General features: G+C 42.6%; 3 protein-coding genes across 5 annotated transcripts; 1 reads left to right on the top strand and 2 right to left on the bottom strand.

Moving 5' to 3' along the window:
- Positions 1 to 65,466: 65,466 nt before the first annotated feature.
- Positions 65,467 to 65,940, bottom strand: LOC308426308 (large ribosomal subunit protein eL24-like; the record flags this gene model as incomplete). Its single annotated transcript, XM_080924040.1, has 1 exon — positions 65,467 to 65,940. One exon carries the CDS (start codon positions 65,938 to 65,940, stop codon positions 65,467 to 65,469), a length of 474 nt encoding a protein of 157 aa, XP_080780166.1.
- Positions 65,941 to 93,049: 27,109 nt separating this feature from the next.
- On the top strand, positions 93,050 to 221,944 carry CDYL (chromodomain Y like). Of its 2 annotated transcripts, XM_080924650.1 has the most exons (7): positions 93,246 to 93,395; positions 164,265 to 164,931; positions 205,747 to 206,006; positions 207,150 to 207,322; positions 211,661 to 211,871; positions 219,373 to 219,516; positions 220,477 to 221,944. In XM_080924650.1, the coding sequence occupies exons 1-7, from the start codon at positions 93,372 to 93,374 to the stop codon at positions 220,633 to 220,635; spliced, it is 1,638 nt and encodes a 545-aa protein (XP_080780776.1). In that variant the 5' UTR covers positions 93,246 to 93,371; the 3' UTR covers positions 220,636 to 221,944. The 2 variants fall into 2 exon arrangements, with proteins under 2 accessions (XP_080780777.1, XP_080780776.1); XM_080924651.1 differs by lacking the exon at positions 164,265 to 164,931 and having other exon boundaries at positions 93,050 to 93,395.
- A 32,387-nt stretch (positions 221,945 to 254,331) lies between these two features.
- On the bottom strand, positions 254,332 to 279,461 carry RPP40 (ribonuclease P/MRP subunit p40; the record flags this gene model as incomplete). 2 transcript variants are annotated; one of them, XM_080910079.1, is made up of 8 exons in its annotated part: positions 279,324 to 279,461; positions 260,661 to 260,805; positions 259,973 to 260,041; positions 258,491 to 258,586; positions 257,759 to 257,884; positions 256,051 to 256,249; positions 255,809 to 255,943; positions 254,332 to 254,530 (listed from the first exon to the last, which is right to left on the bottom strand). In XM_080910079.1, exons 1-8 carry the CDS (start codon positions 279,333 to 279,335, stop codon positions 254,332 to 254,334), a joined length of 981 nt encoding a protein of 326 aa, XP_080766205.1. In that variant the 5' UTR covers positions 279,336 to 279,461. The 2 variants fall into 2 exon arrangements, with proteins under 2 accessions (XP_080766205.1, XP_080766204.1); XM_080910078.1 differs by lacking the exon at positions 279,324 to 279,461 and adding an exon at positions 262,663 to 262,796.
- Between the last annotated feature and the right edge of the window lie 8,897 nt (positions 279,462 to 288,358).

Below are 288,358 nucleotides of genomic sequence, written 5' to 3'. Positions count from 1 at the left end.
CCCAATTTCTGTATCCATTACTATGTTGAAGAACATCTGGGTTTTTTTTCTAGCTTCTGGATATTATAAATAAGGCTGCTGTGATCATGGGAGAACATGTGTCCTTGTTAGATAATGGAGCTTCCTTTGTTTATAGGCCCAGGAGTGTTATAGCTGGATCCTCAGATAGTACTATATCCAACTTTCTGAGGAATCACCAGACTGATTTCCAGAGTGGTTGTACCAGCTTACAACCCCACCAACAGTGAAGGAGTGTTTCTCTTTCTCCACATCCTCACCAGCATCTTCTGTCACCTGAGTTATTGATCTTAGCCATTCTGACTGATATGAGGTGGAATCTCAGGGTTGCTTTGATTTGCATTTCCCTGATAACTAGAATGTTGAGAATTTCTTTAGGTACTTCTCAGCCATTTGATATTCCTCAGTTGAGAAGTCTCTGTGTAGCTCTGTACCCCATTTTTTAATAAGATTATTTGATTCTTTGGAGTCTAACTTCTTGAATTCTTTGTATGTATTGGATACTAGCCCACTATCAGATGTAGGAATGGTAAAGATTTTTTCCCAATCTGTTGGTTGCCGTTTTGTCTTTTTTGACAGTGTCCTTTACTGTATAGAAGCTTTGCAGTTTTGGGAGGTCCCATTTGTTAATTGTTGATCTTAAAGCATAATCCATTGGTGTTCTGTTCAGGAAATTTTTTTCTGTGCCTATGTGTTCCAAGCTCTTCCCCACTTTCTGTTCTATTAGTTTCAGTGTACCTGGTTTGATGTGAAGGTCTTTAATCTGCTTGCACTTGAGCTTTGTACAGGGAGATAAGAAAGAATCGATTTTATGCATCACAATGTTCATAGCGGCTCTATTTATAATAGCCAGAAGCTGGAAGGAACCCAGATGTCCTTCAGAAGACGAATGGATACAAAAATTGTGGTGCATGTGCACAATGGAATACTACTCAGCCACCAGAAACAATGACTTAACCAAATTCTTAAGAAAATGGCTGCATCTAGAGAAGATCATCCTGAGTGAGATAACCCAGTCACAAAAGAACAGACATAATATGCAGTCACTGATAGTGGGATGCTAACCCCAGAGGCTTGCACTCCCCCAGAAACAACTCACAGACTGTATGAAGTCCAAGAAATAAAGAAAACAAAAAATATACATATATTCACAAAACAAGAAGACTTTGACTATTTCCATGTTGCGTTTTGTTTTGCATGTACTTTACGCTTATTGCAACTACTACGTTTTCAATGCATACTGTCAAGCCCTTGAAAAAAATCAAGTACTGACTAAAAAACATATTCACATGGTTTTATGTAAAATTTATTTTAATGTCTGAAAAAACAGTACTGACAAAAATGTATAATTTTAAGCAAAAAAATGTTTAAAATCTTTACATTTATCTTTGTTTTGCAAAATAAAGTCGTTTAAAAAAATAAAAAAAAAAAAGAATAAGCTTAAAAAAAAAAAAAAAGAAAGAAAGAATCGATTTGCATTCTTCTGCATGCTGGCTGCCAGTTGAACCAGGACCATTTGTTGAAGAGGCTGTCCTTTTTACATTGAATGTTTTTAGCTCCTTTGTCAAAGATCAAGTGACCATAGTTGTGTGGGTTTATTTCTATGTCTTCAATTATATTCCATTGATCTACCTGACTATCTCTATACCAATACCATGAAGTTTTTATCACAATTGATCTATAATACAGCTTGAGATCAGGGATAGTGATTCCCCCAAAAGTTTTTTATTGTTGAAAATAGTTTTTGCTATCCTGTTTTTTTTTATTATTCCAAATGAATTTGCAAATTACTCTTTCTAACTCTATGAAGAATTGAGTTGGAATTTTGATGGGGATTGCATTGAACCTGTAGATTGCTTTAGGCAATATCACCATTTTTACTATGTTGATCCTTCCAATCAATGAACATGGAAGATTTTTCCACCTTCTGAGGTCTTCTTAAATTTTCTTCTTCAAAGATTTGAAGTTCTTGTCATACAGATCCTTCACTTGCTTGATTAGGGTCATACCACATGATCATCTCATTAGTTCCTGAGAAAGCATTTAACAAAATTCAACACCCCTGCATGTTAAAAGTCTTGAAAAAAATCAGGAATTCAAGGCCCATACTTAAATATAGAAAAAAGCAGTATACCAGTAGCCAACATCAAACTAAATGGTGAGAAACTTGAAGCAATTCCACTAAAATCAGGGAGTAAACAAGGCTATCTACTCTCTTTCTACTTATTCAATATAGTACTAGCAGTACTATCCAGAGCAATCAGACAGCAAAAAAGGTCAAAGGGATACAAATTGAAAAGGAAGAAGTCAAAATATCACAATTTGCAGATGATATGATAGTATACTTAAGTGACCCCCAAAATTTCACCTTAGAACTTCTACAGCTGATAAAACAACTTCAGCAAAGTGGCTGAATATAAAATTAACTTGAACAAATCATTAGCCTTCCTTTACTTAAAGGATAGGCAGGCTGAGAAAGAAATTAGAGAATCAACACCTTTCACAATAGTCACAAAGAATATAAAATATCTTGGTGTGATCATAATAGTAACTTAACAGCATATTAGAAACTCTAGAACAAAAAGAAGAAATCATATTGAAAATGTGAAAGTGGTAAAAAAAATAATCAAACTCAGGGCTGAAATCAATAAATAAAATAAAACAGAAACAAAATGAAGTCAAAACCAACAAAATTCATACCACACACACACACACACAAAAGAAAGAGAGAGGGGCAGGGAGGGAAAGGAAGAGTTGGACCTTTGAGAAAATCAATAAGATTTGAAATCCTTTATCCAAATTAACTAAGAGGTGGAGAAAGAATATACAAATTTTAAAAAATAGAGATGAAAAGTGCTGTATAACCAGATACCAGGGAGATCCACAGAATCACAAGGACATACTTTACTAATCTGTATTTCACCACCTTGAAGAACTCTTAAAGAAGTGGATAATTTCCTGATAAATACCACTTACCATGGCTAAATCAAGACCAACTACGCAATTTGAACAGGCATATAACCCCTAGTGACTGAAATAAAAGCAGTTAATAAAATCTCTCTACCAAAAAAGCCTAGGGACAGATGGTTTTAATGCAGAATTTTACCAGACTTTTAAGAAAATTTAATTCCAATACTCTTCAAATTATTACACAGAACAGAAACAGAAGGAACATTGCCAAATTTATTTTTTAAGACCACAGTTACCCTGATACACAAACTACATAAAGACCTAACAAAGAAAGAGAATACAAAACTTAACACACAAAAATTAGTAGCCCTCCTGTATAAAATTGACAAATGGACTGAGGTGGGGAAATCATAGAAACAACACCTTTTATAATAGCATCAAATAATATAAAATATCTTGGGATACCTCTAACTAAAAGAGTAACAGATTCTCATGATAAAACTTTAAGACACCAAAGAAAACATCAGAAGATTGAGAGATCTCCCATGCTCAAGGGTCAGTAGGACTAATTTAGTAAAAATGGCCGTCCTACCAAAAGCAATCTACAGATTCAATGCAAATTCTATCAGAATTCCAAAGCAATTCTTTACAGAGCTTCAAAGAGCAATTTTCAGCTTCATATGGAAATGCAAAAAAACTCAGTGTAGCTAAAACATCCTGAATTTAAAAACTGCTGAAGAGAGCACTATCCCTGATCTCAAATTGTACTACAGAGCTATAGTAATAAAAGCTACATGATATTGGCATCAAAACAGAGAAATTGATCAATGGAATCTAAGAGAAGACACAGATATAAATTTACACACTTATGAATACCTCATTTTCTTTATAAAGAAGCCAGAAACAGTAGAAAACATTAGACAGCATCTTCAACAAATGGTGATGGTCAAACTGAATGTCTGAATGTAGAAGAATCCAAATAGACATGTTCTTATCACCTGGAAGAAAACTCAGCTCCAAGTAGATCCAAGACATCAACATAAAACCAGGTAGACTGGACATGAAAGAGGGAATGTAGGGAACAGCCTTGAACACATTGGCACAGGAAAACCTTCTGATCAGACCATTGTTAGCACAGTCACTGAGATTAACAGTTAATAGGGCCATATAAAACAGAAAAGCTTCTGCATTGCAAAGCATACAGTCATTTGGACAAAGAAAAAGCCTAAAGCATGGGAAAAGATTTTTACAACCTACTGATCCAAAAGAGAGTTAATATCTAAAATATATATAAAGAACTTCAGAAAACAAAAATACCCATTTAAAAGTGGGGTATAGATCTAAACAAAATTCCCAAAAGAGGAAACTCAATGGCTGAAAACACTAAAAAACAAAAAATTCAAAATCCTTAGTCATCAAGGAAATGCAAGCAAAACTAATTTAGAGATTTCATCTTACACTCACCAGAATGGCTAAGATCAATAAAACAAGTGACAACTCATGCTGGCTAGGATGTGGAACAAGGGGGACACTCTTCCACAGCTGGTGGGAATGAAAACTTGTACAACCAGTGTGGCAATCAATATGGCTGTTCCTCAGAAAACCGGAAATCAATCTACCTTAAGACACAGGTAATACTCTTGGGCATGTGTCCAAAGGACACTTCATTCTACCACAGAGACCCTTGCTCAGCAATGTTCATTGCTGCTCTATTCATAATAGCCAGAATTGGAAAACAATTTAGATGATCCTCAATAGAAGAATGTTATATAAAAGGTGGTACATTTATACAATGAACTATTACTCTGATGCTTAGAAAAATGAAATTTGCAGGTAAGTGCATGAACTAACAAAAATCCTGAGTAAAGTAACCCAGTCCAAGAAAAACAAATATGATATATATTTGCTTATACATAAATATTCACTGTTTAGTCAATGAAAACCAAAATGGTTAAGTATAGATTAAGGGAGTGGGTTGCAAATAGATAACCCTAGGAAACAGGAGTGGAATCCACAGTTATAGATGGAGGGAGTGGCTGGACTAGGAGGATCAAATTGGGAGGGAAAGGGAAAAAAAGAACAAGAGAGGGGATTCGGGAGAGACAGCTCAACATAAGAGCCATCTGAGGGGCAGGATTGAAACCTAGTATAGTAGATACTTCCTAATATGTATACATATATGAAGGCGGTATAAATAAAATTACCAAATAATGGTAGACAGAGCCCCAAATGGCCATCTCTTACCACAAAATGAAGGTTCCAGCATCAAGAATAGATTACATCTAATTGAGTTATTTGCCAAAGGGATATCACAGGAACCACCCCCAAACAATCCAGGTTTTTGCCAGCTATAAGTTGATCTCCAGAAACTGACAGCAAGTTCTCATTGCTAAAGATGACACCTACACAACTCACTGAATGTGGCGAAGTCTAGCTAGAGCTTACATAAAGCCTTCACCCCCACATGCTAAAATCTTCTGTACAGGAAGGTACTCTGCATGCTAGCCAAGAAGAAATATAAATATCAGCCACTAACCCTTTGATCTACAATGGTGTCTACATACCAGATATCCCGAGACAATGGTGGCACAAAGCTTTCAGGAGTAACTAACCAAGATTTGGGTTGACTTGAAGCTCACTTCATGAGATGGAACCTATAACTGATGCTGCTTGGGTTACCAAAAATCTGAGACTAGATAGCCCAGAGACCTAGAATAAGACCAAATACTACTGTTTTAAGAAAACAAAAAGTAGCAATGATATTCAGCTGTACTCATAGGTCAGTGTCTTGCTCAGCCATCCTCAGAAAAGCTTCCTCCTGCAGCAGTTAGGAACAAACACAGAGACCACAGCCAAACATTAGGCAGAGAGTGAGAGACCTTGAAACATTCAACCCTAAATAGGATGTCTCCATAAATCCCACCTCTCCTGGCTTGGAGAATCCCATGGAAGAGGGGGCAGAAAGAGTGTAAAAACAAGAAAAAAATGGAGGACACCAAGAAACCAGACCCTCTAAGTCAACATGATGGACACACATGAGCTCACCGTGATGGAAGCAGCGGCACAGCAGAATATGGGTCTACACCAGTTGGGGTCCTAGGAATGAAAGAAGTAGAACCATGCCAAACCCTAACACAGAAGCTATTTCCAGTAGATAATCATTTGAAAATGAAAATTTAGCTTTTTCCATAGGAGTCTGAGGAACATAAATAGCTCCTAAGAGTAGGATGAATGTTCAGCAGTTGACAGCCAAGAGATCAACATCTTTGGAGATTCCTTATCAGGAATTTTTCTCTTCTTCTCCTCCTCCTTTTTTTCGTCCCTCTTTTTGTCCTACAGGTCCTGTGCACATATATTATAGCCACCAGCTCGGCGTTTTTATGAGATTTCTGAGTGTGTGAATGAAATGACCTTCTGGTTGTTTGTTTTGTCCTATACTTGTATGTTAGTTTTTGGTTTATCTTATTATATTTCACTATTTTCCCATAGAAGCTTGTTTATTTTCTAATGAGAGACAAAAGTGGCAAGAATTCCCTGAATTTCTTCCATGAAGAAAATATTTACTATATTTTGTTGATTCAAGATACATCTCTGTATCTGTACTGCACACTTCTAAAATGGAGATGCACCTTCCAAATCGACAGCATTGCAAAATCAGCAACAGCAGCAAGGAGATAACCACGGCACAAATGCTGTACCAAATATACCGAATGACTACACAGATTCTTTGTAAGAGCAGAAAAGCTCTTGCAATAATGGATCTTAGGCAGCAAAACAAGAAAAATACTCTAGGACCAAAAGTCATAAATTTGGGTTAAAGTCTCTTGGTGTGAGACAAATGGTTCAGAAAGTTCAGTGCTTGTCAATAGAGCAATTGTACTTTTAAACATAGAATTTTATACCCAACCCAAATACCAATTAAGTAACAGAACAGAATGAAGGCCTTTTCAGACCCACATGAGGACCTATTCAATTTACAGAACCTATGCCGTGCGAGTGTTCACATATTCATTGGAGATGCTAAAGCAAAGACCAGAAAATCCCCTTGGCTTACTGACCAGCCAGCTTAGCTTCCTCTACAAGCCCCAGCCAATGAGGGACTTTCAAAAAACAAGGTTGATGGCTTTCAAATAACAACATGCAAGGTTGACCTTTGATCTCTACATGTATGCACATATACACATCACTGTACATACACACATATGTACCTACATGAACACATACCCACATATACATAGTGCACCCCTCCAAAAGAAATAAGTCTCACTGAGTCCCAGAAGCAAAATACGTATATATGGAAGCACATCACTGTGCTGTCTCAGAATACAAGATCGAGAGAAGAACTACAAACTTCGAAAGAGAAAGGGACAAAATAACCACAGGTTTCACGTAACAGGCCAGAATGTGATGAACTGAAACCTCTAAGTTTTTTGAGGTACTTTTTTTAAAACCTAGAATTTTATACTCAACCTAATTACTAGTTATGTCAGATAACAAAATGAAGACCTTTTGGACTCATAAAGAGAGAGGAAAGCTGGTGGGTGAAGCAAGAAACTAAGGCTGATGTTTATTAATACAAAAGAGGTAGCTACTGATAATTTACATCAGAGCCAAAAGAGAATGCTTTAAAAAATAAAGCAAAATGGGACATATGTATCTTGGAGAAGCTCATTGGTAGAGTGTTTGCTTAACATATGCAAGGCCCTAGGGACAGTACTGGAGACTGAACCAATGTATTGACAAATACTGAAAACTGGAAAAGATGGTACCGAATTTGTGACCATTACAATGCAAGCTAAGCAAATTAAATAAGAAGCCATATAAACAGGTATAAGAAAGGAAAACTAACCACATTGACTAAACCACTCAGAATGCACTCTGAATAAGGAGGCAAGAAAAATTAAAATGTATCTGTGTTGGGGGAATGCAGAAGTTGACTGTGTTCCCAAGGTCAAGTGTGTAAAAGGAAACAAATCGTTGATGGAAGGATACAGTTGAGTTTCTCACATTGTATACATGTGCTTATGCTTAAACTATAGTTGTGACTCAAAATCTAGAGAGCAGGGGACTCCTGTGTGGCTGGTGGCAGGGTATGAGACCCCACGGTAAGCAATTCTTTTGTGACCGCAGAAGACTAAATATCTCGTCATCAGCCATGTGAAATCATGTTAATATTCTACTTTATGTACATATAACTTTAGTAAAACTTAAAGTCAACATTTTAGAAAAGAGAAAAAGAGTCAGCATGAGCCTAGGGAGTAGATGTGAGTTTGACTGGCAGATGTGACACACTCATACTAGCAGTGGAGCTGTAGCAAGTCACTCTCTATCTTTGTCAGCCATGATGACCCCTCAAGGGTCCACCTTTGGGGTGACCGGAACATCTTAGTCTCTTTCAAGTCTCTTCATACTTCTTCCCAGCTAAATCTGATCCCTTACCTCCACAGTTTGAGGTTGATGGGTTGATGTCACTCCTATGTGACCTTGAAATATGTTTGTTTTTACTGTGTTTATACTATCAAGGGAAATGTGCACACTCGTGATTTTATTTCTCGCTTTTCAAGATGAATGTATCAATAAAATATCGTAGTTTCAACATTTATATTCACTTCTGTATACTTCCCCAGCTCCTACTCTAATCCATCCAGAAATCCCACCAGCAACCTGAACAAAACTTCAGCCCCCACACTAACAAAACAGAATTCAAAGTCCCCTTTGATTGAAGATAATTAGACATAACAGAAATAAAAGTGATTCAGAAAATTGCTCATTTCTCATTGGGGGTGATTAATGTTATGATTATAATAGGGAGAGGTGTACAAAGCGAATGTGAGCACCAATGCAAAGTGTTTAGAGACAGCTGTAAATATTGAAGGGAGCTGTCAGTAGATCCTGTTAAATCCACTCACAGGAACTTCTTACTCAGATGTGATGCCAGGGCTTGTTGCATGCCCTACACCCATGTTCTTCTGTCACCTGTCTCCTGAGATGGTGAAGGCGCCAGCGACCTTTACCTGCCAATATGATACCTACAGTGCTCCCTGGTCATCTGGACCTTTCAAGAACAGCTCAGTAAATGTCTATTCTTTCTAGAACATGCTCTCTACAGCCTTGGTAACAACATGCAGTCCTGTTGACCACAGCTTGATGTCCACCAGCTACAACCAATTGCCTACTCGTCTCTCGATCTCACAGCTTCTTGTTGTTCTTGCCATTCTCTGGGCTTTCTCCATTCATCTGCTAGCTGATGCTTAAGAATGTAAACCAGACAGTGACAACCCTCTCAAGTGCTCCCATGGCTGCACTTATGCTAAAGCCAAACTTCTCACCCAGGGCCTACCTAGGGGCACATGATCGATCTAACACTCTATAATTGCTATCCAGCTGTTTTTATCTCACTAGCTACACTGTCTTTCAGATGTCATATCCCATGTACCATTCTGACTGCTGCCTTCCTGGCCTCTGCCTCTAATGACCCTTTCCCTGTCATTCACCCACACACTACTCTGCCCCTTCTCTTCATGACACTACACACTGAAGGGTTTACTTGCTTGTTGATTTACATAATTGCAACTTCTTCCATACACAGGTCCAGGAGACTAGAAATCTTGCTCAGTGTTAGCTGAGGTGAAAACTAATGAATATTCAGTTTAATAAATCAGAGAATACATAATTGGGAAGGTATAACCAAGGAGAGAAAAAAATAAACAAAAGACCTCAGAGCAGTAGTTCTCAACCTTCCCAGTGGTGCAACTGTTTAAAACAGTTGTTCATGTTGTGGTGACCCCTAACATAACATTTCATTGCTATTCCATAACTGTAATTTTGCTACTGTTACAAATTATAATGTAGATATCTAATATGTATATCTAATATGCGACCCCCAAAAGGTTCATGACTCAGAGATTGAGAAACACTGTTCTAGAAGAAACAGAAAATACAGGCAATCGCAGAAACAAATATTTTCTGATCAGTTTCTCAGACAAATATTAGAATTCATTTCTGTGGTTTGGATGGTACTTGTTCCCAAATCCTGTGTTTGGATATTAGTCACAGAGTGGTGGGTGAAACACATAGAACCCAATGAATGGTGGTTGAATTATTGAGGGCAAAAATTTTAGAAAAGATTAATGCTGGACTCACTGAATGAGTTTTTTAGGGTGTGTGTGTGTGTGTGTGTGTGTGTGTGTGTGTGTGTGTGTGTGTGATGGGCAGACAAACAGAGACAAACAGACATTAGCTATGTATGATGATGCTAGCATCTGTAATCTCAGCACTTAAAAGCTGAGGGTGGGTGATTACAGGTTCCAGACCTGTCTAAGCTATGCAATGAGAGTCTATCTCACATAACAAAAAAAGAAGAGACTGGTCTCTCTCTGTCCCTACATGTCATTTCTCCTTTTTAGACATGCTTTTACCATTAATGCCACCTGCCCCTGAGCCGTCACCAGAGGCTATGTCAGTGGAGCTGTCTATACTCCAAAACTGTGAGCTCAGTAAGATTCCTTTCTCTATTATAATATGTGAATCCTCTACATGGTGATTTGAATGAAAATAATATTCATAAGCCCATAACAAGTGGCATTATTAGGAGGTATTTTTCCTAGTTAGAGTAGATGTGACCTTGTTGGAATAGATGTGGGCTTGTTGGAGTAGGTGTGGGCTTGTTGGAGTAGATGTGGGCTTGTTGGAGTAGGTGTGGGCTTGTTGGAGTAGGTGTGGGCTTATTGGAGTAGGTGTGAGCTTGTTGGAGTAGGTGTGAGCTTGTTGGAGTAGGTGTGAGCTTGTTGGAGTAGGTGTGGGCTTGTTGGAGTAGGTGTGAGCTTGTTGGAGTAGGTGTGAGCTTGTTGGAGTAGGTGTGGGCTTGTTGGAGTAGGTGTGGCTTTATTGGAGGAAGTATGTCACTCACTCAAGGGTGGGGTTTGACGTTCCAGAAGCTTAAGCCAGGCCCAATAGTGAACCATTTGTTCTGTTGTCTGCTGATATGTATGTAGCACTCCTGGATACCTCTCCAGCACCATGTCTAACTGTGTGCCATCTTGCTTCCTACCACGATGATAATGAATTAAACCTCTGAAACTGTAAGCCAGCTTTAATGATGTGTTTTCCTTTATATGAATCACTGGTTATAGTTTCTCTTCACAGCAATAAAAACCCTAACACATTTTAAAAGAAAAATAAGACCACAAGAATTCTACCACAAAATTTTTAAAAAGGGAAAAGAAAAACAGATAAAAGTCTTGAAAATGTGTCTAAAAATCTGACTGACAAAAGAGCTAAAAGCAAAACATCCACTTCTCAGTTACAAGCTTAAAAGCAAACATTTAGGGAGAAAATTTTTAAAGAGATAGGAAAATCAGTTAGATCATTTATAAAGCACACTATCCAAATAGTACCTGTTTAAGAAAGACAAAGAATTATTTAAAAGGTATACAGAACAATATATATATATATATATATATATATATATATATATATGTGTGTGTGTGTGTGTCTCTGTCTATCTGTCTGTCTGTCTCTCTCTGTCTCCCTCCTTCCCTCCCTCCCTCTTTCCATTACCAACCTAGATTTTTTTCAAAGGGAGGGTTAAAATTCCTATGCATACATCAGCACAAAAGCTTAGAATGTCAAAGTTAAAGACTGCAGAAAAAGTCAACTGCCTACCATCTTTGTTACTTTTCTATTGCAGTGACAATGCATCATGACCAAAGAAACTTACCAAAAAAAGTGTTTAATCAGGCTTATAGTTTCAGAGACTTTGAGTACATGATGGTAGATCAAAGACATGGTAGTAGAAACAGATGAGAGCTCACATCTTGATTCATACATAAAAAACAGAGAGATCACACTGGGAGGGGTGTGATTCTTTTGAAACCTCCAAGACCTTTCTTCACTCTATACATCATACACCAGCTCCAACAAGGTCACACCTCTTAATCCTTCCCAAACAGTTCTACCAACTGAGGTCAAGTGTTCAAATGTAAGATCCTACATTTTCATTCAAACCACTTCATTCCACTCCCTGCACCCTATATACTTGTGGTCATATCATAATGCAAAACTGCATTTAATCCATCTTAAAAAGTCCCTGTAGTCTTTCACTCTCAATACTATTTAAAAGTCAAGAGTTCAAACTGTCTTCTGAGATTCAAAGTACTCTCGTAATTTTAACTCCTGTAAAGTCAAAAATCAAATTACATACTTCCAGTATGTGATGGCAGAAAATATACATCAACATTCCAAAAGGGAGAAAGAGTCATAGTGAGGAAATACTGAACAAAAGATTAACACCAACCAGTGCAAACGCTAAATCCTGTAGCTTCGTCTGATGGCAAAGGGCTTAGTTGGAATCTGGTCTTCCAGTTTTGCTGCCTGCAGTGTGTTTGAGTGTGTGTGTGTGTGTGTGTGTGTGTGTTACACTCCCTGTGTGCATTTCATTTCTCTTGGCAGATATCCTACAGCTCTCACCTCTAACATCCCATGGTCTCTAATCCATTCCAGCATCACTTTCTCAGTTTTACAAAATAACCTCCCAGGCCTCATGTGTGAACTCGCGCATGCACACTGGATTCAGCAGCAATCCTTAACTGAAGAAGAAGATTCCACGCCCCTTTATTCGGGTATTTTTTTTAACTCTAAAGCCAGAAGACTACTTGTACTACATGCTAAGTCTGACTACCAACTTGAGGTGGGGACTGGCAAACAAGACTCCCATTTTCAGCAGTTTTCCTTTCTGGTTACATTTAGCTTTGTTTCCAAATGCAGATCTGGCCTTATCTGGATCTTGTTATCTCTTTCAGCACAACCCTTAGCTCTAATATTAAATTTCCTAGTACACTTTTTCTCTTCAAGCTGTATATTTTGTACATCTTCGTGCCCTGATTCTCATTTTTCATTGTAGACCTGCATGTGACTATAAACTCTGACTACTAACAACCAAAGGACAAAGTCAAGACTGGGCTATCTTGAAATCTCCTCCACCAAAAAGAAAAAAAAAACTTACTTTTAAATTTAGCCTCAGGAAAATTCTTTAAGTCTGGAGAATGGCCTCAAACCCAGTTGTTGCTAATATTGTTCTCCTCTGAAACCTCTTATTTGGGTCTCCACAGTCCACATTGCTCCCACCACTACTATCTTCCAAGCCCCTACTAGGGTGAACTATAAAACCTCCCTTACAGTGTTTAACCACTTTTTTAGTACAAATTCCCAAAGTCTTTCACATTCCTCCATAAAGTATCATGCTCAGGTCAGTTACAGCAATAGCCCAATCCCTGGTACCAATTTCTGTCTTAATTACTTTTTTCTATTGCTGTGACAAGCCACCATGACCAAGGAAACTATTAAAAGGAAGTGTATAGTTTCAGAGGGTAAGAGTACACAAAGGCATGGTATCAAGAACAGTTGAGAGCTCACATCTTGATCAGAAAGTAGGAGGTGAAGACAAAAAGAACACACAGGGAGAGCATGAGTTTCTTGAAATGTCAAAGCTTTCCTGGCCAGTGACACAGCTCCTCCAATAAGGCCGCGACTCCTAATTCTTCTCAAACAGTTCTGCACACTGAAAATCAAGTATTCAAGTATTCAACCATCTAAGCCTATGAAGACAATATTCATTCAAACCACCATACCTACAAAGAAACAAGAATTATTTTAGTAATGGTTTGTTGACTTGGCTTATTTGGCTTGGTTTGGTTTGGTTTGGTTTGGTTTGGTTGGGTTTGGTTTGGTTTGGTTTGGTTTGGTTGGTTTGGTTTGGTTTGGTTTGGTTGGTTTGGTTTGGTTTGGTTTGGTTTGGTTGGTTTGGTTTGGTTTGGTTTGGTTGGGTTGGGTTGGGTTGGGTTGGGTTGGGTTTGGTTTGGTTTGGTTTGGTTTGGTTTGGTTTGGTTGCTGTGGATGTTGATGTTGTTATTGTAGTTGTTGTTGCTGATGATGACTTGTTTGTTGGTTGGTTGATTGGTTGGTTGGTTGGTTGGTTGGTTGGTTGGTTGGTTTCAGTTCTTGGGAATGTATCTAGGATATTTCTACCACTGAGCTACATATCTATACTGGCTGGTTTTGTGTCAACTTGACACAAGCTATAGTTATCACAGAGAAAGGAGCTTCAGTTGAGGAAATGCCTTCATGAGATCCAGCTGTAAGACATTTTCTCAACTAGTAATCAAGGGAGTGGGCCCAGCCCATTGTGACTGGTGCCATCCCTGGGCTGGTAGACCTGGGTTCTATAATAAAGCAGGCTGAGCAAGTCAGGGGAAGCAAACCAGTAAGTAACATCCCTCCATCGCCTCTGCATCAGCTCCTGCTTCCTGACCTGCTTGGGTTCCAGTCCTGACTTCCTTTGGTGATGAACAACAATGTGGAAGTGTGAGCTGAATAAACCCTTTGCCCCCCCCAACTTGCTTTTTTGTCATGATGTTTTTGCAGGAATAAAGACCCTGACTAAGACAATATCTAACCCCAACATTAAATTTTTCTACTTTATTCTGGGAATTGAACTCAAGACCTGGTAAATGCTAAACAAGTTCTGTCCCACTGAATTTTATCCCCAGCCTATCAATGAGGAACTTAGTACTAACAGTCAAAGCCATAAGACAATATTGGTCTAAGTTTCTAGGAAAATTTATACTTAGCATCAAATTAGATGTTTTCCAAAGTTATCAAGGACAGTAATAAATTCTAGACAGTAATGTCTAGATTGGATCTGATCTTATTACATACTGATCTCTCCAAACATTGCTCAAGTACCTATCTTAACTAAGCAAGAAAGGAGTAGGTGGTGGTAAAAATTCATTGTCATCTTGACTCTATCTGGAGTCAAATATCTAGAAAACACACAGGGCATATCTGTGAGGGTATTAACTAAGGGTGGAAGACCCACCCTGAACATAGGCAGAACTCACCTGGTCTGAAATCCTGGACTAAATAGAAAGGAAAAACAGAAAAGCCAGGTGAGCTCTACTCATCATCTCTCTGCATCCTGACTACAGACACCATGGGACCAGCACCTCACAGTTCTGCCATGATGACTTCTCCATTCTAAGAGACCACATCTTCTTAAACCACAAAGGAAAAGTTAACTTCCTTCTTTAAATTACTTTTGTCAGATATTTTATCAGACAAAATGTTACAGAGGGGAACTGGAAAGATGGCTCAGGGGGTCAGAGCATTTACAAGCACAAGAACCTAAGATTCCCTAACTCCCCAACACCCACAGAAAAAAGCCAACTGTAGCTACACAAGCCTGCAACCCTGTACTGGAGAGGAGAAGAAATGGATATAGAAGGATTTATGGGATTTATCTGCCATCTAGATTAGCATGATGGTGGAGAATGGCAGGCTCCAGGTTCAGTGAAAAACCCTGTATCCAGGAATAAAGCAGAGAGTGAAAAGGCGGGACATGAGCATCCTCCTTGGCCTCCACACATGAGCGAATACACCACACACATGCAGGTACACCAGGTAAACATTCACTGCACATGCACACAAAAGTTACAAACCCAGAGCCTTTATCCATGAGACAATAAAAAGATCCCCACATGAGGTGGTAACAGTGCAGCAGGCTAAAGAAACAGTCTAAATCAGATCCTCAAAAACTTGGAAAAATTCTACCAGTTCTAAAAATAAATACATTCATAAAAGAAAATGGATCCCGACAAGAAATATAATTTGATAATTTAATATAAAATGAATGTATACCACAATGGCAAAAACAGTTATATCTGGACCCTCCACAGCCAAGGGTCCAACATCCCTGGATTCAACCAGTCATAAATAAAACAGGAAAGACCTGCATCTGTATAGAACATGTGTGGACAATTTTTTATTGTCATTGTTTCTTAGACACAAAGTAGTGAACAACTTTATGTGACATTCATCTCATGTTAGACATTAAGCCTAGTCTAGACATTTTATTTTGAGTTTCTGGAACCCATCTTCTTAGATACTCAAGGATGATTTAGTTACAATATACCACCCTTCTTTCCTATTCATAGAAATAGCTCTCCCTGCTGATATTTGAGACATGTTTCTCTATCAACTTCCCAGGTCTAGTAACTTAGGGTCTCATTCTTTCTCTATGTGTGCAGCTATAGCATATAATTGTCCACTGAACATATGTTTATGTAATTCTAATATTCTTCTTGTTATACTTGCTTTTTATGTTCAAAATCCACCCACAGACAAAGCGTAAAGAGACTGTATGGTTATAGAAGAGGACACGTGTTAGAAAACCAGACATTGGGGGCTTAGAGGGTAGCTTCATCATTCAAACATTCCGATATAGAAGCCAGGGGCTAGGAGATGAATGGAGCCAGGACAGGGCAGGCAAATCTGGAAGAACTGACATTCTTACTGCACACGATGAGAAGCCAGGGAAACTCTGGTTCTAAGTCAAAATATAAAAGCCCAACCACACCCATTTGCTTGGGTACAATGGTATACACCATTCATTCCAGCATTCTGGAGGCAGAGTAAGGTAGATCTTTGTGAGTTCAAGGCCTACATAGTGAGTTCCAGGCTAGTCAGGGCTACATAATGAGTTCATAAGGAGATCATTGAGAGAGAACTAGAGAGAGGGAGGGGGAGAGAGACAGACAGAAACAGAGACAGAGAGAGACAGAGGGAGAGAGAGGGGGAGAGACAGACAGAGAGAGACAGAGAGGGAGAGAGTGAGGGAGAGAGAGAGAGAGAGAGAGAGAGAGAGAGAGAGAGAGAGAATTGTTTAAAGGTGCTGTAGTTAGATGGGAACTATAATTAGAACAAGACAAACAAAAGGAAAGGAGATTCTCTGTTGTCATGACAAGAAGACAATACCTCCTTCCTTGAAAGTTACAAATCAAGGAAAACATTAGTTAGAACTATGGCAGGAACTACCAGAGGACTCAAAATACAAGTTTTGAACAGACAGTATATGTCTACAGAGAAAACCAAGCTGAGGTAGCTGGAGAAGAGAAACATCTCTCACCTCATTCGAGATGTCTTTTGTATGATTACTGTGAGAAGGTATTCATCATTATAAATTAAAATTTACTTGCAAAAATTTGCATGCAATTTAAAATTGAGATAATTAAGCTCCAAATAACTAAGTGCCTTCTTGGCTGAGGTTATCATTGATGGGATAATCCCATGGGATCTTTTCAGAGCTCAAAATCTGTGATTCAGTGACTTGGAGTTTGACTTTAAAAGTACATTGTCAGTATTTTTGGCTTCAACCTTATAAACACAGATAGTCTTCACATCTCTGTTCTCTCTACCTAATTCACAGCACCAAGGGGAGAATCTGCTTGGAACCCCCAGGACAGTATCTTTCCTAAAGCCAGTTTGTTTGTTTTTCTTAAGATCAGTTTTGTTGAAGGATTTATGCTAATAGCCTAGACAGAACAGACTGCTAACTGCTCAGACTAGTGCAACAAGTCTCCAAAGCAAGGGGAGTGTGTTCCATTACATCCATCTGACCTGGAAGGATGCTGGGTCTCAGGCCTGGAACTTATCCTCAAAAGCTTGAAGCAACTAAATGATACAGATCAGAGACTGGGCTCTCTCTGCTGAACAGAATCACCTCAGACTGCTTAGCTACTGTCAAAAAAAAATAGGAAAAAGTAAGAAAGGCTAACAAGCAGGAATGTGGGGAAAGGGGAACCTTTGAATACCGTTAGCTGGTGCAGTCATTATGGAAGTTTGGAAAGAGCCCCAAAAATATTAAAAATAGAATTACCATATGATCCAGCAATCTGACTTCTGAATATATTTCCAAAGGAAATGAAAGCAAGATCTCGAAGAAATATTTGCATTTCTATCTGCATTATTCTGCTATGCATATCACAGTAGCCATGGGACAGAATCAGCCTGAGCGTCCATCAACAGAAGAAAATGAATAAAGAAAATGTGCATATATACAGTGGAATGTTGTCTGTGTTTCAAAGAGAAGGAAGGTTTTCCTTTTGAGACTACACTGAAGAAACTGAGGGCCTTGTGCTAGGTAGAAAAAGACAGTCATAGACAGACAACCACTGCATTGGCTTCCTCACATGAGAAGACTAAACTAGGTAAATTCACAGAAACAGAAAGTAGACTTCTGCTTGCCAGGGATGGAATGCTGGCAGTGGGTGTAGAGTTTATGTTACACAGGATGCTCGAACTCTGATGGTCTCCTATGCAGTATGGCAGTAACACTGCTTTGTGTGCTTGCCGTGTGAGAAATGAGTAGATTTTATGTGTCCTCACAAAACAGTAAAAATGTAAAAGAGAATATTACCCAGACTCATGTCACATACAATTTCTAAGCCTGTGTTAAAAAAAAATAAGCAAGCACAGCTGTTGAAAGGAAAGTTGAAGGTTAGTCTCATTCATGGACATAGATGCAAAAATCCTGAAAAAATTCTTGGCAAACTGAATCTGGCAACTTAGCAAAGTAGAACACCACCATGACCAAGCTGAGTCTCTTCCAATAATGAAAGCTCAGATCAGTAGAAGAATACATAGTAACTAACTAGTGACATATTCTATGTCATCAGTGGAAGAGAAATCATATTGTTATCTGAGTATGATATAGTAGAGCAGTTAATAAAATCCAAACTGGCATTCATGAAGCAAAAATCACAGACTGATAAGAGCAAGGAATATATGCAACACTTCAAGGAGAACCTCCCAACTCACAAGGGCAAGATCAAAACGAATATAGCACAGCTCTTCACCTCCAAGTACAAACCCCCAGTGCAGCTGTGCATACCTGTAATCCTAGCTCTCAAATGGCTAAGTCAAGAGGGTCGCTTGAGACTGGGAATTTGAGGTCAGCATAGGCAACACGGTATCTCTCTCAAAAAAGCAAGTTCTTTACAATTAGCAACAGAATAAGTTACACAAAGGTTGTGTAACCTTCAGGAATAAAATTAAAAGACATGCCACAACCATAAAAATATTAAATAAAACCTAAATAAAGCTGAGGATATCTCAGTGGTATAGTGCTTGCTTGCCTAGTGTGCATAAAGCCCTAGGTTCAGTCCCTCTTATCACCAAGAAAAACCTACATACACATAGCGTCATTCTGCTGTACAGAAAAGGTTAAGGATATCAAATTCTACACAAATTCGATATAATTCTAATAAAAATCTTAATAAGGCATTTTTTCAAGACTTAAAGTAATCCTAGAATGTATATAAAGTCGATGCAAATGGGGCTTAGGCAAAGAGAAGTATTTTGGCAGATGTGCTAGGAGCAATTAGGGTTGTATGTTTTAAAACACAATGGAACACAAAGGGATTGTGAAAATAGACATGCTCAAATGGACCTGGGACTGTAGAATGGGAGATATTCATCAAGAAAATGAACTTGGATTTCTGTCTTACACATTCATAAACACAAAGAATGGCTGGTGTAGTCCCATCCCCTGTGGCAACAGATACAGAAGTATCAGTGAGTCCAGTAGTTCAAGGCCAGGCTGAGCAACATAACAAAACTCCATGTAATATATGAATACATTTAGCTCTGGTGGGTCAAGAACTAATAATAAAGCCAGGGCTTTAAAAATATCCTAATGATGTGCATGTAAGTAGGACAAGATTTGTTTTTAAAACCAAGCAAGAAAAATATAAACTACAAAATCATTAAAACTAAGCAATATTCAGGCTTTTACATGGTTAGGAAAACACAAAAGGATAAGCCTGAACGTGTGAGGATATGTGTAACATACCTAACAAAGACTCCTTATCGGAAAAGCTGGAGAATCCGGAGAGAAAGAAAGAAAACAGGAAAAGTGCTAAGAGGCTCCTGCAGAGGAAGTACTGAGAGCTAAAGTATATAAGACACATAGCAACTCATTATTACCCCTGGGACACAAGTTCATATCATATTAAAATAGCTTTCAAGAGCAAAAACCCAACAAAGCCACGCACTGGCAAGGACAGTGAGCCACAGACATTCTCATATGTGGCTGCCAGGAGTGCAGATTGGCCCACGCACCGGAGAAAGAAATTGGCATTGCTACATATGGCAAACATTGGGAAGTGGTTTGCTCAACTTTCATTCCAACCTCCTTCTAGTAGGCCTCCCTAGATTTCAAAGGCAGAAAACTCAGAACGTACTTCCAAGACACCAGTAGCACTCCATTGTAATTAAGGCTTCACCCATCTAATGTCCTCAGTGAGGCATGAGCTGAGTTAAGTGAAAAGCCAAGCAGGGCACAGGGTATTCATTGCGTGAGCAAGGATTATAATGGTGGCTTCCCAGTTTAAGAAGGTGGTTTCAGAACTCAGGCTTGGTTCCGGAGTCAGCTGGTCTAACCATGGCTTCCTGATTTAGCTAGAGTGGTTCCCTAATTGTACCTAAAGGCCTGTGGCTTTGGATCCAGAACTAAACTGGCAGCATTCTGGTTCAAAGCACAGCTTCCTCTCAAAAGAGAAAGTGGTGGCTTCCATGGTGGCCCTGTCCTTTGGTGTGGCCTTGGAAATTATTCCTACAAGCTCTGTCTGGAGTCTATTTCTTCCACCCTACTAACCATTCTTTAAATGATGAACAGCCTATTTAAAAATCCATTTTGCCTTAATAAACATATCCTTTGTAGCTTCGGCTTTAATCAGTACTCCTAGCAAAGTTGAGCTTGCACAGCCTCTAAGGCCCAGCGATCACAATCCTAGGTATAGATTCTAAAGAAACTCCTCATATATAAGCCAAATACTACATTCAAGGATATTCACTGAAGCATTGTTCTTAATTAAATTTAAGAAACTTGGGCTAGTGAGATGGCTCAGAAGTTACGGGCATTTGCTGCCAAACCTAACAGCCAGAGTTCAATCCCAGTGATTCACATGATCAGAGAAGCAAACTCAGTCCTACATGTGCTCTGGCCACATGTGCTGTGTGCCATATGAGCACATGCCCTGTGTCACATGAGCACATGCACATACACACCCACATCAAATAAATAAACCTAACTTTTAGGAGTTTTTCAAACTAGAAACCGTCCAGTGTCACTGAGAAGAGAATGGATAAATAACTCCAGTGTCACTGAGAAGAGAATGGATAAATAACTCATGTTACAATCAAGAGAGCACTGCACAAATGTGAAAATGAGTGGCTCTATCTTCATCTCTCCTTAACTAGATTACAAAATGAATATTAAATGAAAAACTCATGACAGAACATGTACAATATCTGCCTAGCATAGCAAGACCCATATTTGCCCTCCAGCATCATGGAAGAGAGGATAGAATGGGGAAAGGGCCAGAAAGACCAGGACATCATTAGGACACAGAGTCTTCTAGACATGATAGGGACACTGCACCCATGAAAATGCAAGAATATGATTGTCTAAAACAAGAACTTCATAATGATAATACCAGTAAATACGCCAATGTAAATAAGGAATTTCATAAGGTGTCAGCCCTTATGAAGAAACGATAGACAATAATTGTTGAGAGAGAAATAATCAATTTTCTCTGGGGACCAGCTTCCTGATAGGTCACTCAATCCTAAACTGTCAGCCCTAAATATATGCACATAAGAGAAACACTGCATAGACTCAGTAAATCATACACATATATACATATGTACATACACACACACAAATATATATGCATATGTATACATATAAATATATATTTATCATGTTATATATACATATAGATATATGTAGATATATATAGTATAATTATATATTATATATATATATCATAAATTTGAGAAAGAGCAGAGAGATAATAAAAAAAATTAGAGTGTAGAACAAAAATGTTATAATTCTTAAATATAAAATTCTCAAAAATGAATAAAATATTCTTAAAGCAACATTATTAAATGTGTGTGAGAATGATTTTATTCACAGACTTACATCATTTAATGGGGATATCCATTGAACAAAAATGTCATTAAGTAAATTCATTTGCATACTAAAGTAATGTATTATTTGAAGATACATAGCTATATGATAAGGCTGCAAACAAATCATAGGAATGATTAAGAATGGTCATTCATACCTATAATCTCAGTTCCCAGGAGGCAAAAAATTATTATGAGCTCAAGGCCACCCAGTGTAATATGAAAGAACCAGAACCTGGGCAAGAGTGAGATCCTATGTGAAGTTCCAGAAAACAAACAGTGAAATGGCCCAGAAGGCAAATGCTTTTGTCACCAAAATTCACAACCTGAATTCAATCCCCAGGACCCATATGGAAGGAGAGATCCAGCTCCTGATAGCTGTCTTCTGACATTCACACACTTGCTGTGGCACATGCACATATATGAAATATATGTATGTTATTAATTTATATATATTAATAATGTGAGTTTTTAATAAAAAGAACTGGGTATAGTGGCATGTGCCTTTAATACCAGCACACACGCAGAGAAAGGTGGAGGGAGGGAAGAAAGAGGAAGGGAGGAAGAAGGGACAAAAGAAGGGAGGGAGAGAGGAAAAGAGGGAGGGAGGGAGGGAAAGAAGGAGGAAGGGAGAGGAAGGAAGACTTCCAGGGTACCAGCAATGTGTCAGTTCAAAGTAGGTGCTTAGGATGCTACTCGCTGTTACAGACTTTTCTAGTTACTGTACATAATTAGATTCATTATCTAAGTGTTAAAGAAAATAAAAAATAAAAAGGCAAAAAAAAAGGCAAGTGTTAGCACACCCAACAATGTAAATCCAATCCTAGAGGCACACCAGCACAAAATGACAGCAGTGTAATGTTATTGCTGGGTATTATTTAAAATGACAAAAATCTTAGAAATAATAGCAACAGCTGTAAGTTGGGAACAAAGACACAGTCAGCATATTGATGCAAGATTCCACTGTGAAATGTACAGAAGAATTCTAGCTATGGCTATGACAACTCCAATGTATGTTCTGTAAATATAAATACATATTTATCATTTATATTATATATTATATATCATATATTACTATCTATTATCATATATCTTATATTGTACATCATATATATGATACATTCATATATCATACTGGACTTGGGGGGATTATACCTCAGTAGTAGAGTATGTGTTAAACATGCATGAAAACCTGAGTTTAATCCCTAACATGGCAGGAGAAAGCAGGGGGAAGAGAGGGACAAAGTTATGGTAAACAACAATGAGAAAAGCCTTTTGTATTCAAAGAAAATATGGAATGTTATTGGCATTGTACAATACAGTATCTGTATACATATATCCATGGCATTTACTGGAAGCATTAAAGGAATACATAAGGACAGCGAGATGGCTCAACAAGTAAAGAGTTTACTGTGCAAGTGTGAGGAGCAAAGTTAGAGCCCCACCACACGCACGAATACTCTGTGGGCGTGGCAGCCTGCCTGCAATCCAGGAACCCTACAGGCAGACAAAGAGGATTCCTGAAGCTAGATGTTGTCCAGCTCTTGGCTCAGTTCAGAGACCCTGCACCAACGAATAAGGTAGGAAATGGTTGGAAAAGACTCCCAATATGGCCTCAAGCCTTCACATACACAGGCACACACATGCATCCGTAAACATGTACATATACGCACCACAGACATGAAATAAGAAAAGGAGAATAAACGAACTAATAAAAGGGGCCAGAGAGATGGCTCACATGAGAGAACTCACTGTTCTCCCAGAGAACCCAAGTTCAGCTCCCAGTACCTGAGGTATCTGTAACTCTAGTTCCAGCTCCAGGTGATCTGAAGCCCTCCACAGGTAATCACATAGATGTGGTATCCACAGGCATATGCACATACAGATAAATAACAGTAAATCTATAATAAAAAAGAAGTGAAAATAATCATTTATGGAAGAAAGACAAAAGATAAAAATAGAGATGTATTTCTCTGATTACATAGTTTTAACTCATGAGTTGTGCCATTATTTTTATATATTCAAATCATAACCTAATCCCAAAGTAAAATAGGACAAGCCCTAGAATTGAAAATGACCTAAAACAAACTAGTAATTTTGGAAACAGCTCCACAGAAGAAAAAAAAATGGTCTTCAGATTTTGTGGGCAACGCTTTGGCAGTCTTTGGGGGCACCCTCCTGAAGAGAAAGCTTAGATTTCATTCAACCATTCTATTGCTAAAGAAAATACTGGGAGGTTGTTTTGAAACTATGAGTATCATAGGATGATATAACTAAATACAGCACAGCTGTTAGAAACTCAAATAACCATATAAAAGGAGATGTAGGAGCAGAATCGAAGAGGTTGAGCTTTTAAAAAAATCAATATTAAGTTGGAAGATTGGAAAAACTAATGTAATATTCTACTGGTAAATTTGGAACCACCAGGAAAAGCATGTAATTTTTTGCGGGGCAAGGCGGAGAGACAAGGCAGCGGTCTTCTTTGGCTGAAGGATGCTAAACTCCTCCCCTTAGCTCACAGCTGGTGCTACAGTCTCATGCTGATGCCTGACTTAGATTTCAATGGTTAAAAAATTCTCAGTGTGATGGTATGTATTTGTAATTTCAGTGCTGTGGAGGCAGAGACAAAGGGATGTGCCTTTCTTGTAGCAGGATATGAAATGACATTATTACCTATTGATGCCATCCTCACACAAGGTGACATTCTACCTAAGCATGTCTCAGATACAAGAAACACTAAAAAGCAAGCCAGCCAAAAAAAAAAAATCCAGATAAACACAGAATGAGATGCATTCAACAGTTCACTCAAGAAGAGACACGTGAGAAGTGACCATCTAGTTGAAGAGGATGCTCTTGATCAGATCTGGTTTCATGCGTGAGAACCAATGTGTTTGTGAAAGACAGAGGAGACTTGCACTAGGTGATCACAGCTGATGCTATGAGTGTGTCACTTGTTAGAGCACGTAAGATGAAACTATGACTTGTGATTCTGTTTTGAAGACAAGATCTTTCTGTATAGCCCAGGCTAGCTCCAGACTGACAATTATGCTACCTAAACTTCCCAAGGGTTGAGATATGTATCAACTATGCCTAGCTCTACAAAAGTTTCTAAAAAAAAAAAATTATATGTAACTTTGATTTTTTTTCAAATCAGAAATCTCTGTGTATGTATATTTTTGGCCTTCAAGATTCTCAGATTTAATTCTGTAGATTCAAGTGGTGAGGAATCAAAAGAAGAAAAATTGTTTTTAAGAAACCGATACCGAACATTCACACACCGTCACTTATTATTCTTGGAATAATACAGTCTGACAGTGATTCATATGGCTTTCGTAGCGTGTTTGATATCACCGTTTCTCCAGAGAATATTTAAAATACACAGGGGGCTGTGTCTGGATTGTGTGTGAATACTATACAATATTACTCAAGGAACCTGAGCGGCAATAGATTATTGTGATCTTAAGAAGGCCCTACAGCAAAGCTCTCAGATTCTGAGACACAATTGAACACATATATTTACATGAGAAGTAAACATGGCCAAACATTAAAAGTATTAAATTTATTTGGGTTCTCTGTACTCTCCTTTCTACTTCTCTGTATTAAGTATTTCATAATACAATGGCAATTTAAAATGAAGTATAGAATGCAAAAAAGAAAGGGTGGAGCTGGAAAGATGCCTCAGTAGATAAGATCACTTGCTACACAGCATAGGGACCTGAGGCTGAGTTGCTAGCACCCATGTAAACAGATGAGCATGACCATCTTTGCCTGCAACCCCACCCTGTGGAGGATGGAGACAGGAGGATTACTGGGAACTCATTGCTGCTAGACTGGCTCCAAGTTGAGTGAGAGACCCTGGCCCAAAGAGATAAAGCAGAAGGTGATAAAACTGGACACCTAATATCTTCTACTGAACTGCACAACTGTACACACACACACATATGCAAGCACAAATATACCACACATATATGAGCATACACACACACCATAAAAGAACAAACTAAATAATGCAATCAAGTTGTTTAATCCCAAAAATATTTGTTCATATATAAATACCCACAATGTATAATGAGCCAGAACGATGGCTCAGTGGATCAGCCGCTGGCTCTACAAACTTAAGGACCTACGTTCAGATCCCAGTACCCACAGAGAGCCAGACGTGTAATCCCAGAATTTCGTTAGGAAGATGGGGGCAGATACAGGGGAATCCCTGGAAGCTGTTGGGTGGCCTAGCCTAGTGTGTTCAATGCCATCAAAACCACGAAAACACTGTGACAAGATGGAGGGAAAGGACTAACTATAGACGGTAATCCCTAACTTCCACATGAGTGAACACACACACACACACACACACACACACACACACAGAACACATACAAACACAAGTACAAACACAAAGAAAAGGAAAAAAAACAGAATATATTCTAGAAAAAAATGAGTTCTCAGAACATACATGTTGTGAGTAAAAGGAGAGGTAAAGACGGGTTCCCAGTATTAAAGAGTGTCACAGACTGCTACGACTGGGTTGATGTCACAGCATCACTGTCCTGTTGCAGGACCATCTCCCTCGGAATTCTATTGTCTATGGCCACACTAGATTGCTTGCAAGTGCTCACCAGTATCCGGTCTCCTGGGAGATGGCCCTATCACCAGCAAGCATAGGTCAAAAGAGATGTCAGCTTTGAGGACACCTGTTTACAGATTCAGAACTAAATCCACCTCAGTGGATTTTTGCAATGGAGGCTCCAAACATGTAAGGGTTTCAAAAGGCTGGAGAATGAAATCTTCAAGGTAAATATCCACCAAAATGATGATGATGATGATGATGGTGATGATGATGATGGTGATGATGATAGTGATAGTGATGGTGATGATGAAAGCTTATCTTTGAGGGACAACATTCAAAATCAAGATAATCAATCTTTCTGGGTTTAGTCCATCTTTGTTGAATAGTTGAATTCCTTAAAAATGATTTTTTTCTTTATAAATAAGAATAAGAAAACTGATCGAGGGTTCTGAGGGGTCCTGGAAAGCAAAGGTGAGAGATCAGATCATCCTCGGCATGCTGGTCTCTGGGAACCAGTTCTCCACCCATCCAAGCACACACACTCCTCTGAAATTGCAAAGTAATCCTAAATTTCAGAGTAGCTGGCTTCTTATTCGGGATCTACAGTTTAGAACATTCGCCCAGTAGTCACTCCATCTTTCCCGAGGAGCTTCCCTCCCTTGAGGTGGGCTTTTCTTGGCTTGTAGGTACTTGGATCTCTTGCCTTCTTCACCTTCTTTCTGTGCACATTTCCCAAGCATCACTCTCCTCTCTTCCTAACATAGATCCATCCCTTCCATAGCTTTGACTGACTCCTTTCTATGGACAGCTTCAATGGACATCAGCTTCAGTTTAGCTTGGTTCATGAATTCCACCCCTGAATGGCCAATCTGCAAATAGGCATCTCAGCAGCCCAAGGTGTTTTAAATTTCATCTGCTCAAAATAAAAAGCAAGATGACTCTCTAGAAAAGTCTTCTGTAGCTCCAGGTCTCTGTCTCATCCTTTGTGGCATCCTCAGGGAATGGTATCCATCTTAGGGAACACTATCCATCTGTCAACAAATACCCTTCCTTTTACTAATCCTGAATTCTGAGATGCTATCTGTAAACAGGGGTCCCCATGCCAGATTTGGAAATCACTGCTGTTTGCTTATCTGGTATGTGCAAGGTGTGTGTGTGTGTGTGTGTGTGTGTGTGTGTGTGTATGTATGTGTGTGTGTGTGTGTGTGTGTGTGTGTGTGTACTGTACATGTGGAGGTCAGAGGACAACTCTGTTTTTGTTCTCTCCTTCCATCTTTGCAAGTTCCAGGGATCCAACTAGTGTCATCAGGATTGTGTGCAAGCACTTCACCCTTGAGCAACCTCGGTGGCTGGATCACTACATTTTATGTGACATTTTCCAGATGAAATAAGCCCACAGCTATGCTTGTCCCCCATAAAACTTGGCTATGATTTGTTGTGATGCCCTTGGCTTCTGGAAGGATCTTACAAGAAGCTGTATGACTCAGAACTGCTGTTTTTACTTGCTACTCAAGTGTGGCAGTGTTAACATTACATCACAAAGGGGACCTTTTATGAGGCAGTCTCTGCCTGTAAGAAAAAAGCTGGGCAGAGGCAGCTTCCAGCCATGATGGAGTATACTGTGCTTTGAGATGGTTTATCATTACACTTGTTCCTTGAGGACATCTGTTTCTACCTAAGAGCACTCACCTGAAGTAGATGCTCAAAGGTCCGGAAGGGACAAAGCAGGTAGGAGTGGAAAGTAAAAATGAAGGCAAGTGATACCCATTCAGAGCCTGTACCATGCTTCAATCCAAAGCCCTGCTCCCACACACTCTATTTAAGGAGTGGCTATGCTTTGGAACAAGGGCTTCTACAATACAAAAGTGGGTGGATCTAGGCAATGAGGGTACACTCATATACATGCGTGTGTTAGAGGTTATGGGAATGTCTTTTCCTCTCCCTCTCCCTCTCCTCCCTCTTCTCCCTCTTCCTCTCCCTCTCCTCCTTCTCCCTCTCCTCCCTCCCTCCCTCCCTCCCTCCCTCCCTCCCTCCCTCCCTCCCTCTCTCTCTCTCTCTCTCTCTCTCTCTCTCTCTCTCTCTCTCTCTCTGAGATTACATCTCTAGTTGAGCCTGAAGCTTGCAGAAGTTGACCAGCCAGTCAGCATGGCTCAGGGCCAGGTACTGGAAGTTACAGGTATCATCAGGCTTTTGCATGAGTGCTAGGAATGTAAGGTTGAGTGCTCATGCTTCAACAGCAAACACTTTACCCTCTGAGACATCTTCTCACCCGAAACGAGTTATTGAAGTATGAGAGCTAAACATAACTCAATGAGATAGCACTTGTTTTGCATGCAGGAGATCCTGGGTTTGATGTCCAGCATTTGTGGGTGTAGAAAGAACACAGTGGTAAAATTGGTTGGAGACAGACCATAGAAGGTACTGAACTCCAAACCAAAGCCAGTAGATTTTTCATCTCAGGCCAATGGGGAGCTGCCAAAGGTTTGTGGAAGGAATCGACTGGCTAAAACAATCCTTAAGAGACTAAAATTCTGATTATCATGTTTTGGATAGAGTCTAGAATTAAGAGACAAAATTTTTACACCAATATGGTATTTAATTAGGCTTTCATTAGATTAAAAGGGAGAGGTGGATTCTTGGAATGGGGAAGGGTGGTGAAGGAGGAGAGGGACTAAACAAAGAGTGATGCCAGAAAGAAGGAGATGCGTAATGAAACCAATCGTTTTGCATGCTGATTAAATCACAGCATGCCAGGTATGCTGGCTCACACATTCAGCTTAGCTCCAGGAAGTGAGAGGAAGAGGCAGTTGACACTCTGTGAGTTCAAATCTAACCTGATTTCTATAGTGAGTTTCAGACTAGTCAACGATTCATAGCTAGATCCAAAAGGAAAAAAAAAAAAAAAAAGATGGGGCAGGGGCACAGGAGCTGGAGAGAGACAGTTCAGCAGTTAACATTTGCTGCTCTGAAAAGGACTTATGTCTGTTTCCCAGCACTCACATGGTAGTTCACAACCATCTGTAACTCCAGTTCCAACCTGCACAGGTACCAGGTACACACATGGTACATACACATGCAGGCAAAACACAGATACACTGAAGATTTTGAAAAGAAAAAAAAAAAAGATTAAGATAGTTAATCTTTGAAGTAACCCAAAAGTTACTTCAAAGGTAGGGAAATGAATTTAGTGATTAATGAAACTTAGGGAACAAAAAGGAAGGGAAAAGTCCCAAATATGATACCCAGATTTTAGAATGAGTGACAAGCAGAGTGGCTGTGCCCTAAGAAAGTATGAGCTAGATGGTGGAGGTGGGGAGAGGAGACACCCCAGATGGTGGGGGTGGGGAGAGGAGACACCCCAGATGGTGGGGGGAGATGAGACATGCCAGTTGAAGACTAAATGAGCTAAAATGGAGCTAAAGAAGCATCAGGACACAATAGTTGCCACAAATAAGTAGATGGTGACATGAAACTACATGCACAGTCTGATCAATCATCCAATCATTGGCAAATGTATCTAATCAGCTACTTGGTATCTCCAGGAAGATGTCTCAAAGGCACTTTAGATGCCAGATATCCAAATTTTAACTCATCACCTTCCCTTCCAAGCTGGTCCCTTTCTGGCTTCCCTAATGCAGTAGATGTCACCCTCATTTAAGACCCTAAGAGCCAACTTGAATAATATCCATTGAGACTGTCATTTCTTTTTGTAAAAGTGATATTTTCATTGAGAAATTTCATACTGTGTTTTGATCATATACACCCCCTGCTATATCATTCCTCCCCCGACTCCTCCGAGATCCACCAGCATCTCCTCACCGTCTCTTTTTTCTCCTTTTGTTATTACATGTAAACATATAAATGCAGCCTGCTGAATCCATCCAGTGTTGCTAGTGTGCATGTCTTTTTGGATGAACTATTTGGTACTGGGTAATCAGTTAGGGAGTTATCCTCAGAGAGAGATTGTCCCTCTCTCAGCAGTCATGGCTACCTGTCACCAAAACCTAGTCTGTTTTCCAAATCCCTCTGCCTTTGATTCATGCCATCTTTGGTCCTTCAAAGTCAAGCTAGCATCATGTCATCTGAACTGTCCCCTGACTGCTCTAACTACACTTTAGTATTGTTCATATGAAGCAACCTCATGATCTTCCACAAGGCAACGCTTATCTTTATCCCTGATCTAAAAAGGTTTAAGAAATATTATATTGTTATGAAGATAAAGATGGAGTAACTCTGGTTATACAGCCTTAGTCCTTTCTGCGTAGCTCTCATTCTCTACCTGTTAGGCTCTGAGGTTTTACAAACCCTGGCCTTTTTCATCTGCCAGAATAATCTCCATGTACCCTGATACTGGAAACCTCTGAGATTGGCACCCCTACTAAACTTCTAACTTCCCTCCCACTCTGACATCACGAATCCCTTCCTTGTGGAGTCTCTTTCACTTCCTTGCTGAGCACTAAGTCTCTCCATCATGGCTGCCATTTTATACAATGCCTTATTTGATATTTTACATAATTCCCCCATCACCATTAGAAAAGAGGAAATGAGAGTCTGAGACTCAAATAATTTACCTCCTTAGTAAGGAGGTGATGAAACCGTGAATTTGGTGTCAAAGATTGATAAATGTTTTATTGTAACATCATATAACCCCTGACCATCCAAATCCATCACTGGGCATTGAGGGCCTTCAACAAATGAGATTCAGGCAGGCCACATGGCTCAGCAGAAAAGTGCTTGCCTCCAAGCATGATGGTCCTGGGGCACTACTGAAAGCACAAAACAGATTTTCTACCCATGCTTTTTAGAAGAACCATGGAAACTCTTTCTTCTTTACATTTACAATAAAAAGTTGATTCTTTATGGTTTCAAGCACAAGATTTTGTCTCTAAATTGAAAATATATTATGTGTGTATATGTGTGTGTATGTGTGTATGTGTGTGCATGTGTGTATATGTGTGTATGTATGTATATGTGTGTATATGTATGTGTATATGTGTGTATATGTGTGTATGTATGTGTGTATATGTGTGTATGTGTGTGTGCATATGTGTGTATGTGTGTGTGTGCATGTGTGTGTATGTGTGTATGTGTGTGTTAACCAAAGTATCAGTTCCCACTTTTGGAGACTAACTGATTAGGCCTTGACTGAGTGGTTTCTGATAATGCCTGTATTTTTTATTTTTGCTTTGCAAATTGTCCTCTTTTCACTCAGTCTCACATGATGACATGGGGGGTGGGGAGAGAGAGAGAGAGAGAGAGAGAGAGAGAGAGAGAGAGAGAAGGAGGGAGGAAGGGAAAGTTCTTGGTCTTTTCCAGTTATAAGGACACCAGCCCTGTTAGTCTTGAGCCCCAACTTTATTACCTCATTTACATCTGATCACCTCCAGAACTTAGGTGTCTGAGACAAGTATATCTCTATGAGTTTGAGGCCAGCCTTATCTACAGCAAGCTTTAGACCAGCTAGGGCAACAAAATAAGATAGATAGATAGATAGATAGATAGATAGATAGATAGATAGATAGATAGATAGATAGATAGGTTTAAATTTCATTATATGAAAAATACTTAATTTGAAGGCTAAGCTGAGCTTTAAAATGCTTTGCAGTGGCAGTGACCCTAATCAATTCAAGGCATGATCTCGCCTGCATGTATATTTGTGCAGCATGTGCGTGTAGTACCCTCAGAAGCCGGAAGAGGGTGCCCTAGAACTGAAGCAACAAATGGCTGTGTGCCAGGTAGATGCTGTGAACTTAACCTGAATCCTCTACCAGAGCAACCAGTTCTTAACCACTGAGCCATCTCCTTAGCCCCGATTCTTAGCATTTCTCATTCATTAGTAAATTAAAGTTATGCTTTGCCTTTCAATACTACTTTAGGTATGTTATACAAATTCTAATATGTAGTATTTTTAGTTTTAAGTATGCTTGAGACTTGACACTATTTAATAATGTTCTATCCAGCTTCTAAATAACAAGAATGTTTAGGCATCTTTTCAAACATTTTAACTACATATAAGTGAAAGCCACTGTCATATGGGATTTCCTCCTTGGACTTTACTGAAGCTTCCTTATGGCCCACTGTAAATATTGGGCAAGCATTTCACTTTGTTTATTTCACTCATTCATATATTATGTTCAGCTAATATTGATGCTATTTTATTTCTAAAAGATCTATAAATCTTAAAGAGGCTTACTCAGCTACTTGCAATCATAAGAGTTAATTTACATATTTTCTTGTTTATTTGACATAGTATAAGATTGTATTGTTTAGTTCATGAATGTCTATAATGACTATTTTATTTTAGTTTTCTTTTTACAAATTTCTTATTTCGTTTGTTTTAAGACAAAGTCTTTCTATGTAGTCCTGGCTGTTCTGGAACTTTCTACTCTTGAACTCCCAGAGCTCTGCCTGCCTCTGCCTGCCTCTGCCTGCCTCTGCCTGCCTCTGCCTGCCTCTGCCTGCCTCTGCCTGCCTCTGCCTGCCTCTGCCTGCCTCTGCCTGCCTCTGCCTGCCTCTGCCTGCCTCTGCCTGCCTCTGCCGAGCTGCTGCTAAAGCATGTACTATTATAAAAGCTATTCTTCAAACATTTTAAGCTATAAAATACATTTTCTTTTTATTTCATGCCCTCATCACTCTCTGGGGCCCCAAGTCTCTCAAGGGTTAAGTACTTCTCTGACTGAGTCCAGAACAGGCAGTCCTCTGCTGTGTATGTGTTGGGGGCCTCATATCAGCTGGTGTGTGCTGCCTGGTATAGTTCAGTGTCTGAGAAATCCCAGGGGTACAAGTTAGTTGAGACTGACTGTCTTCCTATAAGATCACCCTCTTCCTCAGCTCCTTCAGCTTTTTTCCTAATTCAACCACAGGAGTCACCAGCTTCTGGCCATTTGTTGGTTGCAAATATCTACATCTGACTCTTTCAGCTGCTTGTTGGGTCTTTCGGAGGGCAGTCATGAGAGGCCCCTGTCTGTAAGCACACCACAGCATCAGTAATAGTGTCAGGCCTTGGGGCTTCTTCCTGAGCTAGAGCTCAATTTGGGCCTGTCACCAGACCTCCTTTTCCTCAGGCTCCACTCTACTTTTGTTCCTGTAGTTCTTTCAGACAGGAACAATTCTGAGTCAGTCTGTTTGACTGTGGGATGGCAACCCCATCCCTCACTTGATGCCCTGTGCTTCTACTAGAGGTGGACTCTGAAAGTTCCCTCTCCCTCAGGCAGGGCATTTTATTTAAGGTCTCTCCCTTTGAATCCTGAGAGTCTCTACCTCCCAGGTCTCTGGCACACAGTAGAGGGTCCCTGCCTTCTACTTCCAGAGGTTGTCTGTTTCCATCTTATTCTGCTGGCCCTCGGGGTTTCTGACCTGTTCCACAATACCTGATCATATTTCCTCTCCTCCTTCCTTTTCCCTCTCCCACCCATTTCCTCCCTCCCTCTGCCCACCCCCGCCCTGATTGTTTTTTTTTTTCCTCACAAGTGAAGCATCCTCATTTGGGCCCTTTGGCTTGTTAACCTTCTTGCATTCTAGGCATTATTGTATTCTGGGTATTCTGTAAAGTTACAGAACTCATAAATAGTTACAGAAGGAGACTGAGAGATAAAAGGAATGAAGAAAGGAACAGAGGGAGGAGCTAGAATGGGGTTATTGCCACCTCTTCCCCAAAACCACTCCTAGGACTTACTTCCTCCAACAGTACCTGCCCTCCATACTTCCACTACTTCCTAATAGCATACTCAGGCCAGAGTTTCATAATCTAAGCATCCCTTGAAACACATGTGCTTTGTTAATCTCCTCAGCATCTCTGAACCAGGTCAAACTGACTTTCAAAATTAACCATTAACAATCCATGAACTGAAACTTCCACTGTGGCCGAGGGTGTAGCTCAGTTGGGAAAGTCCTTGCCTGGCATACACAAAGTCCTCAGTTCAACCTCCAGCACCGTATAGACCAGGCATGGTGGTACCTGCCTGTGATTTCTGCACTTTGGATGGTAGAAGCAAGAGGATCAAGTTCAAAGCCAACCTGGCTCAAATACTAATTTGGAGGCCAACATGGAATACATGAGACTATGCCTTAAAAATAAATAAATAAAAATTACCAGGGGCTGAAGAAATGACTAAGCAGTTAAAAATATGTGCTGCTCTTCCAGTGAAACTGAATTGTGCACCCAGCAAACATGGTAAGTTGCTCACAAATGGCCTGTAACTTTAGCTCCAAAGAATATGAAGTCCTCTTCTTGCATCCTCTGGCACTAGCATGTACAGACAGGCACACACAGACACACACACACACACACACACACACACACACACAGAGAGAGAGAGAGAGAGAGAGAGAGAGAGAGAGAGAGAGAGATAAAAATATGGTTAAAAAGCTTTTTAGTTACACAATTTAAATATATGCTACAAAAGAAAATGATAGTAAATAAAACTTGTTATAAAATGAGGAAAACAAAAGGTCATTTTCATTGACAAGAGAACCCCAGTTATCTTGACCTTCCCCTCTGGTACCTTAGCCTCCACCTTTGGCCCCACCCTGTCCTGTAGCAGATGAGGAAATGACATAAAGAGGAAGCCTGTAACTAGAGGTCACAAACCTAGTGGCTGTCAGAAGGTAGAAGAAACTCAGTTCCCAGGGCCAGAAAGCATGAAGGTGAAAAGAGAGGTCAAACTCCCTGATCTCGTCTCAGACTCTCCTTCAAGGGAAACAAAAGATCTTGTCTCTCATATTGTGCTCTATAAACTGTGTCCTTCCTGCATGGACCCTAACCTGAAGATCATGGTGAGGGAGCCTGATAAGTGTAGAACCAGGGCATGCAGGGAAATTCAGATGTAGACAGTGTTTTCTGAAATTTTCCCACAAAGATCATCCTTTTCGTGTACTTATTGGACTTATTTTTGGACTTGAAATTCAATTATATGTCTAAAACTGAACTTGCCTATAGTTTGGACAGAAGACATACCCATGTTAAACTGGCCAAGGAGGGTGGTGGAGGCCCAGGAAAGCTGGAAAGTATAAACAAACACCAAAGACGTCAGATTAAGTAGAAACAAACCCTGGGGCTATCTGAGCAGAACAAACTCTAGGGTCGGCCTAAAGGCAAGAAGACACTTCTGGAGAGCTTGGTCTCTTCTTGTGGTGGATCAGTTCTGAGCAATGGCCATGAGAATCCTGGCACAGAATTGTTTGGATTAGAATCTTAAACCCCTGCAACAATGGTTCAGATGTCCCATTTCCTTTGGCGGCATTAGAGCATTCTCTGTACTCACATAATGCAAAGTATAGTGCTAGCAGATGCTCCAGACAAGGTAAAGGAAGTGAGGAGACAGAAAAAGATGAGTCACACAGGTGACTGCTGTTTTTTGCTGAGGCAGGTGGTAGCCCAGGGCAGCCATATGCAGCAGATCCAGTCTTCTCTTCAGGCACAGCTGGAGGACACCTGTGACAAGGACAGTCAAGGAATGCAGGTCATCATCCCCTCTGTCCCCATACACTGGAACCCTCCTCATTTACACATCCTGTCACCTGGAACCACTTACTCTTCATGTCCCCAAAAGAACAAGTATTAGAGTTACAGCCAAAGAATTTGGGTTTAAAATGGTTACAATTCATAGGAAATGAGATAAGAGTAAGAAAAAAAAAAAAATCATTGCAGCTCCTTGACTACAGCAAGCCAAGTCATGAGAACTGGGTGGTAAGGGCATGCCTAGTTCTGCCATGCACTCAATGTGTGGCCCAGGGCTCAGTGCCTGTGATTCATTCACATCCATCAAATATGGTCAGGGGTGGTCCAATCAGAATGGCCCCTTGAACGTGACAAGTTCCATTTATAATCAGGAAGTAAGGATAACGTCACTGAGCCCGCAGGGAGTCCCTCCAGAAATCCGCTGTTTCTGCAAACACCTAAGTCCGTACAGGCATGACTCTCAGCCATGCTTCAAGGAGAACCCGGAAGAAGATTCTTAGCCTTAGGAAGACCTAAGACCTAAAGCCAGAGGAAAGATTGCAATCCCAAGATGAAGAGTTGCATTGGTAATTTCCAAACACCAAGGGATGATCTCTCTGTTCTCCATCAACCTTACTCAGCTTCTGACAGCGAATTAACATCTATTGTGGAGTGATTAAAAAGCCACCTGGCTTTGAATGTGTCATTTGAACTTCAAGTAATTGAGTAGGTAGTCCACTGTTAATTAAAAATGTAGTGGGAAAAAGGTTGAGTGTAGCTGATGTTTAGTTTTGCTTAAATTATGCTTGGCAAAACACAAATACCTCACCAGTGAAATGCTTGTGTGGCTCTCTCCAGCTAATAATGGTGACTTGCATTTGCTAGTCACAAATGTGTCATTGTGTGTCAGGGGGCTGTGTCCTTTCGTGAATACTTATGACATGTGGCTTTGTGACTAGCACATGGCAGATGCAGACACTGATACTAGATCAAACTGATGATGGGGGCCAGCTGCCATTCATGTGGCACTCACAATAGGCTGATAGACAAACAGGGATGACGTTATGTCTTCAAGGTTACACCCACACTCTACCAGCAAATCTCAGGCAAGGCCTGCAAGAAAAATTCATACATCACCAGAATTAGAAAGACCTCGGTTTCCCCAGTTGCTTGTGTTGACAACAGAGGTCTTGATGGGCCAACTCAGGTTACACAGCGAGGACAGTTATCTGAGTACAGAGGGATATATGAAGCCGGGACTCAGGCCATGTTGTAATAGCTTCAAAGTCCACATCTTTGACCCTATACCTGATTCAGAACATTTAAACCAGGCATAAGTACATTGCTAACACCATTTCTCAATTTCTTTTAACAGGATAGGAGACTAGCAATAACAGAGTACCTGGGGTCAAGTCCTAGCTCTACCACTACTACACAGGGAAAGTTAACCTCTATGAACTATGTGCCTCATCTATAGCGTAAGAAGCCTTAAAGATACTGTTCACAAGGTTGCTGTGAACAGTCAAGAATCCATATTCAGTGCTCAGCATACTGCCTGTCACCAGCTACACTCTCATAGATCCAACATATTAAAACTGTGGTTCAGGGTTAGTACAATGGCTCAGTGGCTTAGCCAAACAACCTGGGTTTGATCCTGGGAGTACTAATTATAGAAGCAGAGAATCAATTCCTGGAGGACTGACATATGTTCATTCCTGTCCACTGCAGCAAAATTTTCCTGTCGGATTATCAGTGAAGGTAGTAGGCAAAGAATAGAGACCCCAGAAGGACACTGGGACATCTGAACAGAGCACAACTTGGCCTAGGAGGGGAAAGAAAGAATATGGCCTAGAAATATGAGTATTTCCAGGGAATCAGGAGCAAGCAGGAGCTGTTTGCAAAGCAGTAGGTGATGTGGCAGAAGAGATAGTGTCACAGTCTGTCTTTTGAGATTTATTTTGGAAAAATAAAACTGAGGCCCTTGTTTGTCCATGACCACAAAAGTTATGCTCAGAAAGAACTGACTTCATATGTGCCTGTGCACATACAAATTAATTAATTAATTTGAACAGGAATTATGGTTTAGGATACCCAATGCCTCTGGAGTCCCTAGATGGTAGGTCTTCTCTCCAGCTGCTGGCTTCCTCCATTTTCAGAACCACTGAGCATTGTCTCAAATTCCAGGAAAAATATAATTGACGTTAAATCAAACTTATATAGAAGACCATTCACGTGAAGCCCACTATGGGCTCACTTTTCACTTCTGTGCCCTGCAAAGCAAGGGAAATGACCTCAGTCTCGTCTTTCCAAAGTAAATCCTAAAGGACATAGATGGCAACACCATCTCTGATGTGGAACCACCCCACTGCTCTGTAAACGGCCCCTGCTCATCCATCCTGGATCCCAGCAATGCGTCACTGCCTGTCTGTCTGAGCACCTCATTCCTTTTGCACTTTCTATCCTTTTGAATAAGATAGTCATTACATGTCTGTCTCCATGCTAGGCTAATAGACCACTTGAGGGCAGGAGCATCTCCTTGTCCATCTGTATCCGCCAGTCTCTCTCTCTGAAGGTAAAGAAAGGAACAGAGTACCAAGGGTAGGTCAGATTGGTGGGTGCTTTCTGGCAGGAGGAGCTGGGATGATTCTTCTCATGTAACATAAATGGCTATGAATGATAGCCTTCTGTTGCTCACTCTTACACGTATTATAATACATGTTGATAAACTGTAAGGAGCAAAGAAGTCGGCTTTTACTGTAGTGAAAAGAAGCAAGTTTGACAACTTTAACCATTGTTTTTTACTCTATCATCTTTAATGTGTGTTTGCTTTGACTTGGTGCTAAATGATATTTACTACTTTAGCAAAGCGCAGAATGCCGGCGAGCTCTCAGATTCATAAGGACCCGGGAAAGTACCTAAATGGTTCCTCATCTACTGTAGTAAATTCCTCCTGTTGCAATTGTCGTTGCAGTGGCGATCAGAGACCCCAAAAGAATTTTATGGCATTCAAGGCAGAGCACACCCAACCTGGAGAAAAAGCAAGAGTACAACCTGGAAATACATACCCTACCCGAAAGACATCTCTGAAGAAAAGCAATGGTAAGACCAACCAGGAGCCAAATTGGTTCTCGGAGAGTAGGTCAGAATTATCGGATCTCCCCATATAAAGATTGTTTAGGTGCATATTCAGACTGTGTGATCCAAGCATGGAAGCGTGCCACAGCCCACCCAGTACCATATTCTATTTACAGAGTCTGCTTCCCTGAAAGTGGGCCTATCCTTTTTCTGACTCCTCCCACGCGGCTTCCCTAAATTAATTTTCTAAGCCGGAACTTCCATTTCCACTCAGTGGTTGCTTTCGTCTCTCCTACTGCTTCCTTTAATAACTTTGATGACCCAAGAAATAGTTGGCTGGGTTCCATTTTCCACTTCCTCCAGGTGAAAGATAGCACATGCCACCCACTATGTTCTTAAGAGCCAGAAAAGGCTACACTAATTCTTTTAGTTAAGCTTCACTAAAGGGACACCTAGATTCCTGACAGAGCAAGATAGGTCGTGAAAGGGGTTTTCTTCAAAGTTGAGAAATGTTCAACAAGTCAGGATGGCGCAGGAGTCAGCAACCTACAGATGCTTCTCAGTTCTTTTGCATTGGTTGTGTATCAGAAACTTGGAAAGTAAGGTTCGCATAGCTAGATAATGAAGAAGTCAAAGACAGAGAGACAGTGAAATACATCCCACTGCCCCTCGAAACGCCTGTGGTAGGTCATTGTTAGTCATCAGGTGTTTACCTTTATAGATTTGAAAGTCATGATCCATTATGAAGACAAAAATGACTTAAAGAGCCACAGGAATAATGACACAGTGAAGAAGGCAAGAGAAAATGGGTGTGGTCTTTGAAATACTTCAGATCAGAGCATTGTCTGTTAGGTTATAGACAATAGAGCCTAACACTGTCAGTCAGGAAGATCTGTCCATCTGCACGGAAGATGTGCATCGTTCATAAGCCATCTTTTATTCAAATGGTCACCAGGACTTGTATTTTCAACACCTTTTGCCACATGTTTCAGAATAACTGTAATGCCATAGAGAAGGAAAACTGCCTGTGCTTCCAAGCAAGCTCACATATGGACTAAATTCTCCCACATGGTGACTTCTATAGTTAAGGACACTGGGGGTATGTCCCTGTGGCTGCCTTAGTTCACTCGTGTTAGCCCCCAGTGCACTGCCAGCTTCTTCATTGCCATCACAAACCAAGCTTGTCACAGTACACATGAGGGCAAGTTACAGAAGTCACAGAGAGCTTCCTGAGGGGACCCAAGCAGCATATTCCATGTTCTCGGGCCTCCTACTACACTAGTTTCTTAGAGGATTTCTAGTTTCTGTGATTTAAAAAATATAACCAAAAGCCATTTGGGGGAGGAAAGAAATAATTTGGCTATATGTCCAAGTCACAGTCAACTATTGAGGTAAGTCAGAATCTCAAGCAGGAGATGGAAGCAAAAGCCATGAAGGATCACTGCCGGCTGGGTCGCTTACAGGCTCAAGCTTAGTTAGCTTTTTACACAGCTCAATACTATTGCCAAGGGAACGGTGCTGCCTTCATCAGTTAGCAATCCAGATAACCTCCAACAGGCCAGTCTGATCTGGGTAGTGCCTCAATTGAGACTCCTGTCTCAGGTGACTCTATGCTATGTCAATATGACAATAAAAGCTAACTAGGACACGGAAGAAAAACATTACAACATTCAAACTTAAAATACAGTCTCAATTTTGCTCTCTAAATATCTGAAAGTATATATAATAGGATGTTTAAAGTTCCGTGTATTTACGTGTATTTATGTGTGTGTGTGTGTGTGTGTGTGTGTGTGTGTGTGTGTGTGTGTGTGTAGTGTGCAGGTGTGTGTGCCTGAGCAATTGCAGAGGTTAGAAGATGGTGTTGTACCTGGAGCTTGTTTTTCAGGTAGACTGGAAGCCAGTAACCTTCCTGACTCTGCTTCTTCCAGAGCTGGGAGGTTACAGATGTCCACAGGACACAGGACTTGTTACAGGGACATTGGGATCAACTTTCCTCCTCATAATTGTGCAGTGATCAAGGACTTTAATCATGAAACAATCTCTCCAGCTTCTCTACTTCAAACTTTAAAACATAACCAGGATGATTGAGTGCTGACTTTTTGCAGTGTTAGGGATTGAATTTAGGTCCTTCTGCTTGTTAGGTGAGCGCCCGGTCAGTGACCACTCTCCTGTTGATACACTCACACTAGGCTGCCCAGGCTGGCCTTGCATTCACTGTATAATCCAGGCAGGATCTGAAATTTCAGTTCTCCTATTTTAGCCTCATGAGTTGCATTACAGGTCTGTACCACCACCCAAGCTTTTGAGGGATTAGTTGTTTGCTAATTTTCTTGTTAATTGCTTGTTTTCTTGTTTGTTTCTTTGGTTGGTTGGTTGGTTGGTTTTTGAGACTGTCTTCCTATATCATATAAACTGGGTTTTTTGGGGCGGGGGTTGGGGGATGCGGTTCAAGAAGAGATTTCTCTGTGTAGACCTGGCTATCCAGGAACTCTATGAACCTGGCTGGCCTTGAACTCAAAGAGCTCTTCCTGCCTGGGCTGGGATTAAAGGCGTGTACCACCACTGCATGTTTTAAAATGTGGCCTCGCTCCGTAGACTAAGCTGGCCAAGTACTTACTACATATCCCAGACTAATTTCCAATACATAGCAATCTTTTATCTCACTGCATGCTGTTCTTCTTCTTCTGTTTTTCCAAAAGTTTGATGGGCAAATAAATGCCTTCTCACTGTGGATTCCCCGCTAAACACAGTAGACATTCAGTGGATACTTGTTAGAATGAAATCAGTTTGTCGGCTGTGTCCTCCATTTGTTTGTTGGTTGTAGAGATGATCTAATAAAGCCTGGACGCTTAGTCTTTTCTACTGTTGCTATTATAAAATTCTCTTAATCAACTGTTTATGGAGAAAAAGGCTTATTTTAGCTTCCAATTCAAGGTACAGTCTATCCCGCTGGGAAATCTAGGCAGCAGAAGCTTAACATATCAAGTTTGCAGTCAAAAGACAGAAATGAGCAGGCAGCTACTCAGTTCTCTCTCTCTTCATTTACAGTCCAGGATCTCAGCCAGGGAATGGTACCACCTACAGTGTGGGTCTTCCCTTCTCAATTAATATCTGGATAATTGTCCAAGGCATTACCCAGAGGCTTAGCCTCCCAGGTTATGCTAACCACCACACCTAGGCTGGCCTTGAATTTCTGATCCTCCTGCCTCTGCCTGCCAGAGTGCTAGATGACAGGTGTATAGTACTCCACCTCACTCACATGTCCTCATAGTATTTTATAGTTGGAAGATAATGCTAGAAATAACCATTTTTATGCATCATATTTTATTGCCTGAAGAATGGAAAGGTAGTGCCAAGAACTTCCCTAAGAAGCTTGAAACTATCAAATCTTAAATTAAAAAATCATGGTATATGGTTGTAAACATTGATCTCAGCACAGAGTCAGAGTCAGGCAGAGGCATTGTCTTTAACCACAGTAAATAGTAGTAATTTGTTTTTAATATGTCCAAATTTTAGGAGGTCGCATGGATTTGAAGATCAGAAGTTGATCAGGAAAAGTGGTATTAAATGGTAGAAAAAGGAGACATATTTTAAATCCTGTCTTCCTGGAGTTCAAAAGCTCTGCTACTGGAAAACACCAGGAAAATAATTTGAATTGGAAAGCATTCAGATGATGGTGGACTCCCATCCTAATTAGGTTTCTCCCTCCCAGGCAGCCTGTTTACTAACACAGTATGATAGGTGTTAGTATTGTCATTTAATGAACATTTATAATGATAAAAATAAAATATGCTATATTCCAACTGTTAACACAGTGTAAATAAGGTCTGCTTCTCAAAATATTAGCTTTCTTGAGACCTTTTCCCTTTTTCTTCTAATTGATCTACTACCAAGGAATAAAAAGTTTCAACAAATGGAGAGACACAAAGCAATATAATATGTTCTTCATAGCATGTAAGTATCATCTCCCGCTCTTTGGATAATACTCTTCAGGAAGGGCAGAGAAAACAAGAAACTATGTGGAAAGATGGCTTTTTTTTTAACACTAGGAACCATATTTCAGCAGCAGTTTGTCATGATGAGGCATTTGCCACTCTCTCCAAAACCTCCTAATAAGCATTTATCCATCTCATTGCTACTGTGTGTGCTCCTCGGGTGACTTCCCCAGAGAAACCAGAGCACAACAATGTGCTCTGTCCACTTCACAGCGATTTACTTTAAGACATTCAGACACAGATTTCATTATACATCAGAAGACTGTGTTATTGCATAATAAGATGACTTTAGCTTAAATGCAAACGTAGAAATCTATTTAAAACATAGATAATGGTTCTAAAATCCAATGAAATTTTTACAGGAGAGTTTATGTTGCAGTAAAAAGCCCTATGTCTGGGAAACCCACCACACACATCCTGTCCACTATTTCATTTGGTCTGAAGGTGCTGAAACTGCAAGCCAAAACAACCCCTGTTATATACTGATTATCTGAGGGACCTTGGGTATTTGCTACAGCAACAGAAAGTTGATTAGTAAAAGGGCAGAGTCCTAAGAACTTTTCACTGGTTCCACATCTTGGTATCTCATAGTGGCAATGAATTTCAATGTCTTTTCTAAGGGACAAACCATATCTAATCTTCCCCATTATATATAACTAGGAGATTATTCGGTCATCCTCTTTGCCTCTATATCTGCATGGTTGACCTTTAGGTGAGTCCTGTATTCATTCCTGTCCTTTAGAGTTCCAACTGCATGTCCTGTCTCCACTGAGGAGCTGTCATTGTTAGACTTATCTGTGGAGTCCTGCCCAGCTGCTGCTCTAAAACCCTTAAAGATGAGCATCTCCATAAGCATTCCAGCATCGCAGCCACCAGCTCAGAAAACTCGATCTTCTCATGGGAAGTGTGATTTGGAACAAGTTTCTCTGAAACTCCATTTCTTCCCTTGTAAAATGAAGATAATAATCGTAACTCGGAGATTTTTACCGGCATTAATATAATTTCCAAATACTACCCCGCAGGAAATAACTATAAATCCCACCTCCTACCTCCTCTACTGCATCTCTCACTAATGGTGTGGTTCTCAGCCTTCCTAACACTCTGACCCTTAAATACAGTTCCTTGTGTTGTACTGAGCCCCAACCATGAAATGATTTTCACTGGGACTTCATAACTGTAATTTTACTACTGTTATAAATCCAACTAATATACAAGATATCTGATATGTGACCCTGTGAAAGAGTCATTCAATCCCCTTCCCAAGGAGCTTGTGGGCCACTGGTTGAGAACCAGTGCCCTAGTATCTAAGTATCTTGTTCCAGAAACTTGTTTGGTAAGTTTAATGTTAGTAACTTAAATATGTTTCTAAAGGGTGCGATGTCACATACTCAGGAGGAAGAAGCCTGAGTGGCCACCAGTCCCTTGTGGATTCCATGAGTCAAACCCCTTGTCTATGCACAGCAGATTTGCAATACACATCCCTTCACAGAATTAAGCCACTTATTGTAGGGAGAATGAATGACCCAGACACTAAGGAAAGCAACCAAGTCACCCTCTTGACAATGCTCTAACCAAATATGACCAACTTCTCCCCAAGTTATATGTCTCCCCCAGAACCCACTTTTCGTCCCCTCCCTTCAGCTCAAATGAAATGAAAATTTTCAATTAATTTTAAATTGTGTTTAACATAAGCTCAGAGTAGACTTGAATTCTTGTTTGAATTTTCACTGACAAACTATTTCCAGCTGCCCTCTGGGGCAGGTCACCACCACAATAAAACACAGTGTTTGCTGCAGATTTCAGCTACCACCTGAGGGTTCAGAGTACCAGGTGAATGCTACTTAGTGGAGTTAGCATGAACCAGTGACAAATGGCATATTGACATTTTTCTGTGTCTGTGGTTTCAGGGTGGGTTGCTTTCAGTTCTTCTGGCTCGGTCTTCTGTGTTACTAGCCTTTTCCACATTTACAGCCTGGTCCTCTCTCCCCAGTTTCTGGCAGCCAGCTTTGTGTGACAGAAGGCATTGTTTGCTTAGATGGGTCATACTTGTGATGCCCAATAAATATAAATTTAATAGTTACTTTGTGCTTTAGAATTTATATATATATATATATATATATTTATATAAATATTTATATATTATATAAATATATAAAGCATTTAAATATTTATATATTATATAAATATATAAAACATTTAAATATTTATATAAAATATATATTATGTTGTCTAAGAGCTTTATTGCTTTGAAGAGACACCATGACCAAGGCAATTCTTATAAAGTAAACAATAGGGTCTGGCTTATAGTTTCAGAGGTTCAGCCCATTATCATCATGGTGAAAAACATGGCAGCATGTAGGCAGACATGGTACTGGAGAGGTAGCTGAAAGTTCTACATCTTGATCCAAAGTCATCCAGGGGGAGACTGATTTCCACAGACAGCCAGGAGAAGGGTTTCTTCCACAATGCGAATGGGAAGCTTGAGCCTAGGACCTCAAGGCCCACCCCCACAGGGACAAACTTCCTCCAATAAGGCCACACCTACTCCAACAAGTCCACACCTTTTAATAACACCACTTACCATAGGCTAAGCATACTCAAACCAAATATATTATAATTAAATAATATATACTAAAAATATATAATTTATATATATAGTATCTATTTCTTTAATATGTGTATTTCATATGCTTTTTTTTTTCAACAGCTTCTCTTGGAGTGTTATCACTTCATACACATGAGCTAACCAAGAATGGTGTGTTACTTCCCTCGTCTCTTGACACACCCAGTAAAGTGAGACTTGTGTGTATGTGATTAGACATAGTCTGAGCCTTTGCCCAGCCAAACAGTCCCCCTAGCTTCTCTGCTTAGCTAGACTTCACCTCAGGCTCAGCCATTTGGTCTACCACCTTTTCCCTGGCCCTGGACTCTCTCAGGGTCTGTCTTTTTTCTCCTTCCTCATACCCAGCCTTTCTTCTCCTTCCTTCCTGGTTCTAGAACACAGGCAATTATTCCTTACTGAGTGCCTTTTCCTGAGAAGATCTGAGTAAACAACTGATTATCTTAGATAGGGCACCAACAACAGACCAAAGAAATGATCGCAGCCAAGTCTACCACGGGGCAAACCAGTGAAGTTTATTGGGGTTGCTCACAAGGGTGTGGCTGATACAAAGGCAAATGCATTGCTGGAAAGACTCCCCACCCCCAGCTTACACGATGAATCCCTGAAGCTGCATCTCTTGAAATTCCTGCATGCTTGCCGGCAGTTCAGCGCACTGGACAGTCTCTTCTCCCCCATCGACTGCTTATATGAAATATGACCTTGGGACTCTCTGAACGTTCTGAGTCCTGTGCATTACCTGAATTTCTCCTTCCAGACAAGAACATTTGAATAGGGAGCAAATGGCTACCCAGCATGTACTCCCAAGTTCTGTGTTCAGACTATTGGCTGAATGGACACGTGGATGGATGGATGGTAAGAGACAGGTACTGGGAAGCAAGGAACAAAACAGTTTCAGTGTCCACCAAAATGAGGTTTCTTCTTTACTCTCGACCAGGTATCATTAAAGAGAAAATTCTTTCCCCTGAAGACTTGTCAAAGAATTCCAGAAAGCCTGTTGCTGCCAGGGAAGCTCTCGGCTTCTGATTGTAAAGAAATCTGGGAACATTCTTTCTTCAGAGATACGGATCGGAATTCCTTCATGTCAGGGCTCAGAGGGAAACAGTCATTTGCAATATAAAAATGAGTTTCTTACAATCTGTAGCAATCTTGAGGTAATCTATAGGCTACATATGCTGTGTACACAGTTCCATGCAGTCTTCTAGTTTAGCACAAATGTATGCATACGCTTGTTGGATTTCCTAGCACCCACTCCCAAGCTGCTGCTTTTCTCCTTCCTCTTAAAAGCAATCCAATCTAAGAAACATTTTTTTTGTATGTGACTCTTGCATGCTTCCTGACTCCCATAACACTAGTCAGGAATGCAGACCCATGAATGACACCACAGAATGAGCAAGACAACAGGCGTGACTTCAATCCCCAGATCACAACTGTCACTTCCGTAGCATCTTGTTTGCTGAACCTGGAATTTCTCAGAACAGGCTTTCCTTGGTGCAGAGGCACGATCTAGGTGAAAGGTCCTAAAGAACAGACTCATAGCTTGCTCCCCTCCCATGCTTCTTCCAGGCTCACAGTCACCATACAGACAGCAAAGTCAACATGTGGCACAGGGAGTGTCACCTGGATCTTAAACTAGCCTCAGTTCAGCTCTGTTCCTGGGTCATCATGGTCTCTGTTGAAAGCAAAGACACACAGCAGAATGTCCAAGATAGAGTTTATTGGAGAGTGGAAAGATCACACATTCACAGGGTGGGAGTGGCCAACGGTCAGAGAACATTGTGCTGACCTACACTTTTAGGTTTGCTCTATTGAGTCTCTTGAATAGTTTTCTCTAGGCGGTGCCTTCATGTCCAGGTGATTGACAGAACCACTTGTATTCTCTCTTTGGGGAGTGGACAATTGTATGCCTTTATCCCTAAACAAACAGCCCACAATTAAACAGCTGATGTCATGATCTTCCAGACAGTTCAGAATGTGAAGTTTCCACCCAGGGCCAGAGACACAGTTCAGATCCTTGGAGCAGTGATCAAAGTCCAGCACTTCTGCTTTCTGATCTTCCCAGCTGCTGGTAAAGGGGTCTATCGTCCACGACTCTCAAGCTTGTTGATATCTAAACCATCTACCTAATGGAAGTACACAGTGCATTTCAAGTTCCAGCTCCCACCAGCTCCCCAAACTGCTGGCACAGCTAAAGCTCAGACAGTCTGGGATCACTCTGCAGATTCTTCACTGTTTCAGAGGAGGAAATGAATGTTTGTCATGCTTAGACGTGGAGTCTTAACAAGTCCTCCCACAAATAGTCCTCTGAACAACAGAGTTCTGTCCTTCCAGAAATCAGAAATCTATCATGGAAAAAAAGAAGAGTAAGCCAACTTACTCTTGGTTTTATTATTCAAGAGCCAACTCATGCCTCCAGCACATCGTAAGGAAATATTCTACCACAGAGATACATCCACAGCCCCAGTTACCTTTGGACTGTTGGGTTTAAAGAGTGTGCATAGTAATGAAGACAACCTGAGACATACTAAAGTCTCATACTTTCTCTATTTTGAAAGTGTCAGTTATTTTATTCTAGCATGCAGGGTTGTGGCTGGGAGCACAGAGAGGCCCTCTCTAGGCCTGTAGGTGAATGCCTTTCTCATGGCCCTCCACAGCAGATCTTGGTGAAAAGAGCCAGTCCATGGTTCCAAACAGTTTATTGTCATGGTGGAAAATGGATGTGTAAAGCCATACCCCACTCCTCAGGATGGGTCTGAGATTAAATATCTTTTGCAGGGAGGTATGTATGAGAAGGGAAACTTATTGGCTATGCTCTCCAGGTCTCTAGGTTCCTCATTAACAAGAAGAACTCTGTCTTGAGCCTACATGACCACAGGTCACGTCTCTTTTATGTGAGAAGCATGGCAGTTGTTCTAAGTCAGTCTGGCAGGAAGGAATCACCTAAGCCTTAAGTGTGTGCCTACCAAGACTCCGGGTCTAGACCTTCTCTACCTTACCAAACTTCCTGGCATGGTTTTATGTCCCATACTAGCAAGCACAATTCAATTTTTTGTATGTATTTATGTGTTTTACCTTCATGTTTATCTGTGAACAGTGTGCCTGCCTGGCTAGAAGGTGTCAGATCCTTTGGAACTGGAGTCACAAACAGTTATAAACCACCATGTAGGTGCTGGGAATCAAAACCAGGTCCTCTAGAACAACAGTCACTTCTCTTAACTGCTGACCAATGTTACTCAGGCAAGGCATACACAATCTGCTACAAATCGGACTTAATGACGTCAGACTTGGGGTGGCACAGGGAAGTTGGCCTGAGATTAAAAACATTGTTGGAGGTAAACTAGAGAATCAGCCAAGGAGGTGTGGACTCCATTGTTCTCTAAGACTCTATGACTAGACAATATGATTTATAAACCTCCAAAGCATTGTCTTCACCAAATGTCTTGTTGCTCAGTGAATCTACCTTAAAGCATTGCTCATAAGTTAAGATGTGCTGGGCCAAAGTACAGAGTCAAGGAAGCACACAGATTGTACATTTCCTATTTGCACTTCCCTGTAATTGGTAGTCAACTTGCTAGCATCGTTTATAATGGTTTGCCTGCCCTAGGATGGAGAACAGTGTCTCCAGAACCAAAACAAATAGGAAAAAAGACAAAGCTGTTGATTTAAGGAGCGTAAGGTCCAGACAGAGAGAGCTATAACCCAATGCACAGTGCTGTGACCTTGCTGAGCCACCCCAGGAAGGAATGAAGAATTAAAAAGAAAATCAATAGTCACTGAAGGCAAGGACAGTTTGCTACCTTAGGTACTGCTAGAGGAAAGAGCTCTGACGTGCACCCTAATCAGAGAGGAAGGCATTGTGATCAGGCCTTCAGTAATCACAACATGCCATGGGCCATATCACCGGAGATGAGACTAGAAATGCAGTATTAGTTGCTGGTGATCTGGCTCATGTTGGTAGAGTGCTTGCTTAGCATGCACAAAGCTAGGGTTCCGTTCCCAGCACCACATCAAACCAAACTCATGCATGTTCATAATCCCAGCACTTCAGAGACAGAAACTAGAGGATCAGAAGTCCAAGATCATCTACCTCTGCACACCAAATTCAAGGCCAGCCTGAGATAGTCCATAAAAGATCTCAGAAGAGAAATCAAATGAAGTAATACACAGCAGGCCTTGCAAGAATAAATGCTGTGTCTTGCTAACTTTGGAGGCATCCTGGAGACAGAAGAGTTTTCTGTCCCTTTTGAGGATAATGACATAGTTTAAAAGAATACCTCCACTGTCCATCAGAAAGGTTCAGATGGTGATGAGCTGCAAGTGAGAACAATGGGAAAATGGCTCCGAGAGCTGATGCCCCTCCCTGTCAGCATTCCTTCTGCAGCTCCTGTCTCTGGAGTACTCAGAAGAGCAGGCCCCTCTGAATCTGAATCCTCTACCACTGTGCACTCTAACACCTCCTCTCACCACCCATCCCAACCAGATTCCTTTGTTTATTTGGTCAGTGTGCCTATTGATTTTTTTCTTCTTTTTTGACAAACATACTAGGAGGTCATCTCCCCTGACCCCCAAAAATTTTAAACAAAGCACCTTGGAGTAGTGAGATTATGTGTGAGGTTAATATTTCCTTCCACTGTGTGTCCACATGTGGGCATGGGACCCAGATTTCTCTGGTTGCCCCATGATGATCAGCGTTAAGTATGATTTTTGGCTGTTAGTGGGAATACTGCCTTGCTGGTGTTGCCTATGTTTGGAATGTTCCACTTCTGGTAATTCATTCAATGTCTATATTTGTCTTTTCAAAGCCACTTAACACTTTCAGCTTATATAAATCTTGTAGTTAACTGAAGCCTCCAGGTCTTTTTCACATGAAGTGTTCACATAAATCATTAGGCTTCTGCCCTATTTTCATCTTTATGAGTAGTCAAGATATAAATCCTCACAGTATTAAAGGATGCAAACAGCCTAAGTGACTAGCATACCTCTGGAAAGAACCGTCAGGATCAAATCTGCATGGCAAGAACTCAAGGAGCTGGGCCAGGGGGTCCCATCTGTCTTCTATCTTTCTACTGCACACCAACAAAATAGTCCTTGGAATACCACCCCCATCAGAAATCAATACATAACAATATTCAAGGTAGTGCTAACCTGCATAGGCAGTGATGAAATGATTGTTTTAATTTTGGAGGGTGTCAATCGACTATAAAGAGTCTTTTCATAGCCTCTTGAAGGTATAAACTACTAGACAGCAATTTTAAATATCCAAATTTTATGCTAATTTCTAGGGGTGATTCAAAGTGGGTAAAGTTCTCAGCATCACGTCAATTTTTAATCAAGAAAGAAAGTTACAAAGGACAACTGGGGGCGGGAGAAACACTGGGAAGAAGTAAGAGAGGAAAAGTCATCTAAAGTAGAGATGGAGAAAAACAATAAAGAAGCAGACCTAGAAGACAGGCAGAAAGAGTAGTGTTGGATGATGTTTGTCAGACAGGAATGGTGGTGGTGGTGGATAAAGACATAGTTCCACGGTGAGTTCCCCTAGCTCTGTAAAGTGATGGAGAGCCTCAGTGCGAAGTTTCAACAAATCCACTCTCTCCCTAGGCCATAGGCCTCCACCACCCAAGGATGGATGTCAGGCTGCACTGTTGTGGTAATTTTGAACTTCTACTGTCCTGTGCAGCTTGGTCTTTCCTCCCTGCTACACATACAGATTCTCCACACACATGACATATCCCACGGACTCAGTTTTCCTCTTTCCTCCTCCTGCAGGGCATAGGCAGTAGCCAGCTGAGTTCAAAGGAAGCTGAGACCTGCACAGTTCAAGAGAAAGAGAAGCCACCTACTGATGACACCTGCCAGGTAAAAGTGTTTTCTTGGCTACATGGGTGAGTCTAATGTCAAGAGTAGAAGATGTCTGCCTGGCACGAGTTGTTTCTGAAAGATGCAACTATAAAAATATATGTAACTCAGGTGAAAAAAAATAGTTGTATTTAAAAATTAAGTCAGAAAGAAGAACAGACAACCAGAGCAATGAACAAATCCACAGTCCAAACTGTTGTGTAAGCATCTCAAAGAGCTTTATGGTGTCTTTAGGCCCTGCATTCAGATCTCCATGGTTTTTGGCCACTTATCTCCTTGTGCTGAACGGATACCTCTTTAGGAACTCAGTTTGAAAATCACCTGCATTCAGGGCATTGAGATTCCATTTCAGTTGTTTAAATATTCACTAGGCTAAGTCAGAGACTAATTTTATATTTGTTCTGAGCCTTCCCCTGCCCCCAAGATTGTTTCTATGTTATTTTGTTTATTAAGAGGATTCTTTGTTAGCTTGTTGTTGTTGTTGTTGTTGTTGTTGTTGTTGTTGTTGTTATCATTATTATTGTGCTTCTTCTTCCCTCTCTGTCCCTCTTGGTCTGTCTTGGGTTCACTTGAGAAGAAGGAGGGTGAATTAGAAGAAACCTTAAGGAATATGGCTTCAGCCCTAACAGCTGGGCCTGCTTCCTAGGAGGGTTTTCCTCTGAGGGTTCTGGATGTTGCCTGTGGCATCCTGCTCCCAGGCTCGGGCCACCCATGTGAGTCCCAGCCTGAGCGGTCTGTATCAGCATCCACACCTTTGTGGAATTTGCGCGAGTAGCATATTTTCATCTGAACATTGCAAATGAGGACAGTGAGAAGTGGAGCTGCTTCCTCTTTACCTGCTAGGGTGGACTCTGGAAAAGCTTTGATATTCTGGCTCTCCAGATGAAAAATAGAGACCAACTTATAGGGTCACTGGGACCCCTTCACTGTGGGGTAGTGGGAACAGACCTTCCTCTCTAGGAACATGTCACTGCTCTAACAGGTCCCTGCATCTTAATGAACAAGACAAAAAAGACCACAGTCTCCCTGTCTGTGGAGGGTTTGGTTTAGGCCATAGGTATTGCTTGGCTGGATATGGTTTATGATTTCCCCCCTCCACTACCCCACATCATCATAACCTTGAAGGTTTTGGGTAGTAATAAAGGTTGGTAATTCGCCTAGCCTACCATACGGCACATGGCAGAGCTTCAGTTACTTTCTCCTTATGACCTTAGCAGTGACAGGGAGCCACGGCCCAGCATTACCAGAGAGCATCAGTCAAGGGGAAGACCCAAAAGCACACTTCCAAGACTCTTACAACATCATTCAGAAAAAAAAAAAAAAAAAAAAAAAAAACAAAAACAACCAAAACCTCACACAAGTTGAGCCATTCTAGATTGAGGGTCATCTGTAAGGGATACAGACATCCCACAGAACCCTCTGGAATCTTCTGTGTTTGAATGGCTTTGGCAATCAGGTGGCATTTATGGACCCTTTTCAGAAAAAACTTCCCAAATTTTACAAAACAAAATGGACATGACTTTTGTTACAATCATACATACAACTGTTACTGAGACACAATTATCAAAATCATTTTAAAACTGTACTTCAATAATCATTTTATTAAGCAGTTTTAATGAGGTTCCACTGACATGTAAAATTCTATATGCCTTTAATATATAATACATATATTACATATTGTATAATGTCTTAGAGTTTGAGGATGAATGTCTAATCATGTCTAAGCACTCCCTCAGAATCTGTCATAAATATATTTATCTTCAAAGGCATCCTCTGACCTTATCTCTCCATCCCTTCACTCATTCCTCTCTGTATTATGAGAACACTTACCACAAGTGCTAACCTCTTAGCGATTTTCTAAGTGTGCAATAAGTGTTGTTAACGTGTTTTGAGGCAGATTCATCTTACATAACTGAACCTTTGTACTCATTGATCAGTGCCGCCTGCTTCTCCCTCCCAACAGCCCCTGTCTTCCCACTCTCTGCTTCCTGTGTTTGCCTATTTAGGTTCAGTCCTGTTTGCTCTTCCTATGTAGCTTACTCCTTTCATGTGAAGCGGCTTCTTCCTTCTCACACAATATAACGAGTTCTAGTAGCAATTCTAAGAATGAATTTACGTGCTATTTTAAGATACACATAACTGTGTGTGATGGGGAAACACCTGTGGTTTCTGTTGGTGACAAAGTTGTTGCAGCTGTTGCTAATGCTACTACAACTTGTTGATACAATTCACAAATGGAAGATAATGGTAAATTCTACCCAGAGGTTATTGGAAACAAGGACGGAATAGCTGGACAGGCTCCTATCCCTTCCCATAGAACCCTGGATTCTACCCACAAGTCCCTGAGGACAGAAGAAGCATTATCCAAGCTGGCTACCTGCTCCAGGGGATCCGCCCACATTTTTCTTGTGTCTGCTTATATTTAGGTCAGCGTGGGTGGAGGGGAGGTGGCTGCAGGGCTGGTTTGGTGGCCTGCTGGTGAGATCTGCAGGGTCACCTAGCAACTTCTTTGGGAAAGAAGTTAAGGTCATCTTTGGAACACGCAACTTAGATTACAGTCATCTACAAAATGACCAATCACTGTGAATTCTGTTGTGTGCCCCATGCCCACAACAATATCCCAGAATGACTATCCAAGAAAATGTCAGCAGTGCGTACCTCCTGGGAGGATAAATGGGCTGTGGGAGCCAAAAGGAAGAGCTTGCAGTGGTCAAGTCTGTACACGTGTGCAAGTGGACCTGCACTTCTACACTCTAAGGAAGGAGTGAAGGTGAATTAGCCTCATGTTCTTCATTCTAGCATGAGCCTAGAGGGACATGAAGCTATGTATGTGTGTATATGTATGTATATATATGTATGTATGTATGTATGTATGTATGTATGTATGTAGTCAGGCTGGCCTGGAACTCCAACTATTCAGTCTATATAGAACCCCAGAGGATGGTACTGAGGTTGAGAGATGAGTTAGGTGATCTTTAACTTACACTTGCACACAGGAAAAGATTCCAGATGAAATCAAGAACAGTGGCCACCCACTCTTGTAATCTGAGGACTAGAGAGGTAGGAGAATTGTGATTTCCAGGTCAGCCTGAAAGGAAGAATACCTCACTGAGAAAAACAAGAGAAGAGACTTTTGTAGAATATTAATACCAAATATTCCAATAAAACATTAAAACCTTTAGACATGTAGGCTACTGTCCTTGGAGTGAGAGATAGTTTCTTTAAGAATGCCTCTAAAGGACAAAGGATTAAATATACATACACATAACGTGGACTGTGCCAGTGTTAAACATTTCCACACAAGGAAAGAGATGTAAGAGCTGACTTTCTCTGCCACATGCTCTCATGACGATACACTGTTCTATCACAAGTTAAAAACAACTGGGCCAGGCAACCATGACCTCAAACCAAAAATGTAGCTTTTCTCCATGTAAGTTGATGTTAAAGTAGCAATGAGCAATTGACAGATAAAACATGGACTATGATCTGGGTATACCAAATATCAAGAAGAAGAAAGCTGAAAAGAAAACAGGAGAAGTGCTACTAATTTTTTAAATATACTTTTTGAAAACTATCCCCATTGAGTAGAGTTGGCTCAGAGGACCCTGGTTTGATTCTGAACATTCATTGGGCAGTTCACAAATATCTGTAGCTTCAAATGATATCAAGCATAAATATGGTACACAAACATATATGCAGGGAAAACACCCATGCACGTAAGAATGAATGAATGAATGAATGAATAAATAAATAAATAAATAAATAAATAAATAAACATTTCAAATATTCTTTCTATAAGGGCAGTAGCATGAACCACTTGTATTTAGTATAGCAATTTTCTAAGTCATCTACCAAGCATAGACAAGAAAAATGCACTTTGGTCCTGGATCCCAACTCCATTAAGCTGGTGACTTTTCCCAAGCCAGCACGCCAGCTAACAGTCAGGTTCTGTTATGGAGCAACCTATAATCAGTATTAGAGGCACACGTCACATCAATGGTCTTCAACTGGGGGCAACTGTCACCCACAAGGAACACTTGGCAACACCTGGAGACAGTTTGAGCAGAGGGTATTTCTACCGGGAGATAGAAGGTGGAGTCCGGAGATCAGCCAAACAGCCTGTAAGGGCTGCCATCTCAGAAAATCGGGTGGTACACAGTGTGTGGACTGAGGTAATGGCTCAGTCATAGAACACACGTTTCCACAAGCAAGAGTCATCTAAAAAGAAGGAAATGTTCCCATCAGTGGCCTGTAGGTATCACTGTGGAACATTTTCTTCATTTATGATTGAGGTAGGAGGGCCCAGCCTACTCTGGACAGTGCCACTCCTTACAGATGTTCCTGGGATGTATAAGAAAGGTTATGCCAGGCTATGCTAGCTCATGCCTTTAATTCCAGTATTTGGAAGCAGAGGCAGGCAGATTTCTGTGAATTCAAGGCCAGGTTGGTCTAGACAGTTCCAGGACAGCCAGGGGTTTACAGAGAAACCATATGCACATACATACATAAAATATACACATATATACATACTGCACATATACACAAATAACAGTATTTGCAATACCTTCCTATGCATAGCTTATAATTCCTAATATTTTGCAAATACCACATAAAGAAATGTTTAATGCAAGATTGCTCAGAGAATAATGACATAGACTCTGCACATGTTTAGTTCAGATGCAGCTTTTCGGGTATCACATTGGTTGAATCGGCAGACATGGGATCTGCAAATACAGAGGGTCAAATAACAGTGGTTTAAACATAGAACAAGGTGTTAACACAGACAAGTGACCTGTCAAACATGCAATGTCACTATAGTAGTATTATCAGAAATACACTCTGTTGGCCAACTTAACCATTACTATACAAATACCTAAGACAATCAACTGCAGTAAACACATATAGTTTGCTAATTTGAGATTAGATTTGTAGTTTGGACTAAATGCCCCAGGCTGGGTGTACTAATGAGCTTCTCTGTCACTTATGGAATGATCCATAGAGTTTATGACAGTGCCCAATAACTCCTCACCAAGAAGTTCAGCAGAGGGGAGCTGGTTGCAGAGGGATCAGAGCCTTGATCACTGGTAATCAGAGCAAAGGCCAGATGCAACCAGGAAGAAGGATGTTAAGGAAAACCCACAACATGAGGTCCACCAACCCATAATCTGACTATAAAACTGCTTTATTGTGAGAAACATAGAGAGCTGGCTCTTCAAATCCAAGAGAAACCCTGGATTCAGTAAACACTCCATACTTACTGTAGCCACAGCATTCGTTTGTTTGGGTTTTTTTTGTTTGTTTGTTTGTTTTGTTTTGTTTTGTTTTTTGAGGCAGGGATTCTTTGTGTAGCCCTGACTGTCCTGGAACTCACTCTGTAGACCTGGCTGACCTTGAACTCAGAAATCTGCCTGTCCCTGCCTCCCAAGAGCCAGGATTAAAGGTGTGCGCCACCACTGCTCAGCAATGGCTAAAATTTTAAACACCATATGCCCAGGAATGTGTTAAGTTCTTCACAGACTCTAACGGACCACCAAAATCCTTATAAGCCATGGACCATTGTCATCACAACTTTACAGATAGAGAAAACAAGCCTTGGAACTGGGGAGATAATGCAGGTAAGTGTTTGCCTTGCAAACAATAGGAGCTGTAGTTCCACCCCAGAAGCCACATAAGAATTCCAGTTGCAGGCTGAGCACAGTGACACACACCTTTAATCCTACCCAGCACTTGGGCTGGGAGAAACAGGCAGATCTCTGAGTTTGAGACCAAGCCTGTCCAGAGTTATAGTCTGTCCAGAGTTACACAGTAAGACAGCATCATTAAAAGAAAAAAAAAGAGTTTTTGAAAAATGGCTTAGTGGTTAAGTGTACTGGCTTCCCTTCCCAAGGACCCAGGTTCAAAACCCAACAGTGGTTAACATCCACTGTGAATCCAGCTCCAGGGGAATTAAAAAAGAACCTAAGGTTTAAAGACAGTTTACCCAAGGTCAGAGCAAGTGGTAGAATCAGGACTGGAACTCAGGTCCCAGAAAGTCAAGCTAACCCCAGCCACTTGGAGTTTTTGGTTTTTTCCTCAGAGGAAGGAAAGTCACTCATGCTAAATATTCAGCACAATCACTAATCATGTGCACAATCAGCCTCATCTCTTCAGGAGGAAAGTCACTGTAGCTGCACATTTGTAATTGGTATTTTCAAGCACGCATTATGGTTTTTAAACATAGGAAGGAGAGGAGAGGGAAAAGTTATTTAGGGAAATGAAAAAAAAAAGATCAAGTTCAATGTATAGCCCTTTTATTCTTCTTGTGAAAAACCATCTTTGTTACCATCCTCCTTTTTTCTTTAGCCACATATCATCTCCTGTTTAGCATTCCTGCCTGTAAACATCATGAAGCCCAGCAGCTACGCATGCACAGAACAGAATGACTGGTACTGGTACCAGCGAGCTCAGGTATCATGTGTGTGCACTCTGCTGCATTCCAGTCTGTAAGGAAACGGAGTTAGAAATGGCTTGTCTTAGTCAGGGTTTCTATTCCTGCACAAGCATCATGACAAAGAAGCAAGTTGGGGAAGAAAGGGTTTATTCAGCTTACACTTCCACAGTACTGTTCATCACCAAAGGAAGTCAGGACTGGAACTCAAGCAGGTCAGGAAGCAGGAGCTGATGCAGAGGCCATAGAGGGATGTCACTTTCTAGCTTGCTTCCCTTGGCTTGCTTAGCCTACTTTCTTATAGATCCCAGGTCTACCAGCCCAGGGATGGCACCACCCACAATGGGCTGGGCCCTCCCACTTTGATCACTAGTTGAGAAAATGCCTTACAACTGGATCTCATGGAGGCATTTCCTCAACTGAGGCTCCTTTCTCTGAGATAACTCCAGCTTGTGTCAAGTTGACACAAAACCAGCCAGTACAAGGCTTCCATAGACAGTGTCCCAGGCCAGACCTAAAGGGATAAGTAGAAGCGAGCCAAGCTCAGTGGGGGTTGAAAGGAAAGCAGGAGAACAGTCCCAGTGGTGAGGTGGGAGATATGTGTAAAAATCTGAAGTGAGAGAAAGCATATGTTCAAAACTCTGAGGTGTATCCAGACCTTGACCACTATTGGTTAGTCTATGACAAGAGTCTACATGAAGGTCAAATAGTGAAGGTCTTTATTATACCTTGAGAATTAAAATAGACTTGATCCTAAGGAGACTGGGATGCTAAATACAAGGGGACACATGGTGCTCCTTCCAGCAGGGGGTAGAATGACTGAAAACTATTTTAAGGCAGGGTACCACTGAGAGCTCTGTCAAGGATGGACACAGCACAGACACAGAGGGATGAGACTCTGATGCTTTCTAGATTGGGAATATGGCTCGGTTGATAGAATATGCCCATGGCATACATGAGGCCCCAGGGTCAGACCTCCGAGGCACTGATGACAAGCACCTGTGTTTGGGAAGTGGAGGCAAAAGGATCACAAGTTCAAGGAAGTTTGAAGTCAGTCTAGGATACACAAGATATTGTCTCAGAGACAAAAATAAAATAGATATAAATACTTGTGATATAATTGAGGCTGGTCTTGATCCCAATCCTTCTGTCTCTTCCTTCTGGGGGTTAGGACTGCAGTTGTGTGCCATGGCCATTTTTTTTACATGGTACTGGGGGCTGAACCAAGAGCTTTGCATTTGCTAAGCAAGCTTTCTGCTAATTGGGCTATAGCCCCAGCTCCATGTCTAAATGTTAATAGTAGGTAATCAATAGAATTTTAATTCATGATAAGTTTACCTTTTTCCTTTTTGTTGAGTTGTTAGGTTGTTTGTTTTTTATTTTGTTTTATTTTTACATAGGACCTCACTCTGTGGTCCTGACAGTAGTATCAGAGAAGAAACAAGCAGGCTTTTGAAGTCAAATGGGAGTACCCCAGGGAAGCTTTCCCATAGGAATTACCATGGCTCCTTCACCTCGTTTCCATGGCACTACGGTGTTTGTCTTGCTCTGTTATGAGTCTGGTGTTTATAGTTCTGTTCTGTCTTCAAAACCACAAGTTCCAAGAAGGGAAATGCTGCATCATATTCATTCTTCAAGACTGTATCCCGGGGCTTAACATAATGCTGTATGCAGCAGGAATTTAAAAAGTGGTTGCTGAGCAGATAAATGAATGGGTCGGCGTAGGTCAGCCACAGCCCGTGTGCATAAGTAGCTGTTTAGCAAACATCAGTTGCATGAATCAACTATTGAATGAATGAATGCATGGCTCAAGATAATACCATTCGTAGAGTATGTCAGATTTTATTGAGTCACACAAGATTGGGTTGGGTTTTTTTGTTTGGTTGGTTGGTTTGTTTGGTTTTGTTATTGTTGTTGTTCAGTGTGTGTGGGTATTTTGCCTGTGTGTGTTTGTCTGTGCACCACCTGTGTTCTGTTCCCACAGAGGTCAGAAATGGTTGTTAGCAAACATGTGGGGGCTGGGAATCCAACCTGGATCCCCAAGAAGAGCAACCAGTGCTCTTCACCACTGAGCTATGGAGAGACTAATGACATCCCTGCTGATCCACCCTCCACCTGAGAAAGATGTGGCAATTTGCAATTGACTTCTGGAGGGAGAAGGTGAACAATGCCAAAACGAAAATGGATAGGGAGGATTGGAGCATATAGGAGCCCAGGAGGTTCAGGGAGGTCACAGAAGTTATGAGGGTGAAGGGGCATGGCAAAAGGGACTCAGACAGGAAGGCATGTGTATTTAGCAAGGAAGATACACATTTTAATAAAAAAAAGTAAAGGGGCAGCTAGTACTTACTGCTCTTACCTAAATATAGCTTCCAGAACCCATATAGGATGGCTCACAACCACCTGTAACTCCAACCCTAGGATGATCCTATCCCTTTAAGCACAGCACTTTTGGGGCAGGAGCAGGCAGATATTCGTGAGTTCCAGCTAGGGCTACATAGTGAGTTCCAAGCCAACCAGGGTTACATGGTGAGACCTTATATCAGAAAGGGGTGGGAGGTGGAGGCAGAAAGGAAGGAAGGTAAGTAGAAAGAATAAAAAGAAAAAAGAAAATATACAAAAAGATTCTTTTATAATTAAGCACTTTAAATGCTTTTGTAATCTCATCCCCTTTGTAAGTTTAGGCTTTCCTAAAATCCTTCTCTTCTCTAAGTTTTTAGAAACAGAAAGAGAGGGAAGCATCTCTACCCACCCTCCCTCCTCTTCTAATATTTAGCACTAGGAATGAAGCCTGGGCTCTCTACATGTTAGACAAGTGCTGTCTCACTGCAATCACCATGTCACTGAACCACCCACCCAGACCAGCAGAAAGCATCTCAGTTTCTACACTAGACATAATACAACAGAGTCATAGCTATCACCAAAGGCCTGTGTGTCACACATGAAGAAACTGAGGGCCAGAGAATGGAAGCCACTTCCCAGAGCCAAAATAAGTCTTTTTACCTGTTCCCATTTCTCTAACAGATTACTACTACTACCAATGAAAAAAAAAAAGATTGGTGGTAGACAGACAGACAGACAGACAGACAGACACACACACACACACACACAGAGAGAGAGAGAGAGAGAGAGAGAGAGAGATAATGGGAGAGATAGACAGACGTACAGACAGACGGCCATTTCTATGTGAAGAAATAAGATTAGCCAGGGGCTAAGTTTTGACAGTTGTGTTAGGATCCAGCTGAGGCCTGGCATGAAGAGGTCTTCAATAGAGTTTTATTGGATGGATGGATGCATGGATGGATGGATGCATGGATGGATGGATGCATGGATGGATGGATGCATGGATGAATGGATGGATGGATGGATGGATGGATGGATGGATGAATGAATGGATGCATGGATGCATAGATGGATGCATGCATGCATGCATGATCAGATGAGATGCATTAGGGCTGCAAGCATTACCCAGTTGTACGTTTTCTGACAATGAGAGTTATCCACATCCAACTTGCATCTGCACATGGGCAATGATCCCAGATTGTTTTAAAGACTACTCAGTAAATATTGATCTAATGAATAAATGGGGCTGGTGGACCATGTTCTCAAATAAGTTGTAAACTCATCAGAAAGGTAAGACACGGACATAAGCAGAAAAGATTAATGATAGAGGAAAACTGTGCTAAATGCTAACAACATAAACTCTGCATGAGCTGTGACTAGGGTGATTATAGTTTATTTCTAGCCTGAGTCCCTTTGATAGGAAAGGGGACACATTAATGATTACACCAAGAACATATGAGTCAATTGAATCTTGTGGTCAATTAAGGTATAAGAGCTGAAATAAAAGGACAAATGTTTACGTGCTCTGGTGGCTTCCAGGTCATTGCACATGCTGTTTCCATAACCTGAACACTTTTACTCTTAATTACTATTTAGTCTCTGTAAAATTAATGAATATGATATCTTAAAATTGGGGTAAAAATATGTATGGATAATAAAGGCAAGTAAAATAATCAGTGGGAGGTTCTGTAGATGTTACAGTTTGTACACATGAGTGTATCTCATGGGAAAAAGTCATGCATATCTTTCCAAATTCTTAACCCCAGATATTTGCTTTTAAGAAAATGTTCTTCTCCGGGTTGGAGAGATGGCCCTGTGGTTAAGAACACTTATTGTTCTAACAAAGACCTAGGATCAGTTTCCAGCACTCACAGGGCATCTTACAGACATTGGTAACTCCTGTTCCAGAGGATCATATACCTGCCTCTGGCTTTTGCAAGCACTAGGCACTCACATGGCATACACACACACACACACACACACACACACACACACACACACACACACACACACAAATGACCAGGTGTTATGCTTGCCTTTAGTCACTATAATAGAGAGGCAGAGGGAGGCAGATCTCTGAGTTCAAATCTAGCCTGGTCTACAAAGCGAGTTCCAGGACAGTCAAGGCTACACAGAAAAACTCTGTCTCAAAAACAAACAAGGAACAAAATCGAGAATTTTTTTAAATGACTAAGATTATTTCAGAATTCTTTTGGTGATAGAAGTATTGCTAGGAACTGTATGCTTCTATTCATGTATTCCATGAATGAGCACTGTCAGACTTACCTGAACTCTGTCAAATAAGCAAATTATTGGTCCCCTTTACCTTAACGTCCTTTTAATGGGAGCGATAATTTGTAGGCACATTGAATTTGAGGAGCATTGTGATATACCTATTAATTCTTCCCCCAAAGTACATTTTACGGTAACATTTAAATATGTTCTCCCGACTTTTGTCTTGATCTCCTTTATAAAATAGATCCAAAGGACAATACCTTTTGCTTCTGAGTGTTAATCCAGGATGTTCACGATAATGAAGATAACTTTTATCTACAGAGAACAATCAAAATGGTGGGAACACCCTGTGTTCTCCAAATGGTCTCTATATTCAGGAATAAAGGTAGAAAATAAACTTAAATTCAGGTGGGACAACTGCTCCATTCTGGCCTAGGTCAGTTTTTAACTTTATCTGAGATAATTCTGTTTTTGAAACTTTAAAGGGGATAGAAATGAAACACTTAGAAATGCAAGCATTGTAAATTATTTAAAAATTTTGGCTCACAGTAAACACTTAACAGCTTTACTGAGCTGTTGAGTTGAGGGGATATTGACATACTCTATAGAGCTCGGCATCATTTCTGTGCCTGTTCAGCTGTCCCTGAGCCTTCCATGAACTTGGTAACACCAGGAGATGCCACCAGTGCCTAGCAGCCTGAGTTGTCGCTATTTTCTCAGCTATTAAATAGCTTCTTTGGTCTCCAACATGAGTCCTGTACATGTGACCCAGTGCAATCCTCCCCCCCCCCCCAGAAAGCAGCAACAATAATGACTTTGGTCAATTAGCACGGGGGATTGGAGCTTCCCAGCAGGCTTTGCCTGTGTTAATACGCACAGCAGATCCTGGGTGGGTGCTCCGGAGTATTCCACGGTTAGCCGTCACTGAAGCTGGGACGAACAAAGGTGGGCTGCAGCTTCCAGCAACACTCAAAGAGATGAGTGTTATGGATGGCAAACAGGGGGCTGTTAGTGGCTCCAAATAAAGGCCGTACCCAGCTACTGAAAGCTGGAAGCCATCCAGTGGCATGAAAGCTTTTAAACTTACATTTCTGACCTTAACACTTTTACTACTACTTCAGGAACGATTTTCCTGCATAACTTGAGCCAAAATCTAGCACCCTCCCTAGGACTCTCTAACATAACCGATTTGCCTGCCTCCTAAGGAGTTTAAATCCCACAAAGGATTGATAGGTACGTGCTTAAATAATCTCAGCTGTCTCATCCTAAAAGGCCAGAGGCAAGGAATGTATTTCAAGGTGAAAGTCATGGAATCTCAGTCCCAGATACAGGGAAGAGCCCACTTCTTCTGACTTGGTCCCTGTGTATAAAACAATCACTCCTTGCCCTGCCTGGTCACAGCCAAATCAGACAAACAGGAAGCCTGTTCGGAACTGGGCAAGGGGACTTAGATCGGTGGGCACTTACCAGCATGCCTACTACCTTAAGTTCTATAAACAGAAATCCAAATGCCCTTTTCACGCCAGCAAACCAAAATAATGCATGAATTTATGATTTTTATTATCCTCTTAAATGGAGAAAAACGCCTCAAACATGCTTCAAACATGATGAGACAGATTTGTCGGGAAGTGCTCACCTACCTACCTATGTGAGAAACTGGAGAACAGCTTCAGGCTTTCTTTGTTGTGACAAGATGCCTCAGAATGCCAACTTGAAGAGTCAAGGTTGGTTTGAGCTTAGGATTTTGGAGGTCTCAGTCCATGTTTAATTCTCATCGCCTTTGGAACTATAATAAGATGGCACATCATGGTAGGATTGCTTAGCTCAGAGAGTGGCTCACCTAGCAGCCAGAAAGGAAATAAAGGGAGAGAGGGGTCAAGGGTCTCTTCATCCCCTCCCAGGGCACCTAATGGTCAGAAAACTTCATACAGCCTCTGTCAACTCCCAGTAGCATCACCAAGACTACGTCTTCAACACACAGGTTTTTGGGGACACTTACCCAAACCGCAAAATAACCTTGAGAACACTTTTCCTAATCCCTCTACTCATCAGTGGTCAAGGCATATACTATTAATTTACAACACCTGCACTCCAGCTCCTACCAAACAATCCAGTCTTGAACTCCTGCTGTCTAATCCCTTAGCAAAACAGTATTTTTTTATTTTTATTTATTTTTTTTTTAAGAAATAGTGTTGATGGGAGGGTTTACAAATTCTCCATTCTGCTGGTTATCCTACAATTTACCTTCAGATCAGACTAGATCAGCAGAGTCATGTGTATTTAAATTGCAGGTGTTTGCTTCACATAGAACTGAATCTGCTGAGTTGTACTTATGAGAAGGGGTTTAATCATACTCCACTGCACTCAAAGGAATGCAGTCTTATTCTAAACATGGAGATTTTCACAGCTAGCCTTGACATACTAGTACACCAGCGTCTTTCCCATGAGGACACTCTGGAGAAATACCCCTGGGGTTGCAGCTTCAGAAGAACCTCGGCTTCTTGACAAAGCTGTTTATCTAAAGGGCAATATTAATCTAACTGAGGTGTTACCCCCTCTATTACTGCCACCAAATACTCAAGGTAATCAACTGAAAGAGGTAAGGCTTATTTGAGCTCCTGGTTTCATAGACAATTGGCTCCTTTGCTTTTGAGTCCTGTTTGAGGCAGTACACCGTGGCAAAGTGCCTAGGACGCTGCTCGCCTCAGCACAGCCAGCAAATGGAAGAAAAATGACCAGCTGCAGACCAACCTCAGGGTTCCACCTCTTAAAGTTTCCACCACTATGCAATAAGCTTGAAAGCCAACGGTAGCATTGCTGCTCTTTGGGGAGGTTGGGAATACTTTTTTTTCCACTGTGGCCACTAGGAAACATAGAGGCACATTTATCTGCATTCTCTTTGTCTTTAAGAGTCTTATCCTTAGCCTTAGTTTATGTCTTAGTTGCTCTTCTCCTTGTTGTGATAAAAATAACATGACAAAAGCAGCTTACAGAAAGAAGGGGTCACTGGGCTCACAGTCTGAGGGTGCAGTCTATCATGACAGAATAAGTATGGCAGCAGGAATGTGAGGCAGTTGGTCACACTGCATCCACAGTAAGGAAGCTGATAGACAAGAATGCTGGAGGGCTTTTGTAGAGTTAAAGACAGATCTTTATTTTAAACTCTGATCTACCAATTTAGCGTTTCCCACCAATTCTGGGAGCAGAGTCCTTCACAGGCTTCACAATCTTTTGTTTAGGTACTGCCTTTGCGGAAGCCTTGGCAGCAGCCATTGCTGTCTTCTTTGCTGCCTGCTTAGCCTTCTTTGCTTCCTTGGCAGCCTTTGTGGCCTGCTCTTGCTGAGCTTTCCTGACTTCTGGTTTCTGATTCCTCTTGGCCATTGTATCAGCAAGAGATGCACCAGTGATGGCTCGCCAGAACCTGACTGCACGACGGGTTCTTTTCTTTTGAATTTCTTCCGACTGTCCTTTCTTGTGTTTTCTTCTGTAGAGGACAGTCCAGTTTATCTGCCGAGGATTCCTTTTGGAAAGGAATGCAGACTCGCATTTTGCATTAAGAAACTGGAAAACCTTCTGGTCGACCCTGGTGTAGCGCCACCCATGTCCCGGGTAGATCTTGTACCCGCTAAAACTGCACAGCTCGACCTTCATGGTGGTAGATGTCGATCTTCCGGGGGAAAGATGGCCAGAATGCTGGAGTTTAAATAGTGTTCTCCTTTTTATTGCTACCATCATCCTAGCTGATGACATTAAGGTGGGTCTTCCCACCTCAGCGTAATCTAGACAAGGGACTTGTCTCCACAGTGATTCTAGTTTCTGTCAAATTGACAATAGTGATCACCACAGTGGCACACACTAGTAATCTCATAGTTTGGTTGGAAGATGAGGAATATATATATATATATATATATATATATATATATATATATATATATACATATATACATATATATGTACATATGAATTACATAGTTATCAATGGCAATGTCAATACTTCATAAATTTCAGTTAAGTTTCTGATACCTTTACCCACAATTCTTTAGCCAGTCAGACCTGTAAGCACAGGAACATGATCCCAGCTACTTGGGAAAAGGAGATAGAAAGGTGGCAAGTTCAAGCTCCACTGAACTACAAAGTGAGTTCAGGGTTAGCCTGGATAACAGTGAGACACAAAGCTTTAAAAGGGCTGGTGATGTAATCTAGTGGTGGAGGCTGGTCCAGCAAGTGAAAGAACCTAGGTTTGATGCCCAGCACCATAACAAGAAAAAGAAAAATCTTCAAGTTGAGTGCTCTGGTGCTAGGCCTTGAATGATACCGAGCTGTGCTTGGAGGGCAAGCTTAAGCCATAAGTTTACATTAATCATACATCTGCACCATAACAGAAACTTCATTTCAGAAGACCTAACTCAATCTTTCTTTCTTTCTTTCTTTCTTTCTTTCTTTCTTTCTTTCTTTCTTTTTTTCTTCCTCTCTCTCTCTCTCTCTCTCTCTCTCTCTCTCTCTCTCTCTCTCTTTCTCTCGGTGGATATGTCTTATATATCCCAATATTGGAAGCATTTCTCCTGATGTCTATGATCTTCATAGACCAGGGTCGAAATAATACATTATTTTTAATTTTATTGAATGTAGAGCCTTTGAAATCAGATTTTATATGTGTGTGTATAATTGTAATATGTATGCAATTATAATATATATATGATATATATATAATTCCAGACACAGTGTGAATTATTACTTTTGGTCTTGAAGCAAATGCATGGTTTAATTATTTAAAAATATAGATTAATTTCTATTTTCTTTTCTAATAAATATTATCTGACTTGAAGTTTCTTGTTTATCCTGTATAAATAGCACACAGAAAATGGGTACAAAATACAATTTAGAAGAAACAAGGAATTTCCTAATTGTCCCAAACTCATAGCTAGACATTACTAATCGACCCTTCACCTTTAGATCCTGGAATCACTACCATGCAGCACAGATACACTTCAGGCAGAAGACTTACATCATTTAGCTTTTTGTAACATGTTGGACAAAGAATTGTTGAAGCTCACTCTTGCTCTCTGAGCATAGTGGACAACTTAGACTAAGAAATAGTATTTGAATATTTAAGCACTACTTTCCAACAGCATGTTACTGTCTGCACATTGTCTTGCTTTTCTTTTGCTATGATAAAGACCATGACCAAAAGCAACTCAGGAAGGAAAGAGTTTATTTCATTGGACAGCTTACAGTCCATTATGAAGAACAGAGTTCACAGCAGGGAACCTGGAGGCAGGAACTTAAGCAGAGGTCTAGGAAGAAAACTGCTTACTGGCTTTCTCCTAATGCTTGCTCAGCCTGCTTTCTTATTCAGCCGAGCACCACCTGGCCAGGGGATGCAATAACTTCAGTAAACTGGGTTCTCCCACACCAATTATTAATCAAGAAAATACTGGACAGTCTGTGCCACAGACCAATATGGGAAACAATCCCCAGCTAAGGTTCTCCCTTCCCAGATAGCTCTAACTTATACCAAACAACAACAAACCAAATAGCACAAAGTGTTGTATAACCTTCAATATCTAGCTTGTTGTAGTCTTTCTGAATCAGGCTTACTTCATTGAATCTCCAGCTCCACCCATTTTCCTACGAAAACTTATGTTTTGTGTGTTTGTGTATACACTTGCGGAGGCAGGGCTCATGTTTGCCATGGAGTGTATGTAGAGGTCATAAAGAGATTTTTTTCTGAAGTCCTTTTTCTCCTTCCTACTTGTTTCTGAAGCAGGGTCTCTCCTGTCTGCCAGTGCACTGCTTACACAGGCTTCTACAGATTCTTCTGTCTCTGCCTCTCACCTCACCACAGGAGAGCTAAGATTAAACCAATAAGCCATCAGATCAGGATTCGAGGAATCAGGTTATCAGTCCTACACAGCAAGGGTTTCACCTCTTGGGCCATGTCACCAGGCCAACTTCGTTTTTCTTTAAGGCTGAATGAAGTGTCTTTGTGTGTTTGTAGCCTGCTTTCCTTATCCACTCATCTACTGGTGAACATCTGAGCCAGTTGCGTTTTTTAGCTACTTTGAGGAGTACCACACTAAACATGGAGTGCAGTGTCTCAGTGATGTGAGGACTTAGGTTCCTGCAGGTATATGCCCAAGAGTGACATGGCTGAGTTATGTGGGAGTTCTAGTCTTCATTATTTGAAGACTCTCCACACTGACTTTCATAATGACTGCATTGATTTAATGCCCGCCAACAGTGCACAGGAGACTCTCTTTCCCCCAGAATTTGATACCATTTGCTTTCTTTCTGCTTTATTTTGTGACAGGGTCTCACTATGAAACATTGGATGGCCTGGAACTAGCTATATAGCTTATCCTTTAAAACTCTCAGAGCTCTGTCTACCTCTGCTCCCCAAGTGCTTAAAGGCATGTGTTTCACGATAGACATCCTCTCCCGAGATGGCACCTTAAATATATTGATCACTTTTAAAAATTAATTTATTATTCTAAGTTATATTCCTATGTGTATCTGTGTGAGGGTATGTGTATCTGAACACAGGTGCCCACAGAAACCAGAGGATACTGGAACCCCTGGAACTGCAGTTATGAGTGGTTTATGAGCTGCCGGATAAGGGTGGTGGGAACTGAACTCTTGGGTCCTCTGAAAGAGCAGTATCCACTCCTTAAATGCTGAGTCATCTACCCATCCCCCACGCTGTCAAGTATTTATTGGCCATTTGTATTTCTTCTTTCAGGACTGTCCAGTTCGTTAGTCCATTTGTTGATTTGTTTAGGGTTTTTAATGCTTAATTTTTGTCACTAGAAAAATTAATACCATATCTGACATGCAATTAGCCAAAAAAGAAAAAAAGAAAGAAAAAGAAAAATCCCATCCTGCAAGCATCTCTTTGTCCTGCTGATCCTTTCTTTTGCAGTTCAGGAGGTCGTCGGGTTTATATAACCTCGTTTGTTAAGTTTTGGGACTATTTTCTGCACTATTGGAAGCTTTTTCAAAAAGCCTTTACCAGTGCTTATGTCTTGAAGGGTTGTAGCTCTGCTTTCCTCTGGGATTTCAAAGTTCGGGTCTTTGGTCCATTGTGTACTGACTTCCATAAGCTACGTGCAGATTGTTTCATTCTTCTACATAAGGTATCAAGTTTTCCTAGCACCTTTTGCTCAAAGGCTGTCTTTTATTTTTTTTTTTTTTTTCTTTTTTCTTTTTTTTTTTTTTTTTCCTTTTTCCAAGTCAGGGTTTCCTTTTGTGTAGTGCTGGCTGTCCTGGAACTTGCTTTGTAGAACAGGCTGGCTTCGAACTTAGAGATCCACTTGCCTCTGCCTCCTGATCTCTGGGATTTAAAGGCAAGAATTAAGTGGCGATAGCCATGGGAATCTACTTCTGTATCCTCTATTCTAGTCCACCAGGCCTCCTGTCTGTCTTTGTGCCAGGACCCTGCTGTGTTGTTTATTATGGATGGCCAGTGTACTTTGAGATCACAGGCAGACATGCTTGTTTATCTTTTGTATTTATCCTGCTTTGGCTTGTCAGAATCTTCTGTGCTTTCATAGGAATTTTGAAATTGGCTATTGCTTTGAGGAATTTAGTTATACCTATGATGAGAATAGTGCTGAATCTGTGGATCATGTTTCAAAATATAGCCATTTTACAACACCAATCCTGACAATCTTTTACCTGGGTGGTCTTCCAATCTTCTGATGTCTTCTTCAATGCATTCAATATTAAAGTGTTCACCTCTGGTTAGGTGTATATGTTTTTCAGATGCAATGAATGAAATTCGTTTTCCTGACTTTTATTCTCAGAAAGCATGTTATCGGTGTGTAGAAAAGTTAGCTGATTTCTGTGTGTTGATTTTGTATCCTGATCCTTTTCCAAGTCTTTTTCAGATCCAAGTTTTCCCATTAAGTCAGTAAGGTCTTTTTAAAAAAATATATTTATTTTTATATGTATGAGTGTTTTGACTGTATGTGTGTATATGTGTAGTTGCCTGTACGTATGTATGTATACCACATGTGTTCACAGTGTCCTGGTAAAACCAAAGAGGGTGTCAGACCCCCTGAAACTGGAGTTACATATAGGTGTGAGATGCCATGCTGGAGACAGAAGCCAGGTTCTCTGCAGAAGCAGTCAATGCTGTTAACCACAGAGTCTTTGCTCCAGCCCCATTAAAGACTTCTTTTTTGTTTTACATTTTTTTATTGGATGTGTTTTATTTACATTTCAGATGTTATCCCCTTTTCTGATTTCCCCTCCATAAACCCCCTATCTTATCCCTCCTCCCCCTGCTTCTATGAGAGTACCCCACCCACTCACTCCCCTGTCACCTTCCTGCCCTGATAGTGGTTGAATCCCTGGAAGCTCTAGTTAGTTGGTATTGTTCTTCCCATGGAGTTGCAAACCCCTTCAGCTTCTTCAATCCTTTCTCTAATTCCTCCATTAGAGACTCGGTTTTCAGTTCAATGGTTGGCTGTGAGCATCTGCCTCTGTATTTGTCATGATCTGGCAGAGCTTCTCAGGAGACAGCTAAATCAGACTCCTGTCAGCATTTACTTCTTGGCATCAGTGATATTGTCTGGGTTTAGTGGCTGTATATGGGCTGGATCTCCAGGTGGAGCAGTCTCTGGATGGCCTTTGCTTCAGTCTCTGCTTCAAACTTTGTCTCTATATTTCCTCCTGCGGATATTTTTCTTCCCCCTTCCAAGAAGAACTGAAGGATCCCCACTTTGGTCTTCCTTCTTCTTGAGCTTCATGTGGTCTGTGAATTGTATCTTGCATATTCTGAGCTTTTGGGCTTGTAGATATTTCTGGGCTAATATCCACTCATCAGTGAGTGCATACTATGTGTGTTCTTTTGTGACTGGATTACCTCACTCAGGATGATAGTTTCAAGTTCCATCCATTTGCCTAGGAATTTCATGAACTCATTGTTTTTAATAGTACTCCATTGTGTAAAAGTACCACATTTTTTGTATCCATTCCTCTGTTGAAGGACATTTGGGTTCTTTCCAGCATCTGGTTATTATAAATAAGGCTGCTATGAACATAGTAGAGAATGTGTCTTTGTTATATGTTAGAGCATCTTTTGGGTATATGCCCAGGAGTAGTATAGGTGGTTCCTCAGGTAGTACTATATCCAATTTTCTGAGGAAACTCCAAACTGATTTCTAGAATGGTTGTTCCAGCTTGCAATCCCACCAACAGTTGAGGACTGTTCCTCTTTATCCACATTCTCCCCAGTATCTGCTGTCAGCTGGGTTTTTCATCTTAGCCATTCTGACTGGTGTGAGGTGAAATCTCAGGGTTGTTTTGATTTGCATTTCCTAGATGACTAGGGATGTTGAACATTGCTTTAGGTGTTTCTCAACCATTTAATATCCCCAAGTTTAGAATTCTTTGTTTATCTCTGTTCCCCATTTTTAATAGGATTATTTGATTCTTTAGAGTCTAACTTCTTGAGTTCTTTGTATATATTGGATACTAGCCCTCTATCAGATGTAGAATTGGCAAAGATTTTCCCCCCAATCTGTTGGTTGCTATTTTATCCTAATGACAGCGTTTTTCCCTACAGAAAAAATCTTTGCTATTTTATGAGGTACCATTTGTCTATTCTTGATCTTAGAGCACAAGCCATTGGTGTTCTGCTCAGGACATTTTCCCCTGTGCCCATATGTTTGAGGCTCTTCCCCACTTTCTCTTCTATTAGTTTGAGTGTATCTTGTTTTATGTGGAGATCCTTAATCCACTTGGACTTGAGCTTTGTACAGGGGGATAAGAATGAATTGATTTGCATTCTTCTACATGCTGATCACCAGTTGAACCAGCACCATTTGTTGACGAGGCTGTCCTTTTTCTATTGTATGTTTTTAGCTCCTTTGTGAAAAATCAAGTGAAAAAAATAGGTGTGTGGGTTCATTTCTGGGTCTTCAGTTTTATTCCATTGATCTACCTTCATGTTTCTGTACCAAAACCATACAGTTTTTATCATTATTGCTCTGTAATACAGCTTGAGGTCAGAAATGATGATTCCCTCAGAAGTTCTTTTATTATTGAGAATAGTTTTCACTATCCTGGATTTTTTGTTTTTCCAAATGAATTTGCAAATTGTTCTTTCTAACTCTACGACCCACTGAAATCTTGTAAGCACAGGGACATAAAAAGGAGCATTATGCCTTCCTGATGCCCTGTTTTGTTCTTTTTGTTTTATTTTCTTATCACTTTGGCTAAGACTTCAAGCAATAAACCTAGGCACCTTTGCCTCATTCTTGATTTTTTGAGGAAATGATTCCAGTTTTTCCTTATTTAGTATGAAATCTGTTGTGTACACCCTGAATTCCTTTGGTCCTGGTTGTTTTCGGACCTTTATTCTGGAGGGAAGCTGGACTTGTCCTGCCTTCACTGCAGTTGTGTGAGCTCTGCCCAGAAATCTGCTTACATGCTATATTGCACTTGTTGATTTTCATGTCAATGCAACTCCACACTCCTGGGATGAAGCTCACTTGTAACCTGTTCATGATGTGCAGTCTTCTTAATATATTCTTGAAGATGACTTTCAAGATTTTTTTTTTTACTTTAAAATTTTTTTTCAAGAATTTTGCATTTATATCTATCATGAAAATTGGCCTGTAAGTTTTTTCTTTTGTTATATGTTTATCCAGTTTGGGTACCAGGACAATACTTACTTGGGCAGCATCTCCTTTACATTTTGTGGAACTGTTTCAGGGATATTTTGTGAGGCTATGTTTTATTACTTTCTGGACCTATTGCTTGTGGCTCTGTTTGTTTATATCTTCTTGACTTTATTCTGGTAAGTAATGTCAGTTACTTTTCTAGTGCTAATAAAGCATCATGACCAAGACAAAAAAATTTTTTCCGGGCTTAGGGTTCCACAGGGATAGAATTCCAGCACTATCACTGCGGGTACTGGGATGGGGGAGGTGTGGCAGGCATGACATATCGGCAGGCATGGCGGCAGGACACCTAAGAACCCACATCTCAATCCACAAGCAGGGAACAGAGAATAAACTGAGGATAGGAATAGGCCTTTGAAACCTCAAAACCTGATGCCAGTGACATACTTTCTCAAACAAGGCCACACACTCTAAGTCTCCCCAAATTAACATCAGTGACTGGGGTACCAAGCATTTAAATACCTGAGAATATGAGGGACATCTCTTTCAAAGCAGTAGTTCATATGTCTCTAAAATTTATCCATTTCTTGTAGATTTTCCATCTTGGGGGTAATAGACATTTTCAAAGTATTTCCTAAACATGTTCTGGATCCCACTGGATTCTGTCACGATCTCACTGTTGCATCTTTAATTTTACTATTCAGATCCTTTCTTCTTCTGATATCTTTGTCCAGGGTTTGTCAGTCTTATTTATACTCTCAAAGTATCACCTTGTTTGAATGAGTCTGTATACTGTTCTTTTAACATCCATACATTAATTTCTACCTTGGTCTTTATCATTTCTTGCCTCCCGATGCCTTTGAGTTTGGCTTGGTTTCTTTTCTCAGGGTGTATTAGTCAGTTATTAATTCTCCATATTGTTTCACTTTTACCTGATAAGATGCAGAAAACTATTTAAATTCTTTTGCATTTCCTAAGACTTTGTGATGTAAAGAGTGATCAAAGGTTCCATGGATTCCTTTTTTGTAGGATAAAATATTCTACAGATATTTACTAGCCCCATTAGATCTGTGATGCAGTTTACCTCTGAAGTGTTCTTGGTGAGTTTTAGTTTAAATGACCTGTCTAAAGATGCAAGTAGGTATTGAAGTCACCACTACTATTGTATCAGAAGCTCTCTGACCTATTGCGCCTATTACTCTTTTGTTTTGTTTTTGACATTGTTATGTTGTTTTGTTTTATGAAACTAGGTGATGGGCATATATTTACAATTATTAAATCTTTCTTGACACATTGTTTCCTTTATTAGTACACAGTGCCCTTCTTTATCCTTTTAGACTAATTTGGTTTGAGGTACCTTGATGTGTTGTCTGAAAGCCCATTTTTTAACCTCATACTTGATTACTTTCTAAGGAAGTCAGTCTTTGATGGTGACAAATCTGTACACCTGAAAAATATTCTATAAATTAAATCATTTACTCATATGTTTGAAAGTCATTCCAAATTATTTGAATTTTAAACAGTTCCTGAGATGTCTTTTCTACAATATTTCAAAATATTTTCTTCTTAGGTGATAATCATCTCTCTGAATTCTCTACTGTTGTGTGTGTTCTCTTTCTTTCCTTCTCTTTCTTTCTGTTTTTGTTTGTTTATTTTTTGGTTTTTGGTTGTTCTGTTTGTTTGTTTTTGCCCCTCCCAAGCACACAAAATAAATTAATGTTAGGAACATTGAGCTGACTCAGCAGGTAAACACACTTGCTACCAAGCCTAAGCTCTTGGTCTTGTTAAATACTTTTCACTCCTCTCCCTGTTCCTAACCTGTAGGTGTAGCTTCAGCACCTGGCCTGGTCACTTCTCTCCTCAGGCTTGTTAGATTGTTTTTTTGCATTAAGAACCCTTGAAGGTCAAAGACTGACTTTGCTGTTCCAAATATTCATTTAAATTCCGACCTCCAGTCTCAGATTACCTACCAGATAATTCTAACTGACACCTCAAATGCATCCTGATAGCTATTAACATAAAATTTTGCACTAGTAAGAAAGGTTTTGTGATGGTTTTGGGTCGTGTGTGTGTGTGTGTGTGTGTGTGTGTGTGTGTGTGTGTGTGTGTGTGACATCAGGTGCTTTTATTGACCACTTGCCTTTGATCCTAGAACATGGGAGAAAAAGGAAAGCAGATCTCTATGAATTCAAAGTCAGGCTGGCCTATGGAAAGTTCTAATTCAGCCAGAACTGTAAACAAACCATACCAAATATAGATCTCCAGTGGGTGAGGTGGTCAGCAGGTGACAGTACTTGTCACCAAGACTACTCACCTGACTTACATTCCCAGACTTCACATGATGGAAGGAGAAAATAGACTCCTGAAAGTTGTCCTTCGACCTCAACATACTCAGTAACATCCATGCACCACCCAACACACACAACATAAATAAATGTTCCGACTCGCTGAGATGACTCAGTAGGTAAAGGCATTTGCTACCCAGTCCAAGCACTTGAGTTCAATCTCCAGAGCCCTCAAGGTAGAACGAGAAGAAAGGACTCTCACAAGCAGTCCTGTGGTAGTCACACAGACACCATACCATGTGCCCATGCATACACAAACACCACATGTTTTTAAACAGTTTCAAAACAATCTCAAGACAGTAACTGTGGCTTATTTGTAATCTCAGCATTTGGGAGCTGAGGCAAGAGGATCATTAGTCAACAGTAGCCTAGGCTAGAGCTAGACACTGTTTTAAGAAAACATAACCCTTGGGCTGGAGAGATGGTTCAGCGGTTAAGAGCACTGACTGCTCTTCCAGAGGTCCTGAGTTCAAATCCCAGCAACCACATGGTAGCTCACAGCCATCTGTAATGGAATCCAATGTTCTCTTCTGGTGTGTCTGACAGCTACAATGTACTCATATACATAAAATAAACAAATCTTTAAAAAAGAAAAGAAAACATAACCCTTATTTGATCCCTTATAGATGGAATAAACACTTTGATTTCACCTATTAGGAAATTGAGAATAAGAGAGTAGGGAAAGCCAAGTGGGGGTGGGGGTGGGGTGCACAACTTTTACCCCAGCAGGGAGGCAGAGGCAGTCATCTCTTTGATTTCCAGGCCAGCTTGGTCTGCACAATAAGTTCCAGGACAGCCAGGGCCTTCCAGAGAAAGACCGTCTCAAACAAACAACCAAAGGTAGTGGAAACTGTTCTGATCCCCCAATGAGGAGATCACAAAAATAAAATTTGAATGTATGCATTATTTGCTTCCCATGACATAGGTAAATGAATGTCTTTTTATTTTCCTCTATAACAAATATTTTCCTTTTGTGTTTCTATATTTTGTCTATGGTCTTTCAATTAAATACAGGAACTTGAATTGAAAAAGACGAAAAGGTAGAACAACAGGAGTGAAAGCAAACAGAAGAGTGATAGGTGGATAGGATCAAGAGGGTGTGTGTGTGTGTGTGTGTGTGTGTGTGTGTGTGTGTGTGTGTGTGTATGTGTGTGTGTGTGAAAATGTTTCATGAGATCATTATGAATAATTAGCACATGCTAATAAGAACTTAACAATTTTCCTCCTCCTTATTTCCCTTCATATCTAATCTACACAAAAATAAAAGCTCTAGTATAATTATTTAAAAAAAAAAAAACAAAGCAAAATGTAAAGGGGTGGCCCGTGTTTTGGGATTCTGAGTCTCCTACCTCTTTGCCGGGGTTGGAATCCCGGGCTGGGAAGCTGTGCTGAGGATAGCTGGTAGCATAGAGTGGCTGTGATTCTTGTGTAGTAAATGCCTTTCCTTAATAAAGCCGGAAGTTTGTTTGGTTGGATGTGGTTGCATGATTGCTTTTAGGACCATATCACTACAGATGCTGCGAGAATGATTTAACATGCAGAAGTTGGACAACTGTTCCAAGATCACTTACTTCCTTGCCAGTGGGTTCTGCTGGTTCTCTATGCCTCACACTTTAAACGAGAACCTGTCCTTACTTCAAATAGGAAGAAGAATCTATTCTCCAAATGACATTTGAAGGAAGGTTGTTGTATACATTTTATTTATTAATAATGTATTAAAATCCCCCTGGAGGATGGCTTTATCATCAAATGAGAGAAGTTGTAATACAAGCTTTTCTGGTCACTGTTATGAATCTGACAGAATCTAGCTTGGCCTGAAAGGACTTTGGCCATGCCTCTGGGGATTATCTTGATTACATTTATAGAAATGGAGAGGCCAGCTCACTGTGGGTGGCACCATTTTTCTGGGCTGGGATCCTGGACTGTGTAGACAGAAGAGGCATACTGAGCAGCAGAGAGACAAGCATTCAGTGCTCTCTCCAGATTATCAGAAGTAATGTAACCAGCTGCTTCAGGTTCCTCCCACTTTGATGCCAGCACCATGGCTGACTGTCCGGAACTGAATGCTGGGATAGCCACTCCCTCAAGTTGCTTTTGTCAAGGTATTTTATCACAGCAACAGGCAAAGACACTCAGACACTAACAATGTATCTTTAAATGTTTCTAAGAATATGCTTTCTCAACTCTTTCACCAGCTTCATTTTCCACTTACATTTAAACAAAGTTTATTTTATTAAAAATAATTTGGGGGGCCTGGGTATGTGTGGCTCAATTGGTAGAGTGCTTGTCTAGCATTCACCGACTCTACATTTGATGCTCAGCACTGTATAAACGTGGGAGAGTGTTAATGCAAGAGGCTCAGAAATTCAAGGTCACCCTCAGGAAGTTGGAGTCCTGTCAGACCTAAAGACCTTGGACCCAGTTTTTTTTTTTTTTAAATGAGGAGGCAAGGAGAAGTTTTAAATATATAAAATCTCCAGAAAATACAGAAATTCAAAAAGGAATCGAAATCTAATATCCCCAGAGAAAATAGCTACAGATATTGTTAAGTTTGTTCTTACTAGGTATATTTTTGCATAGTTGAGATTATACTGATGTGCCTCTGTATTTCCTTATTATTCCTGTGCACCCGAGTATTAAATAAGAAGTTAAATTTAAATATTTTGAAGCTCAGGAAGGACAAACAGGTGTAGCAGGAACAGTTCCACCTGACCTTCCACCTCAGGCTTCACCTCTCATCCTGGATGAAAGTGATTGTTTCCAATTTAAAATGTTTTGTTATACCCTTCTATAGATATTTTCTTTATTATGGTCAAGCTTTGTGACTTATTATGCAAAGCACATGCATTTCCCTATCTTCTAAAAAAAAAAAATCTTAAAACCACTGCTCTAAGGGCTCCCCAGTATTTTATTATATAGGTATACCACTGTTCAGTCATATACACCTGTCAGATCTTTAAACTGTATATATACAGATTATATTATTTTTAGTAATAACACCTATTCTACTGCTTTGACTGAAAGCACATTTATCTTTGTATTTGGGAAAGGTTAGGACATTCTCAATAGCCGTCTTTGAACAGATTACCACCACTTCCTTTTGTGGCTGCGCCCAGAGCCATTGTTCTGCTGGAACTAGACAGTCAACCTAGAGTGGAAACAATCTCTTCTCCCCATGAACTGACCTCAGTTGGATATAGGCGCATCCGCTTATCGCTAAGAAAGAACATCCCTGCTTCGTGTTCCACAAGCATTTATTGTAGGGATGTGGGGCAGAGTGGATGACATCTGCTCTCCCAATTGTAGAGAACTTACCTATGTCCTGGGAGCTGTTGGGCTCAAAGCATTATGGAATAAGACTCACCAGGAACCCACTTTCTGAAGCATTCAAACATGTACAGTGACAAAGAAATTAATGACAACCAAGGTAGAAAACAGGCTCGCCAGAGTAAATAAAGGTGTCTGTTCTTGTCAGAGGGCTATACAGTGTTGACTGGCTGATTGCTGAGTGTGAACGGCATTGGCTCTCTGAAGATTGGTTGAGAGAAAAGTTTGCCTCACTTAACAAGAGTATTCATGGGGCCAGCAGAAAACAGAGAGGTGTAAAAACTTTAGCAAAGTAGTAGAGGGCCTATTTCTGACTCAGAGGAAGGTAGATGTGAAACTGAGCTATTTCAAATGAGAAATCTAGACCAAAGTTATGAGGAAGTTAACAAAAACGGGCAAAAAAGAATGCCAACAAGAACAGAAGTTACTTGGTTCAAAGATCTGTAGAAAAAGCATGTGGAGCATTAGCCCAGTGTAGCTGGAACTCTGTGTGAGTGGAGGAGAGCCTTAACTTTGAGAACGTAGATGAATGAGATGTGAGCTAACCCAATCTCTGACCCCATCCTGCCTCTTAGAACCTCTGCTGGCTTAGCCTCATTTCTGGCTATGAAAAATTGAGATCAGCTGTTAATGTTACATAACCCAGCTCAACCTCTCACAGTCTCACTGTCTCTCCAACCACCCTATCTCTTTCATAGAAATGTTCAAAGTAACTGTGAGAAAATTAGTGTTTGCTCCCAACTGTTTCACGCATGTACTTAAACTGTTTCTACAACCTCATAGCTAATTTGAGATGTGCTCTTCAGGGATGACAGCCCAGATCAAGCACTCCTCTCTTGCACTTGTTAGATCTTTTCACAGTTGCAGCTCAGAAATAATTCAATGCACAAGCCGGAAAGTTCCCTGTCTGTCTCCATTGCAGACCTGATCTGATGCAAATGCACCTCCCTTGTTACATTAAAGGGAACTGCTTATATGGCAGCATCTGAAAACCTCCAGACCACCCACACTGTACGAACAGTAAGCAGTATTTATATTGTATCTGTGGTTAGCCCCATTCTAAAGTCATCTTTAACTCAGATCCTCTCTGCAATACAGGAACAATAATCCCCGTTTTACAGAGTGGTGCAAAAGGTTAGATATGGCTTCTAGAAATGGCAGACAAAATGAACCAGACTAACTTTCCTACTGAGGATAAACAGAAAAGTTTGTGAGGCAACATTTGTAAGAATCTCGTCTTAGTTAGGGTTTTATTACTGTGAACAGACACCATGACCAAGACAACTCCTATAAGGACAACATTTAATTAGGGCTGGCTCACAGGTTCAGAGGTTCAGTCCATTATCATCAGAGCAAGGGCATGGCAGTGTCCAGGCAGGCATGGTGCAGGAGGAGCTGAGAGTTCTACATCTTCATCTGAAGGCTGCTAGAGGAAGACTGACTTCCAGGCAGCTAGAATGAGGGTCTTAAAGCCCACACCAACAGTGACACACCTACTTCAACAAGGCCATACCTTCTAATAATGCCACCCCCTAAGCTGAAGAAATACAAACCATCACACTGGTTCGAAGGAAAACCAATCAAATAATAGGAAGGAGAAAGTGGGGAGGACCCCCAAGAAGGTAAGCCTGGAATTTTGATAGGTTTTTCCTTCAGGAGAAACCCAAAAATCCAGATATCAAATGGACAAGCACAGTTCTGAAAAACATAAAGGACTATGGAATCAGAGATTAGTGACCAATGTTCACACTGGGTGGCAGCTATGGTGTCTAAATGTCTCTCACACAGATTAAAATCAGAAGAAATTTAAGGATAACATGGAAGTAAATATTTCTAGAGACTGTCACTGAGCTTTAAATTATTTCAACCTATAACCTTGGTTTAGATTACCGTTGAATATGTAAGCACCTAGCTAGCTGGCAGAAGCAAATTTAATCCATTATCATCAAGGCAGGAATATAACAGCATCCAGGCAGGCATGGGGCAGGAGGAGCTGAGAGTTCTACCTCTTCATCTGAAGGCTGCTAGCAGAATACGAACTTCCAGGCAGCTAGGATGAGGGAGGGTCTTAAACCCTATGTGTTTCGTGAAATAAAAATAAAAATCTCATACTTCTTCCAGCAAGACTGGCATGGCCTGTTCTTAACCCAACAAACTCTCTGACCCTGGAGCTCTGAAATCTCTCCACCTGTGTGATGGTTTGCATATGTTTGGCCCAGGGAGTGACACTATTAGAAGGTGTAGCCTTGGAGGAAGTGTGTCACTTTGGGAGTGGGCTTGGAGACCTTCCTTCTAGCTGCCTGAAGATGCTTATTCTATTCCTGACTTCCTTTAGATGAATTCTGCCATGCTTTTGCCTTGATGGTAATGGACTGAACCACTAAATCTGTAATCCAGCCCCAATTAAATGTTGTCATTTATAAGAGTTGCCTTGGTCATGGTGTCTGTTCACAGCAATAAAATCCTAACTAAGACAGAAGTTGGTACCAAGAGTGGGGTATTACTGTGATAGGCCTGACCATGCTTTTGTTTGGAAAATGTGGATCTTGGGATTTTGGATTTGGAAAGCTGTGGAAGGCTTTAAATGGGGCTTAATGGGCTATCCTAGTAAGAACATGGAAGATTTTTTTTACTGAGAGTGATTTGAAATGTGCTGACTTGGATCAAGTGGCTTCAGTGGAGAATTTCAGCATGTGGCCAAGAGACCGTTTTTATAGTATTTTGGTGAAGAACATGGCTGCTTTTTGCCCTTGTCCAAAGAGTCTGCCTGAGTTTAAGATGAAGAGGTTTAGATTAATTGCTTTGAAAAAGGAAGTCTCAAAACAGCCTGGTGTAAATTCTGTTGTGTGGTTACTAAAGCTCACCTTTATGAAGACCATTTTAATGAAAAGGATCAAGTTGAAGAAGGAAAGATACAAAATATATCATTTGAGTATTAAAGGGACACCAGGAAGTAAAATGGAGCTAAATCCTGTTTTCAAGAATTTTAAATTGAATTAAGGAAGTAAGGACCTTGGGGCAAGACCCCACCCAGCTAAATTAGCTCTGGGAAATTTATTTCAAACCTTTAATCCCAGGAGTCAAAGAAATTCAAATGTGGTGGTACACACCTTTAATCCCAGGAGACTGGCATACAGATCTCTAAACTCAAGGTCAATTTACAGAGAAAGATCCAGGACAGCCAAGCTTAGGTAGTGAAGGACTTAGAAAAGAGGAATCTAGTTATAATGTAATAGAACAAGGGGGGCATGTTTCAGCTCCTGCAAGCAGCAGAACTTGGCAGCTTTGGTCATATGGCTCTGGCTTTATATTCAAGAGGAGAAGGAGACCACTGGGACAATTGATGCTGGTTAGCTGGAGCTAAGAAATCAGTGATGTTTAAGAGGAGACCAGCATCACTGAGGTGAAATCTTCTAGGAAGTGTTTTCTGAGAGGACAAAAATACTGTGTTCCAGAGATAGCCAAGGTTGTACCTCATGCTGTAGCTGCACTTGGTAATGTGTAAGAATCACCCAGGCAGTAGTGGTTTTGAAGGCATGAAGGTGTCATGAAGAACATCTGAGGCTTGGCACTGTGAGAGGCTATGGAAGGCCATTGGTGAAAGTGCAGCCTCAGTTGTAGTTGACAATCAAGGATTGAAAGGGTCATGCAAAGGATATAAGGTCTGGCACCTTGAAGGGAGCCTATGGGAGGCTATTGGTGAAGCCTAGTTGCAACAGAAAACCCCAGTATATTTGAGATGCCAGTACCATAGAATGATCACCAAGAGCAACATCAAAGGTGTAGTTGATCAACCTGAGCTTGAAGTGCTACAGAGGGCAGAGCTGGAGAAGTGAAGCCAGCCCTTGGAGGAGCCCAGAAGCTCATGTATGGGTCCCAGACATTGAAATGAGAAGCTGTAACACTGAAGCTGCCTCAGAGACCCCAAGATGTTTGAGATGCCAGAGCCATAGGTTACCTGCTGAGAAATGCTGCTAACAGGGAGTGGAACCAGCCCAGGAGGAAGAAGTTTGTTGCAGTCAACAAAGATGAAAAAGGAGTTGAAGATTTGAAGACTGCTTTGACATCAGACATGGAGATGGTAGAATTTGGAGTTTTCCCAGCTGGTTGCCTGACTTAATTTAAAGATTAGAGTTTAGTGATTGGTTGAATCTCAGAAGAGACTTTGAACTTTGGACTTTTAACATTGTTGATACTGCTAAAGACTGGGGACTTTGGAAGTTGGACTAAATGTAATTTTTATTATGTTATGTTTAGGTATGGCCTCCATAGACTCATGTGTTTGCACAAGCCTATGGGGACCAGGGAGTCAAATGTGATAGTTTGCACGTTTGGCTCAGGGAGTGGCACTATTAGAAGGTGTGGCCTTATTGGAGGAAGTGTCTTACTATGGGGGTGGGCTTGGAGACCTTACCCCTAGCTGCCTGAAGATGCTTATTCTGTTCCTGACTTCCTTTAGATGAAGGTGTAGAACTCTCAGCTCCTCCTGCACCATGCCTACCTGAATTCTGTCAAGCTCTTGCCTTGATGGTAATGGACTGAACCACTGAACCTGTAAGCCAGCCCCAATTAAATCTTGTCATTTATAATACTTGCCTTGGTCATGGTGTCTATTCACAGCAATAAAACCCTAAGACAACTTGCCTTTCCAAGTTCCCATGGTGGGTCGCTGCTGCGCCAACCCCACGCTTCCAAATTTCCATGGCTGGCAGAGGTGCCTGCTACAGCACCTTTCTCTGGAACTCAGTTGAGTCTCTGCATGAAGGAAAACATCACATGAACTTAGTTTGGAATCTTCAGGTAACTCAATTGTTGGGCACAGCAACTAGAGTCACAGTTTTATAAGCCATTTTAAATACAACTCCTCTGGTGGCAAATCCTGGTAGATCCACCATCTAAACCAGGGCCCTCTTGTTAGCTACATTTTGTCCTCCAAGCTCTCAAAGCCTAAAAGAAAGTCCCATGCATAGTTGTTATGCCACAAATTTTTAAACATTAAGTTATTGATGGGTCTACAGGCTGATTCTTTATCTTAGATTCAGGCTTTCATTTGTTTAATTGGTGTTTAATTTTTTTATTTGTTTGAAACAGAATCTCACAGGTTGGCCAAGAACTCTCTACATAGACCAACCTGATTTCTAACTCACAGATAACTGTTTATTTATTCCATTCCATTATAAGTCCTTGGATTAAAGATATGAACCTCTACATCAGGTCCTGTTTGTTGAGACGAGGTGTTAGATAGGCTAGTACCAAACTCAATAAGCGGCAAATTGCAGCTCTGTCTCCCCCTCCCATTTGCTGGAGTTGCAAGTGTGAGTCACTGTGCCCTGTGAAAAAATGTGTCTTTTAAGGATACAGATCAGGGGGCTGGAAAAATGGCTCTACAGTTAAAAGCACTTGATTCTTTTTAAGAAGGCCTAGTTCCCATATTAGACAGCTTGTAACTACCTATAACTCCAGTTCTAGAAAATATAGCACAATCTTCTGGTCTTTCTGGGAGCCCATATATGAATGGCATACACTCACAGCATCTTTCAGACTTTCAGAAAACAGAAACAACTTGTCTTGTTTCACATCTAAGTCTTCATATCAGGTCTTCTCCGAACCTTGAAGTGTCTCCACTGCCCTGTGAACTCAAGTTATTCTTTTCACTAACTAGTTTAGATATAACCTAAAACTCTACCAGCAGCTGAGCACACTCGACACCCAGATGTTTCTTCCCAGTGTGTTTCTCTAGTGAAAGGAGTAAGAGCTCCTTATGGAAATGGCTGATTCCAGGAATATATACAAGATGATCTTGGAACATCTTATAGTGCCAGAAGGAATGGAAATGCTCAAAATACACATATCCTGTGGCTGGTGAGAGTGAGTCAAGGAGCCACCAGAAAGCTCCTGTTGTCCAGAGATAAAGCAATATGGATTACAATCCAAGGTATATAACCAACATCCAGGAGGCTGGACTAATGGAAATTAATGATTAATGCATTAAGTAGAGTGAGGCAAAGTCTTATTTACATGAATTCCAGATACTTTTCTAAATATTCCCTTCCCCAAGAAGGACTACATATATTGATTCCCTTCTGTACTGGCTCTTTTTGTGTCAACTTTATACAAGCTGGAGTTATCACAGAGAAGCCTCAGTTGAGGAAAGGCCTCCATGAGATCCAGCTGTAAAGCATTTTCTCAACTAGTGATCAAGGGGGGAGGGCCCAGTCCATTGTGGGTGGTGCCATCCCTGGGATGGTAGACATGGGCTCTATAAGAAAGCAGACTGAGCAAGCCAGTAAGTAACATCCCTCCCTCCATGCCTCTGCATCAGTTTCTGCTTCCTGACCAGCTTGAGTTCCAGTCCTGACTTCCTTTGGTGATGAACAGCAATGTGGAAGTGTAAGCTGAATAAACCCTTTCCTCCCCAACTTGCTTCTTGGTCATGGTGTTTGTGCAGGAGTAGAAACCCTGATGAAGACACCTTCTAAAGGGTAGAGCAGGGAAGAGAAAAAGAAGGGTAAAATGAAGTAAGCAACCTGAGCAGCACTATAGTCAAGGGACGGCATCATTAACAAGTGACATTGGGTGGATGTACCCTGAACAGGAGAAGATGTGATAAGAGTGGTACCTTACCCACGCAGCTACTCTCCCTAAACCTTATTCTAAGGGAGAGTCCACTATCAGACACATTCCACCATAGGGCATTCTGTACATGACCTTGAAGCAAAATAAGCAATACCCTTCAAAACTGCCAAGGTCATTAAATAGAAGAGAAGCCCAAGAAGTGGTCATGGCCAAGATCAGTTAAAGAAGGCAGGAGGTACCCAACCTGGTATACGAAGGGGAGCTAAGCAAAAAGTAAAGGTCTCTGAAGGAAGTTCAGACTTTAGTTAATATGATGGGCCAGAAGGGTTGGCAAAGCATAGTGTGTACCCCTTGTAGGTAGGCATTTTTGAGCTGAATATGTATCAGCGAATTCACAAATAAGTATCAGTTTTGCTCCATTAGTTGTGACAAATACAACAGAGTAGCGGTAGACATTGATTTCAGGGAGCCTGGGTACAGAGGATGGGGGAACTCTGTTAAATTCACAATGTTCAAAATTTCACTAAAGTATGAAAAGGCTTATGAACCAGGTATTATGTCTCATGCCTTTAATTCTAGCACTAGTGAGGCAGAGTCATGGGGGATCTCTGGGAATTTGAGGTCAGCCTGGTCAACTTAATGAGTTCCATAACAGTCAGGGCTCTGTAGAATGATGCTGTCTCAAAAAAACCAAAACAAAAGAAAAAGAAGACCTGAATTGTTTGTAAAAGACATAAACAACTAGATAGGCCCTAAAGACAGAACATATATGGGATGCTTCCTACTTTCCATGAGTTATTTAGAAGTCTTCCAAGTACTGATGTGAATAGAGAATGTCATTCCTCTTAACTAAGGAGTTGGTCATAGACCTTGTGATGTCCTTCTGCAAGTCTAGTAATTCACTTCCTTTTCCTTGATGCTGTGTGTGTGTGTGTGTGTGTGTGTGTGTGTGTGTGTGTGTGTGTGATGTGTGCATGTGTACCTGCTCATGTTTAATTAATTTTCATTATCAAGAGACCTATTCACCAGGGGTCAATAAACCTTCAGTGAATGAATGAATGACTTCATGATTCAGCTCTCAGACCTTCAAGCTGCATAGACCAGGACATGGATTGGCCTTTGCTCAGTAACTGGCATATAGTCAGCAGCAGTCCATATCCCTAAGGTGCTTTGGTGGATGAACATGCTTGCTTGAGATCTCTGTAAATGTTAGCTATAATTTTATTAGATGTTTGTTGAATTAGAGAGCTTAATATTTGTAAGGATTTTAGAACAATTCCCAGCACAGGGGTTATATTATTATTATTATTATTATTATTATTATTATTATTATTATTATTATTCCTATTGACAAAATTAAATTTATCCTTTTGGTTTAATTTGTTAGATTCTCTAGAAGGAAAGTGTTAAAATATGTGATATAAATTATTGGGTTGGGGAAATGGCTCAGTTGGTAAAACATTTGCATGCAAACATGAAGATCTGCGTTTGGATTCTCTAGGACCATGTAAAGAGCCTAGGATGGCAGGGAGCATCGTAGTGCTTGGGAGGGGAGTGAAGGATCTAGAAGGACATGCTATAGGAGGACATACTATAGGAGGACATACTATAGGAGGACATATTATAGGAGGACATGCTATAGGAGGACATGGTATAGAGGATATACTATAGGAGGATATACTGGATGCTCACTGGATAACTAGTCCAGGTTCAGGAAGAGAGCATGCCTTAAATAAACAAACAGCAAACAGATAGAAAACAAGGTGGAGAGTAACTGAAGAAGACATTTGATATCAGCTTGTACTGTATGAATATGCACCACGTAAATACAAATATGCTCTTTAGTTCAATGTTATATGATAGGGTATGGTATAATTCAGGAAAGATCTTAATTTGACCATTTAAAATTATTTATTTATTTTATGTGTATGAATACACTATTGCTTTCTTCAGACACACCAGAACAGGGCATGAATCCCAGATGGTTGTGAGCCACCCTGTGGTTTCTGGGAATTGAACTCAGGACCTCTGGAAGAACAGTCAGTGCTCTTAACCACTGAGCCATCTCTCCAGCCCTAATTTGACCATTTTTAAAAACCAATAAATAATGTGTACTACAGAAAAAGGATCATTCAGGGCTGCTATGTCTATCAATCTGGGTTTGGTTCCCAGGTGCTATGTGATGGAAGAGAACTAATTCCTGCATATTGTCCTCTGACCTCCATACATGCCCCGGAATGTGAGTGGACACATATACTCAATAAGTAAATCCATGAAAAAATAGTTCAAGTTAAAAAGGACAAGTTTGGAATGTGGTGGTACAATGGGCAAAGGCACTGCCACTTAAGCCTGCTGGGCTGAGCTTGATTTCTGGAACCCGTGTAAAGGCAGAAGGAGAGAACTGACTCCACAAAGTGGTTCTCCGACCTCCACATGTGTCCTGTGGCATGCATTATGCCTATACATATACATAGTGAATTCAGAAATGTATTGAGACAAAGTTTCACTATATAGCCATGTCTGCCCTGGAGCTCTCTATGTAGAACAAGGCCTCCAACCAATAGAGATCTGCCTGCCTCTGCTACCTGAGCATTGGGACTGACAACTTATACCACCCCACTGGCAAAATACCTTATTTAAAAGGATCACTCTATTATTTTTTTTTTTTTAAATTGAAAACAATACAATTCATACTTAACTCACCACCTAATTTTGCAAATTTTACTGATCTTTTCAAATAATTTCAAAAAATTGACCTAGATCAATACGGAAAAAATATATTTTATAGCTAGGTGTGGTGGCTCTTACTGTTTGTCCCAATACCCAGGAAGCAGAAACAGGTGCATCTTTAAGAGTCCGAGGCCAGACAAGTCTGGCCAGACTGGTCTACATAGTGAGTTCCTATCTTAAAACCAATACCAAAATAAACACCCTCTCCCTCCCCACCCCACACAATGTTGATTTAAACAATTGCATCTCAAACAGTAGCATGTATTAGAATCACTCTGTGGGCTTTACTTAGCCAAACAGATTGCCATGTAAATGCTTTTATACTATTCTTTTGGTAAAAGGATTTGGGAACTGAACCCATGGAACTAAAGTTTTGGTCCAGAGAGTGTGTACTCTTCTAACAAGTTCAAAGGTGCTTCTGTTGCTGCTGGTGGGAGGTCTGGGCACACGCCTTAGGATGATAGTGATATGAAAAATAAAGCAAGTGTTTCTATTTTCATATGCCCGTCTGGCCCAGCTTTACCTCCAAATTACACTAGATTCCAGGCTCATTTGATTCTTGCCCAGGTCCAGGCTAAGCTTGGCTTCTGGTTGCTTTTGGCCACCTTAGTGTTCTTTGTTTCCTTATGAGTCAAAATGTTCTCTGGCATCTTCTCTCTGAAGTGTGTGTATATTTGAAGCGTAGAGGATTCGAGTATCAGTTAAGTGATAAATGTAATTCATTATCACAATAATTGAAGGGAAAAGTTACTTGCTGCTTTTCCAAGGATCTAAGGTGAGTTGGCTCTGCTTAAAGTCAACCAAAAAGCAATGGAGCTACTTGTAGCTATTTGGCTTTTCTCTTTTTAGAAGGCGAGATACAGTACAGAGTTATTAATTACAAACTTCCTTGCTCCCATTTAATAGAAACAATAAAATATAATGGTTATTTTGATGAATCACCTGAGCTAAATAAAAAGGGGAAAGCAGCCAAAACCACTGTATTAGTTGGGAAAGAAAATAACCCTTGCTGGGGGGGATGTGGCTAGGCTTATCTAGCATGTTTCAATCCCCAATAAACTTCAAAAAAAAAAAAAAAAAAAAAAGAAAGAAAGAAAGAAAGAAAAGAAAAGGACCCTTAATTTCAAATTGCCTAGTTTAGTGGTGGTGGTTCCTCAATTTAAGAGAAAATTGGTTCATCAAATGTAAAGAATTCTCAGAGCTGACCTCTGTGGGGCAAAAACATTAAGTGGTGGTGCTTGGATAGGAAGCAGTAGAATGGTGGTTTGGGAGATGTCAGCTAGGTGCAGGTTAGAGAGGGAAGGAGATGCTATGCTGCCTTGGACATGGGAGACTGACTACTCAGCCAGGGAAGGAATTTGGGGTGGGGGGATGGGGGTAGGGGTTCACCTACTAGAAATTAGGAGATATTAATGGGCTGGAAAGGTGCACTAGTATATGCAATTTAAGCTTTCAGGAAAGCAAGAATGGTTGTCTCCAAGAGCGGAGAACACATCACCTGACTTCCTGTTTCTCTTGCTCTCACTTTCTTCCTAGTTTTGAGCTGCTCCTTTCTCTCCCTGCAGGTGGTGGAGATGGGAATTCCACTTAGTTTCCTGGGATGTTTAACCTATAACAGGAGTGGTATTTAATTTCCTTTTAGCTTCATTATGTTTAAACAAACCAACTCTAGGTCCCTTCTTCATAAAATCCATAATTAAATTCTGAGCTTTTAGAGGCAGTAGCCAAGATGGATGCTTTTGGGGTACAGAATTGCTGTAGGCAATCTTGATCTGCAGCCTTTCACAACCACCCATCCTGAAAATGCCTTTGGCTCCCAGAGGCTTTGGCGCTTGATTTTGGCTTCTTTTGTCTTGTCCCATCCCCCCATCTCCTCCAGCACGCCTTGGGATTCAAATGTAGATGGAATGCAGATTATTGGGAGAACAGGACCCACAGAGGCCGCCTTAGCTGTTGAGGGAGAAGGAAGGGAGGAAAGAGCAGAACTTAAATTTTAAGTTTCCAGCCGTTGTTCTCTAAGAGGTGGAAAATGGTACCTGATATGAAGAGTTATACTGAGTGGTATTGGCTTGTGTGTTTCTGAAGAAAGAGTAAAATGGACGGTTTGAATCTCCTCTACTGGTTCAAGTCAGGTAAGAGCTGAGGCTTATTAATGTGCATTGTAATTGTATGTGTCCCTTGTCTCTCAAGTTGACCACTTCCATAAGCTTTCAAGGTATGTACTGTGCACCCTGCACTTCCTACGGTGTGGTATGAATTTTGGGGCAGTCTTCCTGAAGAGTTAAGGAGTAAGGACTTCCACATCCACACACGTGGTCTTGGTAACTGGTAAAAACTGCACTATTTCATAACGATGGTAAACTATCAAAGCCACAAAGCGATCTTAGGCATATTTACTTTTGTTATAAGCACTGATAAAACGTTTATATTAAAGGGTGAAGGAGGGAAGCAGCATTTGAAAGTAAGAAAAGTCCAACTTAACCTCAATGTGCAAAATAGCATTTCATAATCTAGTGGTTGTTTTAAATGGAGGGAAGCAGGGAGGTCAAGGAAGAAGGGGTAAATGGATAGTTGAAAATGTGGTCAGATTTTCCTTCACTAGGGAGGCCAACTAACTCATTGGAGGAGGAGAGGCAGTTGGTGCTGCGTTTAGGAGAATGGCTTGCTCCTGCTTTGGCAGAGTCTACCAGGGATCACACCTTCAATGTAGAGGGCTAATTGTGGTTAGTCATAATTTAGATTTTCGATATTGTCAAATGTGAACTTTTCTGGGTTACTCTTCTCCCCTACTCTTCCATGGAGAGAAGAGGTGTCTACTCTTCTTCTCCCCTCCCCCCAAGTCTGTTTATTCCACCATGGCGAAGAATTACTTTACTCGGTATACTAGCTCATCGTCTGAATATGGTTGCTATGTCTCTCCATCCTCTCGTCTCTTTGGAGGTAGGATAGGATTGAAGGCTTTTAAGAAATAATGCATGGCGCAGTACCTTGAAAATTGTTAATAAATTCTGTCCAGAAAGAAGCAGTGATTTTGTGAGGGATAGAAATGCTTTGACTTATTTTGGTGTCCACTCTTGGACATGGGTTTGAATGTGAGATGTTATCTGCTCATTGTATATCGAGGATCCCTGGCTTTTCTCCAGTTTCCTAGTATGTTTGCTCATCACTGGTGCACTAGACATGCCAACGCCTTTGGGATGCCTTTGTATAAAGTTCTAATTCTTAGCTTCGAAGAGCTTAACGATTATGTTGACGAATTAGTATAGTAGGACCTGAGGTGATCGTCCAGTGTACCAAACAAAGAATGGCTAATTGAGAAGGAGGCCTATTGGAGGTGGGACGGCATTGGCTGAGCCACCTGTGAGGGGCGGAGCTTGAGTAAGATTCCGTAACTTGTTGTGGCTCTAGCTTAGGTGTCTGATTATGCTTTCGTTGGCTACCGAAATTCCAGCTCATTGAATATCATATGTAGAGGGTGGTGTTTGGGACAGGAAATTCAAAACTGAAGATGGAGAATGGATAAACACTAAAATATACTGAGATAGCGCTGCAACGGAGCACGCGTCGAGTGCTTTTGGGGGGTTCCCTGGAGAGAAGTGGGGAAGACCAGGCTTTCGAGGCGCTGGTGCTAGTAGTTTTAAGGCTCAAGAGGGCTTTGCAGACACGGGAGTCACAACCACTGGCATCTTCGCGAAGACCTGGCATTTGTACTGCCTGACACTCAAGGAACAGACGTGTTGTTTTTCCCTGGGTATGGGAAAAGGCAGGGATACTCGACGTCTGTGGCTGTTAGAATGCTGTTGTACATAAATTAGTTGGGTTTAAAGAATAAAACTAGCATGAGGACCCCGATGTCTGGGAGGTCGGTTTAGGATAGAGCTCTGAGGACTGGGTTGGCACCGGAGAGGAAGCATTGGTGGCAGTGGAGAGTGATGTTGACTTCTATTACGATTTAAGGGGAGAAAGTGTCCGTAGTGCCCCTAGGGGACATTCCATTCATTATGTTGCTAGACGTTTTGGGGAAGCTAGATCCGTAGCCGTAGCCTCTTTATCAACAGAGAAACGTCCAGTTTCCTGGCAGATGAGCTGTTCTTGCAGGGCCCACTCTATCCATCTCACCTTTAATATAAAGGAAAGGCCAGTCCATTGCAGATGACTGAGAGGGAGTGTTGACTATCCAGTCCCCACAAGGAGCGTCCCCTTTGACAGCTTGGTTTCTTTAGAACGCAGACCTCCTAGACTCCACATTCGGAAGACTTCTCTCCGCTCCTCTTAAGGGGGGCGGGGTAGACACTTAGGAGGAACCCGAGGCCTGGCGTAGGGAAGCCGCGGGCAGAGCGAGACGGCCGCGCCCTCGCGCCGCCCTCCCCTGTGCCCAGATCCCACCCCGGTAGGAGGCCCAACTGGTGACACGCGGCGGGGCGCGCGGTCCCGGCTCCGGGTCTTGGCTATGGCCGCGGGGGCGGCGGGCACGTGGCAGGGCGGGAGACTCCACCTGGCCACGCCGCTGGCCCTTAGATGGCTGGCGCCGTCCCCGGCCGATGCCCGCTGCGGGACCACGGAAGCATCTGCTGCGCTGTCCCGGTCACAGGCGCTAACAGAACTGCTGCTGCCGTCGGGTCGCGACTTCAGTCGCGAGCCCATCTTCCGGCCAGGTCCCTTACTCAACTTCGAGTCGGGTTACCTGCCCCAGAGGGCACAGTCACCCTTCTCCGCGACCCTCAAGCGCCGCCCGGTCCCGCCCTCTACTGGGCAACCAGCGCCCACGTCCAGGCAGGGCCAGTGGGCGGTGCCGTGGCCACACGGACCCCGGGGAGCGGGACTTGGGCAACTCGGAGCCCCGCCCACACCCACTGACTCCGCCCACCATCTTATGCGGTCCCGCCCACCCCACCCGACTCCTCCCCTTCCTGCCGGCTTGCTCCCTGCAGCCCGCCGCCCGCGCCCAGGCCCGGAACGGAGTCCGTGCTCCCCTCGGCCGCCCCGCCCCGCCGCCTCCCACCCCTCCCGCGAGGGCGGCCCGAAAACCCGGAGCGCGGGAGCACTGCTCCGCCGGGCCGGGCGGCAGCACTGGGCATGCTCAGTAGCCAGGGCAGGTTTTTCGGTCGCAAGTAGGAAGCTTTTTGCACTACACCGGAGACCGGGAGCCACGGATCCCGCCGCACAGCCCGCACCGCCGCCGCGCCCGCCCCAGCCCGTCCGGCCCCTGGCGGGCGCAATGAGCCCGCGCCTGAGCCTCAGCCGGCCCGCCGGGCACTGAGCGCGGGCGCCCAGGGCGCGTTGCGCAGCTGCTCCTGCGCACAACCCCGCTGCCGCCGGCCCGCACCGGCCGACCGGAGCGAGAAGCTGGTCCGTGCACTGCGCCCGGCGCCGGCCGCGGAGCAGGAAGCGCAGGCCACGCAGGGACCCAACTGGAACAAAGTGTCTGCCGCCGGGTGCCGCGCCCCGACCCCGCCGCGCCCCTGCGCCGCCCACCATGGCCTCCGAGGAGCTGTACGAGGTACTCCCCTCCCCCCGGCGGCGCCCCCGGCCCCCGGGCCTCCGTGCCCGGTTTGCTGGACGGGAAAGCGTGCGCCAGCCCCCGGAGCGAGCGGCAGCCGGAGGGGCCGACGGGCGGGGGCGCCGGAGTTGCCGGGCCGGGGGGAAGTGGCGCTGACACGAGCGACTTGCTCAGACTCAGCCCAAAGTGCTGCTGGCGAGGGGAGCCCGTGCCTGAGCGCGGCAGGGTCCGTGGGCGGCGCGGGGGTGCTTTTCCTGCCCGTTTGGTCGAGCCTGGTGGACAGGGTGTCGTCGCACGGGGGGCCCGTGCGGCTGTCTCCACTTGGGTACTAGCCAGAGGGATGCAAAATATCGCACCGAAAATGCTGAACGTTGACCACATGCTTTAATTAGGTTAGCATTGTGGCCGGAGCCAGGAAATTGAACTTAAACGCCGATGCGCTGTCGTCGCAGCCTTGCGAGTAGGAAAGGGTTCTAAGAGTCGAGACGATGAGTTATGGGTGATAGGTCTGCCAGCTTTAACTTCAAGTTTGAGAGTTATCGGTCGGGATCTTGGACGTATTCTGAATGTCTCCACATAACTCCTTGACATATTTCAAAGTAGACTTCCTGGGAGTGCAGAAGGGTAGAAGCTGTGCCTCTGGAATACGAGGTTCTCTGATTTCACTTATTTATAAATTCATCTTTTTAAGAGACTTAAAACTTTCCGGATTCTACCCAGACTCACCTTTATGATGCCTTTAGCAACTTGGATGTTTAGGGATTGAAATGTGCATCTGTAACTACAGCCTTATGTGAGCCTTTCAAGGGGTGCCGCCTCCCGAGCTTATTACTACTTTCGGCTGAGACTGAAGCTTTGTTGGCAACAATGAGAGGCTTGTAGCAACTTTTTGATTTGTTTTTGTTGCTTTAAAAAAACCAAATGTTTACAAGTGCTTTGAAGGAAGTAACCTTCTGTAGACCAAAGGGAAGGTTGTTGCATGCCCTTTATTTGTACCTATCATTGAAAATTGCCTCCCCCTTTCAACCATTTTACACATTAGCAGTGCCCTACTGTATTCAAGACACTCTCTTAGGTCACTGGGGGATATGAAGAGGAAACTCCCCTCCCAAGAAGCTTTGCTCCCAGGAATGGAGGTGTCTTGATGGGGGCCAGCACAGGAGAGGCTAGGATGCAGGCAAGATGTCTTACTCACCAAGTGGTGGAAAGTACAGAAAGTACTGAGTGACCAAGGTGGGGGACTTACTTGTCACATTAGATCATTCTTTGGTGGCTTACTCTCGTGTGTTCATTGTTGAGCTTTTTGGGGGATTCTAAGTATTCCCGTTTGGCATTTGGGGAGAAGTACACATTATACATAAGTTGTATCCTTCGTAGGGTCAAGGAGATAACACAAGCATTAGTCAAGTTACTTTCTACTTATCCCATAGCTTCCTGTTTTCTACTCACCATTTTCCTGACAGAAGTCACTTATAAATAAACGACGTTTTAGATCGAGTTTGTGTTCATGCAGGGTGTTTTTGAGTGTCTGTGGTATGGAGGGAGGGTTCATAAGGAGAGGCAGAGGCATGTGATAGGCGGTGCTCTCCAGAAGCTGCTCATGGGGGACAGATAACCACATTGCAAATAAATGGTGCACTGGACACTGGCAGTTTTGAGTCTGGGTTTTTCCTTAGTTTGTTTGAGGGAAAAGGTAATATGGAGATATGCGTGAAGTAATGAAGGCCATTGTAGGTGTACTCTGGTTAGTATAGTTTAGGCTTCTAATGTTTTCTTTTGGTGGAAACATCGTGTCTGAGTTACAATTAAAAAGTTGGTGTTGAAGGGGTAGTGGCACAGCACTTGGGAGGCGCAGTTGTGAGTTCGAGGTCAGCCTGGTCTACAGAGCTAGTTCCAGAACAGCCAAGACTACACACGAAGAAACTCTGTCTGAAAAAAGCCAAAAAAAGGACAACAGAAAAGTCAATGTTGAGGTTACAGGAGGCTGAGGCAGGAGGATCAGGAATTTGGGCCATTCTGGGTTGCATAGTGAGCCTGTGTCCTAAACAAATGGCCAGTGAGAGGGGTTAGCAGGTGAAGGGAGGCTCTTCCCACCAAAGCTCCACTTAGCAGAGTTTGGTCAGCATCCTCCCTCATGGTGAAAGGAGAGAGTTAGCTCCTACAGATGTCACATGGACCCTCCGCACAAACACTGAGCCTGTAAAAAAGAGGGGAAAGAAAGGTGATGTTTGGAAGTTTTGCATAATGGCCAAGAGATCTGGAGTCAAATACGTTGTTACTGAAGTCCAACTGTCAGGTTGAGTAAATTAACCTTGGGAGCTACTTCCTTGCCTGTGGAGCTGGGATCTGTGCTTCACTTAGAGATCTATGAGGCTTATATGAGGAAATACATAAAGCACACCCTACGGCAAGCACATAGAAAGAAGTACTCAGTCCTGTTCCATAACCGATGTTATTTTTGTTTAAAACGATCCAGCGTTTCCTCATGGAGACCTTATTTGTGCAGTGGGAGTGACACCCAACTGTAGATGAACTCTGTGATCTGTCTGGCCGGGCAGAACACCATGTGCTTCAGTGGCTAGGTCAAGGGAAAATCGTTTTGTCATGTTTTTTTCTGGTTGTCCCTAAACTGAAATGCTCTGTGTTTGGCCTGAGGCTCTACACATCCAGAGCACTGAAAAGACTGAGGTACCTGCCTGGATGGGAGGTGGGTTTTCATGAGTGGTACTGGTGGTCCTAGTGTGCCACGCTTTCTCACTTATGTTTGTAACACTTGGCCTGGAACCTGTGTATAGTAGGAGATCCTTCGTGTGACTAGGGGACTATTGGTACTACGTCATGTGAATGAAAAACAAGGGAACAGTCTGCGAAAGGGTAGAACATCAGTCTTCCGGAATCCGAAGAGCGTGTTAGTTGAAGGATAGAATAGACTTAATCCCTGTGTCTCCAGCAGCTAGGGCTGAGTGAACTCATATTTGTGTGTAGGTAGCTCGTGTGTAATCACACTTTGTGGTACACGTGTGGAAGTTAGAGAGCAACTCTGGAGTCTCTTCTCTTCTAACAGTTAAAGATTCCTGATGTAGAACTTGGGCTTGCCTTCTGATGAGCCATCTTGCTGGCCCAAAGCCTGTTTTTAATTAAACATAAAGTATATAGGTTTTGTAAAAGACCCAAACATCAGGGCTGGAGAGCTAGCTCAGCAGTTAAAAGCACTAGCTGCTCTTCGAGAGGACCAGAGTTCAATTCCCAGTACCCCTATGACAGCTCACAACTGTCTGTAATATCAGGTCCGGGGATCTGACACCCTCGCCCTCATACAAAGACATATACAAAGACAAAAACACCAATGCACATAACACAGAAATAAATAATTTTTAGAAAGACCAAACATTTTGTGTTAAGGTTTTAAAAAATTGCATTTTAAAAATTGTTATACAGTTGTATGTTTATCATGGACAACCTCATGTGTTGATGTTTTTGTGTGCGCTGTGCAATCCCCTGAATGTGGCAATCGTTGACATAGTGCCTCGCAGTTATTTCTTGTGATGAAAACAGTACATGTTGAACATTTTCAGTAACACAGTTTCCCCTCATTCCACAGTCACCATTGCTGTACAGTAGACTTGATCCTTGTGTTTCACTGTACCAACATCACCCCAGCCCGTTCTCCCTCAGCTAACCTGTACTCTGATCCGAGCTCTTATGGGACTAGGCTAAGTTCCTGGCCGGCCGGTCAGTCTGCCTGTCCTTGGCTTATTTCAGCATAATGACTTCCATTTCTTTTTACTGGTGGAGTGGATGGCATTCTGCTATGTCTCTCTTTATACTTTCTTTGATGAGCTCAAGTTCACTCCATATGTGGGATGTGAACACTGCTGCAGTAAACACAGGGTGTAGACACCTCTTCAGCATCGTGGCTTTATTTCCTTTGAATGGCCTGGAAGATCCTATTCTCCTTTCTTGAGGCCCCTGAGTAGAGTTTGACCACAGTGCTTGTACTGTACGCATCCCCACCACCATTGTGCAGAGCTCCTTTGTCTCTGCCCCTTTATTATTGGTGATCTTTTGTGTTTTTCATAGTCATTCCAACAGAAGGCACTTGGCTGTAACCTTTAAGAATTGATGATTGTGTGTGAGGATGTGTGTGTGGAGGTCAGAGAACAACTTGGTGGCATTGATCCTCTTGGTTCCAGGAACTGCATCCATGTCACTGTGCTGTGTAACAGTGTATTTATTCACCGAGTCCTTTGGCTGGTCTGGATTGGGGTTTTGCTTTGTATTTTCCTCACTGTTGATGTTGAGTATTTTGGATGTATCTGTTTGCCAGTCATGTGTCTTCTAAGAAGTGTTTACTCAGATCTTTAGCCTGTTGTTGCCATGCTGTTGGATACTTTATGTATTTTCGTTATTAACTTAGAAGATGTAAGTTTCCAAGTGTTTCTTTCTTTCATTCTGTAGTCTGTCTGTCTTGTGATTTTTGTGCAATCCTGGCTTTGCTTTCAGTCTCTCAGTCATTGCCTAGAACAGTGACTTCGTGGCTCCCCATTTTATTTCTTTTAGTAGTTTCATCGTTTAAGTCTTTTATCCTTGTGAATTGGTATTTTGTATATGAGAAAAGGGATTGCCTTCACAGACCCCCCTGCATGTGACCACAAGTTTTTTTCTGCACCATTTGTTAAAGAAACTGTCCTTTGGTCTTGGCTCCTTTGTTGGCAGGGTTAAAAAATCATTTGTCTATAAATGCTTGGGTTTGTTTCTAGGCTTCCCATCATGTTTGGTTGGTCTGTGAGTCTGTTTTGTGCCAGACTGTGCACTTCTGTTTGTAATGTTGTAGTCTATTTTGAAGTCCGTGTGAAGCCTTTAGGTTTGTTGTTCTAGTTCAAAATCACTTTGGCTATTTGGGAATACTTTTCTTTTTACGTATGAGTTTTAGAATTTATCCCGATTTTGTAAGGAAGAATGTCATTGGAAATTTGATGAGAATCCCGTTTATTTTCAAATCACTGTTTGCATTATGGCATTTTAACTGAATTATTGATCCTAATCCATGAACATGGTATATCTTTACATTTATTTGTGTCTTTCATCAATGTTTTGCAACCACCTACTTCTGTGTGTGCATCTGGTGCTAGGATCTATGATAGACAGTCTTGTGCATGATAGACTGGTGCCCCAACAATGAACTACAAACTGCTGATGGAGCTAAGGTTTCATGTTGTTTTACTATAGCTCTTGCAAATGTGATGACAGTTGGTTTTTCAGATACTTAGTTAACTGTAGAAATACTGTTGGCTTTTATATGTTGCCTTTGTATACAAAAGATTTTTGGTGGAATCTTTGGGGTTTTCTGTGTGAAATGGTATTGTATGCAAACACAGACAGCTGCATTTCTTTTTAATCTGGATGTCTTTGTTTCTTCTGCTCTGTCTAGCAAATTTGGTATGTTGAATAGAAGTGATCTGAGAGTAAGTGTCTTGCTCCAGATGTTAGAGGAAGAGTATGTGACTTTTACCTGTTGAATACGATGCTATCCATATTCTTGTCATAGATACCCTTTATTGGGTCACTAGTACCTGACTTATGTGGGTCTTTCTCCCAGAGGAATAATACTTTACCGAGTGCTTTTTCGGCATCTGTTGGAATGGTCATGTAGCTTCCGTTTCTCTATTCTGTTCATGTGATGTATTTGTGGTTCAGCCATCCTTGCATCCTAGCATGAGTCACACTGTATGCTGAGATTGTCTTATGTTCCATTGAATTGGGTGTGCTAGTATTTTGTTGAGTATTGTTGCACCTATTGTTGGTCAGGGAATGAGTTGTAGTGTTCTTTACTTGTGCTTTTGTTTTTGTGTTTGGAAGAACTAAGTTGTGGCAGTATTAGCTTTTATGGGAGACATTTCATTGCTTAGTCTCCTTACTCACCACTGGTTTGTTTAGATTTTCTGTTTCTTTATAGCATTCAGTCTTGATTGCGTATGGGCCTTTAAATTTGTTTTCTCTTAGGTTATCCACTTGATTAGTGTATAGTTCATAAGTCTTATTAGCCGTGTATTTCTGTTTTTTTTTTTTTTAACCTTTTTTTTTTTTTGTTTGTTCAGCTAAAGGTTTGTTAATAGGGATTTTAAAAATCTCTCCATTCCCCCCATCCCCAGTTTCTATTTTATTTGTTTCTGCTCTGATCTTCCATATTGTCCTGTTTAGTTTTTAGTCAGCTTGACACAAGCTAGAAGCTAGATTTTTCTGGGTAGAGGAGCCTCAGTTGGGAAAATGCCTCCATCAGATTGTCTGTAGGAAGTCTGCAGGGCTTTCTCTGCAGTGATTGATGTGGGAGCAGTGCTGCTTCTGGGCTGGTGGTCCTAAGTGGTATAAGAAAGCAAATTGAGCAAGCCATGGGGAGCAAGCCAGTAAGCAGCACTCCTCCATGGCCTCTCTGCTTCAGTTCCTGCCTCCAGGTTCCTGCCCTGACTTCCTTTTACGAGTGACTGGATACTATAAGATGAACTAAATTTCCTCTCTAAGTTCTTTTTTTATTATGTAAACTATTTTAAATTTTTTTTAATTTTTGAAATATTTATCTATTCCCTTTCCTTCCTCTAAACTCTTCCATATACCTGTCCTTACTTTATTTCAAATACATGACCTCTGTTTTAAAAAACTGATGTTACATGCATATATATATATATATATATATATATATATATATATATATATATATATATTCCTAAATACAAAAATTCCAGCCTGCTCAGTCTGTATACTGTTACTTTTATTTTTAGGGCTGACATTGTTATTGGATAATCCTTCCCTAGGATTCTGCCTGGTTTTGTGTCAACTTGACACAAGCTAGAGTCAGAGGAAAAAGCCTCAGTTGAGGAAATGCCTTCATGAGATCCAGCTGTAAGACATTTTCTCTGTAAGTGATCAATGGAGGAGGGCCCAGCCCATTGTGGGTGGTCCTGCATTCTATAAAACAGCAGATTGAGCAAGCCATGGGAAATGAGTCAGTAAGTAGCACCCCCCCATAGCCTCTGCATCAGCTCCTGCCGCCAGGTTCCGTTCCTGTTTGAGTGCCTGTCCTGACTTCTTCCAGTGATAGATTATGATCTAGAAGTGTCAGCTAAATAAACCCTGTCCTCCCCACCTTGCATGTTGGTCATAGTGCTTTTTGTTGAGGCAGTAGAGACATGCAGGAAAGGCTATTTCTCTCCACTTTCCTTAGTTGCTTTGTTTTCTGTGTCGGGCAGGTAGGTGCATCATGAGCTTCCCTGACTTTCTTAGCATGTGCGTTGTCCCTGTTCAGCTCATGTGTAGGAAATCATGTTGATGAGACTTTATGACATTTCTAGAAGACACAGTCCTAGCGTAAATTCCTTGATTCTCGGTCTCTCACAGTACCCTCCACTCCCAACCCATCCCCACCCCATTGCCGAGCCTTAGGTTTAGGACTGGGCTCCATACCTCTGTATTTTGACTGGTTATTGTTTTCTGTATTGTCTCCGGCTGTTGCAAAAAGAAGATTCCTTGATGAAGGGTGAGCACCTCACTTATTTTGTGTATAAGGTCAAATATTTAGAATGTAGTTAGGGATTATGTTGATTGTTTCTGTTCATAGAGAGCAGAGCTAGTATTGTTAGTTGCTTCCCTCCTGTGGAAGTTTGCACGACTCTTGTATTATGAAGGATAGTCCTCAAGGAGAAAGCTGTTAGGTCAGTTTCTGCCCAAGTTCTGGGCCCTCCAAGTTGCTTTTGTTAATGGTCTTTATCAGAGCAATAGAAAGCAAACTAGACACGTATCTTCTTAATATTAATTTTATATGTTTTGCTTTACAGTTACCATTGTGTTTACAATAAGCATACCGTAGTTATATGAGATTATTCTTAGCTATTAACAACATACATCTTAGTATAGTATTTTATTAATTTTTAAAAGATATGTTTATTTATTATATATAAGTACACTGTAGCTGTCCTCAGACACACCAGAAGAAGACATCAGATCACATTACAGATGTTTGTGAGCCACCATGTGGTTGCTGGGAATTTAACTCAGGACCTCTGAAAGAGCAGTCAGTGCTCTTAACCACTGAGCCATCTCTCCAGCCCTATTTTATTAATTTTTAAAGAATTTCATACAATGTCTTGTACACATTCACTTCCCCCATTCCTCCCCCGACTCCCAACTTTTTTACCCATTCCTCTACTGTTTTATTTCAATCCCCCCCCCAAAATGAATATATATACACTTTCATGGTATAAGGCCACCCACTGGAGCATACATAGTTGGCCCATCAGGAGCAACACCCTTAAAGAAAACTAGACTATCCCTTGTGCTGAAATCATCAGCTGTTCATAACTCTTCAACTGTGCATGGGGCCTGGTGAACCTCTGGGTACTCTAAGCCAGAAGATTGATTGGCATGTTCTTGTGCAGGTCTTGAGTTGAGTGCATCTGTCTTGTTATGACCAGAGGACATGGGTTCACTCTGGTTCTAAACCTTTTCATCATTTCTTTTTACTCTCTATTTGGCCATGTTCTGGCCCCTGAGCCCTGGGGATGGGGGTTGGGGTGGTAGCAGTGATTTAGAAGAAAGCCAGTTCATTGGTTCTTTTTCTCTTTCTTATAAAGCGGGTTGGGTTTTTTTTTTTTTTTTTGCAGCATTTATAAGATAGGATTCCACCATCTACTTTTTCATCATTCTTGAGGAGCTCGTCTGTATCTATTGGGACCAAGCTTTGTCATAGGAAACCAGTCTCCTGATTGCCTTAGAGATCCTTTTTTAACTTTGGTGTTCTGTAGTTTTGCTACATTGTATGTTGTATAACACTTTTATTGCAAATATCTTGGTATATCTTACACTGCTTTTGGGAGTTTGTGTCTTATCTATTATTGTCTTACTCTGTTTCCAAATATTGTTTCTTCTTACCCATACCCATTCCTCTCCTTCCTTTGTTGAAAGTCTTGCTCTCTTTAGACTGGCAACCTTTTGCCTTTAACCCTACGCAGTGCTGGTGTGCACCGACACACTCCGTCTACTGTCCTGCGATTCTATTTCTGTTGAGTCTTAGTGTCTCATGATTGATTAGCCTCTCATTTCCATCTCCTTGATTGTGTTTAATTTTTAAACTTCCCTGGTTGTTGTTGTTTGTTTTCTTTTTGTGTGATAACCTTGTATCTCCTTAACCCCAGATTCTAGTTCATTTGACCCGAGTTTACTTTGGTAATCCAAGTTCAGTGGGTCACATACCTGAATGTGGAGTGTGCTGAAAAAAATTGGGAATGGTACAGGGCTTTTGAATGCAAGAATAAAAAACAATTGCATATAAACATAGGGTGTTGCTAGGTGCATACCTGTGTTGCTGTGGGTGACCTCGCTGGAGCTACAGTCTGTTCTGAATATATAACAGTTGCACATTGCAGTGAATGCTCTTACCACACAATGCTAGCTAGCTCTTGCTGCCTGACACACTGTGGCTCAGATATGAGACCTGTATGTCATGGATTATTGCAGTGACATCCAGTGTTTGTATTATGCATACAGATTTTCTGATCTTTAAGAAGCATAATGGCTTAATTATGGAAAAGAAAGACTTAATAGTTTTCTCATTCTTTGGCATATAAATATCAAATTAGTATGTCCTTGGAGTGTATATGTTAGAATATTTGATTTTAAAATTTTAAATTGTTAACTTGAGTTTCATAAAAATATTAAATTTTGCTAGGGATTAGGACAGAGCTTCCAACACTTTCTGAAATAGCTCGACATTCTTCTCTCAGCTTGTACAATGTTTGTAGGTGAAGTTAAACAATCAGTGATCACTTAACTCTGACAGACATTGAGGATGCTTTGTCCTGCAGCATCAAATATTCAACCAAAGTGTCATTCTTTATGTAGTAAAACAGTGCAAAAATTTGCTCTTATCTTTTATAAATGGTAAAATTATATGTTGATCAAGTAACTGTTTTAAATTAGGATTTACTGATTTTCCTATCCATTTTCCGTATCTGTGTACCCAGAGTTAAGAGTTTCTTGGGATGAACGGGTTGTGAGTGGGATAGTTCTAAGAAGCTGTGTGCTTACTTAATTCACCCATTTAATATTTTGACAGTGTTTGCTGCTATTAAATATTCTGAACAAGTGTTGTCTTCCTTCACCTCACCATTTCTTCTGTCTCTGGTGTTGCAGTAAGTTTTACTCCTTGCTGTGACAAATGCCTGGTGGTGGTATCTTACCGAAGGCCTTCTTTTGGCACATAGTCTAGTAAGGGATTCATTTTATCATGGTGTAGTGGCAGCCGGCTCACTCACAAGAGTGAGGCAGCTGTCACCTCGTGTCTACAGACGTAGCGAGGCATGGGCACTGGTGGCCAGTTGGGTTTCTCCCTTTTGTTCACCCAAAAGCCCAGCACAAGGAATAGTGTACCAACCTGCAGGTCCTTTCTCTTCAACTAACCCAATCTAGAAACTCCCGGGCAGATGGGCTCAGAGGGTGTCTTCTTGTTGATTCTAGATCCTGCCAGTTTGGATCAGTATTAGCTGCCATGGGTGTTGATCTATTTTTATGGTTTACTCACTCTCCGAGATTGGAATTGGAGGTGTGCCTGAGGTTTTCCTTGCTTCCTGCAAGCCCAGTAAAGCCTGAAGAATTACATTGTATTAAAGATGTACTTATCTGTATGAGGTTCTCAGAACTCTCAGAACTGTCATCTGCTGTGGTTCCTGCATCAGAAGAAGCTCCCTTTGATTTAGAACTTGTGGGCACCATAATGAGGTGGACAGTTTGAACCAACACTGCATTTACCTGATGGTATTGAAACACGAAGTGTAAACTGGAACTGTAGATATAGTTAGTTTCCCTTGCCTAATTTATGTTGTGCCTGTGTCTTCTCTAACTTTTCTTTAGCGGAGGCTTGCTTACTCTGAGTTTGCCAGCCTGGCTTCTGTCTCCATCCAACCTTCCTAGCTTCATTGACCTTGAAACAAAGAACTTCCTTGAAGCATGGGGTCATTTTGTTTCACACCTTCTGTCCCAGGTGTGTTTTATGAATTTTTTTCCTGACTGGTTGGATACATTTATGTGTTCTTGAATCCTTAAATGTGTCTGGGAACATGAATGTAGTAGACCGTCAATTGTTACGATGTTACTAGTGATCAAAGTTTGAAACCAGTGCATTGGCTTTCTGGTTTGGGAAGTCTTACAGCCTGTATTTTGGAGGTAAACTAGAACATGAAGTTTGCATAAATTATTTGAGGGGAGGAAAGATGTCTTCTAGAAAGACATACTGCATTGCTGTTGTTAAAATGAAATATGGGGCGGGAGATGGCTCAGCAGCTGAGGGAACTTCCTGCTTTTCCATAGGAACTGGGTTCAGTTGCTAGCACTTGGATCCAGTAGCTCACAGATGCCCATAAAACTCCAGGTGATCCAGTGTACTCTTCTGGCTTTTATGAGTCTCTGCATACATGTAGTGTATGTGTATACACACACACAAACACAAACCCAGGCACACATAAAAATGTAAAACTCTTTAAAATGTATTTTATGTTTTCATTTGTGAACATGATGTGTGGGAAGGGATGCTTTTTCCCAACACAGTATCAAGTATGAAGTCAGCCCCAGTTTCTGCAGAGTGCCTTCCTCCGTGTATGATTTCCATCTGTAAATTGTTCCTGCTGAATTCAGTTTTCTAGAAGATGATACTTTCCCACCTTTTTTGAAAAGCCCAGTGTGTTGATTGCAGGTTATGGACATTGTTTAGTTAAAATGTACCTTTCTTTTTGTCAGTAATTTACTGCTAGAACTTTACGGCATCAGGTAGATACACACTGGAGAATTTCCTAACTTACTCTGTAACTAATCTCAAGAGTTCAGCTATTCAGCACCTGAGAGAACTAGGGGACACCCTCCTCTGTTCTTTGTAAAAATAGTGACATATCTCATGTGCATTGTTCAATTCTGGGACTCCACGGGGACTGCTTAAGTTAATATTAGCCATGGCATTCTTGGGCTTCACTGGCTTCCGTAGCATGATCTAAAAGCGCAGGAGCACGGGTCTGCCAATGTATGTGACTTGAAGTAGTGGGACTTTTGGGTGTTGGGATAATAGTTTTATGGGTCATGAGCCCTGGAGAAAGTGTGAGGTGTGTTTATGCAAAGGTTGTGTTGGAATGAACTGCCTACATTTTTCAGAACTTTGGCAGGTAGGTGGTAAAGTTAAAGTCCTGTTTATTCTGTGTTGTACAGTTTTCACTCTTGCCATTTATTCTAACATCAGTGAAACGAGAACATTCTAGGAAACTGAGATGGAGCTTGAATGGCTTTAGCTAGCCTCACCTGTTAACTTTTTATGTTCTACTAGAACTCTGTACTCCCTAGACCTCAGAAGGGTTGCTGTGAGACATTTTGAAATGTCCCAGGAAGATGAGCCATGTTAGTGGCTCTGTGGAACCCATGGTCTCCTGCTGTGTGTGTGTGTGTGTGTGTGTGTAGTTCATTAGCATATGATTGGGGAGGTCTTTAGGTCAGTGTGGAACAGGTCCTTCACAGGAATGAGAACCTGAGTCCTCTTGCCTCCCAGCCCCTTTCATCATTGCTTCCTGCACAGCCTGAAGCTCATCAGCTGTGTGCTGAAAGGAAGTCTTAATTCCATAACGATTCTCTTGGGCATTGCTGCAGGAATGGGAAGCTGAGATGCATCCATACATACCTGGGTTGTCTTAATTTATACATTAGGCATGTGAGAGAGTAAGCAATACTCTCTAGTGAGTTTTATGGCTGTGTGCTCCCTGCTGGCTTCTGCACCCTCTCAGAATGCCTGTACGGTTTCACTTGAAGGAGTATTTTTTATCTCTATTTGACTCATCTTCATTCCTAATCTCTGGGGCCATTAGATAAAATAGGAGTTCCTTAACTGTGAGCCCTGTGGTAACTGTGATAGTTTTACAGCCCAGATGGCTATCAGGTGACTAATGGCGGGTAGTGTATACAGTTGGGATACGTTGTATAGGGGCTGATGCACACCTGCAGGCGTCTTTGGGATTATATCATGCTGTTCACGATGGTGTAGAGTTTTGCTCTCTTTTTTGTTATTTTCTACCACTCACCTATCTATCTAAGTAAGATCTTCAGAATTAGCATGTCACTAGGTTCTACTCATGCATACCTTCTGAGTAGGTTTTGGTTAAATGGATAGATACATATCTGTCAGTTCCTTTCTAAGTAGCTTCAGATTTGTAGTGGTTATGCAGAATGAGATTTAAAATGTCACAGAATACATTTCTCTCCCTCCCTCTCTCTCCCCGCTCCTGCCAGCCTGCCTGTCTGTCTGTCTGTCTGCCTTGCTTTTTTGAAACTAAACAAAGCCCTGTGTAGTCCTGGTTGTCCTGGAACTCACTCTGTATATCAAACAGGCTTCAAACTCAGATCTGTCTGCCTCACTTGTGCTGGGATTAAAGATGTACACACCATCACTACCTGGGTTGCAGTTAGTTTTTTAAATTGTGTGGGTGGGTGATGTGTGCACTTGCTATGGTGTCGGTACAAAGGTCAGAGGACAACTTGGTGGAGTCTGTTCTCTTTCTCCTTCAGTGTTAGAATTGATGTGAATTTCTTCTATGTCACTTCCACTTTGACACTGGTTCCAGGGTTCAAGCCCAGGTTTGCCATGCTTATGTGGCGAGCACTTTTAGCAACTGGACCATTTTGTATGTTCTCATATTGGTAGGAGGGATTCAGACGTTAACCTTCAGAGTTGGGTAGCTGTAGGGACACTCTCCCATTGTGAGAAGGAAGTCCCCAGGAAGGAAGAGCACAATGGTACCAGCATGGTGGTAGGGAACAGTTCTAACATGTTTCAGAATCACTAAAGAGGAAGGTGAAGCCTGGGAGTGTATCTTGAGGCTTCTGTGGCTTATTCTGCTGCAGTGGGGTGTGTGTGTGTGAACTGAGAAGCTCTATTAGTAGTGGGGCAAGACTCTTGCCCACTACTAGAGTAAAGTACTCACATTTAAAGGAATCATTGGGACAAACATGTTTGTCCTGAAGGTGGCCCAAGAAACCCTTGTGTACTCTCTGATAAAGCAGAAGATTGGACCGCCTCTCTGTGTTCCTCAGCTCCTGTTCCTACTCTGGGTGATAGGCGGGAAGTAAGGTAGGATGGAAATACTTGTTCTTTTTCTGGGCACCAGGACTGCTGTCCTCCACTCAGACACAGGAGGTTACATCTGAATTTGGTCCTCATTTCTGTGTTGACAGAAACCTTCCCTGCCTTGCCAGTTATTAGCTCTGCTCTTCAGGGGTCCAGGGTCAAGCTGATTTGCCCTTTTTGGCTGATGGTGGCCTTTTGTAATGTGTGATGAGCCAAAGTCTCTCTTGCCCAGTAGCTGGAGCTGCTGCTCCCACAGTCTCTGGATGTTTCTTCTGCATTATTCTTTGTTCCAGGGATAGCCCAGTGGGAGAGCTTCAGTTAGATCAGTGGTTCTCAACCTGTGGGTTGTGACCCCCCCCACGGGGGTCATATTCAGATACATGTATATCAGATATTTATATTATGTTTCATAACTGTAGCAACCTTAACAGTTGTGACATAGCCATGAAATGATTTTATGGTTGTGGTCACCACAGCCTGAGGAACTATTGTTAGGAAAGTTGAGAGGCACTGATTAGATCTAGAAGCTCTTTGGAAGGGGAGGGGTATACTTAATTATTGCCAAGAAGGTGGACAGGGCAGGAGACAGACAATCCGTGTTCCCACTTGGCTTGGAGCCAGCTTTTTTCCTGCTTCTGGCCAGCATTTCCCTTTGAACATTTCTCCTAAAACCAGAGGACAATTTGGTTATTGAACCCAAAGACCCTTAAGAGTCCTTTTAGAACTCCCTAGCTTTTTTAATCAGAGCATACTGGAGCTAGAGGCAGGATCTAGCTAGCTTGGGCTATATAAACTGATCTGTTTAGGAAGAAAAGAGGTCTGGATGCTTCATGAGTTTTAGAGGACTGGTATACCAAGAATCTGCTGCTGAGGCTCAGCTTGGAGTCCAGTTGTTCCCAAAGGTCTCTGATCATCCCCTGGCACCCTAACATCAGCATGGTACTCTAGAGAGAAGGCAGCAGAGATTGTAGCAGCCTCTTGAGTCTTAAACTTTGTTGAGCGTGGGCTACAAAGGGCTGGGTATTTTGAAAGTTTTTTTTTAATGCATTAGTGGCAAGATGAATGATAAGGTAGAAAATTAATAAACTCTCACACAGCATGTGTCCCATAGCTTTGCAGGAAACACAGTGTCTGTCTCTGGTCAGGGCGAGGGATGGGAGTGAATGGAGAGAAGACTGTGCTGACTTCCCCCTCTCTCTTTTTACTCACATACTGTTTCTTTAGCCCTGTTCCTTTCCATGTTCTACTGTTAAGAACGGCTCTGTACTGTTTTTTTTTATGAACACCATCAGGTGAACAACATAATTCTTCCATCTGTCTAGAGCAGGGTTTTCAACCTTCCTAATGCCGTGGCCCGTTAATGAAGTTCCTCATGTTGTGGTGACCAACTATTTTCATGTTACTTCATAACTAATTTCGCTACCGTTATGAACTGTAATGTAAATATTTCACAAGTTATCTGATACATGACCCCAAAGAGGTCACCACCCACAGGTTGAGAACCACTAATCTAAAACAAGCTACTTCCAAACTAAATCCCACTTTCCTAAAGGTTCATTGTCCTCAATGGAAAACCAGTTTCCTGCTCCCACAGCACATAGTTGCAGGACGCTGAGTTAGGTTTTAGGGGAGGCAGGATCTCACATAGTCCAGGCTGAACAGAACATGTGAGCTAGCCAAGAAAGACCGTGTAATTCTTTTATTTTAACCCTAAACCATACAATATATTTTGGTCATTTTCTTCACCACCAGGCCTGGATGGTACTGGGGACCCACCCCAAGAGTTTGTTGCTTCACCATATTACATCCCCAGACCCATTCAGGTCTTTATTCCCTGTGGACATCCACAGTGTCTGTGAAGTGTAATAAATACATGGGAAGTTGATTTTTCTCCCTAGTGATCTATTTTGGTTATATGATAGCAAGAAGCTTTTACACTTTTGATAAGCATCCTGTTTGTTAAAGGTGATATTGGGAGGTTTACCTGAAGTGTGTTTTTGAAATAATGAAATGTTTAAAGAAACCATGTCTTGTTTTGCAGCCCAGGCTGGCCTTGAACTACTGTTTGCAGTGTTTTAGCTTCTCAAGCTACAGGTTCACAGCTTCTAATGAAATTTTTGGATCTCATTATGTGGTTCTGGTTGGCCTGGAACACACAGAAATCTGCCTGCCTCTGCCATAATGATGAAATCTTTTAATGGGAACAGTAATGATATGTTGGTTGCCAATTTTCAACTTATAACCACAGCTTCATATTTACATCTTTAGTGCTTTTACAGAGTGCTGTATAGAGTCCAGGATGGGGTTCCCTCTGTGGTTGTTTTTGCTGTTGTTATGTCTGAGGTGCTATTGTCCTCTAAGATGCATACTCACACTTTATGACATAAAATAGCTTGTTTTTCTTGGAGAACATCAGAGACTCAAGGATTTCCTAAACGGCATAAGTCGACAGATGATAGTTTTTTTAGTCCTTTAGGAAAAAGAGTGTGTGTGTGTGTGTGTGTGTGTGTGTGTGTGTGTGTGTGTGTGTGTGTGTGTGTACACATATGTACATGGTGCCCATGGAGGCCAGAAGAGGCTATTGATTCCTGGCTCTAGAGTTACAGGTGGTTGTGACCCACTAGACGTGGGTACTATTAGCTCATCGCAGGGCCTCTAGAAAAGTAGGATGTACCTTAACCTCTACTTCATCCCCTAACATTTTGTGTTTCTTTTGAGGGAGAGAGAATAAAAGTGCTTGTACACACACACTCATGCCATTGAGGCCATTGTGCACTTCTGGAGACCAGAATGTGAGACTTGGCCTCTCCTACCACGTGGGTTCGTGGAATCAAACTTAGGCTGCCATGCTGGTCACCAGGGTTCTTTGCCTGCTGGGTCTGAGAATCCTAATTCCTATCTCCATCTTCCTTTTCTTTCAGTGTGACCATGTCTGGGGGTGGGGAGTGTTTAAGTAAAGCACACAACAGACTTGACTAGAGTAAGACATTTTCTAATGCTGTTGTGGAAGCCAAGTAAGGCCTGGCTAATTCCCAGTTATTTTACAGACAGCCAGGAGGTTTCTGTGCATTGCATCATGGAGATCTTTTGTGTGGACACAAAGAAATGACTAATGATGGGGTATAAAATTAATAAACTTTATACAATATGAAGGCAGTCTGTAAGGAAAATCCGCTCTTGAATTAGCTTGGAGAACAGTTTTTGACTGACTTAAATTTAAGATGTCTAGAAAAGAGGCCTAAAGCATCATTGAATGCAAGAAAACAAATCAGAGATTGGATTTGTTCAGGCAAGTTGATCAAAAATTTTGTCTGAGGAGAATCAACAGGAGCTTTCTTTTAAATAAAATTTAAGTGTAAGCCATGGTCTGTGGTGTGCTTGGGTGGGTGAGGCCTGAGGTTGATGGCAGTTTCTCAGTTGCTCTCCACGTGAGTACACTGAGGCATGGTCTCTGAGTTGAACCAGAGCTTTGTAATGTGCCTAGACCATCTTGCCAACTCTGCAGATGACCTCTCTGGCCTCTGAGGGTTGGGATTACATGAGTCACCATATCCACCTTTATGGCCTCTGGTCCTCAACTTTCTGTTTGTGTGATGCTAACCACTGATTCTCTTCTCCAGTGGTTTTTGGTTCTGTGAGAGTGTGCATTGTTGGTGGTGTGGGGTTACTTGTTTATTGTTGCTTTGTTTTGTTTTTAGACTTTAGTTCAGCCCTTTATGAGATTTTAAGGGACTGAAGCAACATGTGTTTGGAGACGTGCAGAGGGCTTGTCCAGGATAAACACTAAAGTGTCATTTACAGAGTGATGGCCCAGCCATTCAGAGTGCTTGTTCTTTAGAGAATCCAAGTGAGTGCACCCATGTGGGGTGACTCCAGCTGCCTTCAGTTCCAGCCTCAGGTGATCTGCTGCTCCCTTCTGGCCTTCACGTGCACATGCATACATGAGAATATGTACACACAAACAAATGGATATTTAATTTTTAAAGGTTTGAGGGTTTTTTTTTTTTTAACATGTGTGCCTTTTTCACCTGGGTGTGCAGGTGGGTGTAGCAGCCAAAAGAAGAAGCCAGAACCATTGGGACTGGTTAGAGGTTTCTGTGAGGCTTAAATGGGTGATTGGAAACTGGTCCCAAGTTCTCTGTTGGAACAGCAAGTGCTTTTAACACTGAAACATCTCTATAGCCCATAACATTTTTTTTTCAAAACAAAACGAGAGGAGGGGTATTGTTGTAGAATGAGTCTATAGGTCATATATTTAGTGTGTACAAGCCCAGGAGCTCAGAGATGTAGAACAGCACACTTGAGTCTGGTGATACTTCCTCTTAGGGACACGGGGAAATCCTCTTTGAATTTGTATAATTAGCCTCACTCACAACAGTTATTAGTTACTTTTGTGCATTTCAAAATCCACTTTTCGCTTACGGAGGGAAGGTCTGGCTTACTGAGGGAGGGTGTTCAAGGCTGTCTGCGGGTTGCTGTACGAGAGGAGAGAGTTCTAAGGAGGTGTTTTGCTGTCCACAGCCTCTTTGAAATGTGATTTGTCTTCAGTCACTATGCCCTGTGTGCTGACACTGACCGGCAATGCAGAATCTCACCTCCTTCACTCGGTTGTGGTTTGTGGTTAAGGCTCTGTGTATGCCTGCTGAGAGCAAGGATTGATGTGAGCCCGTGTGCACTCTCCGGGGACTGAGCACTGTGCAGCCTAGGGGTGGGGCGTTATTCCACACTTCTGTCATAAATGCAGAAAGAAGGGCCAATGTGTAAAATAGGTTATGGCCTAAAAGCAGCCCTGGCTAGCCTGGGACTTGAGCTGTGTAGACCATGCTGGGCTTGAAGTCAAAGATCCATTTTCCCCTTTGCCTCCGAGAGCTGGGATTAATTTCGATGCCATTGTGAATTGTAGGTTTTTACACGAACTCTTTTGTCGTATGTTTTTTGTGTTTTGGGTCCCCCTCCACCCCCTTTTAGGAGAGCCTCACTCTGTAGCCCACCCAGGCTGTTTTGGAACTATGTAGACCTGGCTGGACATGAATTCATAGAGCTCGACCTGCCTCTGCTTCTTGTGTTCTAGGATTAAAGATATGGAGCATATTTTTTTTCCTTAATTTTATTTTTTAAGAAATCCTTTCAAGCAGGGTATGGTAGTACATATCTTTAATACCTTTAATCCTAATACATGGGAGGCAGACACAAGTGGATCTGTGAGTTCAAGGCCATCATGGGCCAGTGTGTCGTGGGATGGGGAGAAGATTACAGGCAGGGTTAGAGTAAATGGAACACATTTAGGATCTTATAGATACCCATGTTGAGAACCTTGATGTTAGTGGCATACCATGGTAAGTCATAGAAGAATTAACTGACAGTAGATTTTATAAGGTTCTGTAGACCAGGAAGCTGGTACAGTAGTACAGACGAGGAGAACGTGGCAAACACTAGTGGGTTGTGAGCAGTTACTGCCTGTCTTGCAGGACGTGGAGCTGAGTGTGGGTTAGCCTTGTGAGGGGGTGAGAGATAGGGAAGGAAGTCATTTCTGGGTTTGTTTGGTTAAGTAGAATGGATTTGCTGCTTACGTACAGGGTGGGGGTGCTGCTTAGAGAGCAGACAGCATTATTCCCAGGGAAGGATGGTCTTTGAGGAGTATGAGGAGCTAGCTTTTGGGTGTAAAGTTTGAGGAACCTATGTCCAGGGGGTAGTGGTGGTCAGTAGTGAACCACACAGGAGAGATTAAGACAGGTGGTGACTTGGAGCCGTGTGTGACTTTCCTTCTGGGCTCTTTCTGTAGTCATTGTGCTGAAGCTCTTAATATAGTTTTGAACAGCCTTATTCCTGGAAACTGGGATTTGTGGCTCTTGTTGATGGGAGAGCAGATGGCTGTTACCAGTGTGTTTGGGCTTTATCTTATGTCTAGCTCACCTTTTAAATTACCATGTCACTTGGAAAATCTACAGGTTCTTCTCTCTATGTGTCTGTGTATATAGATATAGAAATGTATAGATGTGTGTGTTTATGTCTATATAATGTATGTATGTGTGTAGACTGTCTTAAAGCTGAGACATACTTTTTTTTTGTTTATGAACGTTTACCTCTTCTATTGGCAGCATTTAATGTAAGTTGTAGCAAGCATCCCAGCTTTGTTTCTAGTTCTGAAAGGGACTGGTTCTGTCATACTAGAGGAATCTAGATTCTCTTTTAATCTGGAATTGTTTAATGAATTGAATTATAGAGGGTATTTTCTACATTTCTGGAAATGATTCTTCTAGCCCTGAGCATTTTAGTTGTGTAGTGAATGGATCCTGTTTTCTTATGTGAAGCCATCTTTGCATTACAACAGTCTGTTCTAAAAGTTATTCCTGGAGGGTCTTTGTGCTCATGTAAAGCATTTTATTTGGGAAATAGTCTTGATCGGGGCTCAGTTATTATATAGGCATATATTAAAGTTGTTGATGTGGATTATGTGTTGGCTGGTATCTAGAATTTCCTATTAAACAATTATTTGAGCAAGTCTGAAGGAGTTTTTATATTGGGTTAAGTGAGGTAGGAAGGCCGCCATTCAGTGGACAGCGCTATTCAATATGCTGGAATCCCCAGCCTGGTAAAAAGGCAAAAGGCAGCCAAGCACAGATGAGTACCTCTCTGCTTCTTAACTGGATTCAGTAACCAGTTGCCTGAACCCTTTTGCCTGCCTGCATGGCTCCCTCTGTGATAGACTGTATCTCTTCAGACTGCTGCCCACAGTTAACAGTAGCTTTCTTATGCAGCTTTGACCAGGTATTTTGTCATAGCAACAAGAATATACACATTAGATCTATATCCTTTGACTAAGATAATTTGTCTTTCATTTTCTCTTGCCCAATATTTTAATGAACTGAGTCAGGTGAGCTAATATTTTCAAGGTAGATTTGTCCATCAGTGAGAGAGAGAGAGAGAGAGAGAGAGAGAGAGAGAGAGAGAGAGAGAGAATGTATGTGTGTGTTGTACATATGCTTTATTTTTTTAAATATATTTAATCATGCGGCTTTCTTTTTTTTAAAGACTTTTTATTTATTTGTATGAATACACTGTTGCTGTCTTCAGACACGCCAGAGGAGGGCATCAGATCCCATTACAGATGGTTGTGAGCCACCATGTGGTTGCTGAGATTTGAACTCAGGACCTCTGGAAGAGCAGTCAGTGCTCTTAACTGCTGAGCCATCTCTCCAGCCCCTAACATATGCTTTAGATATAATCAAATTTGCCTTTTGGGAACACATTCTATGTGGCTATACCAGCTTCGGGCAGCATTTGCTGGTCATATTTTTTTTTCTTTCTTTGTATTTAAAAAAAGACTTTAAGCAAGGGTGTGCACATATCTATAATCCCAGGGACCTGGGAGATTCAGGCAGGTCTTTTGAGCCTGAAGTCTAAGGGCCTGAGCAGCATCGTGAGATCACAAGACAAAGCAGAAGAGATGGGTAGGAAAGGATGCCTGCTTACCTGCATTTTGTTTAGAATTGCAAGCAACATTCAGCTAACAAACATCAACCTTAAATGAACGTAAGAAATTACCCTCAGTTCTGTAAAACAGACTCTGGACTGATGGCAGTGGTGAAGGCAAGACAGTTTTAGTGTTTGGTTCTACAGGAAAGAAGGTCTAGAGGTTAAAGTGGCTGGTATTTTCCCCCACAAGATTTATCTTTATTTTATGTCCTCAGGCTTCAGAAGAGGGCATTGGATACCTTGGAACTGGAGGTTACGGATAGACCTGAGCCGCCATGTGGGGTCAGGGAGTAGAAACCAGGCCCTCTGCAGAAGCAGCTTAACCCCTGAGCTACCTCAATAGCCCCAGACTGTAGTTCTAAAGTTCCCAATCTCATACACTAGAGAGTTTTATGTTTCACCCTCTTCTAATGTGGACCCCTCTCCAAATTCCCAGTCCTGTTGGATCTGGATGCAGAGCATTATCTTGGGAATTCCTGGGACCTGAGATGCCTATTTGGGGAGGGGGCGGGATAGTGCGGTCACACCGCTGGCCGCTGTCCAGCTCTCAGAATTCCAGGACGAGCATTGTTAGCTGGGGAAGGGGGCCCCATTCTCATTCCATGCCGAGCTCTGCACACTTCCTGCTGGAAATGGACCATAATCTACTTCTTACGAATGCAGCATTTCTGAATTTCGTGGGTTTTGAAATCATTATTGAAATGGTTCTTGTTTTTTTGTTATCATTTTTCTGTTTTATTTGGGTTTTTCTTTGTTTTTTGAGTACTGGGAACCTGACCCAGAGCCCTGTGCACGGAAGGTGAATACCCTACATCAGTGCTTAGTTGTAACTGGATGGTGCTCCCTACTCAACTCTGTATTTTGATACAGACTTGCTTTGGATGGTAAGATTGTATGTCTGACCCTGTGGTTGCCTTCATTTTTCTTTACATTCCGCTCCAGGATGGTCAGGTTTAGGTGACCCCTTTTGGCATCTGAGTAGATGTCATTGTACCTTAGCATGTGTATACAGCACCTCTCTTATTCTCTCCAACATAACAGTTGGGCGTGTAGTTAGTAAGCTTTATCTGTCCTCTTCCCAGAAGGGATGGCCAGGAAATAACTCATTGCTCTCCATCACGATCTCTAACTTCTCCCTGACTAGGTGAAGATAAATCTTTCTGGAGCTTTTGGTGTTCTGGGACAGGGTCTCTGTCCTGGCTGCCTGAGACTAGCTGTGCAGCCGAGGATTACCTTGACCTGATCCTCCTGCCTCTGAGAGTCCTGAGTGTGCACCACCAAGCTAGCGCTACATCTTTGACTTTTTTTTTTAAAGATACCTTTAGTGTTGAATCAGATTAACTTTTCCAATGCTACATTTGAGGTTTATTGTGTTCTCTACCTCTTTTCTCCCTTGTATGCTAATTTTTTGAACTGCATCATTTTCTTTCATGAGACACAACCTAAATAACAGAATTGTTCCTTTCAAAGTATGTAGTTGACTGATTTTGTCATTTTTCCACAAAGTTTTATAACCATCACTTTAATCCCAGGACATTGTCACTCTCTGAGGGAACCCTGTATTCCACCCTTCCCCCAACCTTGGCAGCCACTAGTGAGTGTTTTATCTCTGTGGATTTGTCTGTCCTGGATAGTCTTGTAAGGAAAACCATGCAATGCCTGGACCTTCATCTCCAGCATCTTCCACTTAGTGTAATGTCTTCAGGGTTCAGCCATGTTGTGGAATGCTTCAGTGCCTTTTTACCTTTATTATTTAATGCTTTTTATTATGCCTCTTACACTTTATCATTTCATCAGTTGTGTATATGAGTTGTTTCTATTATTTATTGCAAGTAGTGCTGTTTTTTTGACTATTCAGGGTAGATTTTTGTGAACATGTGAGTTTATACTTAGGGTCCAATTATTTTAGAGAGGATTAGAGGTAGTGGATTATTGCTATTGCATGTCCACTGGCAACTTTACTGTGAAAAATACTAGTGACTGTTTAGCTGGAGATATGTTTATGGGTTTGCAGTAACCATATCTGCCTGGGAACTGTCCCAGATCCCAAACGAGGACATGGAGACATTATATTATTTATTATAAGCTTTGGACACTAGCTGGGCAGATATCAACCATTCCAACTTGGTAATACTGGCCTGCCCTGTATCCTGCCATGTAGCCCATTTCTTGTCCATCTTAGTCTTCTCCTAGTACTTGCTTCATCCATGACCAGCTGGCAACCTCCCTTTGCCTCTGATTCCCACCTGAGACCATCTCAGCTTTAACTCTGCAGCACAGCTATTGGCTGTTCAGATCTTTATTTGACCAATCAGAAGGTGGTAGAGATACAGAACTACTAAGACAAGCTGTGCTTCATAATAATGACCATCCTGAAGTCAGCTCTGCGCTCAGCCGCCACAGAGATCTGCACTTGACAGTTTGTCAGTCGTAATGCCATAGACAACTTCTGGCTTCTCTGAGGTTTGTCAGGTTTGTTTCTTGGATCTGGAATTGTTTCATCTCAGCAGTTCTAAGTAGACCTGGTCCTTTATTGGGAATGTGCATGGTCAGGGCGGGGGGGGGGGGGGTCCTCCCTGTAATGCGTGTCGGTGCCGTGAGGAGCATATAGGCTGCTAATGTCCTTCCCTTGATCCACAGCAGTGTGAGCACTGCCTTCATGGAAGGCAGACTTCTCTCCCGGATTCTGAAGTTGGCTGTGTTAACATTGGTTTTGGTTCTCTTGTAGATGCCTATTAGAACTCATTAGTGAAACCTGAGAATTTCTTTGTGATTAGGTTTTAGATTGTAGATCTGTCTGTTTTAAAATACATAAGGCTATGCAGACTTTATTCTTTGAGTCAACTTTGTTCTGTGTTGTGTTTTTAAAGGAATTTACTCCGTATAGCGTAAAAATTTAGTTAATCGGTTTAGACAGTGTCCTTGTATTTCCTGGGCTGGCCTTGAGCTACCCAGGCTCTCCTCTTTACTTCATTGTGCTTTCTTCAGACTTGGCTTAATTTTAGACATAGATACTGGAGAGGTGTTTTTTTTTTTTTTTTTTTCCTCTTTTTCTTTCTTTCTTTCTTTCTTTCTTTTTTTTTTTTTTTTTTTTTTTAATTCTATAGTAGCCAAAACTGTTCTGTGGAGTTGGTCTATTGGTACTTGTTTTCATGGACTTGGATATGGTCTGTTTTTGTGAACTTTCCATATGTTTGGGAAGATTGTAGACTTTTCCATTCCTCGCTGACCTTCTCCTAGGTATCAGCTGATTTGAGGCTGATGCTGTCCTTTAGATCCCTGATGCCTGCCTCTGCTTTTGTCCATCTCATTACTGTGCAGTGTTAAAATCTCCAACATTACCTTCTCTCTTGGTTTCTATTTCACACATTTTGAAGCTGCCATTAGATGGATATATATTTTTAACGTTCATATATCATCCTAGACTGACTTTTTAAAGTCACTGTAGACTCTTTTCTAGTAAAACCCTTTGGACCTAGTTGGGTGTGGTGGTACATGCTCTTAAATCCCAGCACTTTGGAAGCAGAGGCAGGAAGATCTCTGAGATCAAGGCCAGCCTGTTCTACAAAGTGAGTTTCAGGACAGTCAGGACTTGTTACAGAGAGAAACCCTGTCTTGAGAAAACAACCAACCAGAGAACCTTTGAAGTTGACTTCATTTTCAGCAGCCATTCTAGCCTTGATGTTTCTTTACAGTCTGGGTATTTTTAGTTTGCTTCATATTTGCATTTAAAGTACCTCTTTAGAAAATAGGTTATAGATTCTCTATTTGGTGGCATTTTGGCTTTTAAACAGTTTAATCTGTTTCTTTTGATCAGAATCTGTACCACTAACATTTACTTTTATGTGTAGTTATGTGTATGTCATGGGGAGGTAATGGGAGAGGTCGGGTGAATTTGAGTACCAGGTACTTACTATACAGGCAGAAGCAAGAGAATTAAACAGGTAGTTGTGAGCTGCCTAATGTGGGCCCTGGGAATTGCAGCCACTCTTTGACTGAGGCATCTTTCCAGCTTCTCATTCACATTTAAAACCTCGTTTTACTCTTTGTCCAACCCAACCCTTTTTACTTCTTGCATGCCTGGCAAGTTTTCTGTTCACCTAGACACACATTTATAAATAAAATCATTATTAATATGTTTATATTTAGATCTCTGATATTTTTCTCTATTAGGGAGAGGATTTTCTTTGCTGTTTTGTATTTTTAATCATCCCATCAGTTCCTTTGTTTTCTAGCCATATTTCTTTGCTTTGGGGGGGGATAGAGTAGATTCAAAGATTACAGTTTGTATTGTAGCTTTATTATAATCTACTTAGCATGGGTCTCAAGCCTGGAGGAAACAGTGTTCACTGGAGTATTTTCACTTTCTTCTAACCTCCCGTGGTCATGTGATAGAACCTTTATATATTTTAGACTTCCCTTGGTATAACTGTAGATTTTGCTCTTAACTCTTCGTTTACAGAAACGAAGAGAAAAATTGCTTATCAACGTAGTCACACAAATTCTCTTTATTTCTTCTTGCACAGCCAGGTTGCCATCCAGTGTGATTTCCATTTAGACTGTGAGACCTAGCACTTTCTGTAGCTGGGATCTTTCATTTGGGTGTGCCCTTGCTTTTCCTTCTCTTTGAAGGGATGGTTTTACCAGAATTGTTAGAATTCCTTGCTGGAAGGCTGGCTGTTTATTTTCCTCTTTACTCATCTGACTATGGCACTTATGTCAGTGGTCTCTAGGGAGGGACTGTCCTTTGTTCTTGTTGGTTTCCTGCTCACAGCGCACTCTCTGTTACCTTCAGGTGTCCTTTACCTGACTCAGTGCTTCTGTTAAGCTTCCTGGGGGGGGGCGCCTTTTGTAGTTTTGTATTTGTTTGGGGTTCCCTTAACTGTTGTGGGTGTTACATCTCCCTACCTTTTTTCCTTCCTTGTGCACTCCCAGGTTTCCCCACCAGCATTCCATTTTCTGTTGCCACGTAAGTCTCTGAATCTCTCTGCCTCAGTTTATCTCTTTCTCGTTTTGCTTGTTTATTTTGTTATTTTACACCTTTTTATTTGGTTCAGTTTTCTTGCTTCTTGGTTTGTTTTACCAGATTGTTTGTTGGGTTGTTTCAGATGATGGAAGAAAGCGTACTAGAAAATAAACAGGTGCAGTTTTAATATTTTGTTCATGGCTGAGGAGATGGCTCAGTAAGTAAATCATTTGCTCTGTAAGTGTAAGAACTCTTGCTTGTGTTCCCTGTGGTCAGCCACGAGTGAGGGCAAATGCCTTCTTTACGGCAGCACGTGCTGAGCTCAGGCCAGCCACATAGAGCCACATAGAGAGACCCTGTCTCAGAATCAAGTTGGTGCCTGGCTACTCCCCAGCACTGGTGAAACAGGAGGAGTAGGCAGGATCCCTTAGAAGCTCCCAGGCCTGCCAGCTCAGCCTACTTGGAGAAACTCCCAGCCAACGAGAAACCCTCCAACAAGATGTGGAAGGTACCCGAGGACATACCTGAAGTTCTCTGATCACCCTTAAATTTAATTACTTAAAAAAAAAATACTTTTTAGCTCTAGAATTTTGATTTTCCTAGTCAGTTTTGAGATTGCTTTCTGTCCACTCATTGGCAGTAAGTTTTTTTTAACATGTTTTAAAAATTGTTTGAAATATTTATTACTTATGAATCACTTGGCATAGGATCTTACAGTTTTTGCTTATGTATTGGGTTTACCTTGCTCTTTTTCTTTTCTACTTTTGGAATTTGTACATGTGCCATAGAGACTCGGCCCTTTCAAGTTCTGATGAGGGTTACTAGATTCTTATTGTAGCAGGCAGTGGAGTTACATGGAGGCCAAGGACTCTTTCCCATCCACTGTGAAGCTGCTTAGAAGCTAGTTATTCCCTGCTGTTGTGGTCTTGTGCTTAGCCAGTCCACCCCCATGGACTTCTTGTGCCTGAAGGCTAGAGGTGGGCTGAGGATCTAAGATGGACTCTCCAGCTTTGCCTGCTTTAAGTTCTGCACACCCCACACTGGGAGCTTCTGCGGCCCTAACATGTATGCTTGGGAAAACGGAGTTGTGGATTTGGCTGTGCTGGGCCCAACTTGCATCTTGCTGTGCTGCTCATGGTCTGCCTGGAGCACATGGGGCTAAGCTGGAGCAGTTTGTGCCGGTTCCTTATTCCTCCTGTGACCTTCAGAACACTGGGAGTTCTGGCATACAAAACCAGTTATCCCAGTGGTTCTCAGCCTGTGTGTCACAACCCCCTAGAGTTGTCATATAATCCTTTCACAGGGTCTCCAAAGACCATCAGAAAGCACATGTATTTACACTAGGATTAATTAATGTGGCGAAGCTACAGTTGTGAAGTAGCAACAAAAATAATTTTATGGTTGGGGGTCACTGCAACATGAGCACCTGTTAGGTTGAGAACCACTGTACTATCAAGACTAGTTCTTGCTGCCCACAGGTTTACAGCCACAGCTGTGGGGATGGGGAAAACAGTACTCCAGAAAGTACAAACTTAGCATTCTACCTATTCTGGGCTTATTTTGTGTAGTCTGTAGATTTTTTTTTTTAGTTCAGTTTTCACACATGCAGCCTCTTCAGTACTCTGCTGTTAGAACAAGTGTATTGTTCAGTTTCTCTGTAAATAGCAGGGTAGTTTGTTTCATGAACATGGCTTCCTGCTGAGCTGTCACTGCCTTTGTGGTCATTATTCTGTTCACGTATAAATCGAGATGATTTTGTATTAGTCGGTCCCTTTCTTCTCAAACTCATTTAAAATTCGTCTTCTTGCTTTTCTCCCGGGGAGGGGTCAGAGAGGGTTTCTGAAGCCACAGCTCTAGAGCGCCCTCTCCTGTCTTCAGCAGCCACTGGAAAAGGTACCCTGGTGTTGAGCCCAGGGTCTGTCTGTCATTTTCCCCCTCCCTTTGACTTGGAAGGTTCCTTCCATTCCCTTGCCCTGGCTGCTTGCTGTCCCCAGCGGTGTTGCAGTAGTGGCAAATTCTCCAATAGCCCATAGGCATTAGGCCATTCTACCTGCAACAGTCCCTTGTGCGGTCTCACTACAGGTGGTGTCACCCCAGAGGTCTGCACCTCTGTGCTGATGCTGGCTCCACTTGCCCGCCATGCTGAGGTGCTTCTGTTCCCTCTCTTGCCTGCACAAGTCCCATGCCTGTGCCTTAGCTTTTATTAGCGACCCCTCCCCCCAGCACTCTATACCTTGTGGCTTACATTTAGGTGATGTCTGAGGATTTTTACTTCTGCTGAGGAGAGCTGGGAGATGAAAGCTGCCTTCTTCCTCGCCCATTCTCTGCCTCCCGAAAGTGAAGCAGGTTGGATCCTGCTTTGAAGGTTGGAGTGAAGGCAGGATCTGCCATATAACCAAGACCAAGAAGTAGGTTTGTTTCATGTCCATTCTCCATTGCCCTTTGACCTGGGCTCTTTCCTGCCTGAAGAGACTTTGATCTGACATCCCGTCTCACCAAACAGTCCTGTGTCCCACCCAACTCTACATCACAGGCACCAATGGATTTGGGGAAATAACTGCCCTGAGTTTTAAAAAACTTAAATTTATATTTCTGGAACCAGTTGAGAATGATGGTTGTTTTGTAGTATTTAAAAAGTTTTCCTCCCTCCCTCCCTCCCTCCCTCCCTCCCTCCTTTCCTTCCTTCTGTTTTTCAAGAGGGAGTATGTAGCCTTGGCTGTCTTGGAATTCACTCTGGACCAGGCTGACCTCAAGCATCTACCTGCCTATGCCTCCCAAGTGCTGGGATTAAAGGCATGCGCCACCACACCTAGCCTTAGAAGGTATTTAATGCAACTGAGGGTGTATTTATTGTTCTAGAAAGGACGTCTTATTTGCTATGCTGGAGAAAATGAACACTTTAGAAAGTTGTTCCTCCCACCCCCCCCACCTCACCCCATTACTTGTCTCAAGACTCTGCCACTCCCTCTGCTGCTCAAGCCTTGGAGTTTGAAGTGCTGTTGTGCTCTGTGCATATCCTTAAACTTGCTACCTGCTTCTCTAGACACCAGTGCAAAGTCAGTTGTTTACTAGAGTTGGGTTTGTAAGTCACTTAAGTGTACATGGTAGGCTGGAGGTAGAAAAAAGGTGTAACACCCATGTTGCTAGACTTCCAAAGTTCTGCCCACACTTCAGACTACAGGGAGATCACAGAAGAAAGGCTGAGGGCTGAACTCTGGTTGACAGCCACCCTCTAGCTCTGAACAGCCCAGGGTGCTGGGACAGAGAGTAGGGATGGAATAACCAAACTCACCTCAAACACCCCAGGGAGGCAGATGTCAATCACCCCCTTTAGGGCTGAAGGGTGTCTACAACTGTCTGACATTCCAGATGACACTTACCCCACTTGTCCCACCCTCTGTGACACTGTTGACTATCCTGTCCTCTCCTGTCCCAAGTGCTATAAACCTTCCCTGGGTTTCTAGACAGACACAGTTTTTCAGATTTGACTCTTATACAAACTGATGATTTGTGTGTGTGTGTGTGTGTGTGTGTGTGTGTGTGTGTGTCCGTCCGTCCACGTGCACCCCTCTACAGGTAATAGATTCCTAAAGATATTTGAGAAAATGTCCTTCAGTGGTAGATAATCTGCCCGAAGAGTAGTTAAACATGTGTAAGCTCATAGCTTAAATGAAAACAAAATTCGCTAATTCTGTAGAACCATTGGCCCATTTAAACACTGCTATCTGTCCCACTCTATATGTCGGTCTATGTGTCCCAGGTTATATTTGTTTCAAATATGGAAAAATATAGAGCCAGTAGTTAACAATGAATTTTGTTACATAAAGGTTTGAGTCAAAATTCAAATTCCTCCTTCAAAAGAGAACTAGACATCATATCTGATTAATATTATACTTTTTTGACTGCTATGGTCTTAAGCACAGTAAAAATGTGCTAACCAGTAATTAGTTTTTTCCCTGCTAAACTAAAGAAGTGCTTTTATATTTAGAACCTTTCAAAACCAAGCATAACTAATATTAATCTTTTTAATATGGTTTTATTACACCATACTTCATCTTGTGTGCATGTGTGCACAGAGGCAGGGGGATCATACGTAAGGCCAGTTTAGGCAGCATGGCAGAAGGATAGGCTGCTGTGTACTGTCTCTAACAGTGGTTCTCAACCTGTGGGTTGTGACCCTTGGTGGGGATTGAATGCCCCTTTCATAGGGGTTACCCAAGACTACCAGGAAACAGATATTTACATTATGATTCATAGCAGTAGCAAAATTATAGTTACAAAGTAGGAACAAAGTAACGTCATGGTTGGGGATTACCACAAGTGAGGAGTTGCATTAAAGGGTCACAGTGTTAGGAAGGTTGAGAAACGCTTCTATGTGAAGACAGCTTGAGGGAAGAAGGCCCTCCCAGAATGCACTGTGCATTGAACATCTGCAGAGCTCTGAGAAAACACAGTTCTGCTGCATCTTGTGTTACGGCATGCCTAGCAAACCTCTGTGGAAGCTCAGTTCTTTCTAAAAGTATAGTAGACCGAAGTTAGAGACAGTCTACAAAGTAAGTGAAAACCAGTTTTCAAAAATACAGGCAGAGGTCATGATTCAAAAGACAGGAATTGCCCCAGATAGCGAAAAGAAACAGAAGGAACGCAGGACAAATCCCAGCACAGAAGGCACATTATAGGGGAAATGGTGAAGTTTGAGTAAAATCTACATAATGTACATAAAGATTCAGGTTTGAGTGATGCCATGACTGTGGGCAACTCAGAAAGTTGGGTGGTGACTCCATATTTGATAATGCTACTATTTTTCCCAATTTTCTGTCAACAGAAAATGACTTACCTGCCAGTTTTTTAAATAATGTAGTTTATAAAATTTTTAAAAACAAAACTAAATATTAAAGAATTTTTAAAATAAAATGATTTAAATGAAAAGCTTGTGCTTTAATGTTATGTATTTGAGTGTTTTTGCCTGCATTGTGTGTATGTGTATGTATGTGTATATCACGTGTGTGCCTGGTGTGCACAAAGGCCAGAAGAGGGCGTTGGAACTAAATTATGGACAGTTGTGAGCTGCCTGGTGTGGGACCGAGAGCTGAATCCAAGAAAAGAAAATAGTGATCTCTCTGGCTCATAAAGTGGGGCGTTTGTTTGTTTGCCTGCTTTTTTTTTTAATGTTGAGATCCATTAAAATATTGTGTGTGTGTGTGTGTGTGTGTGTGTGTGTGTGTGTGTGTGTTTTCCCATTTGAAAACATTTGGGCGCAGCACAGAGAGAGATATGTTGACTTTTCCATAGTTTTCCCCAATCCCGTGCCATTTCTGCATTGATAGTTCCTTGGTCCACAGAGGCCACTGAGAGGATACTGCATGGAAATGTCCCTTTCACTTTCCTTTGCCGTGTTTAGGGGTCATCCAGCATGTTTGTGTGCACAGCCTTGGGCAGGCTGCCCTCCACCTTCCTTCCCTCTTCACTAGTCTCCTGCCACTGCCAGCTCTGGAAACATGGAAATGTACAATAAATGCATACAATACATCTTATCTATTTATAGATTTAATACAATTTAAATGAACAAAACGCATACAAGGGTATACATCAAGATTTCTCTTGCCCACAATGATAGTTAACTTTGCCTGTTAACTTGGCTGTGTCAAGAGATACCTAGACATCTGGGAAAGGATATTTGTGAGTGTGTCTTTGAAACTGTCCCAGAAGGAGATTAGCAGTAGAGTGAGTAGGCCCTGGGCAATATCCTTCTCACAGCTATGGGCAGCATTGTTCTGTCTGAGGGTCCATTTAGGACAGAAGGGCGGAGCAGGGTGAATCCATCCATCCATCCATCCCACCCATCCATCTATCCATCCGTTCATTCATCTATCCATCCACCCACCCACCCATCCATGTGTGAATATAAATGTAAATTATTTTAATTATTTGTGTAACAACCTAGTATTTTATTATTCAGCCCCAGTTTGGGTCACTGCCCCCTCCAGTTTGGCTCCTGTTTGCCTAGTCACCTACTCAACCTCACCCCCACATCTATTTTCAGCCTCTCAGAATTCTCAGGTCTCATCTTGGACTTTCTTCTGAAGCCCTGCTCTAGAGCCAACGGTTTTCCAAAGATCCCTATTTCCTTTTATTAGAGAATGATATTTAGAACAGGGATTGGGGCATGATGGATGCTCCTGAGGTGTTACTACTTCTTAGCCACCCACAGGACAGAACTGTGGAGTGTATGGATGTGTGCGTAGGTGGGTGCATGCGTGCCCACATACAGACCTTTTGATTGGGTTCTTCTCATATATACTCTACAACCCAGCCCAACACAGTTCTAGCTTTCCTTAACTTGGTTGGATGTCTTTGTCAGTGGAGCGCATGGTTAGCCACACTGTGTTTTCTCATTCGCCCAGTTCTTGTTCATGTTTGTCAACCCATATTCTTACGAGGAACAATCTTATTAACTAGATCAAGTTTTAATGAATGATAACCCATGGACCAAATCCAGTCTGCTTCCTGCTGTTGTAGACTTTTTTGGAATAGAGTCTGCCCATCTGTTTGTTTGTCTTTACTACAATGATCAAGTCATTTCAGAGAGCGGATGGTCTGTAAAACTGAAAATATTTGCTCTCTCACAGAGTGAGTTTGCTAACTGTTGAACTCTTCTGAGAATAGATTTTTATATGAAATTCTGTCTTTAGCTTTACTGAGCGATGTGTTCCAGTTTACTCTTCTGCTTCCTTCAGTGTGATTTTACTTGTTTGTACCATTGGGCACACTCCCTGTTCCTTGTATTAATACCGTAGGGCTTCCCAAGGTTGATTAGAATGAAACATTTTGGGTAGGCGGTGGAGCCATATGAAAAGGCATGCCGGATTCAGTGCCCCCTGCTCCTGCCCTTGTCCTGTCATTCTGACAAAGTCTCTTTGTACACCCATTGCTCCCATTCCCTGTGTGTGACCAGTCTTGTGTGTCTTGTGCAGATCAGCAGATATATGTGTATGCATCTGGTTGGTATTGCTGCAGTGAGCATTTTTTGAATTGCTCGTCAGGTCTGTCTTAGAAAGTCCCTCAGTTCTCAGCAGTCATCCTTGTGATCAGAACTCTCTGGTTGTTCAGCTTCCCTCTTAGATACAACATTTAAGAAGTCTGTCATGTTCCACGGTTACAAATGGTGCTGAGGTGAAAAACCGTGTGTGCATGTGCCTTTACTGTTGGGGGCACATCTCCAGGATTTGTTCCTAAGTGGAGGAGAAGACCTCCAGGATTTGTTCCTAAGGCTGGGAGAAGACCAAAGCACGTGTTAATTGTATGTGGTCAAGTTTGTCAGAGGGACGGGCCACTGGCATTTAGCTTGTCATCAGGTGTTGTGGGCCTGTTTCCATAGTCTTCCTAACACACCTCACCTCCGTTTTTCTTCCATGTTCTCACCTTGCCATTTTTTAAGTCTTTTCATGTTGGGTATTTTATACTTACTGTTATTACTTCTTTTGGGTATGAATTGCTTGCTTCACATTTTATATTTTTCTCATTATTATCAGCTCTTTGATATTCTTGAACTTTTAAGAGTTCTTTGTATGGTCAGATACATCTTGATGATTTTTCTTACACATATTTTTTTTCCATGATGACTTTTTTTAAAAAGTGGTTTTTGAGATAGGGTCTCATGTCGCTAGGCTGGCTTTCAGCTCACCGGGTAGCAGCAGATCACCTGGTCTTCTGATCCTCCTGCCTCTGCCTCCTGATTTCTTGTGGGGACTCTGAGTTTGATTGTGATATGTGTTAATTTTGCCTTACTGCCACCTCTCCTTGCCTCCATGAGAGTAAGCTAAGCTATGTTTCTGTAAATGTAGCCTGCTCACACACACTTCCTCCTGTGTGCATAGTATCTTTCATCCTCCGCTGAGCAGGACTCAGTTCTAAGGGCAGTTCCCAAATGATTTCCCAACTAGAAAAAAGTAAGTGCCTCTAATTAACTTCTTAGAAGGTTGTTCGTTATGCATGCACTCTGACCGAATGGCTTGTACCGCTTAATGACGAGTTTCAGATTTAGTCAGTTCCCTTGTCTGTGTGTAGTGATGAACTGTTTGGACCTGAGACTTGGATTTCCTGAATTCATCCCACCTAGTAAGGCCTGTAAATCCCAGTGCTGACTTGAGTGGTACCCTAGTGAGTGTGGTGCTGTAATAATGAAATGGCATCAGCTGAGTGGCTTATAAATAGCGGAAATGAACTGTTTCATAGAACTAGGGGCTAGAATTCTACGTTCTGGGCGCCATCAGGCTTGCTGTCCTGAGCACCTTCTCTGATTCATAGATGGGGCCTTCTTACTGTGTTAAATGTGGAAGGGCTAGACAATTTTCAGGGTCTCCATGATGGTGTCAGGGCATCTTTCACAGGCCCTACCTTCTAATGCTATCATATCCTGGATTAAGTTTAGTTGTGGTGTTTTGATAGGCAGCTTTCTCATCACAGTGAGTGGTCATTTGCGGAGCTAGTGATGACTCTGGGCCAACCCTGGAGACTTACATAGATCGTGTTATCCAAAGGACATTCCTGCAAGCTCATGAGCCCTTAAGGATTTCTTCCAGGAGTAATTAGAAAGTATGAGTAGGATAAATCCAGGCTATGCAAAAATATTTCTGTGTTAACTTGTGTAGTGTATTGCTTTTTTTCCTTGCTATGGTCAGTTTATTGTGATCGAATACATGACAAGCAACGTGATAAAGGGTGGGTTTATTTTGGCTCACACTTCAAAGGGTAGGGGGTAGAGAAAGCATGGGAGAAGGACTCTGGAAGAGAGAGCTGTGTGCTGGTGTTCAACTTACACACACATGCTTCTTATTCCTTTGGATTGTTATTTATGTGTGTGGGTGTCTGTATGTTTGCATGTGCACATGCATGCAGATTCCCACAGAGGCCAGAAGAGAGTGTCATATCTGGAGTTGGAGTTACAGTTGTGAGCCACCTGATTTAGGTGTTGGAAACTAAGCTCAAGTCCTGGAAAGAGCAGCAAGTGCTCTTACTCACTGAGCTGTTTCTGCAGCCCCTGCCTTCTCCTTTTTAGTTAGCCCTAGACCCCAGCCCCATGGACGGTGCCACCCACCACATTCAGGGTGGGCTGGGTGGGCCTTTTCTCTTTAGTTGGACCATTCTGGAAACCCCCGCATAGATAAGGTCTGGGCTCTGTTTCCGTGGTGTTTTTTAAGTTCCATCAAATGATTATCAAGATGAACTGTTAAACATTCTCCATGGCAGCAATAACAGGTAAAACAGGAGCAAAAACTTGGTGGGAACAATTGATTTGAATGAAAACATCATTTGACTTACTGATGGCTGGTTGGGTTTTTGTTGCTGGTTTTTGTTTTTCTTTGTACCTCTGCAGTAGTTGTGACTAGCTACCTTAAACATGGGTTGATTTCCCTTTTCACTCACTGTTCTCTTCTGGTCCCATGGGGTCTTGACTGAGTTACAGTACTGGCCAGCATTCATTGACCCGACCCTTCTGTACTTCTGACTGTTATGAAAATCTTAGATTTTAGTAACTTTATTCTCAAGTTTTCTGAGTTTTAAAAGACCAGTTTTTAATTATATAAGCACTCAGTTACATTATTCTTTAAAAACAAAGCATAAATAAGCCTGCCGCCCCTTGGCTTTTGCCTGTGACCTCACGCTTCTTCCAGACTGTTCTCTACTTGAGTCACTATTGGTCTCTTGTGGAATTTTAAAGCAAACTTCCTGTACAGCATCATTTCCCATTGCAGTTTAATTGCCACTCAATTTTGTATCATCTAATTTATTAAGTTTCATGTTTGTTTCAGTTTTGCAATAAACAGTCCTGTTCAGCACTCATTTCATTGTCACTAAAGCATGCGTGCTGTGTGGGGTGACCCTTGGAGGTGGCAAGATGCTGTGCAGTCTCAGGTTTCCCCCAGACCTGCTGAATCAGGATGTGTGTGTTAGCAAGAGTTGTGTTAGCATACCTGGAAAATAAGTTATTTATACATAGAAAGTGCTCAGTTGGTCAAGTACGAGGACCTGTTCTTCATCCTGGAACCCATATTGAAAGGGTGGGGGAAGCAAAGTAGGACATGGTGCATGCCTGTAATTCTGCTGCTGGTGGTCTCTGGGGTTCAAGCGTCAGACAGCTTAGTTTGCTGAGTTCAAGGCCACTGACAGACCTTGTCTGCAAAAGAGGAAAAGTAGACAGACCCCATCTACTTTTAAAAATAAATAATAAATTATCTTGGTATTGAAGAAACAGTAAGGAGGCAAAAGTATCTTGGTAAAGTCATTTTTTTTGTAAAAGGTGTGCCAGAATCCAGACTAGTCTAGCAGCACACCAGGGCCAACACGGCTTCCTTTATATTGCTGATGTAGGTGATGACATTGTCTCTCTATTGGTGGGAACTCTGATTCACAACCTGATGGGATTGGTTAGTTAGGGAAGAGGAAAGTTCAAGGACTGAGTCCTTGCAGGGAGTGGTAGGTTCTAACAACTAACAGCCAAGGTTCTGGCCACAACGTACTCGAATATGACTATGTATGTGCACATAAACATATAAAGGGTCTAATATCGAAACTTTTCCTATCAGCCAGATGCTTGTCATGTTGCTGTGAGTAGACCTGCCTTATCCGTTTCCTTATTGGTCCCTAACTTTTCTTCAGTAGCATCTCACCTCCCCCCCATCCCTCCCTTTTTCTTTTTCCTCTTAGAGCTCCAGGGTGGCAATATTCTCCCAGGGTGTATCAGATGAAAGTACCAGGAGGTAGTCAGATGGAAGGGTGTGTATTAAAAGGGCCTGCCAATTTGCCTACCCAAGTGTGGGGTCATTTTGAGTGTTAGGTTTGTTTTCTGTGGTTATGGTTGTATGTTCCTTATTGTGTATAACATGGGCTTAATTACTGCAACTTTGAGTTTTCATCAAAAACTTTCCCTCTGCTATTATAAAAGTAATATTGGCTTTTCAGGAAACTTCGAGTTCTCGTATAGAGATGCTGAGTCCACTGTGCTGGGTTATGGCAGGAAATTACATTGAATCTCTGCATCATTTTGAGTGAACAGTCTGTTTGACTCCTGAGCCTCATAGTAAAACACAGAAGGTGTGTGTCTGAACTTGTTTTTAGGCCGTTTGATGTTTTGTGGCTAGGTACATAGGTACATATATTTACACGTGTATATGTGGTGTTGGACTCAAATCTACCTTCTGTTAATGCCTTCTTTCTTGGACTTTTATAGCCATTGCATTTTGTTGTCTGCTAGGCTGGGGATTTCCATGAAGGACTGTTCAGATAGGCTTGGTAGATAACATTGCAGATTTCATTCTAAGTACTGGGAGTGTTCTGGTATTTCACCATGGAGTGTCTTCCACATGTCTGGTGAGGAGGTAGTTACTGCGTTTGAGGGGGATGAGTGGGTTTGACTTTGAAGGAATGCTTTTGCAGCTCCTTGCGTGCTATTAGATGCTCTTGAATAGCTAACGGTCAGCTGGTCGTAGATTTCCTAGAAATGTGTCTCTCGGGTGCCTGGGATGCTTTGTACACGGAGGCACCTTTGAGTCTTGGCACCAGAAAGATTGAGTTTACTGTGCTGTGTGTTCAGGAAGTTGGTGGTTTTTGCACTGTTCTGCTTTTGCTTTATTGGTGGTTATTGCAATATTACTGCATGTCTCTGTGTTTTGGGAAAATTCGTCCAGAGTTTCTTTCCCAGACTCACAGTAAACAAATTTGTTGACATTTTTCAAGTAAAACTGTAAATTCCAGTTACTTTTAACTTATACATTCTAGCACACTATAGAGAATAAAGTGTGCCCTAAAAGGATTGGACTGGCTTTTATGGAACATTTTATAAACAACTTTTTATATTTAGTTGATTTTTATTTTTGTGTGTATAAGTGCTTACCTGTATGTATGTATGTGCACTGAGTGTATACCTGGTACCCTTGAAGGTCAGGAAAAGGCATTGTATTACCTAAAATTGGAGGTATGGATGGATCCGAGTCACCATGTGGATACTAGGAATTGAACCAAACCTCTGTCTTCTGCAAGAACATCAAGTGCTTTAACCACTGAGCTACCTCTCCAGCCCTGGAGAGACTTTCAAGTCAGTGACTTGGCTTGACACTGCTTCTCAGCCTTCCTAATGCTGCTTTTAATGCAGTTCCTCTTGTCATGGTGACCCCATCATAAACTACTTCATTGCTACTTTATAACTCATTTTGCTACTGTTCTGGATCAGCCTCTAAATACCCGTGCTTCATGATGTGATGGTTTAGGCAACCCCTGCTAACCAAAGCTAGGACTAGAGATAGTCATAAGTAGGATCCCAGGTAATGGTGTTTTCTCCTAACGCAGGTAGAGTGACGGTGTGGATCTTTGTAGCATTTCCGTGTGGCTCGAAATGATTATTAAAAAGATCCATATATTCCATTTACTCTTGTAGGGCCAAAAAAGATGTTAACATTTCTTAAAACACAAAGTTTCCCAAAGAGGTGGCTCAGCTGGTGTCTTGTTGTAACCTCAGCATCTTACTGCTGTTGGTGCTCTTACAGTTAGTAGCCAGCTGAACCAGGCTATGCCATGAGATTCCCCCAGTGAATTCTCTTCTTTATGCAGGATCCTAGGACACCTTTTCTGGTGTCTTCAGTAAATAAATGACCGCACACTCACCACACTGGACACTTCCTTGGACAGTGTTCTGCTCTTCGGTCTGCCCCGATGAGATTGTGGTCTAGGAGAAGCTGTAGTGCTGTCTTCTGCAGCTTTTTCATGCCTGAACTTTTGACAGGCAGGAACAGCAGGTGGCACCCTCTAGTGGTATAGTTTTAAATATCAGCCCTTAAGGTCCTGTCTGACTGTCCTCATTACCACTGTCAGGGCTGCAGTTTCCGCATCTCTGCCATCTGTCAAATGACTCCTACTTCCCTCTCTTTGGGGTGTTGGCACTGGCCCCAGCTCCACCTCTTTCCACTGTAGCTGACCATTGCTCAGCTCTACCCCAGCTCTTCAGAGTAGGAAGGGCAGGTGGATGCTCCCCCTTTGACTTGAACAGAAGTAGTTCAGGAGTCAGCACAAAGGCTGGTACTATACTGGAAGCAGTTGTGGCTGGAGTTGAATTTGGAGAAGTTAGAGCAAGCGGCTGCAGTCTTCCTGTGGTTTCCCCAAGGTATCTGTGAGATATTTTGAATAGATGGTACTGCTTGACTGACACTCCTGTGCTCAAGGGAACCAGAACACCATGAATCACAGCTGTCAGTTAGAGTCCAGTTGTCCCGCCCACTGACACGTTTTGCTTATATATACACAGGGAAGTAACAAGGAGTGCTTACTGTAAGATTTTATTAATGTTAGTATGGATTTTTTGAACAGTTAAATGTATGTAACACCAACCACTTCTTCAGTGGGAAATGTGTCTCTGTTTTGGTTCCTCCTAAGATACATGAAAGACACAGACACAGGGAGCTGTGTGAGGAGAGACAAGGTCAGTGTACTGGGTTGAGTGCCTTGGGAAGTGGTTTGACATGAGGTCCGCAGGTGTTTCAGATATCCTGCAACCCTAAAAACATAGTAGGTGGTGAGATACACAACGGGCTGAAGGTCGTAGTAACACGGCTTCTGAAATCTGTAACAATTCCAAGGCTTTGCCTCACATCCAGAGTGAAATCTAGACAGTCAGGACGTTCCTGAATCTCACCTCATTCTTGACACACACAGTCTTGGATGTTAATTGCAGCAGGGTCAGTTTTTTTTTTTTTTTTTTTTTTTGGTATATTCTGACCTTGCACTAAATGATATTGCTCTTAATGATGTAAGGTGGAGTCCCATCTCACCACAGCTCTATTAATCTCTCTCCTCTTCACCCTAGTAGCTGCCAAACTCTCGTGGTGCGAGCAGCAGCCAGAGGTGAAATGTAAACCGGAGAGCAGTGATGGCCATCACTGTATGGGAATTCTTTAAAGTACCCTTGCTTTGCATGTAGTATTAAAATGCATGGTTGAGAAGATATAATGCACATTCTTTTGTGAATGAGAATGAATTTACACCGCCCATTGCAAAATCAGCCATACCATGGTCTGACTTACTTCTGATTGAGCCATAACCCAAATTTCAGATGTTGCAACATCTTGTTTGCCACCTGTATTCATTACTTTTCTATTGCTGTGATGAAATACCGTGACCAAAAGCAATTTGGGAAGGACATTTATTTTTGCTTGTGGTTCCAGATGGAGAATCTATTAGTTACTTTTCTATTGCTGAGATAAAACACTATGACCAAGGCAGCTTATAGAAGAACACATGTGATTGGGCTTATGGCTCTAAAGGATTAGAACTCACTTCTTGATCTATAAGCAAGAAGCCCAGGGCACACTAAGAATGATGGGAGTCTTTTGAAACTTCCAAGTCCATTCCCAGTGACACACCTCCTCCAATAAGACCACACTTCCTGATCCTTCCCATACAGCTTGTTTATATATGTCAAAGCCTGACCCAGTGACATTCTTCTTCCAGCACATTTTCATACCCTCCCCAAACAGTGCTGCCAACTGGGGATTGAAGGTTCTAAGATAAAAGCCTGTGCTAGACAACCTTCATTCAAACTAACCACCACCTGTATTGTTTCCTTATTTAAGGAAACAAGTCAACTTCTTTTTGCCTCTCCTTTTAAAAATAAACTCTAGAATTAGTGGAGTACTGGAATATCACTCACCATGTCTAAAATGTATGAAGAGGCACGGCTCATTTCAGCGAAATAAAAGTAGCATTTATTGATTAATGACTAACTTTATATTGGTTAGCATGTGCATGCCCTAGAGTCTTCTGTCTGAGCATTATCTGCTGTGCACATGTACGATCCGTTTGCTGGAACGGGCATGTTGGTTGTTTTTGTGTTTTGTCTATTACAAGTAAGACTACTATGACCATTAATGTGCAAATAGATGTTTTTAATAATTTCCCATGCCATTGGGTTGGTCATCGTTGGGTCACATGACAAGAATTTGTGCGGAACTACCAAACAGTTTTACTAAGTGGATACCATTTTGCATTCACATTAGCAACACCCATCAGCATTTGTCTTCAGTTTTTTAACTTATGATAACTGTATATTATAGTTTTTATAATACATAATATAGTATAAAGTTATAATATAAATGTATATTTATATATTATACTTGTCATAATCAGTGTAAACTGGTAGCTTTGATTTGCATTTAAGGACAAGCATTTCTATTTATGCCAAAGGATATTCTGATTTTAATGGTTATTGCATTCAGTTTGTGTATTGCTTTCAATAGTATTCATGGCCAGTTGAGAGAATACTGACTTGTGTGTGTTAATGGGATGTCCTATAACTTCACTGAATTCATTAACCCTAATAGCTTTCCTGTGAATTATTTAGAATCTTGTATGTATAAAATCCTACCATTATGTGAATATTGATCAGGATGCAGAAAGCAGGCATTCTCGAAAACTTCGGTTCCCAAAGTTAAAATGTGAGCTATAGACATTTCACAAACCTATTGATGTTGAGTTGCCTTTTGTATGTTTGAATGGGTAGTCTTTTGTTTTTTGGTTTATTATTGCATTGTATCAGTGTCTTTTGGGGTACAGTCCCCATCTGAGGCTGAGATGTGGGAGTTCCTTGAAGAGTAGAAGGCCACATTGAAAGCTGAAGAAGCCAGAGCCAGTGTCCGGGCACTTGGGAAGAACAGAGTTTGTAGTGCCATCTGGTTTCCTCTTCCACTTTCTTCCATCCAGCCCTCAAGCCACATGTCAGAATAGGGCTTTCCCTTTTGGCCATGATGGCCCTCTTTAGGAACACCCTTGCAGACAACACCCAGATGCATTGTCCTGGATATACTAAGAGAGTAGTTTTTCTCTGGGGTGTGGTATGTCCTTGGGATGGACTAGTGGGTGTGGGCATGTGTTACTCCCACATCTTCATGGTAGATGATACAAGAATGGGGCAGGGATGGTGTCTGACCCATTCTTCTCTGTGATCCCAGCTTGTAAGTAGCAGACACTCTTACTGAATGAGTAGAGTGTAGATAAGGTAGGGACATCATTCTTGAACATGTGCAGCCGGGGATGTGGATATGTGTCCAGGGATGTGAGGAAGCGGTTGGTTTAATTTCCCAGTTTGAATCAGCACTTACTCCTCCCTCATTAGGTGTTGAAATTACAAATGACTTGATGGTGGTATGAAAGCAGTACATTGTTGATAGAAACTGTACTTAAAATCTTGAATTTTGTTTTATTTTTTACCCCTGGGTAGGTGATATGAATGTGTGGTCTGACCAGCACTGTCCACTGTGCTGGATCCAGTCTCTCAGTGCAGTTCTTTATAAAGTAGTCATTATGTTAGATGGCTTTGCTAAATGCCACATTCTTATCACATTAATGGCGGATGAAGCTGACAATATTGTGAATAAGTTAGAGGTGTCAGGGTATAACCTCATGGGTGAAGGCATGTTACAGTAGACGTATGCAGTGTTCTCATGGGCACCACAGTAGTACTTCATCCCTATAAACCTACTGCAAGTTAAACGTCACTTAACTACCTGATAAATGTATCAATTGTACAATGCGGAGAAACCACAAACCAAACCATTACAAGCTGGAGCTTCATTTGTCATTAAGATAGCAAGTTACATGCTCTCCCAAAATGCGTTTTGACCGATGTTGGCTTTTATTGTGTTCCTAGACAAAATACGAGCCTATTTGGGAATAATTATACAATAACCAAGGAAACTTCTATCAAATAGTTGCCCACATAGGAAGTCTGGTTATCCTTACTTTGTTCATTGCTCCACTTTGTGCCCAGCAACACCAGGCTGCTCTTTGTGCTGTGGGCCTCCTGAAGTTAGGTTGTACGCTTCCAGTCAGTAGATGTGAAGTTGGTGGCATCTTGAGCTTGTCCACATCTCATACTTCCCTGTTGGGGGAAAAAAAAAACTTTCTTGTTAGGTAGCATGTGCAAAGTAATTTCAGCAAAAGAGAAAATATTCTTTGTTTTAATTGCAGTATAGCCTGTTCCAGCAAAAATATTTTCATGAGAACGCTTTTTTTAAAAACCTCCATTTAGAATACCTTTGTTCAACAGATAATTTAACAAGACAAAATGTTGTCAAATAAATTGCCACTTTCATCCTTTTGAATGTTTGGCTATATTTAGATGTAGTAAAAATTTAACCTTTCTCCAATTAAAAATAGGAGCGCAAAAACATTTCCCCCCACAACTCTCATTGTGTCAGTGTGCTCCGGTTTTCAGAGGCTTTAAAATTCATTTCTGAAGTTTATTACTTGGTTTTATGTTTATTTTAGTTAATTGGCATTTGCCAAAGACTTCAGAAAGTACAAGTGGTGTGTGTGTGTGTGTGTGTGTGTGTGTGTGTGTGTGCGTGCGTGCGCGCGCGCGCATTCTAGGAATTACTGGCTTCTGAAAACCTTTGTTGAATGTTCTGATGGACTTTCCACTGTTTTAAAGAAAGGAACAGCCCAGGTTTCAAACATTTCACCTAAAAGGGTTCAAGTCGTTTTGTGATACTCCAAAGTAATCTTTTGAAGGTCTGCCTATGCATGCAGCAAGAAGAGACTGCATACTGTTAAGATGGAGTACTTTTTGTTGTGTACTCACACACACACACACCCTCTACATTTAACTATCTTATGTACATACGAGAAAAAATCGTGTTTATATGAAAATCACAGAAAACAATAATGTTCTGTTTTGAAACATTGAACGTTTAATACTGTGAGATTTTTGCCTTTCAGGGCAGGATCTAACAGACCTGTCCAGAGGACCAGTGGGTCACTTTGAAATGCTCTGTGTCACTTGTACTGGTCTGCTGTGGTGGCCCAAAGATAGCTACTGACAATATGCAAATGAGTGTATGGATATGCACTGAGGAATGGTAAACATCCCTTTACCAGCACCAAGATATGATTTTTATACTTTTTATGCCTAATAAATTATAATTCTTTGTACTTTTCCCAGCTACTGAAAGCTAATACAAAACAGTCTTACCCTGTGAACTGTGCCAGAGCAAGAGGCAGATGGATTTGGCTCAAAGGTTACTGTTAGTGACCCTTACCCGTGGGTTAGGTAGAATATAGAGTCAATAAAGCACTTGATTTTTCTCTTAGAAAACTGTGAATGATTTGGTGTCGTCTATGACTGTAGGGCCATCATTTCATGCAAGACATTTCTGGAGAAAATTAATTCTGGAGACAGAATTAATCAGAACATGTCATTTAGTAAGTGGAAGTCATTTGGCAAGCGTGCACAAGTTATAAAGATGTAAACTTCACAACTGTACTTAATATCAGTTTTGACTATTCCCTTCTTTAAAAGTGGATATTGAGCCAGGTGGTGGTGGCACGTGTCTTTAATCCCAGCACTCAGATGTTCAAGGCCAGCCTGGTCTATAGAGAGAGTTCCAAGACAGCCAGGACAACCCTGTCTTGAAAAACAAAAGGGGGGGGGTAAAGAAAAGAAACGTGCGTATTACACTAGTTTAGAGTCTGGCTCTCATGGGTCTGAAGTGACACTTATGGACAGATAGGCAAATTATACAGTCATCATTAATTTTCTTGAATGAAAATACAATTCTAGTTCACTTAGCCTGTATTCAATTCTTTAGGTCATTACTATTACAGTGGCCTTTTGCCAAATGAAAGTAATCAAAACAAAGAATGGATTTAGACCAGAACTGAGACACATAAGAGTCCACTCTGTTGATTTTCCAGTGGTCCCTGAACAGAAGAGTGCTGTCTCCCTTTATGGTGAAGCATGCCTGCCACTTGTGCTGGAGGCTCCTGGGCTCAGGGAAAGACCAGAATAGGTGGTTTATTGCTGGTTAGATGCAGGGAGCCTGCTGTAGCTCTGTTCACTGTACATGTGAGACATGCTGTAGACAAGATTGGGACAGAAGATGCAAGAGAAACTAAGTACAGACTGAATCCACACTACCTTATTCTGATGCAAACAAATTATAATATGTAATAAAAGGTATAATAATACACAGGCCAACCCAGCTTGGATCATGTGACAACAAATGTAAGACTGTAAAACCAAGACATAAGGTCAGCTACTTAAATCCGTAAGATCAAGCTTTTCTGAGTCTGAATGGTTCTTCTCTTGTTTCAATTTGGTCAGCAAAATAATGCGGTTCCTGCAACAGTCTCAGAGCCCGATCAAGTGTCCCCTGCAGTTCAAGACGCGGAGACTCAGGTACAATTGTCTCTTCCCTATTTAGTACACAGCATGGACTGCCCATGGGTGTCAGTTAAGGGTTCTCACCTGTGCTCTGAGCCAGACACTTGGCATATGAGAGACGATGTGAGTCTTTGGTTCCTGTCTCAGATTTAGGTTCAGTAAGTACTGGCACATCAGAAACTTTAGCCCATCTATTTTTAAAATAAATTTATTTTTTTCGTGCCTCCTGGTTGTGTGTTTGTGTGTATATACATGTATCCTATGTGTAAGAGGCCAGAAGCAAATAGTAGATCCCGCCGTGCTCCTAGCTAGAGTTACAGGCAGTTATGATCTGCCTGATATAGGTGCTGGAAACTGAACTCAGTTTCCCCTAAAAGAGCAGCTAGCATTCTTAACCCCTGAGCCGTTGCTCCAGCACCACAGCTGTCTTTTGTCTAATTACCCATCATTCTCCTCTGTGCTCTCCATGAGCTACTGTGGCCCCCACTGTTGTAAAGTACATTTGTCTTACTTTTTACCACATCTGTCTGCCAGCTTAGTAGCTGTCACTCTGTACCTTTGTGTTGAAGCTGTGTTTGTTGTGTTTTCACTGTTTCTCTCTGGGCTTCGTGAGCTGTAGCAGGGTTTAGTCTCGGAGCAGGTCTGTGTTTGTTGCCATGTCCCTGAGACTTGTGAATGTTGGTTGCTGGAGCTTGTGCCTGTGCATCTGAGTCTGTCATTTCTTCATGTGGCTCTCAGGACAGCTCAAGTTCTGCCTCAGAACACGCTCTTCTAGTCAGCTGGGGTGGAGAGCTTTAATCTCAAATTCATTTGGGCAGGCCAAAAAAAAAAAGGTCCTCTAAGGTTCAGTTGTGTTTTAAAACCAAGCAACACCTTCTTGGTCTCTAAAGAGAGGGTGCTGTGTCTCAAATCAAGCCTCTAGCTCTTCAGGGTAAATGTTGGCTCTGTGATGCAGGGATGATGGAGGTGTTGGAAGGGAAGGGGGAGTTTGTTCCTCATGAACACGATCTGATCCATCATGAGAACACATGATCAAATATGGTAAAGCTTTCAGGACAGCACATTGGTTTTTTGGTGATTGAAATTGCTTTACATAACAGTTTTCCAGAAATTGGAGTGCACTCTCACGGCAATTAAAAGTGTTTAGGTTACTGACAATAACCTTTCTCCCACCAGTCAGTTTGAAAATACTTGCTCGTTTCAGGGTCACTTGCCTCTTTTCAGAGTGGGAATGTCCTCTTTTGACAAACGCATAAACAAGCAGTCATCTGAGAGCAGCACACAGCTTATTTGGAATGTCATCAGCAAAGTTCTTCATAGGCAAGAGTCACATTGCATTGTGACCAGCTGCCCTGAATGTCTAGTGCAGTGAAAAGCAAGCTGGCTGGCCAGGAAAGGAGCTGTTCCTCGGGACTGTTGGCACCTGACTCCAGTCCGCCTGTGCTTTAGTAAGGCATACGGAGTGTTGAGGGCCTTATGTCTCAGTGACCTGAGAAGCTCTGTTTAGCTGCCTGTGGCCTCTCTGCAGCTAGCTGAGACCCTTGTTGGCAGTTCCTTCAGCCTCGTGTGAAGGTAAGAGTCAGGGTTGAAGGTCATTGTATATCCTGGATAGAAGCTTCTCTTTGGCTTGTTGAAAATAACTTGATCGGTTTTCTTAAGCGATCACCATTGAGTAACAAAGCAAACTTGAAAGAGGTTGTAATATGCCAGGTACCAGTTGTCAACGCCAATACTGTTACTATTGATCAGACGTAGGTTTAATCCCATTTGCCTTAATGATGGCCTTTTAAAGAGTATTCTGGATGTTTGGGGCATCTTTAGTGACGCTCTTGTCTTATTCTACCGTCTTGCCTTTAAGCTGTTGAAGGCAAGGATTATAACGGCATTAAGATTGTGTGAGGCACCATTCTATGGTACAGAGAGTTCGTGATAATGTTGAAGCCTGTTGTAACTATGGATTGAGAAACCAGTTACAAAAGCAGATGATACAGATTTGGCACAGCAAGCCTTGATGGAAGTATGCGTTGCAACTACCCGAAAGTCCAAGAACTATTGAGGTTCAAAGAACTACGAGCAGGCAATTCTGGACTGAACTGTCGGTAGAGGACAACATGTTTGGATGGTGCTCTTTCCTGCAAATTCTTAATGATAGTAAGTTCTATTCTATGTGCTTCTCCAGGAATTAATTGGGGATTGTTATATTGTCTTTCCCCGGTGCTTCTGTGCCTAAACATCGCTGTTTGAAGACTTCCTAGACTAAAGCTGATGAAGCCAGCATTCATCTCCACTCTCCAGGTTACATAGTCAAGTGTTTCCTACTATTCTGTGCTTATTACCTGCTACACCCATGTCCAGTGGACATAAAAGCAGAGCCTGTATGAATGGGCCTTGTCATGTATGGAAACTGCTGTATTACTCTTTTTGTTACCAGTACTCCACAATTAGAGAGGCTACGGTTTGAGAGGGAAGATAGTGGTCGTCAATTTGAGTCCAGTAGCAGAAGGTGCATGGCTTCTCCGTTTACTTTCTCCTTTTCTGTTATTCACCCAAGGACTCTCAGTCGCCAGGCACATTCAAGGTGGGTCTTGTGTCTTCAGTGAAACCTCTGAAAACATGCTCATAGGCACACTTAGAGGTGTCTCCCAGGTGACTCCAGATCCTGTCAGGGAAGTTGACAATGAAAGAAGATACAGTAGAAACAGAAGTAATAAGCAAGGGATCAGAGGGGCAGATCATCTGCTGCTGCTACACTGGTTGTATGAACTGAATGACTGCAGGTTAGTCATTTGACATTAGGATCCACTGTCTCATGAATGCATAGGTAAAAATGTATTGTGTAGGTAAGACGAGAGGGTGTTGGTAAAAAGCCATTACATGTGCAGATAATGCTGATAGTTTACGAAGAGTTGTCTTCACTCGGTGTGAGCTTACTGAAGCTCCACCATAAAGCTCCAAGCCAAGGGGCAGATGTGCAGTTCATTCCTTGACAAATTCAGCAAATATTTATTGAGCATGGAGGTGCTGGTCTCAAGAGTTTAACAGAATTTTAGATAGACGGGATCTTTTTACTCTGATGTGGCTGTGATTTATATCATCACATTTTTTAAATGTATTTTCTTAAGTGCTTCGATTTTGTTGCCCTTGGCAGCTAGCTGGAAAATTTATATTTTATTAAAGCTTGTGATAAGAGACTGTGGTTTTATTTTCCCATTCATTACTCTCAGAACTATTTATTAGAGCAATCCTTTTTTGATTCAGTAACCATCTTATGTTTAAAACTGTGGCGTTCCTTTCCTTTTAAGAATTATACAATAGCCCCAACATTTACAATGGTGATAGGAACACCAAATGTAATAAACTTCAAAATATGTTAGTGTGCAGTAGCAAACAGGGAAAAAAAACAAGCCATTGGGGCCATCGAGTGGTTGTGAAAGCACACACTGGAACTCAGCTAAGTCAACAGGGATGCTGCATGGACAGTGTGAGATAAAATGTTCCCTGAGCGGGTTGGGGGCGGAGCCGAAAGTAATTTGGAGGGCTGGCAGGATGGCTCAATGCTTGCTTTGCAAACCTGATTGATTACTAGAGTTGAATCCCCGGAACCCATCAGCTCCTCAGACTTGTCCTCTGACCTCACACACCACCATAGTGCATCTCCCTGCCACACAATAATAATGAAGGTTTTTCTAAAGTGTTAAAGAATGAAAGTATAGGGTGTACTCTGCATCCTCATAAGCATATAGGGAGCTCATTCTTGAGCTGACAGGGAGGGGGGAGGGCTCAAGAATACTTCTCATTTAAAAACAATTTTTTTTTTTTTTAATTTGGAAGGGCAGGTATTCAGGAGATCACAATAGCTGGTCTGAGCATCAGTCACCAAGACTGGTTTATCCTATGACAGCGAGCACTATCCATTGATTGACCCAGCCTTGAGTTTTGCGGCAACAGCTATGGGTCTGGAATCAGCACCTGCTGGCAAGGTGGGCAGTCATTACTGTTGAGCCTCGCCAGCCTTCAGAGCCAGAGCCATGTTTGAGCTGTTGTGCTCTTTCTGTGGCCTTAGGCTAGTTTGGTTTAGCCTTCTGTCTGAAATGGGTGTTTAAGTGGTTTTGTCCCATCTGGATCAGTTTCTAGGTCTGTCTCTCAGGAACGGGCTCCTCTGGCTGTTTCCTGATTAAGGCACAAGAAGCAAACTGGTAAGCAGCATACCTTCTGGTAGCAGATTCTGTTCCTGCCTTGAATTCCTACCCTGACTACTTTCTGGTAATCTGTAAAATGTACAACAAAACAAACCCTTCTTCCACCAAGTTGCAACAGAAACAAACTAGGAAATCCTCATAGTGACCCTGAGGATGGGAACTTCCGTTTTCCAGTGTAAAACTCAGAGAAGTAGAGAAAGCTGAGCTCTCTCTCTCTCTCTCTCTCTCTCTCTCTCTCTCTCTCTCTCTCTCTCTCTCTCTCTCTGTGTGTGTGTGTGTGTGTGTGTGTGTTCATTATGGGGGGCGGGGGGGAGTGTCAGATTGAGAATACTTAGTTCAGGCAAGCTTCCAAGTGCCGATCATAGTTCACAGCAAGCTCTCTCCCCTGCCCCACCCTCCATCCCCTGTTTAGTACCAAGGATAGCGCAAAATCCTCTCACTAGTGGCTCCACCTTCTTGCTAGCTTGCTGGCCCCTCTTGTGGGGCTCTTCCTCTTACCTTTCTTCCCTATGACAGAAGAACATTTCCTTCTTTGTATTACCTCTGTGTGCAGGATGGAGCCAGTTCCCTGCTGATATATTGTCTTCAAACTCACCCCAGGATTCTCCTCCCATCTGTCCAGCGGTCCATGATAGCTCGGATGTCACCTGTTCCCTTACATGCTCTCTTTCTTCCTTTATTTCTGCCTTGGATCTTGCACTGTTTACATCTTAGTATTTCCAAGCACCCAGGCATCCAGCATCGCTGGGGATTGCTTGTCTGGCTTTCCAGAAAACATATTTCTGAGCCTGGTGAGCCCGCTGAAGGGCACGTTTCACATCTCTCGGAATACAGTCCACTGTGCATGTGAGGCTTGACCTAGCTTTGCCGAGGTCTTTTCATTCTACACAGGTGTGGATTGTTAGCCCTCAGGATGCACTTGGGCAGTCCTGTTCTTGTTGTTTGAACTCATAGTTTAATGTCAGCAAGCATCTTACAGGGCAGCTCAGCTCATCTTCAGGGCATTCTTCCTCAGCCCCGTTTTCTGAGAAGCCAGCTCTCACAATTAACTCTTTATACGAGACACAACTTGACATTTAGTCATAGATTTGTTCCTAGCAGGTCAGAATTAGAATTGGGGATTCTTCTAATACCCAAAGCTTACACATGCTATGAAGGCTCTAATGACTCATTTCGGTGGGTCAAATGACATGATCTTTACCTGGTAGCTATATGTGTTTGTTTGTGTCCTAATGTGCATGCACACATCAGTCAGTTTGGCCATATGTGTGTGTGTGTCCATCCCCTTCTGTGTCACATATTCTGCTATAACAAGTGTTCTCAAGTGAAGAAATACTAAGGCATGGAAGATTTCATGACCCTCCTGTGCTGCCAGGGGCAGGGGCAGGGAGCAGTGTGCCGCATAGGTAAGACAGTGGTAGTTTATGGGAGCGTTGTTCTGCCCATCCTAAGGATGTGCCCAGAGCTCCAACACCCCAAACAAATTTCAGCTTGGCCAGCACTTGTGACCACTTGCCTCAGAAGTGTAAAGAACTGTTCTGTTAGCTGGGCTTGTCTCCTCCCTGGTGGCCCTCAGCTGAGGCTAGTAAGAGCTCTACTGGCTGCCCTTTTACAAGGTGTGCAAGGGAAATGCAGGGGAGCTTATTTACATACTGATGTCCTGGACCTGTCTGTGTCCACACAAAGCTGCTTTAGGATGAAATGAAAAAGCTGTTCCACACAGGACAATATAGCAGGTCAAATGGTTTGTGGGAACTGACACATCTGCTGTAGTCTCAAGTGAAAACTCAATGTTGGACTCAGACTCGAAGTGAAAGGATTGGTCCCCTGTCACACCCTTGTGTGTGTGTTAGCAGTTTTTAACCTGTTTATGCCACAAGCCCTTTGTGGGATCTAATTTTAAAAAGAAGGAAACAGGGGGGTAGGAAGCCAGACTTAAACACTGAAGTTGAGTTTAAATGTCCCAGCCCACTGTACAGAACTATTAGGTAGGAAAGCATCATGAAGCATCCATGAATACCAGCCTTACTGTTCAGAATGTTTCACTCTGGTTCTTTTATGAAAGGCCATCAATTTAAATGACTTAATGGCTCATGTAGGGGTCTATACCTGCAGTTAGACAGGGACCACTCTCTGTGTGCAAAGGAGCCAGGCTTTAGAATCTTGCTTTTATTGTCATGCACAGTTTCTGCTGTCCACACATGGTCCTTGGGTTTGTTTTCTATTTGTTGCCAAGAACAGCAGCTTAGACCTGGCTCTTTGCTCAACTTCAGGCCGTCAGGGAGACCTTTGATTTAATTTCTCGCACATTAAGCTCCTGAGATCTGACCTGCAGTATCCATGTACGGTAGGGGCTCTCTCTTACAGGCTTAGGAAGCATACCACCTTTTAGTCCCAGCGCAGGTATGCAGAGCATGTTGGCCCAGAGCAGTGAGCTCATCGCACAGGAGGATGATATATGATGTGTGAGATGTTGATAAATGTTCAGAAAAAATAAAGGGGAAGGGGCCTGAAGTGCCAGAATAATGCTTGATGCAGTAGGACCTCTCCTGGGGTGTTGGGAAAGGCCTTTGGATAAAGCCTGGAGGAAGGAGGGAGGACTGCACTGTGGAGCAAGCAGGAAGTGTAGCGGCCAGGCCCTGCTGGGCTTTGGGGGTGTAGTGTCACAGTCACAGAAGACGTATGAAGAGCATATGTTCTCAGGACCCCAGAAGTGCTGCTGGACACAGGGTGGTACCCTGAGCCCACCATGTCAGAGTAGTCTTTGTTGACAGAGCATCAGTATACAGCATGCAGGAAATCAAGGTGCTGCCTCTATATGATACTGGAGGTCGAAGTGTTAGGACCTTCAGCTAGCACCTGCTACTGAGGCTCCAAGTACTTGTGAGTGGCTGACCCTGTTTCCCCGGGAATCCTGACAGTCACTCCAACAGGGGAGTTGCTGTGTGAGAGAAACACAGCAGAAAGGGACCTTTTCTAGTTGAAGAAATGTAGGGCTATAAAACAAGTGATAGCAGCCACACACAAAAACCGCACCACCATAACCAATGTCAAGCGCACAGTCATGTGACATGTAGCCGTCAACAGGCAACTCCAGACTGTTCACACGCAAAGTAGCTCAGACTTACCTAACCTTCCATGAAAAGTGTATTTGTAAAGATGCAGTAACTCTCATATGCACATCGGTTTAAAAAAGGCTGGGTTTGCTGCTCTGGGTTAGAATTCAGGGAAAGTTCTACAAAAAAAAAAAAAAAAAAAAAAAGTCTAAGGAGACCCCTACCTTTTCTGTTGCAAACTGAAGGCCTTCAAAATAGGGTAGGCTGCTTAGCATATTTTATTGCCTTGTGATCTGAATCTCCCAAGTGGCATGTGGACTCTCCCTCCCTCCCTCCCTCCCCCTCCCTCTCTCTCTCTCTCTCTCCCTCCCTCTCTCCCCCCTCTCTCCCTCTCTCTCTCTCTCCCTCCCTCCCTCCCCCTCCCTCCTTCCCTCCCTCCTTCCCTCCCTCCCTCTCTCTCTCTCTCTCTCTCCCTCCCTCCCTCCCTCCCTCCCTCCCTCCCTCTCTCTCTGTCTCTCCCCCCTTCCTCCCCCCCCCCCCCCAGTAAGTTCTATAATGGACTGAATTTAGAGTTTGTCTCTGTGCCATCTGCTTCTGAACGTGTTCTACAGGCTTGGGGGTGTGCACTCAGTATTTCCCATGCTTGTGAGGTAGAGGTTTAGGAATTTAAGGCCAGCTGCCTAGCACCTTTGAGGCTTGTGAGGTACTTGCGACCTCATCCTAACACATCCTGACAGGGCAAAGCTTGCCCTGAGGCCTTCCTCCAGCTTTTCCAGGAAATTGCCCCACATTTGATGCTTCACCTTGATCTTAGGAGAGCACCCTCTGCTGAAGGAGCTTGATTCAGAGATGTGGTTCTGCCATCCAGAACTTTCCCACCTCACAAGTCATCTCCTGCCGTTCATTCTTCTGCACTGTACAAGCTCTGGGCCCTTCTCTTCCTTCCTCATAGTTCCCCTGCCCTTCAAAATTGGGCTTATTTCTGAAGATGAGGATTCCGCATAGAAGCCTCATTCACTTAACTTTCTCTTACCTATTATCTCTAAGTATGTTTCTTGACTAAGGATTTTACTCCCCATCCTCCCTCTCCAAGTAAAAATAGCCCTGTATTTAAGAAACACATTGTACCCAGGGGTAACAATTAGGCAGTAATATGAAATACATGGAGGATATGGCACAACTCGTGCGAGGTGCCAGCAGAGCTGAGCCCATTCCTTCCTTAGTCACTCTCATGAAGACGCCTCCTTCTCGTGCACTAGTGGCTGACATAGATGCAGCCACACTGAGTGCCAGGCTCCTCACTGTTTGCCTTAAGCACGTCTAGTCCCCAAGCATTTTAGCAAAGCATGTTCATCCTGTACAGTGATGCCTAGATACACAGATGAGGGACCCAGAGTCTATGGAGCTCTCAGAGCCAGGCAGGTGTGAACCGGCAATACCTAGCCCCCCTGCTCTGCCAACCCTGTCATGCATTTTTCCTGTTACCCTCCTTTGGCTTTGGTTTTTCAGTTCAAGCATATGCTATAGTTTTTCATATCTTTGTATATGCTATAATTGAGGGCTGTCAGAATATGAAAGGGTGGACTTTTAAATTAGACTTTCGAGGTTCAAATTCTGGCCCTTCTCATGGCTACTCCTGACAAAGGCCTTCATCAAGTTCTGACTTCCTTCTCTGTAGAAAGGGAAAGACAGATTAAGGTCTTTCACCTAGGGTTTTTCAGGAATTAAATGAGTTAATACATAAAGAACTCAAACCAGCAATTGCCAAATAAGCTCTTGAAAATGTTAATCAGCTCTGTTAAATGTCAGGCACCCACTGCGCCCTTTGTTCCCTCCACTCGCTACTGATTTGTTTTGTGTTGGAATCAGACTTGTGCACATTTTTCGCGGAATTGTTTTTGTTCGCAGTGCGTTCCCTCGGAAGCTTTCCTGACTAGCTTCTAGTCCACAAAGCTTGCATCAACTGCAACAGGCAAGGATTTTAATTCCAGGGGAGCTCCTGTCTGGGCTGTGAGTGTCTCCTTGATCTTTTTTTCCTAGTTCTGGTTACTACACACAATTCCTACTGGGTACTGGTTTTAGCCTGTCAACCCTGCCTGAGTACGTTGCTTGATGCAGCTGTTTTCCATCAGTTTCTTGAGCTTTGATCTGGTTACCCTTGCTTTACAGGTGTGCAAATGGCAGTTTTCCTCCAGCAGACCTAGGGGATGATCCCTGGAACTTTACGACACATTTTCAAGTCCTGGTGGTTATGTTCTTGCAGCCATTTACATATAAAGGACATTTTTATCACAGGCTTTGACATTAGATAATTATGTTTACATTACAAATTATACTTGGGGGACTCTTTAGGCGGTCTCAGTGCACCTATGTGTAGAGTCCCTTTGCTGCACCCCATATTGTTGTGCTGAAGGTTGTTTGACTTGTGGACACACTTTGTCAGAAGGTCAAAGTTACACTTTCAAGTGTTCTGACTTGGGATTTGAGCATCACATTCCACATGTGTACATTTAAAGTTATCACTGATACTTTCCAGCCGCCCTCCTCACTCCATCCACCCACCAGCCCTGTCTTGGAGTTCCCCTGTTAGTAGCTGTGGTGGTGCGACAACCGGAGCTAACATTTGGGTGGTAACTCCCATTAGGAGCTTAGTATTTGTAAGAACAAGATGGAAATTGATATTTATTGATTAGAGACCATTTGTGCCACTTGTAAAGAAGGCTTAGACATGTGTAGTACAATCAGAATGTCAGTGAAGAGCACGGTGCTACAGACAAAATGTACCTTTTCCAATTGTGTATGTTTATGGTTCATTTGGTGACACCTAGATTATTCCTCTAGGAGAGCCACTTGGGCCAGTAAGAGCCGCCTGTTGTGGGCTGTGGATAGCGCAATCACCGTGTAAATAGGGCCAGGCTGGAGGAGCTCCTGCCCCAGCCTTTGCCAGATTTGAGCTATGCTTATGTCAGATCTCATGAGCATCCTTTCCATGGTAGTAGGGGAAATAGGACTTGAAGAAGATGATGATGATCACCTCTTAGAAGCACATCGTCATTCAGGCATGGTAGCAGAGACCTGTTGCAGTTCGGAAGCTGAGGCCAGAGGATGGAGAGTTCAAGCCAATCTGGGCTTCTGAGAAAATTGCCACCCCACCCTCCCTGAAAGCATCCTGTGATGTCTGAGGATCTGTTTCCGTATTAAAGCAGTCATTGAGTCAACTGGGTGAAGGTGTTGCCTTTGTGAGGTTGCTCTTTAGAGGAGGGAATTAGAGATTGGCTTATTGGTGCCCTCACCCTTTACCCTCGGTACCTTTACTGAAACTGGGCACACACTGATTTGTCTTTGTGCCTCTGTGTATCTGGAACACCTTGCTTACAATGGTTGGTTCTGGCCAGGTTGTAAAGATCCATGGACAGTAAGTACCCTTAACACATGTACATGCATAGCCCTGGTCATGACTTAAAGAGACTCCTAACTCCACTCCTCTCTCTAGTTCAAAAACAAGATAGCTATCAAGAGTATTAGTCCCCCCCCCCCTTTTTTTTTGAGTTGATGTGGATGCCATTGTGAGTACAAGCCTTATAGCTCATGTGGACAAACAAAACTTTAGTTTTTGCAAAGATGCAGACTAAGAGGACCTCAAGCCTGATGCACAGCCTGAAGGTCTGAGCTCTGAGAGGTGTGTGTAAGTTCTGCTGCTTTGTTTTCATCAAGGAGGTAGGAGGAGTTTACTGTCTGGTTTGAGACTTTAAAAATGTGCTTTAATGAACGAGATTCCAGCTGATAACAACGGACTCCACCAACTTTTATTTTTATAAAAGGAACTCATCCTTGCCTGGACATAGAACCGTTAGTATTATATGAAGCGGTATTATTTACAGCTGCTCTGTGAAATAACTCATTATTATAGCACATGATCTAACAAGGAAGCAAATACCTCACACTTCCAACTCTGGGGCAGCGTTTTAAATATAAAACCTGTTGTAGGTAGCAGTGTGAGCTAAGTCTGTGCTGTTTCTAGATGAAATATCAGGATAGCTCTTTAATTTATCTTTAGTTTGTAACCCCAAAGCCATTTCCTTATAATTAGCTAAAGAGAAGGCATTTATTTTTGAGCTTGTGCAGGACAAGATCTCAGCAGCTTTACCTTCTTCTGAAGACCTGTCAGTTCCTTCGTGGCTAAGTCGGGCAAGGCTTATCTGCATGTTGGAAGTCTGCCCTGCTTCATGGTTAACATAGAAAGGTAGTGCATTGTTTTCTTGTTCTTTGGAGCAAAGATGAGGTTATTTCATGGTCAAGAGTCCTCACCACCTAACCAGAAGGCTTCCTTGTCATGTGTAGTTAGCCTCACTAAGGTTGCCAGACTCTAACAAACAGGGTTCCTATGGCAAAATGGCTCTTCCTATGAGGCTGAGTGGTGGGAAGTCTCTCCAAGGAAGCATTGTTTTCCACAAACATCAAAAGCAATTAAAAAAAAATAAGCCACGTTTCTTAGGTTTGTATAGATGTGCAACGTTAATGTTAATGAATTTGGGGGAAATAAAAATCAAGTTTTGTAACACCAGGAAGACCCCTAAGAATAATGTTATTTCCTGTCCTGCTATTTTGACACGTAGATACAATTAAAAGGAAGCATTTTCTTTGTTACTTTTCTGTTTCTGTTTACAAATATCCTCCCAAAAGCAACTGGATGATGAAGGTTTATTTTGTCTTATCTCAGGCTGCTGTCCATCCTGGCAGGGATGCCAAGGCCATGGGGGCTAGAAGCAGCTGTTCACATTGTATTTATAATCAGGGAGCAAAGAGCAGTGAATGCTTGTGCTCAGTTCACTTCATTCCTAGCCCAGGGAATGGTGCCACCCACTGTGGGTAGGTCTTCCCACCTCAGTGAATAAATCAAGATAATAAGCCATGGCCATTCCCAGAGGCCTATTGCCTATATCTCAGTCTGATCAGTTTGGAAGTTGAGATTAACTGTCACTCAGCTGTCACAAGCATATTAGATGATTTAAGGGCAGCCACATAAAAGCATACAACTTGTAAGAAGGGAAAAAGAAATACATAAAACAAGAATAGAATGAAATCATCAAAATAGATACTGGTAACTTAATCACAATAATTCAGTGCTAGAGTATCAAATACATAAAATAGAATTTTTTTTTAAAGTTGAAAAAACAAAGGCACTCCTTTCTCCCTTCCTCTTCTTCCCTTCCCCTGCGCTCTCTTTTCCCTTCCCTTCCTCCTCTTCTCTAGTTGGGGGTCTCACTATTTAGCAGTGGCTGGCCTTGAATGCACAGAGAAACACTTACGTCTTCCTCCTAAGAGCTGAAATTAAAATTATGTGGCACCATGCTTAACAAATGAATTTTTAATTTGTCCTTGTACCAAGCCACAAAGTAGCAAACACCAAGAAAGACTAAAATTCATTCTATGTTCTCTGATTGTTAGTTTCTAGATTAGAAACTGAATGTTTGATTAAACGTTTTGGAAATTTAAACTTGTTATTATCTTGCGAGCCATTGAGGAAACCAGAAGGGAATTGAGAGAACACCTAGAACTGAATTGTTAGCACAGTGTTTGAATTACAGATTACAGAAAGAACATCAGGAAAGCCGAAGAAGTAACAAAAAATAGTAAGAGAAAATAAGAGCATGGATTCCCGTGAGGATACAGATCTAAAACTTAGACCTTTAAAAGGAAGGACAAGAGGACTGAGCTAAGAAGCATTGGGGATGAAAAGATCATGTCTGGTCTGTCTTTATCAAGGTGGACATTGCACTGTGTACAATATAACTGGTTGCCCAGAGTAATTCAAGACGAAGGAGCACATTAGGACATAGACCCCCACATGTGCACCCCAACATTCTAGACCCCAGCGCTCACTGGTGTCTATCTCTTGATTCAGAAGAATGAACCACCCAAATTCCACTTTTACTTTGATTTAGCTTCTGTTTTCAAACCAGTACAAAATCTCTACCTCAAAAGAAAGGACTCCTTAAACCCATGACGTCACCTCATGCTAACAGTTGCATGTTTTGCCATTTGTTTTTCATCTGTGATCTCACAGCTTTTCTTGGTAGTTTAATATGCTGATTTAGATGTGTTTTAAAGCAAAATCTGTTCTTCAGATGGTTCTTAGCTCTCAGTGGAGCTATTGCATCTTGAAATACCCTAAAGTCAAGCAGCTGCCACCATGGGAACCACCCACCAAGCTCTGCAAAGGTGTGGCAGAGATCCAGCTGTTTGCCCTCCCACTTTCTTCCTCCAATCAACTTGCTAGTTGGAAGCTTGGCTCACCATCACACAAAACAAAATCTGTTTGTTGATAGCAGCTGAAGATGGGTTATACAGACCTGGCACATTTAGAGAAGAGAAAGGGAGACTCAATCAAGGTTAGAGAGAGAGAGAGAGAGAATGGCAGAAAGAACCAAGAGAGTAGCATCCCCAAAACTAAGTGGTTTCAAGAAAAGATGCTTAAAAATGCTGGGCCATGTTAGAGCTGTGAGGCTTCAGGTGTGTGGACGAATAAGTTGGTAATTTGAAACTTGACAAAATTACCAAAAACAGCACTCTCAGAGCTCTGTATATATAGTCGGGCACACAATGGTAGCTAAGGAATATGTATGCATAAAAGCTGACTGTATGGGAAGGACAGTGGAAATGGGTAGGAACTGACTTCAGGAACACAGTTGTATAAAGAGAGGTGTCTGCCAGCCAGTACACAGAGCTGACCTTTGAGCTCCTATCACGGTAGGAGTATGACTTGTGATGCTGATGCTGGAGGATGCTTTAAATTTTGTCCTCAGTCATTCTGTCTCCTAAACAGCCTCGTCTACCATCACACTTCTGTGTGCATGCAAGTGTCCACTTCTGGTTGAGTTGTGTTTTGTGGACTGTAGAGCAGCCTTGTTACATTTCACACAGGGGTGAGTTTTATTCCTCTGATAGATGTGCTCTGTTAGCAGAAGACTGGACTTAACAACAAAGTAACAGCTTATAATTGAGAACATTTTTTAATTAAACCCAGTGGGTGAGATAGATGAACAAATGTTTCTTCTGTGGAGAGCCTGTCTTGTGCTTGATATATTCTGTATTTAGGTTAGTTTTGGCCTGCGTTGAGATTTGTATTGTAGTCTTGCTTTTTCTTTTTGCTGTAAAATAAGTGGCTAAAGCAACTAAGAAGAGGAGATTTATTGGGGCTCGTGGTTTAAGAGAACACAGCCATGGTAGGGAGTCCTAGGAGTTGCTCACTCTTGCAGTGGAGGGAGCACAGTCAGCCATGACAGGGGGCCAGAGCTGGGAGCTACTTACTTCTGTGGCCAGGAAAGCTTGCTCACAGCTCTGGGGTTGATGAAGTGGGTGGCCGGTGTAAGCCTCAAAGCCCACCCTTCAGCCTCCAGCTGATTCAAACACATGACCCTGCCCAAGACTTAGACCCAAGTCATTACAGGACGGAGTGTTTTGCTCATGGAACATGTGGTTTAAAAGTGAATATTTTGGCAAGAGCTTAAAATTTTAAGATAAATTCAGATAAACTTTAGTTTTTAAAATTTTCTGTAATGTTATGAAAATAGTACTAGACAGAAAACTCCCAGCCTCAGAATTTCTAGTTATCTATTTTTAGCCCACCACAGTTTCATCTTTGTCTCTATCCATTTAATAAGCTGTACAGCATAGTACCGGTCTTTCAGATGCGCAACAGAAATTTCTTTATGACTTCTTTAAGCTTTCCATTCAGCATGTGCGGTTTGTGTGGCCCAAGAGAAATAGCAAATGCTTTCTTCTGTTCTGAGGCATCTGAAGAGGAGTACAGTTGTGAAGTGAGCACATGGTTGTGTTTACAGTTGTGGCATTGTGTGAAGTTGTTCGGATTCACCCTGTGTATACAGGGCACACATGCAGACTGGATTCAGTTTCTAATCTGTCAAATATACAAGCATTAAACACACTCATTTGTGCCAGGTGCCATTCTGCACGTATTCAGGAGGGGGAGGGAAGGAGGACCTACCTGGGAATGTGGCTTATTGGACATGTTCTTTTCAGCAGCATTTCCCTTAATATTTATAATTATTTTGATTTGGGAAAACTTTTTAGGAAAAAAGTAAATCGATCTGGCAAGATAGCTCAGTGGATAAAATCATACTGCCAGGCCTGACAGCTTTAACAAGTGTCAGAGCTCTCAGTGAGAAAGACCCATGTAATCGTTTTATTCATAGAACTTTCAGTCTCACTGAGGTGGAGAGAATTTCAGTATCCAGAGTGGCCTCGTGCCCGCTTACATCGTCTCATTTGCTGTGCCTCTAGTGCCCGCTCAGCAGGGGAGGAGTGGGTCGTGACATCACTGTGATGTAGTAGTCGCTATGGATGGAAATTTACACATGCTAATAACCCAAGCAACAGCTTTCTCCTTTGTCTTTGTTCTGAAAGTTAGCTTAATGTATAACACTTTGGAAAACACTTAAACTGCAGCCTTACTTCTGCCGACCTGGACCTGCTTTAAGAATAAACTGGGTGGATGTAATAATACAGAGCTCAGTCACTGAAGGTGTAGTGTGCTGTGCTTTAAGAGTGTTGGTTCAAGATGGTCGAATGGGCACATAGACAGGGGAGGCAGCTGCAGGTAGCAAAGCCATGGAGTCCTCTTCTCACCTCTCCACTTGCTCTCCGTCTCTACGGCTGAGTGTGAGCATGTGTGGGTATCTCCAGTTTCTTCCTTGGAATTCCTTAGCTTCATTCCCACAGTAAGAAGACTGCTTTAAAACCTCCCATGCTCACTGTAAGGTTGCAGTGCACTGTAAAATTCACACGGCCTCCAAACACCCTTCTTCACAGCCTGGGAAGCCCTATGCTTGGGTGAAATAAAATGATGTTTGTGTTCACTGGTACTGTGATTTCTTTTATGAGTGGCTAAGAATCTGCCCCATCCTCAGTTTGTAGTGTTGGCCTTACTGATTTGGAAGAGGAAATTATGCAGTATCAATTTCGTCTTATTTGCACAGCATCTGTCTGACTTTGTGGTGGCTGTTTTGTGCGCGTGCGCACCGTGTTCACTGTTGGCATTGGAAATGACTGTGTGCTTTACCACCACTTAGGCCTTGGGAACTATTGTAGTGGACTCCTCATAGGAAGCTCTGTTGTGTAGCTGTGGACTGCCGCACACCCAGCAGCAGTGTTAGATACTGTTGGCCAGAGGCTCTTCACGCTAAGAACCATGGTCTCTTGTTATATAGTCTGTGTGAGGTCCAGGAGAAGAAGCACAGGCCTCAGGTGTATAGGCTCTGGTGTGTGCACTTGTATAACGCCTGCCTGCTTGCCACCAGGACCACTGCCATCCCTGAGATTCCCTTTCATCACCTCTGCCACGCAGAAACTGTCCTATCTACCATATAGCGTTTCACTGCCCAACACAAGATTTGCTTGTTCTTGTCACCTGAATCAGTAGCAGTCCTTTGCTCTAACAAACACCCAAGATAAGTCAATTTACCCCCCAAAAAAATTATTTGGGCTAAGGGTTCAGAGATTTCAGCCCATGGTTGCTTGGCTCTGTTGCCTTTGGTGAGGCAGCCAGCAGCACAGCGAGGTAGGAATGGGCAGTGGAGGGGAAGTGGAGGGAAGAAGAGGGGGAGTGGAGGGCACACCACTGTAGGAATGGGGAGTGGAGGGGAAGTGGAAGAAGCCACTTATCTCACACATCCTGGAAGCAGAGTTCCCAGAGTCCCCTTCAAGTGCTACTCTCAATTAACTTCCTCCTACCGTCTAGAATTTGCATTGTATTCTTGCTGCCGCCCTGCATGTAGGAGACCAAGCCTATAAAACATTAAGCAGCACTGTTGTTACTCCAAGTACGACTTTAGGGCACAATGTTGAGGACCATGAGACCTGGAACCACACATACTTGGATCGTAGAGATGCTGACTAGGGAGGATCATCTATCAGGAGGGGTCTTTACAAATCTCCTTATAAAGACAGAACTAACCTTGTCTCATTTGCGTCAGGGTTCTGCTCCCCACCGCCCATTTCAAATATTGAAACACAATCCTTGTGGTGCCTCTGTTGCAAAAATGTTCGTCATTTTATAATAGGCCCCAGAGTTCACTGGCCCCTTCTACTGTGTGGGATCACATAAACATTGCCATCTGAGGAGATTGGTCCCCGTAGGGCACTCCGGTCTGCTGGTACCCTGACTGTGAACAGTCAAGTTGTGTTGTAAGCAGACACTGGTTGGTGCTGAGTGCTTTGGGTCTGTGTCGTCCCGTTCCCCCACCCACCCACGTGCCCTGTGGCTTGGGGAGATTTTGATGACGTCTTGTTTTGCCATTTTTTTGCTTTCGTGACTATGCTTTTTTGTGACGAGAAACTTTTGTCCCTTCCGTCGTGTTAGGTCTAAAAGCTTCATGGTTTTAGATTTTATTATGTTTTGAATTAACATAATAAGGATTGTGGTTCCATTTTATTTCATTTTTTAGCAAATGGATGTCCAGTGTTCTGGTACCTTTTTGTTTTGTGGTGACAGGTCTCCTATAGCACAGGCTGGCATTGAAGGAACAAAGTCTGTAAGTGAGGACACAGTTGAGCATTTGACTCTTGCCACCTTCTCCCGGGTGCTGTTTACGTGGTGGCTGAAGTTGAATCCCAGGCTTCATGTGCACTTGCAAGCAAACACTCTGCCAACCAAGCTTGCCAAGTCTCCCACGACCATTTACCGAGAATGTGATCAGGTGGGCTATGGATGCCTTTATAATAAGCAGAATCTGTGTATGGCTATACAGACGGGTGTCTTTCTAGATTCCCTTAGGTTTTGCTCACCATGGCTGATGTCCCCATATTCCTTTGGAAGGATAGCTGTTAGGACTCTGCTCACCTATCAGTTTGCCAGTCTGTCCAGGGGTGGGGGCATTAGACTGAATACAGAGTTCTCCACAGTGCCCTGACCTGGGGTACTACTGGTTCAGGGAAGCTACAAACTGTGATGTCCCCAAGCTTCTTCCCTGCAGCTTCCTAGGCAGCAAATGCAGACACAACATGACATTCCTGGTCTTGGGTTGGAGGCCAGAGTCGTCACAGTTTCTTCTGTGATTCTTGATGCGTGCGCACCTAGTCTTAGTCTCTACGGTTGGCTGACTTTAAATCACCCTTCTTCCAGCCTGCAAAATTGTTGAGGTCACACTTTGTTGTCGCAGGAGAGGACCAAGCTGCCCTGGGTCTCAGTGCTGAAAAGACTGGCAGAAGAGAGGAGTGGCTCTTCTCTCCTACCCCGCTACAGAGCTGACTTAGTCACCCCAGAGGAAGGATGGTGCCACCTGGCTAGTCAGGTGGGCAGGAGAAGTGGACTGACAGTTTTTAGACAGGCCCTCCAGAAAAAGGACAAGCTTCCATAATTTGAACTGAACCATTCATCTTAAATATGACCTGTGCAGAAATCAGCCTGGGTCCCAGTGGCACAGTTTCCCAGAGCCAGTGTGCACAGTTGGGGCTCTATTTCTTATGTGAAGGCCAGGCCTTCTCTCTCCCAAAAAAATGTGATAACCTACATCTTAGGGTTGAAGCAGAGCCTCAAGTACCCACAGAGAGAAATTATCAGATCACTTGACCTTCATATCTCTGAGATTGTGGGAATCTCTCCAAAATCAAAATCCGCTGATTATTGGATCAGTTCTGAGGGATCATTGATTTATGTGCATGTTCTTGTGGGCCACAGACAGACAGGCAGGATGCTCATCCAGAACTCTTTCTGAAATTACCTTGGCACTGGAAGATGCTCTGTTAACCTTGACTCACTGGCCAGGGTTTTATGGCTGATAGAACGTTCTGTATTTCCTCACTTGGGCCACAACAGGATCCTTGCAGACACAGCCAGTTACACTTACATTAACGGCCTCAGCCAAGAAAAACGACACATCAGCTCAATGAATGAATCCTGTTTGAATACTATTTGACATCTTTATGCAGCCTGCCAGACATAATTAAGAGACATGTTCTTCCTGTGGATTCACATTTCCATTTGGATTCTTGTGGTCTGAAGAAGTTCATCAGTATTTCTTGTAGAGAAGATCCACTAGCAACAGAATCTGTCTTTATCTGGAAATATTTAGCCCAGTCTTATGTTCACAACACAAAGTACAGACTGTTGTTTTGAGCAGATAGTTCCACAGAGGAATTAGGAAGAGACCTACAGCCTCCTCCTCTATCAACAGACAGCGGTAAAGCGGTGCATTGTTGGAAATGATCGACGTGCGTTCAGGCAGCCCACAGCTGAGGGGCAGCATTCTGACTGGCAGTGGGAAAGGTGGCCATGTGGTATCCTCCAGAGTAGTTTCTGTAGTTCTATGCTAGTTCATCCTCCTCTTTCCCAGATGCTGGCCTTTTCCCTGTCTCTATCGCTGCTTGTTATAGAACTTTATATTTCGAGACTCAATGCAGTAAGTATATCGCCTTTCACGTGGAAATGTATTATTGAGTCGGTAGCACAAAGAAGAATGGTGTGTTACAACTCTGTGTCCATAAATAGAGCAATATAGTGCATGAAGCCCACAACAACCCACAACAATAACAAAGCAGGGCAGGAAAAGTGACATCAACACCAGACTGAATATGATGAATACATAGGCAGAAGATGTGTTCAGTGTCTGAAAGACGTCAGTTTACAAACAGCACCTGAAAATGTGCTTTACCACAGTTTTTCTGTGTCTGTTATTCCTGGGAAGTCAACTTGAATCTTACTAGAGTTTTCTTCTTCGGGACAGGAGTCATCCCATTGCCTTTATTTTCAGCATTGTACTGGGTGTGTCTGTGGGGTTGTCCCACTTGGCACTTGGAACTTTTCCAGTTGCAAATGCTACTTGTAAAGAAACTTGACTGTCTGTGGAGGTGGCCCAGTCAACCGAGCACTTGTGAGACCTTGAGTTTGACTCCGCAGAACTTACAAACATCCGGATTCTTAGAACATGCAGTGCTCCTGCCGTAAGATGGAAACAGAATGGCCCTCAGGCTGGTGGTCAGTGACAGTGCTTCTGCTAAGCTGTTGCATTTATTTGGTGTGAACACTTAGCTCACTGCATGCTGTTATATACTAAACCTACTCACCATTCTGATCCTGTTAAATCTAGGCAGGGGTGGTTTCTGAAACCAGTTTCAACATTTGTTTGTATTTAACCCATAGGGCTCAGTCAGTTTTTCCCCCACTGGTTCATTCTTTCTACTGGCCACTGTGCCTTCTGACTTAGCTCTTGATCTTGTTTTTCAGAGCCACCTTTTGAGGGGAACTTCCCCACACTATATGGCTAGCCAAGTGTTATCTGAAATGCCTCTCCCAGAACAAAATGTCTGATGCACTACTGAGGTGTAACCTCACCTGCCCCTGGTAACCCCGGAGTAGAGAGCCTCCTGTGTATTGTGCTGGCTGGAAGAATCCTTGATCTTTTGCTCCTTCTCATCAGGGAATTCACATCCTGTTTATTCACAGACTTTTTTTTTAAGCCAGCTTTGCTACTTTGGAGTGTGTCTACTGAGCCCCCTGCTCCCTACCCCAGAGGGAAGGAAGCACCTTTGCTTTTTGAGGCATTAGCACATCCAGCACCTGAGACAGCAGCCCTTTGCTTCAGGGTTATGCAGATGTAGGTACTGTATGGCTCCGCAGGGAAGGAGCCTTACAAAATTATGCCTACCCAGCCCCGTATAGATGTCACCCATGTGCCTTTATTCTGCTGATTTCTTCAGTGTCCCTCTTCTGTAATGAGCCATAGCCATTGCTGAGTATTTGGGGCCCTCAGACACATTGTTCCTCAGAAATGTGCCTGGGGCTTGAAGGGATCAGTGAGTTGGTTCCTTTTGGTCCTCTTGATTCTGTGACATGTCCTGTCTGCCACCAGCATAGATTCTGCTCCACTCTCAACCCAGGCTTTGCCCTCTGACTGTGCTGTCTTGAGTCTACCCATCCTTTGCAAAGCAAAAGCCAGTGTGGGCTGCTTCCCTGTTCTAGGAATCCATTCCCCTCTCCTTTCTTCTTGGGGTTTCTTTATAGTGTCTTCAAGTAGTTGTGTTTAATTTTTTCCTCATTTCTGGCCATGGAACACTCTATTTTTGTAATACAGATGCTCAACTTGGGATGGGATTACCTCCTGGTAAACCAGACGGAAGTTGAAAAATGTTTTTAAAAAGCCTTTCACACAGTGCCCCAGGAGCATCACAGCATGGCAGCTCGGCGCCCCATAGAGAGCCAGCTGTTTCCCCTGGTGCAAGGCACCACAGCTGTGTAGTACAGCTGGACCCAGCTGTGTTCCCACTAGCCTCGAAGGTCAGGACACCAAAGTCAGAAGTGCCATTTCTGTGAAGTCTATATTGCTTTTGTGCCCGCATAAAGCCAGAAGTGTGTCAGGCTGTTACATTAAAACTGTCCTTAAAATTTGAGACAACAACTTTTCACTTTTCTTGTTCTCAACAGTCCTGACAACTTTTCCAGTGGCTGGTATGTCTTCTTCATCTCCCGCGTCTTACAGGTTATCAAACTTCTTTTTCTGTAAGTAGGGTTTTATGTTATTTTCTCCACCCGGCATTGTTTGTAGCTCCATTCTGATCTTGAGCAAACATGCTACCCCAGGGACCCTGTGAACAGTGATCTGATGTACCAGATTTCTGCTGTCCGGGCATTGCAGCTAGCAATGGCCTTTTGCATGCCTTCCCTGGTTTTTCTTAAACTGCAGTGGTAGTGGAGTTAGATCCTCTCTGCTTGCATCTGTACTGAGCCTTTCTGCCTGTGTTCCATTCTGTTTTCTGCAGCCCTGGGCACCTTGGTGCACATTGCTGGACCCAGACTATGGTCCAAATGAGATGGCTTGAGTGGGGGTGGGATTTAACTCAGGGGTAGAGTGCTTGCTAGGCCCTGGGTTTGGTCCTCAGTTGGGGGAAGGGGTGACTTGAGTGTTCAACTGCTTCTTGGAGATTAATTTCATAGTTTTGCAAGACATCAGCAGGGGTCTGTAATATTACAGGAGGTTGGGTTTTACTTGTCTTACACTTTAGCTTTTAGATTGAAGTTTTAGAAGAAACTCTTAACTCAGAACTCCAGGAACAATTAAGACTGTAGAGATTGAATTTTAAGTTTAAATTTTCATTCCATGTGTGACTGTGGGTAACATAATTAAAGGTGATTATTTGGATGAGATTTCCATGCCTTCTTCCTTTGTTTTTAAAAAAATCGTAGAGCTTTTCTGTGGGTCTGCATGTTAGCTTTATTTTGTATGAAATTCTTACCATAGACTCTGTCATGGAGATTGCCTTTTCTAAGAAAGGTTTTAAAACGGTTATCTGGGGTGTAGAAGCTCAGAAAGGGTCTGAGGCTTGAAGACAGATGTGTTTTCTCCCTGGCCACTGTGAAAGGACTCAGAAGATAATTTCAGGCTTACTGTTTCAACAATTTGTTTAATGTAAGTGGTGTCTGTTCACAGGCTAAGTTAACACAGATTAGCCCTTTTGATACTTAGTCAAACCACAACAGTTTCCTTTGTCAAAGGAGACAATGCCTTTCAGTTGGGGCAGGAACACACTCATGTGTACAGTTGTGTGAAGTTCGTGCAGTCTTGAGTCTGTAACTCCTCCCCAACACCAGGTTTACTGCCTCTTGTCATGGGTAGTATGTCAGCCCACATGCTGAATCCATCACAAGATTAAGTGGCAGTCTGCTGGGTCTACGATTATTCCCCACAGTCTTGTGTGCCTACCAACTACAGACTATGGTGAACCCAAGTAAAGGTTTTCATATTTTAAATAATGTAATAAATAAAAATGTATTCTATAGCAAGGAATTTTATGTATTTTAGCTATTTTAGGTGTCACTGAGTTTTGTTGATTCTGCTTTCTTGTCTTTGAGAAGAGTTGAGTGGTTGGGAGATCGCATGGCCCTGAAGCTTAAAACATCTGTTCTTTAGCAGTACCCACTGGCTCAGCGTTGCCTTCTTTTGGCATCTCTGATTGAGCAATTGAGAAACCCACACTGTGTCTGGTAACCGCTGAGGCTGTTTCCTATACTGCCTCTCCTTTGGCAAAGGGGCAGGGTCCTGGGGCCCAGAGGAGAAAAGCCTGCATTCAGAGAAAAGGGAGAGAAAAAGAAGCCATCCCGTGTCTTCACATCCTCGCTTCAGCTTTAGGGATGTGGAAATGAGGAAAAGAGGGTTCTGGTTGAGGGGTAGAAACAGATTTAGGGAAGCAAAACAGCATTTAACATAGTTTCCCTTTAAGACATAGTCTCTTTCCCCTGCACATTTAAAACTTTGAAAGTACGGCTGCTATGAAATGGATTGTTGAAAGGCTTCCCAAGAGAAGGAGCACATCAGTACTTTGCAGTGCTCTTCTGTCTGACCAGCTCACACCCACCCGACCGCAGTTCTCGATGCAGGAAGTCTGTTGGTTGTGAAATATGCTCTCCATTGAAACAACTCTTCCTATTCCTAATTCTCATTACACAGAAGCAATAATGAATGTTTACATTGAGGCTGGTCTAGAGTTAAGGGCTTTAATTCTGTCTGTGTCTTAAGTAGATATGTTGGATAATTTGTCTCTTTAAGATGGGGTGTTTCCACCCATTCTTGCCCTTGTAGGTAGTCAACAAGCATTATTTGGAGTATTAGAGAACTTGGTACACAGTTGATCTTCTAACCTGGAACATTGAAAGAAATGTGCTGATGTTCTTGAAAATGGGTGGGCTTAGACCTTTGTGGCTTTAATTAAGAGCTGTTGGCTGATACAAGCCTCTGCCTGCTGGCCATGACAGATCACACCTGACCACTGGAACAGTCTGGTGGTTTTATACTAAGTGTGGGTGTCACCACAGATTATGGGTATTTCTGCAATAATATGCACGCATTATTATCAAATATTTTTCTTCATCTGAATTGTAAGTCTGCCATTTACACTTAGAATGTCAAATAATAGAATGCATTACAGTAGTAGATGTAAATTTGATATACAACATGTCAATCATCGCTAAAAGACCAACACCATCTTCTCTTAAAGGTGTTAGCATTTTAAAACCAAGATTTGAGGGGAGGTAGCCTGCCTGCCCTAGAGCATTCCATTAGGAACGTGCCTCGTTGCTTGCTTCAGAGTCACATTCCTTTGGATGAGCCAGCTGCACACCACACTGGAAGCTCTTGCTGTTCATAGCTTATTGATTGCTACTGGTCTTCTGAGAATGGACAGCACAGGCCTCAGATGGTTGACACTGCCCCAGCTGTGATCGTTAAAGCCAACTCAGGCAGCAGTGCTGAGTGCCAGTTAAAAGGACTCCTTGAATCATGAAGAAACTGGCTACCTCATGCACATCCGTGGATATATTTTTGGTTTTGTAGCTACAAGTGTATTTCCACTTGATACTTAAAATGAAGATGCATTTCTGAAATTATAGTATTTCTTGTGGTTAAAGCATACAACTGATGTTGGGGCCCCCTTTGGGAGGCTGTATCATTCCTGTTTTGCTTTTGTTGGATGTGTGGTTTAAAAATGTTTTTGACTGATATCAGCATCATAAAAATTCATGTTAATGGGATGCCACGACTTTTTGATTTGTGTATACCGTTCATACATTTTCTGTGTAAAATGTAAACATGTAGTTTGAGTTCACTGCAAGGGAGTCGCAAGAGCACCAACCTCTCTACTGCTGTGTTCTTTGCTGATTGGCGCAGTAAAGAAAAGATCAACTGCCTTGCCTGTGGTGGTGGTGATGGTACTACAGGTGGTGACGGTATTGGCGATGCTAATGGCTTTTCCTTGTTAAACTTGTAGCTTTCTCAAGTAATGAGGTTTGTTTCTAACCTTTCTCTCACATGTAGGTGGAAAGTATTGTGGACAAAAGAAAGAACAAGAAAGGGAAGACAGAGTATCTGGTGAGATGGAAAGGCTATGACAGTGAGGATGACACGTGGGAGCCTGAGCAGCACCTGGTGAACTGTGAGGAGTACATCCATGACTTCAACCGGCGCCACAGCGAGAGGCAAAAGGAAGGTAGCCTTGCTCGCTCCAGCAGAGCCTCCCCCAGCAACGCCCGGAAGCAGATCTCCAGATCCACCCACAGCACCCTTTCCAAGACCAACCCCAAAGCACTTGTGGTAGGCAAAGATCATGAGTCCAGAACCAGCCAGCTGTTGGCGGCCAGCCAGAAATTCAGGAAAAACACAGCTCCGTCTCTTGCAAACCGCAAGAACATGGACCTCACCAAGACAGGGATCAAAATTCTTGTGCCTAAGAGCCCCATCAAGGGCAGGACCTCGGTTGATGGCTTTCAGGGGGAGAGCCCTGAGAAGCTGGACCCTGTGGATCAGGGTGCCGAGGACACTGTAGCCCCTGAGGTGACTGCAGAGAAACCCACTGGGGCTTTGCTGGGCCCTGGTGCAGAACGAGCCAGGATGGGGAGCAGGCCCCGAATACATCCACTAGTGCCTCAGGTTTCTGGCCCCGTGACTGCTGCCATGGCCACGGGCTTAGCTGTTAATGGAAAAGGTGAGTGTCTATGTGGGGTGTGACAGGCTTTGCTGGGCAGTGATCCTAGAGGGTCTTCTAGAAAGATCCTCAAGTCCCCCCTGGAGGGGGGTGTTACATAGCTACCTCCCAGACTGTGGGAGGTCTTGACAGTGTCTTTCCTCATCACAGATCAGCACTGGCTCTACCTGCCCCCATAGCTGTGCCACACTCTGCACTGCACTGTATAGGGTCTCTTCCTTAACAGACTGGCTGGTATTTTTATAGCAAGTTTTCTAATACCGTCTACCTCTCTTACACACAGCTTTGTTAAGAGAACCTACCTGCGGTTTCTCACATGGCCGGCATAGATTTAGACACCATGCCTTTTATGTTGCTTACCCATGTGAACCACCAGAAATGCTTCCAGTGAAGGGCATCTCTAGGAGTTTGGTCTGTTTCTTGATGTCCAGCTGGCCACATCTTGGTTGGGAGTAGGAGCTCTTTAGCACACTACTGTCATCATGTCCTTGCTTCCCCACAGCCATGACTTACCCATCTAAAAGACAGACTTCCAGGGGCCCTTCCTTAATCATCACATCTTAATGCTCGCCCCTATTTAAAGAATAGTTCATACTTTTCACATCTAGACCCCACTGGCCCCACTGGTCTTTTATGTCTTGATCCTGTCTTGGTGCAGCTTTCTCAGATTTGACTCTGTATATGGGACTGCCAATGAAACCCAGAGCCCCATGCTGACCATGCGGGTGTTGTAGTATTGAGTCATAGCCCCAGCAGATAGCTCTGTTGTAGCTCTTCATAGCTCTCTTGCTTCATGCCTTTGACACCTCCCATCTGTTTCATTCATATAATGGACAGAACAGTATCCTCTGACCGAGCTAGTGAGTTGTCTCACTTCCTTAAGTAGCAGGAACACTTCTGGGTACCCTTGGGCCCCTGCCCCAACTTTTGCAGGCATCACGCCAACATACCCTGAACTCTTGTTCTCATCTGTCTCTTGAGCTTCACTTGTATCGCAGGCTCTTTAACTCCTGAACCCCTTCTTCTCCTGGCCCTCTTACAGTGGTCTCTGTATACACCCAGCTCAAGCTCCATGGATAGTGTATGGGGTTGCTGGGAAAGCCACTTAGCTCCACGGGTAAAAATTACATTAGCACTGTTAGCAATCTTGCCATGGTATGGAAAACTTGGAAACAAGTTTTCCTCTTGGCCTTGACCCTTGTAGGGTACCTCAGCTGGCTATTAACTGCAATATGATGTCTCATGACATTTCCCAAATGCATACAAGACACAAGTTTCTATGTGTTTCGTTCATGGGAGGGAGCATATGATGCTTAAACCCTGGACTCAGCAGAAATTGAGGCTGCCAGCTGCTACTCTAAACCCAGAAGGCATCTTAGGTAGGTTCCTTCGTCATTGCTACCTTGCTCTTGCTCTGCTGGCTGCACATTGAGGCTCATGTGGGATCGGTATTCATTTATGTGAATGTTGACATTCCATAGTCATGAGGATCATAGACATTCAGAGGTAGAGAGGACTTAACCACCTGCTAGTGGGCTCTGTTTCCCAAGTCCAAAGAAAGAGCCACAGACACAGGAGGAATAAAAACAAATGTCCCCATTCATCTCCCATGTTCTCCCCATGGTGCCTCTACTAATCAGGGACATCTGTGTATTGATGACTTCAGGAGAGGCACTGTGTACAGTTCTGTACATAGATAAGGACTAGCACAGTGGTTGGCAAAGTGACAGCCTGTGAGACTGTCACCACCTGGTTTTATATGGCATACAGGCTAAGAATGAGCTTCACTTTTTCCTCATGACTTAGAAGCCAGGAGGGCTAGTCATGTGAAAATAGAACAGAGTAAAATTGTGTGTCTGTGTAAAGTCTGACTAGAACACAGTTGTCCTCACCTGTGTATGGACTATCAATGTGCTTGTATTTGCTATAAAGACAGCTGAGTTCTACTAGTGTCTGTGTGGCTAAAAGTTTACTGGTCCCTGCAACAAGAAGTCACCATTTTTTAGACTTTTATATTTTACTTTCAAGCAGACTATAAAAGCTTCGGAAGGTCTGTGATCCTTGTTTATCATTCTCAGTAGTTTCTATGTTTTTGTTCATGGGAGGAGTGTAGGATGCTTAAACCTTGGAATCAGCAGAGGTGAGGCCGCCAGCATGCTACTCTAAACCCAGAAGGCAGCTTTGGTAGGTTCCCATGTCAACACTACCTTTCTCTTGCTCCTTTGCGTGCCCCAGTGTGCCTCTTAAGTTTCCCCAATCTGCAAAAGGCCCTGAGCTAAAGCCCCAGATTCTTGTGTAAAGACACTACTGGCTCCAGTTTGGGGATTTTATGGCTTCCTGCTTTAAAAAGGTTGCTGCAAAGGTTATATGAGCCTGAGAGCTTTAGCCTTTAATCCTGCTGCGGAGCTGGGTGGGTTGGTGTGAAGTCTCACCTCAGGACTGTTATATCCCAGCCTCTGTCTTCACAGTTTGTGCTTGCCTTATTAATGATTGTTGATCAGGTAGATCCCTGTACTGGAATACTGCTGAGAACAGTCTACACTGAGGGGGTGAATAGAAGAAGCCACTTGAGAATATTTTTAGGATAATGGGGACTGATTCCTTCCAGCCTGCAGATTAATAAAAATGGGTACCCCCCCAACACTGTGGGGGCATTCCAACACTTGGTGAATCCTTTCTGAACAAGTGAGATAAAAAAGAAGTGGAACAAGACTCAGGTAGACCAGTACTCCCTCCTGAGACAGGTTTTTCTACTACACTAGCATGAAAGCCAGTGGGGACAGGGAAGAGACTGTGGTCAGAGCCCTGCCTGCCATGGACTGCTTCTTGAGAAAAGGCTCCTGTAGAACACATGCTCACAGAAGGTAAGGACTTGAAGAGGAGAGGATTGGACAAGCCTTCTACAAATTTCTCAGTGACGAGACGCAAGACTGAAGCTCTATTCAACTGTTGAACCACATGTATAGTTTTTTGTTTTTTTTTTTTTTTTTTAAGCAGTTGTTTGTTTTTACTCTCTGTATTCATTTTAGAGCTGCATGAAATGTGGGTTTGTTTTTTAAAAACTAATTTAAGCAGATACTGGTAGAAACATTGGGAAATAAACTATCTTTCTGTTCAAAACATTAATCATATTCAAGGGCTGTATTTACCACTGAAAGCAGATTAGAGTATCTGAATCAGAATAAAGGCTTTGGGCCATTTTAGCACACTAATACTTTTATAGAATAACCATATATTTGGCTTTTAGCTATTTTGAGATAAAAACTAAGGCTTAAAAAGTGGATGTATAGCTGCTCTCATAAATGTAGGTAAATTATCTTTATACTCTTCCACCAGGAGGTCAGAGGTCATTTCTTGCTTTAATTACCTAGTGAATTTATTTTCCAAAGGAAGCAATTGCTTTTAAAAGCTGTTATTACAACTTTTTTTCTCTTCACAAATTCAAGGATGTAACTGTTCATCATTTTATAAGTAGGAAACATGAGACAATATTGTCAGCAAACTTTACCAAAAAATAAATAAGTAAATTAAACCATTAAAAAATTAAGTAAACCCTACCATTGTTACCATATGAAGTTGAACCACCATCTCAGGAAAGTGACTGGAAGGTTTTTGCTTGCCTGCCTTTATCTTGCCAAGGATGTGGACTTGTGGCCTGGATCTCTTCTCTCTTACTTTCAAGGAAGGGTGTGTTTTAGGTTAACAGCTGCTCCCTAGTCCCATAGGCTCTGCAGCAGGGAAGACGAAGTAACCTCTGACTACAGAGATAATTCTAGCATCCGGGAGGCTGAGGCAGGAGGATTGCTATGAATTTTAGGCTAGCCTAGGCTACATAGTAAGTATGGGGACACAGAGTACTGCAGAAGAAGGCCAGGAAAACAGACATACTAGGAGGCACACACTTGAAGGTGTATGTGTAAATATTTGATTTGGGGGAGCTGGATTGATGACTCTGTGGCTATGAGCACTTGCTATTCCTCCATAGCACAGGCACAGTGCAGTGTCCAGTGCCCACATCAAGTGACTCACACCTGTCTCTTACTCCAGTTCCAGGAATTCAAACACCCTGTTCTGGCTTCTAGGGGCCAGAAAAATGCTGTACATTGTAACAAGCAGGCAAACACAAGTACATAAAGTAACAAATTGGATTTACAAAGAATAAAAGATTGTAGGGACTCCATCAGTAATTTGCTTTATGCACTTGCATGAAGACCTGAGAATGTATCCTGTCACTCAGGTAAAAGCTAGGTGTGGTGCCACATGCCTGAAATCTCAGTGCTGAAATTAGTTGAGTGCCAGATTTAGTGAAAGCTTGCCTCAAAAAATGGGGTGGAGGGCTGGGAAGAGATGAGCCATTGGTTTAGTGGGTGAAAATGCTTGAATCTCCAGGAAAAAAAAGCCAGGCATTACAGTGTGAGTGGATGTTATCTGATGTAGGCCTGCAAAGCTAGTACAGTCAGGAAAAAAAAAAGAGAGAGAGAGAAACCCTGTGTCAGGCAATGTGGAAGTGCAGACCAGCATCCAAGACTATATCCTCTGGCCTCCACACATGCTTATATCCCCAGTACACTGTGTGTGTGTATGTGTGTGTCCAAGATTGTCCTCTGCCCTCCATCCCCTACACACACACACACACACACACACACACACACACACACACACACACACACGTCTGAACCCAGTGGCCATTTGTTAATGGAAGCCATTTGTTAGAGCCTTCTTTGTAACTTTGTCCTGATGCTTCCTGTCACCTCCTACTCAACACTGAGAAAGGTTATAAAAGTTAAAGCCCAGTGAGCAGCTATTTGAAAAGCTCCCAGCCTTGCCACAATTTATGCCCTCAAGCAGGACTTGTGATCTTCAGTAGCAGATGGGGTCCTTTGCTCATTGTGATGAGTTTAGAATACTTTTGAATTCTAATAATAGCTCTACCCATTATTAAAATTTGATTATCCCTAAGTAAGTCTTCGAAATATGCGAGTGTAATCACTTTGTTTTAAAACATAAATATGCAGCTCTTTGCCAATCTGTGGAGTGTGACTTCATCCTTTGGGAAAAGGATGCTTTGGCATACCTCACTGGCAGAGCATTTGCCTCACTGGGCTTGGTCTGTAACACACATGCATGCTTACACAAAGTGGGTGATTTCATTTGTTACTTAGAGAAGTAAAAGCCTTTGAGTGTGAGTGGAGGGCTGTTTCTTGAAAAGCATTGTATCTCTATTTCATATGGTTTGGATTTCTTTATAATTGGCCAGAAACATACACGTGGACTTTTGAGTGCACGTTCCTACGCTTTGAAGTATCAAACCTCCCTTTTGACATCTCATTCTTCCCCCCTCCTATGTCTGTTAGGCTAACTGAACTAGTTAACGTTTGCCTACACTCTCAGGCAATTTGAGCCTATGAGAGAGTGAGCTGAATGGAAGGTATATAGGCCATGTAACTGTCTTAATGCAAGTGCCACAGAAGTGAGGAAGTAGCTGGCAGATGTAGGAGTTTATGTGCCATTTTAACAAAGGACGGTAAATTGTGGAAAAGCGTACCAGAGAGGAAAAGATGGTGGCAAGGTGTGGGTAGATAGACACGAAGTCAGACTGGTGAGGGAAGGTTTCTTCCAGCAGACATGTTTGCGCTCCATTTCCACATTGGCTTGCCAGACCTCACTGCCGACCACCTTCTCCTGCACTGGGGAACAGGCTCCTTGGGAGTGTTTCTGCTTCCTGTCTTGTGAGTGGTGCTTTCCCAATGAGCCATCCTGCAGTGCGGAGGGCATGTCTGTTCATGCTTCTTGCAGCCCTCTCGTGGGTTGGCTCTTCATTGGGAAAACCCTGTGAGCCAACTTCAATGCCCTTGTTACCAGTCTAGCAACGGGCCAGATGTGAACTTTTGAAAATGTTTTTATGTTATTATATTTGTATGGGGGGGATTTGCCCACATTTATGTATGCTCGCCATGTGTCCTTCAAGGCCAGAGAAGGCAGAGAATCCTCTAGAACTGGAATTTACAGATAGTTGTGAGCTGCCATGTGGGTGCTAGGAGCCAAACCTGGGTTCTCTAACATAACAGCCAATGCTCTTCATCGATAAGTCACAGAACTATTTATTATAAATGTCATCAACATGCGTCTTAAAGGACTTTCCTTGTTACCACTCCAAGTATTTCTTCAGAAGTCTTAAACTATATAAATTGAGTGTCTTAGTAATGGAAGTTGCTAGAGCAGTGTAAGAAATGCCTGCACACCCTTTACCTAGATTGCCAGTTCGTACTTCCCCTGTTTTTTTCTTCTGCCTTTTCCTACGGCCATGGTTAGATATAATTACATACACATGCGCTAAGGCACATTCTTCTGCTGTCTCTGAGTTGGCAATTTGCTGCTATAAGCAGTGGAACCGTAATTAATTGAGGAATTTGATAGGTGTTGCCAGAATGCTCTCTGAAAAGGCTGTCAGGATTGTGACTGCTCATTTACCTGTTCTTACGGAACATTTTAATTACTTCACAGACTCTGCCAGGGAATGCAGAAAACGGTATCTCAGGACTTGAATCTTAAGACGGGAAACTGGGTATTTTTCTGTTCTTTGCTTTATATTTCTCACCTGTTTTCCTATTGGTGGTTAACAATTTGAGATGTGATCTCAGGCACACGTATGCCTTCCTCGGGAGCCTGTGTGCTGAGCCATCATGCTGTGCAGAGGGCATGCTAGCTCATGGTTCTTGCAACCCACTCCCGGGCTAGCTCTTCTGTGACAGGGTATGGGGCAGAAAACCTTCAGATTTGTTTGCATTAATGAGCTCGTTGCCTCCCAGTTTTGAATATACCAAAAGGTCTTAATTTAATTTGAAGTTTCATAAAGTATAGTTTAAAAGAAATTTGAATCTCTTTAGATCAGATGTAAAAAGAAAATGAATGTAACTATAGTTTGTACCTCTTGAGTTTTGCATGGTACAAGGACATAAAGCTGGGCATATTTTCAAGTTAACTCTGTATAGTAATTTTTTTGATGCTTTATTTACTCTTAGACTATGAGAGCTAAACAGCTGTGCTCAAGTCCATTTGAATCTATTGTCTTCCGTCTTTGTCGGCCATCTTCAGCATCTGCTGTCTTGCTACAGTAGTCCTCTGGCATCCTCCAACTAAGCTGACTGTCTTCCCAGTCTCCAGCTTGCTACTCTGTTGTTACTGTGCTGCTTAAATTCCTCCAGTATTGCCCCTCCTGTCTCAGACTATCTCCTTGTTACCAGTGAGACCAAGTCTAAAAAAGGTGACTTGATTGACTTCTGCTCTGTCAGGTGACAGACAAGTTTTCATGAGCATGATCCAAGCTATCAGTAGGTATTATGGTAATCAAGACTTATGTCTTTCCCCCCATTGCCTGTCTCAAATAAATGTAAATACTTACAACAAGCCAATGGAAATCATATCAGATTGGGTACATCTGGACACAAGGTTGCCCTTTCTTCCTTCAAGGCTATTTGCCTCTTTCAGAAAAGCCAGGCTACAGTGGGTTGGTGCCCTGACCTCACAGTAGGCCAGCCAAGAGAAACATCTAACCTCACATAAGTTGTCTGACTAACAGGCGGTTTCTAAAGGAGTCATCCAGGGGCAGTGAATAGTCTTGACACAACTAAGATCACCAAGTACATTTAAATACAGAGTTTCCAGGGGGTGAGATTATTGTGAGGTTAGAAATTAACCGTTCCAGTAACACTTCCTAGTTATGTCTCAGTGTTTAACCTGCTGACTTACACAGCCTGGCTACCCAGTACAGCCATGCCCTGTCCATCCATTTGCTATATTTGAATCCATAGTGACTGTTCTTGTCCTTCCTGTAGAGGGTGTGCTCTGCCTTTACTTCCTACCTTGTATACACCAGCCTTATCCATACATAGGGATCCCTGGAAGGAAGATACTAGAGAGTAAATCCCCTGTGTTGTTTAGCTGTGGGTAGAGTCATCTTTAAGTGTTCCATACCTGGGTTGAGGGACTGGATGAGAACCTGCAGATGGGAAATGATCTTGGAAACCCTGGTATAAGAGAACTGGCTGCTGTTGATGTGCAGGAGAGCAGTAGATCAAGGGTCACACCAAGGGCTGAGCTGTAGGGATTCCAGATGTCACAAGTGATATCAAGGGCAGAGGGTTCCTGCAGTTTGAGTCAGAGGAGGGGCCTTTAATGCCAGTGACGGAAAAAGTGGTTTGGCTCATGCCAGTGTGTGCCTGGTTAATATTGATATCAAAGGCAACAAGCACCTTCCTCATACACTTAGTATGAAAGTCTGTTCGTGAAGCCCCATACACCACTCTCGAGGGTTTGTTTCTGATGTGCTCGGGACTATGTAGAGAGCAGACCAGAGTTAGAGGGGCCACCAGCGCAGTTAAGCCCCAAGATGGCTGCAGTCAGGTTACACTGGATCCCTGCAGGGGAGACTCAGAGGAAGATCCAGAAGGATGCATGAATCTACTCACACAGTGGTAGGACTAGGAAGTTAGCATGACAAACCCCTTGACAGTTTGAGTGAGATTCTCCTCCATCGTTAGTCCAGTTGTTGACACCTAGTCATCATGCATAGCAGATGCTTCTGTGTGTGTGTGTAAGTGGAGGAGTTTATCACTGCTCTTCCATCCTTACTGCCTGTCTTCTGAGAAGATGCGTAGGAAATGATGTGCGGTGCGAGATCTCAGTGCAGGGTGTGTTCATCATCGAAGATTCATCATGTGGTCCTCTAAAGCATGTGTAGGCTGCAGCTTGCTGGGTCCTCTGTACACAACACTAGACTTATTCAGAGTTTAGCCTCCAGAAGAGCTCCAGCTCAGAACCTTGGCTGTGCTCTGGGTGATTCCTCCTTTTTGCCCCTTGATGCTTTCTTTCATTTTCTCCTCTTGAGCTAGCTTCTCATCTGCCTCCTAAAGGAAGCCACAGCCATTGTGTTTGGAACCATTGTGTTTCTAAACCTGCTAAGCTTGTATCTGATGTCTTGGTACTCATTCTCATGAGCGTTATGCTTTCTTTCCTCCAAACTTCTACCTGCTCCTCTCGAGGCTCTCTGGGATGGAGTGCTCCTCCCACAGTGCTCCAGAAATACCACTTCCTATACAAAGCCTGAGTTGTGGTGCCTGACCTCATGACTTTGGACTTGAGCTAGCCTTTGGTTCACTATTACAATATTTTTCAGCATTGTAGGCTCTCAAGTTGCAGCCCTGCAATGTGCTGCACTCATTATAGCAAAATCTGTCATTACTGCACTATTGGTGACTGGCTGCCCCTTTACTGAGGAGGAGGCCAGGCTGTAAGATTCCAGTGCCACAGCCCAGAGTCATAGTCTGTTTCTGATTCTCCCTCCACAGTTCTGACCTCCACCCTAAAAGGAATACTGCGTTCAGTTTTATTTCTAAAATCCAAAAGATGAGCATCCCTGTTAGCAAGCTTCTTCCCTCAGCCCCTTTTCTTCAAACAACCACCATTGCTGGCTTTTTTCTTTCAGTCTGGCTGTTGCCCTGACTGCTCTGCAGATGACCAGCACCTAGATGTAGAATCCGTATCTTAGAGCCTGTATTCCCAGCCACATTGTTGCCTTGCAGCTTTTAACTGTATTACCAAACAGGGTTAGCTTTGTATCACTAAGCTCACAGTTCAGTAGTGTTGTATGAACAATGCCAAGAACTCTTCCTAACACAAAGAGAATGCCCCCCTCCCGTACATAGTAAGGATCTGTTGTCCATCTGCCCCCCACACACACACAAAGATACTACCCTTAGAGGCACCCTTCCCCAAAACATACCACATGTATGGGTGATCATAGAGGCCAGAAGGAGACATTAGATCCCCTGGAAGTGAAGGTAAGATGTTGTAAGCCCTTCCTTATGGCCTCCATTAAAGGGCAGCCTGGTTGCTCTCCTTGCCCTGTATGTTGAGATTCTAATTGATAAGTAGGCCCAGTAGCGTGGGATTGAAATGTTGACTGTATACTGCAGACTCACTGAACCTGGCAAATGACAGGCTGCTGCCACATAAGCCAGCAAATGCTCTTAGTCGACCCCTAAACTAGTGAGACGATTCAACCCACAAAGCAGACCTTGCTGATCTAGAGGGACAGCTTGCTTATCCCACCTGTCTGGCTTGAACATTCACATCAACTCTTTTCTTGACACACGCCTGCACGCTAATGCTTCTGATTTTAGAAAGCATTCTGTCACCAAGGGGCCACACTTCTTCTGAAGTGGCATGGTTAATACTTTGGAGGATTGACCTGTGTGTTTAGAGCCAATGTGTGAGAAACATCGTTGTGTTAGTTTTTAGTAATAAAAGGGGAGCGCTGTAAAGTTTGCCTTTCAGTATTGTACCTGGTGAGCTGTCTGTTCTGAGTGAATTAGAAAATCTACTGGGTAAATGAGATCCTCTGAGATAGAGTCAGGATTTCTGTAGGAACACACTTCCTTAGAACTGCTGCTCATGCAGGTACCTTGTGCTTAGATATCTTTGTTGTGTGGTTTAGATGCAGGTCATGAAAGAAGCATAGTAATTGTGATATGACAGCAAGACCATGGTGCGAGCGTGTGTGTGTGTGTGTGTGTGTGTGTGTGTGTTGCACGCATACATCCATACATCCTTCTCCTTCTTGTTCTTGCCAAGAGGTCCTCACCAGAGCACCAGCCATGTGATGCAGAACTTTTGACAGAAGTGAACTTCTATGCAAAATTATCTATTCTCAGGCATTTCATTATAGTAACAAATTGAGCTATTAGTCTTTTTTTTTTTTTTTTAAGTTTTTATGTCTATGAGGTTGCCTGAGGAAGTAAATAAAGGTTGCTGGATCCCCTGGAGCTGGTGGCACTAAGATGGGTGCTCTAGATGGAACTCACATCCTCTAGAAAAGCAGTAAATGGTGGTCTTCACCACTGAGCCATCTCTGCGACCCCTAGAGTCCATTTTTATAGTCCAATTCCATCATTACTTCCAGTCCATGGAAATTCCTTTGTTGCTATAGTGAATGAAGCCTGGAAAGAAAATGACTTAGTCTTAGTAACATCTAAACATTACATAGTAAGATGGCATGGTTTATGAGGGTGCCTATGGTTTTAATTAGGTATTATATTAATAATGGGGGTGCATTTTGTCTGCTAAGGAGTGCGCCAATCCCACGGACGGACGCTATGACTTTTATTGGATGTAACACGCATTATTGCCTGGAACTCATAATGAACTAGACAGAGATTATTTTTCCTCTTGCTGGTCCCTGAGTGATGTATCCCTTGATAGCACTGTAACTGTAGTGTTTTCTTCTTGGAAGGCATTTCCATCAAAGTGTGGTAGTTACTTCCATAGTTGGTGTTGCCTCCCAGAAGTTGAATGCCATTTTGGTTTGTAGCAAATGCTATGAAAATATAACTGAGCATTCTGTCTGTGATAAGGAAGATTAAGCTGCTTAATGACCTGTGCTTCATAGGCGTGGTGGCTGCTTTGTCTGTCATGTGACCATGCAATGTGAAGGCTCCAGAGCACAGCATTACACATCTGTCTGGTGTCAAGATTTGAGCCACTGCTTTGTGGACTTAAAGGTGGAGTAAAGGAGAAAACAGTTTTCTCCTTTTCTGTGTCTTAAGCTAGACGATTTTTTTAGAGGCTCACTTGGGACAAAAGGCTATTTTCAGAGCTCCTCAGTTGTCTCAGCCTTAGGACAAGTGAAGAAGAGGAACTTAACACAGTCCCTAGTTTTGTGGTGGTTTGGTTTTGTCTCGGGAAGAGATTGTCTATGCCAAACTTCGGTGACCATACATGTGGCCTATTCCTGAGTTTTCATAAGGGAACGGCACCTAATAATCACACTGGATTTTCCTGCTTGTGTATCCTCTGGGCTGCTGTGGTAGCCTAGGGCGACCGTTTCATTGGGGTCACATATCACATATCCCGCATGTCAGATATTTATGTTACAATTGCTAAAAGTACCAAAATTACGGCCATGGAGTAGCAATGTAAATAATTGTATTTACTATGGTGGGGGGTCACCACACCATGAGAAACTGTATTACAGGGTTGCAGCATCAGGAAGGCTGAGAACCCCTGACCTGGGCTGGCAAGGCCATTGGCGTTTTAGTGTTGTCTTTCTTCAAGTGGTGTTTCATCTGGCCACTGTATGGTGTTCGTAGGCTCTGCTGTAGATGTGGATCATGAATCGCTGTCTGGCTTTAGGCTCCCAACTCTGAAGCACTGGAATTCCACACTGTATCCTACAAATCTGGGGACTTGCTTCTTCTGATATTGGCAGGTTTCTATCTTTGTGCCTTTGTGCACGTATCCCCTTTCTCTCCTTCCTTTCTAAATCATGCCTTATGCCCCTGGCCTCAGCCTGGCTGGCCCTTCTGGAACCCACCTCTGGTCTCCCAGCCTCTGTATCCTCTACAATCTAAACTGCTGCACGGCTTCATGGCATCTCTGTTTGTCTAAGCCACAGGACACCTTATATGTCAATTCCACCCTGAGTAGAGTCAGCATCAGTGACAGCTGGTGGCTACTGTGCAGGGACAGGCTAGGGTGCTAATTTTCTTTACTTGCTCTTCTAGTGAGATTAAGTTCTTTGAGCAGACTTCATGGTCTTATTTCTGTGTTCCTGGCCAGAAGCTAATATAAGGGAGGGAGGGAGGAAGGGAGGGAGGGAGGGAGGGAGGGAGGGAGGGAGGGAGGGAGGGTGAGGTGAGAGAAATGGTGGGTGGGTGGGTGGATGGATGGATGGATGGATGGATGGATGGATGGATGGATGGATGGGCTACATGCAGTACCTATGAGTGGGTACTGTTCAGAAAATATTTCCAAAGCCATTTCATTGTGTTTGTGGGGGAGGGGCTGCATGGAGCTCTTCTGGCTATAGGGCTATTGGCAGCTTACTCCCTGGAGAAAAGAAAATATTGTTGGCAGGATAGTACCTATTCCTACTGTTGCAGTCCAGGGATCACTTCACAAACCACACAAGCACTGATCTCAGTTAGACAGGGATAGTTTATTGAGCATAAGTCCAGGACTGGGGGACCGGGGTCATGGTCCAGATTCAGGAACTAACTGTGACCCCAAGTTAAATCCTATAGGGTTTTTAAGCCCCAAATCCACAAGCATCTGTGCCTTGTTACTGCAGCTGTGGCAGCGGCTTGCCTTGTCTGATATTCATGTTTTATCTTGTCTGCCAGAATGGAACTTGCTAACATCCATGTTTTAACTTGCCAAGTAGGATGTCTCAGTTCCCAGGGAGGCCTTAGGGACTTAAACTTTACTTGTCCCTCACTCAAAATGGAAGTCTTATTCCAAATAATTTCTTAATTGGAGTAAGTGCCTTAGGTTAAGGTCCATCCCAGGGTCTTCTTATACCATAAAAGCTTATACATAGATACAGTAAGTGCTGTTGGGTGATTGGTTCAGGTCCAAAGTTATTGTGGGTAACTATATAAAGTTCTACTGACTTCTATCGTGATTGGTTTCCAAGGGCACACAGAACATAGCAAGACATGTAATCAGTCTTGGCATTAGAAAGTTTCCTTGTAGCAGCAGAAACATGAGGAAGTTTCTTTATAATGGCAGGGTAACCATGGCCATGTAACCGTTATCCAGGCCTTAACATTCTCTATAGAGAAGGAGGCCACTCATGTGTCTACCTGTTTTCAGGTAAAGAGGGAGAAAGCAGACACAACCTTGGAAAGGACAGAGAGGCTTAAGTCTTCCTGGGACAGCATCTGAAGCCTTCACCCTACCAGTCGGTCCCTAGAAAATCATTAGAACTATTTACCCAGAAGAGGGGGAGGCTCACAGTTATCATGGAGCAAGTAAGCTTAGATGGCCAGAGCTTAGGACTTTGTAAGGTCACCCTGATAGAGCAACCCTTAAAGAGTAGGAAGGGGCTGGCAGGTAAGAAGCACAAGGACAGGAACCACAGCAGGCTGCAGCTAATAGACACACCTAGCAACACTCTGAGATGACATGTCAGTACTCACAGCCCCATCCTGCCCTCTCCCGGGTTCTGCAGATACCACAGCAAATGGAGGTTCCAAGGTAGAACACCTGCCCAGCATGTGTAACCCCATGTTCTGCCCCCAGCATGCACATCTGACACACACACACACACACACACACACACACACACACACGTATTACATCTATTAGTATATCTATATCACATGTAGATATAATTTCAATGTTAACTGTATGATTCTCTTAAAGTCCTACGTTAGTTTAAAGAGAACTAGTTTATAGAAATGAAACACTTCCGTGGGGGAAACGAGAAACCTTTGAACTGTAAATGTTTGCCCGCTGCTAGACGTGCTTTTGGGCTTAAAGTTGTTGGCCTGAAAGTAACTTGAAAGTTGGACTAACCAGAGTTCTTAAATGTTCGGATTAAATGCTTTCAATGATAATGTCTTCTGTGAAAATTTGTATCTTAACTTTTAAAATCTCATAGTCAAGGTAGACAAGTCCCAGCATTGTTGGTTTTAAAGCAAAACAAAACAACCCACTTAATCAAAGGGCTAACACTACCCTTATTTGGGTGTATCTGTGTGAAGGCACCTTCCTTAGATCCATGGGCATCAGACAAAGGTTTTCTCAGAGCTGGATCTGCATCTTCAGAAATGAGGTCCTGTCCTATGAACAGATTCAAATGCTGATTTGGCGTCTTATTTTTTCGTGGATACAAAGAGTGCTTAAAAAGTGGTGCTGCATATGAAAAGATTGTTGGAAGACACACATGTACAGGACAGATACATTGTGAGAGAATGATGACAAATATATAGACAGGTGGGTGTTGGAGGTTGTGGCCGTCATTGTTCTGAGAGGACAGAAATGTTCTGTTCCCAGCAGACATCAGGGCAGGGTGGGGATTCATTCAGCTAGGGAACTTCCCCATGCAGCCCTGCCCTGTGAACCATGAGGCTTTGTTGTTACTGTAATTGTTTTAAGTCTGTAGAAGGTAAAAAACCGAGTCAGCATTGACATTAGTGATACCAGAGTCTGAATTACATATTTTTCACTTGAACATGTTTTTATCTAAAATGATGGTTTTCTTTTGCTTTTCATCATACTCATTTTAAAGTATCAGATGCAATTAAAAAGCATAGCAGCAGGGGTCCTGGGGTGAGATGGTGGCTGTTTAGACGGATGAAAACAGAATAGTGCAGAGTACACGCACAGCATCATGTCAGTTTGATGTTGTATGTGAGTGAGTCACCTGCTGAACTGACGGTTTATCCCTGGAGAACAGTAGTAATGTAGTCACGCATCACTCACTGGTATGTCCTGAGAAGTACACAGGCAACATTGTGTGAGCAGCCCAGGGCTTATTTACATACACCTTAATGCTGTAAGTTCCCCTGTGGTCTCTTGATGGCCTGGAGAGATTCAATCAAACCGAGGATGGTATTGTTACTAGCATAACAGAGAAACAATTGGAAGTGTATTCGAATCCTGTGCATGGTGCACACCTGTAGCCTGCTCTAGGGAAGCTGCTCGCCCAAACCCCGTCTTTACAGTATATATTCTGGTTTTGGTCTTAAATGTCCTCCAGGGTGGGAGACAGAACTCTTCAGTTAAAAGCACTTGTTGCTCTTAAACAGGACCCAGGTTTGGCTCCGGATAACCCATAAGTTGGCTTATAACTATCTGTACCTTCTGCCCAGTGCACGGTGTGGGTTTGCTACATACATCCCATCACTTTGTTGAGAGCATACTTCTCAGGTGTAATGGCTGTCCCAGGATGGGCCACCAGATGATGACCTTGATCTTTTTTTCCTTTGGGGGCAGGGATGGGCTACAAGTTTACCCCTGGGAAATGGTTTGGCGCTCCTCAGTCCAACTACTAAGTCATCACAATAATCTATTTTGTCACTTTGTCACAGTCTGATCAGGAAATAGTTTGTTGGTTTTTGTTCTGAAAGGGAGACGATTCAGAATTACTTTCTTGGTTTTCTGCCCCCCTGTGACACACTGACTTGAGAAGCCTTTTTGCCTATTTGGTCCAGGCCCAGAGTTCTTTGCCAGCTTCCCTTGCAGTAGTAATCAGATAGGTCCTGACGATTGCTCATCCTCAAGGCTCTCTTCCCCTGACCCACACTACGCTGCTGGTTTATCAGCTGTCCCTATGCCATCTCTGCTGCTTTATGACCCATTTTGAACTCAAATGGGAAAATGTCTCTTAATTTGTTTTTTTTTTTTTGTCTAATATCTCTGTCATGTAAAATAAACAAGTAATAAGTCATTAGCAAAAACCATAAAGCAGGAAGACACATCAAATGAAGTATAACATAACCAAGTTTATTAGGAATGTAATCCAATCTCATGGCAAATTTTAACAGCATGAAAACCACAATTACTTTTGCACTAATTAAATATTAGTGTGGTTTTAGTTGCTGGTCACAGAAATTGCTGCTCTTTTGAGTGTATGTTAAGCCAGTCTTGGATTCATAAGACCGAGTTGTTGGAGGTAGGTATATAATCATTTTAACCTGCTGCTGCATTCAGTTTGTGGACAGTTGTAGAGCTGTGTTCATAATGAATAATGTTTGTAATGGAATCTGGGTTTCTTGCAGTGTCTTTGGTTTTGGAATCAAAACAAGGTTGGCCCCATGAGATGAATATAGAGAGTTTCTTTTCCTTTCTCCTAAGAGTATTTGAATGGCCAGTGTTGTCTTTCATGCTTGGGAATGGGGATTTTTTTGATGACTAAAGTAATCTCATGTCATTCATTATTCAGATTTGTTTGTTCTACACTGTGTTGGTGGTTTGTATCTTCCTAGGAGTGTCCCCTTGTGTCATGTTACCTTATGCTGAAGAGCTGTTCCAGAATTCTCACAATGGTCCTATTATTCTTTGAGGTTGCTGGTGGCATACCTTATTTACTCCCGATTGTAATATTTATAAATATGCTCTTTTTCTCTTGGTTACATCTAAGGAAAAGTTTGTTGAGATTTTGAAAGAACTAACTTTGGTTTTATGTAGTCTTCTTGGAGATTTTACACTAGTAGGTATAAAATGTTTTTAGGTAGACTAATGTGGTTGCACACACCTTTTCCCAGCCCTGGTGAGGGCCAGCCAGCGCTGCAGAGACCCTGTCTTACTTAAAATAACAGTTTAAAATCTTTTTCAAATTTTCTTTTGTTAGCTGATTTCTGATGTCCTTTAATGCGCTCAGAATTCCTTGTGAAGTCTAACTTCATGTGCTCATCCCTGGCCCTGCAGTGCTCTGCGCGCCCTAGTGTAGGAGCGTCCTGTTATGGGAGCTGGGTTGTTCTGCAATGGGCCGCTAAGTCTGTTTGGCCCTCGTTAGACTTTTGTCTCATTCTGTTCCTTCTATCTCATGTGGCCATTTTGAAATCTTCAGTTACTAGTACTGGGTTATCTCCTCTTTCCTGTCCTTATCTGGTTTTGCTCCATTTGGTGCTCTGTTTCTTGTACAAGTCATTTTGTTGTCAAAGCTTTGTGTGTTAACTGTTGGTTACAGAATGTCCTTTCCTATCCTTCCCAACCATATTTGTTTCTTCTTAAGTTCTGGGGACGAAATTCAAAGCATCACATATTGAAAGCTGAGTGTCGGAGCTGAGCTACACTCCCTTGTCCCACCCTTCTCCCACTTGGAACAGCATTCCTCATACTTCCCCCGCGCCTGTGTCTGCTTGGGACACCATCCCTGCCACACTCTCCTGGCTTTCAAGTGATGCAGGGATCTGCACTTCCTGTCCTAGTACAACAGCAAGCATTTCCCTGCTGAGCCTCCTTCCCAGCTTCTTTTTTTGTTCTGCCTGACAGTGGTTTAGCGATTCCAACTCCAGTCTGGTTATTGCTTTGTCTTTTGTTATCACATGCTTTTATTCCCATTGTTAATCACTTTGCCATTTAAATGGTGTGTCTATTCTTTCATTCCATTGAAAGTAGCTTCATTGTACACCGACACGTGACAGTGTTCAGTCACTGATGAGCCACACGCACACAGTGGTCCCACTAGTTATAACAGATTTAAAGATTCCATTGCTTCTCATGAATTCATATTTTATGACATAGATCTTTTCTAGGTTTTGTTTTGTTGCTGTGGCAAACACCATGACTAAAAGCTACATGAGGAACAAACAGGTCATGAGTTACAATCCATCGCTGAAGGAAGTGAGGCCAGGAACTCAAGCATGCCACTTGCTGATCTTCACATCACTTCAGTCAGAAACTCCATCCAAGAAGTGTAGTTGGAACCACTATGTGCTTGCAGACCCATGCACACTTAGCTTTCTCTACAGTGCAGAACCACCTGTTGGGGCAGTAATACTGCCCACAGTGGGCTGGTCTCACATCAGTTAACAGTCGAAATAATCCTCCTCAATAGACATTACACAGGATGGTCTGGCGTGGGCAATCCTTCAATTAAGGCTCAAGTTGACAGTTAACCCAGTCTAGACAGGGTCTTTATAGTCTTTTTTTAAATCTAAACATAGAAACATTTATAAAGATGTTAATAAGTTAAGATTAATTTATAGATTAAGAATAGTTTTATAAATGTAATATATCCTGGCTCTTCGTTATGTAAGAGTCAGCTCAAGTACAAAGGCTTGATATCCCTAGCCTTTGTATCAGACACTGGCACCAGCTTCCAGTCTTGCCACTTGCAGTTGTATTTAAGTACCCTGGAGAAGTGGTACTTAAACTCCTCCTCCTCCTCCTCCTCCTCCTCCTCTTCCACCTCCTCCTCTTCCACCTCCTCCTCCTTCTCTTCTTCCTTTTCCTCCTCCTCTTCTTCCTTCCATACTGGCTTTTATTGTGCCTTTTCAGTGTTTTTGAACATTTATTTGTGATGTTAAGGAACAACTCAGGGATTTACACGTGCCAATCACAAATTCGACTATTGACCCATACTCTGTACTCATACACTCACTGTTGTGTTACAGCTAGAGCATTTGCAGTTAAGCTGTTGGAGTTTGTGGCCTAGAAAGAATGGTCTCTTCCCTGCAACCTCAGCATATGCAGATCTCCTGAGTATATGGGAAGTTGTTGTGTATATTAACACTCCGCCCCATTCTTCTATTACTTTCTTTTGTGTTAAATATGTTCTGGTGTTATTGCTTTAATTCTGTTTTATGTACTGTATAGTTTTAGCCATTTTCATTGACTTCTCTGGAAGTTTTAGTTAAATGATAACTGATAAAAATGTCGTTTGAGGGGCTGGAGAAGTGGCTCAGTGGTTAAGAGCACTGACTGCTCATCCAGAGGTCCCGAGTTCAAATCACAGCAACCACAGGGTGGCTCACAACCATCTGTAACGGGATCTGATGCCCTCTTCTGGTGTGTCTGAAGACAGCTACAGTGTACTTAATATATAATAAATAATTTTTTAAATGTAGTTTGAATTAATACCAATTTAAGTTTGATAATATTTTTAAAAATAGCCTTTGTTCCTGTATAAGTGCATTTGTCCTCTCTCCTTCTACAACTACTGTCATACAAATTACATGCCTGGCCCCGTTGTATAATTAATGCTTTGTGTTAGGCATCTTTTAAACGAGATCTGAGAAGCACTGCAAACCAAATACACTCCTGCCTGTACAGCTCCCCTGGTGTCCTCCCCTGTCAGTGGTCCTCACTGTCTCACATGGACCTGAGTTGCTGTCTAGTGTCCTTATCGCATCCCAGAATGCTCCTTCAGTTTTCAGCTGCACAGTGTCTCCTCATGGAGAACTGTGGTCTTTGTATTTTTTCTAATCATACTCTGTTGGAGCTCTTGGCTCACAGGCCCCGTTAGCAGTTAGCCTTCCTAGCTGTAGTTTCTTTAGCATTGCCCATCATGTGCTTTGTCCTCCGGTTTCTATGGAGAGGCGAGCATCTAACCTGCAGAGAACCCTCCAACCTGCGGAACACTTGTGCCTCTTTCTCACTGCTAAGAAAATTCTGTCCTTGACTTTTACCAAGGTGGCATGTCCCAAGAGCCTCTCTGGATTTGTTTTGCTTGGAGTTTTAAGTTCTTTGGATATAGAGTAATATTTTTCATCTAGTTTTAGAAGTTTGGGGCCATTTTCTCTCCAGATGTTACATCTGTGTCTTTTCCCCTCTCCTGGGATTTCTGTACCACCATGCTGGTGTGTTTGGTGGGTCTCTCCAGCCCTTTCTGCATCTCATGGTGTTTCCTCAGTCTCTTGGTCTTGGTGGTGTTCTAATTGAGTGTAGTGAGGGTTTTCAGAAGCCATTACTGTTTCCAGTGATATCAGTCATTCAGACTTTGTATTTCCACACCAGCTGGTAGGCGGTGGACCTAGAAATTGCTTTTAATTTCTAAGTTGTTGGCCTACTGTTGACCATATCTGCCTATCTTTGTAGTTTTGTTCGTTGTTACTGGTTCCCTTTTTTATCTGTCTTCTCGGCAAGTTACCTATTTTTGTCATATTTCTTAAAGATATTTTTTTGTATGGAGTTTCTTAATTTCATTGTTATCAGCATTTTCTGCATTTTCATTCTATTTATTTTATTAGACTTAATTTTCTATTTCTGACTGTCTTGGTTGCTGCTCTATAGCAGTAAAGAGACACCATGATCAAGGCAACTCTTACAAGATGTTTAATTGGAGCTGGCTTACAGTTTCAGAGGTTCAGTCCCCAGTAAGACAGACCCTGGGCCTAGCTTGGGTCCTGAAACCTCAGTCTACTCCCAATGCCACACTTCTTCCAACAAGGCCACACCTCCTAATTCTTTGCAAAGAGTACCTACTCCCTAGTGACTGAGCCTGGGGAAAAGGGGGAGCTGTTCTTATTCAAACCACCAGACTAACTTACTATGATAGTTGTTTATATTTCTCAGTTCTAGCAGCTTTTAGTTGTTATTTTAAGGTCGAATATCATAGCCCAGGCTGACCTTTGATCACGGCTTCCATCTCCTAAGTTCTGTGATTGTCAGTATGACAGCCCTTCTAAAATACGCATTTGATACTGCGGACTTTACCTTGGTTGAGTCCTCCATTTTTTAATCTGGTTATCATCACCATCATCACTACTACCACCACTACTACATATTTGTGTTGCAGTTTAAGATGCCATTCCATCTTCTGAATCATTGTTTCTGTGGAGAAAATTGGTACACAGACTTTGTAGTATGTGTCTTCTGTTTTGGCCTATTCTAGAGACTGACTTTTTTTTAAACAAATTTTGAACAGTGGTCTAAAGTTTTAAATTCAAGTTTCTTAAGCCCCCTTTCATTCTGGTTTTGGTTTTTGTTTCGTTGCCAAGGTTGGAGAGCTTTGTCTTCTCATAATCTTGGTAACTGAGTCTTTCCTCAGCTTGTGGAGTTGTTTGTTTACTGATGAGCCCGAGGAAGGCTCCTTAATCCCTGACACATGAATTTTTGTTTGGTTTGTTTTTCATGTTCTTCCGATGCTCTCCACATGAATGTGTGATGTCTTATGGTACACCACCCATGCCTTTTTGTTTTCTGACCTACTGAGTCTAAGCAGGGTGTTTGTAGATTGTAGATTTGTAGATTGTAGATTGCAAATGGCAGCGTGACACCCACACAATAGCACTTCACCGCTCTTCTGTCCTCCACCTCCTTGTTCCCTGAGCCTCAGGGGGTGGCGTGAATGTCCTGCCGCGGGCTGAGCATTGGACCAGCACTTGTTCTCAGTATGGCATCAGTGTCTTGAGCGGCCACGAGTCTGCATTTACTGCATTTCATTGCAGACTTTCTCTGATAGAGACTGAGAGCAGCCTTTGTCTGTGGACACATTAGTGCCTGTTGGTTTAGCTGAACAGTAGTGAATTACCTCTCCCCAGCCCCAGTGTCACAGTTCCTCAGCTGTGGGTTTTTAACTAAGTTTACAGTGCTCGGTGTGGATTTTTTTCTTGTATACTGAGCTGCAGAACCGGGAGCACTTAGTCACCCCCATAACAGTTAGGCCAGCATTGCCCCAATGTGCACATCTTGTCTGTTGGGCTACGGAGTTTATAGTAGTCTCAGCTGTATAAGATCATCTATACAATTTTCTCCCAGATGCTTTTTATTTCCGCCCTTAGCGTTTGGCTCTTTTACGTTTATTGTTGCTGGAGTTCTCCATCTGCTCACGTTAGTATCCTGTCTTTTCCTAAAGCTCTTCTGGCATTTTTGATAGTTGAAGTCCTATGTGGTCATACCATCATTGGAGTCATCTCTTGGTGTCTTTAGCAGTAAAGTGTAACTTCTTACTACTTTGCTGTGTATATGTCTCAATTTTTCTTAGATCATGGAGCATCTTATCCAAAGCAGGTAAGAGTAGTGTAGTTCGTGCTTATCCCTGGAGTGGTCACAGCTTTCTGTGGTCAGCCTAGACTACATCACGTGTATTCTGTGGTTGCCTTCAGGGCATTTGAGCTGCAGCTTCCTAACTGGCCTTTTTGCTGGGGGCAAAAACTGTACAAACATCTCTATGTCATCTACCACAAACGTTTCACTGCCCCTTTGTATCTGAGTCTTGCAGTCAGTATACTGTTGGCTTAATTCATCCTTTCTTACTGGGATTGAGGGGAGCAAGCTAGAGCAAAGAATAGAGCATAGGACCTCCATGCCTCAGCTTTGCGGGTGTGGGGTAGACCTTCTCCACATTATTTCCTTGTCATCCCCCACCCCCACAAGCATCCTGATGAAGGATTTCATGAAGTTAGGGTCCATACCTTTCCCATGGCGGTGTGGGTACCCCAGTTAGCATCAGCATCCTTGAGGGGAGATGGCTTGGGTCTGTGCTGTTACAGTTGCCTACACTCACCACAGCAGATCTTCTGGCTTTTCATTGAGTTGCGTTTTGCTCTGACATAGACAGTCCCCAGCCTCCGTTTCTGCACATGGGCATGTCCTTATGTAGATTGTAAGCTATCTGCCTGGCACCCTTGGTTCTCTGAGCTCAGAGAAAGTTGTACTTTGTGGTTTATCTAGGCTGGCAGGTTTACTGTTCATTCTGAACTGTCCATCTCGTTTCTTGCTGGCCTTCCTTTGCTGTAAAGCACAGCGTTCGAAGACCGGGGTCTGGAACTGAAGGTTTCTCTGAGGAGTCGTGGGTGGCATCACCTTAGTGTGCCAGCTCCAGATCCAGGTGGCTTGCCACCATTTTGACCTGTGTCCCTCACATAGTGTTCCTATGCCCAGGGCCATGAGTTTCAGTACTGGGGAAACACCAATTCGCTGTCCTATATTACCACCATGTATACAAGAATGGGCCTTGCCACCCAACACGACCTGGGTTTGATCCCCAACTCCTCATAGAGATAGAAGAGAACCTGCCCCACACTGTCCTCCACACATACATGATGTGTGTGTGTGTGTGTGTGTGTGTGTGTGTGTGTGTGTGTGATGCTCACGTCATACACATACAGATAAGAAGGCAATAGGCAGATCTCACGGCGGTGAGGTCAGGGATGGGTCTGCACGTGAGAATGAGTGAGAGGTGTGAGATCTCAGATGAAGCGGCTATGGCTCTGCCTCATCTTCGTACTGCCGATCTCACGTGCTTCTGTCTGAGAACCTCATACGCCCATGACTCCTCAGCAGAGCTTAAGAGGCTCGCTGTTTTGTTAGGCATGACCATGTAGTCTTTAATTACAGCAGCCGTTCTCCTGCTCCGACACACACCGCAGGGCCATCCTTCTGTTACATCTTAATGGAAATCTTCTGGATAATGCCTAGATGAGGAGGGTTGTGGTTTCCTTAGTTGAATATCTGACACAGGTTACCCAGCCACCCTCCAAAGCCATTTGGCTGCTCTACTTGCTCTCTGTTGTGCACACTTTAAAATTTTTTGGTGTTAGATGGCTTAATGTAGCTAAAGTCGAATGAATGTTCCTTTGAATATTACAGTGATTAACTTGTTTGCTTTGTGTTTTTAGTGGGCAGAAATAAGCCATAAATCCTACTGAACAAATAAAGCTGTAGATACATCTTGAGTGACCATCTTTTAGATATCAACTGCCTACATTTCTCCCCTTCTGCGGGGATGATACTTCACAACACTTTTCCCCAGTCCTGGGAGTGAAACCCGGGACTAGGCAAGTGCTCCACCATCAGACTACATCTCCCAGTGGTTGGGTTTTTCCAAGTGCCAAGGCAGGCCATAAACTTGGGAGGGTCTGCTGCCTCTGTTTCCCAGGTAGCCGGGATTACAGACATTTGGTATTATCCCCAACTTCCATAACACTTTTTTTTTTTTAATTTGAGGTTACTCTTTATATAAGTTCCTGTAAGCAAATTTTCTTTTAAGTAGTCCTAAGGTGAAGGAATATTGACTAGCAACACTGAAAATAAAGACAGCCCGAATGCTGCAAATACTTCTTAAGCATTTGCTGTGAGTCTGGAAGCTGCGTGAAAGGCTAGTGGGCATTGGAAAAGTCACAGAATGGAGCTGGTGTGGTCTTCTCCAGACCGCCTGGCTCTGTCAGCAGCTCTGGCAATTGACTGGGTCCAGTGAGGATGCTCTCCTTCCCTCATGACTTGTTTCCTAGTAAATGCAAGTCTTAAGAGTATTTCACACATCCAAAGAAACAGGCAGAAACTCAGCCATGAGGATCAGAGCTAGCAGGGACCCACCCACCAGAGCACTGTGTATTTGAGCTTTGTTTAGGCTAGGGAACTGACCCTATGGGTTTGAATGCTAAGGTACCTGCTACCTTCATGTGCTTGAGGGTGTCTCTCGAATTGGACATACCTATTTTATGCTTGTTTTTCCTTCAGACTTGAGTGGTGGCTAAGTGGGTTGATTTTTGTCTTTCAGGAACCCTTAGATTTTAGAAGTGCCACCTTGTTTTAAGTCACGGGTTTCTTTTTATGTTAAACAGTTACTATGCATACCCCTTAACAAGGCTATAGCCTGCATTTTTAGTTTCTGACTACAGGCTAGACTGCTTGTGTGCTGGTTCCTACTTTCTGTTCTTGTAGGTTAGTTACGCATTGTACTTCCTTTAATATTAGGCTTTGCAGTTTTAATGATAATTTTTTGCTTTTCGAGATCTATAACATGCCACTACTGAGCTGAATGGAACAGCATTTGAGAACACAGTCAAGATTAATGCAGAAACCGTTCCAGTTTAAATATTTCTGATTTAGAAGGGCAATGATTTGAGAGGGAAAAGGTTAATGCTCTCCTGTGGTGTGCTCTGTTTGACTTCTAAAGAGGTTGCCAAAATAGTCTCACTCAGAAAAGATGATGGGTTTTCAGTCAGCCTGCTGCTGTTGCTGTTGAGGGTAGAGGGCTGATAAACTTCAGTGTGAATGTCAGCAAGCAGTGTGACTGGTGTAACCCTGGTGACCACACACTCTCTGAAGGTGTCTGAAGCTTTAGCTCTGTCTTTCCAGTAGAGGTGAAAAGTGAGTTCTGAGCGTGTTAGCCTAGAATATACCGGATACAGTAAATGCGTATTGTGAATTAACGGTCTTTGAAGAAGTTTGAATGTATCAAGATGATGCCTCCCTGTAATAGGTAGGATTTGAAATTAATGGTCTTGTGCTGCTAATGAGCTAGAGAAATTTCATTAGTTATCTTACTAAAATTATAGTTGCAAAAGCTGGTTAATTCTAAAAGTCAAGATGAATGTGGAGAAAAATGTCAAGAAATAAATCTCATGGAAAAGTAGAATCATTGTGCAGAAATAAGTCTTTTATAGATAAAATCGACAATAAGACCCCACTGCTACAAAACCATACCTATCATTCCTCCTGTTACCAGCCTACCACCATGTTCCTGGGATTGGACGCAGGCACCTGATAGGCTGTCTTAGTAGTGTTCTAGTGCTGTGAAGACATTTCACTGGGGCTGGCTCACAGGTTTGTGGGCTTAGTTCATTCTCAGCATTGCCAGTATCATGGTAGGAAGCAGAATGTTACATAGGCAGACATGGTGCTAGAGAAGCAACGGAGAGTTCTACATCTGCATTTGCAGGCAGCAGGAGAAAGGCACCCTGGTCCTGGCTTGGGAATTTGAAAATCCCAAAGCCACTCCCAGTGACACACCTCCTAGTCCCTGTCAAATGCACCACTCCCTGGGACCAAGCATTCAAATATATGAGCCTGTGGCCACTCCTGCTCAAGCCACCACACACTGAGCTACACTCCCAGCTTCCTGTTCCTTGTTTCTGGTTTCACTCATCTGTTTTTCCTTTTGATCTCCACACGACAGCGTCTTCTGGTGTTCTGCTCATGTTACAGTGCTTTAAGGTGGCATTGCACTTCGAGGGTTACTAGGCCCCCTGTCCTGTTGTCCTGTCAGTATGGACCTGTTTGCAAAACCAGGTGAAATGCAGTCTCACTTATCATCCTGGGGTTTGCTTTAGAAACAGAATGATCCGCTTAGAATGGAGGGGTCTCGGTTGGTAACACTTGTCCATCTTCTTGTTTTGTTTTCTGGGAACTTCCTCTGTGGAATTTGCATTCGACTATTGATGACCAATCTGATTTAAATAGTTTTCTTTGACTTTTCCAAAAGTAATTCACATTTAACCGTGCTAGTTTCCTTAAAGTGTTGACTATAGCTTTGCCCTTGCTTTACGGGGTGTATATTGTGAAGGACTCTGTAAACTTAAGACTTCAGACTTCCTTTGTGCTACTAAAGGCGTCATTGTTTTTCTAGATTTAGAGATCCAAATCCCCTTAGGGATTAGTGCTCTCTGAGGAGCTCGGCAAACTGAGTGAAGACCAAAGCTGGCAGAGGCTCTTGTGCACAGAATAATCTACAGAGCTTGAGCACATGGGCAGGGGCTCCTGGCTGTCCTTGTGCTGAGAATTCTGCACGCACGCTAAAATTATGTGGTTAAAAGCCATTCAGCAAGTCCTTGAATGTCTTCAAACTCTGGCACAGAACCAGAGACCCAAGTTTAGTAAGGCAGAACAGTGAGGTGTGCATGCTGCCTCTGTGTGCCAGCACGGTGGGACAGGCTGGGAGACAGCTGCGCCTTGCCATGGCCAGATAAAGACTAGGACTCTCAGAACTGCGTGTTTCCTTGTGTATTTTAGTTAAGGTAACTCCTCGTGCCCTTGACTTCTACAGCCTTTTCCTCCCTGCTTGCCCATTCCAAGGATACTGAAGCGAAGACATTAACAAGGAAAGTGAGCATAGTCTGTAATTAAACTATTTCCCAAGAGCTTGGCTATATCTACTTGTTGAACACGTTCTAGGATAATATAGGAAAGCATTAAGTGTAACTTTAAAAACTTTAACGTAGAATTGCGTGAGATTCCATTGTTGGAGTGTGCTCAGAGGATGAAAAGCAAAAGCCAAAAGATGAAGAAGCAGCAGAGTTCCATTAGCTGGTGGACTGTCTACATGACAGGACCACCACATCTTAAAGCAGGGAGTCCTTTCTGTGCTGTAACAGGACTGGACCTCGAGGACGTCTCGCTGGGTCAGCAAGCCAGTCACACAGGACAGATGTGTGCTCTCCTTACAGGAATCCCCAAAATAGCCAAACCTGCAAACACAAAGGAGACAGAAGAAAGGAGTTGGTGTGTATGAGGGATGGTGCTCGCCACTGCAAATGTTTGATGGCACTGACCTACTTAGCAACAACCATCAAACCATAATATAGCCCAGTTGTTTGCAGATCTTTATTGGAGACTCTTGAGATATCTGGACTGTGTTTATGCCAAGGACAGAATCTATAGATTTTTTTTTTTTTTTTAAGAGTGGGTACTGATGAGTGATACTTGGTGTCCCTGTGGTACAACGGCAAACATACACCATGGGGACATTTTCCACAGTGCAACAGAAGCTCCATGCACTGAATGAGAGAGACGAAGGTAGGAACCGTGAACGTGAACCATTGGAACAGCATATTACTGTATTCATTGGCTTTAATATATACAGCTATGGTGTGAGCAAGGCCTTTTGTATGTGTTCATGTGTGTATGAAGGACAAAGGTTGACCTCAGGTGCATACTGAGCATGGTTTTTCACCTAAACCCAGAGCTCACTAGCTAGCTAGTCCTGCCAGCCTGCTTGCCTAAGGATCCTGTCTCTGCCTTCCGAGTGCTGTACTGACAGATGGGCCACTATGGGCACAGATGAGTGAGTACTGGGGATTCAAAGTCAATCTCCATGCTTGTGTGGCAATCACTTTATCCACTAAACCATCTGCCTAACTCCTGCTTGGACTGTTGTGTGTGTGTGTTGATATTTTTTATGACCACCTAACAGGAGCTGCTCCCTGAACAGCAGTGGTCTTTGGTATTGTGTGCAGGCCCTACCAGCAGATAAGAGTTAGTTGTTGCTAAATAACAAGTGGCCTGGGAGATGCATGTTCTAAGCACAAGAAGTGAATTTAAGTGTGCGTCCACTCAAACTATCAACCAAGGAAGGGTAAGAATGGGCCGTTTCTTCCCAGGTCACTGGACACATGGCCCAACGGTGGTGTTCTCATTTGTAAAAAGCGGTGTTTTTGACTCTTTAGCCATATCAATGCCAAGGGTAATAAAAAGGAAGAAAAAGAAAGAGGCCCTGGTATAGAGCCCTTAAATTTTAATAAGCTAGGAGACATGTGTTGGGAGTTGCATCAGCCCTCAGGTTTTTCTCACTAGCTCAGAACATTTCCTGTTCCCTGGATGATCTCAGGCATCCCTGTCTCCTGGGCTCAGTTGTCAATTGGTGATCATTTAATCCCTGCACTCCCTCCAGTGCTGTGCCTATAACCATTTAATGTGGTGTTTGACCCTCTGAAGGCTGGTCTCCCCCGCTCTTTCCGTCCTGGCTGGTAAGTGGTAAGCCTTTTCTTTATGTCCCCTGAAGCTGGCATACCTAGACTCCTCCGTGTCTTTGCTGATTGGCACATCCTGATGTGCCACGTTCTGTTTGTTAATAGTTGCATTCAGCAGATACCCATTGAGTACCCATAGTGTGCAAAGCACTTGGGAGCCTTTGGATTCCCAATCCCATCAAGTTTCAACCCAGAAGTGTTTGGAGATGTTCTTAACCTTGAAGATTCTCATTCTTTGATTTCCTCATTTCCCCCCACATTTAGCTTTTGCTGATTTGTGCTCGAGCTTCCCCCCCCCTTTGTGTGTGTGTGTGTGTGTGTGTGTGTGTGTGTGTGTGTGTGCTTTCCTCTGTGGGTGGCTGCTGCGTGTGCAGTGAACTTGACACTCACTGGGCAGTCTTGGGTAGGAAAATAGCACACACAGTAGACCTTACATTTTCCTCTTATAAGGAGGTATCGTCAGGTGCCTGGTTTCCCCCCAGCATTGACAGGGCTGTCGTTAGAGTTAGGAGCCAACCTTCGTCCTATGCACCCAGCTGTGATCACTTTACTTGAAGGAAGCAGACTTTCTCTTAGATTTGGTGAGTTACAGTTATGACTGAATGAGTAGTCTATGACGAGGGAAGATGATTGGTCAAAATATGAACCTTTTACTAGCCTGAATATGATGAAACTGTGCCATAAAGAACCAATATGCTGTCTCCACATGGGGTGGGGTGTGGTCACAGAACCAGTCACCTGTCTCCTGAGGGAATGAGGAAGCACGCAATCTTGGTGTTGACCAGTACTCCGCAGCTCCTGGCTGGATTCTAAGATCCCGAGCAGCTGTTAAGTTTTCTTGTTGGCAGTTATGATTCTTCCTGTGCTGTGAAGGAAATGTCTGCTTACCTGAAGTTTGCTGTACCACTGAGAAGTACCAAGTGCATCAGATCCTGAACTGTGCTTGTCCACGTCACCTTTGCAAAGTGTCTGTTCTGTCTATCTGTCTATCCCAGGAACCACAGGTGGCTGGCAGCGTGAACCGAAAGCATTTTCAAAGAGCTCCCTGGGAGTGTGTGGTGGGTCAGGGTGAGAAGGCCTGCTGTGCGTAGCAACACACTACACTCACATGCCAAAATCATCCTTGTTCTGTAGCCCTTGATTTAATTAGGCTGGTTTTATTTAGGTTTAGGAAGGTATAATTAAGTATTTGCAGTTGATTTAAAGTTACATAGTCTCATTAATTGGTAGTTCTTTTTTGTCTCAAAATAGTATTTTTCGATTTAACTTTCCTTACTGCTTTGCATACTTATTTTTTTTTCTTTTTAGATTGGCTCTCTGAAAAGTTGGCTAAACAGCAAATCACTTTAATTGAAGACACCATAGCTCTTTGGTCCCTAAGCCTGTGTGCTTTCCAACCATCTGCTTTTTGTCTGTTTCTTACATTCCTGAGTTACTTTTCAGTTTTCATGAATTATCTGTGTGCTCTGTGAATAAAATGGTGTCTATACATTTACCACTTGTATGCAGTAGCATGTTCTTTCCCACTGCTGAGGCTGTTCCACAGCTGTATGGCTCAAGGTGTCGTGGCCTTAAGACAACCCCAGTTCTCAGTGGAAAACTGGGTCCATGTGTGCGCTCAGACCTGGAAACCGAGTCAATATCACAAGTGCCTCAGAGGTGTGAAATAGACTGGCGTTCCAGAAAGCCTGTACTAGTCAACTACGTTTAAGTTTAATGTTTCGATACTAGTTCTTAATTCGTAGAGAAAATTGTTAAATGAGACGTTTGAGGAGGTGGCTAGAGAGTTGGCCACGTAGTTAAGAGTGCATATTGTTCTTGCAGAAGACCCAAGTTGGACTCAAACTCTCAATAGATCCAGGGAACCCAACAGCCCTTGGATTTCTCAGGCAGAAGCATGTATATGAGCACGCTAGCGCATAAACAGATAATAATGACTTAAGAAAGGAAGGTTTGAGTTTTAGGGGCCAAGGGGACTTGATGGTATCATTGTGTGGCTGTGTGAGTCAAGCAGATCAGATCAAGGCAGGGAGGGGCTGGGATTGCTTGTGGTTAGAGCTGCGCAGGCCAGGCTGGTGCTGTGTCCATCCCTTTCCACAGCCAAAGGCCTTTCTCCCAAGATCATTGCCTGACTCAGGACAGAGGCCTGCTATTGTGCCCAGCCAGCCACCTGTCTTCCAGGGTGTCAGTGGGCCAGTGGGGAGAGAGGCGGGGAGGCACCTCAGTCATGACCAAGGCAACTTACAAAACAAGGCATTTAATTGGAGTCTTACAGTTTCAGAGAGTTTTAGTCCACTAGAGTCATATGGAAGAGCGTGGTGGCAGGCAGAGAAAACCACTGGGTTGGCATGGGCTTTTGAAACCTCAGACTCCCATAGTCTAACAAGGCTACACCTCCTAATCCTTCACAAACAGATTGCCAGCTAAGGACTAAACATTTAAATATATGAGCCCATGGAAGCCATCCTTACTCAAACCACCACAGAGGCCGTGGCAGTGGTGGTGTTCAGGAACCAGGCACAGAGGTTGGATTGGTAAGCTTGAATATCCGGTCTGTGGATCTGTCAAGTGTCTAAGAGTCTGGGGAAATCAGGTGGAGGATCTCTACCTAATGGCCCAGGTGACTTAGGTGGGGCTGTCTAGGTAATTGAAGCTTCTCGTGAGGTAAACTTAACACACGGGTGCCGCTATCTGGATATACTATGCTCTCCGGTCCCTGACAGTCTTGACTGACACAAATACTAACGGGGGCCATGGAACTGCCTTTGTGTCCCAGAGCTTTAAAGGAACTGATGTGTGGTGCTGGGGATGGCCTCCAAGGAGAAGACACAGCATCTCTCACTTGTTCCCTCAGTAGCTCCAGGGCCATAGTCAGACTGCTTGTGTTATCCACACTGCAGTGACAGCTAAAAGAACTCCCAGTGTGAAAACTATTCCTTACCAGCCAGAGTTTCAGTCTTGAGTACCTGGTTTGACAGCTGTGTCGTGATGCTCACTGGTCAGTCAGGTGCTCCGTGCTGCCCCGGGTGCTTGGTCTGTGTCCAGAACCTTGAGTGCCTGATAATTAATTGGAATGCTTGGCTGTAGCCAACTCTGGGAATAGGCCATGACAGGGTGTGGCTTTGGTGAGCAGAATTTGGGTAGCCTGCTTCTTAATCATAAGGCTTCCTGTAGTGGTGGTCCTCAGCAAGTTTGAACTTTGTGTGTTTCCAAGGAACTAAGTTCAACTGGGTGCTGTTCATTCATGAACTTTCTCCAGTCATACCAACAGTGCCGTCTTGCCTTGCTTATAAGTGAGGAACAGTTATAACTGGGAAACTCAGATGCTGTGGTTGGAACGTCTAATTGAAGGAATAGAGGGAAAGAGGCTTTTTGTATTCTTTGTATTATGAGATAGATACTAATGTTTCCAGGCTGCCTTTACTTAATATCATGTTCATTGGAAAATACCTGCCTCGATAAATTTAATTTTCAGATTGCATAAACTGAGTAAAATTGTTTGTTTGAATAGGATTGAGTTAGGTGTGAATAACAATTTTAAGTGTTAAACCTATAAACATGGGTTATTCATAGGCTTTGCTCTTTAATTTCAGGGAAAAAAAGCCACTGACCATGGATATCTAAGATAGTTAAAAATCAGTTTTAAACTCTGGTTAAGACCCATATTGCCTTGACAACATATTAAATTCAAATACAGTTAAGAGGAAAACCAATGAGGGTTTACTGAATGGAAATTAGCATCCTACAGTGTGGGTGTTCCTGGTTAGTCGGAATTATATAGTATTAAAGAAATATACAAAGAAGCAGAAGCATAAAAAGAAATGTCCTATGCCCATCTATAACATTAGGAGTCACTGTTAACTTCTGTGTAATTAGATTCTTAATAAAATAACATGGATACCATCATCTGTCCAAATGCCACTTTTGATTTCTTAGTTAAGTTTCTGTTGCTATGATAAAGCACAGACCAAAAGCACTTGGTAAGGGAAGGGCTTCTTTCATCTCACAGCTCTGTAGTAACCCTATTATTGAGAGAAGTCAGGGCTGGAACCTGGAGGCAGGAGCTGAAACCAAAGCCATGGAGGAGTGCTGCTTCCTGGCTTGCTCCCATGGCCTGCTGAGCCCTCCCATATAAATGGCTAATCAGGACAATACCGGCACAGACTACAGGCCAGTCTGTGGGAGGCAGTTTCTCAGTTAAGATCCCCTCTTCTCTAGTAAGTCTGGGTTTGTGCAAGTTGACATAAACCAGCCACCACATCACCTTTTGTATTTGGTGAGATTGAGAAATACAGCCATATGATGTCTTGTATGCATGCATAATAACTTCTCCATTTTAAAGGAAGAGATATTTAAATATATTGTGTATTAAATACAAGAGCTCATATTGTTTCTATTCCTTTTTCACAGAATAGACTTCTAAAGGTAGAATTATTGGGACAGAAGTTGATAGGCATTCTTATAGTACTGCTCAGAAATATGCAGTTTCATCAGCCCTGAGTTTATTACTATATTTAAACCTTTGCTACTGGAAAGGTAGAAATAGCACTTCATTTTTCTGCCCACGTGATCACTTGGTGTTTTTATCCCTTGGTTTTGAGTTTGCAGCATGCCCTCTGTATCTGTGTGACTGTGTCTGTGTGTCTGCGTGTGTCCGTTCCCATCTTCTCACCTAACTCCTCCCGTTCATGCTTCCATGTCAACACAGTAGAAACATGCAGTCCTGAGTGTGGTGTACCTGAGTCCTCCGCCTTTAACGCTCTTTTTCATAGAGACCATGCTGCATTGTTTCTCATTAAATACAGCTGATTTTAGGAAAACAACCAAACTTCCTTTTCATTCATATTTATTGCATGGTCCAGGGCAATCTAACTGGTTTGTGTGTTTACTGCTTTAAACTAGTTACATTGTCTTGTGCCAGAACTCAAGTACTGTATGTAGTTTTATGTAACTAGCAAGGCACATCTAATTTCTCTGAAAAATTGTAGTGTGTCTTCCTGTTAAGTCTTGATTGATTGATTGATTGATTGATTTGAAGTCTATTAGAACTTAAATTGGAAGATGTTTTAAAAGTATGTGAAGCCCTTAAGAATCATGTTTTTTTCTTTTTCTTTTGTAATGCCCTTTGACAAAATTTTGATGGCAACTATTTATCCAGGTTGTTTAGCTTCTGAGACAGGATCTCAGTGCCTAGAACTCATAAAGACATGTTCACCTCTTTGACCCTGAAATACTGTGATTAAAGGCATGTGTCACCATCATTGGCCTTATTCCGTGTATTTCATGAAGATTAAGTTTATTCCAAAATTCAGTTCCTATTATAGATATATTTTAATGTGTATGTTCTATTAGCTAGGATGTGAACTGTGTGTTTGTTCTTCTTGCCCTTACACAACTGTTAATGATTGTAGTGCCACGGGTGAGTGTCCCTCCTCCATGCCCACATCTCATCTCTATCTTTCTCCTTCTGCTTCCTGACTGTGAAGTGAACACTGCCTGCCCTGTGGGTTCTCACCTGGTGTGCTGCCCTGCCACAGTCCCCAGACATGGACTTAAACCTCCGTAACCATGCAATAAAATCGGCCTTTCTGTGAGAGTGGAGTCCAGGCCTCATGCATGCTAGGCTGGCACTGCCCTGCTGGCCCAGCATCTGAGTTAAACAGGCATGCTTCTAAGGTAGCTGCTTTGGGGGTTGTCCTTTCTTGATTACGTTTTTGTCTTATTTCTGCTGAGACATCATCTTGAGAAATAGTGCTTTTCCAAACAGTGTACCTTTTGAAGATATTCTTATTTTCAGTATATTCTAAATGATCTTTGTTGTTGACATGAAAGTAAGAGGGAGGTGGAATTTTTTTCTTGTGGTGAATCCAAGTGGCTGCTATTTTCTGCTTTTTAGTTAAAGGCACTATTCAATTTTCTTTCCCTTAGACTTCTGAAGGTAAGTAGAGTTTTCAATCTGTGGTGTCTCATACCCCTAGGTTTTCAGATTCATGATGTCCCCATGTCTTGTGTGTGTACATGTGAGGTACATGCATCCCAACTGATCTTTGTTAAATGCCCTAGGTCCATAAGCTTCTGACTTTCCTGAATGCAGAAAACATTGAGTTGTTCTTCCTATAGTGTCTTGTACTTTCATCCATCCTGAGCCAAAAGCATCTTGGAGAAGAAAGGGTTTGTTTGCCTTAAGGAAAGCTGGGGCCAGCATTCCTGGCAGGAGTCTGAAGGCAGGAGCCAAAGCAGAGACCACAGAGGAATGACACTTGCTTGGCCTCCTTCTCCTAGCTTGCTGACTGCCTTTCTTACACAGCCTGTGCCCTCCTACATAAACCAGCAGTCAAAGAAACGCACCCCACAGACATGCCCACAGGCCAATGCCTCAAGTAAGGTTTCTCTTCCAAGGTGTCATGTTGACAACCTGAGCTAACAATGACACATCTAGAATTTAGAAACAAACAATTTAATGTGTTTCTGTGAGTACCCTTGTTGTGGTAAACATGTAAAGAGATTGCTTAACCTTGTACCCAGCTCCCATAGGTCCACATGGCACTGCAGGGTATCTCTGTCATATTGGCTCCATGCCACCTCTAAGAACTCAGGCACAGTTCATTCCACCTGCTTCTGTCCCTGGTGGCCTACGCCAGCATGCTGTTTTCATACACTGTCCACCACCCAGTATAATTATGACTCGAAATCATTAACTTATCAAACAGGTTTATGTGTTAAATTCTCAATCCACAATCCCTCTACACGATATTTTAACCAGCTGACAAAGATATAAGCTGCCCACCCAGATAAGATAAATTGACCCATAGAAACCCTTAGAAATAATCATAACAACCTTAAATATCTAGAGATGAGCCAAGAGAAACATGTCTTCTTCCATGTTGCCTCCTGATTTCTCCTTCTCTTATGCTTTTCCAATGTTGTCCCCGCCCCACTCTCTACTGTCCAATCATATGTCAACCTTGACATCAACCTACAGACCCTGGTTGAACAGTCCTTGCTCCTGCAGCTTCCTGCCTCCTACCACTAGGAGGCTGGGAGTACAATTATATGGTAGACTTTTAGTATTGTCTGCCTGGAATGCCTGGCTAGCAAATTCTGGGCTATTAATTTAGCATGTCTGAATTTCCCCCCTTATATTACAGGTCTTTGTTCTAGTCTTAGTCTTTGCATATGGAAGATTTAATTTTGGAGTATATTTCTGTTAATCTCATCACTTTACATTTTGGGTCTCATGGGTCTCAGGGATGTAATCTTTAGAAATCAGTCTTGTTTTTCTACTCTGTCAGCTTGGGTAGCTTGCTGGGTAGTATGGTTTTTACACTCTAGGGTATTGGGTTTTGCTATATGCATATTGTGAGCCCGGCAATGGTGGCAAATGACTTTAGTCCCAGCACTCAGAAGGCATAGGCAGGCGGATAGATCTCTGAGTTAGAAGCCAGCCTGGTCTACAGAGAAACCTTGTCTCAAAAAGGTTTTAATTTTTTAATTACATGTATTTGTGTGCATATTCATATATATATGAATGCAGATGCCAGGAAGAACCAGAGGCATCAAGTTCTATAGCTGGAGTTAACAGGTAATCGTAAACCACTTGAACTAAACTCAGATCCTCTACAAAAACAGTATGTTCTCTTAACTGGCAAACCATCTCTGGGTTTCCGAATACTCCCAGTTCTGGATTATAAACTCTGAGAAGTTTATAATTACTTAGTATAAGATTATATTACTCAGGGTTCCTGGAAGTTGATCTATCCTCAAAAGTTGTTTCCTTACTAGGTTTAATTTTGTTTCTCCTTATGAATATACAAATTCGTATTGGTCCAAGATTCAGTGGAATCTTAAAGAAGTTCTAGAACTTTCTCCCTTTTTGCTGCCCCATAATATCTGTGTCCACATTGGTGGTTTCCCTCGACCCTTGGGTAGAAAGCTGTTAAATTGCTACTCTCCCAGCCTGCTGCCTAGGGTCTGGAAACAAATGCTTGTATATTGTTAAATTATTTGCCAGTTGTGCTAATTGCTTTTGTATAGCTGTAGTCCATGTAGCTTAAGAGAGAGGGGAGGGCTTGGCTCACTGTTTCAGGGACTTGAATCATCATAATAGAAAGGTATGGTGGAAACAGCTCAGTTCAGGGTGGCAGACAGAGCTAGCCTACTTATATCTTGGCAAATCAAAAAGCTTAGAGAACTGTCTAGAACCCAAGGGCGGATATAACCTAAGAAGGTCTGCCCAGGTGCCCTCACCCCATCTTGATGCAAGGCCTCTCCTAAAGATTGCACAGCCTCCAGTATTCAAAAACATGTCTGGTGGGCGATGTTTTTTAATTCAGACTACCACAAAAGACAACCAGATGTTCAAAAAGAAAACATCTATGTCCATAACAAATTTTATGCTATTGAGTCATGGCATGACCGTGGTAGTCAGGGCCGTCAGCCCTTAATTCTCAGAGGCAACTTTGGCCTCTCAGTTTCCCTAAGTGCTTGTGTGTCCCTGGATGATCTGTTTATGGTGTGAAGGATGGTTTTTCCTGAGTCTAGTCATTAGCTGTTGATTACAGTTGTGTGATTTTAATTGTTACACAGCAGTTCTGCCCCAGGGTGTTAAGTGCTGCCTCTGGATTAGCTTTGTGAATAACTGTGATAGGGCTATAGGAGTGAATGGTACAGCACTGACCCCACCCTCACAGGCCTTTGTGGAGTATACCAGTAGTAAACATATACGAAAGGGACCCTGTAGTGATGGTGAGGGACCGGCAGGAGGTGGGTAGGTTCATAAAAGATGTGGAGGGGATGTCCTGGAGAGCCATTTGAAGGTCTAGGGATAACCTTTTCAGTGCCCTGTCTAAAGACTGCCTTTGTATTTTTCTAATGCTGATGTCCATATGGAAGAAAGTTGAATACAGACCCAACTTTTGTGATGTTAGTTTTTATAAAGTGGCACCTATCTGAGTGTTTAGTAAACATTCTTCTCCATCACCTTATGATTGGGCAATAAAGAGCTGTTCAGCCAATTAGCTGTACGGATGAGAATAGGATGAGACTTCTGATTCAAATGGGAGGGTCCAAGAAAAGAGAGGGCATGGGGTCCTGGAGGAGTCGCGATGAACAGGTCGCCATGGGATTCACCAGGAGGACACACATGGAACAGAGCAAGCCTGGGCGAGACTCAACTGCAAGTAACAAGGGGCCTGTGGCTGGGAGGTAAATAAAGGGTTATGAGAGCTCAGGTAGTCAGCTTGTTAATTAAAATACCAAATCCCTACATCTATTATTCAAGACCTAAAGTGGGCTGGAAAAGCAGAAGAAACACCCTATTGTTATATAGTAATAAAAGGAGCGTAGGAACCCCCCTCCAAAAAAAAAAAGTATTGCAGTTACACGTAGGATAAAGTATTCTAGGCACAGGAATAGTGTGTTCAGAGGTAGAGAAGTGGAACACACCTGAATGGGGATAAGAGCACATGGCTTGACTCTCACCTGAGAGCAGGGAGGCGCCTTGGTGATGTGGAATGTCAAAGCTCGGTCTTATATGAGCACTTCCTGTCTAAATTTGTGTGTGTGTGTGTGTGTGTGTGTGTACACACATATATATAGTCTCATGCTGTTCACAGATAGGTAACAGGGTTCCCAGAATCTGGAATCAGCGGGGTCCTCACACACAGTGAGCCAGTAGTGGGTGGGTGGGTGGGTGGTTGACTGGCTGACTGGTTAGACAAGGTCTCTCTGTATAGCCCTGACTGTCATGAACTCTCAGGAATCGTCCTTCCTCTGCCTCCTAAGAACTGAGATTTAAGGCACATGCCACCATGCCCAGCCAGTTAGTTATATTTGTTACAGCCTTCGGTGGTCTTACATTCTTAGCTGAAAGGGTTGTACTAGTATATACCAATTATAAAAAGTGGGTTTTATACTAGCATTGCTATATGTGCATGTAAAGTACTTGGTCATTTAAAAACAAAGACCCTGCCTTATTCCCAACCTTGCAGCAAATTATTGCTCTTCCCTATGAAGGTACTGCCTGCTCTGTCAATAACATCTCTGGACATCAGCTCCCATATACTGATCTCCAATCCTGGATACCCCAATGCCTCCCCTGAGCATGTTCCCATGAGTATCTTCACCCTCAGGGAAGCCATTGTCTCTGAGGATCCCCTCACCAGAATCCCCTGTGAATGCCCACTTTCCTGCTAACATGAGCTCTGTAGTTTAGACTCTCTGTCCATTTCTCTGTTCTCCAGGAATTACCTGTTCCTGTTGATGCAGTATTAAAATGAGTCAGGTAGTGGAGAGCCAAGGAAGAAGTGGGGATAGCGAGTGCATGCCAGGGATACTCTGGTGGACATGCCAATAGAGAATGGTGCAGGAAAGCAGGTGCGGAGAGCACTGTGGGCACAGTCATGAGTGCAGATTCTGAGCTTTGCATGGTGGGGTGGCTGGCAGAAGAGCAGGTGAAGCTTAGAAGCTTTCAGAGCGATTGAGCCTGCCTGACAGGTGACATCGGCTGCTCTTTTCGGGAATGAAAAACTTCAGGTTACAAATCCACTAGAAACAGGTCTGGGTTCACCTGCCTGGGACTGATACAGGCCACTGTTGATAGAATTAACCCATTAAACAGTAGTGCTTTTAACCAGTGTGAATTGGGAAAATAAATTCTGATGTGGCTCACAGCGACTTCTGTGAACAAATACTGTCCTGAGAGAGAGTAAATGCCAAGGTACCATTATACAAGCAAAAGCAAAAATAACAGTGTGTGTGAAACCCTGGGTGTGTGGTACTCCCTCACCTGATCTTTAATGGGGGAAAGGAGGAAAGACACCTTAGAAACCCTGGCCTGGAGTTCAGCAGTGGGGTAGCCTTTTTATGTGTATCCTGCTATAACTTTAGATTAGGAGACCGGAGATTGACACAGGGTCTCACCTAATAAACTCAGATATATGATGTGCCTGTCTCTGCCACCTGGGTGCCAGGATGGCCAGTGTATGCCACTACATTCAGCTTATTTTTAGATACTTAAGATATCTTGTGAGTACGGGTGTTTTTTCAGCAACACATATTTGTGTACCTTGTGCATACAGTGAATGCCCAAAGAGTCTAGAGGAGTATAGGATTCTTTGAAATTGTGGTTACAGTGGTTGTTATCAGCCTTATGGGTGCTAGGAAGTGAACTCACTTTTCTCTAAGAGCAACACGTGTTCTTAACCACTAAGCATCTCTTCAGCCTCTGTTTTTAGATTATTGAATCATATTCATTTATAACTTGTTTAGATCTGTCAAAACATTAAATGTGAATGGTTTTTATTGCAAAAAAAGTTGAAGAACCATGTGCCAAAATTGGTTGAAACAGTATCCATGTTGATACTGAGGAGCAGTGGTGCATGATGGGACATTGCTAGGGAAAGAAGGGCCATCTTCAGTCCTCCCCAACCTATGCCGATTTAAAGAACAGCTTGAAAGCTGAGTGTCACGGCACATGCTTTAATTCTAGCACTTGGGAAGCTGAGGCAGGAGAATCTCTGTGGGTTCAGAGCCACATAGTGAGAACTTGTCTCGGGAAACACAAAACAAAAAGAATGACTTGGTGAAATGGAATTGGGTCCAGTAGACAGACCTAGTAGGTATCTTCTGGGACAACCTGAGGAAGAAGTCCTTGCTGCCTGTGATCCACAGGAACAGTGGCCACTTCTCCATAGGCCTGTCAAAACACGTGTCTTCGTCCCTCTTAGAGTTAGAAGAAGAGACACCGAAGGACAGAATAGGATATGGCCTTACCTTCAGGTAGTCAGTCTCATTTAGTCTCATTTCCTTCAGATTCTCGGAGCACCTGTGTTCTGCGAAACCAGGCTCTGAGTCCCATTCTCTGCAAGGCTCAGGTTTGGGTGCTTTCTTTCCAACAGTTTTGGTTGTGTGCATGTCCAACATTTTTCTTTTTGAACAACAGATAAGCAAAACGGTGATTTCTTTTAAAGTGAACTTGGGCAGGCCTCTAATTGGTGGTATTCTTTAATGGCTAAGTCTTGGGTTTGCAATGGACATGTGTCTAATGCAGAGGTGGTACTAGGGACTGGTCGATGGTAGGATGTCACAGACCACTGTGATTTCACACTCTTGGCAGGTACATCTCCATTCATGGATGCGCTAGCAGCCAACGGAACAGCAGTCACCATACAGACATCTGTAACAGGAGTAACAGCCGGGAAAAGGAAATTTATTGACGACAGAAGAGACCAACCTTTTGACAAGCGGTTGCGTTTCAGTGTGAGGCAGACAGAGAGTGCCTACAGATACAGAGATATTGTCGTCAGGAAGCAAGATGGCTTCACCCACATCTTGTTATCCACAAAATCATCAGAGAATAACTCACTAAACCCAGAGGTGAGAGACATGCCCCAGGCTGTGGTTTCACGCTTCTCCATGCGCTGGTGTCCTGGCCTGCTTTGCTGAGTGGCACTCTGTGATCTTTCCAAGGCAGCTGCTTCTCATCACACTTGTGGCCATAGTGATACATCGCAGGAGGAGGATGCTGAGGAGCCCCTCCATTCTCCTGTTGTGAGAAACTATGGTTTTGAAGTGGGCACAGTAGCTGCTTCCTGCCTCATCTGTAGAGCATAGGCAGTAACCTGTGGTCTCCCTAAAGTCACCTGGAAATGTGTATGCACAGACTGCTTTAGCTAAAGTTTCATCAGAATCTTGATGGGTTCTTTATGCAGACCAGATAGAAGTACCCTAAGTCTCGGTCCCTTAAAGAACCTGACTGTCATCCTGCTGTGCAGGTCCTTGTCAGTGTGTCTTACTAATAAGTAAGCGAGCTTTCAGTGACCCTGTGCAGTGTATTCACAGAGTTTGGGAACCATTTCTGTAAAAGCTCTAGAACCCATCGTCTTTGAATTGTATCGTCTCACCCAAGTTTTCAGATCGTATGGTTGCTTGTTTGCCATTGTGCACAACTTAGGCAAATGGGTGTCTGGCCAGAATCACAAAATGCTGGTCCTTAGTCCACTTTTAGACTCAGGGTACCTCTGATGCTTCTCAGATGTCATTTCAAGTGTCAGGTGTCCTCTGACGCTGGTGCACCCCTACTGGGCGCGCTTACACAGCCGATGATTTAGACTTGTGTCTCCATAGTGTTAGGTGGCTAAGGAAAACAGCCAGACCCTTGAACCCTAGAACTGAACTCATTTCTTGAAGCTGGCTAAATGTGCCACCTGCTGTCCAAATTAGAAACTCCAAAAGCAGCCATGTGCCTTGTCTGGTCCGCTGAGAGTGGCAGTAGGTGTAAGACCAGCCAGGTGAGGTAGAGTCGCATGCCTTTGCCCCGACGATTATAATTCGCCACAGCAACCCCGGACCATAAGCCCTGGTTATAGAACAGAAGAAGCATGCAGGGTATTTACAGTCCTGGCGGGTGGAGTGCACCACAGACTGGAGATGCATTTATCTTAGACCTAAATTGTCCCATTGAAAAGTGCTTTGTAGGATTCTGTGCCCTTGACCACTTGCACCTGTGGTGACTTCCAGGTGATGAAAGAAGTTCAGAGCGCCCTGAGCACAGCTGCAGCCGACGACAGCAAGCTGGTGCTGCTTAGCGCTGTGGGCAGCGTCTTCTGTTGTGGGCTGGACTTTATTTATTTTATTCGGCGCCTCACAGATGACCGAAAGAGAGAGAGCACTAAAATGGCAGATGCTATCAGGTATGTACAGATGTGGGCTTTCAATGGAGCGCTGGGGAGCTGCAGGGTCCTCAGGCACTGGTGGTAGCAAAATTAATCAATAGATAATAATACTTGCCTTGCACCTATCACAGAATTCAGGGCTGGCTTCAGCTTGGGCATTTGGGGAACACTGTGATGATTTAGCCTGTGTATCTGTGCTATGCATTGTCTCCAAACATAATGCACCGATGGCTGCCCTCCTAAGTTGTCCAGGCTTTGTGACAGTCCATAAGATCACACAGTGGGTGTGGTTCTTGATGGGGGTAGTATAAGTAATGTACATTCTTGATTGTCACAAACCCCTTCCAACCACACGGAGAAGTCAATGATGCAGTTAAAAGCCCCCTTTCCTTACACCTGCCCAGAAAATAGACTATTTGCATATGTTCGCAGCCTTTTCCAAATCTATTTTTAATTTTTTAAATGATGATAAAAACTATTTTGAGACATGTACCTTATAAAGTGGCTGAGTCACTTGAGTTGTCCCTTGCATTTCTGTGGTGTGAACATTGAAAGCGTTTCTTTTTTGTTTTGAGGCAAGGTCTTGTTGCTTAGACAATCTGACCTTGAACTTCTAATCCTCCTGCCTCACCCTTCCAGGTTCTGGGGTTGTATCCAGATCACTATATGCCCAGCTTGAAACCCACTTTCTTAACAATTTTCAAGTCTACAGCATGTTTCTAGTTAGAATCGACATGCCATTCTCAATTTAAGCATTTAAAATATATTCATACAAGTAATGGAACTTAGGTTTGGTTCTTTTACTTGGCAGCTTGCTTTTTCCCTGTAATATTACAGCTTGGAGGCACACTCATTTCCCTCTGGTTGATTTCTTCTCTACTATGTCCTAAGAGTTGAGAAGCTTTCCCTAGAGCCTCCAGATCCCACTGTGCGCAGAGCCCCTCTCCTTCACGGCTGTCACGGTCGCTGTTGCTAAGACTTCACTTTTCAGAGGTGAATTTTAGTTCAAGTGAATAAAGTCTGTCGCCAGCCAGGAAGGTCTATATTTCCTTGCCCACCTCTAGAAGGACTTCACCCTACGTGGCCCCCTTGCTCCCTTTGTAGCAGATTGAAAATGCAAAGACTTTCAAGGCCTGCACGTGCACTAAAGCAGCCTGGGGCTGTGATCCTGAGAGTCAGTAGGCCACTGTGGCACTGGGCTTTCTGTCCCCTGTGAGCCATTGGGAGACACAGCAAGATGGGGTGGGCTTTGGTTTTGCTGTGTTGGTAGGTCTGTCATGTGACAAACCATCTTTTTGACAGATCACCCAAATGTTCTCATGGACACTGCCTGCAGGTCCTGTAACACCAGACCTTGGAATTATGAGGCATTGCCTTGGCCTTACTCAACATATTTAATCATTTTCAATAGACACTGATTTAGGAGTTTAGCCACCATCTGTTCCAAGTGTGTCTAACAGCCAAGGATAGCTGTGAATGCTAGACACAAAGTTACAAGCTTACTTAAAACTTAGTGTTTTTTTAATAACTTAGTTGCACAGTTCTTAGGCATGGAACTTGCAGTATGTGCGGTGTAAGACTGACTGCTCACTATCTTTCTGAGTGGAGTCATGACTTGACTGCTTTTTCCCTCAGAATTTTGGGATCATACTAAATATTATTTGAAATTGTTATTTCTAGTCTCCTAAATCCCTTGAGGCTTATGATATAGTAGTAGGTGGCACAGTCTTCTTTTGTTTTTTTTTTTTTTAAGTTATTCTTTTGCACAGCATGCCTAAGTCCCAGACAGATCAGTACCTGAGAAAACATATAGCAGTATGGCAGATACTTAGCACTTGTACCCGGGATGTTCTTCATGCTTAGCCCCCATTTGGGATCAATGGGCATCAACTTGAGATTCATTTTTATACAAATCATCCTCCGGTTTGTGTGATTTTTCCTTGTGCTCAAACTGGATCCACACAGAAGATGTGTGCTCTGATAACCCTGGCCTGATTTTAAAAAAAAAAAAAAAAAACCCTAGGGATTGCCAGACAGTGTCTCAAAGTTTGTATCTTTTCCAAGGTCCATTTGCCTTGTGAATCTCCCCAAAGTTCACCCCTTCCTCCCTCCAACACAGGGCTGTTCCACTGCTGAGAGCCATGTTAGAGATTCCTTATGATAAAATGTCAAGACACTGGGGTTACAGGCCCAAGGACCAGGAGTCTATTTACAGTGTTGGCTTCTGAGCTCTGTGGACCAGCACAGGAGCTGCCGGTGTTGAAGGTGCCACTCTTTTCCTAACAGGCACCTCTACTGACCCCAGCAGGGCCTCCTCCTCCACTCGGCTTTGTTTTACCCAGCTAGGAAAGGGTAACAAACTGGCTGGTAACAATTCCAAATCCTTGATGCTTCATTTTCCCCCAAACAATTCCCCAGCCTTGTGTGAGATTATCTAACATTAGTACTTGATTATCTAAATTAGCAAATATTCTTCCCATCAGGAATTTTGCTTAATACCAAGTTTTACACAGCTTCTTCCCCTGGCACTGGCTCCCACCTAAGGCTCAAGGACAATCGGTCACTACCTTCCCCTCGGGGAGCTTTGTGCACATCTCAACTCGATGCTCACTAGACTAAGCCGTCATGACTGAGAAGTTTCTACTAGACAGGATGCTGTGCAGGTTTTGGGATTTTTCCATGTGGCCCTGTCTTTATCTGTTAAGTTCACACATCAGAATGGTCAGTGCCCACTGAAAGAGGGAGATCTTTGTTTCAGCCTGAAATTCTGACCCCTTCCAGAAAGAGCCATCAAGTCAGCTGAGGTTACTCTAAGCAACAATAAAGTTCAGCTGCTGATAGTTTTTTATGCAAACGTGTAAACAGGTATAGCAGTATTACACAAATTATAAACCCCTTCGTTATATCTCTGTAGAACTACTTCAGCATTGCAATTGCTCTTTTTACATTAATTTACCATCCCGTCATGGTTTCTATATCTTAGCACTTGTGGCAGCCACCCTGGGTACCTGGAACACATCTGCTCCATGTCACAGAGGCCACCATTTTAGCAGTCACCTTTCCAAAAGCTGTCAGGAGCAACATTGTACATGTAGTTCCAACCTAGATTACTGATCCTTAATCCTCAGAAGGCAATAAAAACTGCTTGCTTCAAAAGCCTGCTCAGAAGGTTGTCTGACTCTCTTTAGATCGGAAACCCTGTGTGGTCTTTCTAATAGTGCCTTAGGCTTTCTCTGTTAATCCTTACAGCTCATTCATTTGAATGAGTTAAGTCTTTTCTACTCAGAAGTCTCACAAACTTTGGATGTCTTCTGCTTAGGCTGGCAATAAGCTAAAATCTGCAGGCCTTGGTTGGTCACCTCTCTAGGAACAACCTACACTGCTAGGTGTCATGATTTTCAGAGACGGTGGCTCACCGCTGAAGTGTTTAAATTGGTGAGTTGTGGAAAGCAGCTCACTGGCTCTCTGTAGGGCTAGGATAGACACAGGGTTAGACTCTAGTCATGACCAGCTCGGTCCTCCCCATCATGGCTCATTCTGCCTGTGTACTCTTTGTCTTCTTTACCCTTTTCTCTGCTGCAGTAAATCATAACAAGGAGCCATCTCCCAGAGTGAAGAGAGGGATCCCTAATGTGCTGTGACACCAGCCTTAGCTGGAAGCAAACCCCCAGATAGCATTGACTGGGCTTGCTAGACATGCACATCCCCTGTGGGAGCACTGCTGTCCTTTGTGCTCTTGCTGCAGTGGGGTCCAGCAGCACTTGGTAGCATTCACCTGCAAGCCTCTGAGGACTTACCGGTCTCATTTTCCAGCCCATCTTTACCTCCTGGAAAAGGAGGCTTGAAATCATTCAGTCCACTACAAGATAAATTCAGGTTATCTCCTGATAACAGCTGTCACTAGTCACATACCAACACTAGATCTTACCCCATGTTTTCTGACACCAAAACCCACTGTTGTTCACTCAACAACAGACATTCTTGTGTGTCAAACCAGAGTTGGACAGGGTCACTCCTTAGCTGGCTATGGGTCTTGAAATGTGAGTGGATTCCTGGATCTTCTGGGGCTGAGGAATAAGTTGTACTGGCTAGAAAGCCCAAGAACCAACTACAGGCACTGAACTTGTTGGCAGTGCCTTTCCCTGTGTGTGGTGCCCAGGCTGTCTTGAAACCCTACATACAACATATAGCAAATAAACCCATGGCCCACAGCTTCAGAGAGCACCTTATGTAAATCTCATCTCTTAATGAATTTCATAGAGTTTACATCTTGGTAAATTGAATTCCATGATAGACTTTTTCATCTGCTCAAATATGCAACGTTTTCAGTAATTCCCCGTTTATTTTTTATTTTAGAAACTTCGTGAATACTTTCATTCAGTTTAAGAAGCCTATTATTGTAGCTGTTAATGGCCCAGCCATTGGACTAGGAGCATCCATATTGCCTCTTTGTGATGTGGTTTGGGCTAACGAAAAGGCTTGGTTTCAAACACCCTATACCACCTTCGGACAGAGTCCAGATGGCTGCTCTACCGTTATGTTTCCCAAGATTATGGGAGGAGCATCTGTGAGTACCATTTAAAACAAAATCATTCTAGAAGGCGTCCTGAGGAGATCCTGGTTATTGTTATACTTGGTGTATATAGCATGCCATTCTCTGGGGACTTCCCATACCAGATATACAAACAGTTTGATTTGGTTCATGGAATGCTATGAACTGTGATCTGTTGTGCACTAATCCCTAGGAGTTTATGGCTCTGCATAGTTAACATGGTATCCCATCAAAAAAAAACTATACTTAAAAGGGGCAACTTGCATAGGAAAAGCAAAAGTCCCCCTCCCCCCCGCTTTTATGGTTTTGTTTTGCTTTTTTAACTGTTTAAACAAATACATCTCTATTGGTTCATGCTCAGATTGTATCTTGTATTTTGACAAGCAACTACAGACCTGAACTAAGGCAAAAATTATGTAGTGGATGGAGTTCTCCAAAATAGAAAATGAGTACCTGGTGACAGGCTGTTGAGACAGTCACAGTGGGTAGAAGTTGGGCTCTAATGCAGCCTTGGCCACACTCACAGGCAGAGTGCTGCCCATGACACAGTGACAGGGCTAATGCTTTCCCTGAGGAACTGACAGCCATCCGCCTGTGGCACTATTCCCAAATTGGGCAACATACTTTTCTTGGAAGGCACCACACCCACTTGTCTCTGCCCACCATAGCCCATTCCCTTGCTTCTGAGCCCCACTGCTTGCACAGTTGAAGGAAAGAAATCTCTTTAATACCCAAGTGCCTCTTCCTAGAACACTCTCTGAAGAGGGAGATTAGATAATCAGTTTCAATCAAAACCACCCAAGAATTACAATGAAGGGCAAAGACATTTGCTTCCTCTTGTGGTGGAAAGCCAAGTAGGTACTCCCTTACAGTAGTCGACCTATAAGTAGGGCACATAGTCCCTAAAATACTCAGAAGATGCAGAGGCAGCCATAGCCTCTGCACTACAGACCCTCTGACAGCATCACTCAGTCTAGTCAACAAGAAAACCCCAGACAGACCCACACTATGCCTGTTGAACAATGTTTCTCAGAAGCAGCTGGATGTAAATGATGACAGGGCCCTGACTGTGCTTCTGGGTGACAGAAAAAACATCATCGCAGAAGCTGCCAAGATCAGTACCATTTCTAGTCTAATGAATAAGGGGAAATTGGTGGTTATTTTTTGGAGTTTTATCATTATAAGATGCAGCCTGTCAAGAATGCAACCTGGGAAATATTGTAGGGGAACTTTGGAGACTTTTTCAGTATTGAAGTATTTTTAATGGAATGTTAAAATGAAAGCCAGAAGAAGAGACCAGCCTCCACAACCCATCTGGTCTCAGTGCCAGGCAGGCCACCCCCACATCTCCTTTATCTAGCTGGGACATTTGTTCTCAAGGGCTTCAGTCCCTGTCACTGCCCCACTTAGAACATAATGGCTGCCACTGATCAGGAGAAAACCAAGAACCTTCTGTTTCACTGAAGTGCCTCTTTGCTGTTGAAGATAGGGGTACTATATGTACTGTCCGTGAGAAAACCACACCTACTCTTTATACCTCAAACACATACACACACCACATGGCCCTGTGGTTCTGTCATCCCTATGTATCCTCTGCTGTGAACGGTGCTGTGAACCCTGGCGCTTCAGACTGCCAAGCCTGAGAACCTATTGGCTGGGACAGGCTGAAGCTTACCACCAGAAGCCAGTGTCCTTGGGAATGATTCCATGCAAATGTCTCAGCTTTGATTTCATTGGGAGGACAGTCACACAGCTGTAGCCATCACATGACCCCTTTGAGTCACTGCTGAGATGCTCTGCATCATGACTGTAGTGCCAGGACCACTGTGGACAGCAGCCACGACTACAGGACTGTTCGTAGCTGCACCCAGTTCACTGCCCGTTGAGTAGGGATCCGACACAGCGGATTGCATTCTTTCCTTCCATTCCTCACTCCTCCTACACACTCCTGCCCTACACACCGTTGTCCCCAACCTTCAGGTCCCTGTTATCCTAATCTAGACTTGCTTCATGTTTGCCACATAGATGACAGTGCACACATTGCATTTGTGTACATTTCCTAGATGCAGCTTTGGCTGCTAAGAGTGGGCCAGTCTTACTCCAAAACACCAGGACTAAAGTATGACCTTCCTGGCATTCACCACAACCTACATGCCATCTTGTCCCTTGTTACCAACAGCAGTCTTAGTCTGCCACCACTTCCCCCCTTAGAGGTCTCCTCCTTAGAGACATCCCAGGAACAAGGGCAATCTGTTCCCTGGGGAACTTGCCAGGGAGTAAATTTGTATCCTGGGAGAACTCCCAAATTAATGATGCTGTTAGGCTTCTGGTGGCCTCTCCTGATTCATGTTACTTTACGGGTTGCTAGGATAAAATAACTGACAAAAACGTTTTGTAGAAGGAATGATTTGGCTCATAGTTGGACAGCTGTGGTAGCAGGAGTGGTAGCCACATTACATCTGCTATCAGGGAGTAGAAAGAAATGAAGGCTGCTTCTTTGATTCCTCTCTAGGACCCTGGTATGTAAAATGATGCAGCCACATCTAAGACGGGTCATTTGGTGTTGATTAACCTAGTGTAGAAAACCCTTCACAGACTTATCAGAGCTTTGCTTTGTGTTGTTTCTGAATCCCATTGGCAATAGGCATTAGCTATCCTTGCCTACTTGATGAACAAGCATCACTTTTAAGCTATAATTTTTAAGCTGTAGCCTTCCAGTCCATGGCTTATGGCCATCTCATAATGCACAATGCATTCAGTCCATCTGTAGCTCTTCATAGTCTTTTAACAGTTCCAGTACTTAAAAAGTCCACATCTAATCTGAAAATCAGGATACTCTCTTACACTCTAAAAGGAAAGCATAGTTCTAGCATGTAATAGTACAGGATAAATACATTCCAACAAGGAAGGATGGAGGCGCGTGGCTGAACCAAAGTTAGTAGATCAAACACCAACTTCTGAATCTGTCCCACATCTGGCACTGATAATAGAATTGTCTGGGTTCAAAGGATTGGGGTTACCAGACCCACCCCCAACTCTACTGCTCTCAGCACACACAGTCTCATGTTCCTGCCGTCTCCTGCATCCAGAATCATTGTTGCAACTGAGACTTTATCTTTCATGGGCTCAGATCCTGCCAGACACTGCCCATCTCTGAAACCATTGAAGCAGACTCGATGAATCCACCAGTCATGTATCATTGCAGAGTCAGGAACTATAGAGACAAAGCTACCAAGTTCTGGTACCAGCCCATAGTTAGTGGAGACTGGCCCCTGTGAACCAAAGCTCTAGTAGCATCTGTGTTTTGGCTGTTTAGCATCCACAAAAGTACTTTCGAAGGCAATGGTTTTGGTCAGGGAAACCATTCTTCAGCATTCTCAGTTCAGACTCTCAAATAAATCCACCTTCTGAGAAGTTAGAATGTTCAAAGTGAGGTCTGCCTTTCAGCTGATGTCTTGGTGTAGAGGACCAGGTTTCTCTTTAAGGGCATTAATTTCTTTAGCAGTTGCATCTGCCTTCTCTGTTAACGTTAAACTCACTCATGTCCTTTTCTTCATTAACCTACATCGTTTTCATGGTGTTTCCGCTCCACGTCTTGCTCACTGTGTGGACCTGGATACAGCAGTGAGCTGCAGTGCCGCCCATCAGCGTGCTCTCTGCAGACAGATGAGTCCATTCTGTACTGAGCCTCAGTCGGGTTTTAGGTGTGAGTGGAGTGTATCCAGAATCTCATGAATGGCCTTTCACCCGGCTCCCTGTAGACACCAGGAGCCAGGCCTCTACTGTCCCACTTCTCTCTTAGCATTCTAGGGATTTCCTAGCCCAGAGTCTAACCATGATCAGTGTCATCACAGTAATAGGACCACTCCTCATCCCGAGGGTTAATTCCTTATATGGATTACTTTATGTGTCACTGGAACAAAATACCTGACTAAATAACTTGAGGATTTATTTCAGGTTACAGTTGGGGCATCATGGCAGTGGGGTTTAAGGTACCAGTCACATTGAGAAGAGAGAGAATGTTCTGTTCAGATCCATTTCTTGATTTTATTCCCTGCAGAATTCCATCCCAGGGAGTAATGTCACCCCCATTTAAGGTGGATCTTCTGACTTTACTTGACATAAAATAGCAAATTCCTCATAGACATTTGTTTCCATGGTGATTTTAAATCCCAGCAAGATTAACAATCACAGGTCATTCATTACCAATAAAATCAATTTTAAGTTCATTTGAGCTGCTATTAAAATAGACTGTTTGCCAATAATCATTTCTAGTTCTGGCAATAAAGATTCCTGTCACCTACATCTGTCAGTCTATCCTCCCTGTGTAGACAAACACTTTGTGTACAGGGAAGATGGGGAAGGTGCATACAAAGAGCCCGTCTGAAGGAAGTACTGAACAGTCTTAGACAGGCTCATAACACTAAGCAGCTGCAGTTTTAGAGCCCTTGAGCCAAATGCTGTCTGTGTGGACATCTCGCAAATTCACTCGCCCTGGCCTTTGAGCTGGCTCACCAGGTATGCCTGAGAGCTGTCCTTGAATGAACATGGTGGAAGAAAAAGACCAATAAATATAATTTTGAGGTTTAAAGAATTCACTAGGCTTGGAAAGATTCCTAAATAGCTTGAAGTCAGTTCTTATGAACGCCTGTTCTTTGGTGGGTGGTTTCCTTTGTACAGAGCAGTAATTGCTCTTTGGTTCAACTTGGAATCTGGTGGTATAGCTATTCTCAGCTGTGGCCACATTTAACATATAGCCCTGGCTAGAGACATTTCAAAGCGATGTTGGTCATCAGAAGTCAGTGTTGCCACTCCTATGTCCTCCAGCACAGGCCCCTACCCCAGATACTCTGCGAGTCTAGGATGTCCCCAGAATCTGGTGGCACACTGCTTTGGAGCCTGCCACAAATGGGGTAACTTCTCACGTTGTGAACAGAGTATTCGACTAAAGCCTATATAGCAAGTGACTGAATGCTGTTGAGGTGACTTGTATTGTGACTGCTAAAAGGATATACTTCCTTTGGTGGCATTTTGGTGTGTGTGAATTTTCAGAGCCATGGGCAAGCTTGGGTGGGACAAGTTTGGGTCTACCGATTTTGGATATACAAATTCTTTCTGGAGGGTTTCCTGAAGGCACGCCACTGTCGGGAGAAGTAGGACAAGCTGTGTGAGCTTTCCTCGGTGTGTCCCACAGAGGCAGACACTGGCCCTGCTTAGCTGCTGGTGGGTAGTCTACCATCCCCTAACCCACAGCAGATGTCCATAGAGTACCTGCTACACCATACATCTTGACACTGCCCCATTTTAAGAATCCACACAGCTGCGAGCTCAGGAAGCATTCAGGTCCAGTACAGTCGTTGACACTTTAGGTAGCCTTTGCTAAGGGAAACAGTATGCTCCGGCTTAAACACTAGCCACCGTGTGTGTGTGTGTGTGTGTGTGTGTGTGTGTGTGTGTGTGTGTGTGTGTCTGTCTGTCTGTGTGTCTGTGTGTCTGTGTGTGTATAGTAAGGTGTGCCAAGCCAAGGACTAATTTCAAACTCTCATTTACTTACAAGAGCTGTCATCCTAAAGCAGTATGATCTGCCCACCTTCCCATCTTAAGATCACTGCAGATTGGCAGGGTAGAGCTTTGTCTATTTAGTCTGCCCAAGAAAATGTTTTTTCTTAATGGGTTTTTGTTTGTTGGTGATGGTTGGGTTTGAGTTGCAGGTTATTGTGATTTCTTGGTTCTTCCAGGCCTCTTATCTTAAACAGACTCACTGTCTGTTTAAGTGGGATGCATTAGCAGCGTTGAGTCAGCCCTGTCTCTTACACTCTTGGATAAAATTTAAAATTCCTCTCATTGTCCTGCACATCCCAACCATGTGAAATGAGAGGGAAAACACAAATCATAAGACTGTCTAATAACAAATGGATGTGAAGCCAGGCAGACCAGGAGGTGACCTGCCAGGACACCGTGTAGGCCAAAGCAAAGACAGTTGTGATTGGCCCAACAAGCAATACAAGGAGAAGAGAGAGACACAGGAAGAAGGCAGGAAGTGGGTGTGTTAGGAAGATGGAGCAGGAGGGTTATAAGTTCAGTGCTAGTTTCTCTGTCAAGCCCACAGGACAGCCATGGTGGGCCTGGAAAGTTATCAGTATTTGCTGTCCTGAGGACATTCGTAACTTCTATGAGTGAGTGGTGATGTCATCACTAAAACAACACAGTCTAGGAAAGAGCATCCCAGGTGCTCTGGAATTCTTCTGAGTGGGGTGGGAGGGTCTCTCATCCTTTCTCACCTCCCTGGAATATTCCTGTAGAGAAACTATCTTAACTACCAAAATAAGATCACATCAGGGTTTTATAGATGTTTGTGGATCATCTTTTCCCTGAGAAAGGCTGTTCATTCAGAGAATGTCTCAGGCTTCTGAGCTTAGGCAAGACTTAGCTCAAATTGCCTGGTACACTTTAGATGACATACTTAAAACCTTGCAAACTCTTCTTGTCTGTGTGTGTGCACACACACCTGTTTACCATGTCTATCTTGGTAAACAGGCTGCCACACTTGATCTCCTGTGTGTTTTGTTTGCTCTGTGCGAGACTCAAATACTCAGTGTGATCCAAAGGTTGTACTTGGTCAATATAGAGTCTCTTCATGGTTTTGCCTCTGAAAAAGGAGGGTCATCTGGTGTGTTTCCCTACGCTGAGAAGCTTACAATCAGGGTGTAAAGACTGTTGGGGTCTGCGCAAGGCAAACCACAGTTGGGTCACGTCAGCTACTGCACCGTCTGTTGGGCAAATCCTCTCTGGCGTAGCCCACCCCAGCTGGCATTAGTGATATGACTTGATATGACATCTGTACACCATATGCCAGGACTTGAACTTGGCCTCTTACACAGTATATACCTCTGTGATTTTTAAAAGCAAAGTTACTTTAGTTTTCTCTAATAAGTCTTAAGGTAACTGAAACCCTCTTAAAATGAACGGCACACTCGGTTCCTCTGGGATAGTTTCTGTCTCTGACAGAAGTGTGGCTTCTAAGGTGTGACACCCCCCCCTCCCTTTAGCAATGATGAGCCCCTGTCTTTAGAACATTTGTGGAAAATGCGTAGGTTTATGTTGGATTCATTTGCTATAGAACACAAATTATTTACTCTTGTTAATGGCTCAGATACTGGTTATGTTTTAACTGAGTTCACTGTGTGGGAAGAACCTCATGTGAAGGGGAAGTTAAAAGAGCACCCCGGCTACCACAGAACACCCTCTGATTTGGACCTCATCCAAGTCCATGTGAATCTGAATTATATCATGAAGCAAGTGGTTTTCTTTCTTCCTTTTTTTTTTTTTTTTTTTTTTTAATGGCCCATGGAGTTAACTCTTTCCATTTGCCCCCTTGGTCACTAGCGAACTAGAGGTAGATTCTGACCACTTCAGAACTCCATCCTCACCTGTGTCTCTGAGGGTTGAATTTCCAAAACTTGGTCTCCACTCACCCCCTGGTGTCTCACAGCATGTCAACTCTTTTTCCTCTTAGGCCAATGAGATGCTGCTCAGTGGACGGAAGCTGACGGCACAGGAAGCGTGTGGCAAGGGCCTGGTCTCCCAGGTGTTCTGGCCAGGAACCTTCACGCAGGAAGTCATGGTTCGAATCAAGGAGCTGGCCTCATGTAACCCAGTTGTACGTAGAGTGTTTTATTTTGTTTTGTGTTTTTAAATGATGAGTGAAAACCCTTTCCTCCACAGAGATTAAATCAGGCTGGTAGCATGCTCCAGATGTGTTCACCTGGTGGTCATTCTTGTGGAAGTGGACACCAGGGTGACATATCTTTTGCAGGGTTACCATATCCAATGCTAACCATTTCTTACCGTCTGCAAAATCCACTTGTGCAATCACGTGCTTAGGCACACATAGGTTTCAGCAAGTCTTCTCTCCGAATTCATTGCATTTAATGGTGCCATGTGTGAAGTGTTTTATTGATCCAGTCAACTCTCACCTAAACTTGTGCAGATGTACAGTCAACCATTATAGCTAAAATTAAGCTGTGGTGTGTTTAGAAAATCGCATCCGAAAGCACTCTGGGGATTTTCATTGAGCCTCCACCCACTGTTGAGCGGATATCCACTCTGGGTTCCACATCTCCAGGCAGTAGCTGGTCCACAGCTGGTCGGGTGTTGGGTATGGGTCTGTGTAACACATCTCAAACATAGTGTCCAGTGTTAAATATCCTGGCATCTCTCTGTACCTACCATCTGTCCCTCCCCCATGGAGAGCAGAATCCACATGTACTGAAGTCCCTTATACAGCATGGCCTGCTGTAGCCTGCACCTCCCTCTGCATACAGTCCAGGCTGTCTCCGGAGATGTCTTCTGGTGCCTGTTGCAGTGCACCCCTGTGATTTTAAGATGGAAAGTAAAGTCTGTGTATTTAGCATAAACGCTATTGGTCTTTTCTGCGTATTCCCAGTCTAGGATTGATTGAGTCCCAGGGATCTGGAACTGAGATACACAGAGCTAACTGCTCAACACTGATAGAACCGACATGTAAAAAGATGTAATGCTGCCCTCATGCATGTGAGCAGAGCTTTAGTGCCATCCTATAAACATCCGTCCCCTTACTAATGGTTCCTCACTGCTGCAGGTCCTGGAAGAATCCAAAGCCCTGGTGCGCTGCAATATGAAGATGGAGCTGGAGCAGGCCAATGAGAGAGAGTGTGAAGTGCTGAAGAAGATCTGGGGCTCTGCCCAGGGCATGGACTCCATGTTAAAGTACTTGCAGAGGAAAATCGATGAGTTTTGATTGCCAGGCTGAACAGAAACCAGTGACTCCCACTTGCTACAGTCCTCCTTAACGGTAGCTAGTGCTCGGAGGCAGAACTGGAAACGTCCAAGCTATTTATTGCCGTGGAGTTTTTAAGTACTGTATAACTTTAAAATGACTACAAAGCTTCTTTGTCTAAGCGTCTTTATTTTATACTCATGTATACACAAGTATAAAAATGTAATTGAGCACTAGGCTGCTCTTTTGGAAGCTCTAATTTTCTTGTAAGCTAGTTGTGGATTTTTTTGTTTTTAAAAGGAATTATGTTTTTATTTGGGGTGAAAGAAGAGTTTGGAGTAATGATTATTTTACTCCCTTTTTTTTGTTTTGTTTTGTTTTTTTTTTTTGTTTTGTTTTTTTGTTTAATCTAGATCACAGACCCTAAAGAATACTAGGCAGCCTGTCCCCTCCCTCTACTGAAACATGTAGAAATGTCTGAAACATGTTCCTGCCTCTAGGAGGAAGGGGGGTTGCAAGTACCTCAATGCTGAAAACAGTTCTGATCAAAATTAAGACCAACCTTGTAGGAAAGGCATCACCGATGGAAAATCCCACAGGGCCTGGGTTTGTGCTGAGATGCCCACCATTCTTAACTCTACCTTTCTTAATGTCCTGTTCTCACCCAGCCATCATGGAGAACGCAGTGTCTCTGGAAGAAAGTGGTAATCCATTGTAAGTCACTCCATAGCTCGAGTGTTATGAACTATCGTTAGTGGGTTTTCATAATTTTCGACCCTTTTGGAAAATAACTACAGAAGTGCTTCTTTGGCTGGGTGAGAAATACTACTTTGTCTGTCTGCAGATACGATTGATGTATTACACCAAAAGTATTTTTTATGTTTATAAAGTGTAATTTTTAGGCTCACTTAGAATATATTTTATTTAATTTAAAATTCTCCTGGCACACTATTAAATACATAAACTCCTTTCAAAACAGAAAAGAACTACCTTATATTTGACATTTATTATCCACAGTCTCTGCTTTTATGTCTGCCATATACTACGCACGGTTTCGTGTTCACGAGGACCCCGTGGTATGGGGACTAACTATAGACGCCTGTTACTACTAAGGCTTCTAGGCTTGCAATCATTGAATGTATGAAGACTGAAGTAAAATCAAAACCTTATTTTTGTACAGTTTTGAAGTTTATACTCAGAACTGACGCCTCCTCAGCCACGTGGAGCGCTGTGCAGTGTGTAAATCTGTCTTGACCTTGGATGGATTGGTACAGTATTTTTGCATCTGTGGGACCTACTCTTTTGTTCAGTAGTTTGAACTATATATAAACTGTACACTCTGTAAAGTTTTTATAGAATATTCAGCTGTGAAAACTGGTTAAATAAAACTAATATTTCTTAACACATTGGGAGTGTTTCTCTGTGTGTCCTTCCCTTGTCAGGTTTCCTGTGGAGGTGTTTTCTCTGGGGATTTGTGAGGTTCACAAATGTGCACACACATGGGTATTTGTCTTCAGAGGATACAGCCTACTGCCCACCTCTTCTGACACTCACGTGGATGGCTGCTCCAACTTCTCAGAGGAAGGAAGGAAGGCATGGTTCATCAAATTGGCATCTGCAAAATACTGATGTTAGGTCTATCCCTGCCTCTCTTGAATCCTGCTCCAAGAGCCACCTTTGGTGGCTTTTCTTACTGCCAACTTGCTGGTCTGTCATATTCCTGTCCTAAAATGTGAATTACCTGAAGCTTGTGAGAAAGCCTCTGGTGTATATCTTTGCAAATGTGTGGGAAGGTCTTCCTAAGTAGAGACTTTTGCGATAATGGCATCCTGGGGAGGGGTGGTAGGTCCAGAAAGAGAAAGTGAGAACCTGGAGAAGATGGGCACTCCCATCCTGGGGTGCTATCCAGGATTCAAGAGAGCAAAGCGGATATTGCATTGAGCACACACATTGTCTTCCAAGTCACTGTAAGAAAATGGGGGCTAGGAATACTGGGCAGCATCGTTGTTCCTTCTGTTGGCTATGCCTCAGAAGTATCCTTTATGTCTGCCTCATTGCTTTGTACCTGAGGAAGCCCAGTCAAGATGCAAATTGGTTCTGCTCAGTCAAGCTGTGTATGTTTGGCTGAGTCAAAATGTATCTTTGAATTGTCTGAGTGGCTTTGAAAAGCAAAACTGGACATCCTGCCTACACAAGGCATCTGGAAACCTTGGTACAATTTGTTCTCCAACAAGGGAAGAATAGCCCTTGGTGTCTTTTGAGCATACAACCCTGTGGGTAGAAGAGGTATGGGGCATGTGCAGGCTGAGTGGATAGAAGCCCGGTTGGGCTCAAACTTTTAAACTTAAGCTTTGAGCTTAGTAAGAAAAGTATGGTCTGTCAACAAGCTATTTCTGCATCATTGGGAGATGTAGCAGTCAGGCATTTTAAATGACCCTAAGTTACTTAGTGTTCTAAACAGTGTTTCTGAAAGATCTAACAGGTGCCTGCTTTGAAAAAAGGCACTAGGTCCTTTTAATATGGGCTTAGAACTGAACTTCTGGACCACCCTATGATTCAGGGATCCAACCTAAACGGAGAAAAACGTAAGTAATAAAAAATGGGGATTCCTGTTCCCAAAGGTGTACCTGGTGCCTGTGGTTCCATTTTTCACTTCTCTTGGTATGTCCGGGTGCTCTTTTACACCAGGCAGAGAGCCTTACTGGTCCAAGTCTTCCCTTGGAGTATTGGGGCCCCGGTGCACACTGAGCCAGAAAGGGTAAAGAAGCTAAGTTCTGAACAGGTGGGTCTGCAGGATCCCAGTCCAGCAATGAATGGGATGGGGTGGAAGGGGAGGCTTCAGTGAATATTACAGTGCTCTTAGACAATAGGCAATGAATACTCAGGATGACCAAGTATAAACCTTGGAAAACGGGAAGGGGTTCTTAGGGTGGTTTCATTGAGGTTTAATGTTCTGGGGATAAGTCACTTGCATGGAAAGGTATTTCAGGAAGTTGAACTTGACATTCCTCATGTAGAATGTGGAGGTTGGACTATCCACGTAAGGTAGAGTAGAGGAAGCCCTGCTAGGAAAGGGAGTCCACTTTGTGCAGAGCTCAGGGGAGCTATGTGGACATGGTAGACTTCAACCTTAGGTAGCGGGGTTTCCCAACCTTCTCCTTTGCCCTTCAACTCCAGCCTTGGAGAACAAGTTTGTGGAGTCCAGTCTCTTCCATATTTACATGGGTTCTAGGAACTGAGTTCGGCTTTCCAGGCACAGTTGTGCTGCAAGTTCCTTCTCTCACTGGCCCACTATCCCAACTTCACAACCAAGCTCCAGACTCCAGCACAATGAGATAACTTCTTGCATGAACTCCTATCTTAAGCTCAGGGATGGAAGTCCCCTGGGCTGACATATAGTATATAAGCAGAACCCAACTAATGGTTTGAATAGGAATGGAGTCATTCTGTGTGCAGAAAGAACACAGCAAGCCCTAGCTTCCTTATCACTGCCTGTCTCTAATGTATGACTGACTACAAGAATAAATTGCTATAGTATTTTAATCTTCAAAACTTTTAATTGATAGTTATCACATGTATCTGTTGATGGGATCTTGTCCCTTCCTCAGGAAGCATAGATCAGATTCTTAAAGGAACGTGCTTGAATGAGTGGAATCTGGTGCTACCACTGAGAATCTGTTCCACTGTGAACCTGTTAAGAGTCACAGTTTCACTGTGACATTTCTCAGAGTGGCCAGTGGCTCATGCTATGTATCTTAGGCTGCCCTGAAACGCCATCCTCCTTCCAATTCCCATGTGCTGGAACTGTAGGCGTATGCCAGCACACCATGGACCTTGTTCGGGTTTTACCATGAAGCCCCTGGTTTCCGGGGGCAGGGAGCTTGCAATACTCTGCTTCAAGAACAGCTGAACTTTCCTTCCCAGGCAGACTGGTGGTTCAACAAGGAGGTGTGGTGCTTGTGACCTACTTGTGGCTCTGATCCATCACCAAAGACCCTCCTCCCCAGCAGATCACTGCCTCCAACAACACAATCAGCAGAGGACTGCAAAGAGGTTACCTATGCAGCAGGCTCCAGTCACCTCCCAAAAAAGCTGGGCACACCCAGCCACAGCTGTCCACACAGACTCCCACCTGAAAACCACCTCCCTAACCAAGCACCCCATTTGGGTATTAAAAGGAAAAAATTTAGAAGACTATTGGCGTCCTGACTAATTTTTGCTGGTAGCAACCTATTGTGACAGTCACCTATATATTTTCTTCTTTTTATGATGAGACATTCTGTGATTTCTTAATCTTACTGTCATCTAATTTATGATATTTTTCTTTGGAGTTAGTGCTTTCCAAGACTGTATTCTCCTCCTGGAGTTTTGTTTATTTATTTTAAAACATTATATTGGGGATTGAATTTAGAGTCTTATATTGCTTGGCATTACAACAATCTCTGCCCTCCTTCCCCACACTGCCACTGTTTCTTCCTTCTCCTCTGTCTTCTCTTCTTTTTAACAATTTAATATTTTATTTTTTCATTTGGCTTTATTTTTATTAGCATATAGTACTTTCACAGAGTAATTAGTTATCTTGCAGTATTTCCATACATATTGAATAATGTCCTTTGATCTAATTTATGTCCTCTATACATTTTATTTTGAAACAGGATCTTTCTAAGTTGTGATACTTACTGGGTACTCCAGGCTAATACTTGAACTTGTGATCCTGACCTGTGGCTCTGTCCTCCCAGGTCCCGCCTCCTGTGAAACTTTCAAACCCAATTCTGCTGCTTAAGCCCCACTGTTCTGATGCCTATTTTGAGACACAAAATTAAGCAGCACTTTTCACAGACTCATCTTCTATTCTGTACAAAACCTATACAATCCCTGACATTCCACCAAAGTGTATGTGAGGGCAGGACACAAGTTCTGCACTGGTGATAATGAGTCTGAGGCAGGAATGGTACCATTTCTGGCATCTACTGGCATCCCAGTGCTGTGGGACCTGGAGAGTAGAGGGCTGGAGTCTTTAGGAAACTCTAGGAGAATAGAAGGAGGGTATGGAAGTCTACAGCTTTGGCTACACTACAGGATGTGGGTCAGCTGAGGAGGAAGACCCACAGCCTCTTGCATTTATTTGTAGCTCTGTAGTGCATGGAGGAGCGGTGAGGCTGTGGCAAATGGCATCATGCACCACACATCCGCACCCAAGTGTTTGGTGATGACCACAGATTGGGCAAAGCTTGTCTTCCCTGGACAAAAAGTGTCGGAAAGTGTACCATAGACCTTGTGGGGGAATGAGGCAGGGCAAGAGCTGACTGTGGGATTAGGGCACTGAAGCATTCAGAACAAAGTTTAGCTACCTGTTCTCCCTCCCTTTTTCCCTCCCCAAGTTGAGAATTTGAAACACAATATAAAACACCTTCTAGAGAAAAGTGCCTGCTTAGTCCTGAAGTCTATTGTAACCTGAAGCCTTTCTGTGCATTGCTTGGGGTGAGAGACTGGAGAAGATCCAAAGAGAGGGACATCACTGACTGTGAGCACACACGTGCCCGAGACTGTGAGCATGAATGCAGTATGTAGGATATGTTCTAGGATATACGTTTGATCATGATAAAAATAGCAAAAGAAATTAATTCAGAAGAAAAGAGGGATACGTTCTTTACAGATGCAGATAAAGGAGAAGGAAGGAAGGGAGAAAGAAAACAGGAAGAAAAGAAAAAGGAAAGAACAAGAAAGGGGGGGACAGAGAGGAAGGAGCAAGGAAGAGAGAGAGAGAGAGAGAGAGAGAGAGAGAGAGAGAGAGAGAGAGACAGAGGAAGGTAGAAGCCCGGTGTTGGGGGCAGGGTATGGTAAGGCCTCTGGGCCAGGAAGAGGAAGAAAAATAACAGCTGTGCTTTGCTGGCCAAGCAATGTCTTTGAATGTCCGTGAACTTAGCCATCCTCTCCTACATAATACTCTCTACACTTAGAAACCCTCCCCAAAGCCTTGGGAAAAGACAAAGAGACCAGCATGTGCTTTAGTGTCTGTCTAAACACTTACCTGGCTATAACTTCCAAGTGGTTCTCAGAGTGGTCCAGCCTTCCTCCACACCTGGGCATCTTTACAATCCCATCTTTAGGTTTTAAAATAATCAAAAATTATATGTGGGAGGCAAAAAAAAAAAAAAAAAAAAAAAAAAACCCAAAAGTTCCATAAAAGGCTTTACTTGATCTCTTTGTTAAGAATCCCACAACAGGAGGGAGGAAAGGAGAGGGAAGAAAGAAAGGAAGAGGAAAGGAATGAAAAGGGGAGGAAGGAAGAAAGAAGATAGAAGAGGAGGATAAAAGGAAGGAAAGTGGGAGGGATGGAGGGAGGGAGGGAAGGATGGAGGGAGGGAATGATGGAGGGATGGTGATAAAGGGGAGAGAAGGAGGGAAGAAGAAACAGGAGAAAAAGGAAGTATCCAAACTAAAAGCTTCTAAGTTTCTTCAACCTTGGTAAAAAGCAAAGTGAAGCTAGGGCAAAGGCTCCAAGAGCAAGGGGTGGAAAGCAGGGTCCCTGCCAGCAGTGACCATAGAAGAGAGGTGGGGACCCCAGGCTCCGGTCGGTTAGCTGCTGGGGAGGATGCACCGAAGCTCAGCCTTGACTAGAGAGTGGCTGCACCCACTCCTGCATCCACAGCAGCACTGTGTAAGAGTTCTGCACAGCCATTGGCAAGAAAGTCTGCAAGTCCACTGTGACTAGGTACACTCAATTCCCAGCAATCACAAGGAGGCTCACAACCTCTTCTGGTGTGTCTGAAGACAGAGACATTGTATTATATACATAAAATAAATAACTAATTCTGAAAGAAAGAAAGAGGGAGGGAGAGGGAGGGAAAGAGAGAGGGAGGGAGAGAGATGGGAGTAAACTAAGCACAGCTTCTGCTCTCAAGTCAGTATCTTAGTCTCTGGGTTATAACAAGATGCCATTGTCTGGGAGTCTTATTAACAACAAAAAAATTAACATTCACAGTTCCGGAGGCAACAAAGAGACTCATAACTGGTCAAAGCGCTGAGAGTAAGTACACAGCCCTAATGGGGCATCTACATCACCCCCCGCCCCCGCCCCCGAAGAGATTCAGACACCATTGCAGAGGCAGAGACAGAAAAGTCCAGTGAGCCAAGGATGAAGAGGGGTACTGTGAACTGCTGTCCCCTGGGCATGATGGCTGTGGCACTCCTGAGCTGACAGCAGTTGTAGTTACATGATTAGTACAGACCAAGCCAGCCAGGACAGTTGGAGGATAGTTTTAGAGGCCCTGGCTTTAGCTGGGGGCTGTTGAAAATTAACCACGGCTGATGGAGTGTCATTTTTCTTCAAGTAGGTACCCATTGGATACAGTGGGTTATTAAAAGAGAGAGAGGACCTGAAGTTAGAAAGGGTACATGTTGGGGGAGTTCAGTTGGTGGAAGGGAGGTATATGAAATTGTCAAAGAATAAATAAAAAATATTTAAAGGAATTCCGTGAGACCATGGTTGCAATGGTGAAGGGGTGGCCAGCACATCCTGGGAATTCAGAGGAGCCTTCCTAGAGGTGGAGGAGCTAGAATGGTTCATCTTGGTCATTATCTTGATGAGGTTTATTCTCAGCATGGAAGCACACCTCTGACTGGGTCTGCGAGGGTTTTCCCGGGAGCTCTAACTGAGCAGGTTGGACCCACCTTGAATATGGGTAGCAGAACCTGTGGACTAGAGTCATGGACTAAATAAGAGAAAGGGAGCTGACCATCTGTGTTCCTATTTTGTTTCCTGATCATGATCATGTGACCTCATAGCCCCTCCACCCCCCACATGTTCCCAGCCATGACATGAGTCCCCTTGAATGGACAGTCAAAATAAACCCTCCCTGCTTTGTGCTGCCAAGATCTTGGCACAGAAATGAGAAAAGCAGCGAATATACAAGCTGAGTGTCTCCAAGTCAAGGGCATGGATGTGCTCGGGGCAGAGTCGGAGGTCTGTAGTCTGGTATTCCGCCATCTGTTCCAGGTGATGAGTTCAGATGTCCTCTTGTAAGTGACAGGGAACCACAGAAAGGGTTTTTTTTTTTTTTTTAAATCTCCTTGAAAAAGTATTTAATAGGACTTGATGTTTGATCTGGAGAGTTGAAGGAAGAAGTAAAAATGGCTGCCTGGTGTGTGGTTTGGAAAGAAAATGGCGGCTGGGTGGCTGGCTGGAAACAAGGAAGAGGAAACATGTGGTGGAGGCGAGCCAGGCTGTCTTGGAGATGACAAGGGACAAGCATAACAGAGGCCCAGCAGGGGTTCGGGGAGAGAGAAGTTTCTTACATGGGTGAGTAGGGGGACACTGGGAGGTGCCCAGGGAGTGTGTGTAGCCCAGGCAGAAGGTCACCTCGTGGCACCAACACTTTGGAGACAATCTGAGGAAGAGGAGCCATATAGGTGACATGTGCAGATGGGACTCTGAAGGACATCTGAAAGTGCCTGACCAGAATAGAAGAATGTCGCTACCGTCTCCAACCAGCAGAAAAGGAGCGACGACACAGCGTTCTTCTCAAAGCGGTTTATTCAGGAACCTTACAGCATGCCAGTGAAAATCTTTCTGTCCCTTTCTGTCTCTCTGTATCTCTTTCTCCTCTCTCCGCCCCCAAGCGCAGTCCTATTATCCTCTCTCATCTCCACCTCCTCAGTCCATGTTGCATGGCTGCAGTTCATAGGTCTGCGTCATCTGGCCTGATCTTGCATCATGGATGCGCCTGCTAAGCTCGCATGATGGGCGTGGCTAATCTCGGGGACAGGAAAAAGTCAGGTGCTTGTCACAAGACTAGGACGGAGTCCCAAGCGTCATCCTGGGACTGCCGCCACACCCTCTCTCCACAGAAGAAAAGAGTCACGTTCACAGAGACTGGAGCTGGTTATTGCCAGGATTTGGGTGTGGGGTTGGGGACCTGATGCCAATGTTAATAGATATAGAGGTTATGACAGAAAGAACTAGAGATCTATAAATGGGTGGTGGCAATGTCTGTACAATCTTGGAAGCATTTGCACACACATATACATATTACATATTACATATACATATACATATACATCATATACATATACATATACATATACATATACAAAAATACATTTATACACATATATACATTTGGTGTTTATATTTCTCAGTCTTCCCTGTGCAGCTTGTGGTCCTAAGGATGAACCCAGGGCTTTGGACACACCAGGCAAGTGCTCCTCCCCTGAGCAACACCTCCAGCCTTGTGACTTTATCTAGTCCTACTGAACTACATACATGCTTAAAGGTGGTAAGAGTATACGTTTCGTACTGTGTGTTTTACCATGATTTAACATAGGCAATTGGTTTTTAAAAGGTTATTGTCCATCTCAGTACTCAGGAGGCAAAGGCAGGTGGATCTCTGTGACTTTGAAGCCACCCTAATCTATGTAGTGAGTTTCAGGACAGCCAGAGCTACATAAGAGAGAGATGCTCTCTAAAAAACAAACAAACGAAAAAGAAAAAAGAAAAGGTTTCACAGAATGTGTTTAACTTCTTTATGTGATTTTTTGATTCTGGAGGCAAAATGTTTTTAATATAATTGATCAGCAAAATGTTGTGTGCAGTGTGTGTGTGTGTGTGTGTGTGTGTGTGTGTGTGTTCCATCAAGAGGCATCCCACCCAAAGCAGGCACTGCAGTACCAGGAACTTGACCTTTTCAAAGCAGAACAAGGTGAAGAAGTTTCATATCAGGAAGGCAATGGTTTCAGGCAGCAATTTTTTCAGCTGACCGGACCCACTGTAAACCAGGCACGGGAGTGGGATTTGTCTGTGCCAATGTTTTGCATGATTTCCTACTTGGCCTTTTCACAGAGGATGTCTTGTGTCACAGGCATATAGCTGAGGGTAGGGCAGTCTATAATGTTGGGTGTGTCCTTACCCAGAAGAAGCCACAAACACTCCATCCTCCACCCTCAGGTCCCCTGTGTCTTGGGGATGTGTCTTCTTGTGGGGAAGTGGCCTAAAGTCGTTCTCACATGCTTGCTTCAGAGGTCCAAAGGCCTAGCAAAGACCATTTAGTGTGGAGATTGAAAGGGAGCTAAGGTTCTAGAAAATTCTGAATGAAAGCAACAGTTGCAGGCCAGAATAGATTTGCTCGCATCAGCTGATTGTTCTTTGGCTGTCTTGGGTTCTGGCAGGGATGCCAGGAAATCTGTCCCAGAAGGATACAAAAACAGCAGCCGACAGCCAGGAAGGGGACAAGGAGAGTGTCACAGTGGGAGAAATGTTGATGAACCAGGTGACTGAATCCCAGTTCTCCTAACGCCCCCAGCTCCAGCCCAGTTAACAGCCTCTGGCCCCATCTGGCTGTGACTGGGAAAGTACAGGCCCTGAGCCAGCGGAAAGCAGCCTTGGGGCAGCTCCAGTTTCTGCAGAGCTGGACCACGTGTTACTCTCGGACCTGAAACCTGATGCCCAACCCTCAGAGCCAATTATGACTTTTGGCTCTAGAGGATTGGGATGTTGAGGCCATTTTACAGGCACATCTAAATGTCTGTGCTGTTGCTCTTGCCAGAGGTCTTTGATGGAACATTTGGATACAAATCAGATAATTAATTTAATAATTAATAATTAAATTAATTCTCTCTGTCTCTCTCTCTCTCTCTCTCTCTCTGTCTCTCTCTCTCTCTCTCTCTCTCTCTCTCTCTCTCTCTCTCACAGGGCCCATTTCAGCCTAGCCACATGTTAATTTTCATGCAAGATTTATACTCCAGTTAAAGTGAGCTGTTCTTCTTTTTAAGTTTATTTATTTATTATATATGAGTACACTGTAGCTGTCTTCAGACACACCAGAAGAGGGCATCAGATCTCATTACAGACGTTTGTGAGTCACTATGTGGTTTCTGGGATTTGGACTCAGGACCTCTGGAAGAGCAGTCAGTGCTCTTAACCACTGAGCCATCTCACCAGACACACAGGGGCCAAGTGGCTGTGGCCAAAAGCTCACAAGTTACAGCCAGGACCTAGAGGAAAAGGTGGGACATCTCAGGCCATCTTTTCTGGATGGAAGTGCGGTTGTGAGGAGACCAATTCACCTGCTGGCTGCACATAGTTTAGTTATTTAATCACAAGGTTTGGGGTTTATACCAAGCAGCAACCTGCACAACCTGAAAGAAAGAAAGAAAGAAAGAAAGAAAGAAAGAAAGAAAGAAAGAAAGAAAGAAAGAAAGAAAGGAAGGAAGGAAGGAAGGAAGGAAGAAAGAAAGGAAGGAAGAAAGGAAGGAAGAAAGGAAGGAAGAAAGAAGAGAGAGGGAGGGAGGGAGGAAGAGAGGAAGGGAGAGAGGGAGGAAGGAATGAAGAAGGCGAAAAAGAAAGAAGACAAATTTGCTTGCTTTTTTTCAGCTCCTGGGCTACATGGGGGAGGGGAGGACATGAAGATATTCGTGGTGGTGCAAGCAATTCTGGTACCCTTTGAGAAGTAGTTTTGTGAAAGGCATTTTGTTTTTTACCCATAAATTAAACTGAAACATTTATAATATTTTACAAGACATCTATTTCTCCCTCCATTTATTTTATTTTATTTTATTTTATTTTATTTTATTTTATTTTATTTTGAGACGAGACCTCATGTAAGCCAGACAGTCCCTGACCTTGCTATGTATTTAGGAATGGCTTTGAACTCCTGATCCTCCTGATTCTTCCTCTCAAGTGCTGAGATCTCATCTGTGAGGCACCGTTTCCAGCTTCCTCCCTCCACTTCTAAAGAAAGCCTAGGGAAATGTGAAGCTCTTTTATTACATACCACCCTGGACCCTGGCCAACGGCTGTACCTACACTTCTGCCTGCTTGTTGCTAAGGCCAGCACTCAGTGACATTTGGAACAGCCTTTTCAGGAAGTGAAGAAATCCAGAAATCCACTCCAGTGGAATTCCACGAGCCCCAGAATTGACACTTCCCTGTGTCTCTTGGCGAAGCTGGTGGAACATTTTTTTCCCATCATAATGTGATCCAGGAAAAACCCTGGCTTCTCTCTGTCCGCCATGCCTTCCAGTTCTGCTAATGCCCTGCAGAGGGCGCATGTCACAGGCCAGCTTGACTTCAGCACACATTCAGCCAAGTGCTCTCTCTCCTGCCATCTTCCTCCTCCCATCTTCCCACCATGAGTCAACAATAGATTCAAGCACTTTAATCTGTTGACTTTTCCCGATGATGCTGAGACATACAAAAGGGAAAGAAATCCCCAGCAAAGCATTCTGGGAAAACCAGATATCCACATGCAAAAGGATGAGATTCAACCTCTACCATACCATACCATACACAAGAATCATCTCAAGTGGACTGAACTCACTGATGTGAGGTCTGGAGTTATAAATCCTAGAAAACACCGGGGCCTTGGGAATGGTTTCTTGGACATGATCTGAAAGCACAGAAGCTAAAACACCAAACCCAAAAACTTCCGTGCAGCAAAAGAGAAACAACCTACAATACCAGAAAGGCTTTTTGTGAACACCTCTCAGCTGAGTGGTTTGAGTAAAGTATGTGATAAACTCAAGACTTAAAAGCAAAAATAATAGCAACAGTATCTGTTACACTAGGAAAGATGAGCCCAAAAACAAGGTAAAAGTGTTTTACCCCTAAACAAGAATCCATGGTTTTTTTTTTTTTTTTTTTTTTTTTTTTTGGTTTTTTGTTTGTTTGTTTGTTTTGTTTTTATAAAGGATAAATACTATGTACAGAGTAAATTCCCAGGGAATTGTAGTCCTGGGGTGGAAAGGAAACATTTCACAGCACTTAAGAGAAGTGCCCTGGTCTTGCTTTCTCAACTACCTGTGTTGGGTCATATTGAAATAGCTAAGAGATGACAACTCACTATCTTATTAGGAGGTAGATCTTAGACTCCATGTATCCTCCCAAGAATGGCCAATGAAACGGTACTCTAGAAGTCCTAGTTGGGTTTTAATGATTCCTATGGGACATCACCAGTTACTGGGTCTGATTGTTAGAGAGTGGGGTGTTACTGTGAGTATATTACATCAGAAACATGGATGAAAACATTTATGTCTCTCCACCATGTCAGAATTTACTGAGTAACAGTAAAATTCACAAGGCCCATCAGTTTTGGTGACACAGATATGCCAGATAATCCCACCCACCCTGATTGTCTGGCAGAGGTAAACTCAGGTTCCTGCATTCAAGTCTCTTATCATACAACCCGTGGAAAATATATCTATATATCTATGTGCATGTATATAATTTACAAAACAAACGCAAGTTAAAGAGACAGAATCTGAGTTGAGAGGCTTCAGAAATGAGATGCTTCAGAAGTGAGCTGAGTCTGTACTATTTCAAGAGAGTAGCTTAGAGCTAGACACAGCTTGTTCTCAACATTAATTTTCTTACTTTAATTCTTTTATTTATTTATTTTCAGTTTCTACAATAAACTGTTTGAAACTTGGGCAAAAAACCTGAAGATACATTTATCAAAAACAAAAAAAATACAAATAACCAATTAGTATATGGGGGGAAAGTCCAACATCACCAACCATAAGAGGAATACAAATAAAACCCATCAAGGAAGAAGCATAAAGAGTTAACTCTAGACTGAGGAATATCTTCTACCCAGTTTCCCCAGAGTGGACTGAAGAAGTCAGGGGGGAAACGCAGACATTTCATTTTGATTTTGAGATCATATTCCACTCTGGGGAATTTGCTTTTGCTTCTGATGATATCAGGAGAGAAATGTTGATTTTCTCACTTAAGAAAAGCAAAGCCTGAACATGGGTCACTGAGCATTTATGTTGGTGATGTGGTTAACTGGGTCAACCTTAATGTGTTCAGGCACTCACGGCTTCTGTACATCACCTGTCTGCTCATCCCTTCATTCATCGAACTAACTCTTCTCACTGACAGGGCTAAATATGCGACAGAAACAATTTAAGGTAGGAAAGGGGTATTCTGGCTTACAGTTCTAGGGGGTACATTCAGCCATGGTAGGAAAAGTACCTGAGGGTAGGAATGGAAGTTTGGCTGGTCATATCACATCTGCAGTCAAGTAGCCCAGATTAAACAGGAGATAGGACTATAAAATCTCCTCTGTGACCCCCATGAGGCTCTACCACCTAAAGCCCCACATCGTCCCAAAATAGCATTACCAACTAGGGATGAAGTAAGCAAATGCAGGTGCCTATGGGGGACATTTCAAACCACAGCATCCACCAAACAGTGACTGAGCACTTCCCAAAGCCTAGACATACAAAGATTGGCAAGCCGAGTTTCTGTAAGGGGGAGGTATTAATATATATTTCCCTAAAAGAATGGGGATTCTGACAGAGGCTGTAAACAAGATGAACTCTGAGGACATTGTACTGTGAGGTCAGTTCCCAGAAGACAAGTGCTGTGACATCCCAGTTATACAACAAAAGCAGACTCATAGATGCAGGGATTAGACCAGGACAAGGCAAAACACAGATATTGCATACTAGGAATTGAGCTTTCACCTACGATCTAAAAAACAGTGGTAGACGTGGATAGTGGCGGTGGTTACACACTGTGAACATGGGTAATGCCACTGGGTTCTATGCTAAATAAAGTTATAGTGGTCCACTTTGTAATGGTTTAGCACAGTTAAACAAACAAACAAACAAAAAGACAGGAAAAAAAAACATTTCAACTGTGGTTCCAGCCTGTGGGGAAGTCTTACCTCAGAGTGGCATTGTTCTACACTGGGGAATCTAGCCTTCACAGGATCAAGGGTCCCTCCTCTTGTTGATGCCTAATAAGGCCATCCTCTGCTACATATGCGGGAGCCATGGGTCCCTCCTTGTGTAATCTGATGTTGGTGGTTTAGTCTCTAGGAGCTCTGGGGCATCTGGTTGGTTCATATTGTTGCTCTTCCTATGAGGTTGCAAACCCCTTCAGCTCTTCAGTCCTTTCTCTAACTCCTCCACTGGGGACTCCATTCTCAGGCCAATGGTTGGCTAATAGCATCCACCTCTGTATTTGTCAGGCCCTGTCTCAGGAGACAGCTATATCAGGCTCCTGTCAACATGCACTTCTTAGAATCTGAAATATTGTCTGGGTTTGGTGAGTGTATATGAGATGGATTCCCAGGTGGGACAGTCTCTGGATGGCCTTTCCTTCAGTCTCTGCTCCACATTTGTCTCCATATTTCCTCCCTTGAGTATTTTGTTCCCCCTTCTAAGAAGGACTGAAGCAGTCAAACTTTTGGTCTTCTTTCTTCTTTATTGTCTGTAGATTGTATGTTGGGTATTCTGAGCTTTGGGGCTAATATCCACTTATCAGTGAGCACATACCATGTATATTCTTTTGTAATTTGATTACTTCACTCAGGATATTTTCTAGTTCTATCCATTTGCATAAGAATTTCATGAAGTCATTATTTTTAATAGCTGAGTAGTACTCCATTGTGTAAAAGTACCACATTTTCTGTATCCATTCCTCTGTTGAAGGACATCTGGGTTCTCTCCAGCTTCTGGCTATTATAAATAAGGCTGCTGTGAACATAGTGGAGCATGTGTCCTTGTTATATGTTGGAGTATCTTTTGGGTATATGCCCAGGGGTGATAGAGCTGGGTCCTCAGGTAGTACTATGTCCAATTTTCTGAGGAACTGCCAGACTGATTTCCAGAGTGATTGTACCAGCTTACAATCCACCAACAATGAAGAACTGTTCCTCTTTCTCCACATTCTTGCCAGCATCTGCTGTCACCTGAGTTTCTGACCTTAGATATTCTGACTGGTGTGAGGTGGAATCTCAGAGCTGTTTTGATTTGCATTTCCCTGATGACTCAGCATGTTGAACATTTTTTTTTTTTAGGTGCTTCTTGGCCATTTGATATTGCTCAGTTAAGAATTCTTTGTTTATCTCTGTCCCCTATTTTTTAATAGGGTTATTTGATTTTTATGGAGTCTAATATCTTGAGTGTATATTGGATATTAGCCCTCTATCAGATATAGGATTGGTAAAGATCTTTTCCCAAACTGTTGGTTAATGTTTTGCCCTCTTGACAATTTCCTTTGCTGTGCAGAAGCAATTTTATGGGGTCCTATTTGTTTTGATCTTAGAGCATAATTCATTGTTGTTTTGTTTAGGAAAATTTCCCATGCCCATGTGTTTGAGGCTCTTCCCCACTTTCTCTTCATTAGTTTGAGTGTATCTGGTTTTATGTGGAGGTCCTCGACCCACTTGGATTTGAGTTTTGTACAAGGAAATAAGAATGGATTGATTTGTATTCTTCTACATGCTGACCTCCAGTTGAACCAGCATCATTTGTTGAAGATGATATCTTTTTTTCCACTGGTTGGTTTTAGCTCCTTTGTCAAAGATAAAGTGACCACAGATGTGTGGGTTCATTTCTGAGTCTTCAGTTCTATTCCACTGATCTACCTGCCTGTCTCTGTACCAATACCAAACAGTTTTTATCACAATTGCTCTGTAATACAGCTTGAAGTTGGGGATTGTGATTCCCTCAGAAGTTCTTTTATTGTTGAGAATAGTTTTTGCTATCCTGGGTTTTTTGTTATTCCAAATGAATTTGCAAATTGCTCTTTCTACCTCTATGAATAATTGAGTTAGAATTTTGATAAGGATTGCATTGAATCTGTAGATTGCTTTTGGCAAGATGGTCATTTTTACTATATTAATTGTTCTAATCCATGATCACGGAAGATTTTTCTATCTTCTGAGATCTTCTTCAATTTCCTTCTTCACAGACTTGAAGTTCTTGTCATACAGATCTTTCACTTGCTTGGTTAGGGTCACACCAAGGTATTTTATATTCTTTGTGACTATTGTGAAGGATGTCAATTCTCTAATTTCTTTCACAGCCTGTTAATCTTTTGAGTAGAGGAAGGCTACTGATTTGTTTGAGATAATTTTATATCCAGCCATTGTGCTGAAGTTGTTTATTAGGTTTAGGAATTCTCTGGTGGAATTTTTTTTTGGGTCATTTAAGCATACTATCATTTTATCTGAAAATAGTGATATTTTGACTCTTTCCAGTTTGTAACCCTTTGACAGCCTTTTGTTGTCTATCACAAAGCTCTGGCTAGGACTTCCATTACTATATTGAATTGGTAGAGAGAGAATGGGCAGCCTTGTCTACTGATTTTACTGGGATTGCTTCAAGTTTCTCTCCATGTAGTTTGCTGCTGGCTACTGGTTTGCTATACATATTGCTTTTACTATATTTAGGTATGGGCCTTGGATTCATGATCTTTCCAAGACTTTCAACAGAATTTGAATTGTGTCAAATGCTTTGTCAGCATCTAAGTAGATGATCATGTGGTATTTTCTTTAAGTTTGTTTATATAGTAGATTATGTTGATAGATTTCTGTATAGTGAACAATCCCTGCATCCCTAGGATGAAGCCTACTTGATCATGCTGGATAATCATTTTGATGTGTTCTTGGATTAAGTTTGCAAGAATTTTTTTGAGTATGCATTGATGTTCATAAGAGATACTAGTCTGAAGTTCTCTTTCTTTGTAGGGCCGTTGTGTGGTTTAGTTATAAGCATAATTGTAGCTTCATAAAAGGAATTGGGTAGTATTCCTTCTGTTTCTATTTTGTGGAAGAGTTTGGAGAATATTGATATTGAGTCTTCTTTGAAGGTCTGATAGAATTCTGCACTAAACACATCTGACCCTGGGCTACTTTTGGTTGTGAAATTTTAATGACTGCTTCTATTTCTTTAGGGGTTATGAGACTATTTAGATGGTTTATCTGACCCACATTTAACTTTGGTAACTAGTATCTGTCTAGAAAATTGTCCATTTCATCCAGATTTTCCAGTTTTTTTGAGTATAGGCTTTTGTAGTAGGATCTGATGATTTTTTTTAAAATTCCCTCTGTTTCTGTTGTTATTTCTCCCTTTTCATTTCTGATTTTGTGAATTTGGATACTGTCTCTGTGCCCTCTAGTTTGTCTGGATAAGGGTTTATCTATCTTATTGATTTTCTCAAAGAGCCAGTTTCTGGTTTTGTTGATTCTTTGTATAGTTCTTTTTGTTTCTACTTGGTTGATTTCAGCCCTAAGTTTGATTACTTCCTGCTGTCGACTCCTCTTGAGTGTATTTGCTTCTTTTCGTCCTAAAGCTTTTAGGTGTTCTGTCAAGCTACTAATGTATGCTTTCTCCAATTCCTTTTTCAAGGCACTTGGAGCTGAGTTTTCCTTTTAGCACTTCTTTCATTGTGTTCCATAAGTTTTGGTATGTTGTTCCTTCATTTTCATTAAATTCTAAAAGTCTCTAATTTCTTTCCTTATTTCTTCCTTGGCCAAGTTATAATTGAGTAGAGTGCTGTTCAGCTTCCATGTGTACGTGGGCTTTCTGTTGTTTTTGTTGTTTTCAAACATGCCTTAGTCTATGGTGATCTGATAAGATGCTTGGGATTATTTCAGTCTTCTTGTATCTGTTGAGGCCTGTATTGTGACCAATTTTATGGTCAGTTTTTGAGAAGGTAACGAGGTGCTGAGAAGAAGATATATTCTTTTCTTTTAGGATGAAATGTTCTCTAAATATCTGTTAAATTCATTTGGTTCATAACTTCAAAGTGTCATTGAGTCTCTGTTTAGTTTCTGTTTCCATGATCTGTCCATTGATGAGAGTGGGGTGTTGAAGTCTCCCACAATTATTGTGTGTGGTGCAATGTATGCTTTGAGCTTTAGTAAAGTTTCTTTTATGAGTATGGGTGCCCTTACATTTGGAGCATCAATATTCAGAATTGAGAGATCATCTTGGTAGAATTTTTCTTTGATGAGTATGAAGTGTCATTTCTTATCTTTTTGATAACTTTTGGTTGAAAGTTGATTTTATTCAATATTAGAATGGCTACTCCAGGTTGTTTCTTGGGACCAGTTGCTTGGGAAGATTTTTTTTAGCATTTTACTCTAAAGTAGTGTGTCTTTGTCACTGAGGTGCATTTCCTGTATACAACAAAATGCTGGGTCTTGTTTATGTATCGAGTCTATTAGTCTATGTCTTTTTATTGGGGGATTGAGTCCATTAATATTCAGAGATATTAATGAAAAGTGATCATTGCTTCCTGTTACTTTTGTTGTTAAAGGTGGAATAATGTTTTTGTGGCTATATTTTTTGGGTCTGTTGAAAGAAGATTACTTTCTTCCTTTTTGTAGGGTGTAGTATTCCTCCTTGTGTTGGAGTTTTCCATTTATTATCTTTAGTGGTGCTGGATTTGTGGAAAGATATTGTGTAAATTTGTTTTGTTTTGTTTTGTTTTCATGGAATATCTTGGTTTCTCCATCTAATTGAGAGTTTTGCTAGGTATAGTAGCCTGGGCTGGCGTTTCTGTTCTCTTAGGGTCTCTATGACATCTTCCCAAGATCTTTCATTTTTAGAGTATCTGGTGAGAAGTCTGGTGTAATTCTGATAGGTATGCCTTTATGTTACTTGACCTTTTTCCCTTGCTGCTTTTAATATCCTCTCTTTGTTTTGTACATTTGATATTTTGGTTATTATGTAATGGGAGACATTTATTTTCTGGTCCAGTCTATTTGGAGTTTTGTAGGCTTCTTGTATATTCATGGGCATCTCTTTCTTTAATCTAGGGACGTTTTCTTTTATAATTTTGTTCAAGATATTTACTTTACCCTGGGAATCTTTGCTCTCTTCTCTACTTACTATCCTTAGGTTTGGTCTTCTCATTGTGTCCTGGAGTTCCTGGATGTTTTGGTTAGAAGCTTTCTGAATTTTACATTTTCTTTGACTGTTGTGTCAATGTTTTCTATGGTATCATCTGTACCTGAAATTCTCTCTTTTATTTCTTGTATTATGTTAGTGATATTTGCATCTATGACTCCTGATCACTTTAATAGGTTTTTCTATCTCCAGGGTTGTCTACCTTTGTGCTTTTTTATTGTTTACATTTCTATTTTTATATCTTGGATGTTTTTTCATTTAATTCTTTCACCTGTTTGGTTGTGTTTTTTTTTTAAGGGATTTTATGTTTCCACTTTAAGGGCTTCTACCTGTTTACCCGTGTTTTCCTGTGTTTCTTTAAGGTAGTTATTTATATCATTCCTAAAGTCATCTATTTTCAACATGAGATGCTGTTTTAAATCTGAAATTTGCTTTTCCATTGTGATGGGATAACTAGGACTTGCTGTAGTGGGAGAACTGGGTTCTGTTGATGCCAAATAGCCTTGTTTTCTGTTGCTTATATTCTTGTGCTTGCCTCTCATCATCTGGTTATTTCTAGTGCTATCTATTTTTGCTGCCTCTGACTGGAGCCTGCCCCTCTTATGATCCTGGTTATGTCAGAACTCCTCAGTGTCCAGCTGTCTCTGTGATCCAGTGATTCTGGGATCCCAGGATCCTGAGATCCTGAGTGTGTTGGAGCTCCTGGAGTCAAGCTGCCTCTGAGATACTGGAATTCTGGTGGGACCAAGCTCCTGAGGTCCTATTGTGTCAGAGTTCTTGGGTGTCAAGCTTTTTCTGGGTGTTGCAGGAGTGGGTGGGAGACCAGAACTCTGAGTTTGCTATAGGTACAGGTACAAACTGGTAGAAATTCTGGCTGGGTGGGATTTTTGTTTCCTTGGTTCCAGTTACACTGGATATTGAGAAAGATCATCAATCAAGACAATCCCTCTCAGACACGGCCATAGATTAGTCTGACTTATGCAATTTCTCAATTGAGACTCCCTCAGATGACTCTATGCCATGTCAAGTTGACTCTTGAAGCTAAATAGGGCAGCCACCCATCTCTCTCATTAAACTGAAACCAGAGAATATTAAACTTACAAATGATCTAGCCACTTACTGATTGGGTCAGCCTTTTTGAACACCATCAAAGTTTCAAATGTTATAAATTCAGGGACTTGAGATGTTGTTTAGTTGGTCAAGTGTTTACCTAGCATGCAGGAAGCTCTGGCTTCAGTCCTCAGCACAATGTAAAAACTAGCATGTTGGCACATGCTTATAAACCCAGCTCTCAGGAGGTAGAGGCAGGAGAATCAGAAGCTCAGGGCTGCACAAAGGGAGTTCAGCCTGGCTCCATGAGCTCAATTTGAAAGTTCTGCTGTTGAGGATGTTTTCACCAACTCTATAGCCCAAAATAGCAACAAAGAAGTTCACATAGAAGAGTACTGACTTCTCTGGTCAACAGTCCCAAATGACCACCAAACCTTTCTGTCCCGCGCAACCGTCTCGCCTGCAAGAACGACGCGGCACACAAAATAGAATCCTTCTGCGGTAAACTTTATTAATCTGGAAAAACCGGTACTTGCTTCACGTAACGAAAAAGACGGAGAAAACCAAGAGATCCAAGGAGACGAACAGGACGAACAAGCTCCACGAGACGGCCGAAAAACCAACGGGAGAAAGAGAGGAAGAAGAGAGGAAGAGAGAGGGAGAGAGAGGCAGAAGAGAAAAAGGAAGAGAGAGAGCTATCCAGCTCGCCCCCTTATAAAGGGATCAGTCCTTGCCTTGGACGCGGAGCCCCCTGATTGGTTGAAACTCACCAGGCCCTATGACGCCACGGGAAGAGGCGGAACTCATGAAGCGGAAGTTACCCAGCCTGTGCGCACATGGCTTGTTTACTGCTAACTCCAGCCAGATATCAGCGCCATCTTGTAATGGCGAATGCGTGGGAATGTGTGGGCGGCGCCCCACAGCCGGATATCAGCGCCACCTTGTAATGACGGAAGCGTGGGAATGTGTGGGCGGCGCCCCACATCTCCCCCTATCTTTTATACTTTAATCAAAGTAGGACACCCATATTAGGAGGGCGGAGATAGAGGTCAAATCCTCATTAAGGTGTATAAAGACCATGTACAGGAGTAACCGCTAGGCCTTTTGTAGCCCGCAGTACACCTGACCTGTCCTCTGCCGTTTTTCTGAGGGAGGGACACTGGGGCAGGAAACCCTCATACAAATGGCTTATCTCCCGGAGAATACCCCGCGACCAGGGGTTTCTCAGTGCGATGCTAAGCTCGGCATCCCTCATGGGCTGCTCAAACCAGACACTCTAATCCTGTGCAATGAACCGAAGTTCTAGGAGTGCAAGAGCTGTCTGGCCGGCGACCTACTGCTTAAGCATAGACAACCAGATATCGGCTGATGCTGCATGTTCTAGAGCGACCGGCGCTTGGGCAGTAACCACCTTGTCTCTTTTTTGTTTGGGCCTCGAGCTTACAAACCAGCCAGAGAAGCAACGCAAGTCCGCAGCAAAGGATTGCTCCCAAGAGTCCCACCCCCACCCAAGTTAGTATTGGGGGTGAAAAGGTTAGGGGAGACTGTAGCATCAAGTTCCACTGGAATTGGTTTCAGGAATGCCGACAGAATCGCCCATCTCATCTCTTCTCTGGCTCTCTGGTTCCACCGCGTCAGGAGCAGGGCTGTCATCAGGAGTCTCTGCCGTTTTTCGCGTGAGCCTCTCGGGAACCCAGAAAGGATTATTTTCATCCTGAGGAAAAACACAAACAGCTCCCCTGGATCTTATCAACACAAGATCCGGTCCTTTCCATTCATTAGTTATGACATCTTTCCATTTTACCATCTCTTTTGGTTTATCCATGGGTAGGCAATGCCTTTCAGCTGCCGTATGGCCATGGTCATCAAGATTTAAAAAGTTTAAGGTGAACAGTGCCATGGATACTGCTGTCCTAGGCACAGGGGGCAAAGCCTGCATAATCCCACCTTTCTGTTTTATTAGATATGATTTAAGAGTGCGGTGAGCACGTTCCACAATACCTTGTCCTTGTGGATTATACGGCAAACCTGTAAGATGAGTCACAGCCATCTGGCTACAAAATTGTTGAAATTTTTGTGAGGTAAAAGCCGGTCCGTTGTCTGTCTTTAAGAACTTTGGCTTACCCCAGGCACTCCAAGCCTCCAAGCAATGTTGGATGGCATGTGAGGCCTTTTCTCCAGATAAGGGAGTGGCTACAATTATTCCTGAACAGGTATCAATGGATACATGTACATATTGCAGCTTACCAAAGGCGGGGACATGGGTAACGTCCATTTGCCATATTTGAAGAGGCTGGATGCCCCGAGGATTAACCCCCGAGTGGGGCGCAGGCAGAAACTGACTGCAATTTTGGCAATTGACAACAATATCGCGAGCCTGTTTTCTGGAAATGGAAAAGCGGCGCCGCAAAGTTTCGGAAGTTACATGAAAGTTTTTGTGAAAACTTTTAGCAGCCTCTAGCGGCGAAGACATGGCTACAGCAATTATTTTTGTAGCCCTGTCTGCCAAATCATTGCCTTGAGCCATAGGTCCTGGCAATCCAGAATGAGCTCTAATGTGAGTAATATAAAAGGGCGATCTTCTGGCTAGAAGGCAATTTTGAATTTGCGCAAAAATTGAGGCAACTCTGCTAGACGGTTTAATAATGCCAGCCGCCTCAAGCAAATTGACAGCATTAACAACATAAGATGAATCAGACACTATATTTATAGGCTCTGAAAAACGTTGTAAAACCTCACGAACCACTAAACATTCTACCACCTGTGGGGAGGTTTCTGTGTACTGCCTCGAGTAGACCTGACCGTTAACCACAAAAGCCCCCAGCCCCGTTTTGGAACCGTCAGTATAAATAACTAACCCTTCTTTTAGGGGACTACAGGACGTTACTTTGGGAAAAACTACAGGTTGAGTTAAAGCAAACTGTAAAATTGGATGTTTTGGGTAATGATTATCTATTTTTCCTGAAAAGGAAGTGACTAAGATAGCCCAATCATTTGAAGTGGCAGCAAGAGTGGAAACCTGCATGGCATTATAGGGAACAATTAACAGCTGTGGCTCACTGCCAAAATGCGTGATGGCAGATTTTAGCCCCCTCAGCGCTAATTGTGCCACAGCATCTGGATACCAGTCAATTATTTTAGCTGGCGAGGCATTAGGATGCACCCACAATAAGGGCCCTTGCTGCCAAAGCACTGCAGTAGGGAGCCGGTTTGTTTTAAAAACACATAATGAGAAAGGTTTATCATAATCCATGCGAACCAATTGTGCATCCTGTATAGCTTCTTCTACCAACTGTAACGCTCTTTCTGCTTGCGGGGTCAAACTTCTAGGTGAGGAAACATGCGGATCTCCTTCTAAAACATCGAACAAGGGTTTAAGTTCAGCAGAAGGAATCTTAAGAAAAGGTCTAAGCCAATTAATGTCTCCCAGTAATTTTTGAAAATCATTAAGAGTGTGGAGGTGATCCCTTCTTATCTCGAGCTTTTGAGGGACAATCCTATCAGGGAATACCACAGACCCTAGGAATTGACTAGTATCAGAAATCTGAACTTTTTCCGTGGCGATACGTAGGCCCATATTTTCTAACGCTTGCTGCAATAGGGGAAAAGCCTCTGTTAAGATTGACAAATCTTTGTCACATACTAGGACGTCATCTGTATAAAGAACCCAGGTTAATGATGGAAAATGTCTTTTAACAGGAATAAGGGCTTGGTAAACATATAACTGACATATAGTCGGGCTGTTAGCCATGCCCTGAGGCAGGACTTTCCATTGAAACCTCCTGTCGGGTTCTGCATGATTAATAGAAGGAAGGGTAAAGGCGAACCTGGGCCTATCCTGAGAATGTAAAGGTATGGAAAAGAAACAATCTCTAATATCTATTATCATTAAAGGCCAATGTTTTGGGAGTGCCGTGAGAACCGGTAGGCCACGTTGTATAGGGCCAAGCAAATGCATTTGTTTATTAATGGCTCTCAAGTCATGCAACAATCGCCACTTTCCCGATTTCTTTTTAATCACAAAAATGGGGGTATTCCAAGGGGAGGTTGAGGATTCTATATGACCCAATTGTAGTTGTTCTTTAACTAATTGGGTAACAGCTTCTAACTTTTCGGAGGTAAGAGGCCATTGAGGAACCCATACTGGCTCCTCCGTTTTCCAAGGTATGGGCCGTGCTGCCTCAATGGCGCTTAGGAAAAACCCAGACCCTGCCTTTCTTTGTTAGGGTTAGGCGAGGCAGGCTCTAGGGGTCCTTGTTCATAGCGTCCTAAGCCTTTTCCCTCTTTATATCCCATCTTACCCATAATATCATAAGCCTGTGCCGAATATTTATTGGACAGAACTAGCCCCATCTGTTGCATTATATCTCTCCCCCATAAGTTAACCGGAAGAGGAAGTACATAGGGGACAAACTGCCCACATTGGCCTTCAGGGGTTTTCCAGGTGAGCGAGGCTGCACTAATGGTGGGGCAGGACTTATAACCCAATCCTTGTAAGGAGTGTGATGACTCTACAACCGGCCAATTTTTGGGCCACCAATGAGTGGATATAATACTCTTATCAGCCCCTGTGTCAAGGACGCCCTCAAATCTCTTCTCATTAACCCACAAGTTAAGCCTAGGCCTGGTATTCAAAGATACCGCTAAATAAGCTAAGTCGGTCCCAGAGGAGCCCATCTGTTTTTCTGCCTTTTCCTTAGTCCTTTTATTAGAGCTATCAGGGAGGAGCAATAACTGTGCAATCCTGTCACCCTGAGTTACAGAGAATATGCCGGTTGGGCTGGAGCACAGTACCTGTATTTCAGAGGAGTGGTCACTGTCTACTATGCCTGGGTGGATTATCAATCCCTGCGCTGTAAGGGACCCCCGTCCGAGGATCAGTCCTAGGGTCCCCCGAGGCAAGGTGACCGCTCCTACAGGGATGGGCTGAACGCCCATCTGAGGCATTAATACCAGTGAGGAGGAGGCACGCAGGTCCATTCTTGTTGGCCTGTCTGTGTGCTCACCTTGCTCTCCCCTAGGGGTTTGGAAAATTTGCTCCCATATCTTTGCGGGCCCTGGGAACGGGGGCCCAGTGACCCGTTTTTTGGCATCTCATTGGTCTGGGCAGTCTGACTCTCTAGCGGGGGAAGGAGCCGGCCTCTGAGGTCCCTAACAGAGCGGCAATGTTCAGCTTTATGGTACCCCTTGCCACATCTTGTGCAAAGGGTCGGAGGGTCCCTAGAGACCATCCGACAATCCTTTTTTAAGTGTCCAGATCTTCCACATCTAAAACAGACCCGTCTATCAGGGGCTCGTGGCGGGCCCCTCTGGGACTGCAAAATGGCTGCCGCGAGACCTGCATTAGTAAGTGGCCCTCCCAGTTCCCTACAGACTCGAAGCCAGTCTTGAAGACCTTTGCCCTTTCTAGGGGCGATAGCGGCTCGGCATTCTTGGGTGGCCTGCTCAAAAATAAGCTGTTCAATAAGAGGGGCAGCCTGCTCGGGATCCCCGAAGATCCGACCTGCCGCCTCGGTCATGCGGGCTACAAAATCTGAAAAAGGCTCCTGGGGTCCCTGAATGATTTTTGTAAGCTGATTATCGGCCCCTCCCTTTTTTGAAAGTGCCTTCCAGGCCTTAATGGCTGTGCTTGACACTTGGGCATAGGCACCCCAATGATAAGCTGTCTGATCTGCCACATAGCGACCTTGGCCCGTCAACAGATCAAATGTCCATTCTTGTTGTTCAGGAGTCAACGCTGTAGCATTGGCTCTTGCCTGGGTTTGGGCAGCCTCATACCAAAGAGCCTTCCACTCCATATACTGTCCCATGCTCGGTAGAGCAGCCTTGGCGATTGTCTGCCAATCAGAGGGAGTTAGGGCAGAGGTAGCCAATCTATCAAGCTGAGCGATGGTAAAATTGGCGGTTATCCCATATTTTCTGACTGACTCTGCCAATTCTTTTATCTGACTATATTCTACGGGGGCATGAACGCGGCCACCCTCAGCTGTCTCAAACACAGGGAAAGCGAGACACATCTGTCTTCTCACCCTTTCCGGGAGGAACGAGAAGGATTTTACAGGCGTGCGTGCCGCGTATGGAGGAGGGGCCACCGGTAAAGGAGGCGCTGTGGGGACAACTGGGGACAAGCGCGTGGGCCTATACTGCTCGTCAGGATAATATCCTTTTTCCTCATAACTAGCTGCTCCTTCATCTACCCCTGCCTCCTCTTCTGGGTCTAAGCCTTCTCGCTCATAATCATCATCTGAAGTCTCGGGGCTGTCAATGTCTAGAGCCTCGAAGTCTTCTACAGGGTACAAACTGACTCCCCTTCTCCTAACATTAGAGGGCATAAGGGAATAATAATCTGAAGGTTCGTGGGTAGCTACTCTCCCGCTATACCGCGTTTCTGGAGGTCCTTTTTCCTTAGGGGGATAATACCTTTTCCTGCGCGCGCCCATTCTCTCACTCTGTTCGGCTTCTGATAGCCTATCCTGCGCTTCACTCAATACCTCTTGCCCCGCAGCGACGGTGGGCCTACAACTCTCATCTCTTAAACAATTTTGTACCATCGTCCAAATGGCCATGGTTCCGGGCCCGAGGTTTCCAGCATTCTGTGCACAGTTTAATTCTCTACCCAATCTGTTCCATGAGGCTGGTGAGAGAGACCCAGAAACTGCAAACCAAGGGGCAGTACACTCAACCTCTCTTACAAAACGCTGCAAGATGCGGGTGGGCAATTCTAAATCTCTCTGCTTAAGAATTGACTGCAGGGCTGTAATGGTCGAGTGTGAAGAGCCCATCACAGCAATGTAATGCCCGCGGCTTATTTGCGTGGCGGCCCAAGGCGAAACTGAAAGGCAAGTCTCAGCGCGTTCTCGCTTTTTTTATCTACAAAGACTTATGGAACGCAGGGGTGCCTCTGCTTATCTACGTCCGACTTAAGCACAAAATTAACACCAGCCCCGTTGGACACAGAGGAAATTAAGAGGAAGAGAATAAAAACTGCACTGACGAAGACCGGAGCCTCTACAGACCCTTCACACGGCCGTGGAGGATTTAAACCAAATTAAAGAAAGATCCAGGATCAGACATACCTTGCCGAACTAATCTCCCCGCAGTTCTGAATTCTGTGGTGCAGACGATGAAGTGGTCGAATTTCCCGGGTTTGAGGCACCAGATGTCCCGCGCAACCGTCTCGCCTGCAAGAACGACGCGGCACACAAAATAGAATCCTTCTGCGGTAAACTTTATTAATCTGGAAAAACCGGTACTTGCTTCACGTAACGAAAAAGACGGAGAAAACCAAGAGATCCAAGGAGACGAACAGGACGAACAAGCTCCACGAGACGGCCGAAAAACCAACGGGAGAAAGAGAGGAAGAAGAGAGGAAGAGAGAGGGAGAGAGAGGCAGAAGAGAAAAAGGAAGAGAGAGAGCTATCCAGCTCGCCCCCTTATAAAGGGATCAGTCCTTGCCTTGGACGCGGAGCCCCCTGATTGGTTGAAACTCACCAGGCCCTATGACGCCACGGGAAGAGGCGGAACTCATGAAGCGGAAGTTACCCAGCCTGTGCGCACATGGCTTGTTTACTGCTAACTCCAGCCAGATATCAGCGCCATCTTGTAATGGTGAATGCGTGGGAATGTGTGGGCGGCGCCCCACAGCCGGATATCAGCGCCACCTTGTAATGACGGAAGCGTGGGAATGTGTGGGCGGCGCCCCACACCTTTCATCATCACCAACCTCCAGGTGTGGGAGTGAGAACAGTTAGGACCTTCCAGCCAACCCACCACTGAGTGAGAGAAAACAATCTTCTGATTAATAAGCAACATCATGGGAAATAACAAATTGTTGTTTAAAGTGATTGAATTTGGAGGAAATTTGTTATCTAACAACAACTGAAACAAATCCTTTTTATATTATAGTTTCACTTTGGTAATGAAGAAGAGCATTTATAAAATTTATGAAAAGGTATTATGAAAAAAGTCTTTTTTTAAAGATGTGGGTGTCACTATATAGTTTTGGCTGGTCTAGAACTAACTGTGTGGACTAGGCTGGCCTCAAACTCATGGAGATCTGCCTGCCTCTGCCTCCCAACTACTGAGATTAAAGGACTATGACAACACACCTGACTATAAATATTTTTAAGATTAATTAATTTATTTTATGTATGAGTGCACTGTCACTCTTTTCAGATACACCAGAAGAGACACACATCAGATCCCATTACAGATGGTTGTGAGCCACCATGTGGTTGCTGGGAATTGAACTCAGGACCTCTGGAAGAGCAGCCAGTGCTCTTAACCTCTAAGCCATATCTTCAGCCACTAAATATTAATTTTTAAAACCTTCATGGATAGAATGAAACTTAATGAGTAATTTTGGCTTATGCTGCATACTTTACCCTGTGGCCATGGCAGCATCTAGGCCTATCTGTAAAATGTGAGTTACATCTGTTCTGAGGGACTTTCATGGGCATTAACTGATAGAATGTATTTTTTAAAAAGATATATATATATATATATATGTATATATATATATATATATATATATATATATATATATATATATACATATATACATACACACACACACACACACACACACACACACATATATGCTGTAACTATATTTAGACACACCAGAAGAGGGCATCAGATCTCATTACAGATGGTTGTGAGCCACCATGTGGTTGTTGGGATTTGAACTCAGGACCTCTGGAAGAGCAGTCAGTGCTTTTAACCACTGAGCCATCTCTCCAGCCCTGGAATGTATTTTAAATCCTTAGCTAGCCTGAATACTCAATGACTGCCCAGAAACGTCAGCCATTATCCTTACCCAACTAAATGCACTGGCTTCGCTTTGTTCTGAGAAATTTTGAATAAAGTTAAAATGGGACAGAGCAAAGTTTATCAGTTGAAAGAAAGGAGAACATTTTGAAAGTTCCAAAGGCATTATATGCTTAAAACTTTCCCATAGAAGCAAAGACATGAGGCCTGTCAGAGGCCTAAGATGGGCAGGACAAATCCTGGTGGCCCACAGATCCAAGAGCCAGTCTATTGTTTGTCTCTCACCCAGGTGACCGTATTAGGCACCTTGGCCTAAGAGCCCAGAAGCAGAGGTTAGTAGAACATGCTGCGTCCAGGCTTCCAACTGTCTTCAGAAATGAAAGCCAGAACCTAAATGAAGGGATCCTTATTAGTAGATCAAAGCAGAGAGAGTTAGCAGAACCACCCCCACAATCTGGTTTCTCACCAGAGAGGATGTACAGTGTCAACAATGATGTCCCATGTCTGCGTGTCCTCATGTAGCTGGTTTTTCAAATGCTTTTCCTGATGACATTTACATGGCTGGGGTGGATTTCTGTGGGTTTGCTCACTCAATTTGCTGTGGCCATACCCTCCTTCCAGCCCATACCCCAGCCCAACACAGATTTTAACAGAGACAGAAAAGAGCAGCAGTTCAGCCAAATGGATTCATGAAACATGAGACTAAAAAGGAAAGAAAGGAAGAGAACTTATAGGCAAGATCCATACACTCACTTAAACCCCCATCTGGGGGAGTTTAAGGGCAAAGGGTGTTTCTCAGCCATATAGAATATCAACCACATAGCCCATGGTTAGACATTGCTTAGGTGGTGCTCAATGAACCACACCTCACAAGATCCAGGACCTTATGTTGTCTTCCTATGTTAATTCACCCTACCCTAAAATAAGACAATGCACAAAATGCTCAGTTCTGTAAATAAGGTTATTATTGTTAAGGAAAAAGTTGTTGCCATAAAGCAGTGTATTGCTGTGGCACACACTTTTAATTTACCTTTAGATGGCTCGAAAGAAGCTCAGGCCTTCCCAAACTTGTACTCTAAGGGCCCAGGGTGTGACTGGAGCGCGGAGAAAGTGGTCCTATGACTAAGAAGTTCCCTGGTGGCTTTCCTCTGCAGGGAAAAGATCCTTACCCCACATTTCCACCCTTCCTATATTTTTTACTACGACAAGACTTCAGCCGTGACAGTCATGTCAGCTTGAGCTAATGAAACTGAAGTAGGGGCAACTATCCTCCTAAATGTCCCAGCTTTGTCTTGCCAGCCCCTACAGTGACTGCATCAGGAATAAGCCAGATGCTTGGTAGCTTTTACAGCAGATGACAGTTAGCTCATGAAGATCTTGGCAAGGAAGATGCTGCCTGCAATTAGAAGCAGATGAGGGCGACATCCCCAATCTGGGATTAGAAGCCCGTGTCCAAATGAGGGTGACATCCCCAATCTGGGGTTAGAAGCCTGTGTCCAGATGAGGGTGACATTTACAATCTGGGGCTGCAGCAAAACAAGACATGGCTTATGAGTTGAAAATAAGGCTCATTTGGCTTCTGGCCATTTCTTCAGTAATGAGTAGGTACATGGCACATGTCAGTTACCCAGACTATTGGTCAATGGAAGGTACTGTAGAATGAACTTATGCTTCTCAAGCAGCAAGGGCATCTGCCTCCGAAAGACTGAACCCTGACAGCTTTCTAGAAGCTCTTTTTATTGTTACACAAAAAGGCAGGTCCACTTCTACATAGGGCTGGAGAGATGGCTCAGTGGTTAAGAGCACCGACTGCTCTTCCAGAGGTCCTGAGTTCAATTCCCAGCAACCACATGGTGGCTCACAACCATCTGTAATGGAATCTGATGGTGTGTCTGAAGAGAACGGCAGTATAGTTACATTAAAAAAAAAAAAAAACTTTAAAAAAAAAAAAACCTTCTTATCTCACTTAGGGGTTGCCTTGAAAGACCCAATTCTCAGCCCTATGAGACTTCCTGGTTTGCCAGCCTAAGTTATGTAAAGGCTCTGAGGGTCCTTCAAAAGCATAACCCCATAGAATCTCAAATAACAGTCACTGACAAAGGCTACTTCAAAGCCCAAGTGCCATCACTCCGGACTCAAGTCAGATACAAAGGATCTGCTAAAATTCTCCTACAGGCACAGGCTTCCTGCTGGAAAATACAGTACGTTTGTACACAGCTTCCCCATAGTCTAGAGATGCCTGCAGCATGTCCTAGGAGGATGTATTGAGAGACCCTGGGGACAATCTTGGCTCCTCCCAAGAACCAGCAACCTGGCTTTGTTGGTCCACCACTGTCAACATACTTCTTATTCTAAAGAAGTATGTGAAAAAAACTGCTTTGATTGAGCTATAGGGCTATCCTACCTCTATTCCCTGATACTTCTTCTTGGAAGGCAGCTTCTTCAAGTTCATTTTCTTACTTTATTCTTTAAACTCCATAGATTTTTTAAAATGGAAACTAGAGGCTGGTGATGTGGTTCAGTGGCAGAAGGGCCTGACACTCAGAGATAGGCCCTACATCCTATCCCAGGAGCAAACCCCAGAAAAGGAGAACTGACGAATATGGCATTGGCAGGTGTAGATAGTTCAAAATGTAGTTTTGTTTGTGGTGCTAAGGATGGGACTCTAGGCAGGCACCCCATCAACTCATCTAAAAGGAAACTTTAAAAAAGCAACCTGGGATTACTCAAGAATTAACAGCCATAAGCCATATTCCTGAGGGCAGCTGACATATGAATTAGAAGCACCCCAAACCAAACCCACCTGACTTTGTTGGGCTGGTGGTCACATTCTTGAGGGAGAAAGAATGGAACAGCTGGAAGCTTCAGGGCAGAGGGCAGATATATATAGTAGTAGGTCACATGATGACAGGGACAAGGGCTGAGACAAATATTAACAGGCAATTTGGTTGTTATGTGAACACTGTAGGAGACACTTGCAGAAACTCAGATGGTATCATGAAATTTAGGAAAGCTGCAAAAGGTGATGGATGTAGTCAAAAGATGTGGTGACGAATGAAGCTGCTCCTAATACCATCCCACAGCATTTCATACCTTTTCTTTATAAGTAGGAGCAAACTCACAAGCCAGTAAGTTATTAAGTGTTACATGCTGCACACATTTCTATGTACTACACTTCATACCACTGGTAGCACTGTAGGCTTTGTTCACATCAGTGTCACATAGGCACATGAGCAGTGTAACGTGTGCACTAAGAATCAAGATGGCTGCCGTGTCAGCAAGGACCCAGCCTTAGCCTACTAGACATGCTATGTGTACTGAGGATAGAAAAGCCAGAGAATTGCTCTGGAGTCCAGAAGATGGTGCGTGAGTCCCAGATGTCAGGTGCTAAGATTCTGGAGCTACCATTTTGGACTTTGCTTTTAAGTGTGGTTCTTCCCTTTGGCTATAAGAAAGTATTTAACCTTTATTTTATAGAAAGTCATAGTTAAGAAACTTTGGACTTTTAAAAGAGACACTGAATTTTTACATAATAGTGTTCTTAAAACACTGTGTGACTTTTCAATTTGTACTGCATTTTATATTAACATGAGATCTTGGGGACACACAGAAATGTGATGGTTCATCTTGGTTATCTGTTGATACAGTTGGGCAGAAGAAACCTCAGTTGAGGAACTGCCTCTTGTAAACCTGGATCATAAACATGACTATGGAGAATTTTCTTGCTTGCTGGTTGATAGAAGGGGGCCCAGTCAACAGTATGCAGTATCACTCCTAAGCAGATACTGGGCTATATAAGAAAGCTCGGTGAGTAAGCCAGAAAGTGGCATTCCTCCATTGTCTCTGCTTCAGTTCTTGCCTTAAGTTCCTGCCTCAATTTCCATTGATGATAGACCGTAGCCTGTCCTTTCCTCATGGATGTTGTTGGTTCTGGCCAAAAGAAAACCCAACTAGAACAATTCATACATGACTAGCACCTAGAACTCACCAAGCACACCACTCCTGGTGCTCTCTCTCATTCCAGTTTATCCTGTTCTGGATGTAGTAAGCAACACTCTGTACTTCAACTGAAAAACTCAGCTCAGAGCTGATCATGGAGTAAGCAGCCAGTACACAGGGGTCACAGCAGAGCAGAAAGCAAGCCAGCGCTGAGAAGCTAATCACCCTAGCAAATCTGGGGGACACACAACCCTTTACAATGAGAAGATATGGCACCAAACAAACAACATGTGGCTTTAAACTTCACGTTTTTTATGGTGGGCAGTCATCATTTGCCCCAACAGCCATCTGAAGCCAATAGTCCTGATTACTGAAAACCACAAAATTGTACAGGTGTTCTCCTCCTTTGTGGAAGCCATGTTCCTTTTCTCTCCATGCAACAGGGCTGTCTGCAAAGCCTTGAACTGTCAAGGTGACCCACGGAGCCAGCTTTGGTTCATCAAAGTAGTGACTAAAAAAAAAAAAACCTTGTAAGTAAGAAGTCAAGAACATTCACATAAAGGAAATTATCTAATGTTCTAATTATGATGAGACTCTATTTTGATTTATAAAAACTAGGCTATGTGAATTAAATACTTGGTGCTACATTATGAGTTTCACAAAGATTAACTAACCGATCACTCAGGACAACTGCACTAGCTCTTACTCACTGCCGGAAAGTCACTTAAGACCAAGGGAACAACCTCCTCCCTGCCCAAACAACATAACAGTTTCTCTTTTACTAATGTGGCTGTCTCTGTTTGTTTTTAAATATGTGTGCCTGTGTTGGAGTCAGAAGAAAACTTACAGGTCCTCTGTGGATCTTGGGACTCAAAGTTAGGTTGTCAGTTTTGGTTACAAGTGTCTTTACTACCCACTAAGCTTTCTTGCTGGGCTCTCTCCCATGAAGAATAATATTCTTGGTGGGTAAAGACTTAATGTTCAACACTTACCTACCATGCTCAAGGCCTTGAGCTTGATTCCAAGCATGGGGAAAAAAAAAACAAAAAGAAAGAAAGAAAGAAAGAAATCTAGGGTCTCTCTATTGAGTCTAGCTGTCTTAGAACTCACGATGTAGCCCAGGCTGGCCTTGAACTCATCCACCCACCTCTGCCTCCCAAGTGTTAGGATTAAAGGCGTGTACTACCATGCTAGACTCCTACCTAATTCTGAATGAAAGATTTTGTAGAAGTCTTAAACTTTATGTAGATTATAATTTGTCCCACAGAATACTGAAGTGTTTTCAAGTAGTGTTATACTTTTGTATAAAAATGTCTCATAACACAACCAAAAATATGAGCAGCTTGGTTCAAGAAGCCTACTGAGGCTCTGCCTTCTCTTTCCACAGGGTTAAGTACTTTCAAATCATATCTTCTCTATCAGCAAGAAAAATTATGTGGCCCTAAGAGATGGCCCAGTCGTTAAAAGCAGTTCCGGAGGACCCAGCACCCACATGGGTAGTCTCACAGGTCCCCCCATCCCCCATGATTAACTCAAGCCCCAGGGAGTCAGAATCCCTCTTGGGGCCTCCAGTGGCACTCACTACACACGGACATAGATAAAACAAATCTTAAGAAATAGAAGATTTTACTGTTGTTGTTGTTTTGCTGTTACTATATACTTTGAACTAAACAACAAAAACAGGAAGGAATTCGAGGAGCCCTGCCTTGTACCGACCACACTAACTGAAGTCTCTAATGCCCCTGTGTAGCACCAACAAGTGAGAGACACAGCCCAGAAGAGTTCTCACCACAGCTGTTCCAGAAGGACAAGTATCTTCTCTGGCAATATGAAACCTGTGATTGTACACAGGCAAGCTTGGGCTACCACCGTGCTTGGCTGGGGACAGCAGTAGGTTGATATGAAATTATAAGGCTCGTTATTTCTGCCATAAAAAGGAAAAAAAGTATTTATAAACTACTGCATAGCCACATCCAGAGTATCAAACTCAGACTGAACACAAGCAATGAATTCCAGAGTTCATATACCCACAGGTCTGCATTGCAGAAGACAGCACCAAGCCAGTCAAAGAACTCCAGGGTGCTACAGGCCTCCTCTGGCTCTCCTGCAAGCCTGCTGCTTTGAAGCACTGGGCAATGCAGCTCTCTTACTGTGCTCAATGCCACTTTTGGCTGATGCTCCTGAATTTGGTATTTGGAGAAGTATGACATCATCGTTGATTCTTCTGTACCTTAAAACATACCAAACAAGACCAAGTCAACATTGTTACAACTTGTCTTGATCCAACTCTGTTCCCCTTTCTTTTTTGGGTGTTTTTGACACAGACTCTTAGTCTATACCTGGCCTCAAAAGTAAGATCCTCCTACTTACCTCCCTTTCTTCCCCTTATAGGCATGAATCATTGTGCCCAACACCTTTCCTGCTCCCATTTGAGTTCTGATGAACGGGTAAGATTAAAGATAAAAGGTTAAAAGTAAGGTAAATTCATTCTTGTCCTCTGGAGCTGAGCCGCCCGGCTTCTGCTCCTGGATACAAGATTCTTAGGCCCTTGGTCTTGTCCTGAGAGTGACAATATCAGCTTGCCAGCAGGGGACTTGTCAACAGCTACTACTGTGAGAAATGAGATCCTTCATCTTTTGACCCAGGACTTGGACCCATGACACCTGTGGCTGACTCTGCTGGCTGGTATAGAGTAAAATCTCAGGGACATCCTTAGCTTCTCTGCTAGTAATTAGTAGTCTAGGAATAAGAAGCTAGAAAAGGGCTGGAGAGATGGCTAAGTGGTTAAGAGCACTGACTGCTCTTTCAGAGGTCCTGAGTTCAATTCCCAGCAACCACATGGTGGCTCACAACCATCTCTAATGGATCTGGTGCCCTCTACAGGTGTGTCTGAAGACAGCTACAGTGAACTCATATAAATAAATCTTTTTTTTTTTTTAAAGAAGCTACACAAAACCTCACTACACGGACAGTCCCTGAAGACTGCTGCCAACTGACAGAAACATGAGTAAAACATCTTCTCCTCTTGTATATCTGCTGTATGTAGAAGGAGGAGAGGTGCTGTGCATTATAACATTTGGACAGAGAGAAGCCATCTTGGGCTGAGAGTGTTAAGGAACTTCCCATGAAGAGCAGACAGATATAGAGTTCCAAAATGTACTTTGTTTGCCTGTCTAAAGGATATACTACAGCACCATTATTCCCAATAAATTCATTACAATCTTGTAACAGGCCAAAGATATACTTCTAAAAGAAGCAATACGTGTCGAAGCTGTAAGTAAATTAATATACTTGATGGGCATTAAAACTGGCACTAAATTTAGTATTCTAATCAATTAAAAGTCATTACAAATGCTATCTGACATTTAATAGTCTGCTTGGGTTACTATCCTGTAATAATCATGAACAGATCACACACATATAATTATAGTTGATGCTGATTTAAAATATTCTAGCTACGGCTTTTTAATGTAAGCACGGGAAAGCAGACATAGATTAGAAGCTAGCTATTCAGAAGCCACTGTGAAGCTTTCTAGGTCTGCAGAAAGCCTAAGAAAATTGGGGCAGATTGCTTCAAAACTGAGGTGCTGAGTCCTGGGAAGCCGGAGCAGCTGCATCTCAGTTATCCACACACCTATGTAAACAAGATCCCTGACCACAGCAGTGATCACAAGCCACCCTCCATTACACCCAAGAGATCTTGAAATCACTGTATCACGATATAATTTACACTTTATACCTGTATGATGCCAAGCCAAAAGAAAATCAAACTTCAAAGGCTTCTTTTCTTTGAAGGACCAAGATATTCTTCGATACTTCTTAGAATCCAGGTTAAGGGATAAATCCATTAGATCAATGGAAACGACTTAAAGTAGAAAGAAGAATACTTGTTTCATTCAAACTATACAGAGCTTACACTATGGAGAAACAGCTAAAGTTTTGGCAAGATTGTAAGTAGTGCAGATTATTTTTATTCTTCACCTTTTGATTTCATCAAAAACATATCCCTAGGTGGGCTATTTCTAGTGTTGAGAGATGCTAACTAGAGTTGGTTTAAATACTTTAAATCCTTCCTAGATCAAAGATTAAGGGCAGAGGTTTTCAGGAGGTCTTCAATTTCAATCAACCTGTGTCTGTGGTAGACACAGCCTTACCACAGGTTCCTCAGAACCCCCTCTTCAGTTGTCAATCTCCACCAGTCATCATAAGGAATCCGTGTACGAAGCACATTATGCTGTTGCTCTCCCCTGCACACAAGGGGTAGTTTGGTTCTGCAACCATTATTAAATGCGGTGGACAGCCCAAGAGGAACAATTTAACAGCATCAAATAAGCCTCCAGCTCCTTAAGTCAGGATTTCAAAGGCAAAAACAATATTTTTCTGAATGGAGACCAGAGGTAAGGCAAGCATTCACATTTTATTTTAAGAAAACCGACCTGCTAGACAGTTATAGAGCACATGTAATACTTACTAAACTTCTTATGTTTTCTGCCAGAATACCGAGATGGATGGCCTTGAAGTCCAGTTTCTTCATAAGTATCTTTATCCAGTGATAAGATTAATTTTCCTACAAATCAAACAATAGCTCCTATAATGGAGATGTTAAAATATGGCTGATATTCTCTAAGAAAGCTAGACAACAGAGCAGTGAATGTCAGTGTAAGTACACATGAAGAAATTATCTACAGCACATTGATGCCATCTAGCAGTGCATCCAACTGGTCTGGAACTATGCTGTATAACTGAGGTTGGGCTCAAACTGGTGGCAATCTTCCTCTTCAGTCTTCCAAATACTGGGATTGCAGGTGTGAGCCACTACTTGGTGGTATTATCTATCACATACACATATGTACATATTACAATAGCAAAGCTAGAAACAAATTTGTATAAAAAAAGAAATAAACTATGGTCCATCTATTACTTCAAATATCTTCTTTAAATTTTAGCCTAGTTTAATTTACTATGTATTTGTATGCCTACTTGTAAGTACACCAAGGAGCCTGTGACATCTGAAGATGTCAGATCTCCTAGAACTTGAGTTGTGAGCTGCCGTGTGGGTGCTGGGGACTGAGTCTGGGTCCTCTGCAATGACAAGAATCACTCTTAGCCACTAAGACATCTTTCTAGCCCCCACTTCAAATATTTTCAAAACATTTAAAAGCTGTATGTTAAAGTCAGGTAGAGAGGTGCTGGTTCGCGTGTGTAATCCCAGCACATGGACAGCTGAGGCAGGAGGAATAAAAAACCTGAGGCCACCCTGGTCTAAGTGGCAAGATCCTATCTCAAAACAAAACAAAACGTTTTAAGTCACAACTATATGCACTGAAGCAGGTACACGTCTATGTCATACACTTTGGAAAATAAAACTACTGAGAAACAATGTCAGATAACCAGTGTTTTATGCTTGCTGGTGTTGGTGACACAGGCCTTTAATCCCAACACTCATGAGGCAGAATTAGGTTAAGGCCAGCCTGTTCTAAAGAGTGAGTCTAGGACAGCCAATGTTATATAGAGATACCTTGCCTCAAAAAAAAAAAAAAAAAAATGTATGCTTATAAATTCTTGAAGAATAAACATCAAACCACTCCATCTAAGAAGAAAGTCAGGGGCTTCATTTTACTGTTTAAAGATATATGACTTGACTTTAAAAAAATTATTATTTTATTATTTTTATGTATATGGGTGTTTTGTCCTCATGTTATGTCCGTGCACCATGTTTGTGCTCAGTGCTGTGCCCAGTACCTGTGGAGGATAAAACAGGGTACTGGGCTTACTGGAACTGGAGTTACAGATAGTTGTAAGCCACCAAGTGGAACTGAACACTATTCCTCTGGAAGAGCAGCCAGTGCTCCTAACTGCTGAACCATCTCTCTACCCTCCTTAATTTGGTTTTTAAAGCAGTTCTATTTCTTTTTCTAATTGAAGAAAGAAGAAAAAAAAATCATGTTGTCACCATTTGGTAGAAGAGCAACAGTATTATCCTCATCAATACTTGTATTGTACGTTAACGCAGAGAATGAACCTGTAAGAAAAAAGTCAAGAAAATTAAGTAATTAAAGAAGCACATTTGTTTATGAGTCATTTTCACATGACTACAAATCTTCCAGGTAGGTAACAGTCAGTATCTGGCACAGTTCTAACTCATTCAATAAACCCAATACACCCTAGAGATAAGTTGAACATATACACGCCATACGCATGGTCTTTTTGTGAATGTTTACTATTAACAGGTTGAGAATGGGCTCCAAATAGAACCTATAATCTTGGGGATTCCAGCAGAAAGGTGCATCGCAAAGAGGCAAGAGGGCAAACTTTGATGTAAAGTTCTAAGTTAATAATCAGAAACTGTTTAAGCAAGTTAATATTCAAGAGCTACTTAATCGCCACCTGTAGGAATTCAACCTACTTCACTGCGTTATTGCAAGGACTAATTGAATGTGGTAAGATATTGAGTTATCACATAACGGACACAGGAAAGGAGAGAAAAACAGACAGATGAAAAGTGACCCAGCGGTTGGTGTCACAATCTATCCTCCATGGGTCCTTTGAAAAACAAATGAAAACCCCAATATTTTGCTGAGGTCTTCCAATAGCTCTTCATCTTGTCTTGTTCATGTGAGACAATAAATGCTTTTGCTCACCTCTCTTGACAAAGGTGTTGATGAATTCATGTGTAATTAATTCATGAAGCAGTAAGCTCTTCACAGAGTAATAGGGTCCAATATTCGTGACCAGGCCTTTGAGTTCTTTTGACAGCAGCCCGCACTCAGGAATAAGAAACGAGACCTATTAGAGAGTTGAAGTACAAGCGAAGTTATATTTAGGAAGAGTAACAGCATGTTTTTAGAAATGTCAAAATTGCTCATTATTCCTTCACAGGTTTTACTGGAACATATAAACATGGGCAATATGATGACTCGGATAAACTTGATCCAGGGCGTGGCACTATTAGGATGTATGGCCTTGCTGGAGTAGGTGTGGCTTTGTTAGAGAAAGTGTGTCACTGTGGACGTGGGCTTTGAGACCCTCATCCTAGCTCCCTGGAAGCCAGCCTTCTAGTGGCCTTCAGATGAAGATGTAGAACTTTTCAGCTCCATCTCCTGCACCACGCCTGCCTGGATGCTGTCATGCCCCCACCTTGATGATAATGGACCGAATCACTGAACCTGTAAGCCTGCCCCAATTAAATGTTGTCCCTTGTTCGCTTACCCTCTTACTCTCTTCCCTCTCAGGCCCTTCTCTCCCCATTCCTCTACTCCTCTCCCCTCTCTGTCTGTCTGTCTGTCTGTCTGTCTCTCTGATTTTCTTTGTCTCTGCTCTCTCAACTCCTTCTCCATGCCCTAAATAAACTCTATTCTATACTAAAAAAAAAAAAAAAAAAAAAAAAAAAAAAAAAAAATTGCCTTGGTGTCTGTTCACAGCAGTAAAACCCTAACACACACACACACACACACACACACACACACACACACACACACACACACACACACAGACACAGCTCCTCGAAGACAGGGTTTCTCCAAGTAGCCCTGGCTGTCCTGGAACTCTGTTTATCAGGTTTGTCTCGAAAACAGAGATTCACTCATCTCTGCTTGGGTTTAAAGGTATGCCTCACCATCAACCTGATAGACAACAATTCGTTTAATCTATTAACCTCAGGCAAACATATTTGACTACTCAAGTTTTTCATTTCTGCATTTCAATGCGAGGCAAGAGACTAAGCAGAAGTAATGTAATGGAAGTCTTATTTGAATCTCATCTTTTGCATATGAGCAATTTATGTTGAGTCCTTCACACTTTATATTCAAGGAAATAGAGTATAATTCAACATGCCTTGTTTGCTTACTCTGGAATCATGAAATCAAAGGAACTGCTCCTGGGAACATAAGGGATTTAGGGATATAAGAAGCTACTTTGAAGCAGAAGTGCTCCTGAAAGTTTCCATTTCCTAGACAAACGTAGGTCAGACCAGAGGAGACAAGCGATAGAGCTCTGACCCACAGGAATAATTTTCAACCAGAGATGTAAAATTCGCGCGGATTTCAAATCATCCTCAAGTGCACATCTAAAGTCCGTCTGGCAAGCTCCAACAACAAGCTAAACCTGTTCCTGAGGGACAAGGACGCCAGCTAATCTATCAGAGAAACCTGTCAGGCCGACATTTAAGGTGTAAAACGCTTAAGCACTTATCATCTTAAGGTAAGTGTATTTTTGAGTTCCTCTGTTGTCAAACCCCGTGATGCTTTGGAAAGAGCCACAAGCTGATTCACAGAGAACTGCCCAAACTTAGAGCGCAAGCCGGCTACGTGCTGTTCAGACTGCATTCCTAACTCCTCCTGCCTGCCCGACGCACCAAGTTACCCAGAGTCTAAATCCTGAATCCCGCCGAACCCAACCAAATTCACAAAACTCCGCTGTTCCTCATAGGACCGAGAACCGCCCCGTGTCTGGCGCATGCTGGGAATTGTAGTCCTACATAACGCCAAGAAAGGAAATCGCAAACTGAAGAGACTATAGTTCCCAGCATACCGACGGACAAACTCCGCCCACCCTTGCAAGCCAAGGAGTTCTGGCCGGGTGATGCCCAGCGTGGTTCTACCTTAAACCTCTCCAGCCCAAAAGGGCCGGGTGGACTTGACTCACCCTGTAATTATGATAGTGCGTCTCCACGAGATGCTTATGGCGAGACTTATCGTGTCCGAAGTTGGATTTCTCACAGACCAGTAAGTGCCGAGGCGACTCTTGTAGTCTGCGCAGCGTGGCCATGTTAAACCAGAATCCAGGAGAGCCTCCTCCCGGCTCGCCCTCCGGCCCGCCCCCACCCTACCATTCGCTCCTTTCTGACTACGCCCCTCCCTCCACCACGCCCTAACATTTCTTTCCCCCTCCCTTTCCCTTTCTGTCAGTTCCTGGGGACACTGAGTCTGAAGGTTCTCAAGAACCTGGCAGTTCCATTCCATCCCACAGAGTTTCTCCATGGAGGAACAGTGCACATGCAAGGCGGAAGATAGGATAGAGGAAAGGCCTAGTACAGTCAGAAAATGCATCTGCTTTGCGGCACACTCTTCCTGATGCCTCACACGGTCTAGTTCCTAATGCTCACCCACGCACAGGCCCCTAAGTTACCCTGAGCCTTCCCCAAAAAGTATAGGAAATTGTGGAGGAAGATATTATGGCTTTTCTTCATTTTCATTTCCAACAGGTGTTTTCTTTTTTCTTTCTTTTTTTTGGGGGGGGGGGTTATTTGATGGTTTTTTTTTTTTTCATTCCCAACATTACTATTTTGTGATTTTTTTTTCCTCCAAATTTCAGTTTCTTTGCTGAACTTTATTTCCAAGTACAGTGTAGCTGTCTTCAGATACACCAGAAGAGGGCATCAGATCTCATTACAGATGGTTGTGAGCCACCATGTGGTTTCTGGGAATTGAACTCAGGACCTCTGGAAGACCAGTCAGTGTTCTTAACTAATGATCCATTTCTCCAGCCACTATAGCTAATTTTTAAAAGCTATATTGTTTTTCTTATCTATTTTATGACCAAGCCAGCTCAGTCAGTCAACAGGGTCTTGGGGGAGGGAGTGAAGATAGAAAAAGAAGAAAAGCAATTAGACAAAATTATAACATGGCTTCAGCCCATACTGAGGCTCAAACAGGTTTATTTCTTTCCCACCTGCTTTTATATCATTCTAGGTACATCCAGAAAACATGGTCAGGTCTTAGATCAAAGACAAGTAATCGAGTGGAGTAATAAACAAGGAGATCACACAAGATAGTAATTACATAAAGTAGTGAGCAAAAAGATCACATAAGACAATAATTCAGCAAAGTAGTAAACAAAGCCCCATGGTCACTGCTTCTGATATTCTTATACTTCCTTGTCAAAGTGACAAATGCCCAATTCCTAGAAGTGGCACCAAAGGCTCTCAACAATTTTACTGTGTGTGTGTGTGTGTGTGTGTGTGTGTGTGTGTGTGTGTGTGTGTGAGAGAGAGAGAGAGAGAGAGAGAGAGACAGAGAGAGAGAGACAGAGAGAGAGAGAGAGAGTGTGTGTGTGTGTGTGTGTGTGTGTGTGAGTGTGTTTGGTGTGTGTACTTGCAGGAGTGTACAGCTGACTTTCCTCTCCAGGTCCTTGATTGAATTAATATTTTTTGAATCTTTTTTGAGGTCTTAAAGTATTTTTACTAGTAAACTTCTCAAATCACCCAATATTTTACCTACTTCAGTATCTTTGAATCCAGTTGTTAAATTATTTTGTTTGGAGACAGGGTCTCATTATATATTCTGGCTGGCCTGCGACTCGATAGGTGCACCAGGCTGGTCTCATCATTGAAGAGATCCAGCTGCCTCTGCCTCTTGCGTGTTGTGGTGGATTAAAGGCATGCATCACCACACCCGGAAAACTGATTTTATTTGGAGGACCGCTGTCCTGTTTTTTCATTCATGCATCTTTTGTTTCTGTGTGTGGTCTTGACACCGATTGATTTGGAGATAACCGTGGGCTTATTTGCTGTTCTTACTGAGCGTCCTCCAAGACTCAGTCCTCAGTATGATTCATAAGGGAGAAAACAAAAGGGAAGATATAGAAACACACCCAAAATTACTGAAGTTCAGCAACATATTAATAATAACCATGAAACAGAAATTTACAATACTAGTGTAAAACATACTAGGAAATTAACGATTATGTAGGTAAATGTGAAAATAGCAAGAAAATGAAAGCAAGCCTAAATGAAAGAGAAGGAGGGATTGGAAAGTGTGTTGTGGATGGAGATGTGAAAAGAGAAAGGGTTTAGGGGATAAAAACAAAAAGAAGGGAAACCTCAATAAAAAAAATCTTGAGTGATGAATTATATAAATATAAGAGAAGTAAAAGGTAAAAAAGGAAAAAGAAAATGCTGAATCATAGAGAATGTAAATATGAGATGTGAAATATATGAGAATGTGTGACAGGGAATAAACATGTTTTTTTAAAGAAATGCAAAAAATGGCAAACAGAGTGTGCTAGGAAGAGAAGGGAAAGAAGGGGTAAAGGAAAGTGAGAAAGGAAAGCCATGAGATGTTGAAGCAGCCTCTTCTTGGGTGCTTGGAATAGGCTAGGAGAGGGTGGCATTGAATCTGCAGACTCTGGTCTTGAGCCTGTATTGACCAAGTGTTATGTGTCCTCCAGAGCTGTCTTTATTAACTTCACCTTGTTTATCAGGGACTTCTGCTGACCACACTTAGCTTTTCAGTCTATGCTTCAAGCTCTCTCATTCTCCTGAGATTCCCCAGATCATATTTCCCATGGTGCTAACATTCTAGCTGAGGGCTGTCTCCCTTATCCTTTGGGAAGAAGGAAAGACACCAGAGCACTGTGCGTGTGGGCAGAGAGCTTGTCTTGGACTTTTCGATCTCTCTTAAGTATTGATCACCTGCTGGAGAGATGTGGTTGTGGACATCAGGTAGTCTGTTGGATTTCAGGGTTCTTAGACTCTATAGCTAAAGGATAATTATTCAAAGACACTGACATTTTGACAAAAAAAAAGGCACACAAATAGAAATTGTGGAAATAAGAAAAAAAAAAGAGTAAAGAATCAATGTGTAAAGTGTTACCAATAGAACAAAGGGTATGATGAGGTTGAGAAAACCATACATTCAAATATCAATAGAGTGAACAATACTATTCAAGAACTCTAGGTTAGGATCAAGAGACCAGCATTAAGAATCTCTGAGACAGAAAGGAGCTGAGATCAAAACTAAAGGCACAGAAAATCTATTCGATGAAATTATAGCAGAAAACAAAACAACCCAAATTCAGAGAAAGATATAGGCATCCAAACACAAGAGACATTTACAGCATCAAATAGACATGACCAGATGTTTTCCATGACAAGACAAGGACATAAAAAATGTAAGGCAAAGAAATAATATTAAAAGCTGTAAGGAAAAATCATTAACTCAGCTACAAAGGTGAATACAGAAGAATGACATCATATCTTTCTGTTTCAACCCTAAAAGCTAGGAAGATATGGAACAATACATAATATCTGAAAGTAAGTAACTGCCAGCCAAGCTTGCTGCATGCAGCACAAATGTCTTTTGAAATCAGTGCTGAGGGCTGGAGAGATGGCTCCGTGGTTAAGAGCACTGACTGTTCTTCCAGAGGTCCTGAGTCCAAATCCCAGCAACCACATGGTGGCTCACAACCATCTGTAATGAGATCTGATGCTCTCTTCTGGTGTGTCTGAAGACAATGGCAGTGTACTTATCTATAATAAATAAATAATTCTTAAAAACAAACAAACAAAAAAGCAGAAAGCCCCAGCATGAAGAAATCAGTGCTGAAGCCAATGATGTCCTTCAGTTGATAAGCCTCTTGTCTCGCATATATAGATGCCTGGGTTCTTCCCCCAGAAACATGTAAGCCATGGTGGCAAATGCCTCTAATACTAGCAACTGGAAGATGAGGGCAGGAGGATCAGGAGTTCAAGATCATCCTTGGTATGTAGCAATTTGAAATCAGCAAAAGCTACATAAGACCCCATATTAAAAAATTAATTTCATCAAATTAACTTAATCATTGATGAAAGCCAGGTAGTGATTGTCACACCTTTAAAGCCCACACTCTGGAGACAGAGGCAGGAGGATCTCTGAATCTGAGGTGAGCCTGGTCTAAAGATCCAGTTCCAGGACAGAGAACTCTCTATGCAGAGAAATCCTGTCTTGAAAAACCAACCAGACAAACAAAATAAAATCATTGATGAAATGAGGGTATTTCAAGATAAGTAAAAACAATAGCAGTTGATGACCACCAAGGCAGCACTTACAGAAGACACGTAAAGGGATATTGCTCACGGGGAAGAATGGCAGTCTTAGTCATGAGAATGCAGAAAGAATAAACTATGAGGAATATCTGAGTAAAGGAGAAGTAGGAAGGAGTTCGCCATGCAAGCCAGCAATCCCATCATGCTGATGTGGAAGAGAGAAGAGCCCAAGCAGTGACCCAGAAAACTCAACCACCAAAGCTAGAGGAGTTAGCTGAGCTGTGTGCAGGGAGTGGAGCCAGCTCAAGACAGACATGGATGTTACAGGCAGCAAAGCTGAAGGGACAGAGCTGTGTAGACCCTTTGAAACTGGCTCCAGATAACAGGTACAGGATTTGGTATTTTCCTTGCTGGATGTCAGTCTTTGTTTGGCTGGATCTTTTCTCACTGTGCCCTATGGGATGTTTATTCTGTGCTATTGTATACTGGTAGTATGTAATTTGCTTTTTGTTTTGTTTTGTTTTACAGGGAGTCACAGTTAAGATGTTGACTCGAGTCTCAGGAGAGACTTTGGGCTTTTGAAGAGAGTTGAGATTGGTACAGACTATGGGGACTTTTGAGGTGGATTTTATACCACGAACCTATGGGACCAGGAACAGAATGTGTGGTTTGAAAGAGAATGCCCCCATAGGCTCATGATTTCTAGTTGGTGGCACTGATTACGAAGGTTGTGGAAACTTTAGGAGATGAAGCTTTGCTGGAAATTGTTTATAACAACAACAGAGAAGTTACTAATACAGACATGAATGTAAAACCTGGACGTCTGAAACTGCTACAGAAAATGCTTTAAGATGTAGATGCAACCTAGGACATCTGTAAAGGGTTCCAACAGCATGGGGAATGATCCCAAATATTGATAAGACTATGTAAAGTTAAGAGCTTCTGCACAGAAAAGGAAATAGCACAGTGAGGAACTGTTTACACAGTGGGAGGAAAGCTTGGCCAAATAGACTTCAGATAGGGGCTTAAAATCTAGAACCTATAAAGAACAGCAAAAATTAAACATAAGAAAATCCACTGTATAACTGTGCAAATGAATCAGACAGTTCTCAAAAGAAGAAAATACAAATTACTAATAGGTATATGGAAAAATATTCCACAACCTTCGCTACTAGAGAAACCCAAATTTTAAAAAATTGAGATTCTAGGTCACATCAGTCAGAGCAACTGTCATCAAGAAAACCACAAATGGTAATTTAGGGAAAAGAGGCCCTTCCACACTGTTGTTGGAGATGTAAATTAGTGTAGCCACTGTGGAAACCAGTTCGGAGTTTCCTCAAAGAAAAACAAAAACAACAAAGCAAGCAAAAACTAGAAATAGTACTACTCTATGGACCAGCTATGGCACTCCTGCATGTACCTGAAGAATTCTAATTCCGTACATTCCAAAGACACTTGTGCAAGGACTGAGTCAACCAGACCCAGGCTGACTCCATGTCAGGTTGAAGACTGGCAGTTTGGGAGACTAGACCTAGGTTTGTGTTTCCCAGAACTGGAAAAGTCCAAAACAGTCAATTCCAGGATAAATCACCAGTTAGGTGATTAGCCCACCAGGAAGCTGCCCCACCGCCTAACCTGAGCCAACCTCACAGGCAGCCAATCAGGAGCTGTAGAAGCTGCCCCGCTACCTAGCCTGACCCAAGTATAATCAGCTAAAGTCCCCTAAATACCCAGAGCCTTAACCAATTACAAAGATACCCATACCCTGGAGATTGAGCCAACCAATTAAGGGAAAAAGTGGTAAAAGTCATCCACTCCTACATTAACAGGCTTTAAAGTGACCCTGTAAAGTCCACAGTCTGTCTTCTATCCCAGTGTATGGTGGACCTCTTCATGCAGCTCGTCAGCAGAATAAATGCTCTTTGCTGTTGCATACTGTTAGAGTCTAGGGTATTATTCTTTGTGAATCACAGACTCTTACACTTGCACATCCATGTTTAACACTGCACTATTTAATGTAGCCTTAGAATTTTTTAAACCTACCTTTCATAAGGGTTCTCAAATGCTCTGACTCCCCCCTCTTGCTTCTAGCCCACCATCCAAAGCTAGGGGAGCAAAGGTGATAAAGAGGACAAGGGGATGTGAACCTGTTTGAAGTAGTTCACTTGGGTTGATTCTAATCTCTGTCAAGATACCAGCAGTCCAGTTTAGTAGTGTCAGGATACCAAACACAAATCAGCAGTAGTGGCAGAAACCACCAGTTTTCCAGCAGAAACCACCAGGCCTCCACTAAATTGGCACAAATCAGTGAGAGCAACCAGAACCAGCCAGGATACCAGGAGAAAGTTCTCTGCTGTGCCTCTTAACAAAGTGAAGAACAGCAAAGATATTAGACCAAGTAATGCCAAGTCACTGCCCATTGAGCCCTATTTATACTCACTCCGAACATCACATGTCCTCCCAGAAGTCTTGTGGATTTGGTTTATTGCTTATATTATGCTAATTGGTTCCAAAAACACCTGAGAATTCACACATCTGCACATGAGACTCTTAAGAGTCCCTGCCCCCAGCTGGTTCTAATTGGTAAAGTTGCCAATGGCTGGGCAGGGAGATAGAGGCAGGACTTTTAATTTACCTGGCATGGGAACCACAGGAAGAAGAAGGATTTAGAGTCACCATGCCAGGAAAGGAATAGGATGCAGGCTTGAAAGCTACGGGAGACAGAGAACCATGTAAGTGTGTGTGTGTGTGTGTGTGTGTGTGTGTGTGTGTGTGTGTGTGTGTGTGTGTGTGTGAATGTCTTTCATTCAAGAATCCAGAGCATTTGGGTAGGCATCGAGAAACTTGCTCAGTTTCCTTGCTAGCTGCCAGGGAGTAGAGCAAATTAGTCCCTACTGCTTCAGGGTCTTGCCTTGGCAAAACCAGATGAATCTACCTCAGTAAGATGCAATGTGAATCTGTATCACACAGCACAACCACAGACTTCCACTTCAGTTTACAATAACCAAGATATGGAACTTACTTAGATGTCCATCTTCATACATGTATAAAAAACATGTTATGGGGATGGTACCACTTGGGAGGCTAAGGCAGGAGGTTTACTGGGACTTTGAGGCCACCCTGGCTTAGCTAGGAAGTTGCCTGCCTGGATTATGGAGTGAGACCCGGGCTCAAAAAACAAAACAAAAGAAAACTGGGCTTGGGTACACAATGCAACTTTTTTAACCATGGAATTTCCAGGAGAATGGATGAAACTGGAGATCATTATTTTAATTGAAATAGCTCAGGCTTAGAAAAACTATGTGAGTTCTCTCATTCCTGGAATCTGGATTTAAATACATGTGTATAAAGGCCATGAAACCAAGAAGCGGATCATAAGAGATAAAGAGAAACACTTAAGGTGAGAGGGAGAATCAAAGGAAATGGAATGTATGTGAAAGAAGGAGGAGGCTGTGAGGTTGGGAGTGTTGCAGTAATAACAAAAACAGTAAAAATAAAAGCAAAAGGAGGGGACCAACAAGAAGGGTAGGAGAAGTGAGGTGGGCAGTCAGGGAAGGAATACAAACAGCATGTAATGACAAGTACTATAGAAAAGACATAATGGAATTCATTACTTTGTATGTTGACTTTAAAATTAAATGTTACAATAATTAGGCATAATGACTCATGTCTATGATCCCAGCATTTGGTAGGCTGAGGCAGGGGCATTACTGTGAATTCAAGTCTAACCTGGGCTACTGTGATGGTTTGCATATGCTCATCCCAGGGAGTGTCACTATTAGAAAGTGTGGCCTTGTTGGAGGAAGTGTGTCACTGTGGGCATGGGCTTTAAGACCCCACTCCTGGTACCGATTTCTGTCTTAGGGTATTACTGCTGTGAACAAACACCATGACCATGACAAGTCTTATAAATGACAACATTTAATTGGGTCTGGCTTACAGCTTTAGAGGTTTAGTCCACGAGCATATGCAAACCATCACAGCTACATAGGGAGTTCTAGCCTAACTATGGCTACAGAATAAAATGCTGTCTCAATTTCTCCACCCCCAAATAAATAAGAAAACAATATATAAATAAACTAAAAATTTAAAAACACACAGATATATGAAATTATAATTGTTCTGTATTTGTATTCCCTAAACGAATACGGCAATAAATGGAATAAACCCAAGCCAAGAGGTTTGTAGAGAAATAGATGATATTCGAAAACTACAAATGTTTCCTAGTAAATATAAAATACTAAACAATCTACACACCATGTTTCTGGGCCATGATGCAATAACATTGCAAACAACTGAAACAGAATTGAAAGTTAGTCAACTCCTGGAAAGCATTAAAACTATTGTTCTAAATGCTTTTAAATGAATATTGGTTCAAAGTTAAAATCATAATGCTTGAATACACATACTGGCAAATATATGCACAGGTGTGTGGTGTTTGTGTAAGAGGCTTCTGTCTCAAAGCACCTAAAGTGACCAGGTTATGCTAATTAGACCCCTGCATTGCCCAGGAGTCATTTAACACCATCTTATTACAAAAAGGCCCAACAGAACAGGAAAATGTAATTACTGCAGACACCAGTGTGAAATCAGAGGCTGCCTCCTGCTGAGCCTGAACCTTACACCACACATTTTTTTCAGCAACAGACTCCAGGCCCTGCTGCAAATAACCTTTCAGATGACAAGATGCCTCAGAGTGGCCCTAGCCTGACAGTTGCAGTGGAAACCAATCCCTGCTGTGATGTGAGTGTCTTATGTTTCTTTTCCTCTGGTCACATGATAGAAGCCATTCCAGTGTGCTGGTATTGAGCTGAGAGCCTTTGGGAAATGATAAGCATGTTTCATACTATTCTACCAGGAGAGAACACAGAATGCAACGTGAACAAGAAAGAGGCAGTCCACCTTCAACTTCAGAACCATAAATTAATGTCTGCTGTTTGCAAGGTGCTCAGTCTATAGGGTTCTGTTACAGCTCAAATGAAGGCGGGCCAGTGAGATGGTTTGCTGGCCTGAACCCTGGTGACTTGAAATTGATCTCTAGATCCTACAGAGGAAAGAATGGACTCTCAAAAGCTGTACTCTAACTTTCATGTTCCTTCTATGACATGTGCACATCCGTACACACACACACACATACACACATACACACACATACACACACACACAGAATAAATAAAATTTGAAAGAAAAGAAAAACAAAACTTATAAACAATATATTACAAATAATTAACTCTTTTAGTTAGTAATATTAATTAATAAAAGTATGATGCCAGTCAAATAAAAATTTTTATACTGTACAATAGAGTTCATTTAGAGTGTGTAGTTAAGAGGATAGTAAAGGCAGAAAGAGAGAGGAACAGCAGTGAGCCAGCGGTAAGCCAGCGTGCGGTCCCCCGGTTCTCCCTCCTCACCCCAGCTTGCTCCAGGGAAGCAGTAACCCTGCATCAGGCTATTCCCAGCAGGACAACACGGTGTGAGGAACTCACACTCAGACCACCTGCCACCAGGAACAGCTGTGACCCAGTGGTGATCCAGGGACACAGGTCTGGAACAGCAGTGAACAAGCAGTGAGCCAGCGGTGAGCCAGCAGTGATTCAGGGACACAAGACTGACAACAACATGGCAAGAGGAAAGGGAAAGAAGGTACCCCAGGGAAACCAAGACAACCTGGCAACACCAGTACCCAGCTCTCCCATCACAGGAAACAGCAGAATGCAAACACACCAGAAAAAGAAGACGCAGACCTAAAATCATACCTCAAGACGATGATAGAGATCCTTAAACAAGAACAGGAGGAAAAGCATAAAGAATTAGAAGCTTTTAAAGAGGAAACAAGAAAAACACTCAAAGAACTCAAAGAACTAGAGGAAAACAGAACCAAAGAGATGAAGGAATGGAAGAAGGAATTTAAAACAGAAATTGACACAATAAAGAAAACACTAAAAGAGATAACCCTAGAGGTGGAACACCTAAAAAAGAAATCAGGAGTCACAGATGCAAGCATTTCCAATAGACTGCAAGAGATGGAAGAGAGAGTCTCAGGGGCCGAAGACAACATTGAAAACATAGACAAAATAGTCAGAGAAGACGCAAAAACCAAAAAGCTCCTAACCCAAAATGTCCAGAAGATCCAGGACACAATGAGAAGACCAAACCTAAGGATAATAGGAATAAAAGAGGGCGAAGAATATCAACTAAGAAGCACAGTAAATATCTTCAACAAAATCATAGAAGAAAACTTCCCCAGCTTTAAGAATGAGATGACCATGAGCATAAAACAAGCCTACCGAACTCTAAATAGATTGGATCAGAAAAGAAACTCCTCCCGACACATAATAGTCAAAACGCCAAGTGCCCAAAGTAAAGAAAAAATATTAAAAGCAGTAAGGGAAAAAGGTCATGTAACATATAATGGCAGATCAATCAGAATCACACCTGATTTCTCAACAGAGACTATTAAAGCTAGAAGAGCCTGGACAGACATTATGCAGACCCTAAGAGAGCACAGGTGCCAGCCAAAGCTGCTATACCCAGCAAAACTCTCAATCACCATAGATGGAGAGACTAAGATATTCCAAGACAAAACTAAATTTACACAATATCTGACAACAAACCCAACACTACAACGAATTATAGGTGGAAAACTGATTACAATGAGGGGAACTACATCCTAATAAAAACAAGAAAACTCCTAAGCAAGAAAACCAAAAGAAGAAAGACATACAGGCACAATTCAATCTCCAAAAGCAAAAATAGCAGGAAACAGCAACCACTATTTCTTGATATCTGTTAACATAAATGGATTCAATTCCCCAATAGAAAGACATAGGCTATCAGACTGGATACACAAAACCCAGCAATTTGTTGCATATAAGAAACTCATATCAGAGACAAAGACAGACACTATCTCAGAGTAAATGGGTGAGAAAAAACTTCCAAGCAAATGGCCCCAAGAAGCAAGCTGGAGTGGCCATTCTAATATCAAATAAAGTAGATTTTCAACCAAAAGTTATCAAAAAAGATAAGGAAGGACACTTTTTACTCATTACAGGGGAAATTTGTTAGGAGGAACTCTCAATCCTTAACATACATGCTCCAAATACAAAAACACCGATATTTATAAAAGAAACCCTACTAAAGCTCAAAAAATATATTGCGCCCTACACAATAATAGTGGGAGACCTCAATACCGCACTCTCACCAATGGACAGATCAGGGAAACAAAAACTGAACAAGGATACTGTAAAACTAGCAGAGGTTATAAACCAACTGGAATTAATAGATATCTACAGAATATATCATCCTACTAAAAAAAGAATACACCTTCTTCTCAGCACCCCATGGCACCTTCTCAAAAATTGACCACATAATTGGTCACAAAACGAGCCTCAATAGATATAAGAAGATTGAAATACTCCCATGCATTTTCTCAGACCACCATGGTCTAAGGCTGGTCTTTAACAACAACAAAAACAACAAAAAGCCCACATACACATGGAAACTAAACAATGCTCTGTTAAACAATAGCAGGGTCAAAGAAGAAATAAAGAAAAAAAATCAAGGATTTTCTAGAATTCAACGAAAATAAAAACACAACATACCCAAACCTATGGGATGCAATGAAAGCAGTACTGAGAGGAAAACTCATAGCCCTCAGTGCTTCCAAAAAAAAACTGGAGAGAGCTTACATCAGCAACCTGACAGCACAGCTAAAAGCCCTAGAACAAAAGGAAGCAAATACAGCAAAGAGGAGTAGATGGCAAGAAATAAACTTAGGGCAGAAATCGACCAAATAGAAACAAAAAGAACCATTGAAAGAATCAACAAAACCAAGAGCTGGTTCTTTGAGAAAATCAACAAGATTGATAAACCCTTAGCCAGACTAACTAGAGGGCAAAGAGAGAGTATCCAAATTAACAAAATCAGAAAGGAAAGTGGAGACATAACAACTGAAACTGAGGAAATTCAAGAAATCATCAGATCATACTACAAAAGCCTATACTAAACAAAGCTGGAAAATCTGGAGGAAATGGATGAATTCCTGGACAGATAGAAGGTACTAAAGTTAAATCAGGACCAGGTAAACCATCTAAATAATCCCATAACACCTAAAGAAATAGAGGCAGTCATCAAAAGCCTCCCAACCAAAAAAAGCCCAGGTTCAGATGGGTTTAGTGCAGAATTTTATCAGACATTTATTGACGACATAATACCAATACTCTCCAAACTATTCCACAAAATAGAATCAGATGGAAAACTACCTAACTCATTTTTTGAGGCTACAATAATCCTCATTTCTAAACGACACAGAGACCCAAAAGGAAAGAGGACCTCAGAACAATCTCACTTATGAACATTGATGCAAAAATACTCAACAAAATCTTTGCAAACGGAATCCAAGAACACATCAAAACGATCATTCACCATGATCAAGTAGGCTTCATCCCTGGGATGCAGGGATGGTTTAACATATGGAAATCCATCAATGTAATCCACCATATAAACAAACTCAAAGAAAAAAACCACATGGTCATCTCACAAAATGCTGAGAAAGCATTTGACAAAATTCAACACCCCTTCATGTTAAAAGTCTTGGAAAGAACAGGAATCCAAGGCCCATACCTAAACACAATAAAAGCAATATACAGAAAACCAACACCCAACATCAAACTTAACAGTGGGAAACTTGAAGCAATCCCACTAAAATCAGGGACTCGACAAGGCTTCCCACTCTCCCCCTACCTATTCAACATAGTACTGGAAGTCCTGGCTGGAGCAATTAGACAGCAAAAGAAAATCAAAGAGATACAAATTGGAAAGGAAGAAGTAAAAACATCACTATTTGCAGATGACATGATAGTGTACTTAAGCGACCCCACAAATTCCACCAGAGAACTTCTACAGCTGATAAACAAGTTCAGCAAAGTGGCTGGTTATAAAATTAACTCAAACAAATCAGTAGCCTTCCTATATTCAAAGGACAAACATGTGGAGAAAGAAATTAGGGAAAAGATACCCTTCACAATAGTCACAAAAACTATGAAATACCTTGGTGTGACTCTAAGCAAGTGAAGGACCTGTATGACAAGAACTTCAAACCTCTAAAGAAGGAAATTGAGGATGATCTCAGAAAATGGAAAGATCTCCCATGCTCATGGATTGGAAGGATCAACATTTTAAAAATGTCCATCTTACCAAAAGCAATCTACAGATTCAGTGTAATCCCCATCAAAATTCCAACCTAGTTCTTCACTGAGTTGGAAAGAGCAATGTGCAATTTCATTTGGAATAACAAAAGACCTAGAATAGCAAAATCCATCCTCAACAACAAGAAAACATCTGCGGGAATCACTACCCCTGACCTCAAGCTATATTACAAGGCAATTGTGCTGAAAACTGCATGGTGCTGGTACAGAAATAGGCACGTGGATCAATGGAATAGAATAGAAGATCCAGAAATGAGCCTTCACGTATATGGTCACCTGATTTTTGACAAAGGAGCTGTAAACATTCAATGGAAAAAGGACAGCCTCTTCAACAAATGGTGTTGGTCCAACTGGCACTCAGCATGCAGAAGAATGAAAATAAACCCTTTCTTATCTCCTTGTACAAAGCTCAAGTACAAGTGGATCAAATATCTCCACATTAAACCAGGTTCACTGAAACTATTAGATGAGAAAGTAGGGAAAACCTTAGGACCCATAGGCACAGGAGAAAATTTCCTAAACAGAACACCTATAGCTAGAGCCCTAAGGTGAAAGATTAACAAATGGGACTTAATGAGATTGCAAAGTTTCTGTAAGGCTAAAGACACTATCATGAAAACAAAATGGCAGCCAACAGAGTGGGAAAAGATATTTACCAACCCCACATCAGATAGAAGCCTAATATCCAAGGTATACAAAGAACTTAAAAAGTGATATACCAGAGAATCAAACAACCTTATTAAAAATGGGGTACAGACTTAAACAAAAATTTTTCAATCAAGGAATATTGAATGGCCGAGAAACATCTAAGGAAGTACTTGACATCCCTAGTCATCAGGGAAATGCAAATCAAACAACCCTGAGATCCCACCTCACACCAGTCAGATTGGCCAAGATCCAAAACTCAGATGACAATAGAAGCTGGCGAGGATGTGGAGAAAGAGGAACACTTCTCCACTGCTGGTGGGTTGTAAACTGATACAACCATTCTGGAAATCAGTCTGGTGGTTCCTCAGAAAAATGGTCATAGTACTACCTGAAGACCCAGTTATTCCACTTCTGGACATTTACCCCAGAGATGCTCCAACATACAACAAAGATACATGCACCACAATGTTCATTGCAGCTCTATTTATAATAGCCAGAAGCTGGAAAGAACCCAGATGTCCTTCAGTAGATGAATGGATACAAAAATTGTGGTACATTTACACAATGGAGTACTACTCAACTATCAGAAACAATGGCCTAACAAAATTCTCAAGAAAATGGATGCATCTAGAGAATATCATCCTGAGTGAGATAACCCAGTCACAAAAGAATAGACATAATATGCAGTCACTGATAATGGGATACTAACCCCAGAAAGCTCTGAACACCCCAGAAACAACCCACATACTATGTGAAGATCAAGAAAAAAGAAAAAAAAAGAATATATTTTAATTAAAATAGAACTGTATCACATCCCCCTTTCCTTCCTACAGCCCCTCCCAGTTTCTCTCCTATCTCCTCAAATTAATAACCTCTTTTCCTATGTTATTGTTACATATATATATATATATGTGTGTGTGTGTGTGTGTGTGTGTGTGTGTATGTACCCACAAATACTTAATTACAACCTTATAAAAATGTATTTGTATACTTTTATGCAAAAATGCTTAGAAATTTGTATATTTGTCTTTGTTTTTTAAAATAAAGTTTAAAAAAAAGGCAGAAAGAAAGAGGGGGGGGAGAAGTAGAGGCTGGTCATGAGCACATGGAGACAGGGGAAAGGGAATGGGGAGAGAAGGGGGAAGGGACGACGGCAGAGAGCAAGGGAGAACCCAATTTTTTTTAAAGCCTTGAGTGTTTTGTTCTTTTGGGTGAGGAGGTAAAAGGCTAGATTTGGCAAGAACCATTTCTGAAGGCGTCAAGTTATTGTAGAAGTCATTAAGCAGCTGACCAATTTATTTCTATCATATAAATTTCAGATACACAAAATTCTGTATGTATGAAATGGTTCCTATTTCTTACAGATCTTTTTTTATTTTAAACATGGTTCATATTTTTTAAATTTTAAAGATGGTGGGATGTATAGCCCATTCCCTCCACTGAAGTGTGAAGTTAGTGGTTTTTAGTATAGTCATAAACGTGCAGCCCACACTGCCCTGACCTTGAGGACATTTTTGGTACTGCAATGGAGGTCCACACCTATCCTCCACCTACTTCCCAGCAGTGACCAGCCACTCAGCTCCGCTCAAGATTTGCCTTTTCTGGACTTGTCACAGAAGAGAACTCACATAGCACAAGGATTCGAGTGACTTTGTCACACCACCGTGACTTCAAGCTTATTAGTATGACATAGAATGCTTCGGTACTTTCTTTTTATGACCAACACAATTTTTTTGTAAACTTTTCCCTTGAATGACTCTGAGGAAAATACATGAAAGGAGGTGAGAAAGACAAAGCTTTCTCCACAGATCCTAAAGGGACTTCGGCATTTCCCAGACTGGGGTGCTGAGCTATAGAGTGGAGTTTTGGTTTCCAGTGAGTGTGAATGTGTCAGAGTGAGAAAATAATCATTTTTACAGTGGGAAAGGAGACCAGAAACATGACTAAAGAGCTACAGAAGAGGATGGAGAGATGGAGGAAGGATGCTGCTGTTGCACATTGAGCAGGGAAAGGCAGCTGGGAAGGGGAAGCATTACTGGGGTGTGTGCTTGAAGGAAAGACCGGGTGGAACAAAAACGGAGACAGGAGCTGGGCCTGGGAAGAGTCACAGTCTCAGAAAGGGAGTGGACAGTGCCTCGCAGATGCCTTTAAGCCTTCAGCTCCAGGGTATACCTTTAGGAGAAAGCCCTCGTTGTCCTTCACGCCTACTACAAATGTCCATTCTGTTTTTACTGCTCCCTCAGGAGCTAGCTGTGGGACAGATACTATGCATAGCACCAAGATGAACTACCACCTGTTTCCGATTCAGAGAGCTTACTGTCTCCTGAGGACAATGTTGTTATTTCTTCTCTGTCTCTCCCCAGCTCCAGGAAGTATAGTCTGTATAGAATGGGCAGATTACAATCATTGTTGATGAATAATTGAAGAAACGAAGCATTTTATATTCAGGTTTCTTTTACAAAAGTGCAGCATCCTAACAGCTAATTTCAGTTTTGCTGCATGAAAACCTAGGGAGTACAGAGATATGGTCGTCTCTCAGCTGCTAAACTCTGAACTTAAAAGTGGCTGAGATGGTAAATGCCCTCATTCTGTGCATTTTGTTATAATGAAAAAAATTAAATGCATTATTAGAGCTGTTAGTTTGATAAAATTAACAATACAAACCAAATAGAAACTGAAAAGGATGAATTTTCAATATTAGTGCTCACCTTGATGTCCATGGTAGGTGTATTGTTTGGGGGCTTTGGGTCTTTTATTCCTCTTGAGTTCAGTTGTATTCTGGTGCAGCTATCACAGTGATCCACTATTTTAACTAGGCCTCAACTTTATGAAATGTTTTTTATTGGAGAAGCAAAGCAGGATGTTCCCTTGAGTAAACTAACTTTGGTTTCATGCTTGCTCTCCCTGAAAGAGTAATGCCTGCTTTTAGTTACGAATGTGTGTGTGAACACGACAATTTCACTCCAGCCAGAACCCATCGAGTTCTCTCTCTCTCTCTCTCTCTCTCTCTCTCTCTCTCTCTCTCTGTCTGTCTCTCTCTCTCTCTCTCTCTCGTGTGTATGTGTGTGTCTGTGTGTGTGTGTGTGTGTGTGTGTGTGTCTGTGTGTGTGTATGTGTATGTATGCATGTGCGTGTGTGTGACTCTGAGCTCTGATGCTGCAGACACAATGCTGGCCTTTCCCTGGTCACAGGGAACAGATTCTATGGAGAAGAAGAAACAAAGACCTGCAACCAAGCCTTGAAACATGTGCTGAATGACCTGCTTTGGACTTGACATGTGTTGATGAATCTTACCGGTTTATAAGGCAGCATTTATAGTGGGCATGAGGACATTATATAATAGTTATTGATTTAGTTATGCAATATCTTTTCATGTAAGACATGTGATTGTATTCTTTACAAATCAGCTTTATTTCCATCTGGCCTTCCATCCTGATGATAACAACAGAAAAGCGATTCTGGTCAGTGATGTTTTCTCCCTCTGTCCTTAGTGCACCTACTGATGCCGTCCACACACACTAGCCTCTGGGAAGCCAGACCCATCTTGTGTGGTTTGGCTCACTAGATTACGGGAATTCTGACTGAATGATAAATTCTGGATATTGTGACAATGGCTGCCTCACACTGGAGAGGCCAGCAACATGTAGTTGCTCAGTGCATCAGACTGAGTGTCTTGGTGATTCTGATTTGGTATTGTAGGGGAGCTGTTGGTCTTCCATCTATGTGGGAAGCATAAAAAAGCTGGTTCCAATATCAGCAAAGGAATGTAGGAATGGTAGCAGCAAGGTAGATTAACTTGCCAGCCAGAGTGAGGGCAAGCAGGCAAAATGGAAAACTTCTTTCTTCTATCTCCCCATTATCTGCGTTGTCACAGGAAGATGATCCAAGGGCCTCTGACCTGCCCTCACTTCCCATTTCCAGGAGATAACATGTCAATCCCTCCCACCTTTCCTTGGGCCCACAGGGAAGAAACAGTATGCCCAAAACTGAGCCGAAGGTTCCAAAGGTGTCCATTTCCTCCCTCTTGTTACTGCTATGATCCTCAGTCTTCATTAATGTCTAGTCTCTATTTATTTTTGAATTTCAATGAGAAGGGAATAGATGAAAAACTAATAAGTCTTCCCTCAGAGACCTCCTGATTAGAGAAAGGTTGTCTGTTTCTTCCTATAATGTTCTGTGTAGTTGAAACTCCAGTCACAAACACACATGTCTGCGTGCATTTCCTTATTACTCAAGAAAAATGGACTTTAAATAAGAAAAGAAAGTCAGTAGGGCAACTGGTAATCAATATACCACCGAATACTGAGACCCACATCCTTTATGTATTAGTTGATTATTGCTACATAACAAAGTAGTCTGAAATTGATCTCATGGTTGACCTGGTGAGCCATTTAAGTGGAGGCTTGGCTAGGCTATTCTTTATGCTTGTGAGCATGTGTGCAATATGTGCATGTATCTATGTGGTCAGGTGCTGGTTGTCTAGGTAACTCTACTTCTGGGGAACCTTGATTCTCCTCTCCAGGGTATCTCATCCTCCACCAGGCTATCGTGGGTTTCTTCCCATGGATTCAGCAGGGCTCTGGAAAGAAAAAGCAAGACCTCTTCTCACAGTCATGTCTGCCTCATTCTCCTGCCCAGAAAAGGGTCAGCTCAGCTCCAATGTGGCAGAAAGCAATGGGAACAGCTGTTAGACCACATGAAAGCACGGGCCCAGGTGAGGAGAGAGAAACACTTCGGCAGATGAGGCTTGACTCATATTCCAAGGGAAGTCTGCAGCTTCCCAGCCAGTGAGCGACCCGGCTGGGACTTCGTTCTCTCAGATGTGCCTGACTCCGTGCGTCACATCCCACCATGCCGCTAATACACTGTCCCGTGCAGGTCTGAGAAAGCCACATCTATAAGAGGCACAGGCCATGTCCTCCTCACCACTGGGATGAGCTCGCCATGAGACATGATGAAGTATCTTGGAAGAACTTGGCGGAATTGCTCATGCAGCTGATAGTCCAACTTTGCGGACTCATTGTGAGATCCTTTGCAGCAGCCTAGTTCAACATCCTGCCTTCACCCGATGGGGCTCTGACAAGGACTCCCCAAAGTGAGCAGGACTCTGCCACAAGAGCTCTCAACAATAAACTGCAACACGGGCATCCCCACAGGTTAATCTGGTGAGACTCTTCTCAATTTTGGTTCCCTTTTCCCAAATAATTTTAGATTTTGTTAAGTTGACATAAAACTAGTAAGCACAGTCCCTCACCTGAGACCCCACCACTCCCTTCCGTGTGCTCCTCATCTCCATGTGGCGCTGCCTGGTGACATGTGCTCTAAGAAGCACAGTATATGAGAGGTGGAAAGTTAACTGAAGGGTAAACTCGACCTACACAGCTTTGGAAGATTGTCGCTGGGGTCTGGGTGAACTCTGGTGATGCAGATGTTTGGCAATCACGACAATCTTTTAAGTAGACCCTAATGTAAGCTCTCACAGACAAGCTGTGGGACAGATACTCCCATTACTTCACCAAACTGAACTTTGATGGAACTGTTCCATTATCTGCCATCAGCACCCTACCTTGGGCAAAAAGGCACTTGTTCATGTCTCCCCAAGAAAACTCACACCAAGCAGTCACACTCTTACTTGACAATGAGTAACACTTGTTCAAGAGGACACTGTCATCACAATCGACCAACCTGCTTCTCGGGAATGCAAGTTAGCTCCAGGCATGTATTTACAGAGGGAGGGGAGGGGACAGGATGCTGCCCTGTGAACTGGGCGCTTAAACATAGATAGCAGGCAACCAGCAGGAGGAGGAGGAGGAGGAGAAAATCCAGTCCTATCCAGCCTATCCTTGTTGAAACCAGTCATGGTGGGAGAGAACCCACTCCTATGAGACTAAGCAGAAGGGTCTTGCACAATGGCCACAGCAAGAGTTAAGGATGGGCTTCAGAAAAACACTCTGGGTCTTTCTAACAAAGTTTATGTGACTACCGAGGACTTCTCTGTCACTATTAGAGAACTTTGGACAAAGCTAAGCCCAGATTCTAGAGTTACATAATGAGAGGAAGGGGACACAGAAGATGTCCACAAATGGTCCAGGGACATAAATGTTGCTTTGTTAAAGAGTGTGGGCCAAAGTCCTGTGGGTTTTGCCCTGTTATGTTAGGGTGAGGGAACTGTCACGCTGGAAAGCGTATGCAAACTTCAAATCATCATCACGTCTCATATTGCCACACAGATTGACATAAAGCTCATCCCTGTGCACATCCCACCAACAATGTATGGGAAGTGCTTTCGTAGTTCTTTCTGACATGAGCAGCTGTGAGATTTCTTTTTCCATTCTTACGTCTGCTGCTGATCAAATCTCTGCTTTTAATATTTCTTTTGTTATTGGTGATGCCTTAAATATTTTCATGTTTTATTATACTTTAAAAAATTGTTTATTTTATGTATATAAGTATGTACACTGTGGCTGTCTTCAGATACACCAGAAGAGGGCATCAGATCCCATTACAGATGGTTGTGAGCCACCATGTGGTTGCTGGAAATTAAAATCAGAACCTCTGGAAGAGCAGTCGGTGCTTTTAACCACTGAGCCATCTCTCCAGTCCATTTTTTTTAATTTATAGTTTTAAAAATTATAGTTCTATATTTCTTTTTAAGACCTGCTTTTGAGGGAAGAAGAGATGGCTCTGTGCTTAGGAGAGCACTCTGCTCTTACAGAGATGCAAGCTCAGTTCTCAGCACCAATATCAGCTGGTTCACGACCACCTGTAACTCCAGCTCCAGGGGATCTGATCCATCTGAGCTCCATTGGCACCTACACTCATGTACCCATGCACACATGTATGTACACACACACACACACACACACACACACACACACACTAAATCTTAAAACCCTTCTTCCTTTTCTCAGTGTCTTCCTGCTAGGGTGGATTTTTGTTTTTTGTTTTTTGTTTTTGTTTTTGTTTTTTTTTTGTTTTTTTTTTACATTGGCTTTACTTACCACACATGCTGCAAATGTTTGCTCATTTGCATTTGATCGTTCTTTATGATGCCTCACGATTTAGCACGATCATTATAAAAATCCTCCTCATAAAGCATGGATTGTGGCACCTTCATAAACAAATGGACCATTCTGTTCCTGGCTATCGTGATAATACCCACGTCATAGTACTGACACTTGCTGATGGCCCTGCTGCGGGAGGAGTCTGCCCTGCTCTGAACTGGCACGGATGCTCAAGGCCTCTGCCCCACAGAGGCAGACTGATCCACGGAACTGAAGTAAGAAGGCTGCACACAGCTGAAATGGACTCTTTTAGGTAGGCAGATTCCCAATCCAAGCTCAGCCACGAGGGCCAAGCCAGGCAACTCTCAGTATGGATGGAAGAGATGGGATGGGGCACACTTAGCATTGGGCAACAGAATTAATAATGCATCCCCGGGCACTTCCTTGGCTCTGCCATTTAGGCTGGAAATAGAATTTCTAGAATTTCTTCCGGAGCTCTGGCACACAGTATGCCAGCAGTTCCCTTACATTCCTACTAATTTTCTTTTATAAATGCTCAAAATGTGCAACTCTGGGGGACACAGGAAGTGAAAGGAGCAGATGTTTGCTGAGGCTGCTAGCAAATGCCTTCCTGTGGAAAGTGGCTTGTCTCTGTACACCATCTTAGGCATAAAGGTGACCAAGGAGGCATATGATCTAATCTTGGTAGAAAGCCATGTGACATGGTAACTTCCTGGAAGAATGTCACATCACAGTCAGCCAAGCCGGGAAGGCCACGGAAGTCTGTGAAATGAATTGTGAGAACAAACATCTTTTCTCACATAGTGTTTAGGTTTTGAATATGTGGTCTCCACATGCTGGTAAACGAAAACTCATTTTACAAAATGGCGGCACTGTCCCTTTGTGGTGTTCAGAGCACTTGAAGGAAGCAGAGCAGGGACTGAGAAAGGGGGCTGGAAAATGGCTCTGACCTGAGTTCAAATTCCCGGCTATGACTGGTTCAATTAGTGGAGAGTGGGTTATGGGGCTGACTTTTGAGGCCTGCTTCGCAGAAGAGAATTCATGCCTGGTCAAAAGCCTGGGGAGGTCAGAGGCCTCAACGGGCAGCCCACTACTGCTGTCTTGCTAAATGGGCAGGCAGGCAGTCAAATTGCCTTCTAAATCTTTGTGTTTTTATGCTTGAGTGTTGGCCGGATTTGGTTCTCTCTGCAGGAGTCGGCAGTTAGCGCTGACTGGACTGGTCACAGCATAGCGTAAGGCTTTTAACTGCTCGCTCTAGATGTAACTCTGTATCAATCTCCACAGAGGCTCGGGGGACATCAGGAAAGAGGGCACAAGAAGAATTTAAGAGCTAGAAGACTGGGAAAACGCTGTCTCCTGGACATGACATGGCTGTTATACTACGATTGTCACAGCAGCTGGAGTCACCTGCACAAAGCCAACACAATCAGCCAGCGCTGCAGCAGCCAGTACCAACTGGACTCAGTGGTTAAAAAAGAAAAGAAAAACAAAACAATATGAGTGAGTGGGAGGGGAAAGCAGGCTTGGATATGATCAAGATACATTGTTGTGCTGCGTTGGTGGGATAGTGGTGAGCATAGCTGCCTTCCAAGATACATTGTTTACATTTATTAAATTAACAAAGGATAGTTTTGTTTTGTTTGAAAACCAGGTGTTGCTATACATGCCTGTAACCCCAGCATTCAGGGGCAGGGACAGACAATCCTGGGAGCTCAGTCACCATCCTAGCTAAGTGGCAAGCTCCAGGTTCAGGGTGAGGTCCTGACTCAAGGGAATATAGTGGAGAGCAATAGAATATACTTATACATATGCATAGGCACAGACACATACATATACATATACATTCCTCTGGCCTCTCCACACAGGTACACAGATGTGCATACACACACACATTAGTTACAACAAACCACAGAAAAGATATCTTTGTAAGAACTGAGAAAGGAAAGGGATGGAGAGAGGCGAGAGGGTCCATGCACCCATATAGTGCTAGAAGGGAATTTTAACAAGCATTGATAGAAAAGTACAATCTCCTCCCTGAAGCAGTCCCTAAAGGAACAGTGATTGGCAGGCAAGGGAAACCAAGGTGGCTTAACCAATAAAGTAATCAGGGTCGAGAAAATTTAGTATCCTTGGGGATCTCCTGCAGACTCTGCAGGGACAAAGCCAGTCACTTTGCTCCAGCCCACAGGATGGCAGGGTTTCTCCTTCTAGAATCCTTTGTGTGTGTGTGTGTGTGTGTGTGTGTGTGTGTGTGTGTGTGTGTGTGTGTAGCCTTGGCTGTCCAGGAACTCACTCTTTAGACCAGGCCTCAAATTCATTGATCCACCTGCCTCTGCCTCCCAAATGCTGGGATCGAAGGTGAGCCACCATCACCACGTCTGGGTTTAGAATCCATGTTTTAATAGAAACTCAGGGTGGGAGGCTGCAAGACTGACAGGCACACGTCCCTTCATTGTATAATTCTGAGAGACTAGTTTAGGAAGGATCTTTTCAGCATTGCCCAAATCCTAACAGAAAGCAGCCCTGCCTTCACACAGCCAGTCCTGACCAACCCTGTGCACAGAGGTAAGTAAGTCCACTCTGGCATAAAGCCAAGTCCTTCAGTACCCTGGGTGCAGTTGAACTACCTCACCATGCACGGCCCTGTGGGTCTTCAAAATGTGGACATAGTACACAGAGAGATGCTGCATATTTAAAGTGTGGAGAATAGAACCGAAAACCTCCTTAAGAGAGAAAATGTATTTATAAAAAAATTCGAAATAAACCAACCAGAATTTTAACATCTGCTAACAAATAGATTTCCTTTCACATCCTTCTGGCCAACCTCAATACCTTTGTAACAAATATTTCTAATCTTTCAGCTAAGAATATGTACCTGTTTAAAACAAAAAAAATGGACACAGAATCCTAAAACATTTATATGTTTAATTTTATGTATATATGTATGTCCCTCATAGTCTATATGTATACCAGATGTGTTCACAGTGCTCACAGAGACCACAAGAGGCATCTGATTCCTGCAACTGGAGTCACAGATGGCTATAAGCCACCCTGTGGGTGCCAGGACCTGAACCCAGGTCTTCTGCATGAGCAGTAAGTACTCTTAACCCCTGAGCCACCTCTCCAACCCTTGGAAACAGAAATTTCAAAAGCTGATACAGATAATAACATACTGGCCAGGTTGAATGGTAGTCTGGAGTCCCAGCTGCTTGGGTGGCTGAGGCAGGAAGATTGCTTGATCCCAGATGTTTGAAGCCAGGGATGGCAATAAATCAAGACCCTATCTTTCATTCATTCATTCATTCATTCATTCATTCATTCATTCATTCATTCGGAGAAGTTTTCAAAGTAATCACTTTGACAGGAATTATGGGAGGCTGGACAAATCGTGGCTCAAAGAGGGAAGCTCTCAGTAACAAAGGAATGGGCCATTCAGGAACACTCATCAAGAAAGAACAGTTCTGAGATCTGAGAAAGTACAAGGTGAAATAGAGGAAGGCAATTAAGCTGTTTCAGATACAGCCGGAAGCCACCAGGACAACATTCCTGAATGTTCGGATCCTGACTCAAGCACCTAGTCTTGCACAAGGCTGCCCAATAAAGATATGTTTTTGAAAAATACTTTTTTAGTACAGCTGAGGAGATGGGTCAGTTGGTAAAGTGTTTGTTGAGCTAGTGTGAGGACCAGAGTTTGGATGCTCAGCACACAGCATCTGCCTGTAATACCAATGCTCAGGAGGCAAAGACAGAGTTCCCCGTATATAGCTGGCCAGCTAGAATAGCTGAATCTGTGAGTTCTGTGTTCAAGTGAGTGACCCTGCCTCAATATATAAAGTGAAGAATGAACAAAGATGCATATGCGTCCACGTCCAAGTAAAGACAAATGCCCAAAAGAGCAAAGATATTTTTTATATAAATTATAGGCACAACCAGTTGTAACATGTCCTTAGTTAAAATATTAACCACAGCCCTTTGTTACAACAGGAGTCACTCTGGAAACCACATCTCTGTTTCATCACTGTGAGGGTGGATTTCCACATTGAAGGTTTGTTCTGGAAAGCAACTGCCCTCCAAAACCATCCGAAATCTGTAAAACTCCTTCAGCTTCCTACATGTTAACCCTGGCAGACCTGTTGCTCACTGGCACCTGTGTATCCAGCCACAGTTCTTGAGACACTGAACTCACCCAGAGCCAGCCTGAAATTCAGCAGTAGACACGGCATCTGCTTTCAACATTACAGGCAGTCTTCACAGAGCTCACACAGCCATCCCAGTGCTGAGGAGCATGTGTCCACCATGGCGCTCAGATCAATGTCTAGAACTGGCGTTCAGTCGTCATAACTGACTGTGTATGTGACATGGGCCTTAGATCTGTGTCAATCTCCTCGCCTTCAGTGAAGCAGACCCTCTGTATCAATAATTATTATTTGTTTTAGTTAACAGTGTGCAGTGATGATGATTTTCCCTGGAAGAAGATACCATCAGAGCCCCACCACTTTCTTCTCAGTCGAGGGTGGGAAGAGGCGATGATTAGCTGACATTCAACAGTCAGTGCTGATTCTGCCTTCATAGTCCTTAGTCATTTTTTAATTTTAATCTTAATTTCTTTTGTAGGTCAACCATAGACATGGTCTCTTACTGCCAACACAAACAAGAGATAGTATATGCTTAGAGGCCACAGTGAACAAAGCTACACCAGATAAAATTAGGGACATTAG

The sequence above is a fragment of the Micromys minutus genome, assembly GCF_963924665.1.
Source record: "Micromys minutus genome assembly, chromosome: 1".
Taxonomy (NCBI): Eukaryota; Metazoa; Chordata; class Mammalia; order Rodentia; family Muridae; genus Micromys; species Micromys minutus.
Note: the sequence above shows the minus strand (reverse complement) of the source record. Positions and strands in the feature narration are given on the sequence as shown.

What these genes read in the sequence shown, in the direction of transcription:
- CDYL (XM_080924650.1), top strand. Translation starts at nt 93,372, where the DNA reads ATGGCCTCCGAGGAGCTGTACGAG. An exon ending in AAAATGGCAGATGCTATCAG is followed by an intron (nt 207,323 to 211,660) that starts GTATGTACAGAT and finishes TTTTTATTTTAG; the next exon opens with AAACTTCGTGAATACTTTCA. An exon ending in TGGCCTCATGTAACCCAGTT is followed by an intron (nt 219,517 to 220,476) that starts GTACGTAGAGTG and finishes TCACTGCTGCAG; the next exon opens with GTCCTGGAAGAATCCAAAGC.